We start from the raw sequence: 274887 nt of genomic DNA, 5'->3' as shown, positions 1-274887 counted from the left end.
TTTTCCCTTCCCTTCATTGATTAGGACCTGGTACAATGGTGGTCCTAAGGTCAGGTTCTAGTGGGACTAGAATAGTCTGGCATATTAAAAACTGGTTGATTTGTCCTCCTCCTGTTGGACGTCAGAGGGGATTTTTGTCAGCTGTTCACTGTATGGACATGGTCTGGCTCCTACAGGTAAAACTCACAAAAGTGAGGGAACTCCCAGAGGGCTGGATCCCCTCAAACCCTCCCTCAGATGGAGTCTCCAGTGAGTCATCAGCTGAAGCTCGTGTCTGGACCCCAGCACTGGTTCCCAAGCCCCTGCGAGGTTCCCATGTTCACCTGTCTGTCTCTCTGCCATTAGGGACGGCAATATGCCTTGTGACCTCAACTTCTCGGACAGCTGGGTACTTGTTAGAATGGGGGTGACAACTTTTAAGCTTCTTATAGATCAGACCGCAAAGCAGAGGCCCCAGTTCTGAGGAATGTAGGCAGTTTTCTGGGTACGGTCTCCCGTGGAGGCGGGGAGCTGTCAGAGGCTCTTTTCTGGTTGTTGTAATACAATATTCTGACAGAAGCAATTCCACTGCCCAAGCTTCATCTCATTCATATCTAGTGCTAGCGCACATCTCGGGGGACCGGTGCATCAGGGCAGGGAAGGCAAAGCTGCGTGAACTTGGTCAGTTTTCATCTGCCGTCAGGAGCAGAGTGTGATGAATGAATGTGTGCGTGTGTGATGAATGAATAAATGTGCGTGTGTGAGAGATGATGAATGAATGTGTGTGTGTGAGCAATGAATAAATGAATGTGCATGTGTGAGCGATGAATGAATGAATTGTGCGTGTGTGCCAGGACTCAGCAGGACCCGTTTTTTACATAGCTCTGCATCTCCTGCCTAGGGAAATGGTGCCGCCCACAGTGGGCGGGTCTTCCCAGTTCATACAATCCCTTACAGACATTCTTGGAGGCCCATCTTCCAGGTCATTCTAGAGTTCATCAAGCTGACAATGAACACTAGGCAAGGCCCTGGGACCTCCCATTGTCGCTCTGACCTCTTGCACTTAGGAGCTGGCCTGCTCCTCTGAGCATCTTGCTCCTCAGTCATGATTCCCAACAGTCCCTCCTACTGCTCCTTGTCTGACTCCTCCTGGGAAATAGCTCAGCTCACCCAGCCTGATTCCTGGTCCCCTGTGAGGAACACAGTACACAAAGAACCTTGACTCTGACCCTACTAGAACCCATTAGCAGCACACAAGCAAAGAAGTCTCCAGAATACCCTAACACGGAACCTCCCAACATGTTAGCCCAGGCCAGATGTGCAGGTTGGAGGAAGCACAGGCAGCCACAGTGTACCCTCATTAACACACATCTGGCCACTCTTTCCCTACCCTCGCTACGCCATTTTTTACAGAATAAGCAGTGTGCAATTCTTGACCCAAAGCGCCTGCCAGGAAGAGCACCTGACCAGAAGCGACAGGCCTGGGTGATAATTACCGCTAGGTCTCTGCTGAGGCTCCAGGTGAATACTTTCAATACTTAACAACCCTTCCCCATTAATTAATTTTTAGAAATTCTAAATAACTTTAGGTGACATATGTGACGTTTTTACACACACACACACACACACACACAGAGTTTCTGAAGCAACATTCCTCAGATATCTCTAATGAAGAGAAGCCAGCTACTTGGTTTTCAGCATTTGAGAAAATGTAACTGCAGAAGCTGGAGACATTTCAGCAAAGGAAGGCCTTGGGTGAGGGCAAAACAAATTATGTAACCTGTGAGGGATGCACCCCACCCCCCTGGGCCTCCCAGAAATCCACCCTCTTTGAGTGGACCTTTTCCAAGAACCTGTCTGCCCTGCACTAGCTGATCTACAGAAGAAGAAACTCAAAAGCCTTTTGATTCCCAACGAGGATTGGCCATGAGAAAATGAGTCTTCCAGGTTTTTGCTTTAAACACTCCAGTGTAAGATGAAGTAGGAGGAGATAAATGAGAATGCTGGTAAAATACTGATGTTTCTCAGTGGGATGTGGTGGCTCACGGCAGCAATCCCAGCACGAGGGAAGCTAAGGCAGAAGGATCGCTGTGAACGCTAGGACCATGTGAGGTACACAGTGAGTTCCAGGCCAGGTTACAGAGTAGAGACCGTCTCAAAAAGTATATATACACTAGAGATGATTCTTTAAGCCTGGTGATAGGATATGGTAGAATTCTAGTTTTGTATATATTCAGCAGTTTTTCATAGTAAACTTAAGGAACCCCAGGGGGAAAGAAACCCTCAACTGTCTTTTCATCTGAAGTTATATTATTTATATCCTGCGATCAGTTTAGGGTACTGAATTTGGGTCCATGAGCGCAGACTCCCCCTCCTGGGATTTGTACAGCCTATTTTTGTCCAATTGTCCTAGCTATAATTAACAGAGGTGCTACTCAGAAAAGCTTCCCTGGCCTCTGAGACGGCTCTGAGGGTTAGGCGCCTGCCAAGCCCTCCCTGCGGAGGCTTTTCCCAAACAAGCAGTGGACAGTCTTCCAGTTGCCATGTGATGTTTCCCCTGGCCTCTGTCACAGCTGGGTCATAGCTGGAAGTGGAAGTGACGCGTTTGGGCTGGAACCCAGATGCCAAGGCTATGAAAACGTTCGTGGGAACAATACCGTATTCGTGCAGGGTTACTGCGATTTGACGCTGCCTAAATCCTCTTGCCCTATTGGATTTTACTTAGTTTTTCTGTCTTAAACAGTAAAATGCCTGGCTTTTTAGCAAGTTATTTAATATGTCTTCTTTTAAAATACTGTTTTACATTTATTTATTTTACATTTTATTTACTTACATCCTGTGTGGTGTGTGTGTGTGTGTGTGTGTGTGTGTGTGTGTGTGTGTGTGTGTTCGAGCGAGGGCGCACGTCTGAGGCCACAGATCGAGTCAGGTGTCTTTCTCAAACGTATTCCACCTTATTTTTTGAGACAGGTTCTCTTGATGAGCCTGACCTCACCAGTTCCACTGGCCAGCAAGCCCTAGCCATCATCTTGTTCTGTCTTCCCAATGTTGAGACTATGGGTTGGAGCCTCCATGTCCAGTTTTATTACATGGGTACTGAGGATCTGAACACGGGTCGCCATGCTTGCAAAGCACCTCGCCTACTAAGCCATTTCCCCAGCCCCTTAGGGAAGCTATTTCATGACCAACTGAACTATGACATAATTAGGTTATTTTTACGTAACTATCTGTTCCAGAGCGAACCTCAGCCTGTATGGCCCTGTATGCACGGTAATTAAGTATAATTAATGCTGGCCTGAAGGGCATTCACAGCTTGAGAGCAAGGTAGCAAGTTCTAATTAATAGCCTTGCATTTCTTTTCCTCCTACTGGATATAACTTCTGGCCACTTGAGTCCTTTTGTTTATGTCAATGGGAAGCTAAAATTGTGGTTAATTAGGAAGTTAGCTAACAGATTGTTTTGTGCCCATCAGAAAGCACATGGCATCGTGGCTCACCTTAGCGACAGATTTGCTGCTGGGAGGGCAGAGGCTAAATTTTGTGGAAGGTTATTTCAATTTAACTTTTTTTAAAATTATGTGTACCTGTGTGTGTATGTGTGGGTGTATATGCACACAAGTGCAGGTTCCTATGCTGAGGCCAGAAGAGGGCGCCACATTCCCTCAAGCTGGGAGTTACAGCTGGTTGTGAGCTACCCAACATGGGTACTGGGAACCAAAGTCCATCCTTTGCAAAAGCAATAAGGACTTTTAACTGCTGAGTCATCCCTGTATTCCCTCCATGCTTTATGAAGCAAAGCTATTGATAGACACAGACATGTATTTGTTTAGCTCCAATAGCCTACTTTTCGTTACATTCCCACATAGAAGCCTATGGAAGCTATCACCTTACATTGTGTTCAATGGCCCATTGTTTTTTGGAATCCATTAGGCATTTATTTGTTATTAAAAAAATATAGTGTTATTCTGACTTTTTGAGAAAGATTCTCATGTAGCTCAGGCAGGCCTCTCAGTGACATATGTAACCAAGGATGAACCTGAACTCGTGACCTCCCTACTTCCACCTCCTAAGTAATGTCGTTCTGGGTGCACAACACCACATCTCGTGCCCTTCCCGCTCCAGAGTCCCTATCACCCTGACACTGGTATCCTTCCTACTCCAGGAAAATTGCAGAATGGAAGCTGAGAAGGGAGGCAGGAGTCTCAAAAGCAGTTCTGAGCCGCAGGGACTTGGCTAAAGGTTCACTGACAGCTGTGATGTCAGCGATGACATCACTGGGGGATGACAGTTGTCCTGGGGCCTCACACTAGGCCTCGATGACTCCACCTAAGCCTCTTCTCGCACTGTGTGGAAGGCAGCTGTGATGATGTGTGCTCAGTTTATTCCAAGATCAGACCCAGAGTTCCAGCTGCTTCCGGCCTGTTCTAGGTGCTAACCTCTGTTTACTCGAGGGAGGAGAGACCCCAACATGAACCGCTGAGCACAGCCATGTCAATTCCACTGCAAGTGCCTTAGTTATTTGTCTCCCTACCGCGAAAAAGACCTCAAGTGGTCACTTAAGAAGAAGGTTTCTTCCGGCTCACAGTTGCAGGACACAATCCATCCTGGCAGAGAGGAAGCGGGCAGGACCATGAGGCAGCCACAGTCCGGAAGCCGAGAGCCACAAACACTGATCATCAGCTCACTAGTTCTTTTTTTCTTTCTCTCTCTCATTGTTTTTGTTTTGAGACAGAGTTTCTCTGTGTAACAGAGCCCTGGCTATCCTGAAACTCACTCTGTAGACTAGGCTGGTCTCAAATTCACAGAGATCCACCTGCCTCTGCCTCCCAAGTGCTGGGATTAAAGGTGTGCGCCACCATGCCTGGCCTCACTTTCTCCTTTTCACTCAGAGTGAGTCCCCAGAGCGTGGAATAACACTGCCTTCATCCAGGATAGGTCCTCCCACTCATTACCCAACCAGACACTCTCTCACAGGCATGCCCAGGAATTTGTCTGCTAGAACATTCCAGAGCCTGTCCTCATGCTGACAATCAAGATCAATCATCATACCAGTAATATACGCAGAATGGTGAACAGGGAGTTGAACACATGCTCACATATCAACACACGGAGCTGTATTATTCACACCAGTCAGAAGGCAGAAGCAATTCCAGTGTCTGTCAACAGGTGAATGAATAACTCACATGAAATACACACATATGTACTTATGTAAATATATAATAACTTATATGGAATTTATACCTACTTATGTACATATATAATATAATAACTCACATGAAATACATGCATACATACTTATGTGCATAAATAATTGAATATTAATTGGCCTTTAAAAGGGAAGAAATTCTAGCACATTCTATGACAGGGATAAACCTTAAACGCCAGACAAAAAGGAAGCATACAGTGTGATTCTACTTAAACAAGTGACCTAGGAGAGGCAAATTCAAACAGAAAGTAGATCTGAGGTTGCCAGCGTTCCTGAGGAGAAGGTACTGGGGAGGTTATCGCATGGGTGTAGAGTTTCTGCTTGGGATGATGAACATTCTCCTGAAATAGACAGTGGTGTGATTGCAAAACACTGTAAGGCAATTAAATCAGGTAATCTTTACGTTAGGTATGTGTCGCCACAATTAAGAACAAATCAATGGAAACAACCATTTTGAACCCTGGTGACTCTGAGGTCTATGACATATGGTGAGGGGGTGGGGCCACAGACCCTGAGTGAGGCGGGAGGCCTCTGGCCATGTTATCTGGACTGGGCATGGTGGAGGTGGTATTCTGGCCTGAAACGTGAGAGAGGGTCAGCCTCGAAGAGAATGTCCCAGGGGAGGAAGTCACAGGCAGAGGGACAGTCATGGGAAGGTCGATGGTGTCCAGGAGGAGCACCAGCCAGCAAAGGGATTCTGAGTTCCAGAGGTCATCCGGATGCCCGGCTAGCCACTAAAGAGTTCCAAACAATGATGTCCTGGAGGTCAGGTTGTAGAAAGGCTGGAACAGGAGCTAGGAGACAGTAAAGAGACTATGCTGGGTCAGAGTGGCCTAGCACGAAAGAGCACTTGTTGCTCTAGCATGAGGATGGGAGTTCGAATCTCAGCATCCACCTGAGGATAGCTACAAAATGGTTGTACCTCCAGCTGCACAGGCCCACACCTGGCTTTCATGGGTGTGCACACATGTGGGCACCCACAAGCGTGTTGTTGGAATATTATTTTACCTTGTGCACACCCACAAACATGTTGTTGGAATATTATTTTACCTGTAAAGGTGTGCTACATGTGTTTCTGCTGCTTTTGTTAACAATGCAAAGATGGGGGAGCTGGAGAGATGGCTCAGAGGTTAAGAGCATTGGCTGTTCCTCCAAAGGACCTGGGTTCAATTCCCAGCACCCACATGGCAGCTCACAACTGTCTGTAACTCCAGTTCCTCACCCTCACACAGACATAAGCATGAAATCGAAAAACACCAATGCACATAAAATAAGAATAAATAAATCATAAAAAAAAACCAATGCAAAGATGTGTTACATTTCTTTGAATACATAAAATCAACCTGGGATCAGGAGGCTGAGTCAGCAACTAGCTGACAGGAAGTGGTAGGGAGGAACTGAGGGTAGTGGGGTTCTTTAGTGGGGGCTGAGCAGAAGACAGGCCCCTTTGGGGGAGACAGGAGCAAGAAGAGGTTAGCTACTTTCTCTTCAGCCTCTCTGAGCTAGCAGAATTCAACCTCAACCTTGAATCCTGAGTTCTATAGAAGGATAGAGATTTAGACAAAGTTTCCTTTAGTGACTGTGCCTGAGGGAACAGAGTTCCCACCTGGCTGTGGCAGGTGAGCCTAAACTGCTGCTGGTAGCTGTGGGGTTGCTGCAGGACCCAGCCGTGACAAGCTCAATAGAGGCCTGAGTCTCAGTAGTTTACCCTGGTTCCGAGAAAGACCACAAACTGAGACCAACCAGGCACCACCCAGGAACAGACCACCCAAAGGAAATTCCTAACGTTCCAACCGTTGTAGATCGGGTCACCTGCCAGCACATACCCATCGCTTTTCACCAGGACACCCCTAGACAAATGTCAGTCTTTAGGGGTCCTGAAGCTTAGAAATCCCTCACCCCCGTCTTTGCTACTACAAAAATCGAAACCCAACTGAGCTCAGGGCTCTCTGATCATTCCAATAGCTAGACACCTGGGGAGTCCAAGTTTGCAAACTTCTATAAAATAAAGGTTCTTTGTTTTTACATACGAGACTCGGTCTCCTTTTTGGTTTTTGGGGGGAATCCGTAACCTGGGCACAAAAGTGGCAATTGTTGATTGGGAGAGCAGCTGCTTAAGGTGCAGCCAGTGTATAGAATGCAAAACATCACAAGCACACACTTTTTTTAAGGGGGTAGGGTGTGGAAAAGTGACTCAGGAGTTAAGAGTACACACTGGACCTGAGTTCAGTACTCAGCACCCATGTCCAATGGGTCACAAGTACCTGTACTCCAGCTCCAGGCCAAGCCAGTACTTTCTTCTGGACTCTGCAGGCAATTGTTCTCACACACATATTCCCACACACATGCATATAAAAATTAAAAACAAGCCGGGTGATAGTGGCACACGCCTTTAATCCCAGCACTCAGGAGGCTGTTGCTGCTTCCTCCTCCTCCTCCTCCTTTGTCTTCTTCTTTGACAGAGTCTCTACAAGCCCAGGCTGTCCTGGAATTTGCTGTGTAGACCAGCCTGGCCTTGAGTTCACAGAGAAGATCCGGGGTGTCTCTGCCTCACGAGTGCTGGAATTAAAGACCTGTGCCACCATGCCTAGTTAAACACCGGCTTCCTAAACTGTAGGTCATGATTCCCACAGGAGCTAAATGTAATGTGGGGGCCTTGAAAAATCTGGCAACCATAGAAATTTTTGTTCACATGATAACAAATAAATTAATTCAGAATCAAGTATAAGGAACCCAAGGTATTTCTGGCAGCCTTCACACCCCCATGTCTCCTGTGAGGCTCCAGTGCAGCCTTGATTCCAAACATGCAGCATGGGCACTTGGAACTGAGCTTGCGGTCATACCACACAGCACCCAGTAATGCCACCTGAGACGTGTCAGCTGAGACTCAAGATGGCTGCGGTAATGAATTGTGGGATATTTACTGTAATGAATTGTGGGATATTTACTGTAATGAATTGTGGGATATTTACTGTTATGAATTGTGGAATATTTACTGTATGTACTGTTGCCTGCTCTTTGGGAAACATAATGGCTTAACTACAGAAAATAATAACTTTTCATAATTTTCTGCCATCATTCCCTCAGCAAGTTGGTAACAATTTAGTCAGTCTTTGAGCCTCCACTCTCATGACTTCAATCCTGGAACCCTGGCTAGGAGAAACAAGGGAATGAAGAAAAGACAGACAGGTGTACAGTATGGCTGAGATCAGATGGGGATCAGCTACCTCCTCAACCCAGATATACAGGCTAAAGGTTAAAGTTCTCAGAAAAAAAAAAAAAGAAGAAGAAGAAGGAACGAGTAGCCTGGGAGGCAGAGACAAATGGATCTCTGGGAGTTCAAAGATAGCCTGGTCTACAGAGGGAGTTCCAGGACAAAGATATACAGAGAACCTGTCTCAAAAAGCCAAAAGTTAAAAGTAAAAATAAAAGAAACAGAGGTTAAAATAAAGCTGCATAAAGATGGAAAATATACAGAGAATCTTGATACTGTTTGTTATTATGCTCTCTTTGAATTGTTTAAATGCTGAGCAAGGTGAAACAGCTGCTAAAAAATATTTGCTTGGGCTGGAGAGGTGGCTCAGTGATTAAGAGCACTGCCTGCTCTTCCAAAGGTCCTGAGTTTAATTCCCAGCAACCACATGGTGGCTCACAACCATATGTAATGAGGTCTGGCGCCCTCTTCTGGTCTGCAGACATATACACAGACAGAATATTGTATACATAATAAATAGATAAATATAAAAAAATTGCTTATAAATGCGGCAGAATTAATCCAAGATAGGTATTTTGAAAATACCTTGGCTTCAAAATTGAAGTCAAAAGGTATGTTACTTTGGAGAAGAGATTTTGCTTTTGTTTCCACAGAAAATGAGAGGCTCTGGATTTATTCAGAGTTAAGAAAAATCATCTTTGACCAAGGGAGACCACCTGAGCAATCTCCTGTAGGAACATATGGCCCAGATGTCTGAGTTCTTCATCCAGAACAGGTTCAAGACTGCTGTCTGAGATGATCAAGACTCACAGGATACTTCAGTCAGGACTTGATCATAACTCTAAATTTTCTTTAGGTCCCCATAAGATTATCAGTGCCCCCCACCAGTAAGAAGTAGCCTGGAATACTACGCCCACATTCCCAAAAAATGGACTATGGATATTTTCCTTTGTTTCTTTTTTAAAAAAAGAGGGGGAAGTGGTGCGGTAGAATTGTCTATATTCTGTCAATCATATTTTAAATAAATGCTGATTGGCCAGGCAGGAGGTATAGGTGGGAAAAAACAGAAAGGAAGTGAAAATGATGCAAGGAGAGCAGGAGAATTCTGGGGAGAAGGAAGCTGATTCCTTCCACTACTGCCCAGATCACTGAAGCAGCAAGATGTGAGCTGCCCTGCTGAAAAAGGTACTGAGCCACATGGCTAACATAGATCAGAAAAATGGGTTAATCAAGATATGAGAGTTAGCTAATAAGAAACCTGACCTAATGGGCCAATCAACTTTATAACTTATAGAGATCTCTTGTGTGATTTTACTCTGGGACTAAACAGCTGGGGGGCCAGGCAGGACAGAAACACAAACAAGCAGGCCACTCATGTTACACAGAACCTCAGCATGCTTATTACATACAGCACAGAGGGAGGAGTTGGCTAGTCTAGGTAATGTCGGAGCCCCACATTGGGGAGACATCTGTTAGGATCCAGTCTCAACCGGTCCCTACGTTCCAGGGAAGGGGCATGTGGATTAGAAAAAACAGGTGGGAGGAACAGAGATAGAAAAGAAATACAGAGACATGGGATAGAACCGGGAGGGCTATCCAGTGAATACTGAATATGCCCACAGTTATTTTCCATATTCTTGTATGTTGGTTATAAGTTGTTATGAATAATGGTCAGGAAAATAGCTAAACAAAGGAGAGTCAATTCAGAGTTCTTGTTTTGAAAAAAATGGGGGAAGTGCTGTGGGACAATGGTCTTGTACCCTGTCACTTGTATTGTTTTAATAAAACACTGATTGGTCAGTATCCATGCAGGAAGTATAGGTTGGGCAACCAGGCAGGAAGTAGAGGCAGGAAAACTAGAACAGGAAAATTCTGGGAAGAGGGAAGACTCGGCCTGCAGTCATCACCCAGATGCAGAGGAAGCAAGATGAGAATGCTTCACTAATAAAAGGTACCAAGCCATGTGGCTAACACAGACAAGAATTATGGGTTAATGTAGGATGTAAGAGTTAATAAAAAGCCTGAGCCAACCAATTTATAATTAATGTACACCTCTGTGCCCCATGTTGGGTACCAATCTGTTGTATGTAGCTGACACACGTTGGGTGCCAATCTGTTGTTGGAGGCCACTTGTTTGTTCCTGGATACCCAGACCCAAAATAACCACACAGAAACTATATTATGTGCAATACTGTTTGGCCAATAGCTTAAGGATATTTCTAGCTAACTCATATCTTAAATTAACCCATTTCTATTAATCTGTGTATAGCCACAAGGCTGTGGCTTACTGGGTAAAGTTCTGTCTGGTGTCTGTCTCCAGTGGGGCTACATGGCTTTTCCTGACTCCGCCTTCTTTCTCTCAGCATTCAGTTTAGTTTTCCCTGCCTATCTCTGCTCTTCCCTGCTATAGGCTCAAAGCAGTTTCTTTATTCATTAACCAATAAAAGTAACACATATACAGAAGGACTTCCACATCAACAAAGGACAAACAGAACAATTACTTGCTTCAGAACTTGAGACATCAAGCCATTATTTCCTGAGTTATGCATTCTGATGTTTTAGGCAGGGCATGCAGCCGACAACACCTTAGATCAAGTATCTTGTAGGCAGCCACCTCCAGTCTTAAAAATGAAAGAGCAGGAATAGTCTTGAATTCTCTGACCTTGGGTCAAGGTGGAGCAGATCCACTTCTGTGGATCCCCACAAATAACAGGTCTCTGTAGGGGAGCAGTTAGGATGTAAATCCTAGAGGAGGAAGTTTCAGTCCCTAGTCTTTGCACACACTGACCAATGGCCATCCCTGCTGAGTATCGCCCAGGGAAGGTTTTGCCACTCCTGTGGGCTTGAGATAGTGGAGTCCCCAACACGGTCACACCCATGGCAACAATACATATTCAAGTTCATGCAGGACTTCACTCGTTGACAGCTTCCTCTGCTTCTTCCATCTTTGGATGATATTGTACAAGAATGTTTGGTTTTTTTTTTTTTTTTTTTTGGTTTTTCGAGACAGGGTTTCTCTGTAGCTTTGGAGCCTGTTCTGGAACTAGCTCTTGTAGACCAGGCTGGCCTCAAACTCAGAGATCCACCTGCCTCTGCCTCCCGAGTGCTGGGATTAAAGGCATGCGCCACCACCGCCCAGCCAATGTTTGATTTTCAAAATCGCTGTTAGTGCCAGGCTTGGTGATACATATCTATAATCCCAGCACTCCAAGGGTTGAGGCAGGAGAATCAGAAGGTCTTCCTCTGCAACGTTATGAGTTCAAGGCCATGCTGAGCTATGAGACCGTGTCCCAAAATTAAATGAATAAATGGATCAGTGAGTCAAAACTGGGCAAAGCGTGAGGACTTGAGTTCAGATCTCCAGCGCCCATGCAGGATCCATGGGGCCAGCTTCAATGACAGATGCTGTCTCGAGAATAAAGCCGAAAAACGACAGCACCAACACCCAATGTCCTCCACCGGCGTGTGTGTGTGTGTGTGTGTGTGTGTGTGTGTGTGTGTGTGATGCGATGTACAATCACTCTTATACACACACAGAAAAATCACACAGTGGGCTGGAGTAGAGTGTTTGCCTAGCACACATAGGGCCTCAGTTCCACCCTCAACAACACACATACACACCACTACCAAAACAATAAAATCTGGCTTGGTGTGGTGGCACATGCCTTTTGTCTCAGCACTCAGGAGGCAGAGGAAGGCAGAGCTCTGAGTTTGAAGTCAGCCTGGTCTACAGAGCAAGTTCCAGGGCTACACAGAGAAAACCTGTCTAGAAAAACAAAACAAAACAAAACAAAAAAAATAATTAAAGATAATTTGCTTTAGCAGGCTCCTTAAAGCAAACTATCTAAGTTTCCACTAAAGGCAAGCTTTATTCATCAAAGTAACGCCACCATGGGTCCTAAGGCAGGGACCTGGGGAGTGTTCCTTTGCTATATCTTTCTCACCCACATTGCAGTGTGCAAATTCAAAGAGAAAATGAGCAGGTTTCCGGGCTCTGTTCCGCACACCAGAGTTCATCATAGTCCAGTCGCCCCTGCAAGTGAGAACTATTTCAAGTCTGAAGGCAACATCCTTGAAAACTTCTCTGGTGAATGTGCAGAGATCACCATGGCAACCTGTCCTGGGCCTTGACTGGCTGGGCTCCAAGGCACACAAATAAAGCCACTGGAATGTGGTACAGGGCTCAGGGCGGGGCGACTAAAAAAGCTGCCAGTTTTCCGTGAAAACCACCACAAGAGGCCTCGGCCTCAGCAAGGTGTCAGTAGAGAGAACTGGGTTTTCTCTGAGACGTGCAGTTGCACGCAGGCAGGCGCACAAACGCCCTCACTGGGCTTGCCTTTGGGGCAGAGCTGCTTGAAAACGGCGGAACTCCAGTTTTGTGCAGCTCAGGGCTAGCGCCTTTGCCTAGCGTGCACAAGGCTCAGGGTGCGATCCTCGGCACACACGCGCGCGCACACACACAAATACACGGATCCCCAATAAGAAGAAAGGGAAGAAAAAGAACTCCAGTGTCTGCCTGTCAGTCCTCCTTCCTCTAGGAAACTTCCACAAGGCCCTCTGCCCCACCCCCAAGTCTTTGCTCCAAGGTCGCCTTTTTTCTGAGACCTTCTCCTATCGCCTTGTGCCATATCACAGCCTCCCCTTCACCCCAACTTCCGTACGCTGTTTAATGTTTTGTTACTTTTGATACATGCTAGCATCATTTGGGGAGAGGGAACTGAGAAAAATTCAATTGAGAAAAATGCCTTAGTCAGATTGGCCTGTAGGCAAGTCTGAGGGATGGTTTCTTGACTGATGATTGACATGGGAGGACCCAGCCCACTGTGGGCGGTGCCAGCCCCTGAGCTGGCGGGCAGGATTGTGTAAGAAAGGTAACTCAGAAGCCAGGAAGCAGCATTTACAGCCTCTGCTTCAATTCCTCCCTCCAGGCTCCTGCCCTGACTTTCCTCAATGATCAACTGTGACCTTGCTCTGTAAGTCAAAAAGACCCTTTACTTCCCAAGCTGCTTTTGGTCTGGGTGTTCAACAGAGCAAGAGAAAGCAAACCAAGACACTATGGCTCTGTTTCGTTCTTCTCCCTGCACTCAGCAGTGCCTGGAGCCTCTGTGATTTGCTGCTTCCTGCGCACCACCAGGCTGCCTTCAGCTCCAGGTTGCGACTCTGGTCCATTTCATCCACGCTACATCTCTGCCACTAGAACAGCATCTGACCCATAGTAAGTCCACGGGGAACATCACTGAGTGAATACTCAGGTTTCTCTGACGATCAGTTTCCTGAATAATTCTACCTGCGTGGTTAATGTGAATTAACCCAGCCTGGCTTCAGCCCTAGCACCATTTCCCAATAGAGCCAGCCTGTGGGAAACATTAATCAGACCCTGAAAGACCGGAGTGGGGAGACTCTCACTCAAGTCTCGGAGTAACACGACCCCCCAGGAACTCACAAGAGACCGTCCTTGCTACAATCACACGATGTTTATTGACAGGACAGGAACCAGTGCACTGGGACTGAAACTCATTTCCCACGCAGAGGTAGAGGAGTTCGACCCAGAGTAGCTGGGAGAAGGGGTACTAAAAGAGCTAGTTCCAGGGCAAGCTCCAAAACTACAGAGGAACCCTGTCCCCCCCAAAAAAAACAAAAAACAAAGAACGATTTCCACAAGGACTGACTATGCAGATGACAGAGCACTACTTACCCAGTATACACAAGGCCCTGGGTTCCATGCCCACAAATGAATGGACAGTCACCCAAAGTTCCTCTGCAACAATGGATCAACCATCTTTAGTCTACAGGCCTAGCATATCCGACAGGACAACATACTGTCAGCAGTTGAGGCAGGGGCATTTTCTTGCCTAGTGGTTTACTTTTACCACAAAGAAAGTAAACTTCATGTGGAATTTCTTCAATGTCCATTTTCTTTCTTCTCTGAAGTAGGTTGGTGCTGCCAGGAGCAGACATGTCTCATTGTCATAAAAAAAGATGAACCTAGGTTATTAAAACATCTTAAATGTCATATTCTGTAGATCTCTGAAATATTTGATAATGACCTATCTAAAATATATTTGTTTGACCTTGAAAACATACCTAATGTGACTACAAGCTCGATTGTAATAGGTGACTAATTACTAACACTGTATTTTCTTATTATCCTAAACAATTGGTAATAATTTTCAAGGACCAGAAATCTGCATTACATTGTTGAATGAACTTTTGTTACGAGCTGGGAGACTTCAGCTCCAGGTTCTTCTCGAGTAATATCTATGAGGACTCTGTGCCCTTCTCCCCAGAGAGCGATGAGTGACCAGACCAAGCAAGAGAATTGTTTTATAATGATTCTTTACTAGCATCTTCAATATCCAATACATCAATGGGGTTTACAATCTTAATAGGCATGGGGGATTGATAATGGTAATCACACAGGCAATTCAATATCACAATTATTAATCCTAATAAACCTAATACATAAAACCAATTCATAACCTTAATCTAACTTATCACTTATCCATAAAACACTTCTTAACCTTAATACAACTTATCTTATTAATTATCTATAAAGTGCTTCTTAACCTTAACTTATCCATTAACATCCTAACATTTCCTAATCTTATCAATTATCTATATGTCTTAACATTTCACACACTAAATATATGTATTAACATGTCTATGCTCTTCTCTTAACATCTCATACATGCATGAAATAGTATCATACGACCTGGTATTCTTCAGCTTAAAAAGGGCTTTTTGAATTTCTTCAGGCTGGACGCCTGACCGCACTGGGGGCTGGGTAGCGAGGCTCTACTCTTGACCCCGTAGTCTGCGCTTGGGAGATAAGGTTCCGATGTCCTGTTCCAGGCTGGTATCTGGTGCTGGATCACTCCTTGACCACGTAGTCTCTGACCTGGTGCTAGTCTATCTCAGAATGTAGGGCCTTGGGACTCGGCTTTTCGGGTGACCGAGTCTCAGGAGACAAGGCTCCTAGTTCTCTACTCTGGAAGACGAAGCTTTGCTCTCAGGATGGCAAAGCATTCTGAAAGGCAGAGTATCTTGTCTGTTCTCGGGAGACAGACCTTCAATGTCCATTCTCAGGGAATGAAGCTTGCATTCGGGATGCAAGGCGTTAAATGTCTGTTTTCGGGATATGAAACTCTGTACTCGGGAGATAGAGTATTAGATGTTTAGGCAAGGCGTTTAATATTTCTGCTTTTCGGGAGGAAGGCTTGGAGGATCTCTCCTTCCACGAGGCCAGATACCTGGGTCATTGTGAGAAGTGAGATAACCGTCCTGCTTTAGCCCCCTCTTTTAAGTGAGTTCGAAACTGCCCTTCGCTTGATCCTTCTGATAACCAGGTGTCCTAGGTTATCAGTATCAGTTGGCCACAGAAGGGTGGGGGTCCCTCTTGTGTGGCAAGATTTCGTTACCATGGTTGCTGGGTACAGCCCCCCCCCATCTGGCAGGGCAGCCTTCAAGCCGGCAAATGTTCTTTTACTATTCCACTTTAGTAATTTTCCATACCACATACAAGAAGAAATGCTTTTACATTACACCAAGTTGCATTCATTCTTATTCTATAAATTTCCTGTTCTATCTATACTACAGATTTCCCTTTCTTTGTTTATTCAGAGGAATCTGGTTCCATGCTCATTACAACTTTATAGGTACAATACCTTGAACAAGATTAGAAATGTATGTACAGTATGTTTTAACAAAATTAATCTGAAATTTGTAATAATATACAAAATTTGTATCAACATACAAAATTTGTATACAATATACAAAAGTCCAATCCAATGTAAAACCTTTAAAACCAAGAATTGTTTTTTAAAAGTAGATTCAATAACTTACCTTTTTATCTTACCATGTTTACATCCTTCCTTTTCTTTTCAGAGTAGATTCAATATCTGTGCTTTTATCCTATTATATCTGTATCCCCCTTTTTACTTTTCAAAACAGATCATATCTATATCCTCCCCTTTTCTTTTCAGAGTGAGTGTGGCAGCACACACTTGGAATCCCAATGCCGGAGGTGAAGACAGGTGAATGCCTACTGCTCAATAGCCAGGCAACCTTGCCTAATTTGTAAGCCCTAGGTCCCAGTAAGAGAACCTGTCTCCAAAAACAAGATGGATTACTCCTGAGAAACAACACCCAAGGTCGACCTGTGGTGCACACCTGCGCAGGCGGGATTATCTTCACTTTGTTCATTGAGCGGGGAGGATCCGCCTCTGCGGGTGGCACACTCCCTAGGCAGGAGATACTGAACTGGGTGAATGGAGAAATCAAGCTGAGCACTGGCAGGCATGCACTAATCCACTGTTTTCTGCTTTGACTGTGAATGCAGTAATAACCAGTTCCTTCTTGTCCCTGCTACCTTCGTTTCCCTACAATGATAGGCTGTAACCAGAAAGTGTAACTGGATACTGTTACCAGATACTGTAACCAAAAACTGTAAGCCAAATAAACCCTTTTCCGCTCAATTGCTTCTTCTTCTTCTTCTTCTTCTTCTTCTTCTTCTTCTTCTTCTTCTTCTTCTTCTTCTTCAAGATTTTATTTATTATGTATACAGTGCTCTGTCTGCATGTACACCTGCAGGTCAGAAGAGGGCACCAGATCTCATTACAGATGGTTGTGAGCCACCATATGGCTGCTGGGACTTGAACTCAGGACCTCTGGAAGAGCAGTCACTGCTCTTAATCTCTGAGCCATCTCTCCAGTCCCTTCTTTTTTTAAAAAAAAAAAACGGATTTTTTAAAATATTTTTTATGGTTTATTTAGCTTTATTTTATGTGCATTGGTGTGAAGGTGTCAGATCCCCCAGAACTGGGTTTTCAGACAGTTGTGAGCTGCCATGTGGGTGCTGGGAATTGAACCCGGGTCCTCTGGAAGAGCAGTCAGTGCTCTTAACCGCTGAGCCATCTCTCCAGCCCCTTTCTTTTTTTTTTTTTTTTAATCACAGCAACAGCAGCAACAGGAAACTAAAACACAGAGAGAGTGACAAAAAGCATGGGGAAACTGAGGCAGAGAAGTTTGGAAACCAGCCTTCAATCTCACCACAATAAACAGTCAGCCGAAGTGGAGCCCGAGATCGACTAAGCCCCAGTGCTTGTCTTTTTCCTGCCGTCCCTCCTATGTTCTCTGAATACTCATTTGGTAAAAGGCCTGCATGCTCAGCTAGCAAGTCCAGAGTGTTCTGCAAGTTACACTAAAAATAAAAACTCAACTGAAGATAAGAATGGGGGTTCTCTCCCAAGGAAAGAGGAATTATTTTTGTTTGATACAAATGCAGAAATCTGTAGGCAGGAGGCAACTCTCCCCCTGGAGAAGGCTTTGAGAACTCATGTTCCCATTTCATTAGCTCGTCTCTGTAGATGTCTTCCCTGGTTCTGAGTTGCACATATGATAATCAACAGCGCCTTCTCTTTAGATGAAGGTTCTGTCTTGTATTTTCAACAAGCCATTCCTTTGGGATGCTTTGGTTTTATTTATAACCTATTGCTTCATTGCCCTGCCAGAGGCTGACACATCCTGGCAGCGGCTATGAGATGCAGGAGCCTCCAATACCACCACCCTTCCAGAAAGAGAGCAGAGAACTTTCAGCCAGAACACACTGACCTGCAGCTAGGACATTCCGTGCCAAATGGAGTGGTATGCTGGATTGGGCATGCGCGTATGTTCTGCACAGAGACTGCACACAGGGGGCTTGAGATTAGCTTAGCCCGAGGAGAATATGGAATGGACACCACTGAAAACAGTTTAGTTTTGCACCCCCTATGTCGGATGTTGAACACAAGCAGGCACTCGGCCAGATTGCTTGAAGCCTCACCTATTACAAACATGCAAAAAGGATTTTGTATCCTTAATTCAAAATCAGAACAAAACTACTTAAGGCATAGTGACGTAACTCACTAGTAGAGTGTTTGCTTTGTGTGCATGGGGTCCAGGGTCATCCCCAGTGCCACATAAAACAGACAGAGGAGCTGGTGTAAGCCTGTGGCCACGGCATTTGGGAGGTGGAGTCAGAAGGGACAACAGTGCAAGGTCATTCTCAGCTCTAAGAAGAATTCGAAGCCAGTGTGGGTTACATGAACCCCTACCTCAAGACTAAAAATTGAAGAAGTGGGAAAAAGAAGCTGGAGTTGACTCAGCATTTAAGAGCATTGGCTGCTCTTCCAGAGGACCTGGGTTCAATTCCAAGCACCCATATGTTGGACAGCAATAATCTGTAACTCATTCCAGGAGATCTAATGCCCTCTTCTGGTCTCGGAGGGCACTGCATGCACAGAAAACCAGGCGTACATGCAGTCAAAAACATCCATACACATAAAATTTAAAAATAAAATAAATTTTATTTTAAAAAAAATGAGGAAACCTGAATTTCTAGACTGATTATTCCAGCTCTGGGCCTCCATCTTCTTGTCTATTAATATGAGAAGAGGCTAGACTCCAAAGCCAGGACCCCCAGTCTTTAGTTATCCCCTAAGAAAAGAACAGCTTGGACACGCTCCAAAGAGAAAATGCTCTGACTTCGAAATCTTCCCCAAAGCAGGAGGGAAGTGAAATTCCCTCAAATGCCTTCTTTATTCAACCCGAGGTAAAAGGACTCAGGCCTTGGCATTTCTATGGGTCACCTTTTTCTAAGATGCTTCCCCTGTGAAAATTTGAAGACTCTCCTTAGATCTTATTAATATTTTAACCAACTCCTCTCATATCTTGTATTTTCCATTTGCTTCAAGAAGACTTGATATGTAGGGTATATGGGCCAAAAAGACATCATCATGATTAATTCGAGCCTGTTGAAAAGCTGAAGGCAATGTCTACAGCCCATGAACCCACTAGCTCCTCAGCGAGGGCTGGGCGCTCAGGAGCCCCTCCCCATTCCATGCTGGAATTGTTGACTAGCTTGATCTTGTCCAGGTCTTCTGTTCATAGCCAGAGCTGCCTTGAGTTCACGTCTGCAACAGCCCCGTCAAGTCCCGAGGACAGCATTTCACGGCAACCAGAAGACACAACCCAGCAAAATGCCGTGGACCTGCAGGAAGACAAAGAATGTTAAGGCTTGTGCCTTGAATGATAAACAGAGATGGAACCATTGTGAGGAACAGCAGGTTCCGTTGGCCACATGGCCTCCAAGGCACCTCCTCTAGCAGTGTGCCCACAGGCAGCAAACATTGAGACCGTTTTGGAAGACGTTCATCCTGTCCTAAGCCAGTTGTGGAAGATGCTCCCTTTGAGACAAACTGAACAGTGAGAGTTGTTTGGTCCCCAGAACTCCGCTGGCTGCAGAACACAGCAGAGGGAGGGAAGAGGACAGATGGAAATGACTCAGGCCACCAAGAACAGCAATGGCCTAGGGAGATCAGTTTCTAACAGAAGTGTATCCTCCCCTGGGGGTCAGCATGGAAGTATCTAGACAAGAAAAGCCATGTTTGCCCCGCTCTGAAACTCCAGCATATTAACAAGGCCCTCACTAAATGCTTGTCAACTGAATAAATTAATAAATGCATATACTGCCGGGCAGTGGTGGCATGCACCTTTAAACTGAGCACTCAGGAGGCAGAGTCAGGCAGATCTCTGTGAGTTCAGGGACAGCCTGGTCTACAGAGTAATTTCTAGGACAGTCAGGTACTATACAGAAAGAACCCTGTCCCAAAAAAGCAAAAATAAATAAATAAACAAATAAATAAATAAACTGATTAATTAATTAATTAATTTCTATACTGCTTCATAGTATCTGTGGTTATGGAATCCAGCACAGCCTCAGAGGAACATGGACCGCTACACAGCATTCAGCTTCCAGCTTCAATTCGTATTAAGTCTGCATCATATCTCCCTCCTCACCCCACCCAGATCATTAAACTATAGCTGTTTCCTGCACAGACCAGTGCTGTCTGAGCCTGCACCTACATACAAATCCTGGTGACTGCTTGAACTTGGCCGAGCGGAACATCGCAGTGAGTGTGGAGAGACGGACCACAACGGCTAACAGCCAAATGATCTTGGGCTATCTTCAGGTTCTTTAAATAGCCGTTTACTCTCTAGCTCTGGTTGTGACCTAAGGCCTCCTTTTCTTCTTCTTCTTCTTTTTTTTTTCTTCTTCTCCTTCTCCTTCTCCTTCTCCTTCTCCTTCTCCTTCTCCTTCTCCTTCTCCTTCTTCTTCTTCTTCTTCTTCTTCTCCTTCTCCTTCTCCTTCTTCTTCTTTTTTGGCATCCTAGCCAAGTTCGACACAACCAGCCTCCACCCACCCCAAAGCTAAGAATGTGAAAGAAAAAAACCTATGAGTTTCCCCAACTTGCTGTAGCCCCCAACCTGATGATCCCAGCTATATAGTCTATAACTATGTTGATTTGCGATTTTCTTTTCTGTGACATAAAAGGTCACATTGGTGGCCAGTACTCTAGTTACTGCCCAGTCCACTGCCCTCTGGCAGGGTGTACTCCTGAACTACTTTTCCTAAATTGGAGTCCTAGCGACAGGAGGTTCAGGCATCAAGACCAGCCTGGGCTACGTCAAAGAGACCCTGTCTCAAAAAGTAAAAATTTATATTAACTGGGTAGGCGCAAGCCTTTAATCCCAGCACTCAGGAGGCAGAGGCAGGCGGATCTCTGTGAGGTTAAGGACAGCCTGGTCTACAGAGCCAATTCCAGGACAGCCAGGGATTCAGGGAGAACCTGTCTGGGGGTGGGGGTGGGGGATGGGACAGGGTACTTAGCCTTCTCCATGGTTGAATGTGTTATTTACAATAACTTCAATCCACGTTTTCCCTCAAGACACACTCACTCATATTTGACTCGGGTAGGGAGACCTTTTTTTGAGGTAGAAGATGTTTGAGACAAGGTTTTTCTGTGTAACCTTAGTTGTCTTGGAACTCACTTTGTAGACTAGGCTGGCTTCGAACTCACAGATAACTGCCTGTTTCTGCCTCCCTCGTGCTGGGATTGAAGGTGTGCACCACCACCGCCCAGTTTCTATTGTATTCTCTTAATGAAGAGTTGAAGTTTTATGTGTATTGGAGGTTTTCTAGGTTTATGGGACTTTTTTGTTTTGGTAAGAAATTCAAATAGCCGGTGAACTCCCTCTGTAGGCAGGCCTTTGAAACTTGCAAGCCCCTGCCTCAGCTCCCCAAGTAGCAGGGTTGAGCCAGAGGTGGTAATTCTGTATCAAAGATTTTGGCACATTTTCAGAAGTTGCCCAGGTTGCTTGCAGGTACCCGCACCAGCCCTTTATTGCCTCCACAGGCAGATGCTGGTGAGTTCTTCCTAGTGCTCAGGCCTCCCTTTGCCTGACAGTCCCAGGTTTACTCTGTGGTGCTTAATTTGGATATTTGTGCAAAAACGTTTTTCAAAGCGTTTGCTTCCTAGCTGGTGTTTGCTGCCCCATCCAGGCTTGTTCCTGCTCCTTGCCTCCATCACTTACTTTGAAAATGCAGGACAGAAATTCATGGAAGAAGGAAGTGTTTGGAGAAGCTCCCCATCTGGCTCTTCAGAGAGATTTATGCTGGAGAATTACGGTGTCTCAACTTGCAAGTGTTTAGGGAAAATGGGGCCTAAATTTGATCTCTCCCAGGCTAGAGTAGAAAGCTTGAGCATCAGAATTTATTTTTATTTTATTTTGAGATAATGCCTGGAATCAGTAGAAAATTTGGCTGACAATGGGCCTGGGAGATAGAATTAGCAGAATTTAATTCAAAGCCCCCAGGGGCAGCTGTCCTGGAATTCCAGGAATCTCTGGAATGGGGGTGCCATTGAGCCCCTCCATACTTGCTTGGGAGGGCTTCTTCCTGCACTGTGTAACATGCTGAAACCCACAGGAACATCAGTAGAGCTTTCCTGGTGAATTCCCTTTGGGTTCTCAACACCTAGTTTGATATTTTATTTGATAGACATGCCTAATTTAAATGTTCTTGGGCTGCCAAGATGGCTAAGATAGGATTTGTGTAGCATAGGTTGGCCTCGAACTCACTATGTAACCAGCAAGGACCTTGGATGTCTGATCTTCCTGCCTCCACCTCCCAAGTGCTGAGATCACAGGCATGTACAACCATGCAAAGTTTATGAGGCACAGGGAGTCAAACCCAGGGCTTCACAATGCTAGACAAGCACGAACTACATCACGTGGGCTACCTCTCCAGCCCTTTTAGTAGCGGTTTGCTATCAACTTCAGTGTCTCACCTAGCACCCTCCTAACTTTTGGAATATATGCTTAGCCCTGCAGCTACCATGTGCTAAGAACAGCAACTAAGTCCTAGTGATTTCTCCATCTTGCTGCGGCCTCCTACCTGATGACCCCACCTATGCATTTTGCGACTGATGCCTGACTTTCTGTCCTGTAGCTGCAGAAGTGCAATTCTTTCTATGGGAGAAGGTCTTTCAGGGCAACTTAAATCTATGTTTGCTCTTTGTTTTTCCTGAGCGTCAGTACAACCTTGACACTTGCTACAGCGAAAGAGCAAAGAAATCACAGAAGAGCACCCTTGTTGTAGGGCAGAAAATGGACGGTTCCCACGATCAGGGGAAAACTCAAGGCAAACTGACATTTTCCCTTAAAAGCCTTCTTTCTTTGCAGCGCTGGCTTTGGAAGGCAGCCCGCTGTTACTTTAGACTGGATCGCTAGGAGCTCAGCATAACACTTGTGCTTCCGTCTGACACAAGCCAAGGCTGTGGAAGAGTGTAGCCTCCCTCGTCATTAAGGGGCAGTATTAAGCCCTGCTTGCCTCTGCCTTTAGTTCTGGCATGTGGGAGGCAGAGGCAGGCAGACCCCCCAGAGTTTGAGGCCAGAGATCTAGTCTGGTCTACATAGCAAGTTCCAGGACAGCCAGGCTTACACAGTGAGACCATGTCTCAAAAATAATAATATAAATAAAAGTACCACCTGAATGAAACAACTATTACTAATGTTACTAAGACCCTTTAAAGATTTTCTAAATACTCTAGAAATAATGTGAAGTCAGACATGCCTTTAATCTTAGCGCCCAGGATGCAAGAGTTGCGTGTAAGTCCCCGGTCTCTGGCCTCCATCTTTGGAAGCCCCATCCCTGTGCCCAAGTCTTGACCACTCCCCGGAGGAGGATCAAGATGAGCACACCAAAATCTTAACCACGCCCTCAGTCTAAGTTTCCTGTGGTGTGTCCGTAGTCAACCCCACCCCCGTGGTCACATTTGTGGCCTCCCGGTTCTCCTTCGGGGCCACCCGAGAGCGCAGAAATTCCATTGAACCTGGATATTTCTTAATTTGGCTTGTTGTGATTTGGCTTGATTGAGATTTTTGCTTCAGCAGAGAGCTCGCAGCGTTAGGAAAAATTCCTAACAGTAGACAGATCTCTGAGGTAGAGACCTGCCTGGTCTACAGAATGAATTCCAGGATAGCCAGAGCTATACAGAGAAACCCTGTCTCAAAAAGGAAAGAAAGAATATGAAGAGAGAAAAGGCAGCTGGAGAGATGGCTCAGTAGTTAAGAGCATGTACTACTTTTTCAGAGGACCTAAGTTTGGTTCCTAGTACCCACATTAGGCAGCTTCTAACAGTCTGTAACCATAGCACCAGCAGATCCAAAAACCTTCTTCAGGCCTCCAAGAGCAATTGTGTGTGATACCTCTGCATTCCGAACACACATAATTTTTTAACACACATAATTTTTAAATAAAATAAATAGTTAAAAAGAGAGAAAGGGGGCTGGAGAGGTAGCTCAAAGGTTAAGAGCACTGACTGCTCTTCCAGAGGTCCTGAGTTCAATTCCCAGCAACCACATGGTGGCTCACAACCATCTATAATGAGATCTGGTGGCCTTTAATGGCCTATAGGATATATGTAGGCAGAACACTGTATACATAATAAATAAATAAATCTTTAAAAAAGAAAGAGAGAGTGACTATATTATTACAAATTTGAGGCTATTGTTTGCCGCCACTCGGGGACCTGCATTTTACCTAAACCAAAAGCTATATAGGATAATATTATATTGTCTATCTGTTTCTATTTTTGCTTAAGGTATTATCTACACAGCTCGTACCTATACAGCTTGTATAGGTTTTTGTGGCCACAAGACCATGGCGGGTCACAAGGGCAACTGGTCCAGGCAGGGAGCCACGTGGTGGGTGAGAGACAGAGACCTATTAGGCATGCCATGCAGAGAAAGCGGGTATTTATTTAGTGGGTTATGAAAATGAAAGAAGAAAGGGGGAAGGACCATGCTTCCCGACTTGATAACAGAGGAAACCTCTGAGACTGTGAACAAGTTCCAATTAAAGGCTTTCTTTTTCAAAGAGTTGCCATGATAATGGGGTCTCTTCACAGCAATAGAACACTGACTAAGACAACCATCCTACCATGGTAGACTGTATCTCTTCAAACAGTGAGTCACGGTGACTCCTTCCTCCCTTCTGTAGCTTTCTCCTTTCAGGATCACTCCAAGTTTAATACTTACCAAACCTCGATGGCCCTGGGTTGGAGAAGGAAGGCAATTGCAAAACTCAAAGGCACATGGTCCCTAAGACTTGTGTTGGCAGGAGCTACCAATTTTTATACATCCAAGCCATTGCTCTTGTTTCTGCGGCCACCACCCAGATCCATTGCTGCCATTTGTCCCTAGAGACAACACTGCTACTGCCATTCACCTTTGCAAAGATGCCACTGGGTTCCAGAAGCAGGAAGGGAATCAACTTCTTTTAAAACAAAAATCATACCTTTGCTTTTTGTCAGCAGAGCCTAAGTGGAAGGCAGCTAGGCAGGAGCTAGGAAAATACAGTTTGTCTTTCACTGAAGCACAGCAGAGTGAGGAGGGGGACGGGTAGGGCTGAGAGCAACAGATAAATGACCAGCGTCATCTGTCCCTGTGCTCGCCCCAATGTCTACCTCATTTATCTACAGATACTCATTATTATAATTGTAATAGCCCTATGCTTTCTCCATAAAATTAGGCAAAAATCCCTCTGCCAAATACCTATTCTCTCCTTTCCCAAAATTAGAAATGAAACTTATCTCTGAAGGCTAGGGCTCTAGCCTAGGGATCAAGCATATGCTTACCACAAAGAAGGTCCTGGGTCTAATCCAGAACTCAAAAAAAAAGGGTGGGTTTTGTTGTTGTTTAAATACTTATCTATTTTTATTTTATATGTTTGAGTGCTTTATCTGCATATATGTATGTACACCACATTTGTGCCTATAGAGGTTCAATAAAGGCATCAGATCTCTGGGAACTGGAGCTACAGATGGTTGTGAGCCGTAATATGGGTGCTGGATTTGAACCTGGGTCTTCTGCAGGAATAACAAGTGTTATTAATCACTGAGCCATCTTTCCAGCTCCTCAAATTTTTTAAAAAATATTTTTATGATTTATTTAACTTTATTTTATGTGCATTGGTGTGAAGGTGTCAGATCCCCTGCAACTGGATCTTCAAACAGTTGTAAGCTGCCATGTGGGTGCTGGGAATTGAACCAGGGTCCTCTGGAAGAGCAGTCAGTGCTCTTAACCACTGATCCATCTCTCCAGCCCCTACCCAAAATTTTTTAAGGGAGAAAGTAGACTCTATCTCTTATTGATCATTGAGTGATAAGTCCTTATGGTGGTTCATCTTTCTTGTCAGCTTAACTGAATATATAGAATCACCATGGAAACACACATCTGGGTGTGGCTATGGAGGTACTTCCAGAAAGGTTCATCTGACAGCAAAACCCTACTCTAAACGTGATGGCACCTTTCCATGGGCTGGGATTGTGGACTGAATGCCAGCAATTATCTCTTTCTACTTCCTGACTGTGAACCTCATGTTCCTGCCGACATCTCTTCCCCACCATGATGGACTATATCCCTTAGAACTATGAGCCAAATATAGGCTGGAAAGATAGTTCAGTGGGCAAGAGCACTGACTGTTCTTCCAGAGGACCTGGGTTAAATTCCCAGAACCCATATGGTGGCTCACAAACCACCTGCAACTCCAGTCCCAGGGGATCGGACATCCTCTTCTGGCCTCTGAGAGCACCAGGCAACCATATGGTGCACAGATATACATAGAGACTAACTAACCGTACAGATGAAATAAATTTAAAAAGAAAAAGAACTATTAGCTGCCGGGCGGTGGTGGCGCAAGACTTTAATCCCAGCACTGGGGAGGCAGAGGCAGGCAGATCTCTGTGAGTTCGAGGCCAGCCTGGTCTACAAGAGCTAGTTCCAGGCCAGTCTCTAAAACTATACGAAGCCCTGTCTTGAAAAACCAATAAAAAGAAAAAAGAAAAAAAGGAACTATTAGCCAAAATGAGCCCTTCCTTCCGTGACTTGCTTTTGTCAGAAAAGTAGCTCCAGTCCTCTCAGGCCAACCGCACTCCCCACTCCCGTCTGGGCAGACTGCAGTTCAAGGACCTAACTGGAGTGGGTGCTCCACTGTCTTCACTTCATAGCATCCTTTTCTTTTTTCAAACTACACTCAAAGGCCTTATTTGCCCCGGAGCAGGAATTTCATCAGATGCCTTGTTCTCTTCTGATTCCTCTTCCTCCTTGCCCTTCTTCACCTCTGCTTGCAGCAAGGGCAGAGGCAGTTACAAGAGCTGCCTAGGCAGAGGCGGCAGCAGACAGCCACAGCCCTGCCAGCAGACATGCTGGCGAGCTTCCCAACCTCCTGGGCATGACCTCGTCAGTGTTTCTTTCGTTCGGCTCACTGACGGTCTTGTTGAGTGGATCTATGCCCACGCTGTCTAGAATCTTCTTGATGTCCTGGGCACAGAGGGAGGAGGTGGCCCCAAGGGTGATTAAGCAGGTAGGAGGCAATGTACAGGCCTCATTGTGCGACCTCAGGCGAGTGTAAGAAGACGCTGACGCCAGGGGGATGGGGGCTTGAAACCCTATTTTAACATTCTTTCTCAGAAGTCTTTCCTGAATCCCTTTTATCTTCAAAGGCAAATGCCGCTGAGGTAAGTGTCCGTCTCCGGTTCCCCACTAAAGGTCTGTTGAAGGCATGACTGAAGGCTTGGTCTTCAGCCTGTTGGAAAGGGGTAGAACTATTTCTTTCTTTCTCTTTTCCTTTCTTTCTTTCGTTTATTTATTTTTTATTTTTATTTTTTAAAAGCTTTATTTATTTATTGTGTACACAGTATTCAGCCTCCGTGTATGTCTGTAGGCCAGAAGAGGGCACCAGATCTCACTACAAATGGTCGTGAGCCACCATGTGGTTGCTGGGAATTGAACTCAGGACCTCCAGAAGAGCTGTCAGTGCTCTTAACCTCTGAGCCATCTCTCCAACCCTTTATTTTTTATTTTTAAGACAGAGTCTCACTGTATAGCCATGGCTAGTTCAGAACTCACTCTCTAGACTGCCCAGGCCTCAAATTCACAGAGATCCGCCTGCCTCTGTCTAGGGATTTACGTACCATCATACCCAGTATGGTGGAATTCTTAAGAGATGGAGCTTGACTGGAAATTAAGTCACGGAGGGCATGCCTTTGAAGGGACTAGTGGGACCAGGTACCCACCCCTTCTCTCTTTGCTCCGTGGCCCCCAGGACGTGAGCAGCTTTCTCTGGCACACGCCACACATGACATACTGCCCAACACAGATCCAGAGCAAAAGAGCTAAGCAACCCTGGACGGAAACCTGGGACCAAAAGCAAGCATTTGCCAGGTGGAGGTGGCACACAGCTGTTACCCCAGCACCTAGGGCAATGGTTCTCAACCCTTCTAACATTGCGGCCCTTTACTATAGCTCCTTATGCTGTGGTGACCCCCGACCATAAAATTATTTCATTGCTACTTTATCACTGCATTTTTGCTACTGTTATGAATTGTAATATAAATATCTGTGTCTTCCGATGGTCATAGGTGACATTCAGAAGAAGAAGGGAGGTCAGAAGTTCAAAGTTATCCTTGGCCACTAAGTGAGGTAGAAGCCAGCCTGAACTACGTGAGACCCTAATCTCAAAACAACAACAAAAAATCAGGACCGGAGAGATGACTGTTCCATTATGAATATGTGCCACGAAACTGTGAGGACCATAACTCAGATGCCAGATCACCTGTGACAAATTGGGCATATTGCCGACTCATGTAATTCCAGCTGTTGGGGATCTGATAGCTTTGCTAGCCTCCATACATGCTCACACCAATACAGACGTACATAAATAAATAAAATAAATATTTTTAATTTCTTTTCTTGACGGGTGTATTGGCACATGCTTTTAATCCTTGCACTCAGGAGGCAGACACAGGCATGTCTGTGTGAGTTCGAGACCAGCCAGGGCTGCATGGTGAGAGCCTGCCTCAAAGTTTTTTCTTTTCTCCTCATAAATTAGTTATCTCGTGCATTTTAACCATGATGGAAATCTGACTGATGTGGCTTGAGATTTAAGGTCTTACTAAAGTAGACCAAATGTCCTTCCACTATCTCTGTTAGCTTCAACTGAAGCCAGAGTCAATCTGAGGGAGTCTCAATTGAGGAACTCTCAATCAGATTGCCCTGTGGGTATGGGGAGGGGGCATTTTCTTGATTGTTAATTGACTTACAAGGGCCAGGACCACTGTGGTAGGTGTCACCCTTGGAGGGAGGAAGGGTTCTGGGCTGTTTAGAAAGTTGGCTGAGCTCCAGCCAGAGGAGATAAGCCAGCAGGCACTGTTCCTCCATGGTCTTCGCTTCGCTTCCTCCCTCCTGGGAGCCTTGGCTTTCCTCCATAATGGACTGTAACCTGTAAACTGAAATAAACCCTTTCTCCTTCAAGTCGTTCTTAGCCCTGATGCTTAGCACAGCAACAGGGAAGCATGCTGGAAACCGCACTGATTTATAGTTCCTTTCCGACACACCTCGTCTGCCCCTCCCTCAGCCTTTCACTTTCATGTTCTCCGCACCAGCGTCGGATCCCCCATCACTTCTGAGCCCCACAGCTACTCATTATTCAAGGCTTGGCTCCAGTTCAGTTCTTCCACACGGCTCTATCCTAAAGGCACAAACCTTCCAGAACTATCCCGGCTGCCCTGGGTTTGCTTTCTCCCGGCTACCCCACAGCACCCTGGGGATAACATCGCCTACATCTCCATTTATTGATGACTATCTGGCTGTGGAACTGGAGAAATGAATTGGCAGTACATAACAGGCGATTCATTTGAAGTCCGAGATACTAACTGCCCGACCTCAGCTTTCAGTAGTCTCCCTTAGTGCCCACGCAGGCTGTCTGATTCTGAAGAATCTAATTCCATATCTCGCTTCACCATCAGAACTTCAAAGGCATTCAGCTGGCCCCAGAGACACAGTGCTCAGATTATGACCAAGCTAGCCGGCTGGCTGAGGTAGTTAGTGACCATTGGGGCTTGTCAGTCAGTATCAAGAAAGCAGCAAACAAAATGCTTCCCAGGGGTGCTGCCGGACGACAGTTGTTCACCCTAAGAAAATACTAACACAGTTGGCCAAAAACTCTAAAGATTTCAAACCATAATTTTCTGGTTAGATGTCCTGGGATTGTTCGTGGCAAAGGTTAGAGAAAATGAAATAGCCATAAACATTCCTTTTCTGTGGCAGTGTTGGTTTGGATTTGGTTTGGTGTTCTAAGGTGTAGTCTCATGTAGCCCAGGCTAGACACACATTCTCTTTGTAGCAGAGAATGGTCTTGAACTCCTGATCTTCCTATCTCCACCTCTCAATGCTGGGATTACAGGTACGAGTCACTGTGCCTGGCTTTATGGAGTTTTTAAGAGATGATTTATATATCAGTCTTTCAGTTGGATCCCCAATTCTGCAGAAAAGAAGCCAGCCTTGGAGGTACACACCTGTAGTCTCAAAATTTGGGAGGCAGAGGCAGGACTGCCTAAAATTCAAGCCCAACCTAGTCTATATGGCAAAACCCTACCTTTTAAAAAGTAGAAATATGAGCTGGGCATGGTGGTGCATGCCTCTGATCCCAGTACTCTGAAGGCAGAGGAAAGCAGATCTTCTGGAGTTTGAGACCAGCCTGGTCTACATAGTGAGTACATAATGAGACTCTCTCTCTCTCTTCACACACACACACACACACACACACACACACACGCAGAAACAAAGCAGGGCACACTGATGCACACCTGTAAATCCCAGTACTCAGCAGCAGAGGCAGAGGATCAGAGTTCAAGGCTCTCCCCATCTTCCTGAACAGTTCCATGACAGCCTTGGCTATATAAGACCATTTCTCATAAAAACAAAGGCAGGGGACTAGGCATATGGCTCCAGCCAGCAAACTGCTTGCTGCTCAAGCATGAAGACCTGAGTCCGGATCCCCAGCACCTGCATAAAAAGTCAAGCCCAGAGGGGCATCCCTGTAATCCCAGCCAGAGATCACAGGAGACCTTCTGGGGCCTGCTGATCTTGCAGAATCTTGCAGAATCTGTGTGCTACGGGTTCCATGAGAGACCTTGTCTTATAAGGCAGAAGGCTCATTCTTATTGAGTGAGAATGGCTTTGCCACCAAACCTAAGACCCACATAGAAGAGGGAACTGCCCCTCACAGATGGTCTCTGACATGTATGTGTCAGCACAATCGCACAGACACATAAATGTGTATACACAGGAGGGAGGAAGTAGAGATGGAAGTGGGGGCAGAAGGTGCTCATAAACAGAAAGAGACTGTCGGTGTGTCTCTTTTGCCACAGTCTACCAAGACTGAACCGGGTTTCTGTCCCTAATGGGAACAGGGTTTTCCCCATTGGGGAAAAGTGAGAGAACTGAACTAGATAACCTCCCAGGGCCCTTTTGATCATAAACTCCAAACTTATCACTCAGTGCTTTCTGTTCTCTTTGTTATAAAGTATCCAGTTACTCACTGAAGACCATGGTTGTCTGTCCTTTGTGAGGCCACCGTCTGACTGTGAGTTGTGCCCAGGGCCAATCCAGCGAACACAGTGCACACCGCTGTCTGTAAACTACACCCTGGTGCTGGGTGCTGTCTCACTCATTGCTGGGATAAGACACCCTGACAGAAGCAATCTGAAGGAAGGAGGGGTTCTTCTGGCTCACGGTTTGAAGGTGCAGTCCACCATGGTGGGAAGTCATGGCGGCAGGAGCCTGAAGCACCTGCTCCTGTCACATTCATCGGAAAAAAGCAAAGAGCAGTGAGCGTTTCTGCTTGGCTTGCTTTTTCCTTTTTCTTCTGTCCAGGATCCCAGGCCAGGAGATGGCTCCACTCCCAGTGGGAGGGTCTTCCTACACAAGCACACCCAGCGTCCCGTCTCCTGGATGATTCCAGATGCTGTGAAGTTGATAGTCAGTATTGACCCATGTAGGTGGTACACAACCCGATTATGCTCTTTGATTTTGTAAATAAGTAAGAGTACACACACACACACACACACACACATTTCTTTTTTTCATGTTTGTTGAGGGATACATGTGTATGTGTATTTACATGTATGTGGGTACAAGTGTGTATGCAGGTGCACATACATGTCCCGGAACTTGCTCTGTATACCAGGTTGGCCTCAAATTTAGAGATTCGTTTGCCTCTGGAGTACTGGGATTAAAGGCATGACCCACCACACCCAGCTCAATTCCTCACAAAGCTTTTTAAGGTGTCAAGGGGATTCTTCAGGTTTAGGTTGGGGCTTTGGTTGTTGTCTATTTGTTTTGGGGATGTTGTTCAGGATTTTTGCGGATTTTTAAAAATTTTTTTATTTTATTTTTAACTACAGGTGTGCCTCTGTGGGGAACAGGCACTTGAGTGCAGGTGCCTGTGAAGGACAGAAGCGACTGTCAGATCCACGGAGCTGTAGTTACAGGCCCTTGTCAGCTCCTCAGTATGGGTGGTGGGGACTGAACTTGGGGCCTCTGCAAGAACAGCACGTGCTCCTACAGCTGAACCATCTCTCTAAGCCCCTGTTTGAGTTTCTGGAGATAAGTCTCAAACTCCTGCTCCTCCTGCCTCCCTGACAGTTGGGTTGAGGTAGCCAGGCTGGGAACAGCAGAGATAGGAAGCAAAAGGGCTTGCAGTGGGGGATGAGACAGCCACGCTGACTAGATAAGAGGGCGGAGAGGACTCTGTGAGAAACAGCAAAGCCAGTCTTGGCAGGCTCCAGCTGGCTCCCAGGCCCTGTAGAACATTTCAGAGACACTGTTGTCTTTCCATAAGTTTTTGCACCCAGTATAGCTAACTGCAGCAAATAAAATGGCTTCTAAGAAGCCTCACTGTCCTGGGAAGGAGACTACCCCAGACCTTCCACAGAGAAGGCATCAGACACTCCGAGATAGAGGCATGACCAAGAACTCTTTGACTAAAACAGCGCAGGAAACAGCACTGAGTATTGATGAGTGGGACTATATGACGCTAACAAGCCTCTGAGAAGCAAAGAAACAGCAGACAGGATAGACACACTACAGAAGAAAATGATTGTCAACCATGCTTCAGATATGGGCTTAATATCTAGACAATGTAAAGTTTTAAACACCTAAAAAAGCCCACACGGTGGAGGCACACGCTTTAATCCCAGCACTTGGAAAGCAGAGGAAGGTGGATCTCTGAGTTTGAGGCCAGCCTGGTCTACAGAGCGAGTTCCAGGACAGCCAGAGCTGTTATATAGAGAAACCCTGTCTTGACAAACCAACAAAACACCATTGGCAATGTGGCTCCGTCCATAAAGGTGCTTTCCACAAGCCTGGCTCCCTCAGTTTGAGGCTCAGAACCTATATAAAGATGGAAGGACAGAATGGACTCCACAAAGTTGTCCTCTGACCTCCATGCATGCACAGAGGCACACTCACCTCACCCTATCCTGCACACCATGCTCAGACTCACTAACCGAAAATGTATGTTTAAAAGCCTCAAACGGAAACACACACACAACACCTGACAATCAATGGACCAATGAGCTGAACAGAAAGTTCTCAAGAAATATAAACAGTCATTAAGTATTTTAAACAGTGTTCGGCATCCTTGGCCATTAGGAAGATGCAAATTAAAACTACTTAGTAGCCGGGCATAGTGGTGCACGCCTTTAATCCCAGCACTAAGGGGGCAGAGGCAGGCGGATCTCTGAGTTAGAGCCAAGTCTGGCCTACAGAGTGAGATCCAGGACCGTTAAGGGCTACACAGAGAAACCCTGTCTGAGTGCAGGTGGGGGATTACTCAGAGATTTACCTCCTGCTATTCAGAATGGTTATCATCAAGAATACAAATGAAACCGAGCGGTGGTGCACACCTTTAATCCCAGCGCTCAAGTCTAGACCGGCAGGTCAGAGTGAGTTCAAGGTCATCCCGGTCTACAAAGGGAGTTCCAGGTCAGCCAGGAAAGTTACACAGAGAAACCCAGTCTTGAAAAACAAAAAACAAAAAAACAAACAGAAAGAAAGAAAGAAAGAAAGAAAGAGAGAGAGAGAGAGAGAGAGAAAGAAAGAAAGAAAGAAAGAAAGAAAGAAAGAAAGAAAGAAAGAAAGAAAGAAAGAAAGACTACCACCACCAACAAAAAGAATACAAATGAAGGACCAGGAGTGGTGGCACAAACATTTGATTTCAGTACCTGTGAGACCCAGGCACACAGATCTCTGTAAATTCTAAGCAAGCCTGGTCTACATAGAAAGTTCCAGATCATCCAGGACTACAGTGTTAAAAGAAAGAAAAAGAATGGTGTGGGGTGTAGTTACTTTTAATCCCAGCATTCAGGAAGCAGAAGGAAACTGTGAGTTTGAGGCCAGTCTGTTCTACAGGAAACCCTGTCCTTGAAAACCCCTCAAAAAAGTTCAAGGTCATCTTCAGGATGTCTAAGTTCAAGGCCAGCCTAGGTGTCAGGGATACCTTTTCGAAACGAACAAATGGACAAGGGCTGGAGCATAGCTCAGCTGAGGGCATGAACCAAGCCTTGGTTGCAGTCTCCAGCACCACAAATAAACAAATAAATGGAACTAAAATAAAATGAAAATAGGCTTTCCCACCGCCCTAAGAAAGGACTTTAAAAAAAGAGGTTTTCCTCGTTGTGTGTGTGTGTCTATGTCTATGTGTGCATGAGTGTAGATGCCCTCAAAGCAGATGCAGGTTAAAAGGAGACTGTGAGTTGACATAGGGTGGGCATAAAGATGTATGTGACCCAAAGTTTTCAACTCACAAGTAGCTAAAGATCCCTGAGTCCTCATTGTGAGAAACTGGCTCATTTGGCTTCTTACCTGTGAGAAGGCTCATTCACAAAGAACTCCAGGTACATCTTAGCAAACAAAGTAAATGAATGAGCTCCAATTGGTTGGTCACCCACAAAGAGATACACCATGAGCAGTTGTCAATGATGAGGCTCTGAATCAAACAATTTTACCAATAAGTCAACATCACTGTCAATTCAAGACGGGGACACCACATAACTGACCAAGGATCTACTTCTAACATTCAGCCTGTGGTATTGGGCCATCAATTACAAAACAAGAAACCATTCCAAAGCCAAGGAAATGAATAGGCATCCAACTTACAAAGGAGCCCTAGCAATACAGCTTTGAGAACAATACTCACGGGAAGTGTTTGTTTATATAATTTCTTATGTGTGGGTATTTGGCCTGCATGCCTGGTGACTTTGTAAGGCCAGAAGAGGGCATTGGGTGCCCTGGAACTGGAGTCATAGACAGTTGTAAGTCATCTGTTGTAGGGGCTAGGAATCAAACTCAGGTCTTCTAAAAGAGCAGCCAGTGCTAATAATTGCCAAGCCACTTCGCCAGCTCCAGAAAGTGTTATTTATTTGTTTAGAGACAAGTTCTCACACTGTAGCCCTGGCTGATCTAGAACTTGCTCTGTAGAGCAGGCTGATCTTGAACTCACAGAGATGGGCCTGTCTCTGCCTCCCAAGTGCTGGGATTAAAGGTGTGTGTAATAAGGAGGCTGCTAGTTAGTTCCTGGCTGCTTAGCCCTGAAATAATCACACAGAAACTATATTATTTAAAACACTGCTTGGCCCATTAGCTCTAGCTTCTTATTTTCTAACTCTTATATCTTAATTTAACCCATCTCCATTAATCTGTGCATCACCACAAGATCGTGGCCTACCAGCAAAGTTTCAGTACATCTGTCTCTGAAGGCAACTCCATGACTTCTCCTAACTCTGCCTTCTTTCTCCCAGCATTTAATTTAGTTTTCCCTGCCTAGCTAAATTCTGTCCTGCTATAGGTCCAAAGCAGCTTCCTTATTCATTAATGGTAATCAAAGCACACAGAGGGAAATCCAACATCTGGTTTGTGCCACTATGCCCAGCTATTTTTTAAGTTTTTTTTTAAATATTTAATTTCATTTGCATTGGTGTTATGCCTGCATGTATGTCTTTATGAGGGCATTAGATTCCCTGGAACTGGAGTTTCAGACAGCTATGAGCTGCCATGTGGGTGCTGGGAATTGAACCTGGGTCCTCTTGAAGAGCAGTCAGTGATCTTAACTGCTGAACCATCTCTCCAGCCCCACCCAGCTATTTTTTAAAGATATTATTTCTGTTTTTAATTGTATGTGTGTCTGTGAGTGGGTATGCCCACATGGGTGCAGCACGCGTGCTGGTTAGAAAGAAGCATCAAACTGGGTGTTGGTGGCGCACACCTTTAATCCCAGCACTCGGGAGGCAGAAGCAGGCAGATCTCTGTGAGATTGAGGCCCACTTGATCTACAAGAGCTAGTTCCAGGACAGGCTCCAAAGTTGCAGAGAAACCCTGTCTTGAAAAAAAGAAAAAAAAAAAAGGAAGGAAGGAAGAAAGGAAGGAAGAAGCATCAAATCCTTCCCCGGAGCCAGGTTTAACCAAAGGTTAGGAGCCTCGCTATATGGTTGCACTAGGTGCTCTTAACTGCAGAGCCATCACTCAAAAAAAGTAGTTTTCTGAAATAATCCCAATCACATCTTTGTTGTTGTTGTTTGGGTTTTTTGTTTGTTTGTTTGTTTGTTTGTTTGAGACAGGGTTTCTCTGTGAAACAGTCCTGACTGTCCTGGAACAAACTCACTCTGTAGACCAGGATGGCCTTGAGCTCATAGAAATCTGCCTGCCTCTGCCTCCTGAGTGCTGGGATTAAAGGCATGCACCACCACCACCTGGCTCCCAATCATATCTTTAAGCAGCGGTTCTCAACCTTCCTAATGCTGTAACCCTTTAATACAGTTCCTCATGTGTGGTGACCCCCAATCATAAAATTATTTCCATTGGTACTTCATAACTGTAATTTTGTTTCTGTTATGAATCATAATGCAAATGTTTTGGAGACAGAGGTTTATTAAAGGGATTGTGACCCACAGGTTGAGAACCACTGTCATTAAGGATGAGTACTAGGTCCTTCAAGTCTCAACACAGAGACTAACATTAGAACATTGGTGCCTTTCAAGGCTGACTTTGGGGCTGGGCATGATGGAGTGTCCTGTAGAAGGTAGAAGTAGCACAGAGGAGGGAGAAGCAAGAGGATCCCAGCAAATTCAAGCCCATCCTGGTCTACATAGCAAGACCCGGCCAGTCAATGATACCTCAACTACAGAACAAAGAAGCAAGGAGCTGGAGAGAAGGCTCAGTGGTTAGGAGTTGTAGAAATTTAACTGAGTAAAGACGTGTGACATTTGTTTATGCTGCACTTGTTTAATGATGTAAGGATGTGTGTCTAATTATGTAAAGATGTGTTGCTGTTTCACCTTGCCTGCCTAAGGCACCTGATTGGTCCCATAAAATGCTGAATAGCCAACAGTAAGGCAGGAGAGGGATAGGCGGGGCTGGCAGGCAGAGAGAATAAATAGGAGGAGGAAGCTAGGTGAGAGGGTGGGGGTGTGTGTAATGAGAAAAGAGGAAGGAAAGAATGAGGGAGAAAGAGAGGGATATGTCCAGGGCCAGAAGCCAGGCAGCTGCCAGCCAGCCAGACATGAGAAGCAGCGACAGTAAAACATAGATGAAGAAAAACATAGATGAAGAAAAACAGGTTAAGTTATAAGAGCTAGCAAGATGCAAGACTAAGCTAAGGCTGAGCATTCATGATTAATAAATCTCTGTGTCATGATTTGGGAACTGGTTGGCGGCTCAAAAGAAAAAGCCAGGTACAGGCTGCTCATCCAGAGGACCAGGGTTTGATTCCCAGTAGGTAAAGAGTTGCCAGCAATACCATATTTCTATACAGGATATGGTGCACAGAAAAGTGAGGACACCTGCTACATGGGCAGAGAAAAGGATGGAGCAGAGAGCATCTTCACGCAGCAGGAAAGGGAGATGACCGTCAAGTGCAGTGCACACTCAAAGCTGTTCCCAGAAAAGCTCAAGTGTAACACTTACAAAAACACCCATCCTGATTGTGACAGTCAGAAACAGTTGACCAGTGGTACTAATCTACCTGGCAGCTGTAAGCCCCGGTCTCTGGCCTCCATCTTTGGAGGCCCTGTCCCTGTGCTCGCCAAAATCCTGACCACGCCCTCAGTCTACTTAAACTGCTTCCCTGGAAAGTTTCCTCCTGGTCTCCCCTCACCCCCCATCACCTACCCCTCCGGGGCTTCAGGGCCACCCGAGAGCGCAGGAATCCCATTAAACCTGACTATTTCTTAATTTGGCTTGTTGTTATTTGACTTGATTGGGATTTTTTGCGTTGGCAGAGAGCTCGCGTTAGGAAAAATTCCTAACAGCAGCATCTCCCCGTGTTGCTACTGAAACTACAGAGCCTTCCTAAAAGGGTTCATGTTCATTTTGTGAACTGTATCTACTGACCATTCAGATAAATTGTTTGTTTGTTTGTTTGTTCTGAGACAGAGTTTTCTATAGCTTTGGAGCCTGTCCTGGCTGGCCTGGAACTCACAGAGATCTGGCCTGTGTCTGCTGCCTCTTTTTTCTTCTTTCTTTTTCATTCATTGGCCAGTCAGGCCTTTCTTCCTTTTTTTTTTTTTTTTTTGAGACAGGCTTTCTCTGTCCTGAAATTCACTCTGTAGACCAGGCTGACCTCAAACTCAGAGATCCACCTGCCTCTGCCTCCAGAGTGCTGGGATTAAGGCTCCTTAATGTATTTTCTAGTCTAGGGAAAGTAGCTCAGTACAAGTGTTTTATGTAGTTAGTGGAAGGCCCTGGGTCCATTTTCTATCAGAATCTCAAAGAGGGGAGAGGAGTCAGAGTCAGTCATTCACTCTAAGGTGCGAACCTGTGGGAGACTTGGCTAGCATATGCAAGGTCCTAGATTGGATCCCCAGAAAGGAAGAAGGGAGGGAGGAAAGGACACCTCGCAGAAGCTTTCATAAAACTGACATGGAAAGAGAGCCTTTCCCACGTAGATACTTTGCAGTAGGGATGACACGAGAACAAAGACAGCAGGGACTTGGGCCGGCTCTCATCGGGAGGGAAATGCTTGCATGGGAGACCAGGTGTGGCGCAGGAGCAAAGCGTGCGTGGCATGCAGAAAGCTCTGCAGCCAGAGGCCTCGCTTTCTGCACTCGCTTTCTGCACCTCTCCTCCCACCCCAAGCCGAGCCCTGCAAAGAAACTGTAAGCTCCTATCAGGGATCTAACGAAACACCAAGGCACAACCCCGATCAAATTTCAAAGCGGTTTCCCCGGGTTCTGAGGCTTAAAAGCCCAGCCATGGCCATTGAAAACATTCGCCGGCCAGTTCGAGGTGGGGGAAGTCGGAGCGACAAGGCAGAAAAGGGCGGGAAAATGATGCACTAAAGAAAGAAAGAACGGGCTGCGGGGAGGGTAAGGACCAGCGCCTGGAGCCAATGACTAGGACCGCGGCTGTGGCGCGTGCGCCAAACCGCGCGAGATCTCGCGTGAAGAAGCCGTTGGTCCGCGCCGGTGCTGCCGCTGCCGCTGCCGCTGCGGGGTGGTAGGTGGGGCGGGGGAGGGGGAGTGGAGGCGGGAGCGAAGTCTCGCGAGAAGAGGCAGTTGCCGTAGCGGAGCCCTCTGGCTCTGGGCGAGATTGTGAGTGGCTGGGAGCCGCCGGCGGAGCCGCGGACGGTTTGCTGAGCCCGTTAGTGCCGCCGCCATGTCCCGCTACCTGCGCCCCCCCAATACGTCTCTGTTCGTCAGGAACGTGGCGGACGACACCAGGTGAGAGCAGCGGAGCAGCGACTGCGCGGGGGAGGCCGCGGGCGCACGGCGAGCGAGCGGCGGCCGGGGCGGCGCGGGGGAGGGGCGGGGCGAAGATGGCGGGGCCCGCGCGGGGCCTAGGCCGCGCGCCACCGGCCTCTGCTGGCTTGCTGGAGCGAGGGCGGGCGCCGGACCGGACCGAACCGCAGCGCTGCCGGCGTGCGGGGCCGCACGCTCGGGACCCTTCCTCTCCGCGTGCTCCTGGCTTCTTCAGTCTGGCGGGCCGGACGTCTGTTTCTCATTGATCCGACGTCCACGTTCTACGGGGTGCACGCCCCCTCGCCTTGGAAGGAATTTTTTGTTGTTGAAAGAAAAGGTTGCCAGGCGGGGCGGCCCTGGCCGGTGATCCCAGCGCTCGGGGAGACCGAGGCGGGAGCATCGGCGCGAGTTCGAGGTCAGCTCGGGCTAAGGAGGGAGCCCCTGTTCACCTAGTCGGAAAACAGAAAAAGATGCTAGCGAGAAATAACGGGATGGCGGGGGAGGGTGTTTGTAGCCTTTATCTTCCCCAGCAGGATAGAGGGTGGTTAATGGGTTAGAGATAATCGGGGAGAGACTGATTGTCGAGATTTGAGAAATTAACAATTTTCCGGTTAAATGGAGTGTATCCCTCATGTTTCGCGAAAATCGCTTTGAAAACGGAATGCTGAAGAAGTCTCTCCCATTAGGGCTTCATAGTTAACGTAGATAAACTGAGGCGGTACTTAAAGTAGACGTTTTCACTCAGAAGGTTCTAGGAGTTCCAGGCCAGCCTGGTTTTCAAAAAAAAGGGGGGGGGGCTTTGTTTTCAGCGATTCCCTTGCTTTGAATTTCCCTTGGAACTTTTTGGAAGGGATTTTTATCACACGATCCATAGTTATGTCTGTAAATATTTTCTCTAGAAAAACTGAGGGTTTTTTGTTGTTGTTGTTGTTAGTTTTGTGGGGGTTTTTATTTACTCATAAAACAAGTGGTTGATTAACGGCTAGAAAAATCTCCCTTTTGTCTTTTTACATATTTGCCTCAGCTTTTACAAAAGGTTTTAGATATTTAAGATTTTTGTTGGTTGAACTGTTGAACAGTTTCAGATTAAGCTGGGGATGATGGCCCTAGCCTGTAAATTCAGCACTTGTTAGAGTAAGTTGCAAGGTAACTTGGACTAGGATGAGATCCTGCTTTAAAATAGGGAAATTTGGCAGGGTGCATGCCTTTAATCCCAGCATTTAGGAGGCAGGGGCAGGTGGATCTCTGTAAATTGGTCTACAAGAGCCAGTTCCAGCGCAGGCTCCAGAGAAACCCTGTCTCGAAAAACCAAGAAAGAGAGGAAAAAAAAAATTATTTTTCCTAACAGAGTTTCTCTGTAGACCAGGCTTCCCTGAAATTCAGAGATCAACCTGCTTCTGCCTCCGGAGTGCTGGGATTAAAGGCATACGCCGCCACCACCCGTCATGATGATTGTGTTTAAAAACATAGAAGACCTGCCTTTTATGAACAGTGAAGACTGGATTTTTAAAATTGTGATTATGTACTGTTAAGTAAAATAGTAATAGGCTTATAAGCACCTCCTCCCTTCTCTTCCTCAAGACAGGGTCTCAGATACAGGTTATGGTCTGTCTTAGGCTGGTTTTGAACCTACTCTTTATTCTGCCTTATCCATCTCCATCCTACTTACTGGCATAAGATAACCATGCCCAGCACCACGGAGTGCTTTCTCTCCACACCCCCTTTTCCAGCTCAGACTGTAGCCCAGGCTGCAGTCCTCCTACCTCAGCTTTTCCAGTGCTTGGGTTACAGGTGAGCTGCCACACTTGGGTTTTATTTTTTTTTTTTTTGTCAGTTGTTTGGTTTTTGTTGTTGTTATTGGGGGTTTGGGGTTTTTTTGCGGGATGGGGTGGTTTATTTGGTTTTGGTTTTTTGTTTGTTTGGTTTTGGTTTTGTGACAGGGTTTCACTATATAGCCCTGTTTTGCCTGGAACTCACAGATTCTCCTTGCCTCCACCTTCACAGTGCTGGAGTTAGAGAGCGGTGGGCTACCTGTTGTATGGTGTGGGGTTGTTTGTCTTTAAATTTTTGAGATAGTGTTTCTTCATGTATCCTGGAATTCTCTCCACAGACCAAATTGGCCTGTGCCTCCTGAGCACTACCTTTGAGATTCAGGAGGCTTGTTTGTTTCAGTTTGGCCAGGACAGGGATATAGATATCCATGAGTTATGCTGTTATCAACCACACAACCGTACATTCCTTAAGATGATAATGAAATGCAATTGCAGGAACATGAACATAAAAAGTTTGAGTTTTTTCATGTTTTAGGTCTGAAGATTTACGTCGGGAATTTGGTCGTTATGGTCCAATAGTAGATGTTTATGTTCCGCTTGATTTCTACACTCGACGGCCAAGAGGATTTGCATATGTTCAATATCCTTTCTTCAGATGGATTAGTGAGGGGTGTTGAAGTTTGAAATTCAAGTTTTTATGTAAGTGGTGACATCTAAAAAAATAGTCTTTTTTTGTCCTCTAATGTCTTATGTCTTCAAATCTTTTAAAATTCTGATTCATTGCTCTATTTCTTAAAGTTAATCCAAAAATAAACGTTTAAATTCCCATCCATGCTGCTGAAACTCAAATCAGTGATTTTAATGTGATTTAAATTTGAATACGTTGCTTGCTACCACCTTTGATATAAGTCAAATTATTAAGTTAATGTATTCTTGTGCTTAGCAATTAAAGTTTAGTAATCTTGTTTGTTATTTTGAATCACTTGATCAAAAACAAATTGTATAACAATGAGGTAAACTTCTCTAATATTGTCCCTAATTTGCTGTCCTCTGTTGTTACCTCAGAATGTAAAGCTGTACAGTTATGGCGACCCCAAAGAGAAAGCATGAAAGAACTTTTAGAGTAGAGTTCAACACTTAAGGCAAGTAGACAAGCCAAAGACCTCTTAAGGATCAGGCTTGAAGAGAAGGGAGAGTTTGGGAAAAGAAAAGATAAAGAAAAGCTGGAAGAAGGACAAGCCTAATGGGAGACAAAGCCTCGCTTTATCCACAAAGGGGGAAAAGGTTGTTTTTCAAAGTTAAAGATAAAGCCATCTGTCATATTTGACCAAGCATCTCATGACAAGTCCTTCTGACAAGCACTAAGAGTTAAAGGTCAAGATGAAGTTGAATGATGGCCAAGATTAAAGGAGTCATACCTGATGTATCCTACAGAATAACTATTTTCCTTTTTTTTTTTTTGTTTTTGCAAGCAGTTAATTTTCATAATTATGCCAGTTTGGTCTAGTGACAAACCTGTAACTTGAATTTGTGTGGGCCTTTGATATTGTGATTGTGGTCTTGTGTGAGTGTCTTTTCTCCTACCTTATCAAGTTAAAGTACAGCAAAATATAACATTGTTAAGTTTAAATTCAGTGTAATTGGGTTTTAGACCAGATCATCTGAGGTTCTTTGGAATAGCATGAGGTAGTTAGACCCATTCACAGAGTCCTGCCTAAAGGGGAGAGATGGGTGCATGCTCTGGGGACTACTTGAAAAACAACTGGGGTGTTCTAGGGTATGTCCCTAGAATTTGTGGAGATAGTTTCCTTGTGGTTTGTTTTTGTTTTTCTGAGTAGCTGCTGGTTCTTAGAATCCTGCTGGTCCTGCATAACTTAGCACATGCAGAAGATCAGTTGGCCCTGAATGCATTGCAAAGGGCCTTCCTGGTAGGGGTCACAATCCGGATGTATGTCCAGTGATCCTTGACCCAGAGTTTCAGGTGATCTTATTTCTGACCTTCTGTAAGGTTATTTCCTTGCCCAAAAAAGGAGAGCAGGTGGAGGGTGGGGTTGTGAATTTGGAGCCAGGAAACTTTCCTTTTGCTTAAATTCAGTTTCTTGAAACTCTGACCTTGTAAGTTTCTGGTGAAACTCAGGGAAAAGTCGAAGGCTGCTTATATGGAGCCAGTGGGCAGGAGAACCTTGTGGATTTGTTCTAAGACTTAAGAGGATCATGCCTGTATCTGGCTTTATTAATTACATGGATCCAGTCTGGTTCATAATGTTGATCGGGGTTTATGTGGTTTGAGGTAGCCTGGGAACAATGCCGGCATTAGTTTACCTCAAGAATATGTTGTACTTGGCAGTAATGGGTAGTTAGTTATTCAGGGAATTCAGAGTAGAGAACATAAAGTTTTCTTGATGGCCAATATTGTGATACCTGCCTGTCCCTACTGCTGCTGCTGTGTCTGCCATGTACTTATTCCCAGTTAACCTTCTCTTCCTATCCTTGGTTTAAGAGAAGGGTAAATTTAAAAACCTGACCCTCTAGACCAAGATTCTGATTTTAAGGCTAGCACCCCAAGAATACTTTGTCCATAATTGAATCTTTGTAGCTCTTGGTGTAAATCATTTTTAAATTATACTCTGTATAAGTAGTATGCCTGTTCAGTGAACAAACTCACATTAGTTTAGCACCTAAGTACAGTTAACCTTGAGGGATGTTTATTTAAAGCTTTCAAGGTTCTAAACTGTCAGCCTTTTTATAAAGTTGAAAGCATGGTTATTTGAGACTTTTGAAAACCTCTCCTGTTTAGCCTACTTGTCATGGGCTCAGGAAGAGAGCTTGAGGCCTATGACCCTTAATTACTTTCACACACAAAGTGAAAATCTAGTGATAGGATGAAGTAGACTGTATTTTATCTGTGGAGTAAATATGTCAGTCTTGAAATAAATGTGTCATTTTGAAGATATTTTCTTGATTGGTGCTCCAAACTTGCACTTTTAATGTTTCAAGAAATTGAACTGGATGTGTTTAGAGTGACAAGTTTAGGGTATGGTGACAATCCATTCCCACCTTTTCTCTATGATAGGGCCTTTTGTGTATTTACCTCCCATTAGAATGGTGCTTTTTTAGAAACAATGTCAAAATAACTCAACCAAGAGGTTCTCTGAGTACTGTTGACTGACATGAGAGAGGCAGTTTCATTTCCCAAATGAAAATTGGGTGCTGACAGTTTTTCTACTTAGTACTGATAATACTGCCATGGCTCTCCCCTGGAAACCACTCTGAAGTGCTTTCTGCAGAAAGCTGTGGGTTTAGGATCATAGTTAGGCTTTTTTCAGTCCAGGAGTCCTTGTGCCACTTGTTAAGAGTGCTTTTGCAGTCTGCATGGATGGAATATGCACTTGGCATAGTGATTGAGTGTATTGCTTGATGGCTGACTTAAAATGTGCCTATCAATGACTAGCATGCCTGTCTTTCCTGTGTAGTTCAATGAAGACAACTACATAAAATAATAGTATTTATTGCCTGTATCTGAAAAAGCACTTTCTCATTATAAAGAAAGCATACTCTGCTTGCTTGCTTGAGAACTGACATCTTTTTTATTTGAAATAAATATGAAAACGGTATTTTGGTTTTATTGTAAGAAACTTTGGTATCCACCAGAATTTACTGGCTTGTTTTTAATATCTTGTTTTATAAAGTTAACTCTTAGAACATGGGGAATTTTTTATAGTGTAATCTTGGTAGTTCAGTTATAGCAGCTCTTATTGCAACATGTATCTATCTACATGTGTTTATTGAGAAGTGTATACTTTCTATACACTTTTGTAGTATAAGGTGTAATTGCAACTGCTTTTATGCTGACTGAGTCGACCAAATAGTTAAGTAGGGTCTGGATGAATCTATTATGTTATATTGGGCGACTGTGAATTGTTTCAGACTTTGCAAAGCATTCATTATCAAAGTTTACAAAACTTCTCAAGCCCCTTAACATTTAGCACATTTGAGGATGTTCGTGATGCTGAAGATGCTTTACATAATTTGGACAGAAAATGGATTTGTGGGCGTCAGATTGAAATACAGTTCGCACAGGGGGATCGGAAGAGTAAGTACCCTAATCCTAACATGTACAATGTGTTATTTTTTAGACTTAAGGTTTTTTTCCCTCAAGTTGTTTCTCATAAAGAACTTAAAATTAATTGGGTAGTTGTGTGGGTGCATTACTGGAAATGAATTCATAGAATTAGACTCAGAAAGGCTATCTAGATTTAAATGAGTGTTATTAGTTCCTTTCAACTTTTGTATGTATTCTTGGAACTACATAATTGTATGTCACTGCATTTTGGTGCTACATGTTCTCTGTAGGCCAACTCTTGAATTTCAGATACTATTATGGTATCAGTTCCTCTGCTCAAGTAGTTAGCGTATTTATTAGAAAACTAATTGTAAGAAAACATTAAAAAAAACCAATAATTTTAATATTAAGCAGTCTTTTTATAAACATTTTGAAGATGAGCAAAGGTTGCTATTTGCTTTCTAGTTATGCCCCTCACACCAAAACAATGACGTACTTTGAATTACAAGATAGCATTGTTCACTTGTTTAATGTAAGAGAAAGAATTCAGGAATGAGCCTGGTAGAGTGACATAACACCTTTAAGCCCAGCACTCAAGGCAAAGACAGACATCTCCTGTTTGAGACCAGCCTGTCTACAGAGTGAGTTCTAGGCCAGCCAGGCCTATGTGAGACTTTGTCTCAAAAACAGAGGGCTAGAGAGATGGCTCTGTTAAGAGCACTGACTGCTCTTCTAGAGAGTTTGGGTTTGATTTACATCATCCACATAGTGCTGGCAACTTTCTGTAACTCCAATTCCAGAGGAATCAGGCCAAACTCTTCTGGACTCTCTGGGCAGTTCATGTGCAGACATACATGCAGGTATATCACCTCTATACATAAAATGTTTAAGAAAAAGAAAAGAATTCAGAACTGTTATCCTACAATATGAAGGTTTAGTTGCTAAGATTTTAATGTTTCTAAGTATTTCTATTCTGTTCCCCTAGCACCAAATCAAATGAAAGCCAAGGAAGGGAGAAATGTATACAGCTCTTCACGATATGATGATTATGATCGATATAGACGTTCTCGGAGCCGAAGTTATGAAAGGAGAAGATCAAGGAGTCGCTCTTTTGATTACAACTATAGGAGATCTTACAGTCCTAGAAAGTAAGTATGGGACACAATGATCTGTTATTGTTTTAATGTTTAACTACAGTGGCATTTACCTGTAATCCCAGCTTCTCAGGAGACTGAGATGAGAGGGCCACATGAGCCCAGGAGTTCTAGGCTCACAATAAAGTATTGTAAGGCCCTGTCTTAAAAGTAAAGAGATGTTTATTAACATGTAAAAATGTGTGTGTATGTATGTGTTGCCTTTTTGTGTATGTTCAATGTTTCATTAAGACTCTAAATAGACATTTGTCACTGTTTGCTTTTTCTGATATGCTTTTTAGCAGTAGACCGACTGGAAGACCACGGCGTAGCCGAAGCCATTCCGACAATGATAGGTAAATAATTTTGCTTTGAGAAAGACTCGTGTTTGTTTCGATTTCAGAGTGAACTTTTGCTCTAAAAGTAACAAATTTGATTAATATAGAATCTAATTTTTACTCTAATTGTATCTCTCCTCTGTTTTGAAAGATTCAAACACCGAAATCGATCTTTTTCAAGATCTAAATCCAATTCAAGATCACGGTCCAAGTCCCAGCCCAAGAAAGAAATGAAGGCTAAATCACGTTCTAGGTCTGCATCTCACACCAAAACTAGAGGCACCTCTAAAACAGATTCCAAAACACATTATAAGTCTGGCTCAAGATATGAAAAGGAATCAAGGAAAAAAGAACCACCTAGATCCAAATCTCAGTCAAGATCACAATCTAGGTCTAGGTCAAAATCTAGATCGAGGTCTTGGACTAGTCCCAAGTCCAGTGGCCACTGATAGTATAAATCATGATACTTTCTAGGCATGTATCATTCATTTACTCATAGTTTGGTATACTTAAATTATCAGGAATACAATGTTGCAATGATGCGTTTTAAAAAAAAAATAAAATAAAAAACACTTGTTAGTTTTCCCTGTACCAGGCAATGGTTATAATTAAAATGATATGCTGTTGAGAAGCCACTCTTAAGAGTCCAGTTTGTTTAATGTTATGGGCAGCTACCAATTTGTGGTGTCTCTGTATATTTTTGTAAAGATCCTCATTTTTTTATGCTTGAAGTATTTGGTGAAAAGATGTTGGTTGACCATAATTTGCAACATTGTCTTATTAAAAAGAAATTTTCATATCCATATTTGGTAGAAGTGTTAACCTAGAAATGTAGCTTGCTAAGAAGATAGAATGATACAAAAGTGAAGTTGTAGTCACATTACAACACTGACTGCTCAGACACATTTAGGTTCAGGGTGGACCTTTATGTCTTGTCAAGATGTCTAAGCCCATGGTGACTATTTATGATGCAATGTGGAATAGGTTTTGTTTGTTTGTTTTGGTTTTGATTTTTGTTAACTCCACTGTCTGGGGAATGATGCCAACTGGGTTAAATAGTATTTTCAGGGAGATTGAACTTTTCAGTGAAACATGGAGCCTTCCCTGCTTTCCCCTTCCCCCCGCCCCACTGGTTTCAAAGAATTGAAACATAAAATTATATATAAGAAAAGAATTCCCCCCCTTAAGTTTTGAACATGTCAGTGATGGCGGAAATCATTTTAAGGGGAAAAGACTGTTTTTAGCATAGTTTCTCTAAAATTCAACTATTGTTATAATTGTTATTTAGGGGTTTTATTTTGTTTGTTTTTTTTCTGTTAGGAGCAAGTAAACTGTTTGAAAGTACAATTTGTTTATATACATAGTGTAAAACAAAGTGAATTTTGATGCTTACAGCACTTGGTGTGTGTTTGTGTGTTTGTATCAGAGTCTGCCTGTCCTCTTCATGAGGGAGGCTTGCTCTTTACACCTCAGTTTATTAATGTAGGCAAGTTGAAAGATGACACTCCTAGATGATTCTGTGGTGCCGTGAGTTTTTGGAAAATGTTGAGTTTTAAGCAAAGGCCACATCACTTAGTTTTTGATAATGTAGGACATGGCTAAAATAAGGAAGTGATACCCTTAAATATTTATAATTTCTAGTATTTCTCTTCAAGATCGTTAGGAGACAGTAAAGTGACTTGAAATGTCCAGTGTCATTTCAGAATTAAAAGTAAGCATCTTTAAAATCTCAGACTGCTTGCTTATGGAGGTGAGTTGAGATACCGTGGGGGCAATCCTTCTAGAGGATTACCTGATTTTTTTCTTTCAATTTTGATTATAGAAATCTAGGCCTTGCTTGTAGAGAATAAAAGATGGTTTTTAAGAACTGTTTGTGGAATGTGTTTGGAGGATTAATTCTAGAATCTCTGTATACTTAATAGTATTTTTAACTTTCATTTCTTTACTGTTTGCAGTTAATGTTCTTGTTCTGCTATGCAATCATTTATATGCACGTTTCTTTAATTTTTTTAGATTTTCCTGGATGTATAGTTTAAACAACAAAAAGTCTATTTAAAACTGTAGCAGTAGTTTGCAGTTCTAGCAAAGAGGAAAGTTGTGGGGTTAAACTTTGTATTTTCTTTCTTATAGAAGCTTCTAAAAAGGTATTTTTATATGTTCTTTTTAACAAATATTGTGTACAACCTTTAAAACATCAATGTTTGGATCAAAACAAGACCCAGCTTATTTTCTGCTTGCTGTAAATTAAGCAAACATGCTATAATAAAAACAAAATGAAGGAAATAATGATTAACTGGAATTATTATAGTAGTGAATGAGTCTAAAATAATGGAAATAACCATTTTTTGTAGATTTAGGAATATTTTAATCAGTGTTGACATTAGGTACAACTAACCTGTTCTGGGGATAATAGAACTTGCCAGAAATCTACATATTTTACAGAGTACTTAAGAGTTCCTTATGTCAAAGTCATTTCATGATTGCTCACTAAGCCTCTTCAGTTAAATCATATAAGAGGTTATTTAGTAGTGTTGATAGGCATATGAAAATGAAGTTTTTGACAAGCTAACTATAAATTTATGTTTTCATTATTACAAAGTACCAATTCTGCTCTTTCCCTTTCTTAAAGAAGACATGTTGGGCTTTATGTTTATGACATGATTTTAAGAAGCTTTTTCATTGAATGTTTGTGAGCAGTTTAAACAATGACTACTTTGCGGGGAAGGGTTTTAGGTATTTTTGTGGATTGAATTCTAACTCTTTTGCAGCAACAGTTATAACTGATTTAGTATTTATGCTGTGCCAGACATGGTTAAAGAGACTTGGTTGATTCGTTCACTCTTCACAAAACCCTTTTAGGAAGATATTCCCCCATATCCGGAAACTAAGGCACAATAAATGCTACCAATGACAGAGCCAAGATTTGAGCCCAGATTTGATGCTTAAATTTTTAAAAAACAGTAGGTAAAGAGGTACCCCCATAACACTGTGCTCAGTCTGTTTTGTTAATTTATTTTTACACTCAAACTGTTTAACTTGAGAAGCTTACACATCGTTTATGACGTAGTATACCCAACAGAGCTTCACAAGGACTATATACAGTTGCACTCAAAGTGGCATCCTACTGAGACCCGGTGAGAATTTTCACTTTTAAGCTAAATATGGGTCATACTAAGTTTTATAGTCAGTGAGAACCTCTTGTGTGTCTACACTGGGCTCTATTGAATAGGACATTTGTGTCAAGACTCAAATGAAGGCTGACACTTTGCCTTTCTTTTTATTTACTTAAGCTCTCTGCCTTTTTTTCCCCCTCTAAATAAGCCAAGTAAGCAAGAAGAAAAGTGAAAGGTGATGAATGCTTCAGTGAGGAAGGACAGGTGCTACATAGAGTTTGAGCTATTAAGTTACAACCTAGGGAAAAGACCTACTGTACTATTCTCTTGAAAATTTGGCCCAGTAAGCTGCTACATCCAGTTCAACTAACAAAATCCTGTATACCACAGAGAAGAATAAAGAGAAAACCAAACTGACAAACATCCTTCTTTTATTTAAGACCAAACTGCAGCTGGAATACCCAGTACAGTTCTGCTTACTACACTTCAAGAAAGATCTGAAAGCGGAAAAAAGAACCAAAGAAGGGCAGTTCAAGCGACCAAAGGGTGGGTGGAAGGTGCTGCAGTATGAATACTGTACGAATATTTTGACTCTGGTCTGAAAAGATAAAAGAATTATCGAAAACTACATGGAATAATTGAAGTCCCTTCAAGTTTGAAAGTAAGCATTTTAGGACAAATAAAAGGAAATTCAACTTTGTACTTGTGGAAACTAATCCCTAAATATGAACAGGTATATATTGACTCATGGGTGGCAGATCCAGGATAACTTACTGGTAACTAGGATGTCTGAATATCAAGGAAGACAGCCATAGTCTCTTAACAGTGCCTCTCTTGGTCTGTCTCAAACTAAATTGGATGGTAAAGGTATGGTCCAATATAAAATTTTTCTTGGTTATCTTAAAAATCAGTTCCACTTAACGCCAGTGTTGGCAGGTCTTGCCTTTGTTTATTCCAGTGCCAGTATTTTCTGCTTAACTGTTTGTTTTGTTGGCATCTGAGTTTATTTACTTGTATACCATGTATAGTTTACATCTAACCACTCCTTCCCAGGTTAATTCCACTTATACTTGACATCCAACCATGAGGGCCCATCTCTTTCTCACCTCTTGCCTAGATAGTATGTTCAATAGATATGTATTGAATCCTTACTGTGGGCAAAACATACTGGATAATTGGAGAAGAATAGATAATTACTTTATTTAGTAAGTACCTACTGAGCACAATCTAGTGAGTCATTACAGTATGGCCACATCTTGAGGTGTATTATGGCGATTTTTTCATATCCTAATGTAATTATAAAAAAACTATACTATCAAAGATAAGTAATTTTATGGTTGTCTGCCATTTAAAATTATCTAGTATTTGTATTCCATGCCTACAAATAAGAAAACCTGTGATAAGCAGATTTACTGTGCAGTGATTAATATACTAGAGTAATAACTAAATTGTTCACTCCTGGCTCAGTCAAACAAATAGATAATCCCCAGAATAACAAGTATTTAACTTTGCATTAAAGCAGACCCTGGGTGCTATAATTAGATTATTTAGATGCAGACAGCTGTTACCCCAGTGACTTAGTATATTCTGTAATGGGAAAAAAATGTTTACCAGATTAGACTTTTTAGTGATACACTTGTACATTTTATAGGGGAGATATTCTGTGTATAGGTAATAACATTGTAGTGTCACAAAATGTTTTTGATTCCTTGGTTCCTTGTTAGGATATGAACCTGTTTATCAACATTGATTCCATCACATTTGAATTTTTGTTGTATTTTTGCCACATTTAAAACTGTCAAAAATCTGAAATCTGGAAACAGTGTAAAGCCTTTTATAACAATTTTTAAAATGTAATAGGATTACACATAAATGAAGGGAGGTAAAATGAAGGTTATTTTGTGTTAAACGAACTTTTTAGCCTGCCCAAACTTAAAAAGGCAGCAGGTACCAGGTGAGAATTACAAATTTTGGCTTCGTTTTTGTTGTTGTTTTTTATTTTGAATCAAGTTGGAAATGCTTTTATAGTTTTATTTTCAAGGACACAATAAAAATTGATAAAAACTGAATTTAGCATTTATTTCAAGATTATAAATCACATTAGCATTGGATTGGTTTTAAAGATAGAAGTTCTGTGTATTTCACAGATACCTGTGCAATTCACAGGTGTTTTGTTCTCTCCTTTCCCTCTCCATTTCCTTTCAAATTGAACTTAAGGCCTTCCAGAGGAGATAATGAAGTTGTGTGTTCACATGAGGGTTTGGTTTGGTTTGGTTTTTTAACTGTACTATTTGGATTTTTTTGCTTTTAGGGGTTTCATTTACCGGAAGATAACCTTGTTTGTTTACAAGTACAATAACCGTACTTGACAGCTCTTAAGATTTTAAGTATGGTAAATTAGAAAGGACCCCTGTGGTTTGGGTAGCAGTAGAGTTAAATTGTTTTAGCCTGTCTATTGTGCTTTCCGTGTATATTAAAGACTGTCGATATTACTAAGCACTTGCTGTGCTAAGTTGTTTTTCAGATATTCCTATTTAACTTTCAAAAGCATCATTTGTCTTCTGTGGTATGCCAAACATGTGGACAGAGATATTTGCATACATATTCCTTACACCTTCTTAAACTTTACTGGGTAAAATGTAGATTAAGAGTATTCTAAGATTTATAGGCTGTTTGGAACTTGGGTACTACAAGCTGGGTTTTCCAAACTTCAGTATCTTTGGGGTATTTTTGTGCGCCCCCCCCCCCTTTAAGTTTTTTTTTTATAAAACACTAAGATTAAAGACTGTAGAGAAGTCAGGAATCAGGGGGATCATCAAAGTCCTTAGAAAGGAAATTTCCAGAGAGGAAATGTCCTCAATGTTCAAGGATCTGATAGATGAATTAAAGGACTTGTCTTCAACTAGTTTCACCAAGATATCCTATGGAAGACAACTCTTTTTCTCTTAGTGTTTTCCTGTCTCTTTCAACAGTGTTGGTTATTAATGTTTGTATTTGTAAAGTTGGTTCACCTGTAGGCATGTAAATTTTCATTAGCAACAGTATGTGAAAGGTCTTTCTTTGTAATCCAGTTTTTTGCAGGTCATATTTCTTTGAATGCTGGAGAGAGTAAAATAAACTGGTCTAGGTGCTTTTAAAAAAAATTGTTTTTTCTGTAGACTTCGTTATACCTTACAGGTATGACTACCTAAGTAGACAGTTTTGGTCTCTGAGGTGTTAGAGCTTTATTATTTGATCTAGTCATTGCCCGTGAAAATGTGGGGAAAGCATGAAAACTGCAAAATTTAGAACCATCTAAAATCCTCGTACATGCACTTTGTCCTTAGCTTTAATTAAGGTTGTTGTCATGGAGACAACACTACATGCTGACACCAAAATACAAGAAAGCTTCTCAGTATGTGGCTACCAGACTTCATGAGTGCTTTTTATATTTTGGTGTTTATGCCTCCTGAGTAATGGACTTACAGGTTTGTTTTTGAGACAAAGTCTCTAGCCCTTGCTATTTTGGAGCCTCAGACTCCTATCTAGCTGCCTCTGCTTACATACTCTTGATTTCTGTTAATTTTCTGTGAATAATCGTGAAATGGGGAAATTTTTATTAAACTGTTTTAAACTCCAATATTTGTAAGGTTGCACAAGTTATTTGGGTTTTTTTTCCTACAGTCAGCACTGTAGAAAGTGTAGAGGAGCTGGGTATGTTGATCCACACCTTTAATGTTAGAAGAAAGGTCCAATTTAACAACCAGCAAGCAAAGCAGTAGCCTCGCTGACCAACAGTCATATCCCAAAATCAGGCAGCCGCAAATCATTTCAATGAAAACAATCTACTGGGGAGGAAAAGTTTTTATTTTTGAATTTCATATTTCAAGATTAGATCATAATTTTATGAACTTGTCCTTTAGTATACTAAGTATTTTGATTTGGGCAATATCTGGTCTGAACTTAATTGAGGAAATACAAATTGGTAATTTTACTTATAGGCACTGAAAAGTAACTTGCTGTTTGGGCTAATCCTGGGTCACACTTAAATCAAAATCATCACTTTTATGATTTGATAAAGACAAAATGAATCTTTGGGTTTAAAAAAAATCAGAAAATCTTGCTGCATCTTACATCTCTTCTTAAAAACAGGAAATGTCTTGGCAGCTTAAAGCCTTTCAATATAAAAACTTCATACAACAGATTCACTTTGTATTGGTTACAGTCACACCAATTACATCGATACACTGGCACTTAAGCACAAGGACAATTTTTTGAAAACTGGAGACCTTTAAAATTAGGCCATAGTATAAAAACAGTTCATAGTCTTATTCACCAGCAAATTCACACTAAAAATAAGTTGCTTTTTGCAGAATAAAGGCCAGGAAAACTTTACATATGTTACAAGCTTATTACATGTATTTACATGGTACACAACTCCCTGCTTCAAACAAGCTTTGTAGGATGCTACTGAATAAAAATATAAAAGATTTGGTATATGCATGCCTATCCAGTGCATAAGAAATGACCACTATACTATGTACTTCACCTCATTCCAACAAGAGGCAGCTATTTGAAAAGATGCCTGCGGTGTTTTAGGGTTTGTATGTTTCTAGAACATGTTGTAAATGAACTGTGCGCCTTGTTTGCAGCCTTTATATCTTAGCTAGATGCTTACTAATTTCCTTTTGTTTTCCTACTAGACAATAAAAAGCTGGTTACTGTTCTCCATATCTAAGCTTGAATTTGGTTAGCAAAACTACCAAGTAGGATTAGCTACTTAAATTATCATGACACTATTATAATATAGTGTACATAGGACATAAATCAGATGTCTGCTTATAGTTGTAAATTAGTTTTATAAAAATTATCTAAAGTCCAACCAACTGATGGCTACATATGAACATCACAAAATTTAAAATTACTACTTAGATTTAAACCTGTACTTTAAGTAGGGTTTTAAGTTGAAATGTCATTATTTCCTTATCTGAAGGGTTCAATGAAACAGGAACCCAGTGGCTTGGTGGCTTGGGGAGAACACTTGGTGAGGGTGGTTCACTAAATTTGGCTCCAGCATAGTTCTGGTTGGCCTGAGACTTAAAAAGCAAGCTTGGACTTGTTAGGCTACCATTCCAATTTGGGTCATTAGAAAGACTCTTGTTCTTTCCCCCATTCTGCATGGCCTGCCATGCAGCTGCTGATGGACTGTACCCATGTCCTCTTTCTTTTTTCTTATGAACGATCTTCATCTGGGAATTCTGATCCTTGGTCTTCTGTCTGTTGTGTTGTTGTTGGCTCTTACTAACATTTCTAGATTGAGGGGCTGGAACGTTATACCTCTCTCCACCACCCATCTTGAGCTTCTTTGTCACCTGGAAGTAAATAAATGTAAACATGAGTAAATTTCCACATTTTTTGAAGTTTCCAAAGTCTGGAAATTATATTTCTATTTCTATTCTAGAAATGTTGGTAAAGATATTAGACAGGCTTGCCCCACCAGACCATTTACCTCAAAAATATTAAAGCTAGTCCTCAGCCAAATACCAGTTGTTTGTGAAAGCTAAATAAAAGAAAATTAGAAAAAGGCCCACACGTAAATTCACCAACCTCTTTTGGACAGGGTATCCTGTACCAGAATGACCTCCAATCAGTTTTGCCGCGAACTATTGAGTGCTGTGATATACAGTCCTTAATAGTTTAAAATTACTTACATCATAAATATTAACCTCACTATGATGTGGATTTTTTTTTTTTACTTTTTTTTCTTTTACCACTATACTAAGGAGGAGATGTGAATCTTGATACCTTTCAGTCTGTTTCTCAGATTGCAGGATCTCCACTACTTGTCCTCTTCCTTGCTGCCAAGCCCAGGATAAGAGATGTTGCTTTCTGCTAGATCCTTTCCTTTGTCTCAATACATAAGTTTTCATGAGCCAATCTGCTGATTTCAGCCTAGGAGCTGAGGCCACCATCGAGTCTCCTCAGCACACAAGTTTGAGAGAAGTCCTAGCTAGAAAATGAAAGATAATTACTTGAAAACCCAAAAAAGTGATCGCTTAAACACACACATAAGATGGCTGTTTACTTCCTCAAGGCTTCTAGAACATAAGATAGATGTATGAGACTAAGACTTTCCTTGATCTCATAAATGTCAACCAATTCTAGGCGATGTCTTGTAAGGCCTACCTGCCCGCACGTTTTAAAGACAAACTAAGGAAGCGTTTGCTTCTGTGACCGCACAGCATAGTTCCTATGAAACTAGGGACCATGTTTTTCAAATTCTATCCGGATTTTCTGCTCTCAACCACACAGACCACATTTAATTTCTGTTACCAACAACGTGCATGGTGCTTTGGGTTAAGAGTCCACACTCCCGGTTCCGTACGAAACCGTATCATTAACCACGCACGCCGCCCAAAAGTGAACGATCATCGAGGTTTCTCGCTGTTCAGTCAAACTAGCAAGACTGAGAGAACCTCCAATTTTTTTGTCACAATGTCCGCACTCGCAGCCACCCGAAATGCCAGCCTGCACGGTGCCCGCCTACGCCCTCGGTTCAGTTCCTGGGGGAGACGCGCTGCTCAGGCCAACAATGGCCCGTGGTGGCCAACATGGCGGTCCCCGCCACACTCACCGACTTCGAGTTCGGGCGGTGGCGGCGACTCCCTCTCGACCTCCAAACCTCCCTCCCTTAACAGGGAGAAACGATTCACGGATCAAACACTGTCCACGAGCAACTCACAGAGCACAGTTCGTCTTCGACCAGCCTCCTGCTTTACCAACAAAATGGAGGCCCCTGCGAGCGCGGAAGAGGGCCGGCGACCCCGCAGCCAATGAGGGCGCGGCAGCTGCGTCACGGCCAATGAGACGCCGGCCACCGCCTGTTGCTGGGGCAGGCCGGAGCGAGTGCGGGGAGGCTGTTGTGGTGGTTTGAAATCCTGCGGGAGGAGCATGTCGGGAATAAGTAACTGCCTGGCGGCCGAGCTGCCCTGCAGGACTCTCCCGCGGGCTGGCGGCGGGCCAGTTGCTCTCCGGGCGGCCGAGCTGCTCGCCTGCTTCGGTGACCAGGCCCTGCCCAGCTGCCCTGGCTTTGTTTCTGGTTCTCTGCCTTGCCGTCACTGCGATCCCCGAAGCTGCTGTGTCTTTTCTCCCCACCTAGAGCCCGGCAAACATTGTGCACACGACCGTTTCACTTCACCTTTGCGAGGCCCCTCTGATGTAACTTTAGTTTTTCTCTAGACCTCAGACAGTCACCATCAGATTTTGGCCTTGTTTAGTAAGTGGGAAAAATGGGAGAGAAAAAAGATATTGCTTGAAAATTACATCAAGGTTCGGGGAAGAATTACATACATCTTTTGGTTATTGGTTTTTGTTTTTTGAAAAAGAAAAATAGTATGTATCCCAAAATCAAGGGTTTTAAAAGTGAACACTAAATTCTATAAATAATTGGCAGGGAACGGAAAGGGCGGGCGTAAATGATCCAGAATCAATCAGGTTTGTGCTGTGTGTTTTAGCTCATTCCTGTAATCCCAGTTTCTCAATTTCGAAGTCAGACTGAACTACATAGCAAAACTCTGTCTCAACGAAACAAAAACATTTCATTGGCTCCAAATTATAACGCAGTTGTCCCCCAGAATTTTGCAGGCCTGTACGCGTACATCATGACTGCTTCGTATGCTGCATTTTGTTTATTATTATCTTTACAACAATTTTAAGGGCAAGGTGGTATTTTGATTCCCATTGTATTGGGGAAGTAACTGGGATTCAGAAAATCTCATTGGTCTACATTTCCAAAACATGCAGCAGTAAGACCCCAGAGCCTAGGCTCAGGGAGTGTGCCTAAGGTGATCAACCTAGAGGACACACATACTGTTGCTAACCTTGCCAGGAGGTTGGGTAGCATGAAGCCTGCGTCTTGCCAATTGACAAAATCCGCACTCTCCACAAGGTCAGAGTCAGTCTGCCCTTGGGAGAGCAATGGTCTGGCTTTTGCCATCTCTAGCTCATTCATTAGTAGCTGCCAACAGCCACGAGAGCTCTGAACTGGGGACCATGTGTAAAAAATAGTGCCTCTTAGGACAGCTGATCCCCTCCTTGCCTGCCTGATCCCCTCCCATCCTGAGTCCTATTTGTGTATTTGTGTGTGTGTGTTCTGTCTGTGCATTGCATGATTGCAGTGCCCTGGGATGTCAGAAGAGGGCGTCCGATGCTCGGAAAGGCTTTAGAGATGACCACACTCTGCCGTGTGCGGTGCTGGTCCTCATCCTCAGCTCTAAACTGAGCCGTCTCTTTGATCTCCATACTAATCTTTAAAAATCAGTTCCACAAACACAATAGAGTCACTACTTCTGAGTTAAAACAGAAAAATGTTAACCAGGCCTGATGGCACATGCTTTTGGTCCCAGCAAAGGCAGGTGGGTCTCTTGAGTTTGAGGACGACCAGGACTACACAGAAACCCTGTCTTTAAAAACAAAACAAAACAAAAACATCAAAAAATGCTGGTGCCAGGCAGTTGGTGGCACACGCCCTTAATCCCAGCACTCATAGTAGGCAGAGGCAGGCGGGTGGATCCCTATGAGTTCAAGGCCAGCCTAGTCTACGAGAGCTAGTTCCAGGCCAGGCTCTAAAAGCTACAGAGAAACCCTGTCTCTAAAAAACAAACAAAAAGAGGGCAAATAGCTAACGAAGGCAGCAGTGTTTTTGTTTGTTTTTAAAACAGGGTCTTTCTTAGCTATGTAGCCTTGGCTGGTCCTGAACTCATTGAGATCTGCCTGCTTCTTCGCCCCAGTACTACGACTAAAGGCAATGTGCTTGATTTAAAATATTTAGCCAAAATGTATATAGCTGAGCTCTCTGCCACACCCTAGGGTCACAAAATTAAATGAAGCCTCATCTATCCAAAAGGAGGCCAAAACCCTTTCCTATTGATCAGAGAGAGGAGTTGAGGTTTGGAGACATTCGTCGTGTTTTTCTCCCGTGTCAAAAAACAGGCAGTGCCAACTACAGACAAACAACCTGCTCATTGCTGGGGAATTCCAAGTTAAGCTGTCACTACTAAGGAGGTTCAGCCTGAAGGTTTTCCACAGCAGAACCTTTTCATTATAAATCAGTAAAAGTGTGTAGGGGGTGGTTCTGGACTCCGTGGTAAAGCATTGGCTGTGAAGTATGAGGAGCTGAGTTCGTAACTGCCGTGGGAGGAAAAGAAACGCTTCTGGAAACTCATGTGACTGCAGTCTAGCCAGTGAGTCCCAAATTCAGTTAGAGAATCCATCTCAAAAAAATAAAACGCAGGACTCCGACATGGCGGCAACACCTTGTACCCCAGCATTGGGAGACAGAGGCAGGTGGATCTCTTGAGTTCTGGGGCAGCCAGGCTTAGTGAGAGCCCAAGTCAATTTAAAAAAAAAAAAAAAGTGGGACTCACTCCTGAGGTAAAGGCAGGTAAAGGCCCCTCCTGCCAAGTCTGATGACCTGAGTTCTGGGAGCCACATGGCAGGAGAGACCAGACTCCCACAAACTGTCTCTATATAGCCCCACTGTACCTGGCATTCACTTGCACTCACAATAAATGAAGAAATAAATAATGTAAGCAAATAATATAATATGCCATCAAGGAATATCAACCTCTGCTCCCACAGCCACACCACACACACGCACATACACACACGGTTTTGTAAATACTTCCTACCTAATCTAAATGGAAGTAGAAAGCCAAGTGTTTCTAAAAGAGGACAGACCAACCAAGTGGCAGCTGAGGTGTCCTTTATTTACACTCAGGAGGGCCAGGGGGATTGACCCCATGGGCCACACCTTTGTAACTCTCTACTAACTGGCTTGTCGATTGGTCGCTTAAGGCTTGTTCTTTCTTCTTTAAGCTTGTTCATAAGATCGCGGTCAATTTGAATGAGCAGGCCTGCCAGCTGATGGCTTGATTCAATTTCTCAGGAAATCCATACCTGCCAAAATGGTACAGGGAAGCGCCACGCCTGTGGGTCTCCGAGATTCAGGGCTCTCCTGCTAACTAGCTGGTATGAAAACCCACACCTCCTTCTGCAGCCCGTGCATTTGTTTCCTGGGGAAGCATCTGGGACAGGTTACACAAGCTCGCACATTCCGGAGAACTCGCAAGTCTATTGTCAGCCCCGACAGTCATCTGACTCTAATTACCAAGCAGAGCACAGGAAGTCCGTGGGAAACTCCCACAGATCTCACGTTGCTCAGGGAGGCATTCACCCTTGAAGACCTTAACTCCGCTGCCTGAGCTACAGCATGCCACCCCACATTCAGGGCCTTGGGGGATGGGGGCCATGAGTGTTTCAGTCCAGCTGAGTTCAGTCACTGCTCTGAGTGATTCTCGGGCAGTCCCTTGTCATGGAGCTGTGTCTATGGAGTCCCTGTTCCCCATGGAGCTCTCAACAACACAGGAGAAGGCCCTTAACACCCAGCTTAGGTTTGTTGTGTAAGTAGGTTATTTGAACCGGACCCCCTGTACCCCAGGCTGACCCCAAACTTGCTTTGCAGCTGAGGAAGACCTTGAATGGTCTTGCTGCTTGCTCTTCCTGAGGGCCAGGTTTACAGGTGAACACCTTCATGCCGGGCCTAGTTTATTTATGCTTTTTTAAGACATCACTATATTGTGAACATGGTTCCGTGTATAATCAAACACACTTGCATGCTTACTAATAGTATTTTATACTATGACTATGTCACTAATTTTACAGTCAGCCACTGTTTACAGCTTTCTGCTCTCATATGCTGACCTGGCTTTCCTCAGAAGTTTTCACGTCCTCAAATAAATTTTCCTTAAATTCCCAGCCAAGAAAATACTAGGTCATGAAGCAAATATTTAGGATAAGTGCTGGCTGCTTTTTCGTCAACCTGATGCAAGCCAGGGTCACCTGGGAAGGGGGAAGTGCCACCAAGAAAATGCTTCCACAGACTGGTCTCTAAGCAAGTCTCCTGGGCCTTTTCTTGATCAGCGATTGAATGGGAAGGCCCAGCCCCCTGCGGGCAGTACCACCCTGGGCAAGTGGTTCTCCGTTGAATAGCAGAACAAGCTGAGCAAGCTATGAGGAGTAGACCAGAAAGCAGCGTTCCTCTTCGGCCTCGGCTTCGGTTCCTGCCTCCAGGTTTCTGCCTTGAGGGCCGCTCTTTAGCTCTTAATCTCAGCCACAGAAAAGTAAAGAAAGCAGTAAGATTTCTGATACCTTATTACAAAACACCTTCTAGAAACTGTGTATCCAGAGACCAGGAGGAAGGACCATTAAAAGCTTCAGACACAAGCAAGAGGACCTACATTCAGACCCCAAGAATTGACATATGGAATCCCAGGGCTAGAATCTAGGAGAGACAGACGGATTCCTGGTTCTCATTGGCCAGTCAGCCTAGCCAATCAGGGAGCTCTGGGTTCCGTAAGAGACCCTGTCTCAAAAGAGTAATATGGAGAATGACTGGAGAAGATGCTCAGTGTCTACCTCTAGCTGTTGACACAAACATGTGCACCCACATGAAGAGGTGTGCACACATACCCACAGAAAAAACAAGGATAAAGAAATTATGTGTAGGACTGAAGAGATGACTCAGAGGTTAAGAGCACTGGCTGCTCTTCCAGAGGTCCTGAGTTCAATTCCGAGCAACCACATGGTTGGTTCACAAGAATCTATAATAAGATCTGGTGTGCAGGCATACATGCAGGCCGAACACTATATAAATAATAAATTTTAAAAAATAAATTGCATATGTTACCAGGCAGTGGTGGCATCTGCCTTTAATCCCAGCACTCCAGAGGCAGAGGCAAGCAGATTTCTGTGAGTTTGAAGCCAGCCTGGTCTACAGAATGTGTTCCAGGACATTCGGGGTTACCCAGAGAAACCCTATCTGAAAAAAATCAAAAAATAAATAAAAAGCAGTTATGTGTGCATCTAAGTCCGCACCATCAGGGTCCACCAAGTCCCAGCCCTAGCAGCAGTGCCCTTGTTAGTGAAGACTTCGGGTCTGGAAGAAGAGCTGCTGAAGGACTGAAATGGTTTTTAAAGGTGTTTTTAAGGTCCCGTGCTATATATGGCCTCTTATACAACACGCCCCATGGGACAACTCTTTGTTCCACAGAACATGGAGCTAATAAGGCCTCCTGATTCACTGAAATCAACATCTTCCCTGGCTGCCAACTTGTCAGTTGATAAGCTACAAACATCTGGAATTTTCCATGGACTAAGGCAGGCCAATGTTTGTTGTCTGGCTTATGACTTTGGTTCAGGAAGAGACTTGGCAAGTCAAGATCCTATGGACAAAGAGCCCATATTTTGCTACAGAAAAAAAACAAATAAAACAGATTTCCATTGTTTTTGTAGATGATTAAAACAGCTTGACCTAGGTGGCAGACAGTGCGGCTTCCATTGTTGGGAACAGCAGGCAACGAGGGAGGCCACACCTCAACTCTGAGGATGTGAACTGACTCCCCTCCTTGGGGGAGGGTCTCCCCATGTGGCCCACACTCATGACTCTCCTGCTTCAGGGCCCAGCTGTGGTCTGCGGATACCAGTGCATCGTGCTTGGACTTGTCAGTCTTCTCTTTGCCCTGTCTCCTTTGCTGTCTTTGTTTTGTTGTGGTGTCATATGACATCCGTGAGCACCCCATCTTTTGTGTACCACAAATGTACAGTTCTTTCTATATATGTATATATAAATTCATTTATTGTGTGTACAGTGTTCTGCCTACAGGTCAGAAGAGGACATTAAATCTCATTACAGAGGGTTGTGAGCCAGCACCGTGAGGGTGCTGGGAATTGAACTGTCAGGTCCTCTGGAAGAGCAGGCAGTGCTGCTAACCTCTGAGTCATCTCCCCAGCCCCCAGAAGTCCTGTTCTAAGCTGGGGGTATACAGCTCAGTGGTATATTGCTGGCCTAACGTGCACAAGGCTCTATGTTCAAACCCAGCACCACCCAAAAAACAAATATACTAATTGGATGATAATAATGAGTGCTGAGACCAAAGACACTGGACTAAAGTATTCTCTCTCTCTCTCTCTCTCTCTCTCTCTCTCTCTCTCTCTCTCTCAAGACGGGGATTCTCTGGGTAGCCCTAGCTGGAACTCACTCTATCGGCCAAGCTGACCTCGAACTCAGAGAGATCTGTCTGCCTCTGCCTCCCAAGTGCTGGAATTATTAAGCCTGCCTACTGTCTCCATTTCTGTCCTCAGCCATGACACATGGATCTGAAAATCTCGGCGAGTGTCCCTCCAGAGTCTGAGCTACATGAAGTACAATCTTATTATGTAGCTTAACTGGCCTCAAATCTGCAGGACTCATCCTGTCTCAGTTCCCTAGAGGTATGAGTACCACATCAGGCTTTGGGAGGGGGGAGGGGGCGATTTTGAGAGAGGGTTTCTTTATGTAGCCTTGGCTGCCCTGGAACTCACTTTGTAGACCAGTTTTAAGGCCAGGCGGCCTTAAACGCAGAGATTCGCTTGCCTCTGCCACCTCGGTGCTGGGATGAAAGGTGTGTGCCACCACCTCCCCACTTCAGGCTTTTTTTTTTAAATGGGATTTTATTGGTGGTATTCAAGTCTGGGGAGGTCTCAGATATGAAAGAGCAAATGAAAGCATCCCCATCCCCCTTGGGGTTCTCAGGCTCGTGTTACAGTCTGAGAAAGAATCAGAACCCAGGGCTGGTGAGATGTCTCAGCTGGTGAGAACACTTGCGGCCAAGCCCACCAACCCGCCTGTGACCTGCGTGCTGTAAAGTGAGCTGACTCCCAGGAGTCGGCCTCTGACCTCCACACATGTGCCCTCCCCTATACCAAAGAAAAGGTAGTTACAAACATTTTTCAATCATAAACTAAACAAAGGAACTGAGAGTGTCTGACAGGGTCACAGCCTTGACAAACACGATAGCCGATGTTCTCTTCAGAGTGTCGTCATCCCTGCCAGGCAGGTCACAGGAGGACAGTCCTGAGCAAGGGCACTCTCAGGGCCGCATACAACCTCCTCCAGAGAACTGCATACCCGGATCCAAAACCACACTGTTCACCTCAAAAGGGATAAAACAGAGTTTATTCTGGAACCAAAGGTGAGTGATCATGTCTGGGGTAGCCCTGAATTCCATCTTACAACATAGAAGCAGTGCTGAGGAACAATGCTCTTATACACTGTAAAGATTTGTCACTCAGATTAATAAAATGCTGATTGGCCAGAAACCAGACAGGAAGTATAGGTGGAGCAACCAGACTAAGAGAATTCTGGGAAGAGAAAAGGCAGAGAGTCAGTCACCAGCCAGACACAGAGGAAGCAAGATGAGAATGCCATACTGAGAAAGCTTACCAAGCCACATGGCTAAACATAGATAAAAACGTAGAAAAAAATTATGGGTTAATTTAAGTTGTAAAGCTAGTTAGTAATAAGCCTGAGCTAAAAGGTCAAACAGCTTATAATTAGTATAAGCCTCTGTGTGTTTCCTTGGGACTGAACAACTGCAGGAGCAGGCAAGAAAGAAACTTTGGTCTACAAAGCAGTTTCCTGCCATTTTTTTTTTTAACAGTAATCGGGGTTCTTTTCAGAAACATCAGGGGAAACATTAGGCAGGTTTCCACAAAGGTGGGAAACTTCTGCTAGGGAACTCCAAAGCTATCCAGTGACACTCTTAGCTTTCTATTGGCTGGAAAGTAGAGCTCTGTTTGTACATTCCAAAGGGTTTACCTCATGGTTGCAAAGTTGTGAGGTCAAGTGTAAATGAGGACAATAAATGCCTGTTATGAGCGCTAAAGATATCCCAAGATAATTTGGCTCTGGACTTGCAACATTCCAGCCTCTCAACAATTTTGATTCATTTTGTTTATTGTCTTTTGAGACAGGATCTCGTGTGACCCTGGTTGGTCTTGAACTCTGGATGTAGCTAAGGAGGACCTTTAACTCTTGATCCTCTAGCCTTCACCTCACACCTGGAGGGACTATCAGTGTAGGCTGCCACACCCTGCTTTTTATTTCTTGGGTTTTGTTTTGTTTTTGTTTTGTTTTGTTTTGTTTTGTTTTGTTTTGTTTTGTTTTGTGACTGAGTCCCATTGTAACCCAGGCTGACCTGGAACTCACTATGTATCCGAGGTTTAGGAAATTTTCTACCTCAGCCTCAGGCGTAACTCAGAACGTCCCCTTCCTTCTTCCCTTTCAAGTTGAAGTCTGTAAGAATCCTGGGCTGGGTCTGATGTTGTACACCTGTGACCCTAACACTAGCATCAAAGGTAGGAAGGTGGTGAGACCAAGTTCAACCTGGGATCCATAGTCAGACCCTGTCCCAGAAAGCAAAATAAAACCTGGAGTGGTGATGCAAACCTATGATCCCAGTCGTGGGACACAGAGGCAGGAAGATGAGCCATCGTCAGCTGTTGGGGAATATCAGTTTAATATGTATTACATTCGTTTACGTTACATTTGTTTAACTCTGGAAAGCTATGTTAGTGTGCCTGTCTAAAACACCTGATTGGTCTAATAAAAAGCTGAACGGCCAATAGCAAGGCAGGAGAAAAGATAGGTGGGGCTGGCAGGCAGAGAGTATAAATAGAAGAGGGCAGAGCGAGAAAAGGGACCAGTCACCCAGCCACACCATGAGTCATGGAGTAAGAAGGAAAGAAAGGTGTATAGAATAGAGAAAGATAAAAGCCCGGAGGCAAAAGGTTGATGGCATAATTTAAGTTAAGAAAACCTGGCTATAAACAAGCCAAGCTAAGGCCAGGTATTCATAAGAATAAGTCTCCATGAATTTATTTGGGAGCTGGGTGGCAGGCCCTCAGAGTAAAATATGAACAAACAAACAATACTCAGCTACATATCGATTTTGAGACCAGGCTGCAATATGTGAGACTCTGTCTCAAAAAAAAAAAAAGGAAAAAAGGAGGAAGAAAAGGGACTGAGGAGGTGGTTAGCATGCTTGTCTAGCATGCACAAAGCCTGGCTTCCATCCTCAGCACCTCATGATGGCCCACGCCTTTAATCCCATTTGGGTTCAAGATCATGACCAGAAAAGATGGCTCAGTGGTAAGGGCATGTGCTGCCATGCTTCACAGCCTGAGTTTGACCCTGAGGACCCAGGGTGGTGGTGGTGGGGGGGGGACAGCAACTCTCATAGGTTGTCCTGTGACTTCCACGCAGCTGCTTTGGGGTGCTCATGGTCACACGCACATTTATCCGCGACCATATAGTGAGAAAGATCGGTCTAGATGACTGAGGTCCTGCTTCAACACGGAAAAGGAAAGAAAACAAGATAAATAAGACCAACAACGTCAGTCAAGAAAACAAGAAAGCAGTGCACTGTATTCTCCATGCGGAAATGGCTGCCTCAGCATCTGAGAATGGAAATGTTGTTCTCTCTTCTTATTTTAGGATTCAGCTCTGTGATATGTAAAGCCTCAGCTGACTGCAGGGAGCAGGAGAATGAGTCTCTCTCTCTCTCTCTCTCTCTCTCTCTCTCTTCTGCTGCAGTTAGCACTAGGCCAATAATAATAAATTTGAGAAATGCTATTTGGGCTCTAGAATTGTTCCCCAATATTGAAAAAACACAGCAAATAATCCCCCTCCTGTGGTCCCCAGGCTCATGGGTGCTTTCCTGACAGACTCTCAGAGGCAGCTGCCCCAGAACATCCCGATCTCACTCAAACTCCCCCAGAGTTTCTGGGTCAGGTCATACACAAAGAGAAGTTTCTGCAGAGGCTCTGGTCCTGAGGGAGTTCAAATTTCAAGGGGCCCCACCTCCGTGTCCTCCCCTGCAGACTGTGACCCTGAAGAATGGGATCCGGAGTGCTTTCCAGAGTCCAGAGAAATTTCCCCTTCTTTTCTCCCTCTTTTGTGATCACCCTGGCAAACTCGCTGGAAAAAAAAAATATAGCGGGTTAGGTTTAAAGTCCAAAATAGGAAGCTTACATTAGAAGCACTCTGAAATGCAGGGAGTTTTTAAATGTGTTTTTAAGGACATTCTGTTTTTATCTTGTTTCCATTAATGAGTGGGGATAATTGGCTCAATGCTTCAGCCTTGTGGGGAGGGATTCAGGCCATCTGAATGTTTTTACTGAGTCAATCAATCCTTGACATTGAATTGGATGTTGTACAGGTTACAGAGAAGAATTAGGACATGGGCTGGACAGACGTGAGGCAGCTCAGCAGATAAAAGTGCTTGCCATCAATCCCTGGTGTTCATCCGTACACCAGGATGAACTGGTGGATGGAGAGAACTCACTCTCTCAAGTTGTTCTTTGACTCCCACAAGAGTGTCAATGGCATGGCATGGTCAGTGGTGCACACTTTTAATCCCAGCATGCAGGAAGGCAGAGGAAGGTGGATCTCTGTGAGTTCGAGGTCAGCCTGGTCTACAGAGCTAGTTCCAGGACAGGCTCCAAAGCTACAGAGCTATTGGCTGAGCATTTATAACTAATATTAAGTCTCTGGGTGGTTATTTGGAAAGTGCATGGTAGAACAGAGCTGACTGTGGTTCTAATGAAAATGTCTGCCCACAAATGGTACCCCACATTGGGTGCCAGATGAAGCGTTTATCTAATTATTCTTTATCAATAAAAAATTGGGGGTCAGATATTGGGGTAAGAACCTGAATGATCAGAGAAGTGACAGAGAAGCTACCAATGACCTATCTCTTCCGTTCCTCTATCCAAAAGGACCAAGATCCTCTCCATACCCTGCCTTACTACTTCCTGTCTATCTGTCCTCATTCCTCTAAAACCTTTATGGTTAATTTTGTTGGCTACTGGCTAGCTCCACCCTCTCATTTAAAGCAAACTTTATTGTCAGAATGCAATCAAAATATCACACACCATTTTTTTGGTTTTTTGTTTGTTTGTTTATTTGTTTGTTTTCGAGACAAGGTTTCTCTGTAGCTTTGGACCCTGTCCTGGAACTAACTCTCATAGACCAGACAGGCCTCGAACTCACAGAGATCCACCTGCCTTTGCCTTGTGAGTGCTGGGACTAAAGGCGTGCACCACCAGCGCCTGGCTATCACACACCATCTTATAACTTAAATAACCCATATTTCTTATCTATGTTCTGAAGTGATGATGTGATGATGCCTTTTTTCCAACATGGCATGTTCATCTTCTCTCCATATCTCCTGGTGACTCCTGAAACCCCTCCCTTCTTCTTCCACATGCTCTCCTTGTCTTCCAGTCCCGCCTGACCTCTAGCTGCCCAGCTATTGGCTGGTCAGCTCTTTCATTAACCAATGAAGTAATATGTATTTACAGTGCACAAAGATTGTAGCAGTTAAGAATACATGTTGTCCTTGAAGAAGACTCAGATTCAGTTCCCAGCATTCACGTGGTGTCTCATGCCTGTTCAACTCCCATTCTAAGGGATCGATGCCTTCTTTTGACCTCTGTGGACACCAGGCATGCACACAGTGCACATATATACATGCAGGCAGAACACATACTCGTACACAAAAATAAACAAATCTAAAAAATAAACTATCCCCCCCCCCAAAAAAAAAAAAAACCTGGGAGTTAAGCATGGTGATGCAAGCCTGTAATCCCAGTACTTAGAAAGAGACAGGGCTAGGAAGAAAAGAAGTGGATGAGGAGATAGAGAAGGAGAAGGGGAGGGAGGAGGAGTTGAGAAGGAGAAGGAGAAGGAAGAGGCGGGAGGAGGCCTGAGGCTCAGGATTATATGGTTGTTGGAAACCAGGCACTTTTGCAGCCTGTCCTCAATGACTCAGCACCAGCATCCTTGTGACCACAAGCCACCAAATGTGATTGATACTCATATCCTTAAAAGGTTCCTGCCATCGTAGACTGCTCTCACTGTCTCTCTCTCTCTTGTCCCCATTCTGAGAGATGTTCTTTTGCTTTCCCTGCCCCCTTCAATAAATATCTCAAGTGAGATCAGCTGCCGTGATGTGATCTTTGCAGCACAGCTTGGCCCCAAGCTGCCAAGGTATTTTGCCCTTGACTGTAATATTGGTGTCCTGTGTCTCAGGAGGATGTCCTGGTGCCTGCATGCTCCCTACTTGAGGGTCTAAGCTACACTGAGACCCTATACCCTGTCTCCAGTCCACAGATGGACGGGCATCCCATTCAACAGTGCCAATTGGGAAGTTTTCCCTTTGGTCAATGTAAATGCTTCCCTGAATCTGAGGAAGTGATTTTTGAGCATCCAGTACCCTCTGGTATTCTTGGAGGCAAAATTACTATGCCTAAGAGGATCCACGAAACAAAAATGCCTCTGATCTGCAAGCCCCTTGCCCAAGGACAGAGAGTTACTGAAATGCTGGGGCTATTGCTTGTGGGACATAACAAGCCACATGTTTTTCACTCCCCTAAAGAGTGTGTTTGACCCATCTACATTGGATATGCTTGATCACATGTTGGCAGGAGATTCACAGGTAGGAAATATATCAGTATGTACAGTTGTCCCTGATTGGATGTAGGCTGGAGGTTCATAAGGATCTCTGCTTGCCCTTGATTGGACCTGATGGAAAATGCAATGAATTATGGGTTTCCCTTCTTAAGTGACTGCCAGCCGTGTCTCGCGGACAATTACCAGGAACCTGTGTATGGAGCTGGCCAGAGCCCATCCATCCGGTCAGTATTTAATTAAAGCTTGTTTAAAATTTGACTTTAAACCCTGGTAGTGATCTTATTTACAATCAGTGGGGTTAACAGTATCCCCAAACACGCTCTTTAAGGCTATGGTTGACCCTCTTTGACAACCCCACCTCTTACCTTTTCACTTGGGTGAGGCTTCATTGTTGAGCTTGGTCTGGCCTCTTGGAGTCTCCTTGGGCATTTAGCTCTGACCCCGTCCAGTTAGTTGACAGCCCACTCTTCAGCTTGTGTCTTCCTTGTTTAGTCCCCCAGGGTTCCAGCGATGCCTAGGACTTCAGGCTTGGATCCCCCCATCTACATCACCTACGGAAACTGCATCGTCCATACCTCCTGGCTCCCCTTTGGGATACATCTTGAAACCTCTGACCCCTTCACCTAGCGCCCAACTTAAAAGCCTCTAAACTTATCCACCTTTGCAGCCAAATCTGGCTCCAAATGCAGCTGACCAAAGTGATGCCGGGCGGGGGAGGGGAGCGCATGGAAAAGGATTTCCCATTCCTTCCCTCCAAGCCCTGTTTGTTTTTTTCTGCTCTCCCTCACGGTCAGTACACACCTGATCTCCCCTGCAGCATCCACTCCAAGTCTCCTAAGTATGTGAATTGTTTGTTTGTGAATTTGATTCCAAACTCTAGAGTCTGATTCTTCAGCTGCTTCTTCCCTCTGGCCTGCCATGCCCTCCATGTGGGCACCTATGTGCTTATCACTCAGTTCCTGGCTGTTTCTCCTTGTCCTATGCCATAAGGGTCTCTCTGACTCCTGGAGCCACCTTTAGGGATCCCAACTCATGGGCAACTTCTTTCTTGGCTCTGGCCTTTTACATGCCTATGGGTCTCTCTGCTGAAGACACTCACTGCTCCGTTCCCCTGCGCTCTCCTAGCTGTCTCTGGCTCCAGCCTGCAATCCCTCAGCTTCAGTTCTCAGCTCCCTCTTGGAGTTTATAGGGGGCTCTGCTTCAGTCTCTCTCTCTCTCTCTCTCTCTCTCTCTCTCTCTCTCTCTCTTCCTCCACATACTCAGATTTTATTAAAACAGCCTGGCCTCAGGACAGATCAATAGCCAAAACACTGGCAACCTTGCTTTCCAAATTCTCACAAGTCATAAGCGCTGCTACTGTACAGACAAATGATCCCCAGATACCTGATACCTTTAACTCGCTCCACTCTATGCTTCTCTGCTTCCACTCTCGGAAATCTCTCATCGCTATGACGTCTCTGTACTCTGCTCTCAGAAAAATCTCTTAAGACTATGCTGTAAACTCGATCCCAGAAATTTGGCTTTAAACTTATAACAAGAGACTTATTAAAAAAATCTATACATGGAAAATTAAAAAAAAAACTATACATGGATATGTATATGCGATTCAATTTTTCTGTAGGATGAGTGTGTGTTTGTATGTGTATAATCTGGATGCAACTCTGTGTGCATGTTATATAACTTGAATTAAATTCTCATATATACATATAAACATTATATATACATATATATATACATACATACATAAACTAGGAAAATGGATGTTTTAAATTGCAACCATATGGCTCACCTCCATCTTGCTTGATGACCTTACCAGGATGTATCCAGCCACATGGCTGGCAAACATCTTTATTAAGCATAGAATACATGTCATGCGACTCAACCATTAAGATAACCACATGGCATAAAGCAACAACTGTAAGACTTCCTAGACCTTATGAGCTCTGTTTACCATTCTATCTCCTTTCAGAAAATGAAGCAACAAGAAGTCTCAAATACTTTAGATTGGCATGCACTTTTTTTTTTTAAGATTTATTTATTAATTACATATACAGCATTCTGCCTCCATGTTTCCCTGAAGGCCAGAAGAGGGCACCAGATCTCATTACAGGTGGTCATGAGGCACCATGTGGTTCCTAGGAATTGAACTCAGGACCTCTGGAAGAGCAGTCAGTGCTCTTAACTGCTGAGCCATCACTCCAGCCCTGGTATGAACTTTTGTATGATGATAAAAATTTAAGTTATATTTGTTACAACATAATATTTATGTGATTCAACTCTGGTTTACAATATACTGTATGTGATGATAAAATTTTAAGATCCAGATTAACAAAAACTGATTTAAGATATTTATCTATCTAAACCAGGTTGTGGTGGTTCACACCTTTAATCCTAGCACTCAGGAGGCAGAGGCAGGTGTAGCTCTGTGAGTTTGAGGTCAGCCTGTTCTGCAAGAGCTAGTTCCAGGACAGGGTTCAAAGCTACAGAGAAACCCTGTCTCGAAAAATTAAAAAAAAAAAAAGATTTATAAATTCCTAAGGTCTATTCAGATTCACAATAATATTTGTCTTTGGGATAAAGTAAGTCATGCAAAAATTTGCCACATTTTATAAAGTGCACTATAAAAGCATCAGTAAAGCTGCCAGCCTCCCTATGGTCTGACTCTATGATTAAAAGTTTTATTTTGATATTAGAAGGGCTTAAATTCAAAAATTGTTATTTTTTAAGGCTAAACCTAATAGAGATGGAATATAAAGTCCAAGTCTTATAAAAGCTTCTAGCCTATTGTAAACTGTTAAGGATAATTAAGACTAATGGTCAGTCACCTTAGGTACAGTCAGATTCTTTAATACATAAAGAACTGTACTGATAGTCATGCTAAGTACTAATGAATTGACAACAGGAATAAGATTTATTTAGCTTCCTGTATGTGTTTTCAAAGTTAAGCCTAAAGCAAGTAATTAGAAATAAGCAAATTTTGTCTAGTTTAGATATACTTAATAGATAATGGTCTTCAAACTCTTCAAAGATCTGCTGAATACGGCATTTAAAATATTTAATAAAAAAGTCTTTCATGATAGGACAGACCCTGGCAGCACCCTAAGTTCTCCTCCAAAGAAGATGATGGGCATAGAGGAACTTCACCTGGATCTTGCTTTAAATATGGCAAAGCCAACCACTGAGTGAAAAACTGCCTTTCACCTTGTCTGCCTCAAGGACCCTGTACAAACTGTGAAGAAGCAGGACACTGGGGAGTTGATTGCCCCGCTTTGGCTAGACAAAATAGGCCAGTTCCCCAAGTTTCTACTCCATGGGAAAGTATACTGGATATTCTGGGTTTGGTGGCCAAAGACTGATGCTACCCCTGAGACCTCTGCCCCTAACAACCACAGAGGAACCTAGGGTGATTGTCCAGGTGGCCTGTAAGTCTCTGTCATTTATTAATAGATTTGGAAGCTGCTTGGTCTGTACTCCTGCTTACTTGGGTGAAATTTATCCTTCTCAGCTTGTAGAATTTTAAGACAACTCTAAGGCCTCTCAGCCTTAGTGCTTTCCCCCAAAGTCTCCCCCACTTATTTCTATGTTTTTTTATTTTAAAAGTAGCCTGTGCCAGCTATTTGGGATCTTTCTGGCTTCTCAAATGCTGACTCTGTCTCGACAGAATTAATTAAAATCTTCATGCTTTTACATCAACTAAGGTGTGAGAGTGTTTTCTTGGGGCGACTCCTCCTCGGTAATTGGACTCCAGGGTCCAACAAGTTCTCTTATGGCACTGGTGTTGAAAGACCTCCGGAGCGGGGAGATTCTCACTCAAGTCTCGGGATAACACGACCCGCCAGGAACTCACGAGAGACCATTCTTGCTGCAATCGCACAAGGTTTATTGACTGGACAGGAACCAGTGCACTGGGGCCAAAACTCATTTCCCATGCAGGGGTAAAGAGTTCGACCCTGAGTAGCTGGGAGAAGGGGTATTTAAGGGAAGAAACCATAACCCAATAACCCAAAGGGGGTAAGGAGGGTGTCATTGGAAAATTCCAAAAATACCAGTGATAATCACAAGGGGGTAACTCCCTGTTTCTCAATATTGTTCCCAAGATTATAATCTAACTTTATCTTCAGCTAGTTCCTGAAATAGAGTCACTGAACCAGCTAATCTAGATTTTTGATTCTTCTTTCCCTGCTTAGATTTTTGGCTCTATTTTTTCTGCTATAGGGGTCTGGATTTATCCAGGTCTTTCAGTGTGTTAAGGTGTGTTAATGCAAGTTGTGAAGGACAGAAGATATGAAGGCTTAAGTTGTGATAAGAAAGTGTATAAAAGGTATAAAAAATAGTTTCAAATCTCTTTCCCTCTCTGTACTATTGTTATATTAAGACTTCAAGCTGGGCAGTGGTGGTGCACACCTTTAATCCCAGCACTCAGGAGGCAGAAACAGGAGGATCTCTGTAAGTTCGAGGCCAGCCTGGTCTACAGAATGAGTTCCATGACAGGCACCAAAGCTACAGAAAAGCCCTGTCTCAAAAAACTACCCCCGCCAAAAAAATAAGACTTAAAGTTCAGAGTTTTTTGTTTGTTTGTTTGTTTGTTTTTCAAGACAGGGTTTTACTGTGTAGCCCTGGTTGTCTTGGAACTCACTCTGTAGACAAGGCTGGCCTCAAACACACAGAGATCTGCCTATCTCTGCCTCTCAGGTGCTGGGATTAAAGGCATGCACCACCACTGCCTGGTTCAGTTTTATTTTTTTCGAGACAGGGTTTCTCTGTGGCTTTGGAGCCTATTCTGGAACTAGCTCTTGTAGACCAGGCTGGCCTCAAACTCAGAAATCAGCATGCCTCTGCCTCCCAAGTGCTTGGATTAAAGGTGTGCGCCACCGCCGCCCTGCCCAGTTTTAACCTTAATCAACAGGATTCTGATAAGCTATTTCTCTAGCTCTGGTAAAGTACTGTTAATATTATCTCAGTTGATGCAGGAGTTGAGAGCAGAGAGCCCCCAGCCCAAGTGGGGTAGGATATATATAAATATATATATAATAGTAGAGGTTGGGGGTAAGGGGATTTTCAAGGCTCTTGACCCTGATTCTCTGACCTTTGTCTAAGGGCAAAAGTGGAATAGGTGTGTGCTGGACTCAGGGACATCTGGTGATCTTATCTAACCTTATCTAATGGTTGGCTCGTCAAGTACTTTCCTTTAGATGCTGGCCCTCCCTGGGTGGGATCAGTTTCTGGCTTTTCCTGGAAGTTGGTGCTGCCTGCCAGTAAACTGAGAAACTCAGACCTGCTTTGTAGCTGGTTTTTACTAAGTGTCATGGCAGCAGTGTGGCCAAGCTGTTCTGGGCCCCACACTGGATAGAGGTAAGACTGTTAATGCTTTTAACCCAGAATCATTTTTAGGTCCCCAAGCCTTTACTATGGCACAAAGTAATGAGTCTACTGACTTTTCTACAATGTGGATATCAGTACAGACTACAAACAAGGGTCATATGGTGTAGGAGGTCCTTCTGTCTTTGTGTTACTTTCATTGGTTAATGAATAAAGAAACTGTCTTGGCCTAAGAGGGCAGAACTTGGGTAGGTGGAGAAGACAGAACTGAATTCTGGGAGGAAGAAAGCAAGTGGGGAGACACCATGGACCTGTAGCCAGAGATGTGCTGAGACTTTGCTGGTAGGCCACGACCTCGTGGTGATATACAGACCAATAGAAATGGGTTAAATTAAGATGTAAACGTTAGCCAATAAGAAGTTAGAGCTAATGGGCCAAGCAGTGATTTAATTAATACAATTTCTGTGTGGTTATTTTGGGGCTAAGCTAGCCAGGCGGCCGGGTCGAACAACTGGGCCCTCCTCCTACAGTAATGCTAACACATCTAAGACTTATCTCTTTTTGTAAACTTAAAAAATTCTTTTTTAAAAATATTTATTTATTTATTATGTATACAATATTCTGTCTGTGTGTATGCCTGCAGGCCAGAAGAGGGAACCAGATCTCATTACAGATGGTTGTGAGCCACCATGTGGTTGCTGGGAATTGAACTCAGGACCTTTGGAAGAGCAGGCAGTGCTCTTAACCACTGAGCCATCTCTCCAGCCCAAAAAATTTTTGTAAGCTTCAGAAAATCGGCTTGAATCCACCTCTCAAAGGTCAAATGGGCTCCAGATGAGTACAATCAATAGCCTGTTTCCCCACCTGCTTACCCCAGTTAATCCTGGGGGTGGGATCTCCCCTGCGCCATTTTCTCCTGGTCTTTGTACTCTCTTCCCAACTACTAGGACCATGGGCCTAAAAGGATCAAATGTACACCTAAGAAAAAAATTTCCCCCTAAACCTTTTCACTTTTCCTTCTGTCCCCAATATGTATTTGTTCCAGCATCCTGACAGATCCAGGTATTCCCTCCAAATCCGTATCCCCAATAGCTTCAAAGCAGCTAGCCCCAGCTGGTCCTGCAGAGCCTGGACAGCAAGTAAAACAGCCTGCTCTTCCAGGTTCGAGAGGGCTCTTGCCACTGAGCTAACTCCCCAGCCCATCATTTGCCTTGTCATGGGTTCTGAAATCTGTCCTTAAAGATACTGTTGCCTTAGCTGTGCCTGGTGGGCCTGTCATTGCAGGTATTTAGAAGGCTGAGGTCAGATTCCAAGATTCAAACTTAGGTCTAGGCAACTTACTGAGAACCTGTCTGAAAGGGTATGATACACACCTACTAATCCTAGCACTTGAGACTTTTGAGACAGTATTGTTGAAAGCCCAAGACCAGCCTGGGCTACTGTGTAAGACTCTATCTTAAAAAAATAAATAAATAAATCTGAGTCAGCAAGATGGCTGAAAGAATAAAACTGCACACCGGGCAGTGGTGGTGCTCGCCTTTAATTCCAGCACTCGGGAGGCAGAGGCAGGCAGATCTCTGTGAGATTGAGGCCAGCCTGGTCTACAAAGCTCCAAAGCTACAGAGAAACCCTGTCTCGAAAAAAAAATAATTAAAAAAATTAAAAAAACTACTTGCCTCTGAGTTCAATCTCTAGAATCCACATAAAAGAGAGGAGCGCACTAGCTCTACAATGTGGTCTTGTTCTCCATACTCATGACAGGGCATACACACGCTTCCTCCGATGATTAATAATAACAATGAGAATAAAATCTAAAAAGCAAAAAAATAAAAAGATAGATAAAATTATTTGTGACACATTATTTCTTTTGGTTTCATTTTTCAAGACAGGGTTTCTTTATGTAGTCCTGGCTGTCTTAGAGCTCACTCTGTAGACCAGGCAGGCTGGCCTCGAACCCATAGAAATCCTCTGCCTCCTGAGTGCTAGGATTAAATGAGTGTGTCATCACCACCTAGCCTAACACATTATTTGTAAAGTTCGTATGAAGAATACTCAAGGGAGGCCATAGTCAAAAGTACAGGGCTACACAGACCAAGGAGGAATTCTAACTGCAAGGAAGGGAGGGAGGGAGGGAGAAAGACGGATGGGTGCGGGGCCGGCCGAAATGTATGGCGTCTTCATGGAAAGCCAACAGCATCCCCTTGATGGAGCGTATAGTTGAGGAGCAGGGGTGGGAAACGACTGAAGAAACAGCAGAGTGAGCAGATTCTGACTGGATAACACGACAGGAGGATAGGCCAGCCGAAGGATGAAGAGCCCGAGCAGGATTCTCAGCTACCATCGACCTGCGCAGACGTGAGCCGGGCGCAGACGTCAACCTGGTGCAGATGTGAGCAGCCAAGTCCAAGGCTGAGGCCTGACTGAGAGGCTCCCCATGGTGTGAGAAGGGTACAGTGACAGAGACGCGCATCAAGCCTCTGACACCTACAAGGGAAAACTATGAGATGGTTCCATCTGCTCCCTTTTTCAGGAAGTCCATGATAAGCTACTCCAGTCAGCTCTTAGTCTGGTCTGTGTCTTAGACAGTCTGACACTTGGCCCAGAGTGAACCTCCAGCCCATGGCCCTGAGGTTGCTTGGTTACCTCTGCCCCAACAAGTCTGGTAAGAGGGATCACTTCCCCCTGGCCCGTTCCCTTAACCACTGCATAGGGCCAGGGTTCTGTCTTCACTTCAGTCAGAAACCACCCACGGTGGCTTCTTACCCTGCCTCCTCTTCCTCCTCTTTCTCTTCTTTCTCTTCTTCTTTTGGCCTAGAAATTGCTCTCTAGACCAGACTGGCCAGCCCCAAACTCACAAAGATCCACCTGCCTCTGCCTCCTGATTGCTGGGATTAAAGGTTCAGCCCTCAGGATGGTTTTCTCTCTGTCTTTCTCTCTCATTGGAAAAGGCCCAGGCTGGCCTTGGCCTTGAACATATTTTATTATTTACTTATTATTTGTATAGGGGGAGGGGACACATATCCCCTAGTGCACACGAGGGATGGACCTCAGGGTCTTTCTCAGTGAACTATCTCTCTTGGGTCCTGGCCTTGTCTTCTGAATCCTCCTGCCTCGGCCTCCAATAAGCTAGGAGTGTACCACTGCTATAGTGACTTCCTTGAATACTATTGCAAGAGGGGAGAAATGGGTGCAACCCCAGATACAGCTAGGACCAAGGGAGACTGAAGCCCAGAAGTTCAGCAAGGGGATCTGTAGATGCGAAACAAAGAGAAGTCATCCAAGGTCAGGCGACTCTTGCATAAAGGCAGGCCAAGGGTTTTCACATTGGAGGAGAAAGCTAAGGGATTTTAATCAAATATTTGGGAGACCATGACTTAGTAGAATTTATTTTTAGCAGAGTTAATCTAAATTTATTAAGAAAAAAGAGAGAGAGAGAATTTCTGAAAGTGGGAGAAACTCCACGGGAGGAGACCAGAGTTCTTTCTTTGTTTGAGACAAGTTCTCAATCCGTAGCCTTGACTGACTTCAAACTCAAGGCTTTCGTCCAGCCTCAGCTACCCCGGAACGGAAATCACAAGTGTGCAGCACCATTTCTTCCTGGAGGATTCTTTTTTTCGTTTGTTTCGAGGCAGGGTTTCTCTGTGAAACAGCCCTGGTTGTCCTGGAACTCTTTCTCTTGTAGACCAGGCTGGCCTTGAACTCATAGAGATCTGCCTGTCTCTCTCCCGAATGCTAGGATTAAAGGTGTGCACCACCACACCCGGCTCCGTAGGATTCTTTGCTGACACTGGACAGGGAGGAACGGAGCCAGGCTTAGCTGAGAAGACAAGGAAACTCGCGGAAGTTTGACCATCTGTGCTCACCTTACATTTGCACCTCTCTCTTCTCTTTACTTTCTGTTGTCTGTGCAGTGAAAGATGTACCGGTGGTGTGTGAATGTTTGTGTAGCGATCAGAGGACAACTTGGCCCTACGCCTCTTGGGGTCCAGACACTGCTCAGACACAGCCAGTAGATGGCAGCATCTCACAGTACGAAGGCAGGCAAGGCTAAGACTGAGCAAAAGGAAGGAGAGCGGACCCAGTCAGCCAGGACCAAGTACAAAGGGGAAGATTCTGGGATGCCCTTATTGACCACGTGGGCCTGAGGTGGGCTCAAGGTCAGTAGCCACATCTCACTTAGAAGCAGCCTACTTACCCCCAGCCAGAAGACTGATTCAGAGTCTGTAGACAGCCTGTTTGACACGTCCTGGGGTGATTCAGATGTGTGTGGACAATTTAGAGGTGCCTTTTCTCTCCAACTTCCTCATTCTGGGAATGGGGAAATTTAGACCAGATGAAGAAAGTAACTTGCCACACCGAAGAGAGCTCAGGCATGGGGGAGGGGAGGGAGCTGGGGAGATGACTCCACACTTAAGAGAGCTGGCTGCTCTTCCAGAGGACCTGAGTTTAGTTCCCAGCACCCACATGGTGGCTCACCACCACCTGTACCTCCAGTCCCAGGGAATTCGATGTCCTCTTCTGACCTCCTCAAGTACACACAGACACACAGACACACACACACACACACACACACACAGAGGTATCAATATTAAGATAAATCTTCTTAAGAAGGAAGAGAACTTAGTTCTTAGTAACTCTTCTCTCTAGTTCTGACAATGCTTCCTCGCTTTTTCTCTTCCTTCACTCATTTGTGCAAGCATTAGCCACCATCACGCACCCTGATGCACTTAGCCCCCATTATGCATTCCGATGCACTTAGCTGCCATCATGTAACCCGATGCATTCAGCCATCATCACACACCCAGAGCTGCTGTAGACAAGCAAGGCATTGGGGGACAGGAACTTCTTTACCACCGGGCTTCCTCAAGGCCAGGTGTCTGAAAGTCAGGACTCCAGATATTACCCAGTTCACCCCTGGAGTTTCTAGTTGCTTCTGTGGTTCTACAGAGGTCAAACACAGGCTGCAGGAGGGCCACACCTCGGCTTTTCTCATTTTGGAGAACCTGAGCTCTCTCCCCATTCCTCACTGTGAATTCTTTGTTCTTGGAAGAGCTAAAGCCACCACCCTGCCCTCTCCCAAAAGGTCTCATTGTCTCAGCCGCTCCCTATGCGTCGAGAGCATGTCCCTCTGCCTCCTGCATTCCCGATATCTACCACTAGATGTCAGTAGAATCCCCATGCCAGATGCGACAACCAAAAATCGCATCCCACTCCCCAATAGGGCTGGAGAGATGGCTCAGCCGTTAAAGGCTAGGCTCACAACCAGAATATAAGAACTATCCCACAGATCACCTAATTAACACCCGCTAACTGTCCATTTTAGATAAAAAAAAAAAACAGTTTGTTCCAGACCTGGAGATGTAACCTAGGATTTCTTGCCTGCAGGGCAAGTACTCTACCATAAACGACGACATCCGTGGCTCTGAGTATATGCGCGTCTCAAACACTTCAGCCGTATCCTTGTACTCTGCATCTGACGACTTTACCTACAGCACGAAAATCTCCCTCCAGAAGATACCCTGGCCCAGCCTCCTTGTGCAAAGACCTCATATTTGGTGACCGTGGACCAGAATGGGAATGTTACCACACTTAATTCCAAAGCTGTAGGGCAGAGCAGATTATAGTTCAACATTTTATCGGATTGTGGCTGTTAAAATGTGTCAGGTACAAACCTGAGTATCTTCCAGAACTGGGCATTAGAAACACACTTCTTAGGGTTGGGTTGAGCTCAGTCTGTGGAGTGCTTTCTCTGCAAGCATGAGGACTTTGGTCAATCCCTGGACCCCACATTTAAGAATGTCGACTCAGCGGTTAAGAGCAATGGCTACCATTCCAGAGGACTCAGGTTCAGTTCTCAGCACCCACGCGGCTGCTTGCAATTGACTGTAACTCCAGTCCCCGGAGATCCAAAGCCCTCTTCTGACCTTCGGGAACACCAGGCGCATGTGTGGTACACATACATACATGTAGGCAAAACACTCATACACATTAAAAATAAATAAAATAGAATAAAATAAAACCAGGCATGGTGATGAATACCTATAAACCCAGCACTGGGTAGGTGGAGATGTTCTGCCTAGACTAGCTATTGAATCACGGTGACAGGTCTTGTAGCAAAATAATAAGGCAGAGCTAGCAGGGTACAGCCGGCCTGCCGTCAAGCCAGCAACCAAGGCAGAGCTAGCAGGGTACAGCCGGCCTGCCATCAAACCAGCAACCAGCACCCTCCACGGTTTTTGCTACGCCTCCTTGACAAGTTCCTTGGTCGGAGGGAATGCTGTGTGGAATGGCGTGCAGCCCTGGCTTCAGGTACCTGCTTGAGTTCCTGCCTTGAACTGTCACCTATAAGCTGAAATAAACCCTTTCTTTCCCTCACTTGCTTTGGTTGTCACTGTTTCTCAGTTTGTTTTTTTGAGACAGGGTCTCTATTTGTAACCCTGACTGTCTGGAACTCGCTCTGTAGACCAGGCTGGCCTCGAACTCACAGAGATCTGCCTGCCTCTGCCTCTCAAGTGCTGGGATTAAAGGTGTGTGCCACCATTGCCTGGCTCCATGCCCAGCTTCTTAATTTGCTTTTGATCATGGCATCTGTCACAGTCACTGAATGGAACCAGAACAGTCGCCCATCATTCATTCATGTAACCTGTCAAGAGCTGCAGGCGTTTGCATTTCAAAACCCTGGGCTAGTGGAGGGGGGAGAGGCACGGGAGTCACATGTGTAGCCTGGCATGTTGTCACATACAAGGAAACTAAACTTTACAGAGTTCAAGTGAATTTCTGAACATCATATGCCTAGGCTAGATTAGAACCCAAATCTCCGGAATTTGGGGCTCAGGCCTATGCCCTATCCTGGCCAGAGAGAACTCAGCAGCAGGGCAAGAGCACTGTGGCACTGGGGACCCAGAAGGGAAGTGGTAACAGGGACAGGAAGGCCAGACCTCCTCACATTCATTTACGAAAGAGTAAAACCAAGAGAAACCAGCTGGAGCTGTGGCTCTCGGGACCCAGTGCGGAACCCGGGCTGAGCCTGCGGATCTGAACACAAAGTGGCTAGGAAGTCTCTCCAAGCTCCGGCGGGCTGCCGACAAGCAAAAACAACCGTGAGTAGCTTGGTTCTTTTCCCAGACTCCTCAAGCCTCTGTTCTAACCTCAGCCCTTCTCTCTGGAGCTAGGGAGAGGACTGTCTGAGGCAGAGGGGGGGATGGCAGACCAAGAGCATGGGGCACAGTGATGCTCAAGGCTGGGCCTCCTAAGACAGGATTTTCCCTGCCGTTCACCACAGTCATAAAACCCCCAAGCGGAGCTGATTTTCCTTGGGGAGTGCTCGTCTATTCACCCAGAAACAGAAAGTTACCCGAGGCCGAAGAAATTCCCCTTCCAGTTCAGTTTAGTGAACTGATAAATTTATTGGGGTTGTCTGCAGGAACATGGGTGGCTCAGGCAACTGTATCATCTAAAAGCCCACCCCAGCATGATGACAAATGCCCAAAGCTGGTGACATCATTCGTGTCCCCATCCCTAGTTGACTTTCCACCTCCCCTTACTCTGGTACCCCCCCAGACCACAAGCAGCTGTGCAGGAGAACTTGCAGGGCTGCAGCAGGAGCGAGGGTGTGGCTGGAATGTCAAGTGAGGGCCTCATGATTGCCCTGGTCACAGGACTGATCCTCTGAAGGCCTTTTGTAGGTAATCACAGCCTTAGAGGAAGAGCCACACGTGCCCAGAGAACAGAATTCCGCAAAGCGTGCAGACTTCTCTGGGGGCTGGGCTCTGCTCTAAGGCTTTCCAAGGTTTCCTCTATGAGATTCTCACTGCTCAAACACTCAGTGTCTGTGGTAAATTATACTAGCATGTCGCCTGTTTGACAGAGGGAGGCTGTGCACCACTTCCCTCAAGTCCCAGGGGGCATCACTGGAGAACAGTGGCCTGAGGGCAGACACAGGGAAAGGCACCGGGCCCAGGAGGCCAGGGCTCCGCTTCTATGGAGGTCACACTCACTGAGGGAAAGAGATGTTGAGTGGGGTCCCTGAGGTGTCGACTCCTATAGAACCCAAACTCAGCACTACATAACTCTACTTCTCTGCCCCTCGGCTTCTTCTGGACAGCACAGTCCTTGGGGACAGACAGCGGCGCTGGGCTCAGCGAATGAGAGCCTGCTCGCCTTTGTCCACTCTGCCCATGCTGTGGGTTAGATACGAGTAGAGGAGGCCACCAACTCCTTCCCCAGAATAGGACTTTGCCTTGAGGGAGATGCGTCTTGGTCGTGAAAGACAAAACTGGGCAGAAGAAGGCTGGTGAAAGATTTAAGAAGTCTGAGGATGCCCCAGTTCTGCGGCTGCCGTGGCTCGAGGGAGCTTGCTCCCTTAGCTGAGTGAGCCCCGTGTGTGGCTCTCCACCAGTGAGATCATCCCTCCCCTGTCCTCCGTTAAGCAGGCAAAATGACTGCCACCCGTCTTACTTCCCTCTTATGCGTGTGCCTGTGTGGGCATGCTGTGGAAGCGAGGGACGTTAGCATTGGGTGTCTTTTTCATTTGATCGCCACACTAATTTTGGGGACAGTTTCTCACTGAATCTGGCACTCACTGATTCCGCTGGCCTGGCTGCTGGTGAGTCTTAGGAATCCTCCTGCATCCCCCGGCGTCATGCTGGGATTATAGACACACATCGCTGTGCCAGGCTTTCATGTGGGCTCTGGGGCCTCCAAGCATGGCCCTCACTCTAGCACAGCACACCTTGGAAAGGCCGAGCCGTGTCCTCAACCCTTCTGCTCCCATCACTCTTCCTGCATGTTCTCAGGAACCTAGCATTTATTCTAATGGAATTACAGGCAATAGCTTCTGAGCCTCATCCTGCTAAGCCAACGGGCACTGGCCCCCAGGTCACATACAGAGCTTCATTGATTACGATACTCTGGCTCCAACCAAAGATGCCTGTTGTCCTAATGTCCACGCTTCCCAGCTAGGTCTAGCTTTACCGTGTCCCTGGGCTAGCTGGAGTCCCAGTAGCTTTGTCAAGACTTAAAACACTGTCCTTAATGTTTGGCCTTCAGGGTGAACCACACAGCACTCTCCCCTGGAGGCCCTTTCCCCAACTCTCCAGGGATCGGAGCCCAGCTCCCAGATACTTGAGGGGCCGAGGGCCTGTGATCCCTTTCTAGTCCAAGAACTAAGTAAGCAGCCTCTCTCTCCGTGGCTTCAGCTAGCAGATGCTCTTTGCTCCTGCCCGCCTCGGCTCTGGCTCTCCAACCCCGAGCAGGACTCTCTCAAGGGACTAGACTGTCTTCCAGCAGCTTCTGCCTCTGCCCCAAATGATTGTGAAAAGTGTCTCAGGCAGGAGCCTCAGAAGGCTTTCTGCAGAGAGATGGCCAGCTGTATCTTACAGATAGAGAGAGCAAGGCTCAGCAACAATATCATTGCACAATGTCACATGGTCAGGGCGGTGGGGAGCGGGCGGGAGTGGAAGGTGCTGAATCTTGTGACAAACTCAAGCCACCCCGCTAACTAGGTGACGCTGAGTGATTAGCTACACTTCCTGGATCTCTGTGTGTTCAGCTCCACCGATGCAGCCCATGGCTTCCCAGCCTGCCTCATCCACGTGCCTGTTTGTGCCTTAAATCCATCCACACTGCTTACTCCAGGAGGTGCCATTTGGTGACCTCCCCTTGTGTGGTCTTCACACTGACTCGTGGTCACTCACACTTGTAAGGTGCGAAACTGAAGCCCACTCAGATTTAAAAGTCATCCAGGATGGTGGGCAGAGCTATCGCTCAACCCAAGACCTCTTAGGTTCTAGCCCCAGAGTCTTGCGGAGCAGGAATGGTGGCACAGGCCTGTGATCCGAGCCCTCAGGAGAGGAGGGCAGGAAGACCAGAAGTTCAAGGTCATCTCAATTCAAGCTACCAGGCCAGTCTTAGCCCAGCCCTACTCTGTTGTGAGAATAAACAAGTGGGCAGGGTAGAGAACCCCTCATTGTTGTGAAAGTGCAGCTCTGGTCACCATTGCCACAAAACTGTCACTTAGAGAGCCTGTTTCAGATGCCACCATAGTGCAGCCGGAGAGCCTGACTCCAGGAGAAAGGAGCATATTCTGTGGTTCCAACCACAAACCCCGGGGATTCCTCCTTCCCCAGTGCTCTCTCCATAGGACTTCCCTCCCGTGCTTGCGGTAGTCGCTGACATTGTCTTATGTTATAACACCCTGATCCTATGGGGGGGGGCGGTTTTTTTTTCCCCTGTCCCAAGATAGAAATGGGGTCCAGAGAGTAACTGCCTTGCCAAGGCCAAAGCGGGATCCCCAGCAAAATCAGGGCACTTGGCCACGACTTCTGTGTCTAGAAGGTTCTTCTCTCAGCACAGCCCGGAAGAGAAGGAAACCGTCCTCCCTTCCATTTCCTAGGCAGAGGAAAAGCCCAGAAAGCATGCCTCCCCCAAGTGGTGAAGACCCCGAATGCTAAAGAGGACAGACAAACTAGGTCGGCGCTGCAGTGGAGGAGGGTGGGGTGCAGTGGAGTTAACCCCGCCCCCCGGGGGACTGCTGGAGTTCCGTGTGGAGAGGGTGTCGGTGGGACCTCTCTCAAACGCGATTTTATACGTTGAGTGTCCACTAAGTTTTGTGGCTTCTCCCCTCCCCTCCTTTCCTACAACTTTCTCCCACTGCTGGAGGAGAGACGGTCTTGAAACCGTGGCGCCCAGCGCCTCCCACTCAAGCCGCTAGTGCCCTGTCGTGGTGATTCCCATGGCTCCCTAGGGGTTGTGCCCCACCTCAGTTCCTCTTTGAGAACCGCAGGTGCGTTCACGGTGGTGATTCTGTCCGAATTCAGTGAGCCTTTCCTGTGTACCTCCCCAGTGAATGTGTTTGGGTACTGGGTGGTCCAATGGTACCACAGGCAGGAGTTTGGGGGGGGTCTGTGGAGAACAATGCGTGTTTCTGAAGAACAGGTCAGCAGCTCTGGAAGGTGCTTCGAGATGTAGGACCGCGATTTACGAGGGGATGATGACAGGCATGGCTTGGACAGAAGTTAGTCAGGAGCATCCTACACCCCAAAACAAGAAGAAGGGGTTCGCAGACTAAGCTAGACAAAGGTGGAAAGCAACTAATCAAAATAGATCTGACCTTTCTCAATAACTAAGAATGTGTCAAAGATCAGTTAAGGGACAGTCTGGGTGTCAGTAACCAGAGTGACAGAACGGCTGCTTGGCTGTTTGGTTTTGGGCATACTGTACAGCCCAGGCCAACCGAGAATTCAATATCCCCTCGCTTCCATCGCCCAAGTGGTGGGATTACAGGTGTGTGCCATCACTCTCAGCTTTGACAAACTTTTTTTTTTTTTAAAGATCTATTATGAGGGCTGAAGAGATGGCTCAGTGGTTAAGAGCAACAGCTGCTCTTCCAGAGGTCCTGAGTTCAGTTCCCAGCATGGCATTTCAAACAGTCTATAACTCCAGCCTGAGGGATCTAATGCTCCCGCTGGCTTCTGTGTGCACCAGCATGAACATGATGCATAGGCAAACAGCCATACAAAATTAATTACTATTTTCTTTATAAGTAAGTGTAGATATGTGCACAGGCACCTCCAGAGGAGAGAAACTTCAGACAGCTCCCCAGGAGCTAGAGTTTCAGGCAGTTGTGAGCCACCCAACATGGGTAAAGGAAACTTGGATCCTCTGCGAGAGCAGCAAGCGCTCCTAACAGAGGAGCCACCTCTCCAGCCATCAGGTTTTTGTTTTGTTTTGTTTTGTTTTTTTTAAGGTATAAATCAGGGTCTTTGGGGCTGGCTCCGTGAGAAAAGTGCTTGCCGCGAGATGAGGCTGCGAGTGTGGATCCCCAGCTCTCACGGAAATGCCCAGTGTGGTGACTCACACCTGGAATCCCAGTGTCAGCTTCAGAGATAGGCGGCTCACTTGCCAGTCCCGCTAGCTAAAGCTTCCCAGTTCCAGGTTCCATGAAGATCCTGACCCAGAAAATAAGACGGTGAGCGATAGGGAAAGACCCCTGACGTCAACCTCAGGCCTACATACATGTACACATATGTGCATACACAGCACACACAGAATAAAAAAAATAATAGTATAAATTCACTTGAGGGGGCTCATTTAGGGAGATGAGATCTCCCTATATAGTCTAGCCTGACCTTGAACACACTGTATATCCCAGGCTATCCCTAAATTCAGGACCCTACTGCCTCAGCCTCCTAAGTGCTGGGATTATAGGCATACACCATCGTATCTGGTTATATATTGACTTTTTAAGCACCAAGTCATGAGACACATGGGTCTTCACTTCATGATAATAACATTGGAGGCCGGGTGGTGGCAGCACATGCCTTTAATCCCATCACTTGGGAGGTGGAGGCAGGTGGATCTCTGTGAGTTCGAGGCCAGCCTGGTCTACAGAGTAAGTTCCAGGATAGTCAGGGTTACACAGAGAAAAACAAAAACAAAAACAAAACAAAACAGCAACAACAACAAGCCAGGCTATCTGTCCATGCTGTTATGGTTAGTATCTATTTGTACATTTTCTTTACCTGGCTACTTAATGGTTGAGTTTATTTGAATTTTTTATTTAAGCAGAGTTTATCTGAACTTTACACAGTGAAATAAGAGAGAAAGTGGAGTTGAACTTGAGCATCTCAAGTCTGAACTCAGTGACTTGATTCACAGTGACATAAAAATTCACAAGCCCCAGTGGGAATTATTGAGCCATTTCATCATTTCCTGTGGTCCATGAGAAAGGAAGTGATTTGAAAATAAGTCTACTATTTTCTCTCTCTCTCTCTCTCTCTCTCTCTCTCTCTCTCTCTCTCTCTCTCTTGGGTTTTCAAGACAGGGTTTCTTTTTGTAGCCTTTGCTGTCCTGGAACTCACTCTGAAGACCAGGCTGGCCTTGAACTCACAGAGATCCACCTGCCTCTGCCTTCTGAGTACTAGAATTGTAGGTGTGCACCACCACTGTTCGGTTGTGGGTTTTTTTGTTTTGTTTTTGAGACAAGATCTCACTCATTATATAGCCTTAGCTCAGCTAGAACTTGCTCTGTAGATCAGGCTGCCTCACAGGGATCTGCCTGCCTCTGCCTCCTGAGCGCTAAAGATTAAAGGTTACAGGAGTCCCCCAACACTTCAAGCAAATTTACTATTTTCTGTAAGAATTTCACTTACACTTTCTTCCCCTCCTTAATATCTGCTTTAAACACTTTAATTAAATACATGATTGGGAGGAAGCTCAGTGGTAAGACACCTGCCTAACATACATAAAGCCTTGTTTCAATCCTCAGCACTGCCAAAAAAAAAAAAATTGTGTGAGCAAACTTAAAGAAACTAGACAGCAGAAGTAATAAAAATTTCAAATTATATGCATTGTTTACAAAGTTAAACTTTGGCTTCTCCCAACCTTACAGGTGGTATAATGTGCTAGGTTTAGTTTAAATTCTTCTTATGGAGAGATGGCTCAGTGTTGAGTGTGTGCTGTTCTCACAAAGGACCTGATTTCAAATGCCAGCACCCACATGGGGTGGTTCATAACTGCAGTAATCCTGGCTCCAGGGACTCTGACACCCTCTTCTGGCTTCCCCAGGCAACTGCACTCACATGCACATACAGCACACAGACACACACTCAAACAAACAAATAATAAAGCAAATTTTAAAACCAAGACAAGCAGGGCATGGTGGCACACACCTTTAATCCTAATACTTGGAAGGCAGAGGCAGGCAGATCTGAGTTTGAAGCCAGCCTGATCTACAAATTGAGTTCCAGGACAGCCAGGACTACACAAAGAAACCCTGTCTCAAAAAATTCAAAAAATAAAAGAACACTAATAAATAAATTCTTATCATCTAGCCCAGGTTGGCCTCAAATTCGCAGCAATCCTCCTTGTTCAGCCTTCAGGGGCAGGAGGAGAATGCAGGAAGATCCCTTCTCCAGATGTCCAGCCCATCCCTCCAAGACAGGACTGTCCCTGCCAGGTTTAATTCACCTATCAGACTTTTCAGCTGTTTCTGGTTCCCTGACAGCTGCTTTGTCACCACTACCAAATCCTAGCAGCCCAGAACCCACAAGTGAGTTTTTCCCAGCAAGATATTGTGTGGTTTGACAGCCACAGCACCACCAATACCAACACCACTGCCACCAACACCACCAACACCATTAACACCACCAGCACCACCAACACCACCAACACCATCAGCTTGTTGCTAGGCTCATTTTGTGACTTGTAGTCTTTTTTTTAATGATTTATTTAACTTTATTTTATGTGCATTGGTGTGAAGGTGTTAGATCTCCTGGGACTGGACTCTCAGAGAGCTGAGAACTGCCATGTGGGTGCTGGGAATTGAACCTGGGTCCTCTGGAAGATCAGTCAGTGCTCCTAATGGCTGAGTCATCTCTCCAGCCCTGACTTGAAGTCTTCCTAAGTCTGACTCAGCACTAATGGTAGTGTTAATATTGTCACAGCTAACCGAGTGTTTGAAGTTACTTCACATCCCTTTCCTACACCCCCTCTTCTGTTGGGGGCACCTGTCTGAATTGCATCTCCCACCTCTTGATGCTGCCACCATTTAAACAAATCAAAACTGGGCCTGGGTAGGGACTCCACTCTGTGAAATCTGACCAAGCCAAGAAGAGGTTCAGAGCCAGCAAGGAAAAGCACAGGGGATGAGGAAAGCCAAGACAAAGCCAACCATGTCCTATCCCTGATGTACAGGGAAAGATCCATGTCCCCCCATGGCCACACTACCTGATTTGGCATGAACTTTTTTTTTTTTCGACAGAAATCACATTACAAACAGAGGGGTGACCACCCTAGGAGGAATTTTCACAGTGACATTTTCCCACCCAGGGCTCCCCATACGTCCTGATCAAAGATGAAGATCTATTTCCCGAGTACAAAGTGATACCCAGTGAGAGGAAGACTAACCACATTGGCTAGTCCTTCCTGCCGTCTCATCACCAAGCCTCTTTGCATCTTTCCTTTCTTTCTTTCTTTCTTTCTTTCTTTCTTTCTTTCTTTCTTTCTTTCTTTCTTTTCCTTCTTCCTTTCTTTTTTCCTTTCTTTCTTTCTTTGAGACAGGATTTCCCCATGTAGCTCTAGCTGCCCTGTAACTAGGTAGTCATAAATACACAATTACCATCTGTCTGTTACAAACAAATAATTTGATTTTAAAGAGCAAATAACAGGACCAGCTACTCCAAAAGCTGAAGAAGAAGGATCTTGAGCTCAAGGCTATCCTGGGCAAGTTAACAAGAACCTGTCTCAAAACTTAAAAAAAAAAATTAAAGACTGGATTGGCCATGTATAATAGCCCATGCCTTTAATCCGAGGACTCAGGAGACAGAGGCAGGAGGATCACTGTGAGTTACAGCTCATCCTGGTCTCCATAAGGAGTTCTAGGCCAACCATGGCTACATAGTGAAAGCATCTCAAAAAGAAAAAAAGAGTCTGAGGATGTGTAAATTCAGTGGTACCGTGCTTGCCTGGAAGAAATTCAGTGTAAATTCAGTGGTACCATATGCAGGAAGCTGTAGGTGCAACTTCCAGGACCACAAGAAGAAAAAGAGTAGATCCTGTGGATCTGAGTAACAGCAACAGAATGAGAGGGTGCACAAAGTCCCTCGTGCCTGTGACGAAGGAAACTCGCTCTTCATAGACTCTAACCACAGCGGCCAGTTCAGCAGGCTGAGTCGAGGCAGCTGCTCTACAGGCAGTAAGGACATCTCCATTAAAGAGATGTTATTTCTAAGCCAGGCTGTGGTGGTGCACGTCTTTAGTCCCATCGCTCGGGAAGCAGAGGCAGGCAGATCTCTGAGTTTGAGGGCAGCCTGGGTTCCACAGCGAGTTCCAGGGCAGCCAGGGCTACACAGAGAAAGCCTGTATTGAAAAACCGAAAAGAACAAAAATAAAAACAAAGCTATGTTATTTCTGGGTGAAGAGATGGCTCAATAGTTGTGGTGGTTAGAAAGAAAATGGCCCCCAAAGGGAGCGAAACTATTAGGAGGTGTGTGCCCTTGATGGAGAAAGTGTGTCACTGTAGGGGCTGACTCTGAGGTCTCTATTCTCTTGTTGTTGTTTGTGGGTTTTTTGTTTTGGTTTGGTTTTGGTTTTAGAGACAGAATTTCTCTGTCTTTGGAGCCTGTTTTAGAACTTGCTCTGTAGACCAGGCTGGCTTCGAACTCACAGAGATCCACCTGTCTCTGCCTTCTGAGTGCTGGATTAAAGGCATGTACCACTACCACCCAATGAACCCACTGAGGAGTGGCCATCAACACTTCATTCTGCCCAGGATGATGGAAACCTTGGCTGCGAAGCCTGCCCTTCACATTCTTGGAAGAAATAATGAACTGTGGGCTCAGCTCTGGAGCAAATTAAAAGCTATTCTCTGTGGCTCCCAACTCAGGATGCGTGTCTGAGATAGGAGAGAGCTGACACATCCATTATTGAAGTTTATCTTGTAGTGTTTGCCACTTCTCACAGAACTGACTGGGCCAAGCCACAACTGAGACCCTGAACGTCTCAGGACCCTTCCCTTTGCGTCACATCAGCTCTGTCTCCAGCTCCATCTCCAGGTCTGTCTGGCAGCCATGTGCCTGTTTACGTTTTTGTTGTTGCTGCTGCTAATGCTTCTTTCTATGCATGTGTGTACTTGCAGAGGTCAGAAGTCAGCCTTGGGTATTGTTCCCCAGATGCTGTCTACTTTATTTTGAGACAGGGTCTCTTACTGAACCTGGAGTTCATTGCTTCAGGTAGATTGGCTGACCAGCAAGTCCCAGAAAATTTTCTATCTCTATCTCCCCAGTGCTGAGATTACAAATCCACAGCACCACACCTGGCTTTTGCTAGTATCTATCTATCTATCTATCTATCTATCTATCTATCTATCTATCTATCTATCTATCTATCTTTATCTATCTATCTATCTATCTATCTATCTATCTATCTATCTATCTATCCATCCATCCATCTACCTTTCTACTTACCTATTTATTTATTTATTGAGGTAGGCTCTCACCATGTAACTCTGGCTGTCCTGGAACCCACTATGTAGACCAGGTCAGTCACCAACTCAGAGATCCACCTGCCTCTGCCTCCCGAGTGCTGGCATTAAGGGTGTGTTCCACTAGGCCTGGCTCATACCTGACTTTATTATGTGGGTTCTGGGGGATCAAACTTTGGCTGATGTGGCAGGCACTGTACCAGCTGAACATCTCACCAACCCTTACTACTGAGTTTTAAATAGTCTGTACGTCAGAATGTGAGTGACTGCATTGCCAACTCATAAAAGAAGACATGGACGCTCAGAGAGTTTGACTGGCCCCGACTTGCTCCAGGTCACACAGCCTGTGTCTGTGACGGAACTCAGTGACACTCCAGGTCTGGAACAGTAAAACCTAGAGGTGTCTGCCATCCTTCCAATGGACTCCATCAGAGGGGGTGGCGGTTAAGCTTGAAACAGACAGATACAGTCCAGGCACAAAGAAGGAGTCCGACCTGTCGGTGGAGACTCCAGGGAAGTCTGGGCAGGATGATGGACAGCAAACATCACCAAGGCCTGAGATGAACTTAGCTCCACTAGGCCGACTCCTGTGACTTCTTCGACAACTGCAAGACACTGGAGAGTGCCAGACGGTGGTGGTGCACGCCTTTAACCCCAGAACTTGGGGAGCAGAGGTAGGTGGATCTCTGTGAGTTCAAAGCCAGCCTGGTCTACAAAGTGAGTTTCAGGACAGCCAGGGCTACATAGAGAAACCCTGTCTTGAGAGAGAGAAAGAAAGAAAGAGAGAGGGAGAGAGGGAGAGAGGAAAAAGGAGTCACAGCGGACACTGTGCATGGAGGTTCCATACATTACAAGCTCCTTCCTATTATAGATGGGGGAGGGACGACATTAATTATTAGTAGAGTGAGGACCCAGGTTGTAGCTCAGTGGTAGAGCTCTTGTCTAACACACTGTGAGGCCCCAGTTCTAATGTATAGAGCACACATGCACACGCATGCGGCCTCCCCCCCACACACACACTCGATACATTGGAATCCAGAGACCTCAGGAATTACCACCATCAACCCTGCCTTCTTCAGAGATGAGAAAAAGAAAAACCCAGAGGGCCAGACCTAAGACAGTGGCGGGACAGGAAGTAGAATGCAGACCTCCTCGTTCCCAGTCCCAGACAAGAACAGTGAGACTGTTGGGTGTGACTCAGCGGGAGAGCATGTCCTCCACATGCCAAAATACTTTGGCTTTCATCCCCCAACACCAGAAAAAAATCTCAGCGCTTCTGGGGCATCAAATCTCAGCCTCCCACTGTGGGCACTTGCAGCCATGGGCTTCCGGTCTCCAGCGTAGCGCGCAGGGCCAACTCCTCTGTGACCCTCTTTCACTTCACACTTTCACTTCAGGTAGAAACAAAAGCCTGTCACACCTTTTTCTGAGAATTCCCCAACCCCTAGGGTTTTTTTTTCCCAGAAAGTCAGATGGAGTTAGGGTTCCAGCTATAGACCCAGATACCAGCCCATCAGGGACACACTGCCAGGAACCAGGGTTTCGGGGGTAGGCATTTCCAGAAGTGTGGAGGCCGGGGCTTTTGGCTCTCTTGGTTCTGACATCTATCCAGCATCGGATTGCAACTTACTCTTCATCAGGTTCTTGCACAGGCCTGCGGCTCTGAAGGTGTGGAATGACAATGACATGTTGATAAGATAGATGAATCACCAGGCGGTGGTGGCACAGGGCTTTAATTCTAGCACTCTGGAGACAGAGGCAGGCAGATCTTTGTGAGTTCAAGACCAGCCTGGTCTACAGAGCAAGTTCCAGGGCAGCTAGGGCTACACAGAGAAATCCTGTGTCTGTCTCAAACAAACAAAAAAAGAATTTCATTTATGGGCTGGAGAGTTGGCTCAGCAGTTAAAAGCACTGGCTACTTTTCCAGAGGACCGGGGTTCAGTTCCTAACACTCGCATGGCAGCTTGCAGCTACTGTTCCAGGGCTACTGACACTCTCACACCAATGCACACAAAATAAAATTAAGTAAGTTTTTTTTTAAATGAGCATGCATGTGTATGTGTGTGTGCACGCACGTGTGTGTGTGTGTGTGCTAGTAACTGTTTTTGAGACCACATCTTACTGTGTAGCTGGCCAGAAAGTTGCCACATAGACCAAGCTGTCCTCGGACTCATAGAGATCCACCTGTCTCTGCCTCCCAAGTGGTAGGATTAAAGGAGTGTGCTACCATACCAAGCTGGACAGGTCTTACATACATTCTGAAAGGATCCAAAAGATCTTGCCAGCTCTCAGATTCAAAAACTACAATGAATGTCCTCGGTCCACTTGGCCTCCCTAACAATAGGCGGGTAATGTTATTGTCACTTCGCAGATGGGGAAAGGGACTTGCCCAAAGTCACATGATGAAAGTGACAGAGATGGAACCAGAGCAGCTGTCTATGTGACAAACTCCAAGTCTCTGTGCATCAGGCACATCCTTAGGCCTTCTAGAAGATCAGTGTGGCCTCAAAAGAGTGTTTCTATCTGCGTGTGGATCGGGAGCTGGGTTTCCTGTTGCTCTGTGCTTCCTGTTGTTGCCTTGCTAGGATGTCCATCAAATGCATGCATTTCCTGCCCTTCCTCTGGATGGTAACAGTGGTCTGCGACCACACTGTGCCGGGTGAGGCACAGCCACCAGCCACAGCCACTACGGCCGCCGTCGTCTGTGCTTGTTCTGAATGGGGTAAGGCCTTCCCTAAAGGTTTTATTTTTATTTTTACTTTTTATTGATTTATTTATTTTTAGACAAGGTTTTGCTGTGTTGCCTAAGCTGGCCTTGAACTTGTTATGCTACCCAACATCAGACTGCCAGCAGTTCCAGCCTTAGAACTCACTATGTCCTGACCTCAAGCACACAGCAGTCCGGCCTCAGCCCCTTGAGTGCTGGGATTACAGGTATGTACTACCATGACTCACAATCCCAGCCGGTACTTTTAGTTTATTCTTTTTATTTACTTATTATTAATTTGTGTGTATGTGTGTGTGGTGTATGTGTGTGTGGTGTATATGTGGGTGGTGCATCTGCACACACGTGTGTGGGTGCATGTACCAGATGTTGTGTGTCCTGTTCTATGGATCTCTAACTTATTCCCTTGCAACAAGGTCTCTGGCTGAGCCCAGAGCTGGCCTGGGGGTCAGCAAATTCCAGTGACCCTTCTGTCAGCCCCACCCAACGCTGAAGTTACAGGTGAGGCAGGTGTTTGGCCACTCCCAGCTTCTTATGAGAGTGCTGGGAGCTGAACTCAGGCCCTCAAGGGTATCTTGTCCACTGAACCACCGCTCCAGTCAGTTCCTTTGCAGCCTGAAGCTTTAGATTATGGTGTTGAGTAGATGAAATCACTTTATGGCTGGAAACAATATTTTAAAATTTTTATTAAATTTTTATTTATTCATTTTTGTGTGCATGTGTGTATGTGTGTGAGCATGCCATAGCCTGCTTCTGGAGGTCAGGGGGCAACTTATGGGGGAGATAACTCTCTTCTTCCATTTTTATGTGGGTCCCAGGGATCCAGCTCAGGTTGTCTGACTTTCTGGCAGGCACCTTTACCAGCTAACCTGTTTCTCCACCCCAAGAACAATATTCCATAGAAATTAAATTCCATATTCTTGGTTATTGGAATAGTTGAAGGGAAGGCAGTGTGTAAAACTGGCCGATACATGCAGAATGTTCTGGGAGGCTGATGCATGGCTTCAGGCTCAGGAAGGTTCCATGGGGCAGAGGAACTAAAGGAAAGTCCAGGCAGAAAAAGCCAGGGCAAAGGCCCAGAGGTCAGAAGGCGAAGTTTCTCCCCAGAGGCAGCAGATGGCCAGCTGGGTGTGGGTTGGAAGGTAGAGCATCCTCCTCCTGGATGCTGCTGACATTTTTCCTGTGACCACACAGAAAAAGAAATAGAGGTGGGGGAAATATCTACAATGTATATTTGGCTAAAAGTGGTAGTGATTGTGTACAGCCTGAGAATTGATCCCCGAGGACCACAAAAATAGATAGATAGATAGATAGATAGATAGATAGATAGATAGATAGATGATAGATAGATGATAGATAGATAGATAAACAGAGACAGGTGTAGTAGCACACTCCTTTAATCCTAGTACTTGGGAGGCAGAGGTGGGTGGATCTCTGAGTTCAAGACCAGCCTGGTCTACAGAGTGAGTTCCAGGACAGCCAGAGCTACACAGAGAAACCCTGTCTCAAAAAACTAAAAAAAGAAAAAAAGAAAGAGAAAGAGAGAGAGAGAGAGAGAGAGAGAGAGAAAGAAAGAAAGAAAGAAAGAAAGAAAGAAAGAAAGAAAGAAAGATGAAGGGACTGGTGAGATGGCCCAAATGGTAATGTGCTTGAACTTTTTGACTTAAGTCGAAAAAAACAAGCATTAAAAAAAAATAAAAATGAATGAATAAACAAAGCAACTAACCATGATGTCTGCCCATCATTGTTAACACTTCGGAGCCAGAGACAGAAGGATGCCTAGGACTTGGCGACCATCCAGTCTAGCTGAATTGATGAGCTCCGGGAGAGAGTCCCAGCCTCAGAAAAATAAGGTGGAGATCGGTTGAAGAAAGCATTGACTATGGACCCCTAGCCTCCACACACATAAGCTCGGGCATGCTCATCCACACAAAAACTCAGACAGGTACAGGAGAGAAACAGGAAAAGTGAGCACGGCATGGTGAGCCAGGCCTTCACTGCAGCACTTGAGAGGCAGAGGCGAGCAGATCCCTGTGAGTTGGAAGCGAGCCTGGTCTACACAGAGAGAGCCTGTCTCAAGGAAATTAAAAAATGGAATGTATTCGTGAGTTTATCACCTCACCACAGCAGCTGACTTCCTCTGCTCCTTCCTAGGCTGGATTTCCTTCTGCTAAAAAGATAAGGGACGTTTCAGCAACAAAGGTCTCTTAGCAGACAGTTTTATTTTGGGGGTTGTTTGTTTGGTTTGTTGGGTACAGATATAATTAGCCCTGTCTGGCTTCGAACTCCATACATACTGCAAGTTATTTATTTATTCATTCGTTTATTTTTGAGAAGAAGTCTTCAAGGCGTCAGGGCTGAGCCTGAACTCAGTGTCATCTAGACAGGTCGTTAGGTCGCTGAAGTCACACACCCAATCACCAGGAGTCCTAAACCTCCTATGTTGCTTAATTTTAAAATCGTATTTGTTGCCTTTATTAATCCCAGCACTCGGGAGCCAGAGGCATGAGTTCCAGGCTGGCCTGTCTACAGAGAAAGTTTCAGGCCAGCCAAGGGTACATGGAGAAACCTGTTTCAAGAAAACAAAACCCAAATCACATTTATTTATTTATCTATTCATTCTTTCATTTGTGTGTGTGACATACATGTGTGTGCACGTATGTGTACATGTGTTTGTGTGTGTGTGTACATGTGTTCATGTGTATGTTTGTGTGTGTGCCAGGGTTGGGGAGATGTAGTGATTTAGTGCCTTTCTCCACCTGCTGAGCCATCTCATCCACCTCCGGTCCTCTTTTAAGTTTGTTTGTTTTTTAAGTTTTTTGGTTTGTCTTTTTTTTTCTTTTTGTTTTATGAGACAAGGTCCTGACATGCTTTGTGTTGTGTAGATCAACTGATTTTGAACTCACAGACCTGCCTCTACCCAGAGAGTGCTGGTTTAAAGGCATGAACCATCATGCCCAACTAAAGATTCATTTATTTTATTTTATGTCTATAAGTGTATTACCTGCATGTGTATAAGTGCACTGTGGAGGCCAGAGAGGATATCAGATCCCCTAGAACTGGTGGCCTGTGGCTGTGAGCCTCCATGTACCCTCAGGTCCTCTGTCTGGACAGCTCTTAGCCTCTGAGCCATCTCTCCAACCCCTTCTTTTATTTTTATTTATTCAACGTTTTCATTCACGCTTTTTGGTTTCTTTTTTTGTTGTTTCATCGAGACAGGGTTTCTCCATATAGTACTGGTTGTCCTGGAACAAGATGTAGTGGCATTTCAATTGTATCTTAATAAATAAAGTTTGCCTGGGGATCGGGAAAGTAAAACAGCCACACTGGCCAGCCTTACAGATCAGGCAGCAATGACATGCACCTTTAATCCCAGTAGCCACACTAGTGTGCCATAGAAACCAGGTGGTAAAGGTGTATGCCTTTAATCCCAGAACTAGAGAAGATTATAAAACAGGAGGAGACAGCTCTCATATACAGTCTTTTTCTGAGTGAAATTCCTGGAGGCAGGATTGCCATTTCAGACTGAGGTCGACGTAAGAGCCAGTGACTGACTGTTCTGCTTTACAGACCTTTAACCCCAATTTCTCTCTCTGAGTTTTTATTAATCATGCTTCAACTAGTTCTGTAGACCAGGCTGACCTCAAACTCACAGCGATCTGCCTGCTTCTGCCTCCTGAGTGCTGGGATTAAAGGCATGCGCCACCACCACCTTGCCCTTCTTTTAATTCTTTATAAAGTATATTCAAGAGTTATATAAAACTCTTGCAAATGTAACCCTACCAGCTGACACATCTGCTAACTCTTGCTTACTCATTGCTTATCCCTGCGCTTATGAATTCAAATTCCATGGGCCTCGAGATGGAAAAATCCCACATTATCTGTTTAGGAAATTTGTCTTTCTAGAGGAGTATTTAGTTTGCCTTCTTATTAAGTTTAATAATGTCTCACACAATGTTTAGTTGTCCTAAATATTTTTCTTCAATATTCAATAAGTACTTATATTAAAAATGATTATCTGATATTCAAATTAACAGGACTTTTATATCTTATATGTAGTTCAGTTGATTTTTTAACATTACTTATTTATATTTATTTATTTAGTACACAGTGTTCTGTCTGCATGTATGCCTGCAGGTCAGAAGAAGGCACCAGATCTCATTACAGATGGTTGTGAATCATGGGATTGCTGGGAATTGATCTCAGAACCTCTGGAAGAGCACTCAGTGCTCTTAACTGCTAAGCATCTCTCCAGCCCCCATACAGTTGTTTCTCTAACAGAGCTTCGCATAGCCAAAGATGACTTTGACCTGATCCTCCTGCTGTCACCCCCCAAGTGCTGGGATTACAGGTGTGCGCCACCACACCCGGTTTATACAGTGCTGGAGACTGAACCCAGAACTTTGCCCATGCTAGGCAAGCTACAATCCCTACATGAGTATTAAAAAAATTGTTTTTGAGACAGAATTTCACTATGTAGCCCAGATTGGTCTCCATTTCTCAGAGATCTGCCTTCCTCAGCCTCCCGAGTGCTGGGATTAAAGGCAGATACCATCACACTCCACAAAATCTTGCATCTTTTAGAGATTATCTTCCCAACACTTGAGGAGAAGTCCAAGCTATTGTTTCCTATCCCCAGATAGTTGTTAGCTTTTAGTATCTTACCAAAACTGGGACGACAACAGCAACACACACTTATACACACTTACACCACACACACACACACACACACACACACACACACACACAAGACAGGTTTGGTGGCACATGCCTGTCTGTAATCCCAGCTGCTCCGGAACCTGAAACTTGACTTCAAGGCTGCCTTGTTGAGACCACGTCTCAAAAATGAAAAGAGAAAGTAGACCAGCAAGATGGCTTAGTGAAAAAAAGAGCTTGGTGTGCAAGCCTGATGTCCCGAGTTCAATTCCCAGAACCCACTCCTGAACTCCACACTCACTCTGTGGCACACTCATGCCTGCAGATACACGTCACATATGAGCGTATACACGCATGTGCACGCACATGCACACACACACACATACATACCAAAAATAAGTAAAAGAAAAATAATATCCCTACATCTTCACTTCCCCTTCATCCTGGTTTTGTTATCTTGGCTGTTGGCCCCAGGGATTCGCCTTGGTTTTTAAAAGGAAGTTTTAGGATCTGTCTCTTTAGAAAACAAAAGACTAAAAATCTGGCAGGTCACTTCTGCTGCTTGGAAACTGTAAGTCCTGGCTTGGAGGAGAGGCTAAATGCTTGACAACAAAATATAAATTGATATTTATAGCACGTGGGTAAATGTTTGATTAGTGTCGGTTCTCCGGGGAGGTCATCACTGTTAACATCCCAAGACTCTTCTCTCCCCATCTACAGCCAAGTCTTCTGGGCCAGACCTGGTAGAAGCCAAAGCCCATCCATGGAGGGATGCTGGGGAACAGAGGTGACCAATGGCTCAGAGAGCGGCTCGGAATTCAACCCAATGAAGGATTACATGATCCTGAGCGATGCCCAGAAGATTGCTGTGGCCGTGCTGTGCACCCTGCTGGGCCTGCTAAGTGCCCTGGAGAACATGGCTGTGCTCTACCTTATCCTGTCCTCCCAGCGGCTCCGCGGGAAGCCCTCGTACCTCTTCATTGGCAGCCTGGCTGGGGCTGACTTCCTGGCCAGCGTCATCTTTGCCTGCAACTTTGTCATTTTCCACGTCTTCCACGGTGTTGATACCAAGGCCGTCTTCCTGCTGAAGATCGGCAGTGTGACCATGACCTTCACAGCCTCTGTAGGCAGCCTGCTGCTGACCGCGGTTGATCGGTACCTATGTCTGTGCTACCCACCTACCTACAAGGCTCTAGTCACCCGTGGGAGGGCACTGGCGGCCCTGTGTGTCATGTGGGTCCTCTCGGCATTGATCTCCTACCTGCCACTCATGGGATGGACCTGTTGCCCTAGTTCCTGCTCTGAGCTTTTCCCACTCATCCCCAATGACTACCTGCTGGGCTGGCTCCTATTCATTACCATTCTCTTTGTTGGCATCATCTACACCTACGGGTATGTTCTCTGGAAAGCCCACCAACATGTAGCCAGCTTGGCAGAGCACCAGGACAGGCAGGTGCCTGGGATAGCTCGGATGCGGCTCGATGTGAGGTTGGCCAAGACCCTGGGGCTGGTACTGGCTGTTCTGCTCATATGCTGGTTCCCTGCCTTGGCTCTCATGGGCCACAGCCTGGTCAGCACGCTGAGTGACCAGGTCAAGGAGGCCTTCGCCTTCTGTTCCATGCTGTGCCTGCTTAACTCTATGATCAATCCTATCATTTATGCCCTGCGAAGTGGAGAGATCCGCTCCGCTGCCCAGCACTGCCTGGTAGGCTGGAAGAAGCATCTACGAGGGCTCGGGTCTGAGGGAAAAGAAGAAGCCCCAAGGTCCTCAGTTACAGAGACAGAGGCTGATGTGAAAACCACCGTGGTGCCTGCTTCCAGAAGTCCAGGCTGCTCCAATTGCTGATGGTACCTAGTTTCCTATTAGAAACAGCCTGCGTGAGGAATCAGTTTTCTCGCTCGAGGAGAGAGGAGTCCCAGACCCTGCGTCCTTCTGGAACCAGCTCTAGGGGATTAAACACAGACCCCCTTTGGCCAAAGAGTACTGGGCTTCACGGTTGGAGGGTGACCTGGCCATGCCTACCTGCTCAGTCTATGGAAAGTGGGCTGTGACGAGACAGGTTCTGTTTACATCAAGTCAGGAAATCCTCTGACTCCAGAGATCAAGAAACAAGAGGGGCCTCCAGGGACTGTAATAGAGGACTCAGAGGTGGTGTGAGAAGATGAAGGACCTGTTCTCCTGGGATCGCAGAGTACCCTGGCCAGTGTGGCCACTGCCTGCAAGTTCATCAGTGCCCATGGTTGCCATGGTGCGGATTCCAGGCTGTCCTGCTGATGATTGGCAGCGAGACCAGCTAGCTCCGGTTCCCTCTTCATGCTTTTGGATTCTGTGACTGTAAAGCTCTGTGAGGCCCCACCTTTAGGCGACCCTGGCCTCTTGAGGATCAAGAATTGTGTGTGCTGAGGCTCAAGGATGTTGGCTCAGACAGTCACAAGCCATCAGCTCAGAGTATCTTGTTGGGCAAGGGCCCTCTTGACACCCTGATAAGCCTTGAAGTCATGTGACTTTAGGTCCTTGGGGACCCACTGGAGGTTCAGTCTGGAGGGACCTGTATTGCTCTTGTCACAGCCTGCTGTGTCTAGTGTAGCAGTATCCCTGGCTAGCCTAGCTCCAGGGCAAAGCAAGATATTCACAAAGATTCTCTGGGTCCTAGACTGTTTCCAGTGATGCTCACCTCTGCCTCCTTGTCTCTTCCATACTCTGGTCCTGGGGGACAAACAGAAGGAGCTGAGGAGGAGAGACTTCCTGCTGTGGTCCAGACACAGACTGACGTCCTCTGTTCACAGCCCCATGCTATGTCCCTGGTACACGCTATGTACCTGAATTTTACCTTCACTAAGGGACATCACCCTGCTGGTGACAGGAGGGATAACACTGGGGACCACAGGCACAGTGAAAGGAAAGCTATCCATTAATGTCATTTAATACATTAAAAACCACATGCTCCCTGTCCGTGTGCTCTTTAATCTGCATCATAAATATGTGCACACCAGGTTTTGTGCTGGTCCTAGATGTCTAGCCACGACAAACCCCATCGTTGCGGACCAGTCTTGACAAAAATGCCACTTGCCAGGGTAAAGAATATAAAGACATGAATGAAAATAATAAAATGGAGAAACATACAGGTTAGTATCAGGAGGGAATTCCAGTGAGTACCGAAATTCGCCCGCATTAAATTTCCAACTGCTTAAAATACCCCTGACACCAAAAGGTAGGAGTAAGACAAAAGATTGTATTAATATGATAGCTGGGTGGTGGCGGCACACGCCTTTAATCCCAGCACTCGGGAAGCAGAGGCAGGCAGATCTTTGTGAGTTCGAGACCAGCCTGGTCTACAAGAGCTAGTTCCAGGACAGGCTCCAAAGTTATAGAGAAACCCTGTCTTGAAAAACCAAAAAGAAAAAAAAAAACCCATGAAACAAGGAAATGAACAGACCAGATGAAGGTCATGAAGGTCATGGGCTACAGTTAAACATTCTATTGCTAGAACAAAACAAGTCACCCACACACCCTAGATCAAACTATTCTGTAGTAGGCAAACCACTCCCTAGGTGGAATCCAAAGTTATCCCTAAAGGAGCCAGGTCCCTAGCTGGACCCTTAGATTCTTGTTTGAGATGGGAACAGGTCTACTTCTCTATTCCTGGAGTACAAGACCTGGTTATTAGCCACACCTGTTGACAATAACCTTGAGCGAGCAGAACTCTCTGAGCTCCCTCTAGGTGGGACCTTTGTTTGAAGTGGAAGTGTGACAGTCTTGAAGGAACAAGGGGCAAGTCTCAACTCTCTGACCTTTGATCAAAGTGGAAATAGGCTCACATTTTCGGGCCTCCACACTCGCCGTCTACATTCTAATAGGAAGTCAGGGAAGCTGAGCCTGGTGGCACAGGCCTACTCATTCCAGTTCCTTTAGAGGCTGAGGCAAGAAGATTCTAAGTTCAAAGCCTGCTTGAGCTGTACACGGAGTTCAAGTTCAGTTTAGGCAAATTGGTGGGACCCGTGTCAAAATAAAAATAAACAAAGGACTGGAGCTGGGCATAGTGGTGCACAGATATAATCCTGGTGTTCAAGTGGAATTGCTGAGAGTTTAAGGCCAGCCTCACCTAAGCGAGACACTTTTTTTTTCTCTTTTTCTTCTTTTCTTTATTTTATTTTATTGTAGGAGTGTTTTACTACATGTATGTCTGTGCACCACATGTGTGCCTGGGGCTCACAGAGACCAGCAAAGTGATTCAGATCCCTTAGAACTGGTGTTCCAGACTGTGATGAGCTGCCATGTGGGTGCTGGGAATCAAACCTGGGTCCTCTGGAAGAGCAGCCAGTGCTCTTAACCTCTAGCCAACTCTCAGGCCCTGAATCCAGCTCTTAAACACAGTCTACTTTTGCTTTAAGTAGAGAGGCAGAGTTTATGAAGAGGAAGGACAAGGCAAGGGCCCTGGGGAGAAATGAGAGACAGCCCTTTTGTTTAATTGATGACCCAACCAGCAGACAAGATTTGCCCATTACCCGGAGAAACCAACAAGGGAGTACCCAGTGCAAAAAACTCAGACTCCCTAATAGTGCAGGTCTGTCCACTCTGCTACAGACCCTCCCACAGGCCTCTGCAAGAGGACCTGTTTCTCTGTTAGGTCAAATGAAGGTCACGGGGTCCCATTTTGTTCTCCCCAAGACAAGTTCTGTGCATCAAAAGTTACTGCAAATTCTTATCACTATTTGGAAGGATGAGGGGAGAAGCTGATTTTTTTTAAGTCCTCTGTGCTTAGTGTTTTAGATCATATTTCAACTTGGGAAGGAAGAAACAGAAAATACCCTATGCTTTCTTATTACTCCCCAAAGGAGGAAGTGTTTGGTCTGTCAACACAAGCCCTGATTTTCTTCAAGGTGCCAGACAGAGTAGGTGGAGGGAGGGTTTCCACTGCTGTGAATTCTCTGGGACTACCTCAGGCCTATACTTTCATCACCCCCTGTCCTTCTCCTCATCTTTGTTCCCTCCTCAGTACGTGGGGAAAGATAGGAAGAGGGTGCCATCAAGAAGCAGTAAAGCCTTTTATTGCTCTGACATGTGGTGGTTGTCTCAGCAACCGTGGAGACGGTTGTGCCGCATGCACCACCTGACTTCTGGCTTGTGTACTTCCTGCAGCTATGGACACACACACACACACACACACACACACACACATACACACACACACCCCACTGGGCATGTGCTGACTGTAGAGGAACCAGGTGGCTTAGCAAACCTTGCAGATGTTACTGAGGCAAGAGGATCTCTTGGCTCTCAATTTTCTGGCCCTGCTATTCTAAAACTCGTGTTTCAGTGGGTGCTCTGTGGGCTTGTTTGGTGGCACCGGACTAAACCACAGGCCTTCCAACATGCTTAATATCCTGAACTACACCCCAGCTCCTGGGGGTAGACACTTAAGCTCTCTGAGTGTCCCCAGGAATTTAGAGGTGCAGCTCAGTCCTTTGCATGGGCAAATCTCTGGGGTTCAAAAAGCCAGTACTGCGTAAAACCAGGAGTGGTGGTGCCTCCCCAACCAGTAATCCTGGCACTCAAGTGGTAGAAGCAAGAGGATCAGTAATTCAAGGTCATCTAGCTGTAAGTTCGAGGCCAGCCTGAGCTTCATGAGAGCCCCCCATCTCAAAATAAATTTAAGTTACAATTTAAAATTAAATTAAAAAGCTTAAATGCCTCATAGTTTTAAGAGTAAGTTCAATAAATAAAAGACAGGCCAAAATAACTACATCTGCCCTTCCTCTTTCAGCACCCATTTTTCCTCATAAGGTTCCTTCTTACTGTGTTTCTAGCTCGTTATTTCTAAATCTCTTATGCAAGTCTGCAATCGGCTAAGCGCCACCTGCCGGCTGAACGTATAGCGCAAAGATACCATGGGTCTTAATTAGTCACTAAATAAAACAATCTGGTTTCATTCTTCTCCTGAGGATCGGTGCAGTAACGTGGGCTACTCCCTGTTCTCCGCGCACCCTGGGTCTTTCCCGATTAACGGAACCGGGCAATTAAGTCCTTAAGGGGAGACTATGGAGTTTAAATTCAATAGATCATAGCTGTCAACGCCTCTTTGCGCCCTTCTCTCTCTCTCAACGCCAGAGGGCGCTCCAGAGATGGAGCCTCAGACGGCACGCTGGTCCGCAAGTCTGATCCCGCCCCTTTTCCCATCTGAGCCAATCGTTACTCAGAGAGGCGGAGCTACTGGCGGGCGCCTGCGCGTTATGAGGGACGGGGGACAAACAAGGAAGCAGGGATGTGGGAGCTGAGTAGTGAATGGCGGGCGGTGGGTTTCACGCTGTTGCTGTTGCTGGCTGTTGCGGCCCAGGCAGTGGCCCGGGCTCCGGGCCGCTACACCCCGGACTGGAAGAGCCTGGACTCTCGGCCACTGCCGAGATGGTTTGACGAGGCCAAGTTCGGGGTGTTTGTGCACTGGGGGGTCTTCTCAGTGCCTGCCTGGGGCAGCGAGTGGTTCTGGTGGCACTGGCAGGGCGAGCGGCTGCCGGCCTATGAGCGCTTCATGAAAGAAAACTACCCGCCCGGCTTCAGCTACGCCGACTTCGGACCGCAGTTCACGGCGCGTTTCTTCCAACCGGACCAGTGGGCCGAACTCTTCCAGGCTGCCGGGGCCAAGTGAGTGCGGGTCGGGCGCGAGGCGGGACGCGGGCAAGCCCACGGCCGGGGCTGCCTGACCTTGGAAGGCCCCGCACCCCGCGTTCTGCATCCTGGAGGATGGATTATTGATGCTAAAGAAGAGAATCCAGCCGGGGATTAGTTTTAAAAAGAAAGGCGGGAAAGCACTGGGTACATCACCTGTGTGGATAGAGGCTTGAGCCAGGCTACACCCGGTGTCTCTTCTACAAGGGCCAGAACACAGCCTGAATTCTTGTCAGTGGCCTGGAGTTGTGGACCTGGACCCTAGGCTACCTGTGGCGTCCGTGGAAGCTTGTAAAAAGGAGCTACCTGAGTTCCTTGTAGCCCTACCTCTCTAATTGGAGAAGGAAGGATGGGAGTTTTGAGGTACTCTCTGTTTGGGTTCCCCCCTCACCTTCCCTTCTCACTTCCTTGTAGTAGAGCTTCAAGGATGTAGGGATGTGTTTGGGCAGAGCCCTCTAGAAGTACATTTTGAGAGCCCTAAGCCAGAGGATTTTGGCTGACTTCGGGACCCATGGGTTTGGCCACTGGGGGCAGCTCGTGGCTTGGAGCGATCCCGCAGTTGTTTCTTCTGCCATCCTCCAGGTTCAGTTTGCTCTGGGCCTTGGGTTTTCTTGTACTGAGGGTTTTCTTGTAGCTGTGTATAACTAGGCACTTAGTATTTGCCATTGTAAGCCTGATGACAACCGCCTTTAGTCCCAGTGCTCGGGAGGCATAGGCAAGTGGATCTTGTGAGTTTTGAGGCCAGCCTGGTCTACAGAGTGAGTTCCAGGACACCCAGAGCTGTTACACGGAGAAACCCTATCTTGAAACCCTCCCACCCAAAACAGGAAGCTGTCTTCTCACCATCTCGGAGATCCGGAACTTAAAATGTTGGATTTCAGACTCCCTGTATTATGGATGAGGTGGCTAATGCAGAGAGGAAAGAGCCTGGTGTCCTGGACTGAAGATCTTGTGATCTGGAAACGAAGGCTCTTGATCACTGCACCCAGGGTCTGCAAGCCATACACAGAAAGAGTAGTTATCTGTTGATGAGGTCGATGAGTGAGAAGGACTTTTTTTTTGGTTTTTCGAGACAGGGTTACTGTGTAACAGCCCTGACCGTCCTGGAACTAACTCTTGTAGACCATGCTGGCCTTGAACTCACAGAGATCCGCCTGCCTGTGGGATGAAAGGCGTGCCGCCACCACCCCTTGAGAGAAGGGCTTTTATATTTCAGAAGGACTTTTTAAAGAGGAATGTTTGTGTGAGCCTGAGATAACTGACGCTGGCTGATTTCCAGGAGTCTCCACACCTGCCCTGCCCGTGATGAAATCACATGTACATGTTATCTTTCTTCTTTCTTCTTTTTTTTTTTTTTGCCATAAAAAGCAGACATTGAATGAATTATTGGTTATCTCTTATCTCAGCAGTTGCCTTTTCAGTCCCAGACATTTGAGTCTCAGTCACCTCCTTGAATGAAGGGTGATTCCACAGTATTGGTAAAACAAGCAGCTTCCGTTTGTCACCTGCTCTTGCCAATAGAGCAGAGCAGAGGGTTGAGAAAAAGTTCATGCCTGGAAGGGTTGAGTCTGTGCGCTAAGGTGCAGAGTTTTTCTCTTGCCACCCTTCCCTCTCTGGGCATCCAGTGCCTGCTTACATTCTTGAGTCATACCTACGAGGGGACATTGTCACCCTAAAAGCATCTCCCAGTCCCTGTACATTTCCTGTAATGGAGATCTTCCTGTTGTGCCAGGCAAGGTCAAGGTTGTGGCCACTGCCCGCTTCCTTTGTCCTAACTTGGTTTTCACGTTTGTTTCTAGGTATGTGGTTCTGACCACAAAGCATCACGAAGGCTTCACAAACTGGCCAAGTCCTGTGTCCTGGAACTGGAACTCTAAGGACGTGGGGCCCCATCGGGATTTGGTTGGCGAGTTGGGAGCTGCTGTTCGGAAGAGGTGCGTGTCTGCTGACAGCCAGCCACTCTCCCCTCTTTCCCATCCGTCCCGCCAGTCCACCATCCTTGCTTCCTCCTGTTTGTCACCTGGGGTCATATTTAGCCAGTGAGAAGATGGGCTCCCAGACTTGGGGTTTGAGACTGGCAGTTTTCACAGGACCAAAGGTAATACAAGAGCCATGCCGTGGTGGTGCACACCTTTAATCCCAGCACTCGGGAGGCAGAGACAGGCGGATCTTTGTGAGTTCGAGACCAGCCTGGTCTACAAGAGCTAGTTCCAGGACAGGTTCCAAAGCTACAGAGAAACCCTGTCTCGAAAAACAAAAAAGGTGATGCAAGAAAAGCAGGACGCCTGGCATAGACTGTGATGGTCCATCCGCAGCCTGCAAGGGGTGTCCATGAAAACTGGCAGGATGCAGGCTTTTCTTTCTCTTTGTTTTTTGTTTTGTTTCATCTACCTATTTGTGTGTTTATTTATTTAGTGTCTTTTTTTTTTCCAAGACAGGATTTTTTTGTGTAACCTTGGTTGTCCTGAAACTAGCTCTGTATTCTAGGCTAGCCTCAAACTCACAGAATCGTCCTGCCTCCACCTCCTAAGTGCTGGGAGCGCTGGGATCAAAGGTGTGTGCCCCCACTTCCCAGCGTAGATCCCTTTCCAGCATGAGATGGCCCAGGGAGTGGATCTCACCTTTCGCCACCAGCACCCAGCCAGCACAGAGCTGTTGAGGCCTGAGGGCAAGCTCTGCTAACAGCAAATCAAAACTAAAGAGGGAGGCACACACTGTTCTTCAGCCAGCACTCTGATGTTTGTCACTCACTAGGAAGGACTAGTCCAAGCTGGTGCTATGTGCAGGTGACTCTAGCACTTGGAAGGCAAAGGCAGGAGAGTCAGGAGTTCAAGGCTGGCCGTAGGTGTGTACTGAGTTTGAGGCTAACCTAAACTACACGAGACTATGTCTCTAAAAGATGAGTAATAATAGAGACTAGCTTCTCAACAGGAAAGCAGTAGAGTGTGGCAGAGCAGGGTGGCTTTGGGGTCTGGTGCCGACGTGCAAACTCAGGACCTCAGAATACTAAGCGGTTGCTCTCCAGCTGAAAGTGTAGTTACTTCTGTGTCAGTGACCACCATGCTTGTCCGACAGAAACAACTTCAGGAAGGGAAAGCTGATTTTTAGAGGGTTTCAGTCCACCATGGTGGGGCAGCTGCAGTCAGGACAGCCATACACGTAGTAGAGATTGTTTATTCACCTAACATGACTATAGGGACAGACAGGAGCAAGAGGCAGTATGTCCTCAGAGCCCCCGTGACTGACTCACCTCTGCAAGCACCTTCCACCTTGTTAAGGTTCTGCAGATTGCCAAAAATAGCACCAGCCAGGGAACAAGCCATCAAGATTTGAGCCCGGAGGGCAGGGGAAGCCATAACACAGAGTCCCGTCCCCAGCCACCGCAGGGAGTGGGATTTGGACTCAGGTATTCAGGTTTGGAACCCTGCTAGCAGCGATGCTTTGCCTCTAAGAAAAATGACTTACACCGTGACACTGTGTGATGTCCTGTTGTGGGCTAGGCTGACTGTGTAAATGTGTAAATCGTCGAGTCTGATTGGAACCCAGCTGTGCCGGTGTTACACACGCCCAGGACTGTCTCCTGGAGCATGTTGAGAGTCCAGCGGACTACCTGGGCCTTAAGAATGCATTTGCTGACTCTTGTTCCCTGCTCAGTGTTCTGGGCCCTATGCTGCACGTGGTAAAAAAATCTTGCAGTAAATGTCTGTCTGATCGTAGACGTAGACCAGGCATAGACTTTGGAAGCAGCAGTTTTCTTCTGGTTTGGTTTGGTCTTTCGAGATGAGACCTTGCTCTGTATCCTCAAAAAGCTTGGAACATGCTATGCAGACCAGGCTGCTTTCTCTCTTGAAGCAATCCTCCTGCCTCTGCCTTTCAGGTACTGGGGCTCTAGGCCTGTGACACCATGCCCAGCCTCAACAGGCTGGATTGGTAGCTTCTCTGTAAGTGGTTAGTTCCCGAATCACATGCTGAAATGCCCCCTTCAGTTCTTCCTTATCTGTGCCTTGCTGTGTTATTTTCTTTATTGCCTGCATTATAATGTTTGCGTGGCACTGTGTCTTAATTGAACTGTAGTAATTATACGTCTCTATGAGGCACAGTATGACGTGCTTGCAGGATATAATGAGCAAATAGGGCTAATTAACATTTCTAGCTCCTTAATCATTTGTTATTTCTTTGTGTTAGGAACCTTCAAACTCCTAGTTCTTTAAAAAAATATTTAGTAGGGGTGAGGGTATAGTTTATGACAGAATGCTTGCCTGACATAGGTGAGGCCCTAGGTTGGATTCCCAGCACCAAAAAAAAAAAAAAATGAAGTAAGATTTTTTGGTTTTGGTTTTTTGAGACAGGGTTTCTCTGTAGCTTTGGAACCTGTCCTGGAACTAGCTCTTGTAGACCAGGCTGGCCTCAAAACTCACAGAGATCCACCTGCCTATGCCTCCCAAGTGCTGGGATTAAGGGCAAGAGCTACCACCGCTTGGCTTTTTAAAAAATTTATTATGTATATAATATTCTGTCTGTGTGTTTGCCTGCAGGCCAAAAGAGGGCACCAGACCTCATTACAGATGATTGTGAGCCACCATGTGGTTGGTGAGAATTGAACTCAGGCCCTTTGGAAGAGCAGGCAGTGCTCTTAACCACTGAGCCATCTCTCCAGCCCAGAAGTAAGATTTTAAAATATGAAATAAATACCAAGTATGGTGGCACATGCCTTTAATTCCAGCACTTGGTAGGCAGAGGCAGATGGGATCTTTTTGAGTTAGGGACTAGCTTGGTCTACATAGGCAGTTCTAGACCAGCCAGGACTACGTGGTGAGACCCTGTCTCAGAGAGAGAAAAAGAGAGAGAGAGAGAGAGAGAGAGAGAGAGAGATTAGATAAGATAAAGGATCTCAAGCAGATTAGGCTGACCTTAAACCCACTTGGTAGGCAAAGATTCACCTTAAACCCACTTGGTAGGCAAAGATTCACCTTGAACTCTTGATCCTCCTACCGCCCCCCCCCTTTAAGTTCTGCCACACCACACCCAGCCTGATTTTTCTCTGCCTAATGCCAGCCACTGCTGTATTTTTTTGTTTAAGGAATATACGCTACGGCCTGTACCATTCGCTCCTGGAGTGGTTCCATCCACTCTACCTACTCGACAAGAAAAATGGTTTCAAAACTCAGCATTTTGTCAGTGCGAAAACAATGCCAGAGCTGTACGACCTTGTTAACAGGTGAGACAGGGGCCCAGGCCTGAGGGCTGTGCTGGAAGTCAGCTCCACTCTGGGGCGCTGTTAATGGGCTCCAGCTGCAGGCTGCTGCCTGAGAAACACTCAGAAGGCATCAAAAAAATAAAGGTGGCGTTTGCATTCATGCAAAGCACGTTTCCTCTCCCACCTCTCAGAACTTATGAACTGTGGTCACTTACTAAGCTGCTGCTGTCACTGGGGACCCAGGTGGCTGTGAGGCAAAGCTTGCCCTTCAGCACCCTCCTCCCTTGCCGGTGTCCCTAGTCAGGACCTTGGAGAGGGACACTGGCGTCTTCACCATCAGAAGCTTTAACTGGAGAGACATCCTGAGCACAGACCCTGCTCACTTAGAACTGTCATGTCTTGTCTGGGCTCAGATCAGTATGCAGAATCCCTCTGTTAGGTTTCCTGTCTCTTTAGTTTCTGCATTGTCATCTTCATGGTACTTTCCCATCTAGAGACATCTTTTCTGTTTGCTGGGCTGGAAATGGAACCTACAGCCTCACACGTGGTTGGCAAGAGCCCTACCACAGAGCCACTCTCCCTGCTCTGAGTTTTAAATGCTTGTTGCAGAAGTCTGTCCATAAGACTGGACTAGATATAGATTTAGATAGCAAGCTGTTCCGATCCTGTGTCTTCCAGCTACAAGCCCGACCTGATCTGGTCTGATGGGGAGTGGGAGTGTCCTGACACGTACTGGAACTCCACAGCTTTCCTTGCTTGGCTCTATAATGATAGCCCTGTCAAGGTAGGTGATGTCTAACTTATGTAATGGGCATGGTGATGCTTACCTGTTGTCTCAGCTCTCAGTAGGCTATGAAAGGTGGAATTTGCAGCCATCCTTCTGCCTCAGCTTCTCAAGAGCTGGGATTATAGGTGTATGGCACCACTCCTAGCTTTCTATCAAATTTGAAAGGGTACTTAGCTAGCTAAACCCTCCCCACAGTCAGCACACCTAGCTAGTACATTTGCATGTTGTGTTATGGGACTTTTACTGCGTGGCAGAGGTCTTTATCTGTTGACGGACACGTCAAAGATTATACACACTCTAGATTTGTCTAAGGTCGTTTGGTGGCTGGAGAGACAGCTCAGTGGCAGAGCGCATGCTCAGCATGTGGGGGCCCTGGTTGGTGCTTATCTGTGGGGGTTCTATTGGGTAGTTATTAAACTCAGGAAATGAAGGACAGGAAAGAGAGGAGAGGCACCATTCCTGTTGATGGATGCTGGTTGAGGGTGGTTCTCACGGACCGGAGTGGACCTCACTGGGAGAGCATGTTAACGGTGCATGCAAGGCTTGCTTTCGGGACTTGCCTAGTCTCGGGGGACTCCCAGGTGTGCAGTTCATCCACAGAATGCCATGGTATAAATTGTCCACATCTGTCTCTTCTACATCTCTCTGCTTAAAGTTTAAGCCATCTCTGTCACAGTGGCACACAGTTATGAGTGAGCAGTTGACTGCCCTTCGAGACTTGAGATGGGCCAGATATGCCTTTAATCCTAGTGGACCTCTGTGAGTTCAAGGTCAGCCTGGTCTACACAGTAGCCAGGACTACATAGTAAGACTCACTACATAGTAAGTCTCAAGAAACAAATAAACTTATGGCAGTTGATACCTCATGTGCCTCTGCGGTGCCTTGTTGGTGCTTCTGGTCTGTGCCTTCATGGAGCCAGGTCATTTGCCAAGAGGGGTGACAGTTACACGTGCCTGATTAAGGAGAATCACAGAAAGGGAAAAAGATAAACAAGATGCAGCATTAGTGAAGGGAGCAATGTCAGCCTCACGTATTTAAAAACCACAGTAAAGCTGGGCAGTGATGGTGCACACCTTTAATCCCGGATCTCTGAGTTCAAGGCCAGACTGGTCTATAGAGTGAGTTCCAGGTCAGCCAGGTTACACAGAGAAACCCTGTCTCAAAAAACAATAACAAAAAAAAAAATCCCTCAACAAGGGCTTGGGAGAGGATTCAGTGGTTAGAGCATGTACTGTTCTGAGCGCCCGTCCCAGCAGGAACATACATGATGTGTCACAACCTCCTGAAATTCCAGGAAAAAGGGCAACTGGCACCCTCTTCTGGCCTTTTTGGGTACTGCACACATGTGCACAGGCATCCCATACCCGTTTTTTTTTAAATTTATTTATTATGTATACAGTGTTCTGTCTGCATGTATGCCTGCCTGCCAGAAGAGAGCACCAGATATCATAGATGGTTGTGAGCCACCATGTGGTTGCTGGGAATTGAACTCAGAACCTCTGGAAGAGCAGCCAGTGCTCTTAACCTCCGAGCCATCTTTCCACCCCCCCATACCCGTTTTTATGATTTGTTAATTTATTATATGTATGTAAATGTATGTATGCCTGTGTAAATTTATGTATACTGTGTGCATGCAAGTGCCCATGAGGCCAGAAGAGGGCACCGGATCTCCTGGAACTGGAGTCAAGGTGGTTCTGAGTCAACACGTGCATGCTGGAAAACAAGCCCAGGTCTACTTCCAGAGCAGTAACTGCTCTTAACCACTGAGCCATCTTACCAGACCCCCATTTTTAAAGGTTATTTTATGTTATTATGTGTATGGGTGTTTTGCCTGCATGAATTATGTGTGCAGGAGCCAGTGGAGGCCAGGAGAAAGGTGTTGGATCCCTTGACTGGAGTTATGGACAGTTGTGAGTGACCATGTGGGTGCTGGGAACCAAATACACATCCTTTGTAGGAGCGTCAGGCACTCTTAACTGTTGAGCCATCTTTCCCATCCCATGAGTGCTAGAGAGTTCTCATGCTTTCACGGCAAGCACGTCACCCCAAGTCATCTCCTGAGCCCCCCTGCATATGCACTTCCTCTGTACATCTATCAGCATTAGAAGCTGTGTGCCTCTGTCATTCAACATTGTAGGACGTTTGTCAGCAGCTCTGGCTTTTCCATTGGGGAGCAGTACCGCTCTCTTTGGGACAGCCAAAACTGTCTAGTTTCCCATGTGTGCCCTTTAAAGCAAAATAGCACGGGGAAAAGACTCTAGTGTAGTCCACTGTTCTTCTTCTGAACAGACTGTCACCAGACGCATCTGCATTGCATTGAGGAGCCAGGAGGTGGTGCCCCATGACCCCATTCTCTTCCTCCCTTAGGACCAGGTGGTAGTGAATGACCGGTGGGGTCAGAACTGCTCCTGCCATCATGGAGGATACTACAACTGTCAGGATAAATACACACCGCAGAGCTTGCCGGACCACAAGTGGGAGATGTGCACCAGCATCGACAGATCGTCCTGGGGCTATCGCCGTGACATGACCATGTCCACCATTGCCAGTGAGAACGAAATCATTGAGGTAAGAGCACTCGCCTTGGTTATTTAGCTGCTTACCTTAGAGCCCTCCAATCCAGAGTCGGATGGCTAGGACTCACTAGGGCCACAGTCACAGAGACAAGCCCCTCCTAAGTACGTTGTCGCTGTTGCAGAGAAAGGGGTTGGGCCTTTAAAACCTGGTTTTGGTTTTGTTTAGTTTTTGTTTCTGTTTTTTTGTTGTTGTTTTGTTTTGTTTCTTTTTTGCTGAGACAGGTTTTCTCTCTGTACCCCTGGCTTGCCTTGAACTCACAGACATCTGCTTGCCTCTACCTCTCGAGTGCTGAAATTAATGGTGTGTGCCACCATGCCCAGCTAAAATTGACAATCACTTCTCCCCTTCCATCCTGTGACGGAAATCCTGAGGATCAAATTTAGGTCATTCTTCTTGGTAGCAAGAGACTTTACCCACTGAAGTCCCTTGTCTTTACCATCTTCTCAGCCTCAAAGAAAGCTTTATCTTTCCAGAACTTTCCTTCCTTTTTCTTTGTTGGGAGGGTGCATGTGTGTGCGTGTGTGTGTGTGTGTACACATTGTGCATGTGTGAGTGTTGTGATGTGTATGCAGGCATGTTTTTGACCTCCAGAGCACAACCTGAGATGTCTTACCTTCCATCTATTGGGGAGGGGCAAGATCGCTTAATAGCCTGGAACTGGCCATTCAGTGAGGCTCACTGGCCAGGAAGCCACAGTGAGCCTTCGTTTCTGCTCGCCAGAATGAAGATCACCAGCATGCACCATACCATGACCTCCAGGTTTTGGTTGTTAATGAATGGGGTGTGTTTTGTTTGAACATAAATTCTGGGGATGAACTCAGGTCTTCTTCTAAGGCAAGCACTCACCCTGTGGGTCATCATCATCCGAGCCCCTCCCAGGAGCATTTTCAGTTAACACATGAGCTTTCAGTGGCTTGCAGCTATGTAATGGGTAACTCGGCAGGCAGGAGGACTCTTGTGAACACCATGGCGCTGCAGTGCCACATGCAGCTGCAGCTATGTAAAAGCAACAGTGGGAAGATGGAAAGGACAAAGAGAGCCCTCGTGTGGTCCCTAATGGATGGGCTCACACCTGTACAGTTTTTCCAAATGTTAACCTGGTCCTGGGTTGCCTTGAGTGACGCTTGGGTTCACAGTGAACCCCCACACAGTCCTCTCCAGGATGCCTTCAGAATGTGCCACTTTCTGGCAGTTCCTGTCTGAGATGGTAGTCATGCCTCAGCTCTCATTGTCTCTGCTCTCTTTAGGAATTGGTTCAGACAGTCAGTTTGGGAGGCAACTATCTTCTCAACGTTGGACCAACTAAAGATGGACTGATCGTTCCCATCTTCCAAGAAAGGCTTCTTGCTGTTGGCAAGTGGCTGCAGATCAACGGGGAAGCTATCTATGCCTCCCAACCCTGGAGAGTGCAGTCTGAAAAGAACACAACAGTTGTGTGGTGAGCCTTGCCTTCTTGTATGGTCAGGAGGGTGATTGATGATAGCCACATCTTCAGTTCCGCGTGAGAGTACAGCCTAAGTAAGAGTAACTAGCGAGATGATGATGATAGATGATAGATAGATAGATAGATAGATAGATAGATAGATAGATAGATAGATAGATAGATAGAGGTAAAATACCCTCAAACTTGGTACCTAAGGCACCCAACAGAAATCAATCGTTTGTGGAAGTTCCCCTAAGGCTGGAGCTCCTGACAGAGTCTCAGAGTCCCAGACCAGAGAAAATGTCATTAAATCATTAAATCGGGGGCTTACAATATCCACTAGAAACATACTGGGGAAGTTGGGGCAGTCCGCTGGAGTTCCAAATGCACTTTCTCTTTCTTTCCATGGATAAACCATGGCTGAACCTCTGGCTTCTCATTTTCCCGACAAGTACTTTTATATCGGGATAAATTTGGGACCCCTGCTGGAGATGGCTGATCTAGCTGTTCTCAGAGAGATTCAAGGGATTTGCTCTTGGACTGTTCTGCTGTTTCACTGATACAGGGTTAGGGGGCAGCCCAACCCCTGACAAGGGGCCTTAGGACACTTTGAGACAAACATACTTACGTCCTAAATGTGGCTGGGGCACCCCGCTTCCAGAGCCAGCTTCTAAGTGAGCTCAAACAGCATTTGACAGTTTATCAGTGTGTTGTGCATCACACTTGCTGACCTGCACATTCTCAGGGCCCTCCATCCTCGTTACAAGGTTGGAGGTTATGTTGCCTCCGCTGTAAAATCTGTGTCCCAGCTGGGTTGTCTCTGGTCACCTGTGCAGAGCTCCCTCCTAAAATCTTCCCATTCGTACGTGGGCCTCTAGATCTAGTTATTTGATCTTGGACCTCAGTTTCTCCAACTACAAAGTGAGTGATGGTACTTAGCTTCTCAGACTGCTTTGGAGACCAGGTGACGTGATGTGTGAGGACCCAGCAGAGCGCCAGCCTGAGCTCAGGGTTCTGTCCACCGCAATACCTCACTCTCCCACTGGAGACACACAGGTCCCTACGGATGGATTCCTGGGAGGTGCTTCTCATCCTATTTCCTGAATAGGGTGAACTCTCAGTGAGTGGGCCACTGTTCTGTGTGTCCCCTTGTTACACACCCTCTGTCTTCTCGTGGATCTGGAGTTGGAAAGATTTCAGTAACAAGTTATGTGGCTTTGGCTCTAAGAAGTAGGGAAGTAGCTGGTGCGTGTTTTGTTGTTGTCGCTGTGTGGGTCATGGTCTCACCGTGTTGTGTAGGCTGTCCCCCAGCTCCTGAGCAAGGTATCCTCCCTCCTCAGCCTCCTTAGTAGCTGGGATTATATGTCCAGCACCGTACCTTTCCTTTGGTTTTTTTGTTGTTGTTGTTTTAGAAACAGGGTTTCTCTGTGTAACAGCCCTGACTGTCCTGGAACTCTCTTTATAGACCAGGCTGGCCTTGAACTCACCAAGATCCACCTGCCTCTGCCTTCCAAGTGTGTGGGTTAAAGACGTGTGCCACCACCACCTGGCAACAAAGGATATTGAGGCAGCAGGGAAAGGTCTGGAAAATGTGTTGCCCAAGGATTAATTTTAATTTTTACAGAAACCTTAACCCAGTGAAGGGGGAGAATAGAGGATTTCAGAGTTTTGTAGGCCTCTTCCTTCCTTACCTTCCTCTCACTTCCTAGTAGTCATGATGGACACAAGGTCTTTATTGGTGAGTTAGCTAGAGAGGACTGAGGGTCTGTCTGGGAGCACCACTGACTCCCCTAGAACAACGGTGTTTCTTGTTCCCAGGTACACCACTAAAGACTCCGCTGTTTATGCCACCTTTCTGTACTGGCCAGAAAATGGCATCATAAACCTCAAATCTCCCGAAACAACCTCGGCCACAAAGGTAAGAGAGCTCCTCATCCCTCCTAAGCTACAACTTGGTTTTGTTTTGTTTTTATTTTTCTAGTGCTAGATCCCAGGGCCTAGGCATGCTTAGGCAAGCCACCCCAAACTACATTCCCAGCTATTGTTTGTTTGTTTGTTTTTTCTTTTGAGCCAGGTTCTTTCTCTCTTTTACCTCAAGACAGGCTGTCCTGGAACTTGCTCTGTAGACCAGGCTGACCTTGAACTCACAGAGATCCGCCTGCTTCTGTCTCCCCAGTGCTGGGATAAAGGCTCTCTTTATGTCACTCAGGCTAGCCTCAACCTGTGGTCCTCCTGCCTCTACCTTCCCAGTGCTGAGATTCCAGGCTTGTGTCACCATGCCTGGATAGATAGAAATTTTTTTAAAACACATTGGCAGGCTTTGGCTCCTTCCTTACTAGAGTGTCCTCAGTGCTCTGGTCCAGCACACTTATTCCCATCATGTTGGGGCAAAGTCTGTGTGAATAACGGGGTCTTCCCATCCACCTTTGCTTTCCACAGATAACAATGCTAGGAATGGAAGAATATTTGACCTGGACCCAGGATCCCCAGGAGGGGGTCCTCATCAATCTGCCCCCATTGCCACCTACGGCTCTCCCAGTGGAGTTCGCCTGGACTCTAAAGCTGACGGGAGTGAAGTGATCGGTGGAGTTCAAGGGCAGACGGCCCTGTGTGCTGCTGCTTGTCTTTCTCTTACCAACAGTGCAATAAAGTAGCTTCCCTCCCCCACCCAGTGATGGCTTTTCCAGCCCATTTTAATCAGTGGGAACCTAGACCACTGAGCTGCTGAATGAGTGGATTGAAGCCTGAGATCCATTGCTGGTATCTCTGATGAGCAGAAAGCCCTGGACAGCTCAGCTGAGCTCTCCCGTTCCTTCACTGGGGTGAAATCTCCCTTTCTGATGACGAGCCAAGCCACCTGTTGCCTGTGGGACCAGGTAAAAGGTCTGGCAAACCCAGCCCCTGTGCCTTATATTGGTTGTCACTAATCCTGAAGGGATTAAGCTGGTCCTGAAGGGTTTGTCAGGCTGCCAAGGTCAACTCTCTGGAAGTTTGTGAAGAAGGCCAAAACTCTGGCATTGAGCATGTCTGCAGAGATACCAATGAAGGAGTGTGATTCTGCCTTGCCTTTTAAAAAAGATGGAAGTAAATTTGTATGTCAGTTATTTCTACCAAGAGCATGTGATAGTTTTTTTCCCTAGCTTCTGTTTGGGCTGTTTACAGCTTTTTACTCATTTTCTGGTTTTCTTGGCTTTTTTATTTTGGTTTGATTTTTTTTGAGACAGGGTTTCTCTGTGTAGCCCTGGCTGTAGAACTTGCCCTATAGTCCAGGCCTACCTCTTCCTCCTGAGTGCTGGGATTAAAGATGTTCTCTGCCACCGTCAGGCTTACACCCAGAGTTTTAAAACATAAAATAGCAAGAAGACTGGAGAAATGGCTAGGCCTTGGCTCCTGGCACTCTGTTCACAGGCCTGTTGCCCTCTTCTGGCTTCTGTGGGTACTGCATACATGGTGCAGGTCCATAAACCCACATACAGGCAAAACACCCATAAACAAAGATTAACCATTAAGAAAATAATGTGGATATCTTTATATCAAAATTTTAAACATGGCCAATGTTCATATCTGTTATAATTGTAGCACTCAGAAGCTGGGGGATAAAGAACTCAAAACCAGACTCTGCTATATACCAAGTTTGAGGCCAGTCTGAGCTTCATGAAACTCTCAAACAATGGGGCTGGAGAGACAGCACAGCAGTTAAGAGCTCATACCGCCATTGCAGGGGACAGGATTTGGCTTCCAGGACCACAGATGCTCAGAAACTGCCTGGGACAGTTTTTGGATCTAGGGGATCCAATGTCATCTTTGCCCTCCGAGGGTGTTAGTGTAACGCCCACACCCACTGTCCTCTGAGGACATTGCACTCAATTGCCCATACCCACACAAAGGCACACGGAAATATTTAAATCATTTTATTGACATAGAATCACATTTTTTTAATTTATTTTGGGGGGGAGGGGCTGTTTTCGAAACAGGGTTTCTCTGTAGCTTTGAAGCCTGTCCTGGAACTAGCTCTTGTAGACCAGGCTGGCCTCGAACTCCCAGAGATCCACCTGCCTCTGCCTCCCAAGTGCTGGGATTAAAGGCATGCGCCACCACCGCCCGGCCATAGAATCACATTGTATGGAGTTGGAGAGATGGCTCGGTGGTTAAGAGCACTGGCTACTCTTCCAAAGTTCAATTCCCAGCAACCACATGATGGCTCACAGTGTCCTCTTAGGTCCTGCAGGCATACATGCAGACCAGAACACTATACATAATAAATAAATCTTAAAAAAAAAAGTTTAGAAGTAGAAAAAGACAAGATCTCCTAAGTAAATTGGGAGCATGGGGACCTTGGGAGAGAGTTGAATGGTAGGGGAGCAAAGAAAAATGTAGAGCTCAATAAAGATCATTTTAAAAAGTCATTGCTTTGTCTCACCCACTAGAAACTTATAGTTGAGCCAGACATGGTGGCACCTGCCTATAATCTCAGCACTCCAGAGGTATAGGCAGGTGGATCGCTGAGTTTGAGGCCAGCCTGGCCTACATAGTCCAGGGCAACCAGGGAGACACAGAGAGACCCTGTCTCAAACAAATCAAACCAACAACCACTCACAGTTCAGTGGTTTTCTGTGTATTTCCAGGTTACTCAGCCACGACTACAGTAGTTGGAACAGTCTCATTATCCCCATAAAAACAATGGCTGTTAGAGGTCCTTCCTCTGCAGCATCCTCCTGCCTCCAGACAATCACTGTCGCTCTCGGTGTCCATAAAGGGTCCTGCCCGAGGTCGAATGTCACTGTGGCCAAGCACTCTGAGCTCGTGTTTTTCTTCTAACACTCAGCAGGTTTTAAGCTCTTTCACATCTCAGTACCTTCATTCTCTTTATGGCTGAATAATGTTCCTGGACATAACACATCATTATTAATTTTTTTGGGACAGTTTCTCTGTAACAGCCCTGTCTGTACTGGAACTGTCCTCGAACGCAGAGATCTGCCTGCCTCTGCCTCCCGAGTGTGCCATCGGTGCCCAGCATAACACATACTTGTTCACTTGATGGACATTACATTGCTTTCAAGTATGTCCAGTCCGTGGGGCGGGCACATATGCCCTGGGGTATCTATGAAGATGGCCCCACACAACCCATAAATTGACTTAAAAACATTGTCTTAGTCCCTTGCTACTGTGATAAAATCCCCAGCCAAAGGCGACTTGAAGAAACATACTGAGTGACGTTCAAATGAGAAGACAGTGGTCCTGTTTGGGGACATAGTTAGCTAAAGTCACAGAGACAGCACCTGTTTAAAAGACGAGGGTGAAGAGATACTAGTATGTCAGGGCAGGCCCAGCTCGCTGGCTAGTTCTGTGTCCCCTTGACATAAGATACAGTCCTTTGGAAAGAGGGAACTTCAGCTGAGAAAATGTCCCCACCAGTTGGCCTGTAGGCTAGCCTGTGATCTCTTAAGTAGTAATTGATGTGGGCGGGCCTAGCCCCTTGAGGGTGTTGTCACCCCAGGGCAAGGGGTTCTGGGGTGTGTAAGAAAGGCTGAGCAACCCACAGGGAACAAGCCCCCCTCCATGGCCTCTGCCTTGTTCCTGCCCTGACTCCCCTTCATAAGAGACTCCAGCTTACAGCTGGAATAAACACTCTTCTCCCCAAGTTGCCTTGGTCAAGGTTTTTGTTCTTTTAAAAAGAATATGATATAATGGCCTGGGCGGCCTGCAAGCCAGGCAGAAGCTGCCGCCGGAGCAGTACAGGGTCCCTGGGCAGGCGGCAGAGTCAGGCGGCTGGATACGGTGAACGGCAGAGTAAATGGACATAAGGCTATACATAAAGCTAGACATTTATTGCTTAAAAAAGGGAGATATAGACAAACATAAAACAAAGACACACGCGCGCGCGCGCGCGCGCGCGAGAGAGAGAGAGAGAGAGAGAGAGAGAGAGAGAGAGAGAGAGAGAGAGAGAGATGGCAGCGAGGGGAGGGTCGAAGTGGCTGAGGTGGGCGTGGTTAGTTCTTAAAGTGATAGCAAAGAATAACAAAGGTCTTGTCTTATTTTTTGTCTTCTTTGTTGTTGCTAGATTGGGTTTGTTTATTTTTAGACCTAAGAAAGGGGGAAAGAAGAGAAAGAAAAAATTACTAGTTTTTAGTTGCCTTCTTGTGCCAGGATCTCATGCTATAGCTTAGTTCTTCACGGAACTCAGATGTGGAGCCCAGGCTGGTCCCGAACTCTTGGCGCATCTTCCTGCCTCAGCTTCTCAAGTGGTGGTGATGTTGTCTAGAGGTGGAAGAACAGTTTCATTTTCTCTGCTAATTAAAGAATTAAAGGCAGGCCAGAAGGGTCACCAGGATTCTTGGGGAGCCCCAGCAGATCCTCATATGATAGCTGAGAAATCAGGGTTTCCTCCTGGGGGGTCTCAGTTTCACTAATAAAAGAATTTAAGAATGAACACAAATGGAAGCTCAAAGAGAACTGATTCAAACCAAAGCCCAAGCCGGGCGGTGGAGGCGCACTCCTTTAATCCCAGCACTCGGGAGGCAGAGGCAGGCGGATCTCTGTGAGTTCGAGGCCAGCTTGGTCTACAAGAGCTAGTTCCAGGACAGGCTCCAAAGCCACAGAGAAACCCTGTCTTGAAAATCCAAAAAAAAAAAAAAAAAATCAAACCAAAGCCCAGGGCAGGTGAGCTAAACCTCAGAGCTTCCTGGAAGGGAGGAGCAGGATGAGGAAGAGAAGAAACAAACACCACCCTGCTGGAGGTCAACCACCTGGAGGCAGCCATGGGTGGGGGTGAGAGATCAAAGAAGCCTGAAACTTCTTAGGGCGCTTCAGAGGGGTTTAGGCTCTGGACTAGCACCCAAGAGGAAAAGGAGAGAAGAGTGATTATACCAAAAAAGAAAAGGAGGAAGTGGGGGCTTGGGGTTACACCTTCTGAGTCAGGCCTCAGACTAGGCCCAGTGGAACCCCATGGTGGCTCAACCAGTAGGGACTGCATTAAGGGGTGGGGATTCTGAGAAGGAACACTACATCGTAGATGAGCTTGCCTTCTAGGAGTGCCCCTAGCCAGGTTCTTGGTCTGCCCACTGGCTAAGAGCCCATCTCCACCCAGAGGTGTATGTTTTCTTTACAGTGAGTGGGTCCACAGGTACTGGCCTCCGCCCCAGGTCTTGGCTTCCTTTCCAATGTAGCTGTAATGTTTTGATATGGTACCTTTTCATTATCTTTCAGTCCTAAGAATACTGTGCATTGTAGTGTGTGTGTGTGTGTGTGTGTGTGTGTGTGTGTGTGCGCGCGCGCCTGCAGGCAGAGGCATGCCAGGGATCACATGGAAGTCCAGGACAGGCCTCAGGTGCTAAATTCCTCAGGCTTGCACTTGAGTCTTCTTTACCCACTGAGCCATCTCACTGGCCCCATTCCTTTATTTTTAAGCCTTTTTGTTTATTTTTTTTTGAGAAAGGGTTTCTCTGTAACTCAGCCTGGCCGGGAACTCATTGAGCTCCTCCTATTCTTTTCTCCAGAGTATTGAGATTAAAGGGTTTTTTTTGTTTGTTTGTTTTGTTTCCTTTTTGGTTTTTCAAGATGGGGTTTCTCTGTGTTGCTTTGGAACCTGTCCTGGAACTAGCTCTTGTAGACCAGGTTGGCCTGAACTCACAGAGATCCACCTGCCACTGCCTCCCGAGTGCTGGGATTAAAGGCATGTGCCACCACTACCCAGCTGAACGATTAATGATATTTTAAAGTTATGTGTCAGCTCAAATTAAAAAACAAAATGAAACAGGATCTCATGTAGCTCAGGTTGTCCTCAAACATGTAGCAGAGTGTTTGGAATATTTATCTGTGTAAATGTGTATTACCTTGGGAGCTGGAGAGATGGCTCAGAGGTTAAGAGCACAGACTGTTCTTCCAGAGGTCCTGAGTTCAATTCCCAGCAACCACATGGTGGCTCACAGTCATCTATAATGAGATTCGGTGCCCTCTTCTGGTGTGCAAGCATACATGGAAGGAATGCTGTATACATAATAAATAAATAAATCTTTTAAAAAATGTGTACCACCTTATTTTATACTGCATTTGTTTAATTATGTAAAGGTGTGTTGCTGTTGCACCTTGCTTGCCTAAGGCACCTGACTGGTCTAATAGAAATCTGAACAGCCAATAGCTAGGCAGTAGAGGGATAGGTGGGGCTGGCAGGCAGAGAGAATAAATAGGGAGAGGACTCTAGGCTCAAGAGAGAATGAAAGAAGAGGACCGAACAAGGGAGAAAGAGAGGGACGTATTCAGCCCCATTCTGCATGCAGCCATGCCGAGGAGGACACCAAAATAAGAAGCCACATGCCCAGGGCCATCATGATTCCCTGATGGCCAGCTGCAGGGTGTCCCGGTTCGTTCCAGCACACCAGGAGCACACAAGTACACCAGGAACAGCACCAAGAAGTCCCTGGCTATCAGGCCTTTCCTAACCTAGGCCTTCTTGCCTTCCCTGCTGCCTCAGGATTAAAGGAGCTGGAAAATGGCTGAGCTGAGGTCTTTGTTGGCAAGAGCCTGCCACCAGTTTCTCTGTCCTCTTCAGCCCTAGCAACATGGCCTGGGAACACTAGGTCTTTCAGAAAAGGCAAACAAATGGACTTGGGTGGGGAAGTCTGTGTGATCTGAGAAGCAGGCGGAGATACAGTTAATTGGGATCTGCACGCATGTTGTCAAACATCCTTGCTCATGGTATACATGTTCAGAAAATCATGGTACGGGCACCATCTGAAAGTAGTGCTTTCAGTCTCGGCACACGAAAGGCCACTCATGAAACACTCGTGAAGTACTTGCAAGGTCTCAGGAGAAGACACAGTGTCCTGGAAGCAGGTCACTGGAAGGTAACCCAGGCAACTATTGTGTCCACGACCTACATCAGCTGAGTCATCTACAGCAAAGCCAGTGGGGCACTAGGAAAGTACTGTTCAGCTGTGGTCCTGCCTTCTTTCCATATCCCCATATCCTCACCCTCCTCCCTCCCTCCCTCCCTCATTTCTCCTACTTCTGCTTCAGGAGGAGTTGGGTTAGACCTGTGCACTAGGCTTCTCTACAGCTAATACAGCCCCTAGTAAGAAGTCAGTGTAATTTTTTTCAAAGATAAGTGTTAAATTGGGAACATAGCCCCCAGCCCTAGCATCCATCCCAGCCCCCAGGCCTGAAAGTTGTATTGGTCTGGACTCCAAATCCCAGCACTCCCACAGGGTATTTAAGTGAGCTCCTAAAGGAAAATCACGTAGTTCCCACCACCACCACCACCTAGAGCGTAGGAATCCCATTAAACCTGGATAGTTTTAGTTTGGCTTGTTGTGATTCGGCTTGATTGGGATTTTTGCATCGGCAGAGAGCTCATGTTAGGAAAAATTCCTAACAATAAGATCTTATGTAGCCCAGGTTACATGTGTCACCATGGCTGACTCTAATTTACTTTTGCAGTGGAGTCTCATGTTATCCAGGCTGTTCTGGAATGGGTAGGCTTGTCATCCCTATTCAGCCTTATTTTTTTCAAGATTTTTTATAAATGGGGTGGGGGGAGCACTAGAGAGATGGCTCAGAGATTAAGGGCACGGGCCACTCTTCCAAAAATCCTGAGTTCAATTCCCAGCCCGAAACTCTGTGTAGACTAGACTGACCTCAAACTCACAGAGATCTACCTGCCTCTGCCTCCACCTCCTAAGTGCTGAGGTTACAGATCTGGCATCACACCCAACAGATTTTTATGTTATTATCAATGTATGTATGTCCATGTACCACATGTATGCCTGATGCCTAGGGATGACCATAAGAGAGAAGCGAGAAAAATATGGCGGTTCACAACCATCGATTACGAGATCTGTTACCCTCTTCGGGCATGCAGGCAAACGTGCAGGGAGAACACTATCTTCACAATAAGCAATCTTTAAAAATTTTAAAAATGGCCGGGTGGTGGTCACACACGTCTTTAATCCCAGCACTCGGAAAAGGCAGGCGGATCTTTGTAAGTTAGAGGCCAGCCTGATCTACAAGAGCTAGTTCCAGGACAGGCTCCAAAGCTACAGTGCAACCCTGTCTCGAAAAAACAAAGCAAAACAACAACAACAAAAAAAGTGTGTATGCATGTGTGCCCACACACGTGTGCCAGGGTGCTCTTGCCCACGTGTGCACACTTGGAAGCCAGAGGTGAATATCGGGTGCCTGTATCTGTTGCTGTCCACCTTACTTTACGAGAAACGGTCTCCCACTGAACCCAGAGCTCATCATTCTAGCTAGACTGACTGGCCAGCAAGCTCTGGGGCTCCCCACTCCCCAACACTGGGGTTATAGTATGTGTTGCCATGCCTTGATCTTTTGTGGGTGCTGGGAGCCCAAACCTAGGTCTTCAGGCTTGTGCAGCTAACACTTTATCCTCAAAGCTCTCCTCAACCTCAAAGAGCTAACTCTGTTGTTGTGAGACAGTTTCTGCTCATCCTGGTTGGCAAGGAACTGTCTGAGGCTGAAGATGACCTTGAACTCCTGGTCCCCACCTCTGGGATTAGAAGCCTGTGTGGCAACACTCCAGCTTATACTGCCTGCATGCTGGTCGGGCACTCTACCAATGGAACTACACCTCCAGTCAGCCTTCTGGGTATCTCAGACTGCAGGGATTAACCACAACACCCAGTATGCTTATTTTACTAGGTTGGAGAGATGGCACAGGGGTTAAGAATAGTTGCTAGTTCGGTTTCCCAACACCCATAGTGGGCAGCTCACAACCATCTGTAACTACAGCTCCAGAAGATTCAGCAACACTCACACACACATTCCCATATGCAGGCACACACCTACATGTAATTAAAATAATAACTTTGGTGGGCGGTGGTGGCACACACCTTCAATCCCAGCACTTGGGAGGCAGAGACAGACATGTCTGTGAATTTGAAGCCAGCCTGGTCTATAAGAGGTAGTTCCAGGAGAGCCAGGGCTGTTACACAGAGAAACCCTGTCTTGAAAAACCAAAATAATAACATTATTATTATTATTATTATTATACTTTTGTACAGTTTTAAAGTTTAAAAAATTTTACTCTACTATGCAAACTGGTCAACATATGTTGTAGACACAGAGCTTCAAAAGTTTAAACAATTTATTGGTTTTATGTATACAAGTGTTTTGTCTTGTTTGCTCATCGCATGTATGCAGTGCTTGCAGGGGCCAGAAGGGGGCACCAGATCCTCTGGAACGGGAGTTACCAGTGGTTGTGAGCCGTCATGAGGGTGTCAGGAACTGAACTCAGGACCTCTGCAGGAACAAGTGTTCCAAACTGCGGAGCCACCTCTCCAGTCTGTTTTACTACTCTAATATAATATAATGTTCTCTGATACTTCCTATTTCATTATTTTCAGTAAAAACTGGTACCCCCCCCACCAAGCTACTGCATACAGTTAATGGGGTGCAGCACGCAGAATGAAAAACACTGCACCAAGCATCCGTTTCCTTACCTCAGGGTCACTGCATTTGTATTCAATTTGTCTGGAAACCTTTTTGATGAACTCTTAAAAAAAATTCTTTTGTTTCTTTGAGAGAGCATCTCTCTGTTCAGTCCTGGCTGTCCTGGATCTCACTGTGTAGACCAGGCAGATCTCCTGCCTGTCTCCCAAGTGCTAGGATTCAAGGCGTGCACTCCTATGCCCGCCAGTACCGGGTACCGGGGCATCTCAGTTCACGACCTTGTGCTGTGCACCAAGTCATCTCTCTAGCCCAGGGTTCTGCTAATTCTTGAGGAGGGGAGGATTTTCAATCTTCTACTGCCTCGTACTTGACAAACTCTTCGCTTGGATCGCTCTTACTCCTTCATGAATCCATCACGGCATGTTTTCTCTGAAGCTGATGCCGCCTGAAGATGGTGGCAGATAACTCAGAACACATGCAGACAGCTCAGAACACAACAGAAAATCGGTGTACTGCGGCTCAGCTTCAAAGTTAGACATTTTCCACAGTTAGACATTTCTCTCCGTACCTCTCAGACTCTAAACCCAGGAAGAGAGACTTTCACTACATTTCCTCATTTTCCCCCCTTTGGTTGGATTTGGTTTTTAGAGGCAAAGCCTCTCTCTCTATGAAGTCTTGACTGGTCTGAACCTTGTTTATAAAGACCAGACTGGTCTCAAACTTGGGGACAGTCCTGCCTCTGCCTCTGGAGTGCTGGGATGGCAGGCATGCGTCACCATACCCGACTGAAGTTTTAACCATCTCTATATTCCTTGTTCCTTTGTGTTTTATAACAGAAGCCTGGAAAATACTGAATGGGCAAGACGTAGTGGCTTACTCCTGTCAACATCCGGGAGGCTTAGGCAGAAGGATTTCCATGAGTAGGAGGACAACCTGGATGATATGTAAATTCCAGGCTAGTGTGGGTTACATAGAATCAGAAAACCAAAATCAAAACAAAACCAAAAAACAGTTCCGTGGCGCGGAGAAGAACCAGAGTAACCAGCAGGGAAAGAAAACAGAGGTGGGGTGGGGGTGGAGCCAATTCTGGGAATCTCACGTCACGCACAAGGCCCCGCCCTATGCCTGTTTCCGCCCAAAGAGCGATCGGCAGTCACGTGGGACCCAGAGGGTGTGGCCACGGGAACTCTGGGCAAAGATGGCAACAGTGAGGAGAGCTTTCCCGCGAAGGCTGGTGGGCTTGGCGTCCCTCCGGGCTGTAAGTGCCCCAAGCGGGAGACAGTCGGGGTCGGGTGGGCCTCGTCGGCTGCTCTGACAGATGAAGTGGGGCAGCTCCAGGGGCCGAATCCGGGAGGGCTTGAGAGTTCGGGATCCAGCCGGTCTGGCTCAGATCCCTTGCAAGAAACGGGGCAACTAAGGCCTGTGAAGCCAAGCAACCCTCTGTCAATGTGGAGACCTGGGACATCATCCTGGGTGTCCTAACTCCATTACGGTGGCTCTGGCTCCTTTCCCTAACTGAGCTTCGGATCTCCCCAGCCCTTCATTAGTGAAAAACACGGCCCACCTGGAAAAAAGCATCCCTGCTTGCCGCTTTCCCCGGGTCTTGTTGCTTTTCTGAACTCCCGCGGAGAACGTGGATCGCGTGGGTCGGGCAGGGAGTCCCTCGGAACTGTACTTTGAGCCTGTGCGATCCTGGTGTTCGGTCTTCTCCCACGCACAGTGAGGGGAGGGAAAGGGCCAAGGAGTGCTGGTTAAACCGCGAACTGGTGTCCGGATGAGCTTGCCACTTTCAAGGCTGAGTGACGGATTTCACTCAGCTTGCTTGTACATGAAATGGATAGCTTGTCTCAGGGTGATTTAGTGAGTGATCAGTCATGGGTGGTGTTTTGATGGAGTTGTGGTTTGGGGGGATTAGCTTCCCACTTCACTGCTCTACCACGGAGCTACATCCTCAGCTCAATGATGGGCTTATTATTGTTGAGTTTAGGCAGTATATCAATCAGTACTTGGGAAAACTACTTCCTTTGCATCTCGTGGTCTCTCTCAGAAAACCATTTCTGTATCTTTAGTCTACCCAACTCCACTGATTGCTCAGGGATCGAATGAAAATGCCAACTGCAACTTAAGAGGTTAGGAAATGAGATGGTGGACAGTAATGTTTTGTTTACTTGAGATAGAGTATCTTTCTATGTAACTCTGGCTGTCCTAGAACTCATGATGTAGACCAGGCTGGTTTCAAACTCACAGAGATAGGTCAGCCTACATCTGCCTTTAGGATTACAGACATTACACCATGCCCAGCTAGATCGTAATCATTTTTAAAAACCTGGTGTAATGGAATGTAATGAAAAGCCGTCACTTTTCACTTTTATTTGGTTTTTAATTATATTTATTCATTTGCTTGTTTATATGTGAGCGTACCCTAGTGAAAGTTCAAAGGCCGTCCGACTTTCAGGAGCCAGTTTTGTCCGACTGTGTGGGTTCCAGGGCTGGAACTCAGGCCGTCAGACTTAGCAGCAAGTGTCTTAATTCTTGTCAGCCGTGGTTTCTGTTTTTGCCTTTATTTAATTTTATTCCGTACGCGTTGGTGTTTCGTCTGTGTCAGGGTGCAGGCTCTCCTGGAGCTGTTGTCGCAGACAGTTGGGAGCTGTGTTGTGGGTTCTGGGAATTGAACCCAGCTCCTCTGGAAGAGCAACCGGTGCTCTTGAACAGTGAGCCATCTCTCCAGCCTCTTGTTTTGTTTTTTATTATTGGTTTGTTATGTGTGCCTGTCCGTGTAAATGTGTACCATGTGTGTTCCGGTGCCTTTGGAGGCCGGCTGGAATTATAGGCAGTTGGCACGGGTGCTGGGACCTGAACTCAGGAAAAGCATCAAGTGCTCCTAACTGCTGAGCCTTCCCTCCAGCACCATTTATGTGTTTTTGAATTATATAAATTCATGTGTGCATGCAGGTGCCCATGGATGCCAGAAGAGAGTATCAGGTTCCTTGAGCTAAACTTAGGCAGTTGTGAGCTGTCTGACGTGTGTTTGGAAGCCCAGCGCGGGTCTTCTGTAAGAGCAGTATGCACTCCAGTGACTGAGCCATCTCCTCAGCCTCTGGGTACATTTTAAAAATAAGATCATTCCTGTCTCAGGCTGGCCTCACATTTGCTAGGTAGCCAGAGACACCCTTGAGCTTCGGACCCTCCTGCCTCCATCCCTAAGTGCTGGGATTAGGGGTGTGAGCCACCACACCCGGCCTTTGTTGTTATTTGAAGAGCAGTTATAGCGAAAGAAGTAGAGCTGAGGTCAACTGTTCCTAAGAAAATAGGAGGCATGTTTTGCCTCAGCCTTTACTTGCTGAGTCTGTTATGTCCCAGGGCCTTGGGAAGAGCAGTGGGTAGAGCCAAGTTCCTGGCCCTTGACACTTAAGCTCCACTGGCGTCATTTTGGGATGATACACCAGCAGAGGCTGACCGTCTCAGTTGAGGGGAGACTCCAGGAGCAGGGACCTTCACTCAGCTCGCCCACTTCTTGTAATCCAGGGCCTTGTCCCCTTGGTCTGCCAGAAACCAAAGCCACTGCAAGGGCGCGGAGGTGTTGCAGCTGACTCGTGGCTGCATGGGCTTGGAGTCCTTGGTGTATTGTGCAGTGCATCTTTCCCTTTGCCCCATTGCAGGATGTTTATTTGGGGTGGGGGAAGGCCTGGAGAGGTGGTGGCTCCGCGGTTTAGAGTGATCGCTGCTCTTTCCAGAGGACTCCGTCTTGGTTTCTAGAACCTACCTGGCAGCTCACAACCATTTGTAGCTGTAGTCCGGGGGATCTGATACCTTCTGGCTTATGAGGGCACTGCACACACGTGGCGAATAGACATACATGCAGACAGAATACCCAAACACGTAAAATAAATAAACAATTGACAATCTGTAGGTGGTTAGGGGAAGATTTGCGGCAGACCTGATGCACAGTGAACTAAAGGCTTTAAATTTTTGGAAAAAATATTTTCTTCAGCTGCTGGGGATGTCATCTCCTCAGACCTGATGTCCCTCACGTCATCCATCAGTGCAGAATTGGACTTTAGAGAAGCCTTAACGTAGCTAGCAAAGCCGTCATATCCTCATCACCGCTGTGGGGTCTGAGACTAACTCCTCTTGGTGCTCAGCGGTGTCCTCTGGACACTAGACCCTTCGTGCGTCATTTGTTGTTCCCGTAATGTGACTGAATGCATTGCCAGGACAGTGCCAGCCAGGATGAGATGGGGGCGGAGAGAGACAAGGTCTCCCGGCTTATAGGGAAAGCATTCGTTGTAGTCTTGTGAAATACAAAGTACCAAAGGTGATGGAATAGTAGATCAGAGGAAGGCGCCCCGACTCACTTAGTGATTGATGGGTGTAAGAATCGGTGCGCATTCCAGGCAGAGGGCAGCCCTGCTGGACTGGAGCATAGTGACGTGTTGGGCAGAGGGTAGAAGGGAATGGAGCAGAAAGGAGGGGTGAGTAATGAGGTCAGAGCCTCCAAGGCAGGTTGACTAGAGGAAGGGGTGAGTCAGAGTCCAGCTGAGCAGCAGGGCGCAGGTGATGCCTTTCGCAGAGACAGACAGGATAGAGTCAAGTGAGTGTTGGTGCAGTGTGGGCTTTGGGGATTGCTGAATGAGAAGTGTGGAAAGGAGGCTGTCAAATGGGAGGCGGCGGTGCTGAACCAGAGGAGGATCTGTCTGGATGCACGGCTTCTTGCTCATTCCTGCCCAAAGCACATTTTGCTTTTTTGTCTTAATCCTGAAAGAGACCAGGTGGAGTTAAATAGGGAGAAACTGGCTGCTTGCAGTAGCGAAGGAAGAGCCTGTGTTCTGTGTGGTCCTGTGCTAAGTCCTGACACTTGGGTTTCCTCTTTTAAACCAAAGGCTGGCACGTCATCCATGGGTGCCTTCCCGAAGCAGGTGAAGATCGTGGAAGTCGGTCCCCGCGATGGTCTGCAGAATGAAAAGGTAAAGACGGAAGTGGGCTCAGGAACGATGGCTCACGTGTCTGTTTGGAGCATTCCAGGGAAGCTGGGTCAGGTACATTATGGACTTTTGAGAAGCTGGAATATTATGCAGCTATTAATACAAGAATATTAGATGATGCCAGGCTGCAAAACAGAATATATATTCAACTTTACTCCTATGTGGAAGAAATAGGCCTAGGTATGTGTGGATGTATTTACTTAGAAAGAAGCATAAAACTCCCTCAAAAGTGGGAGTGTTCTGCACCTGAGTATGAGTCACGTGTCCAGTCTGTACACACAGGGCTCATGTGCCAAGGATAACTTTGAATGTGGCTCATACACCATTTATGGTAGCAACATGTGTGGCTTTGGAGCACTTGATGTGTGGCTTGTGAGGGGACTGGAGACATTGACTCCGTGGTTCTGAGTGCTTCCTGCTCAGAGGACCCAATTTCAATTCCCAGTACCCACATGATGGCTTACAACCTGGGGAAGATGACGGGCAGGTCGGGAATTGTCAGGATCTGTACCATAATCCTACTGACTGGCACCAAGGAGCCATGAAAGGCTTTTTTAAAAAAAAAAAAAGTTTTTTTAAAATATTTATTTATTTGCACTATTGCCACCACCCAGCTTAAGGTTTATTTTTATTTGTGTGGTATGTGTGTGTGTGCGTGTGTGTGTCTGTCTGTCTGTCTGTCTGTCCCTGTGTGTGTATACCTACCACATGCATGCAGTGCCCATAGAGGCCAGAAGGGGGCATCAGATCTCCTGGAGCTAAAGTTAATGGGCATTTGTGAATTGCCCAGCTAGAGTACTGGGAACTGAGCATGGGTCCTCCAAGCAGTCTTTACTGCTGAGCTGTCTCTGCAGCCCCTCGTGGATGGTTTTGGGCAGGAAAGTGAGGCACTGGAGACTGCAGTTCAGGAAGTTTCCAGTTTAGACTGACTTGACAGAGGGAGGCCATGCCATACTACACTTGGGATCTTGGGGGCAGATTAGAAAGGAATCCATAGGCTCTGCTGAGTGATTCGATGTGGGGAAGGAAGAAAAAGAAGCTGTGTGAGAGAAAAACGTGGTACTTGGGGTCTACCCATCCACAGCACTCAGAGCAGAGGATTCATTTCTGCTCACTCTAACCCAGGCACCTTGCTCTCAGTTTATGATGGGGTCATAAACCAGCACATCGAGTTCAGGAAGAGTCTACATCGGAGGAAAATGGTCGTTTTCGGTAGCAGTGTTGCCGACTTGCCTTTTCTGGGTTTCTGTCTGTTACAGAACATTGTACCCACCCCAGTGAAAATCAAGCTGATAGACATGCTTTCCGAAGCAGGACTCCCCGTTATCGAAGCCACCAGCTTTGTCTCTCCAAAGTGGGTGCCCCAGGTGAGCCCAGCCTCCAGAAGAAGCCTGTCCCAGATGGGATGGTGGGGGTCCCCCCATTTGCTCTTGCAGCCACTGGCTGTCGGAAGCATAGGTTCCCAGGTCCCTGGCTTCAGGGGTCTCAAGGAGTCTCAGCACTGTGTAGCACAGGAAGGACATAACCTGGGAGCCAGGGGCTTTGCCTCAGTCTGGGCTCTGCCCTGGTTTATTGGAGCCCTTGCTAAGTGAGGCCTTTGCCCTCTCAAAATAGAGGTGGCCTCTGAGGCTCTCCTAGCACATACAATCCCCATGCCCATCTGCTGCAAGGACCCCTTCACAGGGTGGGCAAACCATGACAGTGAGTGCCAGGCAATGCAGAGGGAGTGGTGTCCAGGGCCCACCAGAGAAGGTTCTGGGTAAGTGGCTGCTGCTGGCTGTGACTGAGGGTACCACAGAGTTGTCAGTACTGACCATAGGAGCTGCCAAGGTTACACTGCCCAGGATGTCTCCTGAGCCCTCAGTGGTCAGACAAATAGGGAGAGTATTGGAAACAGAAAATTCAGTGGTGAGAAGGGTCTCTCTAGCACTGAGCTCTTGGCTTCTTTGGCTCCCAGATGGCTGACCACTCTGAAGTCTTGAAGGGCATTCAGAAGTTTCCTGGCGTCAACTATCCAGTCCTGACTCCAAATGTGAAAGGCTTCGAGGAAGCGGTAAGAGGTTGACCATATAGGTCCTGCCTCATCTACCGGTCCTGTCCTGGGATGGCCCTCTGAGCAGCATCAGATTGGGGACCAGGGTGAAGTAGTCCAGCCCTCTCACTCACTGCTCTGTTGTCTTGATAAATTGCTTAACCTGTGAGCTTCAGATCTGCCCGTGAAGGAGGACTGAGCATGGTGCTTACAGCTGAGCCCATTTGTTTCCCTTAGGCAGTGCTCAGTAAGAGCCCGAGAGACACGCGCTCGCTGTATATAACAATTAGGGCCTGCAATCACCCACTTCTTTTTTCATTTTTTAGATTTTTTTTAATTTTATATGTTCTGGTGTTTTGCCTGAATGTCTGCGCACCGTGCGCATGCAATGCCTGCTGAGACCAGAAGAGGACATAAGGTCCTTTGGAACTGGAGTTACAACAGTTGTGGATGCTGGGAATCCAACCCCGATCCCATGCAAGAGCAGCAAGCGCTCTTAAGTGCTGTGCCCTCTGCAGCACGCATCGCTCACTGCTTTAGGGAAGGGTACCAGCGCTGAGCTTGGGTGCTTCTGCAGTGGCTGCTCAACCCCCGCCGCTTGTAATGTCTACGTTCCCCAGCCTTTTGGTTTGTTTTCTAATTGAATATAAGTTTCCCAGATCTGCTGTGAGTTTCAAAATACTGCAAACTATAGCAGAAATCGCTTTACTGTCTGACGTTCTGGAGGCCAGGGGGTCGCATACATCTTCTAGTGACCAGGATGAGCACTTAGCCTTGGTATAGCTTGGTGTACATGCCTCCCTCCAGTGCCCGCCTCCACCCCCAGGTCGCCCTCCGCGTTTCTTCCCACAGCCATCCTTTAGGGACACCGGTCATTCTGGATTAGGGGCCCATCCTGCTCCATTCTGACCTCATTTTACCTAGTTACATTTGTGGTGACTCTATTTCCACGTAAGGTCATGTTCTGGGGAACTAGATATTGGGATGGCCACATAATTTGTTTATTATTATTAAATTTGTTTACCTACCTGTGTATGTGCGTGCACACATACGTGTGTGCGGTGGCACTCATATGGAGGTCAGTGTACAACTTGAGTGACTTGATTCTCTCCTTCTCCCGTGTGGGTCCTGGGGAATTGAACTCAGGTCATCGGGATTGACAGCACATGCATTTTACCTCCTGAGCCGTCTCGCCTGCCCCAGCCTATTCCCTAAAGGATATTTATATGCTGTGCTGCCTGTAACAGTCACATACCATCCAACTTGCCACAAGAAAGGTTTTGCCATGGGACCAGTTCTTCCAGGAGCAGGGCGCTGAAGGTATTCACCTGGATGTTGGCAGGTAGCTGCAGGAGCCAAGGAAGTAAGCATCTTTGGGGCGGCCTCTGAGCTCTTCACGCGGAAGAATGTGAACTGCTCCATAGAAGAGAGTTTCCAGCGCTTTGATGGAGTCATGAAGGCCGCACAGGCCGCCAGCATCCCTGTGAGAGGGTGAGTCAGGCCTTGCAGGGCTGCTTCCTCAGTGTCCTGGTGGAATGGACCAGATTCTCCCACCCACCCGTCTCTCCACCTCAGACTCCTGCTGGACGGGAGCAACCCAAACTCCACAACTGAACCTTTCTCCGAGGGAGTGGAGGCAGAAGATTAGCTGGGGTTTCTCTCAGACATAAATTTGGTGACTGATCAGGTGTAGACCAGGCCAGTCTGGAACTCACAGACATCCATCTGCCTCTGCTTCAGTGCTGGGATGGCATGTGCCACCATGCCCAGCCCCAGGTTTTGATTCTTACTGGGAAGCCAGGCCTTGGTGGCTTGGGGCCTGCTAGTGCATGCCTTTAAATGTGTCTCAAAACACAAAAACCAAACAACACAACAACAAAATACAGTGACTGGGACCAAGCAGTGGTAGTGCACACCTTTAATCCCAGCACTCAGGAGGCAGAGGCAGGCAGATCTCTGTGAATTTGAGGCCAGTCTGGTCTACAGATTGAGTTCTAGGACAGCTAAGGCTACACAGAGAAACCCTGTCTCAAGCTGGGGCCGAGACCCAGCACCGATGAAGCCTTGCAGCCTGCTAGGCAAGCGCTCTACCACTGCTGTAGAGCAGCACAGCGAGGGAAGCTTACTGTGTTCAGGACCCCATGCGCATCACCCTGGCATTCTGCAGCATGAACAATGGTTCATGGCTCTGTGTTCCAGCCCTGGTGGAGCCTCTAACCCCCTGCCACATGCCTTCTGTCTCTTGCCATGAGGCCTGTGCACTCACCTGCAAGGTCCTCCATGGATGTCAGCTCCACTTGGTTTTCTTTGTCCCCCAACAGGAGACAGCGCCCCTCCTTTGGGGTTCCAAAGTCTTCTGACATCTTGAAACATGGCACTTAGCTGTCTAGCTCTGCAGCCGCCTTCACCACACTGGGCTGTGCTCTCTCCCAGGGCAGGGCACTTCCTGCAGTTCCTGGGTGCTGTGCTTTCCCTTCGCAGGGCCTGACACACAGGAGATGCTCAAGACCCGATAAGCAGGTGGAAGCAGGGAAGCTGGGTCTCCAGCCGTGTCCCCCAGGCTGTGCTCTGTCCTGGTGAATCTTTTAACTTCTTCTTTCTCTTCTTTTTCCTTCCTTTCTTTCTTACTTTGTTGTTGTTGCTGTTTTGTTTTGGTTTTGTTTGCTTGTTTTGAGACACAGTCTCACTATGTAGCTCTGACTATCCTGGAACTCATTCTGTTACCAGACTGACCTTGAACTCAGAGTTCCGCCTGCCTCTGCCTCCTGCGTGCTGGGGTCAGATATCTGTGCCACCAACCACTATTTCTTGTTTAGCAATGTCAGAGTAAATAGGAAAATTAAGGTGGAAAGCATACCAAGAGTTTTGGAATGTTGATCCAGCAAATGTTAATTTATTTTGATTGATATACTTTATTTAATTAATTGTTTATTGAGACAAGGTCTTTCTGTGTAATCCTGGCTGGTCTGGAACTCACAGAGATCTCCCTACCTCTGCCTCCCGAGTGCTGGAATTAAAGACATGCACCTCCATTCCTGGTTCCATCTCTTAGTAGAATATTTTACTTGACCATGAAGGGTTTGGGTTTTTGGTTCAGTTTGGTTTTTTCTGATAGCATCTCATTCTTTAGGTTCATATTGGCCTAGAACTCATGTCACCAAGGCTGGCAATCCTCCTGCCTCAGCCTCCCAGGTGCTAGGATTACTGGTTTGAACCACCACCCTCAGCCTAACTCAATAAAGATGCTCCAGTGCCAGCAGGGGTGCTGAGAACCGACCACACGACTATCGTGGGTCAGGCCTGGGCTCCCCTCCTGTCTCATGTCTTCCTTCTTTGCCCCTATCTCTCCCCATGCCTTAGATGTTCTGTCCCTTGCTCTATCCTTGGTATGTCAGATTCTGGCCTTGATGGAAACATGCTTCCTGAAGACCCTCCCCTCTCTAACTCTGGCCCCATGGCCTCAGGGAGCTCTGCCTAGCAACCCTTGCTGCATGGCTTGCTCGTGGTTCCTCCTATTGCTGCGTCCTTCACGACGCGTCTCTTTCTGGAATTATCTCCCCCTCCTAATGTGACTGCAGTCTTATTTGCCATCTTCCTGATTTGAACATGCTTCTGGAGGCGAGGGCCCATTCGTGGGTCCTCTCAGGGCTCTGCCCAGGGCCTGGCACATCCTCTTCATCTCAGGAAACAGCAACTGAGTAGTAGATGAGCCATCGGGCCCCCCAGCCTTGATACCAACTCATCTGTTCTTGTCTTCTTGTGCTAACCTGTGTGTTCATCCTGGCCCTGGTGACCTGAATACTGATCCATCTTCCCCAGCAGGTGGGGCTGCCCCTCCAGACAGCTCAGGGGCGCTCTGGCTCCTTGTACCTATTGTGAGTTCTCAACCACTGCAACCCTGCTTCTGGAGCTGTGGCCTCTTAGCCCCGCCTTCCCTGCAGGCTTCTCTAGCTCTCCCGCCCAGAAACTAGGCCAAAGAGCCTTTCTCTCACTCAGAGTTAACCTTTCACCCAGTACTGGGCCTCCTGCCCAGCTTCATGTTTACTGTGGCCTCACCAGGGATGTGTGTCAAATGGTCACCAGGCATTCCTGATGGCTGACAAGCTGGGGTCACTGACACCGTTCCTCCTGTTTCTCCACAGGTATGTCTCCTGTGCCCTCGGATGCCCCTATGAGGGGAAGGTCTCCCCGGCTAAAGTAGCTGAGGTGTGTGCAGTGGGCAAGGTCTTGAGAGGGTTGGCTTCCTTGCCAACCTGCATGCACAGGTGCCCTCGCCTCCCTTCCCCAGTAGGACACTGTTTTTACCCCCACACACACACACACACACTCACACTGAGATCACAGCCTGCACCTGCCCCTCAGGCCGCCTCCTTGCCAGGTCTCTACCCCACCTGAAAGCCCTGCATTCAGATTCCAGTCTCATCAGCTGAGGCACGGTTGCCAGTGTGGTATCCCCAGAAGTCCCCAGATTCCTTGTAGTAGGTGAGAGACCACACACATCCTCTTGACTAGTAACCATGGCTACACAGAGGAGGACCCAACATAGGACCAGGGTGTGAGTAACCCAGGAACTTCAGCCTTTTCATCCAGCAAACCTCACTGCCTATTTGATGCTGTTCTTCCATGAGCAGCTGAGGAGGCAAGTCACTGGCCACCTAAGGTGCTGATGGCAGCTAGGGTCTCATCCATTGCGTTCTATAGAATCCTTTTGTTCTTCCCCAATACCTTGTGGCATCTAGCCAGAGAGATGACCCCAGGGCTGCTGGGGGCTCCAGTGGCTGCTGTTCCCTGGTCTGTGCACCCCACTCCTGTTGTCACCTGCCCTCCCTATAGCCCATCACCACGTCCCAGAAACAGAAATTGAAGCTCAGAGAAGTCACACCCCCAAAGCAGGTAGACAGTGGACTACAGAGTTGGAACTTTTGAACTCAGCATCACATGACCCCTGAGGCCTGCCACTACTGTCACCTGGTAGGCACATGGGCAGGGGTGAAGGATGGGATGTCACTGTGTCATTAATCAGGATGAACATCTGTGTAAGCAGTAAACATCTGTGTCTCCTGCCACCGCTTCCCTCTGCTCAGAGCAGCCTCCTGCAGGGGTGACTTTGGCTGCTGAGGCTCTGTGGCGACTGACCAGTTGCAAATGAGTTTCTATAAAGTTACATAGTTCCCTGTGGCTCCTTAAAGTACATAGCTAGTGTCTTAGACTCACAGTCCACAGATCCTATTGCCAAAGGAAGGCCTTTTCCTGATCCCCGTCAGCCACTGCGGAGGAAGCAGAGGAGTCACGGCCGCTGCCATGGTTGCCTCTGTTCTGGGCTGTCTCCCAGCCTGTGAGCAATGCTTGTCCTTTCCATTGGAGTGGTCAGGACCTGGGCCCCAACAGGAACACAGCACCCCAGAGAGGTGAACTGCCTGGGCAGAGTTCATGCTTCTGAGCCCTAGAGTCACGCTGGCTCTGGGATCCTCTAAGTGTCTGTTCGCTTTTCCAGGTTGCCAAGAAGTTGTACTCAATGGGCTGCTATGAGATCTCCCTTGGGGACACCATTGGTGTGGGCACCCCGGGACTCATGAAAGACATGCTGACTGCTGTCCTGCGTGAGGTGCCTGTGGCTGCACTGGCTGTCCACTGCCATGATACCTATGGTCAAGCCCTGGCCAACACCTTGGTAGCCCTGCAGGTAATGAAAGCCATATGCCCATTCCCCAAGAGGGCATGTGACAGAGCAGCCCAGCTTCATTTTATTTATTAATAAAAGTATTGATGAGGTGGGGGGGTGGCATACACCTTTAATTCCAGCACTTTAGGAGGCAGAACCAGGCAGGTCTCTGTAAGTTTAAGGCCAGCCTGGTCTACATAGAAAAACCCTGTCTTGGAAAAAATACTGAAGCAAAAGTATTTGAGGCCACAGATGGAGACATACCAGGTTAAGGGAATGGCTCTCCACAGAAGGTCACTGAGACTTATTGGACACTAGAGGATGCTGTGCAGGTGCAGAGGCCTGAAGGGCATACTTGCCATGTTCAGGGAACAAGGAGGCGGCATTGGCGGCAGTAGTGTGAGCGAGAGTAAGCAGGTGCAACCTGCTGCAATGGCGCCCTCTGGTGCTGGCTTCCATGCTGGCATCAGGCTATAGCTGGTGTTCCACCTGAGGACCTTACAGGATATGTGGGCACCTGTGGAGGTAGAGGGCAACTAAGGAGCTGGTTCTTTCCTTCTGCCTGGGGACCAAATTCAGGTTGTCACATTTTCTGGCAAGCACCTTACCCCTTGAGCCATACCTCACTAGCCCATTATAGATCCTTTTGAGACCCCCAACCTCCCATTTCTCTGACTCTATTCAAGACAACACACCTCCAAAGAAGCTGAGTCCACTATCAGTGCCATTGTCGCTGGAACTGAGGAGCTAGACTGGTGGCCCAATAGGGACAACCCCAAAGGGATAAGCGGAGCCAGGAGTCAGCTGAAGAGATGTGGGAAGTTCCTCTAGCAAAGGAGGCTACTGATCCAGGGAGAGAAACTCTGTCCCTCAGTGGATTCCCCCTGGTAGAATCGCAGGCAGGAGAATGGCTTTGGCAGAATTCCTGACTCCTGGGCAAGAGGCTTATGAGGAGAGTTTCAGTGGCCTCCAGGCTCCGGCAGCCACATCTCACCATCCTTGTGTTTCCAGATGGGAGTGAACGTTGTGGACTCCTCTGTGGCGGGACTCGGAGGCTGTCCCTATGCACAAGGGGCCTCAGGGAATTTGGCTACAGAGGACCTGGTCTACATGCTGACTGGCTTAGGGATTCACACGGTAAGCCTGCCTGCCCCCTGGTGGTGACATCCCTGAACTAAGCAGTCCTGGACTGGAGCCAGAGGATTGGCATATGGGCATCCTTAGGGTGGGTGGCATTTAGGAGAAGGGCAGGGATTGTGGGAGCTTTATATTTCTGAGAGAGCAGAGAAGAGACTAAGCAATCCTCTAGGAGAGTGGAAAATGGCTGATACAGCGATCGGGCCCTTGTGAGGTTAGAGACCCTGGCAGAGCAGCATGGGGTGTGTATATGAAGAACCAGTAGACAGGGTCTCAGCAGTAGGAGAGGCTTGGTTGGTGGCCTAGAAGGAGTAGACTAAGGCTCCAAGGATGAGAAAGAGCCAGCCAAAGATGGAATGAGGAGAGGGGTCTCTGGCAGAGGGAGCAGCATGGCAGAAGGGAATTTGATCATGAGCACGGGAGACTAAGACCTCAGAGTGATGTCCACAGTCCAGTTCCTGGAGGCCCCAGAAAGGGAGGAAAGAGCCGCCATGAGAGGTGACTTCATGGCCTGCAGTGGGTCACTGCCCCCAGCCTGTTTTCTCTGCGAAATGAGGACAGTGAAATTAGCGCCCGGGGCTCCACCAGACTCTGTAGGGACATCAGTGGTGGCACAGGAGTCACACTGAGTCTCTGCTTTAAGATCTGATGGTTTAAAACCCAAATCTGTTCCTCACAGGCTGTGCAACCTCAAATTATTTCATCTCTCCTAATTCTAGTCATGGCAGCAAATGTATTGTTGTTACAGGATTAAGAAAATGTACGGCCAGAGGTGTAGATCGGTGGTGAGGCCCTTTAGCGCTGGGCACTCAGCAGCGGATAGCAGCTGCTCTTACAGTTGTGTAGGGGGAGGATGCAGTTCAGTACTAGAACCGCTGTCCAGCATGAGCAGTGGTTTGGGTACCTTTCCTGGCACAGGAAAAAAAAGACACAAAAGCAAATAAGTGAACATTACATTTCCATGGCCAGGCCCTGTGCTAGACCCTGAACGGAGATGAGACAAGATTAATAAGGCCCTCTTCTGGTGGAGGTCCCACAGCCACTCTGAAGAAAGAACCCTGGTGCCTGCTGGACACAACATCCCAGGCCCTGATTGACTTCATCCTCTAACTTACTTCTTTCAGGGTGTGAACCTCCAGAAACTCCTCGAAGCTGGGGACTTCATCTGTCAAGCCCTGAGCAGAAAAACCAGCTCCAAAGTGGCACAGGCCACCTGCAAACTCTGAGCCCTTGTTCACCTGAGGCGTGGGACTGGGGGAGGTGGGCATGCTCAGATGATTCCTTGCTGGGGGAAATGGAATGCGGACAAATGAGCAGGTATCACAAAGGTTCTAGACAGAAAGGGCAGGATCTGCCAGGCCTTGGGGCGACTGAGTGGTCTTGGAGCCTGGAAGTCCCCCTTCCCTGCGGGCCAGCTCCCCAGGGCTGAGTGCCTGAGCACTGGTTTGGGATGGCCCTGGGTCTCCTGGGCGAATCCGCTAGCAAACAGAGCTGATGTCCACCCTGCCATGACTGTGGGTCCTGTGTGTCTCATCGGAAAACAGAACAGTTTCCCCCTAAAGCAGCAGAGCATTTGCTGAAATGGTGGGGGCTGATCTGCTGTGCTGGCCATCTGCCAAGCCCAGCATCTCTGGGAAATCTTCACTCTGTACATGATTTTTGAAAACAGCTTATGTAATTAAAGGTTTAATTTTCTAATATCCAATCATGCAAATGTGTATCTGTTTATGAGTGGGGGAAGAAGGTCATTCTGAGGAAGAGTGAAGGTTTTGACTGGTTCATCCCTGGATTTCTTTCATCTTCACACTGAGCCCCAGGTCCAGTGACTGGAAATCATGACTCTGGGTTAATTCCCGAGACCTAAGGAGTTGCTTTTGAGGCTGTGCCTCTGTTCCTGGAGCAGTGAGACAGGTCTCTTATTGGCCTGAACCTAGCCAGGTAGACTGGCTAACTGGCCAGTGAGCCTCCCTTCAGGAATCCATCTGAATCCATCTGTCCCTGCTTCTCCCATGCTCAAATGGAGACAATGGTCAGCTTGACATTTATTTGTTTGTTTGTTTATTTATTATGTGTGCAGTGTTGAACCTGCAGGCCAGAAGAGGGCACCAGATCTCATTACAGATGGTTGTGAGCCACCATGTGGTTGCTGGGATTTGAACTCAGAACCTCTGGAAAAACAGCCAGTGTCCTTAATCTCTGAGCCATCTCTCTAGCCCCAGCTTGAATTTAAAAAAGTCTTATATGAGTTTAGGGTATCAAACTCAAATCCTCATGGACTTGCAATCTCCATAAACTCTACATTGGTTTTGATATGTAGTCTAAACTGGCCTTGAACTCAACAATTCTGCCTTCAAGGTGCTGGGATTGCGGGCAGGAGCCAACATGCCTGACTTCTTGCCTCTTTTAAAATTACTTTTAAGATTTTTTTGTTGTTGTTTCTTGAGACAAGGTCTCTCTGAAACCCTGGCTGTCCTGGAACTCAACCTGTAGACCAGGCTGATGTTGAACTTAAAGAGATCCATCTGCCACTGCCTCTTGATTTATGCTGGGATTAAAAGAAAGCAACACCACTACCAGGCCTTTTTTTGTTGTTGTTGTTCGGTTTTTCGAGACGGGGTTTCTCTGTAGCTTTGGAGCCTGTCCTGGAACTAGCTCTTGTAGACCAGGCTGACCTCAAACTCACAGAGATCCTCCTGTCTCTGCCTCCCAAGTGCTGGAATTAAAGGCAGACCTTTTTTTAAAAAAAAAAATTACTTTGAGTGGCTGGAGAAATGGCTCAGAGATTAAGAGTAATGGTTGCTCTACCAGAGGTTCTGAGTTCAATTCCCAGCAACCACGTGGTGGTTTACAACTGTCTATATGAGATCTGGTGCCCTCTTATGGCATGCTGGCATACATGCAGCCAGAGCACTGTATACATAATAAATAAAAAATCTTTAAAAATTTTTTACTTTTAGTTTTATGTGCATTGGTGTTTTGCCTTCATGCATGTCTGTATAGAGGGTGTTGGATCCCCTGGAGTTACTGACAGCTGTGAGCTGTCATGTAAGTGCTGGGAATTGAACCTGGTTCTCTAGAACAGTCAATTGCTTTTAACCACTGAACCATCTCTCCAGCCCCTGAGATTTATTTCTAATTACACACACACATGCACACGAATGAACACACATGAGCATGCATGCATTCGTGTGTGGGTATGTGCATGTGTAAGTGCAGGGACTACAGTGTCCAGAAGAGATTGGAAATCCTGGAACTTGCGTCAGACAGTTGTGTACCAAGCAGGCTAGGTGCTAAGAACTGAACTTCCGTTCTCAGAAAAAGTAGCACCTGCACCAGCTCTTAACTGCTGAGCCTTCCTGAAGCTTTTCCTTCCCACTTTGAAGAAGTGTGTGTGTGTGTGTGTGTGTGTGTGTGTGTGTGTGTGTGTGTGTCTGAACTGCAGGAGCTCCAAGACAGAATGGTTGTAGATCCCCTGGAACTGCACTTGCAGGAGTTTGTGAAGAGTAACAAGTGCCCTTCACTGATTCGCTATCTTCCAGCTCCGCCTCTTTTTTTTTTTTTTTTTTTAAGTTTTTGTGTTTGAGACAGGTTCTCACTGTTCATTCATGGCCGGATTGGAACCCTCTATCTAGACCATGCTGTCCTCTAACTCACAGAAATCCACCTGTCTCTGCCCCCCAAGTGCTAGGATTGAAGGCCTGTGTCACCAGGAAAGATTTATTTTTGCTTATATGTGCGAGAACGTCAGGAATGTGCAGGCGGCCACGGAAGCCAGAGCGGGCATGGAAATAATAGGCGGTATGTGGGTGCTGGGAAAAGGACTCAGATCCAATGCAGAAAGTGGTCGGAGCCATCTTCCAGCCCCGCTTCTTACTTTAACCGAGACAAAACCGTGTCTTGAATTGCTATATGGTGGATAGGTGCAGACACACTTTTGAGGGAGAGAGCGAGGCAGTGGCTCAGTGATGGGCAAGCAATTGCTACTGAGGATTTAAAGGTTCTTTTCCGCTCCAGGGTTTTATTTTCTTTCCCAAAGTGGGCTTGGATCCAGGTCTCAGTCCGGACCAGCCATGCACTCCAAATAGCGCAGCCCGACGAAGGACTTGGCGGCTTGGCAGATGAGCGGAAACTCGGAAGCCAAAGGCTCAGAGTGGAACAGGTTGCAATCATCCGGGGTGCAGCTGCCACGGATGAGGACGAGGAAGGCCACCGTGCAGGCCGTTTCTCCTCCGCAGTCTGCCAGTCTGCGACTCACAGGATGACGTTCCATGTCCCTCACTTCCGCCCTCGATGGAAACGAACTGCAGAGCTGTCCGAAGTCTGTGTAGGTCTTCTGTCCCTTCAGAGCCGCCGTAGAGCAGGTAACCCAACAGACACGTTTTCTGGAGGGCGTGAAGGGGGCGTGGCCACACTGGGCTGTCAGCTCTTAAAGGGGCCGCCGCGCAGGTCGCGGGAGGCGGCACCTGGAGCCAGCGCGGGATCCTCAGCAGGTTTGGGTAGCAGAATAACGGGCTTAGTGGTCGCGGAAGGGTCTGTGGTCGGCGGGGAACGAGGGAGTTCCAAGAGGGTCGTGTTCGAGACAGAGGCAGGCCCGCCCCTTCTGCTCGCGTTTCCCGCGGCCGTAGTGGGGGCCACCCGAACCCATTCATTCCAGGCCCGGCTCCCCACTCGCGCTCCCAGCCCAGGACCAAAAGCCGCGTCCGGGCTCCTGATGCCCAGCGTTCTCTCCCCTCCATTGTACAGACTGGGAAAACTGAGGAGGGGACAACTGACCAAGGTCAGCCCCCGACTGGAGCGGAGTGGCCTCAGAGCAGCCTTTCTGCCTCCAGGGCCCCTCGGTGACCGCTACACCGAGTCCGTGCGCCGAGCGGGAGGAGCGGGAGGAGCGGGAGGAGCGGGGAGGAGCGGGGAGAAGCGGGGAGAAGGCTAGGACTCCCTGCCAGCCCAGTTCTCACTGCTCTGTGACCCCGGGCAGACTGCCTCCGGATCCTGACCTTAGTACCCAAGTGCTTTGGAAACACCTGCCTCATCCAGATGTGGGGGAAACTCGGGGGAAGGGAGGAACGCACGAGCGCGGGGTAGTAAGTCTGGCATGCAGTGGGCGCCCAGTCCAATGGGTTGCAGCAGAATGATCCCAGCAGCCACTTGAGGCAGCCTGGAGAGAGATGGGCAGGCCAGATCGCGAGAATGAAAGGCCTCACTGTGTGGATTTCCTTTCTGTCCGCCCAGCAGTTTGCTCAGGGCGGGGATGCACACCTGGCAGTGGAGTGCGGGCCAAATCCACGTCGACACCGGCTGCCCCAAGTTGGGCGGGATATGTTGCCTCTAGCCGGGAAGTGACCCGGCTGGGCCAAAGCTGAGCTATTGGCTGCCCCAGGGTGGAGAAGCCCCATCCGCTCTGGGGCTGCTGGGCTTGGCTGCCCTGGCTCAGGACCCCACCCTTGAAGGCATTTACTGCATTTTCTGCTTCCTGCCAACTGACCTTCAGGGGAAGGGTTGTTGGAGAACTAGCTTTAGTCACCAAACCCAGGAAGTGTCTGCTCCTGGGAGAGGGCCTGAGTTTATAGGGACAGATCTGTTTTTCAAATTCTTGCATTCTAATCCTGAAGCCATGATCTCTTCTACCCAGGACTGCCCATTCTCCAGACAGGGAGGCAGGAAGGGTGGATCTTCAAAAGGCCCCTCTTCCCACCCCCATATCAATGGGAACTAGACAATATGACATGGGACATGTCTGACTTCTATATATAAGGTGGCAGACCTCCAAATCACCTCACTGGGGTCCTCCTAACACATGGTATGTGTGCAATAATTAGTCATAGAGTAGAAGCTATGGCCTGGAGAGAGTAGGGACGCCTCAACCAGAAATAGCCAGAAAGCGACAGTTATCCAGTCAGACCTAGGGCTGACTCTGGAGCCCCTCCTTGGGGCCCACAAGTGCATCCTCTGAGGTGAGGTTAGGGGACCAGCATCCCTGAGGGAGGCCCTGATCAGACACCCTCAGCCACCTCTGAAACTCTATGTCCTCTAAGCAGACCTCATGGCGGAGAAGGTGCTGGTCACAGGTGGGGCTGGCTACATTGGCAGCCATACAGTCCTGGAGCTGCTGGAGGCAGGCTACTCACCCGTGGTCATCGACAACTTCCATAATGCCATTCGTGGTGAGCGCTGGCTGGGAAGCAACGAGTGGTTTCTGGAGGGGCTGTGTCCAGGGCCCCATCTTCTAATGCTGACAGCCTCTCCCTGCCCACCAGGAGGGGACTCCATGCCTGAGAGCCTGCGGCGGGTCCAAGAACTGACAGGCCGCTCTGTGGAGTTTGAGGAGATGGACATCTTGGACCAGGCAGCCCTACAGCACCTGTTTAAGAAGGTGGGTGCTAGCTGAATGTGGGGGTACATGCCTTTAAACCCAACTCCTGGGAGGCAGAGGCAGGCAGCTCATTTGTGAGTTTGGGGCCAGTCTGGTCTGCATAACAAGTTCCAGGACAGCCAGGGCCACGTAAAGCAACCCTGTCTCAAAACAAACAAACAAAGGTGATTGCTGCTTGGCAGGTGGGAGGAGCGTTCCCAAGGCTACAGAGCCTCCTCTGACCCCTGCTCTACCCATGCAGCACAGCTTTAAGGCCGTCATCCACTTTGCTGGGCTCAAGGCTGTGGGCGAGTCGGTGCAGAAACCTCTGGATTATTATAGAGTTAACCTAACAGGGACCATCCAGCTTCTGGAGGTAAGAGGAAGGGGACACAGACCCCAGCTGGGTCCCAGGCGGCCTGGCATGCTGGCCACAATAGGGCCTGTGTGGAAGAATGACCCAAGCTGTGTTATCTTGGACACGTGCCTTTCTTTACCTCCCAGCCTGTTTCCCTCTCTGTAACTGAGCGCGCCCATCGCCTCAGCCCCACCCTGCTGGGGTGGAGTAAGAGATGGGACTAGTTGGTGAGGCGCAGGCCACTGACCTTCCCCTCCACGGCCAGATCATGAGGGCCCACGGAGTGAAGAACCTGGTGTTCAGCAGCTCAGCCACCGTCTACGGGAACCCCCAGTATCTGCCTCTGGATGAGGCCCACCCCACCGGGGGCTGTACCAACCCCTACGGAAAGTCCAAGTTCTTCATTGAGGAGATGATCCGGGACCTGTGCCACGCAGACTCGGTGAGGACCTCTTGCCCCAGCTTTCATCCCATTCACCTTGAGGCCAGGATTGGGACCCTGGACACTCCCACCACACGGAGACAGAGGCTCAGACGTGGCAATACCCTGCCTAAGGTCACAGCAGGGTGAACCACCTAAGGTGGTTCGCGGGTGCCACCCCTCGCTCATTCATAGAGAACTCAGAATGGACACGCTGGGGTAGCCGGCTGTGGACTGAGCTGGGACTCACTGCGTGTGCCCCAGCCCCACTGTCTGACCTGCACCACAGGCCTGGAACGCGGTGCTGCTTCGGTACTTCAACCCCACGGGCGCCCACGCCTCAGGCCGCATCGGCGAGGATCCCCAGGGCATCCCCAACAACCTCATGCCCTATGTCTCCCAGGTAACGGGGGATACTCCTAGGGCACCTTGGAGTACCGCTGGTACAGGGCCCTTGAGGAAGCTGACCTGACCTCTGCCCTAGGTGGCAATTGGGCGACGAGAGGCTCTGAATGTCTTTGGTGATGACTATGCCACAGAGGATGGGACAGGTGAGCTTAAGAGTCAGAAGAAGGGGGGGGACGACTGAGGGCACAAACTTCCCATTGACCACTTCCTCCACAGGTGTAAGGGACTACATTCATGTGGTGGATCTGGCAAAGGGCCACATAGCAGCCTTGAAGAAGCTGAAGGAGCAATGTGGTTGCCGGGTAGGAAGCCAGTGAGGGCAAGGGTTGGAATCCAGGGCGAATGTGGGGTGCATGAGTCACCCCATCCAACATCCTCTGTTCTCTGGTCAGATCTACAACCTGGGAACTGGCACAGGCTACTCTGTCCTACAGATGGTCCAAGCCATGGAGAAGGCTTCAGGGAAGAAGGTAGGTCCCACCCGTGCAGTAGGCCCCCAGCACACCCCAGCACACACTCCGCCTCCCGCCACCTTGAACTTCAGTGCTAGGTGCTGCTCTAGACACAGCTCTCGCTGGCAGTTCCTCAGGCCCAGGACCTGTTCACCTAAGCATCCACTACCTTCCTTACAGATCCCGTACAAGGTGGTGGCACGGCGGGAAGGTGACGTGGCAGCCTGTTATGCCAACCCCAGCCTGGCCCACGAGGAGCTGGGCTGGACAGCAGCCTTGGGGCTGGACAGGATGTGTGAGTGTCGGCCTCTCCTGGAAGGGTGACGAACAGGCTAGAAAGGGCAACTCTGGCCTGGGCTGTCTTCGGGCAAGCTCTGACCACCTCTGTCTGCACAGGTGAAGATCTGTGGCGCTGGCAGAAGCAGAACCCGGCAGGCTTTGGGGCACAGGCCTGAGGACCTCCTTACCAGGGACCAGAAAGAAAGAGGAGCAGCTGCCTGCTTTCCAATCTCCTCAGGACCCTGTACCCTTATGCTCTGGGGCCAAGCTGAGGCCACCCTACCTCAAATGTCAGCTGCCTGCTCAGCCCTCCAAGGCCAACCTCTGCCTGGCTCCACTAACCAGGAAGAAGCCTGGGTCTTTCCAGCCCATCTCCTCCAGGGTCCAGGAGCTCGTGGGACCCCTAGAGCCTGCGAGGGCCAGGGGTCTGGGACCATAGCCTCTCCCAGGCACTAACTTATACTGCTGATTGAGCTTTTCAAAGTATTTAAAATAAAAACGTTTTCTTATCCTGGGGCAGAGTCTCACAGATGGTCACCCCACACCACATCAGGCAGGCCTGAGAGTTGAAGCAATTTCTTTAATTTTATCGGAATCCAGGACAAAACAAGAAAAACACCCAAAACCACATGGAGACAGAAGACAAGACACAACTCCTCCCCCCACACCTCCCTGGCCCTAGAGTGGGGACATAGTGGGGGTGAGACAGCAGGGGGCAGGGGGCCCTTGAAAACCTTGATCCAGCCCTGCAGACTCCAGGCCTGCAAGGAAGGGCCATGGGGAGGCAGGGCCCAACCCCCCTTGGGGAGGGGCTGAGGGGAGGCCCTGAGGGACTCTACCTCCTCACTGACTGGCCTGCCCAGAAGCAGGCAGCCCACAGTAGCAAGGGCCCCGGGCCGTGGACACATTCGTAACAGAGAAGCAGCTGCAGTGAGGCAGGAGAGACGATTATCCGGGCAGAATCACTGGGGTGGGGGGCCCATAAGGGCCCCACGGGCCAAACCCTGAGGTCGCAGGAGGGGGCCCAAAGCGGGGCTAGTGAGTGAGGTCCTGAGTGAGTGGGTCAGCAGCTGGGCCCCTTTCTCCCGCTGCCTACAGCCCCTCCAATACTGCTGCTGGGGCCCACCTCTGGGGAAGTGGGGAAGAAAGCAGCCCACCCCTGCTGCTGACTTCCAGATGGCCAAGGCCAGCAGGAAGGCCTGGCCAGCCTTGGCCACCTGCCCCAGAGGTCTGTGGGAAGAAGACAGGATGGGAAGAGAAAGGACAGGGGCTCGACCGGCTCAGATCCAAGATGGTGCGCTGCTTGTTTGCAGGGTCCCTGGTGAGCTGGGGGACCGCAATGGGAGCCAGCAACTCGTTAGACTGGAGGCAGAAGCTTCTCCAGAAATTCCTTTACAGCTGCCATCTCCTGGGATGAGGGGAGATTGTGAGGCTCCTTCCGGGAAGGAGGAGGGAGAGCATGGGAGGAGGCCATCCCCACTGACCTGAGGACAGGAGCTGTGCATGACACCTGGGTATGTCTTGAACTGGACCCTGGCAGGTGTGACAACAGACCGAAGCTTCTCAGCTGTCAGGGCCCCAAACCGAACAGGTACCATGGGATCCAGCTCCCCATGGCATTGGAGGATGGCCAGGTCCTTGGCACTGCCATTGGCTGCCTGTGGGCCAGAAAGAATTTCCAAGTCAAGGTCAGTGCTGTGTGCAGCACAGCACCCAGGCCACAGGGACCCTCAGGAGGGGAGGGGCTGACATGGATACTCACTTGGGGAAAGTTCCGATGCAGAGGCAGCCAACAGCTCAATGCCACAATGCCAGCCAGAGGGTGGGGGCAGGTAAGGGCTGTATAGAGGGACAGGGCCCCGCCCTGGGGAGAAGAGAATGATGGATCAGGAGGGAACAGCTCACACACCCAGCCCCTCCCCCTTACAGCCTCCTCACCTGCGAAAAGCCACCCAGGACGATTCGATTGGCAGGGATCCCATTTTTCATCTCATGTTCAATCAAAGCTTTGACTGGGGGGTGGGAAGGGCAAGACTGGGTGGAGGAAGCTGCTGGGGACTTAAAGGGAGCAAGCAGGCACTGCCCAGTGCTTCGGGAAGGGAGAAGGGGAAGGGGATGTGAAGTGGGGGCTGGAGCCTTACTGTTCTCTGCTGCCTTCTTGATACCAACTTCGTCCTCTGGGGCATCTGGACTCAGCCCCATCAGGTCAAACCTGGGCAAGCAGAGGCAGCAGTTTTTGGAAGAGCTGGCCAGCCCCTACAGCAACCTCAGCTGCCATCTCTTTCCTGCTCCACACTCACCAGGACGGCATCACCATCTTCATGTTGAGTGTCACAGGGATCCTGGGCCTGCGGAGGGGTGGCCAGGAGGTCTCAGGAGGGACAAAGCATCAGTAGAGAGCCTGGGCATGGGCACAACTGCCCTTGGGGGCCCCTCCCAGCAGGCAGAGCCTATGTTTCAAGTGTTGCCAGGCAACCTGCCACGTGGGGCTGGAGCCTGTGGTTGGGGCATCAGCGATAAGGATGGAGAAGCAGAGACTAACGCCCGTGGATGGGGTCCAGCTCAGAGGGTGAGTACTTGGAAAATACTCTGTTTAGGAGGTCTTGGGTCTAGGAAGCCTTGGGGGTGAAGGCAGAAACTGGAGCCTATTTCTAAGACTCTACGAAGATAAAACTGAACAAGGCCTGACTGCTTTAAGCCCAAGCCCCAGGAGGCAGCTGATGAAAAGAGCCAGGCCTAGGGCTAGAGGACACCCCCACCCCTTAGCCCCTCTCTGGTTGGGGTGACACTCACGCATGGGGACAGATGTACTTGACATGAGGAAGCCGGATGGTGGAGAGGGCGTCAGCCCAGCTGTGCCTGTGGGAGGGAAGAAGAGGCACCGGTAAAGGAAGGATTGAGAGGGACAGTGGTCCTCCAGCCCCACCTGATGAAGGAGCACCCCCACCCCTCAGCCCACTCACCCTGTGTCTCCAAGTCCATGTAAAAAAATAACCTGGAAAAAAAAGTCAAAAATGGGATTGAAAGGTTCCGTTTAGACCCTCCAACTCCAGCACACACACCCCCGCCCTCCAGACCTGGGGAGACCAAGGTGGGAGTCAACAGATTATTAACCCCCTCCTAGCTTCAGGCTAGTCCCTTCTCATACCGCCACCTCCATGTTTCCCACACTGCCTACAGCCAGTTGCCACCCAGAAGTCTGGCCCAGGGTCCTTACCGCGGCCGTTTCCCGCTCAGCTCCAGACACGGTGGCAGCGTCGGTGAGCAGGGGCACAGACATGGTGTTACCACACATACACTGCAGGGCTCCCTGCAGGCTGGGCCTGCGCAAGGGAAGGTGGTAGATTAAGAACAAAGTCAAGCCAAAGAAGCCTCCTGGTTAAAGAAGCACCCCCAGGCCACACATCACCAGGGTTGGATTCTGAGCTGAGAGAAAATACCAGCAAAGAGAAGTCTGGGACAGAGGGATAGAAAATTGGCCCTTGCCATGTGTTGGTGGCACAAGCCTTTAATCCCAGCACTCAGGAGACAGAGGCAGATGGATCTCTGACTTGGAGGCCAGCCTGGTCTATAGAATGAGTTCCAGGACAGCCAAGGCTACACAGAGAAACCCTGTCTTGAAAAAACAAGAAAGAAAGTTGGCCTTATCCCAAAGTTGAGAAGCATGGGCAGCCATCCTCATGGTCTAGAACTCACATTCCTGGTTCTGACCCAACCCCAGAGCTCAAGCATGGCACAGATGGACAGGCACAGGGGTTGGAAGTGGGGGACAAGGAAAGGCAGGGCATTTCCTGCAGCTTTTCCCCACAAGCCTCTGAGTGCCAATGGCACCCTTCCAAAGTCCCTTCCTGGAACCCTGGAGCCCCTCTTTCCCTGAGTCCTGGCCCTAGAAGAGACGAAGGAAAGAAAATGCCAGGGAAACAGACTCAGTTCCACCCACCTCCCTCTTCTTCCCCTCCAGCCCCTATCCAGAATTCACAGCAGTTTCTGGCTCAGTAGGAAATTCCTAGGGCCTCTGGAAGCCACCCAGGTCCCATGAGAGCCTAACAACTCCCTTCTGCCATCTTCCACGACAAACTGTGCTCCAGACCTTCCCATCTCCACGGGGCTACCTGCTGTTGCTACTGCCACTGACTCCAAATGGGTCTCCAAATGAACAGGTGTTGGGACTCCCAACACAAAAGAATATCAAGCTGGCTGGCCCCTCCCCATCCTTAGCATCCTCCAAACTCCGGAAGCTTCCGCTACCTGCCCCTTAAGTGTCTTCTTAAGGGCGCCCCGCCCTCCTACAGGCTCCCACCTTCCAGCTCTGACCCCGACTGCCCCTCCTCAAGGTAGGAAGATCACACAGCATCTGACCCTGAGGATCCTCTTCCCACACAGGATGCACCTGCCGCCTTAAGCTAGGATCCCCTTCCTCCTCCGCTCTGGGAACTCCCACCTACACCCGGCTTCCACTCTCCAAAGGGTGAGATGGGATGACCCGGCATCTCCCATTCTCCACAGTGGGTACTTGGGTTCTGACCCGGGGTCATCACATCCCTACAGTGGCATTTGCTACCCTGCCCCCAGGCTCCACCCGCCTACAAAGGGGCACTGACCCGGGGGAGCCTCCGCCCCACAATGGGGTCTCCCACTGCCCAGCGCGCAGCCGCTCTCCCGCCACGCGCGCAGCCCCTGGCCCCGCAGTCCCAGGACTGGACAGCGCCCTCCGGCCGCTCCCCGCCGCCGCCCCGGGACCCTCGCAGCCTTGCCGCACGCCAAGCTGGGTACCTCACTCCCAGGGGCTTCCGAGACCGGTCGGGCGAGTCTCCCCTTTCTCCCGCACAGACACACACTCGTCCCCCTCGGCCGCCCCCGCCGGAACTTCCGTTCGAGTCCCGGGAACCCAGCCATCGCGCTGCCGGAAGTAGCCTGGCCAGTGGTACGGAACCCGGAAGCGGGTCCGGGTTTGCTGGCTAGGAGCTGCCATGTTGCCCACAGTGGGACCACTCCCTGTGATGCGACGCTGCCGCCTCCAGTGTCTGGACACGACAGGGGATTCCCAGATGCTCTGCCAGCCCAGCCCTCCTGGTCGATCTGCGTCCTGGAGGAGAGACAGTCCCCACCGTATTCTTTATCATAAAGTTGGGCGTCTTCCCATCCCTATAGGACAGGGCACACTTCCAGCTGTGTGTGGTCTTTGGTATTAACCAATATTTGGTTTTATTTTATTTTTTCTTTTTGTTTTCGAGACAGGGTTTTGCTATAGTTTTTTTAGAGCCTGTTCTGGAACTAGCTCTTGTAGACCAGACTAGACTGGCCTCGAACTCACAGAGATACGCCTGCCTCTGCCTTCCTAGTGCTGGGATTAAAGGCATGCGCCACCACCGCCCGGCATATTTAGTTTTATTAAGATACACTTTACTGCTTACATCTCCAGCGCACAGCATTGTATACATATGTAAGTAAAATAGCCACTGTAGTGGAACACTTTAACATCTCAGAGGTTGGCTTCCCTCCCAAAACTTGTGAATGCCTTTTTTGTTTGTTTTTGATTTTTGGAGACAGGATTTCTCTGTGTAAAAAGTCCTGCCTGTCCTAGAACTCGCTCCGTAGACCAGGCTAGCCCTGAACTCACTAAGATCTGCCTGCCTCTGCTTCCCGAGTGCTGAGATTCAATGCGTGCGCCACCACCGCCCGGCGTGAATGCTTTTAACTACACACCTTGTATACTTTAGATCTTTCTCCTTGTTCATCTTTCTCCTTGTTCGTCCTCCATACTGGTTCTCAAGCCCTGTTCCAGTTTCACAGGATCATGGCTGCAGTCCTACACCGTGACCTGAAAAGACCCGAGATCACCAGCCCTTCACGCTTATCTTTAAAGGTGGGGAAACTGAGACTTGAGGAAAGGAAGTAAATGAATAGCAACGTCAAGATTACACTGTAATCTGCCTTTCCTGACCGGCTTCCTCGGCTATAAAATGATAATAACCACCTGCTATTTCATCACTTTGCTGTTAAGCTCCAATGAGGCCATGTAAACTTGCTTTGAACACTGGAAGATCAGTAGGAGGCCTTAATCATTTGAAGAAGGACCCTGGGAAAGTATGTAGGCCGTATCAGGATACGGAACAGCCCCGGTAGTGTTGACTTGACATTGTCCTTGCCACGGAACAGCACCAGTGGTGTTGACTTGACACTGTCCTTGCCGACTGATGCCTTGCAGGTTGCGCCGAATGCCACCGGCTGCGAGCTGAGAACAAAAGAACTTCATTTGGTCACCACTGAGTCACACTGCTGAAGTGGAAATTGGGCTTGGAGTCCAGGCTGAGACAGGCAGAACTGAAGGACTGAATCCCTGAGAGCCAGCAGGAATCCGCAAACAGGAAATGAGTCACAGGGGTCCCTCGGCAACTGAGGCCTCATTTTCCCAGTTTAACCAACTCTAGTCTTTTTCTATGAACCCAAAGCCATTCAAGCTTGGAAGCTCAAAACACTTCCCTCGAGGCCAAGAAGCAATTTGGTTCTTGTAGTTAAGTCAAAAGGTCATGGAAATGGAACTTGGAATACTAGGATCAAGAGACCACAGCAAGCCAAAGACCTGGAAGTGGATGTCACAAAAGGAAGGGGATAAAAGAAGAAAACAACTACGCAGTCGTGGCAGACACCTGCAATCCCAGCACTTGGGAGGCAGAGGCAGGTGGATCTCTGTGAATACAAAGCCAGCCTGGTGTACAGAGCGAGTTCCAGGACAGCCAGAGCTTATAGAGAACCCCTGTGTCAAAAAACAAAACAAAAAAAAGGTTGGAGAAAACAATGGGATAGGGGTGGTCCCCTGACTGCAGAATCCTAGAATCCTGCTGGACTGGTTTGTGGGTGAAATGCAGCTCCCCCTGTAGGCTCATCACATGGGCCACATGGCACTTTGGCAAAGGACGCTTCAAACCTCCAAGTCCAGGAGCTCCATGTGAGCCCATATTAGGGGAACAGATGGGCTGGTGTTTGAGGTGTTGGGCGTTTTGTGTGTATGATGTGTATACTTGTCTTTGTTTACATCAGAGAACAAGTTCGACCATCAGTTCTCAGAACTGGCTATGTAAAGCAGACTGTGCCTGCCTCTGCTTCCCAAGGACTGGGATGGAAGGCATGGACCATCAACCCCAGCAAACCTCCTGTTGGAGGCAGTCTGCTCGGTTGCAGTATTGGATACCGCACTCAAGCTGGCCTGAGCACTTCCTGGGGATCTCCCGTTTCTGCCTGTCTCACTGGGATTATAGACTTGTGATGGCTTCGGGCTTCTCAGCTGGGTTCTGGGGATTCCCAATTAGGGCTATCAGACTTAAGTAGCAAATACTCTTACCCTCTGCATGGTCTTGTTTTGAGGTTTTTAACTTTCTATTTCCCCTTAATCCAAAATTTTAAATAGCCTCTATCTTGGTGCTAGGAGGCAAGCTCAGGGTCCTGCACATGCTAGGCAAGGGTTCTGCTGAACTAAACCCGCACCCGCTAGCCCTCTGATCGTCTTCAGAATGCCTCACACAAAGCAGGTTGTGGCTGAAATAACCTTCATGCTCTGAAGACCTATGTTTGCCTCCTAGTTTATTTCAGAATTTTGATTCTCACCAAGGTTTCAACTGGCAGACCTATTATCAAACTGCACATCCTCCTTGACTAGGATGAGCCATCCTGGAATTCTCCAGGACCAGATTCAGCAGCATTCCCTTACCAACCCTTGCTATTTAGAGAAAAAAACCAGTTCTCAATGTTTTCTGACACTCAGATTCTCACCAGGTGCTATCTCTGCTCACCGTCTGGAATTGTTCTTAGCCTCATCCTCACTTCATCTGATGCCTCCAGAATCTCTCCTGCGTTTAAGATGATTTTGTGTATGAGTGTTTTATCTGCTTGTGAGTTTCACGGTACTAATAGCACAGAAGACAATACAAACCTTAAGTCTGGCAAGGATTTATTAAGAAGCTTATTAGTCACAGTGAATAGAAGCCATAAACAGAAGAACCAGGGTCTCCAGATTCGCGCACTGAGTTTATAACACAAGGCAGAAGCAAGTAAACACCAAGGAGTCCCGAGGGTGATCTCTAGTAAGTCTCAGTCTTATCCCATCCAGGCTGCCCACACAAAGAAACGACGCCATGCTCTCCCACCTGCTTGGAAGAGATCCCCCCCCCCCCCCCCCGCAAGCAGTCATTTGCCAAGAGACTCCTTCCTTTCCAGCCACCATCATGGGACACTTGTGCATGACATATGACACCAGCTGGGCACCTTGACACAAATGCTGAGCAATGACAGGGAAGAGGAGCGAGCAGGGACGTGTGTTTCTAGCTGGAGATCTTCCTGATGGCTAACACAAACACAAAACTCCGGTTTCAGAAGTATTCCTGCAGCCCAGGAAGCTTCTTTTTTAAAACGGACAAATCACACAAAAAACCTGCCACAAGCAACAAGACACTTGGGATCCCATGGCCACACTGACTGGAAAAGCAAACGTTATTCAGGACAGCCAGACACCACCCAGCCTAAGCCCGCTTCTGTAGTGCCTTAGAGAACACTGTTCCTTGGCACCCACACTGCTCCTGGTGGTAAGGCGGTTTCCACAGGCCAGGTTCCTGCAGCAACCCCAAGACAGAGCTTGGCCGAGGCTGTGGCAGGCAGCTCTTGCTGGAGCCTCCTCAGTCCTTCCCAGCAGGTGGTGGCAATCTTCACTCACAGTGCATCTGAGGAGCCTGCACCCATCCTTAGGAAATGAAGTGTGTCTGTGGGGTGACCTGATGGACCCGGTGGTCTGCTGGGTTAGCTGACGCTTCATAATTGCAGATGGTCACCTCATGCCGGCGAAGCTACAAGCAAAGGGAAAGGTGAGGTCAGTGGCCACCAGGGAGCCCTCCTTTCCCAGAGCACCTGCAAGTGCAGCAGCCCCCAGACTCCCCGCTACAAGTTCTCTCTGAAGCTCCCCTCTGCTGACACTTTAACCTTGAGAAGCCAACAAAGACCACTATCCACTACCAAGATTCTCAGCAACCAAGAAAATCCAGGTGAGAACAGGAACTTGTCTAAGGAACTTAACTCTGGTGTCCAGAACAAGAGACAGCCAAGGATGTGTGACGGACTGGAACCCACGCCTCCTGCATGCTAGGCAAGCTGTCACTCAACTACACCCACACGCAGTATCAAAAATACTCATGAAAATTTTAAACTTCAAAACTGAACTGATAGAAATATTATCATTTCCATTCCCCTAATAATACCTATAGCGGGGCCAGCAAGACATCCCTATAGGTAAGGGGCGACGCTGCCAAGGCTGATGACCTAAGTTATCCATGTGACACCAGATGGTTGGTGGAAGGAGAGAAATGACTCCCACAAGTTGTCCTGTAAGCTATCCATACCCATATATACATAAATATATTCAGAAAATAAAATACATGAATTAGAAAAGCAAAAAACTTCGAGTCTATCCAATGAAGAAAGTTATGATGAAATCAAGAAAAATTAAGAAGCCAGCACTCAGGAGGCAGAGGCAAGTGAATATCTGTGAGATCCAGGCAAGCCTGGGCTACATAATGCCCAGCTTATTTAATTCTAGCTAGAATTAAATGTGAGAGCTTGTCTCAAAACAGCAAACAAAAAAGAAAGAAAAATTATAAGCGGATGGAGCAGCCAATACCTCACTTGCTCTTCTCCCCGGAGCTCCTGCCCCATAGTGCGCACACACATTTACCAGTCTTTCTTACCTCAGTCCACTCTCCTCTCAAGCCAATATAGAAGATCTTCGTGGTATCTGCTCCAAAGTTTTTCGAAATATGAATAGAGAGATGATAGACATTTGAAAATCGGGAAATCCTGGAGGGTAGAAAAGAAAGAGGGAGAGAAGACAGTTGATCATGCGGCATGCGTCCTTCCGCCAGGGGAGACAACACTTCAGCCCCAACTTGCAGTCAAGTATCAGAGAACACCTGGTCCTTCACCCTGGTTTCCTTAGGAGCAGTGAACACTTTCTACGCATCTGCCAGACCCTGACTAAGGCAAGGACAGAAAAATGAATAAAAACCACACATGCCGCCGGGTGGTAGTGGCACATGCCTTTAATCCCAGCACTTGGGAGGCAGAGGCAGGTGGATCTCTCTGAGTTTGAGATCTACTAGCTAGCTCTAGTCTACAAGAGCTAGCTCCAGGACAGGCTCCAAAGCTACAGAGAAACCCTGTCTCAAAAAACCAAACCAAACCAAACAAAAACAAAACAAAAACAAAAACACAAAAACAAAAAACAAAAAAACCCACACCTGCCATAGTGGCATATATCATCACCATACCCAGATGGCAGAGGTAGGAAGATTACCACAAGTTTAAGGTCAGTTTGGTTAATTCCAGCCCAGACAGGGATATGTGAGAAAACTGTCTTAAAAAAAGAAAGAAAGAAAAAGCAAAGAAAGGAATATATAATGCTCCTAACTTCAAGAAATAGGAATGATGTGTGACCATGCAGGGTTCTAAGCCATGTTTATCAAGTCGACTTCACCCTTTGGAGAACACTAAAGAAGAGACCAGGTGGGGCGAGGTGGTGGTGATGCAGGCCTTTAATCCCAGCACGCAGGAGGCAGCACAGGTGAATCTCTGTGGGTTTGAGGCCACCCTGATCTACAAAGTGAGTTCCAGTACAGCTAGAAAAACGTTATCTCGAAAAACAAACAACAAAAAAAAAAGAGAGAGAGAAAGAGAGCAGGCGGGCACAGGTAACGAGTCTGCCACAAGCACACTTTGCAGATGAATTCTGCAAACACCTTTGCTAAGCCATACTAGATGCTCAGCCAAGACTGCCCAGTGCTTCCAAGTTAACAAGTCTGTGATGTGCACAGATTTCTGCCAAAAGCTAGCCATGCCAAGGATCAAGCTTCCTCTGCTGTTGTAACTCGATTCCAATGCTCACAGAGCAGGACACTGGCCAAAGAAAGAAGCAAGCTCACAGGCTGCACGCTTTCTGCAAGTCAAGGACAAGCCATGGCACAGCCAGGGCAGTCAGCAGGGACTCTGGGGAGACAGATTTCAGAAGGACTGAGGTTCAAGGCCAGCCTGGGCATATATCAAGACCCTTCTCCAAAATGAAAGGAAGAAGAGACAGAGAGTGGAGGACGGTCGCACACTTACTTTGTAGCATACTCTAATTCTCCTGTAGTATCTCGGTTCAGACTGAAGGTCTGATCAGGCTCCCTCTCTGTGTCATCAAAGGACATCTGGGGGATGTTCTTGTACCTGAGGGGGAAAAAAGGGAAGAAAAGTCAAGGAATAGGCATTATCTCTCAGTGTTTTATAACTCCCTACTGACTGCCCAACTAGCCCCAGTTCTGTCAAAAGGAGATCAAAATGGCATTTTACTGGCATTTACATACAAACATCCCCAGGCCAATGACAAATCTGGAAGGAGTAGTGCAAGCCTGCAGCCCTGGCTACCAGGGAGCCCAAAGCAAGAGGACTTTTTAAGCAGAGTTCACTGGGGGTCACTGCAGGCAAACAGCAAGATCCCACCTTGAAAGAAAAGAGAGAGAGGAGGGAGAGAACAAAACAGCAAGTAGAGAGCTAGGAACCGCACACAATCCAGTGGCACCATTGAGGGCTTGAGACCCTAAGAGGCAATGCAGCGAGCAGAGCGCTCAGCTGGGTCCCATGCAGGAACTGCACGGAGAAGAGCCGACTCAGCACATGCACATCCAGCCCACGCTGAACTGTGAAGACAGCTTACTCATGGGAAAGTGCACACTTCAGCAGAAACATTACACACAGTTAAGATCAGGTGGCCCAACACTCAAGCGGGTTTTGTGTCCAAAAACTACCTGAACACCATCATATCATATTTCTTTTTCCTGTTTTTTTTTTTTTCCCCCTGGGACAAGTTCTCCTGGCTGTCCTGGAACTTGCTAGGTAGACCATGCTGGATCTACCTGCCTCTGCCTCCCAAGCACTGAGATTAAAGGTCTTGTGCAACATATCCAGCAATTTTTCTTAAAATACAATTAGGGATTTAAATTTCAAAGAGTACACAAAGGACAACAAACTCATCAAAGGCTTTGGAAAGTTAAACTGCTAGTAAATTAAGGAAAATATTTAAAAACAAAAACACCTAACAAATTCTGAAGCACTCAACTGAGTGTCCCTCCAGGTATTTTACTAACACACCCACAAAGGAGGGGCTATAATTTCACTGCAGCAGAATGTGTGTCATTTAAGAAAGCAAGTGTTTGCTTCAAAGTGTTCCCAAGAACGATCCCCAGCAGGGTAATAACAGTGAGCGTTCACGAGCCGCGTTATGAGGCAGTGCGGCACCGCAGTTAAAAACCCACGGTTCAACTTTCAGAACGACAGAAACTACAGGCAAGCTGCTCCAAACTACATATGGAGGCACTCAAGTCGGCCGCAGAAGAGCAGATACTCTAAGAACAAAGGAACTGAAAAGACAGTTCTCAAAAGATACACAGCTGGGTGCCACGACACTCTTGTAATCCCGGCTCTTGGGAGGCAGAGCCAGGAAGATCCCGAGTTTGAGGTCAGCCTGGGTTATATAGTAAGCTCCTGTCTCAAAACCACAAAATGGAAATATTCAAGAAGCCAACAAGAATATGAAAAAAATATTCAGCCACTAAGCGAGGATATGCAAATTGGCTATCATCTTACCCTCCCACAACGGCTACTACCAAAAGGACAAGAAATAAACACTGGCGAGGAGCAGGGAAAGAGGGACACAGACGCTGCATATAGGAATATAAGCTAGGGGGTGATTGTGGAAAATCCTTTAAAAAACAAACAAAAAAACAAAAGGGAAATAGAAATACCATATGAGCTAAGAATTCCCTTACTGAGCAAATATCCAAAGGAAAAGAAGTGAGTATGGGGGAGCCATCTGCACTCCTACTGCCAGCTGCTGCTTAGCGTGGCACTATTCAGTGCCAATTCAATGGCCAAGACAAAGACTCAACCACAGTCCTATCAACAGATGAATGAATAGAGGAAACGTGACGTAAGCACGGATGCTATTCAGTTATAAAAAGAGTAAATAAAATCCGTCATTTGATGCAATGTAGACACGCTTAGAGGATGTTACGTGAAATGAGCTTAAAACAGAAAGACAAATGCTGCAACGCTCTCACACATACCTAGAAGCAAGACAGGCTGACCCCAGGGAAACAAGAATAGAGGAGCGATTACTGGAGCCTGAGTGGGGGTGTGAGCACAGAGACAGTGCTCTGCACAGGATGCAGCTAAGGAGAAGGAATACCTTCTAGTATCCCACAGCACAGTAGAACAAATATGGATCACCAGGCATAGTGACCCAATGCCAGCACGGGGGAGACGGGGGAGGCTGACACACTGGGACCAGACCAGTCTGTTACACAATAAGATGATGGGGGGGGGTGATACTGTAGAAAACAGAAAAAGCTTCTCAGGCGATGATAGCACACACCTGTGATCTCATCGCCTGGGGATCAGAAACAGGAGGATCAGGAGTTTAAGCTCAGCTACATAGTGAGTTAGAGGTCAACGTGTACTGTTGTGAGGCCTTCTCTCAAAAAAAAAAAAAAAAAAAAAACAAGAGTCAGATGGTGCTCGCCTTTCATCCCAGCAGAGGCAGAGGCAGGTGGATCTCTGTGAGTTCGAGGTCAGCCTGGTCTACAGAGTGAGTTCCAGGACAGTTAAGCAGAAAGACCATGCCTCAGAAAAATAAACAAATAAAAACCCATGGGATTGGAGAGATTAAGAGCATTCAGTTTTGGTTCCCAGCATCCACATGGCGGCTCACAACCACCCGTATCTCCAGTTCCAGAGTATTCAGGACACTCTCCCAACCTCTACAGGCGATTGCACACATGTGGCGCACATACACACACACACAATAAAGAATACAGATAAACAGTGTCTGTAATCCATGGAGCAGCTAGTCCGTGTACAGTGTGAACATGAGCTCACTTTGCTCCACAGATCACTCTCTTCACCAGAGAGGCACAGGAGACCAGCTTGACTGAAGCTAGTCAACCTCCCTAGTAATTAAGTATCCAAAAGTATCAAAAGTTATCAGATCAAACATCGAGTTTCCTTAAAATGATTCAACACAGAGATATATTTTTAAAGGTTTATTTTTATTAATGTGTGAATTTCTGTGAGCCGATGCCATGCCGGTATGTGTGCCCAAGGAGCCCAGGAGAGGGTGTCCAATGCCTTGGAGCTGAAGTTACAGATGATTACAAGACATCCAATGTAGTCACTGGGAATAGAACTCTAGACCTCTCCAGGAATGGTAGGGACTGAACATGGGACCTCACACATGCTCAGTCCTCTACTGCTGAGCTATAACCTTAGCCCCAAATTAAGCTTTTTTTATTTTTTTAAAAACTTTTTAAAATGTTTTTTATAATGGGGTGTTATGTGGTAGCCCAAACTGGCCCAGAGCTCGTTATATAGCTCCAATTGGCCTCAAATTCTCAGCAATCCTATTTTAGCCTTCTAAGTGCTAGGATTAAAGGTATGAGATACTATGTCTAGCTTAAATCAAGATTTATTACTTTTTTATTATTTACTTATTTTATATCCCTACCACAGCCTCCCCTCCCTCCTCTCACTCCTCCTCCACATTCGCTCAGAAAGGGGCAGGTATCCCACGGGTTCAGCAAAGCATGGCATATCAAGCACCTCCCCCTGTATTCAAGCTGGACAAGGCAATCCAGCTATGCCTTGTGTATATTACCTATGTGTATCTGTGTGTGCCTGTATGAGCTTATGTGTATGTACCACATGCCCACAGGTATCAAGGACATCGGAAGATGTTGGATCCCTGAAACTGGAGTCACAGGCAGCTGTGAGTCACCTGATGCGAGTGAGTGCTGGAAATCAGACCCTGGCCTCTGGAAGAGCATTCAGTGCTCTGAGCCACGGAACCGTCTCTCTGTGGCCACTTCTTTTCTTTTTATTATTTTATGTATGAGTCCTTGCGTGTATATCTGTGCACCTCACTGTACAGCTGGTGCCCTCAGAGGACAGAAGAGGATGTCAGATTCCCTGGAACTGGAGTTAAGAAATGGTTGTGAGCCAACAGGTGCTGAGAATTGAACCCGAGTCCTTTGAAAAAGGAGTCATTATGCTCAACCACTAAGCCATTTCTCCACCCTTCTAGTGTGTGTGTGTGTGTGTGTGTGTGTGTGTGTGTGTGTGTGAGAGAGAGAGAGAGAGAGAGAGAGAGAGAGAGAGAGAGAGAATTTATGTTTGCAAACTTGTGTGGCAGTTAGGACAACCTTGGGTGTGATCCTCGGGAATGCCACCCACCTTGTTTGAGACAGGGTCTCTTATTAGCTAGAAGCTCACCAATTAGGTGAGGCTGGCTGGCAATGAGCCCCAGGGATCCCCCTATCTCCCAGCAAGGGGATTATTACAAGCACACTCTATCACATCGGTGCCAGAGATGAACTTAGGTCCTTGTGCCAGCTAGGCAAACAATTTGTTCACTGAGCTATGTTCCTAGCTGTCCTGAAAGTTTAACATTTCCACAGCATCACAAAGGACATTCCTCTTCTTTCAGCAAGGCGGCACCAGAAAAAAAGCAAGCTCTCCAGGACCACGGAACCTTGCTCTGAGGCCAACAGATGCAGACGGAGCACCTGCATGTCAGCACAGCACTGCAAAGATGGTTACTGTACACGAGAGCAGCCTTAAGGAACACCCAGGAATTTGCAGGTAGGTTACTAAGGAAACTGCAGAGTCATCACCAACTGTCTGAATGAGTGCCGCCACAGTCAGTACTTGGAAAAGAGATAAGCGTTGGCCCTAGGGATGCTTAATCTAAGTCTGTCACTGGGCTGGGGATAAGGGTCAGTGGTAGAGCAGGTACCAAGCACTCCTAAGGCCTAGTAGTCCATTCCCAGAACCACAAAACACAAAAAAAAGTCAGTTAGGCAGGGTGTTCTGTGCCTTTAATCCCAGCACTCAGAAGGCAGAGAAAGAGAGCTCCGTGAGTTCCCGGCCAGCCAGGGCTACACAGTGAGAACCTGCATCAAAAATCTGGGCATGGTGGCACACACCTGTAATTTGGAAGATGGAGGTAGGGGTTCGAAGCTGAAGGCCAGCCTGGGCTACATAAGACCTTGTCTCAAAAATAAAGCAAAACTCATATTTTTATACATGTGTGTATATATATATATATTTTTTTTTCTTAAATAACATTTCCATATATAACTAATTCAGGAAGCAATACATGCATTCCAATGTAAATGAGAACAAGGTCAATCCACTGAACTCACAATAATCCTCCTGCCTCGGCTTCCTCGGTGCTAGGATTACAAGTGTACACTGGCACACCCAGGCGGACCAACCTGTCTGTGTGTGGCATATGCACACGGAAGCCAAGGACCTCAGGACCCTCCCTGGCACTCTTCACCTACTCCCCCGAGACAGGTCTCTTTTTGAACTTGGAGCTGGGCGGACCCCTGCAAGCCCTGCAATCCTGCTCTCCCCACAGCGCAGAGGCCACAGCAGTTCTTCACTTGGGCGCTGGGGATCTGAATCCCGAGCCTCCCGCTTATGCAGCAAGCGTTCTTACCCACTGGGCCGTCTCCCGATCCCTGGAACAACATGTCAGCAGCAGAGAAAAGACAAGCGGGAGGTTCCCGAGGGCCTAGGCCCCGGCTACTCACAGTCTCATCTCCGAGGGGTGTGAGTCATCGTCCTCTCCCATGATGATGATGCCTTTGAGCTTGACATTGCCCGTAAACCTGCCAGAATGCAAACGAGAGCGTTGCCTACCTGGGATCGAATCCCACAAAGCCGCGTGACCCTGCGTGAGCAAGACCCTCCCCTCTCTCAGCCCAATTTACCTACCTGTCCCTTGTAGTCATTTCAAAGATTCTGTCATTCCACAACTCTAAGAAATTTACCTCAACTCCTCGGTTATTAATTCAACAAACACATTCATTTCTACTCATACACACAGACACACAAAAGTTACGATGCTTTCTTTTTCAGACCCACCAAAGTAATCTGTCCCATTTCTGCAAACAGATGTGCACTCTTGACGTAGCCAATGAATGAAGCCATCTGAAGCCGACAACTGGGTAGAGCCTACCTCGCCGGAAGCTAATACCGAGGAGATACTTACGGAATGTTAAACAGAAGCTCTTCATCCGCGTCACTTTCAACAAACTGTGGGGGAAGAGGAGAGAAAGCAACAAATAGCTGCCGAGAGCCTACGACGTCAGGTTTCCTGCCTCCCTGTTCTACAAACTGGCGATGCAAACAGACCTACACCACCACCCTACCCCGCTAAGTCCCAAGAGCATGAGGCTATACTGAGTCTCAGCCAGGGTTCTAATCACCACAGACCCTCTATCTAAACTAGATCTGAGGGTTTCCGGGGCTGCGAATTCAAAAGACCTGTGCTTAAGTGTATCCTTCTGGGGAGCCTTCACATGGCTTTCAAAGAGGTCCTGGGCTCCAGGTAGGAAACACGGGTCGCGACCCTAGGCTAAGTGATGCCGTCGGACAGCCATTTGGACCAATGGTCAGAGGGAGAGGCAGCAGCCCTCGCCGCCTTGGAATGGAGGCGAAACGCCCATCTTGCTCCTTTTGGGCCTCAGTTTCCCTGCCTGTCTACCCTCCGAGGCCCCGCGGCTTCGAGCCCGCCCCGGCCGCCCACCTTGGAGCGGTCGGTCCGCTCCTCCCACGGCTTGAAGACGCCGCGGCCGCTGCCCTCGCGACTCTCGTTCAGGCACTGCAGCCGCTCCAGGTCGATGCGCAGGTACAGCCCGTAGGCTAGGCCGCGCTGCTCGGGCGGCTCCTCGCGTTCGGCGGCGCAGCGACAGCCGCCCCCGCCGTGGCTGTGCCCGTGCGACATGGCGACAGCGCCCGCCTGCGACTCCCGGGAGCCGTAGCTCGACCGGCGCTTGCTCCGCTCCGCGCCCGCCGCCAAGCGCAGCAACTGGAGCGTCGTAAAAGGCGCCCCTGTGCGGCGCGTGCGCGTGGGGGCCAGGGGGCGGGGCCGGGAGGGATTGGCAGCGGACGCTCGCCCGCCGAGCTTAGCGCTGATGGTGGGGAAAAGCGACACCTTTCTGGCGTGGAAACTGAAGGGCTGGGGACGCCACGGAATCAGAGAGCACCGCGTGACAGGGACGAGAATCCTCCTCTGCCCGGCCAAAGCGTGCGCTTTCTTCCATAGCGGCTAGCTTTCTCGGGAGTGGTGGATAAGGCGGGGCCCAGGGGACAGCACAGCCGGCCTCCCCTCTTTCTCTTCTTCCCCGCTACCCCTCTTACCCCTACTTTCTTCCACCTCTTCCCCTTCTCTCTCTTTCTCCCTTTTCCCTCGATTTTCTTTACAGATAGGTTCTCATGGAACCCAGGCTGGCTTCAGATGATCTATATATCTGAGGATGACCTTCAACTCCTGATCCTTCTGCCTCCGAGTCTCAAATTCAGGGATTACAGGCATGCACCTCCATGTCTGGTGTTAGATTCACTGTCTCACCACCTAGTTCTGGCTAGCCTGGAATTTACAGTGTAGACCAGGCTGGTTTGAAAATCAGAGATCCACCTGCCTCTGCCTCCTGAGTGTTGGGATTAAAGGCGTGCTTAGCCCCATCTTATTGATGCAGAATCCCTGAACCTGAAGCTCACCATTTAGTAGACAAGACTAACTGGTCAATGAACTCCTGGACTCCACACTCCAAAGCTAAGGTTGCTGCATACCTGGGGCCATGGTCAGCTTTTACGTACTGCTTGGGATTTGAACTCTGAACCTTGTGCCTTCACAGCCCGCACACTTAGCCACTGAGTCATCTCCATAGCACATAGCTACTTTCTTGATAGCAGGCTGTGATCATCACCAGACCTGGGGTGCAAGTGTCTGGGTCTGCCGCTGGTCATGTTACACTAGGAAAAAGGGCATTCTTTCCCTGGTCTGAGACTATTTCTTCATCTGTTCTGGGGCACGACAGTATCTGTTCAGTAGTCACAGTGACTAGTGGGTGGAAGAATTCCTGCCTTTAATCCCAACACTCAGGAGGCAGAGGCAGGCAGTTCTCTGTGCGTTCGAGGCCAGCCTGATCTACAGAGTGAGTTCCAGGACAGCCAGGGCTGTTACACAGAGAAACCCTGTCTCAGGAAGAAGAAAAAAAAAAAAAAAAAGAAGTTGACTGTAGGTGTCTGTCTCTCATGTCCCACATTTATTTGTTTATATTTTTAGAGAAGTTAGGAAGTGGCCTGGCTTTGCACTCATCCATTAGTAATCCTGAAACACATCCTCCTAGAGCAGGGAGGAGAGGAGAGAAAGACAAGATACACAAATGTTATGGTGTTCAATCAATTAGCTAGGGGCATGAAAATAGGAGCTTTGAACAGGCGTTCAGTTTGTGACTAGCGAGGGTAGCTCTTTCCTGGACCACCTCCTCATGTGCTGGAAGTCTGGGATCGCCTCACTAGACTAGCCAGTCACACTGGCTGTCATCGGGGACGATGGTGGCCCATGGCACCAGCAAAGGCACCTAAACTTAGATACAAAATGACAGCCACCAAATTCCCAGAATCCAACACAAGCACATTTTTTACTTTTTAGATTGTGTGTGTGTGCATGCGTGTGTGTACAACTATAGAGGACAACTTGCTGGAATGTGCTCTCTTCCCACTATGTAGATCCTGGGGAGCTAATTCAATCATCATGTTTGGTAGCAAGCAGCCCTACCTCTGGAATCATCATACTGGCCTGTTTTGTTGTTTGGTTGGTATTTGTTTTGTTCACTTAAAGAAAGGGTCTCATCAGATAGCCCAGGCTGGCTTCTTTGATTGATCCTCTTACCTCCTCCTTCTGAGTACTGGGGTGTCACCATACCTAACTGGGCATAGGTGTTTTTTAATTTGCCGCTTCAGTAGTTTGCTTATAATGATTCCCTAGTCAAAACAAGTTTCACGGATGAGTGCAGATTCAAAGGTGGAGAGGCAAATTTTGTTTCCTTTTTAGGCTATAAAAATACCACAGCCCTGCCCATCTCCCCTCAGTTAGAAGTGGGTTTCTTTTGTTACATAACAGCTCCCTGGTTTCATGGCTTCGAACAACAATTAGCTCACAGTTTCTGAATCAAGAATTGAATTTGGGAGTGGCTTCCTTGGGATCTCTCAGGAGCCTGAAGTCACCTGAAGGTCCAAGACTAGGGTACTCAGGTGACAGTAAGTTTGTGTAGACCTGGCCTTATGGCCATGTGGACAGTTTAAGTAAGCCTATGGTATGTCAGAAACTCACTGTCCCCAGAGCAAGTGAGTCAAGATAAGCCAAGGTAGAAGAATCCAGTGTCTTTGATGAGATAACCTTAGCCATTGCAATGCTGTCAGATCTGCAGGGTCCCATGGTTCCACGGGGTGGACATGTTCATCCAGTGTCTTGAGGAAACTGAATCCTAAAAGAGACAGAGCTCCTCAGAGGCCACCTGTCACGTAGGCACACATGGCACGTGGTACAAGATCCTATAGGCTGCTGATATGTGGACCTTGTTATTTGGATGAATTCTTTCAGAACATTGAAGAAACGCAGGGTCATTCAGTTTCCTAGATCTCTGTGCAGTGTTTTTCTATCCTACATAGAATTTGTATTTCTATATAGTTTGTTTTTCTAATTCTGTGATAAAAACCATGACCAAAAGCAACTAAGAGATGAAGGGGTTTAGGTTGTGGTTTTAATGACTCTACTCTCTGCATACATTTGAATGTCTGGTCCCCAGTTGGTGGGACTTGTAGATGAACTTTTTTTTCTTCTTCTTGGTTTTTCAAGACAGGGTTTCTCTGTAGGTTTGGAGCCTGTGTTGGAACTAGCCCTGGTAGACAAGTTGACCTCGAACTCACAGAGGTCTGCCTGCCTCTGCCTCCTGAGTGCTGGAATTAAAGGTGTGTGCCACCACTATCTAGCTAGCTAGATGAAATTTCTTGCCGAGACCACCAGCTCACAGAATATGACACAGCAACCTATTATTATGAAAGTTTGTTCTTAGTTCAGACTTGGTTTTTTTTTTTAAGTTATTTATTCATCTATTTCTTAGGCATGAGTGCTGTCTACATGCCAGAAGAGGGCATCAGACCCCCATTATAGATGGTTGGGAGCCGCCATGTAGTTGCTAGGAATTAACTCAGGGCTTCTAGGAAGAGCATGCTCTTAACTGCTGAGCCATTTCTCCAGTTCCCTCAGACTTGTTTCTAACTAGCTCTGACCCATACTTCTTAATCTACCTTCTTCCATGACTGTTACCTTATCTCCATTCTCCCCATCCTGTTGTTTCTTCTTCTTCTTCTTCTTCTTCTTCTTCTTCTTCTTCTTTCTTCTTCTTTTTCTTCTTCTCCTCCTCATCCTCCTCCTTCTTCTTTTTCGAGACAGGGCTTCTCTGTAGCTTTGGAGTCTGTCCTGGAACTAGCCCTTGTAAACCAGGCTGGCCTCAAATTCACAGAGATCCGCCTGCCTCTGCCTCCCAAGTGCTGGGATTAAAGGTGTGCGCCACGCCACCACTTCCTGGCCTATCCTGTTTCTTCCACCTCTGGCTGGCGACTCTGCCCTTCTTTTTCCCAGAGCTCTCTGTCCCCAGAAGCCCTGACTAACCTCTTTCTGCCTAGTTAATGGCCATTAATCTCTTTATTAAGCCAATCACAGTGACATATCTTTACACATTATAATCAAATATTTTGCAACAGGAACTGTCTGAGAAAGATTAGGAGGTGTGGTCTTGTTTGAGAAGGTATATCACTGGGGGCAGCTTGGAGGTTTCAAATGCCCATGCCTAGTTAGTTCTGCTTCTTTTTTATCTATCTATCTATCTACCTATCTATCTATCTATCTATCTATTATGTATAAAATGTTCTGTCTGCATGTATGCCTGCAGGCCAGAAGAGGACACCAGATCTCATTACAGATGGTTGTGAGTCACCATGTGGTTATTGGGAATTGAACTCAGGACCTCTGGAAGAGCAGCCAATGCTCTTAACCACTGAGCCATCTCTCCAGCCCTTCTTCCTGCCTCTTGCTACTGCTCCGATGCCTGCCTGCCTGTTGCCTTCTCCCTGCCATGATGGTGATGGACCCACTCTCTGAAACTGTGAACCCCAAATAAACTTTCTCTTCTCTGAGTTGCCGTGGTCATGGTGTCTTTCCGCACCAATAGAAGAGTAACTAAGGCTCCTGCCGTTATCTGTCTTGTAGGAGTGTCTAGTACAAATGATCAGTTTTTTCGTTACATTTTTATTTATGGAGAAAATGCCACTGTGCACATGTGGATTCAGATGACAACTTGCTGAACTTGGTTTCTCCTTCTACGCTGTGGGTCCCAGGGATCAAACTCAAGCTTTCAGTCTTGGCAGCAAGGATTTCTATCTGCTGGCCTCAAACTCGCAGAAATCCTCCTGTCTCTGCCTCCCAAGTGCTGGGATTAAAGGCGTGCACCACCACTGCCCCGCATTTTTTTTCTCTTTTCTTTTCTTTTCTTTTCTTTTCTTTTTTTAAGACAGGATCTTACTCTGTTGCCCAGGCTGGCTTTGAATTTGCAATGTTCTTGCTTCCCACTCCTGCTCTCCCACTCTGGCTCGGAGATGTCTAAGTATTATTGTTTTCAGTTTGAGTTGTGTTCATGGAGGCCGGAGGAGGACCTCGGATGTTCTGCTCTACTGTCCTGCACGTTATTCCGTCCATACAGGGTCTCTCCAGGTCCAGGAGCTCGGCTAAGTCTGCCTCCCACAGCATTGGGGTTATAGATGCAACCGTAGCCATGACTGACTTTTTATGTGAGTTCTGGGGCTCTGAATCCCATTCCTCATGCCCATGCAGAAGAGATTTTTCTCACTGACTCATCTCCTCAACCTGGAGAATTACATTTTAAACAATTATTTACAGTTATTTGATTATTCTATACTACACAGCTTTACTTTGTTCAGATTTAATTTTATGTGCCTAAGTGTGTGCTTCAAATGTGCACGTGCACTCCGTTTGTGCTTGGCTGCCATTGAAGGCTGGAGGAGGGCATCAGATCCCCTGCAACTGGAGTTACCGAGGGATGTGAGCCCCACATGTGCTGTGAGCCAAACCAAGGTTCTCTTAACCACTGAACCATCTCCCTAGCCCCTATTGCATGGCTTCTTGGGGACATGGGCCATTATCTGCTTAATCAGTGATGAGACTGCAACAGATCCTACAGGCATGTGCTGAGCAAACTTCCCAGCCCTGACCCTTGGCCCTGCAGCACTATTTGTGGCAAATTTAACGGAGTAGCTCTCAAATTTTTAATTTTTAAACACTTGAGATATGGTCGCATGTAGCCCAGGCTGAGCTGAACGCATACATAATCCTTAGCCTTCCAAGGTCTGGGATTACAGCATGTGCCACCAGGCCAGGCTTGCATTTCTCGTCTTATACAGGGGATATTCTCTTCACAAAGCTAAAGCCGCCATGACCTAGTTACCTCCAGAGGCCCTGCCCCCTAACGCCATCATGCTGGATTTCAGGATTTCAACATCAGAACTGGTGGGGGAGGGGAAGAGGACACATTCAGGCTAAAACCCTTCTGTTGATTTTTGAAACGTGCACTCTGGGTACAGAGGACGCTTGAGAAGTTTGGGTGCATTTGAAACTCTGTTAGTCTTTGAAGAACACTCCGTCAGTACGGGGCACAGAAAGGGAGGTCCAGGGGATTTTGCAGAACTGTCATATTTCTCTACTTAAACGGTCAGGGAGACTCAAGGAAAAGAGAACACTTAGACGATGGGCAGCGGCAAGGTGCCAAGCCACAGAGAATCCCGTCAGCTATCAGTTCCGCCAGCGCCAGAAATTCTCAGCAGCGACTGAGGCTCTGCTTCTGAAACCCAGCTGGCTGTGTGTGTCTGTGACTGAGAAAGGACATCTCATGAGAGCAGATGCCTTGGAGTCAGGCAGCCACACAGCACTATAGCCCAGGGCAGGGTTTCTCCATAGCTTTGGAGCCTGTTCTGGAACCAGGCTGGCCTTGAACTCATAGATAGCTGCCTGTCTCTGCCTCCCCAAAAGGCGTACAGTGTGCTCCACTGACACTGGGCACCCAGAACAATTTCTATGACCTCAGGCTAGATCTTTTGTTTTGTTTTGTTTTTTGAGACATGGTTTCTATGTGTAACAGTCCTGACTGTCCTGGAACTAGCTCTTGTAGACCAGGCTGGTCTCGAACTAACAGAGATCCACCTGTCTCTGCCTCCCAAGTGCTGGGATTAAAGGGTACCCAACCTCAGGCTAGATCTTAACATAACCACACTTAGGATTCCAGTGCTTGCAGGCAGGGAGGACGAGGCATAACCAGCCAACCTCAAGGACCTCAAGGTTCTGGCCTCCAGGAGTGAATGTGTGTACCTTGTGTACCTGTACACACCACACACTGCCCCTTATCCCAAATAGGGCAATAGTAGGATTCTCTGTACTTCAGTTTTCTTATTTATTTATTTAGGTTTTTCAAGACAAGGTTTCTCTGTGCCCTGATTGTACTGGAACTCACTCTGTAGACCAGGCTGGCCCTGAACGATTCACCTTCCTCTCCCTCCTGAGTGCTAAGATTAAAGGCATGGGGTTCCAATGCCTACCTAGTTCTATTTTTAAATGGAGCAGGGCATGGTGGTATATGCCTATAATCCCAGCATTTCTGAGACTGAGGTAGGAGGATCACTCAATGATTAAGGCCAACCTGAGCTACAAAAACTTTGCCTCACACTCCACTAACAAATACAAATAAAACAGAACCATGACTGACTCCCTAGGATGTGCGTGAGAACAGACAGAGTATCAGGACCAAAAGGGGCCTGGCATAATCAGCAAGGTCCTTTTTTTTTTTTAATTTATTTATTATGTAGGCAGTGTTCTGGCATGTATGCCCACACATCAGAAATGGGCACCAAATCTTGTTATAGATGGTTGTGAACCACCACGTGGTTCCTGGGAATTGAACTCAGGACCTCTGAAAGAGCAATCAGTGCTCTTAACCTCTGAGCCATCTCTCCAGCCCAATCAGCAAGATCTAATATCAAGATCTAATATCAGTACTGGTTCAACAACAGGAGGCAAAAAACTAACTTACAAATTCCTGGTATAATCACCCATCACACACATTCCCATAACTAACTTTGATGTAGTTTCCCTAACACTGACAACTAGATTCAGTAAAACAAAGTGGGGAGGAAAGGGAAGTCTAGACCAAGGGCCAAAAATGCCATTTTTAGGAGAGGATGGCTACAGAACTGGGTAGCTGTGAGATCCCAGTTTGATGTAGGGTCTAGTCCAGTGGATACATGCAGGGTGAGCCAAGACAAGCCCTTGGTCCCTCTAACAAATGCTACAACTTGTACAGCTCAGCTAGAGCTGACACAGCAGGTTCTTATCAAGTTCTTTTTGATCTCAGGGCCAAGGGAAGATGTAGATCTGCCCCGCACACTCTTGGGAGACTAAGAGCCAGAAGGGCTCAAAGCTTGTAGTCAGGGAACCTGGGTTTCTAATCCTTTTCTGCCCCTTGAAGCTATTCAACATGGCTATTACTCCATCTCTGAATCACAGTTCCTAACAATATAATGGCGTTACTAGCTCAGTCTCAGGCCTTTAAGCACAGGGAGCACCAGCCTTCACCAAGTGTTCTTTACATATTTGATGCCAAGGTTGTCTCTGAAACTCCTTTCTGGTCCTGTTCTGCTTTAGGCACAAACGCCAAATCCTTTAAGGCTAGGCCTATAGGGAGCAAGTGAAATCCTGAGTGAATGTGCATTACTTGACACTGGCAAGGCCACGCCAAGGACTCCAATGTATCAGAATCATAAAAATGGCAAAGGCTTTCCCAGCTGAGGCTCAGAGGATGACAGTCTTCCTTTGGTCCTAGTGTGAATGTTGACCATATACAGAAAATGCTCACCTTAGCACGCCTCACCCCCTAAATATGCTTGCTACCTTAAGACTGCTCCACTGAGATTAGCTAAACCTGCCCCTATGTATCTGTGTGTTCAGATGCACACCATAAGTTCTGCCTCCCTGCTCAGCTGTATAGCATAACCCCCTTCAGTTATATACCACGAACCCCCCTCCCTGCTCAGCTGTATAGCATAACCCCCTTCAGTTATATACCACGAACCCCCCTCCCTGCTCAGCTGTATAGCATAACCCCCTTCAGTTATATACCACGAACCCCCTCCCTGCTCAGCTGTACAGCATAAATATGAGGCGCTCACAGGGCGCTGAGGCAGCCCCATTAGTGTGAGCATAGCCCCCAAAATTAAAAAAGCAGGCATCTTATGATCGATATCTCGTCCCTGATAAAATGAGGAAGAACGGCTCAGCAGGTAGAATTCTTGTTTTTTATTTAGACATGAGTTTTTCTTTTTTGTATAACTTATCTAATTAAAATATTCATCTTGTAGTTACCACAAAAAAGTAACATAGAAAATTGTATTTACATTTTGGGACCGAAATACAAATGAAGAGCAGGATGATGCTCATTCCTGCCCCTCCTGTCTCCAAAAAAGAGAGAGAAAGCCCCTGAGAACCCCTTGTAACACCAAGGATCGCAAAGGGCTAATCTGTATTTGTGATTTGTATGTAGTGTAGCACAGAAAAAAATTGCACAAGTTTTCACAAATGCAACCAAAAATTGAACATCACTGTGTCTGCTTTGTGGCTATTGTGTACATTGGTGAGGGGTTGTGGAGACAGTTGGCTCCCTGGGTTCCTTCACCATTCTCACCAATCATATCCCTGACACAGACACTCTTGAAGAGGTGGAAGATCTGGCTCTAAGCAAACTGGCTGCATCAGAAATCGATGTGCCAAACCAGACGCTACACCGGGGATAAACAAATCTGTGCCCTTTCTTCCCCTAGGCCTAATCACTCCAAAGAAGGGGAATTAAATCATACACAACTGAATCTAGAACAGGAAAGATGGCAATGGGAAGTCTCAGAAACAGAGCTAAGGCAAATCTGAGGTGGTCAACACCCAGAGGGGCTATTCTGATCCCCAGGTGCCTGGCTCCTGGTGCAAACGTCCCCTTGATTTCAGGCCAGAGACCTGATGGTAGATTTGAGGTCAGGCTAAGAGAGAGGTGGTATGTGAAATAAGCAATCCAGAGAAACATACTTTACTCAATCCCAAAAAACAGCAATACTTGTGTCCCATGGCAACAGGCATCCTGCATGGCAATGCAGGTTTCCTGTGCTGCCTTGGAGTCTTCATTAGCCTGAGGTCTCCAGGGTGGTTAAAAACAATGTAGACAGGAGTGATGGCACAGGTTAGCAGTCTGTCCCCTCAAGTTCACAGCTTCTTTCACTTGGCTTATAACCAAGCGAGTCCTACTAGCTCCATACTTTCTGACTGCGAGGAAGAAGCTGGTGCTGCCCTCTTAGTTCTGATCTTGCCTCCATGTCAATTGCAAAGAGCTTCCCTCCCTCCAGGACTGGCTGGCTAGCTGGGACCAGGTTTTCCCGACTTAGTGTGTATAGCCCAGCCCCTCCCCAAGGTGGCCCTTTCACTCTGGCCCTCACTCAGAAGGTAGAGGGAGGGCTTCCCAGCAAGTTCTCTGCCAGACACAGCGACCTGCTGTACTCTTCCAGTTTCATGATCTTTCCTTTCAAACAAAAACAGTTTCCAACAGAGCACTACAATGTTTCAGATAATTCACTCCTAGTAGTAATTCACTGGGAACAAGAGAGTAAAGTGCTGGCTTTTCAGAACCCCAAAACCCACATTCAGAGCTACAAAGGCCCCGCCATGTCTGTTTTTCCCAGTGGTGTGAGGAAATGAAAAATAAGGGATTGGGGGGAGCTAAAATACTGAACCAGAAACTAGAAATCCTAAAACTGCTGAGGTCCTATGCAAATTTGACCCAAGGATCTGTCCTCCAGTGAGCCTTAAAACAGGGAGGAGTGTGGTTTGCAGAAGACAGAAGAACTCTAGACTCTGCAAACTACCTTCCTTAGCAAACATTACTGAAGGACAGGAAAGAGACTCCTGCCCAGAACTCTGATGGTTTCAGAGTGAGGACCCTCTGAAAAGTTACTATGTCAAGGCTCCCCCGGAGGACGGGCAGTCCGGCACTTCCTAACTCCTGGCCCCATCCATATTTGGGTTTGAAGTGACACACAAGCTCTGGGGACACCCTTCCGGACCAGCGCCTATTCAAAAGACCTGACCTAGAACAAGACTGGCTTTGCTAGACTCATCTAACTTTATTAAAAGACCTGGAAAGTAAAATGCTAAATATACAAAGAGGGGGAACAAAAAGAGAGAAAAAAGAAAATAAAGAAAAAAAAATAAGTAAAGAAAAAAAGAAAAACAAAAAACCCCTGGGGGTACTATAAATACATCTGGGGGCAATATTTATTAATTAAAACTATGTCTTATAGTTTACAAAGATGCTAATTAGCAATAAAAGTATAATTGACCTTAAAGTCCTCAGTAAGACTGAGGCTTCATACTGTCTTCAGAAATCTGAAGTGTGCTCCAGGCAGGGTGCAGGGTTGTGGCACACAGGAAGATACCTGCAGGAGTCAGAGGACAAAAGTTCCACAAAGCAAAAGATATGGGTCTTCTGTGGACATCCTCTTCTCCTGTCCCTACTATCCCTGCATTTCTGTTTCCCAGACTCCACCTCCAAGGCAAGTCCTATTTATCGTCGGGAGAATCTGTTCTTGAAAGCTTTAATTGTCTTAGCCATCATTGGGGCGATTTCTGTGAAGGAAAAGGAGGCAGTTGTTTCAGATGGGCGGTAGCACAGAAATACACCACTGTGGTTTACAGCAAAAGCCAGACTGAGTTTGCTCCCCTGGCTGTGTCCCCGCCTCCACATACATGGACACGAACTATCTGCTAGTGCTATCACAGAAACCACATCATGAGGCAGATCCTTGCTGTGACCACACACACACAAACACAAACTGTTAGTGCTGCCATAAAAATCACATCATGAAGTAGATCCCTGCCGCGACCACACACCCACAACTACACACATACACAAACACAAACCATCTGCTAGTGCTGCCATAAAAACCATATCATGAGGCAGATCCTTGCTGCTACCACACAACCACACACACACACACACACACACACACACACACAAATGAACGCATGCGCGCACGTACACACACGCATAAGCACATGGACACAGACATGGACACAAACAGGAACTATCTGCTAGCGCTGCAATAGAAATCATACCATGAGGCAGTTCCTGCAAGTACAGAACCACAACCATCCCTAACACCACAGTTCTCGAAGATTAGCTGATGTGTTCATGGTGGCTACAAGTGGCAAATCAGGAGTCTTTGCTGACTATGGGGGCCATAGTCCCACAATTTAACATTGCAACATTCAAACCAGTAAATAATACACAAACCTCTCCTAGCCTCCCCCACAGCTTCCCAGATTAGCAACAAGATTCAGATGCGCTAAGTTCAAAACACCTGAGGATGACCAGTCTGCCCTTGGCTAGTGACCTATGCCAAGTTGACAGCTGTGCCAGGATCCCCACCCACCCACAGCCCTGCTCCCATCAAAGTTACTTACTCTTCACAGCTGGCTTCCTAGGATCATAGGAAACAGAACTGCTTGCCACTGGAGCTAAGTGGGCACTGCTGGTACTGGGCCCATCAAAGGCCGGCTCCTCGGGGCTGGAGTGGAAGCTGCTGCTGCTGTTGCTAGCAGCAACATGGCTGCTTCCTGTTGTATATGGTGCTGGCTTAATCCTGTAACACAGAACAAAATTGCTTAGCTGGGAGCACGTGATCTGAAACAGCTGTTCTGGGTGAGCTAGGAGTGGCTCTGAGTAGTAGGCCTGATAACACTGAATTCTGGTGAAGGTTCAGAGGCAACTGTTAGCCCATTAGTGAGAATGACAGTCTCAGCTAAACTTTGGCTGTTAAATTGTTAGTCTATAATTTAAAAATACTCACGTGGCCTAGAATCATCTAGTCACCCTAGAAATTTATTTTGTTTTGCTATGTGTGTAAACTGTGCTCATGTGGAGGCCAGAAGTGAAGCCTGGGTGTCGTTCCTTAGGAGTCACTTGGTTATAAGACAGAATCTTTCACTGAGCCCTAGAGCTGACTGCACAGGCTAGGCTGGCAGCGCTGGGATCACAGGTGCGCATCGTCCCATCTGTCAGCGTGAGTGCTGGGGAATCAAACTCAGACCTCAAGTACTTCATTGGCTGAGCGTCCCCTCAACCCTAGAAATAGTTTTGTTTAAATTCGGAAAATGAAAGCAGAGGGACACTTCCTTGAACCAGGTCCTGTTCTCCACGAAACTGACCTGTGTCCCTGACCAAGAAGCAGAAATAATCTATCCAGGCAGCAGGCCCAGACACTCAGGGGCCGAAAGGTGGAGTGCAGACCCAGTAAGCACTCCAGAGCACACTCTGCTGGTCTCTACCCCCAAGATAAGCCACTTCCTGTCCCCCGCTCTCCCTCAGGAAATGACCAGCAGCAGCAGAGATCTTGCCTGACTTTCTCGGGGACAGCTGCTCCTCCAGTCCCAAACTTCTCCTGCCTTCGTCGGACATCTCGAGGTGGTTTGGCCACAGAGTTGACAAAAGCCATCTTTGCTTGTCGTCCTAGGAGAAACACAACATCAATATTTACTTCTTAAACAAAGGTACTGTTGCCAATTTAACAATCTACAACTTTTGAAAGCCCCAAACTAGGGCTCAACCAGGCCAAGACTGTCTGGGAGCAGCCTGTGGCAGAAGAAAAACCACGCCTGCCAATGTGCAAAGAGACATTTCGAGGATGGTAGCCCATATCCACCAGGTCCACCGAGACTCCACTGCTGACTCAAGCACCCAGCTGGCTGCCCTTGCCCAGCTCCCGCTTCCTTTACCTTTCGGCTTATTGGCATGTGCAGAACGGATGTTGTTGGTGAGCAGGCGCAGCCGCTGCTCTCTGGCATCCTGAAGCCGCAAGTACATCTCCCGCCAGGACTCATACTCTTCTGGTCGTTCCTCCTTAAAGTCTCGGTGACAGTGAACTTTCCATAGCTGATCTGTTTCCTCAATTAATACCTGCAATCAGGCCAGGACATCATTTCTGCATCTCTCCCTTCTGCCTAGACATGACCCACTGCCTAACAGTTGAGGAAGAGGGGGGATCTAAACAGTAGTATTATAGTATCACAATTCTAGAAAAAAGGCAAATCACCAAATTAAAAATATAGGTAAGTTGGAGGCACTATGCTAATCACCCTAGAGCTGTGGTTCTCAACCTTTCTAATGATTCAACCCTTAAAACAGTTCCACATATTGTAGTGACTCCCAATCATAAAATTATTTCATTGCTACTTCATAACTGTAATTTTGCTTCTGTTATGAATCGGAATATAAACATTCGATATGCAGGATATCCACTATAAGACGCTCAAAGGACTCATGATCCACATCCACAAGTTGAGAATCACTGCTCTATGGCACTGTGAATAGAGAGCTAACAGAGAAGATAGCTACCAACATTAGTCTTTTTCTTCAGAAATCGGTAATGGCAGAGCTGTGGTAAAATCAAAGGTTTGCCAACAATACACTGAACTGCCATGCAAGAAGGCTACCTCAGGAGGTCTTAAACAGTGAGATCAGATGACTGTATCTGCCTTCTAGGAAGGATGCTAGAAGATTCCAAATGTCTAACATGGGCTGTCACTTTTACTAGACACCCAAGTGTCAACACTAAACAAATCTCCCTGGATCCCAGATGCTTTATTGCCAGAATTTCCCATTTACCTTTATGACTAGGCAAAGTCAAGGGACGCCTTGAAAGTGTTTTTCCCTGTGTTTGAATCCCAGCCCCCTGATTAAGATCTCCAGAGAGCCTGGGTGGTGGTGGTACACGCCTTTAATCCCAGCACTTGGGAGGCAGAAGCAGGCAGTCTCTGTGAGCCCGAGGCCAGCCTGGTCTACAAAAGCTAATTCCAGGACAGGCTCTAAAGCTACAGAGAAACTGTCCCCAAAAAACAAACAAAGAAACAAAAGGCTCATGGGTAAAGGAAAGGAACTTGCCACACAGCCTGTTGATCTAAGTCTGGTCCTCAAACCCATATAAAGATGGAAGAGAAGCAACTCCACAAAGCTGTCCTTTGACCTCTCCGTACAGACAATACATGCACACACACTAATTTTTTTTTTTTTTTTAAAAAGGAGATGGGCATAGGGACACACACCTTTAATCTTAGCACTCGGGAGACAGGGGCAGGCGGATCTCTGTGAGGCCAGCTTGGTCTACATATTGAATTCAGAGCAACCAGACCTTGTCTCAAAAAAAAAAAAAAAAAACCAACAAAAACAAAAACAAAACAAAACAAAGAAGGATCCCAGGAGTAGGCAAAGAACATGCTTATTTAAAGGCCAGGTGCAAACCAAACATGCCCAGAACAGTGATCTAGTGATCTGCCCTCTGACCTGCCCTTCAGCCACATCAGACCCAGAGACAAAACTACTTGTGGAAACTTAGCCAGGAAGCTGCCCTGCTCCCACTCAGGACACTCACGTGATTGCATTCCTCTATGCGATAGAGCTGATCAGGTGTACACCTCTCCAAGACGGGTTCAAGAACAGAATAGGGGACTCCTCCCACTTCATAGATAGCTGCAGAGAAACCAGAGGTGACAAGGTGAGTGCTGAATGGCAGCCAAGCTCTGGTGACAAAGCCCAGTGTGGCGATGTGCTTGAGAGGTGGTGACTCACAGTCGATGTTGTTCTTAAGCACCCGGATACACTGCTGGTGCAAGGTCATCATTTTGGGGAGATAGGCACACTTAGAACCTGAATACACCTGCATCTTAGAATTCATTCTGCGTCCTGTGAATCCAGCTTCTTCTTCTTCCTGGGGTGAAGAGAATGCTGTCGAAAGAGGAAAACCAGCAAGTCACAAAAGGTCTAAGCCACATGGTGAAGACTCTGAACCCACATGGAAGCTTACTACCTTCTGTGACTCCAATCCCAAGAGCTCCTACATCCTCGACTACAAAGTGATTTATAGGCCAGTCAAGGCTACACAGTGAGACTCATTTAAAATATAAATTAAATAAATAAATGTAAAGATGTCCAAAATTACCTTTTCGCTTTGGCTGGAAGGAAGAAATCAACTCGAGGGAAGGAAGGGGACGGTAGTTGCTTTGTATGGCAGGTAAGGGGATGTCTGGCAACACTGGCAGCACATCAGTAGGGGCCTGCAAGAGACAGAGCGCGGAGCCGATCCTGTGAGTACAGTGTTCTTCCCTGCACTAATCCCTGAGTTAACCAAGCACATTGCACAGGCAGATAGAGATAGACCCAGGCTAGAGGGGGATAAAAGTCATGAATGACAACATCTAGGTCAAGAAATAAATGTATAACTGGGTGGTGGTGGTGCATGCCTTTAATCCCAGCACTCAGGAGGCAAAGGCAGGTGATCTCTTTGAGTTCGAGGCCTGCCTGGTCTACAGAGCAAGATCTAGGACAGCCAGGGCTACACAGGTAAAACCTATCTCAAGCCCCCCCCCCAACAAATAAATAAGTAAATGATAAAATGTAAATAGGACAATAACTAGGCCTTGGAGAAAATTTTTTTGAGGTGCTAAGAAGTAAATGTAAGACCTCACACACTCTTGGCGAGCCCTGTACTACTGAGCTACCTACCTCCCCAGCCCACAATAAGTCTTGGGCAGTATCCACTCTAGCAACTAGTGAGGCCCAGAATATATTCCTACCACTCGAAACTCGGCCAAATGCCAGCAAGCCAGGCGGCATGGCAGTGGCTCTGTGCACTCAGCAGACTAGGCGCTGGATGGCTGCAGTTACCTCTCTTACCTTTCGAGACCTGGTAGGCTCGGCTCCCACTGGCTGCAACTTTTCTGATTTGTTTTCATTGACCTTGGGCAATTTCTGAACTGAGTTCAAGTTTTTACTAATGCTTTTGGAGTCCTTTTTTTTAAGTCCTTTTTCTCCAAGTGCTGTGGTTGAGGGTTTTACAACCTTCTTCTTTTTCTTGCGAGGCTGGTCATAGCTGAGGTATGACTCAAAGGACATGGTGGGCTGCTCAAACTCGTCATCCACCTCCGGCTCCTCTACTTTAGGGAGCGAGGCTGGTGACTTGCGATCTGAGTTAGATCTTCCTTTTCCCTCTGGAGTCTTCAGGTTGTTGGGAGCTTTCTCTTTTGCTTTGAGCAGCAGATCCCCTGCTCCCCGCCCCGTGTCTAAGCCGTCTGCACCCGGCTTGTTTCTGTCAGCCTTGCTCTTCTCGGAGTCCTTATGTTTGGGCTTTTTAAAGTGGTTTTCTGAAACAGCCTCTGAGGCAGGTGAAAACTTCTTCTTGAAACTGTTGCTCTCTCTGTCCTTCTCTTTCTTGACAACATTAGAGGGCGGCTTCCCCTTGGCACTGTCCCCTGAGAGCAGCCTTCGGTTCTCCTCTTTGGAAGAGGCCTTGTGTAATTTCTCTCTGCCCAGGGCAGAGCCCTTCTCATCACCCCTGGCATCCACAGGCCGTTTCTCCTTGTGGGAAGATTTGTGCTCCTTGTTTTGGCTTACAGCCCCTTTCCCCTGGTGCTCACCCAAGTGTCGTTCTTGACTAACTCCTAGTCTGTCCTGGAAGGTATTACTGTGGACTTTTCCAGGCTTCTGGTGTGAAATGATGGGCTCATGGTCCTCCTCTGGAGACCTATAGTGGTCGGTGTACATTTGATGTGGACTGGAAGGTGGGGGGGATTGAACATGGCCATAGTCAGAAGACTCAGGGTCTGAAGAATATGGTGGTGACACTCTGTGACACCTCTTTCTTTCATCTCTCCTTTCGTGACTGTGAGCCACTTTGTGAGGCCTTTCAGGCTCAGAGAGTTTCTTGTGTTTTTTCTGCCTGTGCTCAGGACTGTAGGACCGGCTGCCAGAGGCTTTCCAACTTTCCTGGTAGTCCCCCTCCACTTCCTCCGCCCTCTGAAGAGCATCTCGGGGGCGCTTTCGGGAATTGCTCTTCTCCAAATCCTGATCCTCAGCTTCATTGTTTCTAAGATAAAAACAAAAGCAGAAGGAAATCTCAGCATAAGCCTCTTTAGACAAAATCACAGACCCTGACATTAAACATGGAGGGTAAATCTATAATCCCAATATTTGGGAGGTGAGGACAGGAAGATCAGAAGTTCAAGGCCATCCTCAGCTACAAGGGACTGGCTCAGCCAGGTAGTGGTGGCGAGTGCCTTTAACCCCAGCACTCAGGGAGACAGAGGCCAGCCTGGTCTACAGAGTGATTTCTAGAGCAGCCAGGACTATACAGAAAAACCTGTCTCAAAAAACAAAAACAAAAAAACAAACAAACAAACAAAAAACAAAAAGGAGAGACCAACTCACCACAAAATAAAATAACAAAAGCCAGGCCAACAGTGGTAGCTCATACCTATAATCCCAGGATCAAGGAGACTAAGGACTAAGGTAGAGCTGTTGAGGAATCAGATGTTCAAGGTCGTCCTGTTACATAGTATGTTTTAGGCTAGATTGAGTCACAAAATGAGACCCTCTCTGAAGAAAGATATTAAGGTCAGCCTGACAGCTCAACAGGAGAAAATACTTGTCATGCAAGCCTAGAGACCTGTGTCCAATTCACATGGTGGCAGAAGAAAACTGACTCTCAAAAACTAGAGCATATACCTACCCCGCCCCCATGATAAACAGAAAGTACAACCAAAGGGTGTAGTTCAGTGGCAAGACAACGTGCTTAGTATGTGAGAGACCCTGGACTCAATCTGCAGCACCAAATCCTCAAACAAAACAAAAAATACCCAACAAAATGTTAATGTTAATCATTAAAAAAGATGGTGCACGCCTTTGATCCCAGCACTCACAGAAAGAGGCAAGCAGATCTGAGTTCAAGGCCAGCCTGGCCTATAGAGTTCCACCAGAGTCATAGAGAGAGACCCAGTCTTAAAAAACAAAAGCAAAAACAGTGTAAGAAAAAATATGCGATTCCATTTTTACTTATTATTTGATAGGCAGCATGCCCCGTGCACATCTGGAGATCAGAGGATAACCTTTGGGACTCAGGTCTCTCCTTTCACCATATAGGTTCCAAGGATCAAACTCAGGTTGGTAGTAGGTGGCAGGTGACCCACAGGGCCATCATCTCTGTGGTCCCTAAGAAATTTTGATTCTTTTTTTTGTTGTTGTTGCTGTTATTGTTGTTTTGCTTGTTTTATCTTTTGAAACAGGGTTTCTTTGTGTAACCCTGGCTGCCCTGTAACTCAGATTGCCAGGTCTCTTGAGTGCTGGGATTAAAGGCATGAGCCATTTTGATTCTTAATATTTTATTATAAAGTCTACAATAGCCTACAATAATTATGTGTATTTTTATACTTGAAGCATTATAGTTATTTGATATAAGAAGCAGAACAAGCAAAGAAGAAACATTCTTACCGCTCTACAGGAACCAACTTCTTCCACTGGGCCACCAAGTCTCTGGCAAAGTTCCCCACTTGCTCATGCTTTCGAAAGCTGTTTACTGTTTTCCCTACCCCAGTCTCCTACAAATTTAACAAAGGAATTGATTGAGGGTTCTAAAGAAATAAGTCCTCCCCTTTGAGAAAAGCAACAAGCAAATACTTCCCTATTAAAATGCCTTCTAAACCTTATACTAAATTACTTTGTTGCCTATGCCCAAAGATCTGACTCAAAGTAATAAAGCTCACAGGGTTAGAGAAGTGTGTCATCAAAACATCCCAGAACCGTAACAATGTAACAAGGAGGGGAGGCAGTGGACCCTGGGCTTAAGATCCTGTATGCTCTATATGAGTCAATGTTCATCATAGCCCTAGAGGTAGGAAGGAATCAGCCTCACTGTACAGAGGCCCAGCCTAAAGTCAGAGTTAGATTTGATTTTTTTCTTAAAGACAGGGTTTCACTCTGTACACCAGGCTAGACTCAACTACAAAGGCACACGCAACCATGCCTGCCTAGAAGTTGGACTAGAATTTAGGAGTAGTAGATACCAAAGCCAATGTTCTTTTTATGTATTGTTTTTATTTTTATTTTTTTTAGGATTTTGCTTTACTGATATAAATTTATCTGTATTATTTTTGTTTTTCAAGACAGATTTTCTTTGTGTGTAGCCCTGGCTATCCTGTAACTCTCTCTGTAGATCAGGCTGGCCTTGAACTCACAGAGATCCTCCTGCCTGTTTCCCCAGTGCTGGGATTAAAGGCGAGTGCCACCATGCCTGGTTCCTTAGTAAGCACTCTTAACCACCCATGCACCTCATCTATCTAAATTCTGTACTGAGGGCTAGAGTGATGGCCTTGCAGTTAAGAGCAATTACCGCTCTTGCCGAGAACAGAAATTCAATCAGCCCCTACATTAGGTAGCTCACAATTAATTGCCTGTAACTCTAGTTCCAGTCAATCTGAGGTCCTGTGGCCTCTTTGGGCATTTAAACACATAATACTCAAAGTTACTCAGGTACAAAGTAAAAGAATAAATTTTTAAATTTTGAAATAAAATTCATATAACAGAAATGGAAGCGTAGCTCAGTCAAGAATGCTTTTCTATCATCTGTAACATCCTGGGCTTGTTCTACAGCACACCTGTCCACCTTAGCACATGACATAAAATTCATCATCTTAAAGTACAGAGTGATTTCTAGAACATTCCTCAAACTGAGCAATAATTACCATCACCTAACTCCAGAACACAAAAAGAAGCGCTGTTCCTCCCAACTCCCCCAGCCCCGAACAACCATGTATTTTACCTACTTTCTGACTTTGCCATTGCCTATTCTGGACATCTTATAAGAACAGACTCAGACAGTGTACAGTGTTTTGTGTCTGGCTTCTTTAGCTTGTAAAGCCTATCCTCTAAGTCTCCCTCTAGTGGGAAACATTTACAATATAATCAGGTAATATTTACAGTTACAAAAGTCTTACCACAAGAATGTCTACTGTGATAGGCAAGATGGAAAGTTTCTTCAAATATTTCAAGAGCTGCAAAGAGAATAAAACAAATATTACTTTCTAGTCATAATCGTCTTCTCTGGAGCAGATGAGACTATCTGATGGTGAAACGTTTGCTTGATGCTATGCCCTTTATGGTGACAACTATGGGTATATTATCTTACAAGTGTAGACACAAATGGAACAAGGTTAACTTTCGTCTATGGTTTTAGAGTCTGTGCTTTTTTTTTAATAGATTTTTTTACCCTGTCTTGAAAAACCAAATATATGTGTGTGTGTGTGTGTGTGTGTGTGTGTGTGTGTGTATGTATGTATATATATATAGAGAGAGATTTTTTGCTGAGTAGTGATGGCACACACCTGTAATCCCAGCACTCAGGAGGCAGAGTCAGGCAGATCTCTATGAGTTCAAGGCCAGCCTGGTCAACAGAATGAGTTCCAGGATAGCCAGAGCTACACAGAGAAAACCTGTCTAAAAACAAACAAACAAATAAGTGTGTGTGTTCAAGTACATATGTGTATTTCTGTGGAGGTCAGAGAATAACATTAAAAATTATCAAGCTGGGCATGGTAATGCATACCTTTAATTCTAGCACTAGGTGAGGAGCAGTGGTCAGTCTGGTCTAAATAGAAACCCTGTCTCAAAAATCAAGCAATCACTGCCTACCTCCTTTGATACCAGGTCTATCACCAATTACGCTAGGCTCACTGATTCATGAATCCCCAGGTTCCTGTCTCTGCCTCTCCAACACTCGAATTATAAGAGCGCAACACCATGCCCAGTATTTTTACATGGATACAGGTGATTGAACTCAAACCCTAACGCTTCTGAAGTAAGCATGCTACCAAATGAGTTATATCTCCCAAGTCCTCTTCTGTGGCTTTCCGTTGATTATAATACTAGAAATTGAACCTATTTGTTTACCCATATTGACAAGTGCTCTATCACCCAGCCTTCTCTCCACTTTTAGAGACAAGGTCTCACTAGCTTGCTCAGGTATGGTCTTGACTTCTGAGCTTCCTGCCTTAGTTTTTGGATAGGGATTACAGAAATCTTGCTACTAGACCTAGCTAGATTCTGTGGTTTCAACTGCTTTCCTTCTCCAAGGAAAGAAAGAGGCAGAGAAGAGAATTAAAACTCACCAACTGGGACTGGAGAGAAGGCTCAATGGTTAAGAGCACTGGCTGCTCTTCCAGAGGACCTGGGATTCTCAGTACCCACATGACAGTTCAAATGATCTCATCTGTAACTCCAATTCCAGGGGATCCAATACCCTCTTCTGGTCTCCAAGAGCAGCAGACATGCATGAAGTACAAGACATTCATGCAAGCAAAACACCCATACACATAAAACAAAAATTTTAAACCCTTGCTAACTGGTCTGGTATGATGATTCATGTCTATAATCCCAGCATTTAGGAAACTGAGGCAGGAGGATCACCATGAATTCAAAGGTCACCTGGGTTTCAGAGAATGACCCCACTCCTCCCCACAAAAACAACCAAATAAAGCCATCAGCAACTATCACTTTGCAGAGGATTGTGAAAGGTTAGGGAAATGACCCAGAACTTGATACAATGGGAAGCAGAACAAGGACTCCACAGGAACAGAGTCCTACCTACAAGCCTCCTCAAGAGCTGCAGTGCTATCACAAGTGTTTTCAACACAAATGGGAAGCCAAGATCAATCTTGGGTTGCTGGAGTCAGAGCTTTACTGCTAATGATGATCAAACATGCCTGGGTAGATCAGAAAGATCTGGGTTTGCCCATTTCCTTTCTAAAGTCTCTAAAACTAGGTCAAAACTGGTAGGACAAAGCTCAAGATGGAGTCTTAGCTGAGGAAGGGTGTCTTAGCTGATCTCTTGTCTGATTTTGTGCAAGTCAGTAACCTCCCTGAACCTTAGTTACTTCATCTGCAAATCAAAACTGGATTCTCCGTCTGCTGCACAGGCTGTGACGATTCACTGGGACAAACCATGTGCTTAGTCATGGTGTCTGCAACACTATAAAATTAAACATGTCCACCCCTAATCATTTCATTCATCAACCAACAGTTCTTTCCATGTCCTACTCTTGATCCTGGACCAGACACTGGACCAGTCAATTCCTACTTACTTTATTTCTTCGAAAGTCAGGATTGCCCAAGCCTTTTTCTAAGAATATAAACACTTTCCATACAGGGAGTGTAGCAAAGTACAAGCAGTGTAGAACTGATAACTGGGTCAGCTGCGGCAGTACACCCTTATGATCCCAGCACTCAGAGTTGGATGCCAGCCTGGGCTACATTTGAATACCAGGCCAGCCACATGGCAAACCCTCACTCAAAAAGCCAAAACATGGGACATGAGAGACAGGCCAGTGGTTAAAAGCACTTGCTCTTCCAGAGAATCCAAGCTCAGTTCCCAGAACCACCTGGCAGTTCATAGCCACCTGTTACTCCAGCTTTAGGGCACCTGATGCCCTCCTCTGGCTTTCTACCCACATGCATGTGTACAAACAAACATGCAGATATACACATATGTGCCTAACAATTTTAATTTTAAAAAAGCCAAACAGTGTTTAAGAGATGGCCTAAGAGCTCTGGCTACTCTTTCAGAGGACCTGGGATCAATTCCCAGAACCCATATGGTGGCTCACAACTGTTTCTAACTCAAGTTTCAGAGAATTCAATGCCCTCTTCAGGCCTCCATAGGCATCAGGCACACATCTGAAACTAACACATATAAAAAATAAAAATAAACACTTTTAAAAAGCCAAAATAAAAAAAAATCATTTTATTTTACTACATTTAACTACCTGCCTTTACATTTAAATAATAGACACAAGACATTTTCTTTCTTCTTTGAAGTTCAGAGTATAATTGGTATGCCGTATCACTACAAGGTGGAGCAGCAAGTATGTTTTTCTGGTCATTCTACTTCCATAATTACTTAACATGGTCTCTAGGCAGAACAATTGGATCACAGGTGACAATCTTGTTTGACTGGGAATAAGAGGCCCTGTGGTGTATCTTGGGGAATATGAAACTTAATGGAGTAAAAACTACTCAAACTCCATCTCCTCCATGATCTAACTCAGGAAACAGTGTACGGGCATTTCTTGTCATATAAACTAGAAGTGCAAAGGTTAAAGTCAATTCACATTTCCTGAAAGGGAAATCTGAAATTATTAAAAAGAGTTAAGATAGGTGGTTCTTCTCTAATGTGAATCCCTAGAAGGGGAACATTTATATACCATTCATGGTGTGCCAGTATCATGCTAAGTCTGTCTCACTGGACCCTGTCTAGAGGGTATTATTCTATTTTATCCATATTGAAGCTGGGCCCAGTGAGGTTTCATAGCTTGCCTAGTGAGCCAAGGAACACCTAAGATAAAAAGGGAGCATATATCTACTCATACACTGAGCACTGAAAGAAAGCAGGCACTCTTCTTCAGTACCATGCTCCCAGTGGCAGCTTACAGTTCACAAGGACACAGAGTTATAGGACCTCTACACAGTCAACATAGAAGGGTGGAGCCAGAAGTCACAGAGGATGTGTTCATCTCAAGGCTTAGCACTAACTGGCAAAGTGAGAGTTGCCTGTCTCCTGCCGTGGGGCTAGCAGACAAAATGAAAACTCCCGAGACTTTCGAGCTGATTTGGTCCAATGTAAGGGAAAAAGAACTTCACCATCTCCAGTTTTTAGTAAATTCCAAGAAAGACTGAAGCACTAACAAGGGAAAGCACTGTGGGTATTCTCAAGTAGCCCAAACTCGTGTGGTCAACCAAGTAGCATCATAGAGCCAGCGAGAACTGATAACAGATGATTGAGAAATATCAAAAATCTATACAGCAGCAAGCTGAGGGATCTAGGCCTCCTGCCCACTGCTTCAATCCTTAAAGCCAATGAGGTTCTCAACAGTGACCTCTAGTTCTTTATCTACCAATCTGTGAGCTTCATAGTTTCACACTGAAAACAGAAGACTGCTAACTTCATCAATCATGAAAACCATTTCTGATTCCACAGTAAGAAAAAAAGCTAAGTGCTCTCCTAGCACTTTCTTATCAAGTGAGCCTACACCTTGGATGAATGTAGAGTGGATACATAGTATATTTACATTTAAAACACCAAAGTCCAATAGTAGGAGCCCCAGAAACACAGGTGTGGAATCAGCCTTTGGCTAATAATGGTCTGGAAGCAAGATTTGGTTGCAAATTCGGTACTGCTCTATAATCATCTCGTCATTTCAAGAACCTGTGAGAGCTTGCTGTGTTAAAGGGAGTCTGGAAAGCCAGTATGCCAGCTTGCAATTTTCCCTCTGCACTCTGTTTGTTTCTGAATGTCAAAGACCCTTTGCAAAGCGGTCTCAATATTTTCCTCACCTTCCTAGTGCTCTCTTTGTGACACATTCAGTTCTCCCTTCCCAGCGGGTACAGAACCCAGGAGTCCAAGTAGTTACATCCCAAGCCCCAAGGTAATTTTCAATCTAGGAAAAGAAATGCCAGATAGGGCTTTCAGTAGTAGGGCACTTGCCTGCTAGTGTTAGCACATGAGTCCCTGGGTGCAGATGCCAGCACCACAGAACCACCACCATATGACAACAAGAACACCAAATACCTTTTGAAAAACATTCCTAGTAGTTCAAGAAAGCCTTTTTTTTTTTTTTTTTTTTGGTTTTTCAAGACAGGGTTTCTCTGTTTCTTTGAATCCTGTCCTGGTACTAGCTCTTGTAGACCAAGTTGGCCTCAAACTCACAGAGATCCTCTTGCCTCTGCCTCCCAAGTGCTGGGATTAAAGGCATGCGCCACCACCACCCGGCAAGAAAACCTACTTAAACTTTTCCTAACTCGAAATTTCAAGCACAACTAGAAAGGTCATTTCAAAATTTCAATTCTAATGGGGGAAACCCTATAGATAGTATATGGAGTTGTTTATTTTTTTTTATCTAATAGGAAAAATGCACAAATGAGGATGGTTACTTTAAGGTCACTGACAAATATTACAGCACTTGGAAATAATGACCAATTATTAGATGCCCACAAAGAAAGGGTTATTGTAAAAAGAAACTTGTAAATGTTTGAGCGAAGGTACCAAAGCCTCCGTAGAAAGTAAGACACAAGACAATAGAAAACATTAAGTTTTCACTAATTTAGAACACAGCTTCCTGAAGAAGTATATTTCCGAACTGAATGAGTGGAGTAGACCAGGCGATAGTGGTGCACACCTTTAATCTCAGCACTCGGGAGGCAGAAGCAGGCGGATCCCTGAGTTTGAGACCAACTTGGTCCACAGAGTGAGTTTCAGGACTGGCTCCATAGCTACTGAGAAACCCTGTCTCGGGAAAAAAAAAAAAAGAAAAAGAAAAAAGAAAAAAAGAAAGAAAAAGAAAAAGAGAAAAAGAAAGTGGCCTGGTGGTAAAAGGTAGCAACCTTCAAAAAACGGAAAAACCTCTCTGGGACCCGCTAGGAACAAGAAGAGTGGATGGGGTCCCTGACTGGAAATTCTAAAAGATGGCGATTAACACAGAGCATTTGGGTCCCCCCTGGCATTTCAGGAAGAAAATAGAGACAGGCAGAGCAAAGACCTCTCCTAAAGTCCAGACCTGGTGCTGGATGGGAACCTAGATTGCACTTAGAAGCCCACTGCCTCCCTCCACTACTTCCTCGTCCACTCAGCTCGCTGAAGACTTCACCTTTTAGGAACCGCGGGCCCAGGCGAAAATGCTGACAAGCAATGTCACACCCTTCGGTATTTTCATCCAGAGACTTCAATGATCACTATTCTAACGCCCATTATATCCTCTCCTAGACCCCGGAGAAGCCGAGTCACCGGGAGACCAGGAGTGGAAACAATGTATTTAAAGTAATAGTTTCTAACAGAAGCAACAAAGTAGTTAAGTGCAATTAAACGTGGTTTCTCAGGGCTGGGACTCCCACCTTTCCGTAAGTCAGAGCCGTGTAATACTCTCACGCCTGGCCCAGGAGCAGAGCTCGAAAACCCAAGGCTTTCCTCGTTTTCTCGGTTAAAGGACAGAGAGGAGAGCGGGGGTCCTCGCGCCGCTGAGCGGCGGAGCCACAGGATCTCAGCCAGCCGGACAGCGTCGCTCGGCTGGGACGGGAAAACAGCTGGCGCGGCTGCCCGAGCCCCGGGAAAGCGGAAAGGCCAGGCCGCCCGTGCCCCCCTAGAGTCCTCAGCACCCAGCCGGGACGCGCCCGCCGGCTGCGAACTCTTTGCTACCCCGCGCCGCTCCGCGGGGCCTGGCTCCGCAACGAGGACCCAGGCGCACCCGGCCCGCGACCGTTACCGGGCCCGCGCCCAGCCCAACGCCCGCCCGCCGCTCACCTTCTTAGGGTCCGGGTTCGCGGCCAGGCGCGCCTGCAGCTTCTCCACAACTTGGAGCGCCGACTCCGCCGCCATCGCTGTCACTGGCGCGGCCTCCTCGCCGGAACTGGGCTCGCGTCGCGTCCTCGGGCCGCAACTCCGCCCTCCGTGCGGCCCCGGCGGAGACGGAAGCGCGAATGGTCCCTTCCGGGCCTCCGCTGGGGGGCGTGTGGGGACGGCCTGAGGACCTGCCCCCGCGCCAGACCACGCCCACAGGCTCTCCGCGACCCGCCCGGCTCGACACCGGCAGCAGGCCACGCCCTCCGACACGCCCAGCCCAGAGCCACGCCGCCAGCCACGCCCCCAGGCCTTGCACCCTGTCACAGGCGCTGAAATCCACCAGCCCCAGTCGAACCTCCAGCACACAGTCCTCCCGGTCCTGCCGCGCGCGAGCCACACCCTCCTTTACACCTGTCGGTGGTGTCAGTGCTTGGCTCCGGGGTCCCATCCCGGGACCCTTGGAATGGAAGGAGAGAACAGACTCCTGTAAATGATCTGACTTCCACCTAAAAGCTGTGACACACACCCACACAATTTAAAAATTTAAAGTAACTTAACGGTATTGTAATTTTGGTAAAGAGCAACGCAGACTGGTTTTAAGGCAGTTTAAAACACTGGAAGCAAAAATAACAAAAAAATATGCATTATCTATCAAGCATCTTGTCTTCAACAGCAGAAAGCAGTCCTGTTTTCTAGTTGTTCAAGTGACATTCTTATGCTGGGACAGCCAATGCTAAGTGGAGGACACTGGTTCTATGGGTATCTCTTCAGACCTCTCCTGTCCTGAGCTCCACCACTCTCTCAGGAAGAGAGAGGCATCACCTGAACTTGCTTGGATGGTGAGAATAAAGAACACAGGGTTGAGGCAGTGACAACCTGAGCTCCAGGTGCTGAGTCCACGATGGCTTCTGGTCCTTAGGAAAACCCTGACATTGCTTCTCCTACTTAGCTAGATTTGTGAGACCTGTGTTAAGCAATCGGCATACAGCAGCCTTGGAAAAGCATCAGGCAAGGTGTGGTGGTTCTGGCTGATAACCCCAGCACTCACTTAAGTTGAGGAGTAGACATTTAAGACCAACCTCCATAATAAATTAAAAGCCAGCCTGGACTACATGAGACCCTATGTCAAAAAAAGAAAGAGGGGACAAAGAGATGGCTCAGCAATTAAGGGCACCTAGTGCACTTCCAGGGGACCTGAGTTCAGTCCACCTTAGGGCAGTTCACAACTGCTTGTTAAGTCCCATTCCAGAGGGTCCTATGCTTCTAATCTCAGAGGACACTTGGACTTGCATGAACACATCTACACATGGCCTGGGGCTAGCTATGAAGCCTTGGCCTGCCTCCAACTCACAGACATCTACCTGCCTCTGCCTTGTGAGATTAAAGGCATACAATATAACATCCAGTCCCGCAAAAAACACTTAAACATGGGGGCCAGGGAGATGGCTCAGTGGATAAAGAGCTAGCCAGACAACCAGCCGATGAACTGAGTTTGATTCTTGGGATCATAATGAGGTAGGGAGAGAGTTGGTTGTCTTCTGACCTCTGTACACTCATCATGGCATGTGCATATAGCGCTCTCTCTGTCTCTCTCTGTCTCTCTGTCTCTCTGTCTCTCTCTCTCCAAAGTATATGAAGAATAAGAAGGGCTGGAGTGCTGACTCATTGTTTAAGAACACTGGTTTCTCTTCCAGAGGACCCGGGTTCAATTCCCAGCATGCACATGGCAGCTCACTGTCTCTAACTCCAGTTCCAGGGGATCCGAAAACCTCACATGGACACACATGCAGGTAAAACACCAGTGCACATGAAATAAAAATAAAGTAAAAAAAAAACTTATAAAAAATAAGAAAAGAACCGGGTGGTGGTGGTGCATGCCTTTAATCCCAGCACTTGAGAGGCAGAGGCAGGCGGATCTCTGTGAGTTCGAGGGCCAGCCTGGTCTACAAGAGTTAATTCTAGGACAGGCTCCAAAGCTACAGAGAAACCCTGTCTTGAAAAAAAAAGAAAGAAAGAAAGAAAAGAAAAGAAAGGAGTCTGGCGGTGGTGGCACAACATCTTTAATACCAGCACTCTGGAGGCTGAGTCAGGAGGATCTCTGTGAGTTCAAGGCCAACCTGGTCTACAGAGTTCCAGGATAGTCAAGGCTACACAGAGAAACGTTGCTCAAAAAAACAAAGAAAAACAGAAAAGAAAAAAAAGGAAGAAACAAATGTTGAGAAAAGACACTTTTAAGGAGGAATACTGAATTCTCCAGTAAAACAGCACACGAATTCCTCCAGCTGGGCAGGTTTGTTTCACATAACTGTGGCCACTGTTTTTTTCATAGGCTCAGGTTTCTATGCCTACAAGCCAGAAGAGAGCACCAGATCTCATTACAGATGGTTGTGAGTTGTGTCTTTATTCCCGTCTCCTCCAGGCCAGTCCAGAGAGAGATAGTTTATGTTGGGGTCTGGTAGAGAAATAATTTATGGATAGTTTATGTTGGGGTCTGGTAGAGAAATAATTTATGGTCCGGGCTAGCACCGGACCTCAACAGAGACAAGCCTAAGCTATAGGCCAAGCTTTCATAATTAATAAGTCTCCATGTCATTTTTTCTGAGCTGGTGGCCCAAAGAAAAATCTGTCTACACAGTCAACTGTAGCCCTACCCTCTCCCCCACTCCAAAGAAAAGTTACTCTGGGGCTGGAGAGATAGCTCAGAGGTTAAGAGCACTGGCTGATCTTCTGGAGGTCCTGAGTTCAATTCCCAGCAACCACATGGTGGCTCACAACCATCTGTAATGAGATCTGGTGCCCTCTTCTGGCCTGCAGGCATACAAGGAAGCTGAACACTGTGTACACAAAATAAATATTTAAAACAAACAAACAAAAAAAAGTTACTCTGAAGCTGTGGTGGTACACACTTTTAATCCCAGCACTCAGGAGGCAAAGACAGGCAGATCTCTGAGTTCTAGATCAGCATGGTCTACATAGGGAGTTCCAGGACTTCATCGAGAGACCCTGTCTCAAAACAAAACAAACAAATAAACAAACACACATACACACAAACAAAACGAAAAAACCCTGCAAAAATAGAAAAAATGGAAAGGCAGCCGCTTCTGCTCATTGATACAATGTTTGCTTAGCTTGTAGGAGGCCTTGGCTTTAGTGTTCCTGTTTCCATCACTCAAAGAATAACAAAAATAATTCAATACTTTAAAATGTTCTATGTTTATACACATTGTATCCAGGATAGCCTACAAGCTTTCCTTTGCTCTTTGTCTTAATTTATTTTGATTCTTTTCATTGTGTGAACACAGGGAGCATCTCTGGGCTCTATAGCTGGTAGACAGATCCTTAATGACAGAGTTGAGGACCACAGTGATGCCTTAGCAAGGGGAAGAGCCTGCCCCTGAAAGTCTGACTGAAGCAGGTAGGAACAACTGCTATTGGCGGAGTGTCTTCCTGGTAGCCCAGTTCTGGGCTACTTCATCTCTCCCTCCCGGCATGTCCTGAGGAATTTCAAGGATGGGGCATCTACGGCTGGGAAAGGCTAAAGAATGACCATCAGTTTGGTAAAGGACAAAACCAAAAGGTAAATGAAGTAGCTTGGCTGCTTTTGTGTTTTGTTTCTTGAGACACCATGTCCCTCTGCAGTCTTGGTGGTTCTGAAATTTACCACATAGCTTATGTTGACCTCTTATTTTCAGTTATCCTCCTGCCTCTGCCTCCTGAGATTACATTGTGTGCTAAACTCAAGCTCACTGACCTTAAGCTACTTTGCTTGAGAAGCTACTTGTTGCCTGAGAAGCTTATTGGGAAGAAGTCATTCAACCATTCATTCATGTTGTGGGATTTTGATCCCTTTAGCCAATGACTTTTGGGGGTTATGAGCCCTAGGGCATGGTCTTGTCTGCGGACATGGCTGGTAGGAGGGTTCTCTTGCTCTCTCTCCCTCCCTCTCTCGGTGCCGGTGCTCGCTCTTCACTGCTGGGCAGAACAGTTGAATGCAGGCAGCTGAATCTGATCTGTTCTGTATCTGTGAGTTTGTCTTTTCATTGCACCCCTTAATAAATTGGTTATTAGGCTTTTGTAAGTTTTCGCTTCACATTCATCCATTCATTCACTGATTCATTCATTTGTTTCCTTGATGCCCCTCCACACCCCCAGGACTGAGCAGGTTCAAGATGGAATCAGCTGTTTCCTTAAACCTCCTCTCCTCTGGTGATCTGGGAGCTGTGAGAGGGCTGGGGCTGTAGATCAGTGCTAGAGTGTTTTCCAAGTACTTGACAGGCAAGGAAAAACATTGCTAATGAATGAGTAAGTGAGTGAGTGTGTGATTGAATATGAACAAGGAAGGGAGCCCAACTCTGCCTGGTGGTCAAGAGTGGGTCCATCGCCATAGCTCTTAGAGGAAAGAGTTTGAACCACAGCAGAAGGTCACTGCAGGCTGTACAGAAGCAGCTACAAAAGGACTGGGCGTATAAGACCCTGGATGAAGGTAGGGAAGGATATAGACATACTGCTCCTGTGAATCCCAGTAGACAGAGACTACATGTTAGTTTCCCAGCTGCCCAGACCCGAATAATCACACAGAAATTATATTAATCACAACACTGCTCGGTCAATGCTCAGGCATATTCCTAGCTAGCTCTTACTTCTTAAATTAACTCATTTCTATTTATGTATATATCGCCACAAGGCTGTAGCTTACTGGTAATGTTCTGGGTCTTTCTCCTTCGGCTGTTAAATGGTGGTGTCTCCTTGACTCTGCCTACTCTCTCTCTATATCTTTGTTCAGATTTCCCACCTGGCTTTACTCTGCTAAGACGTTTGCCAAAACAGCTCTATTCCTCAACCAATAAAAGTTACACATATACAGAAGGACTTCCCACCTCAAACCCCAGGACAAAACAAAAGCTCCAGCATACTACCCCGCCTTGCTCAAAATGCCCCATAACTGGAAATGCCCACAGACCACACCCAGATAGTAAGGACAGGGCTTGAAGATGCAAACCAGGTCATGTGAGCACAGATGCAAACCAGCCATGTGGAACAACTGTGTTCAAGTCAGCATGACCGCCTACAGCCCTCAAGGAACTTTCTCTCTAGAGAAGTTACCTTGTACTCAAAAGGCAGATACTTGCACACACCCAAACAGAGGCTATTCCAGGGAGCTGAGTTGCCTAAGACAGGCATATGGTTTGGGGGGAAAGTATGCTATCGGACCCCTTCCCCCAGATAAGTGCCCCCTGACAGAGGCCAGCCATGGTAACAACCCAAATGGAAGATTCAACTCTGTTAGCAGAGGTAGTTCTTTAAATGTTGCTCACTTAAAGAGCAACCTTAGGTGGGTACTGCTGCCCTTATGGTCCGGAAAGTGGGAATAAACCGAGACTCGGTCAAATAGTGGGAAAGCTGAGGCTGAAACCCAGACCTCCAGCTATGAACAGGTCTTTTCAATTTCACCCCGACAGAGTTTCATATACTAACTGACTTTGGGAGAGAGGCCATTTGTGTCCTGTGGTTCTCTGTGTCAGCCTCCTGTTAGGATAATTTCTACGCAATTGATTATCAGATTCACAGCCTTGCTCATTGAAAGTTCCAAGGCCCTTTCTCTAGACACTTCCCCAACACCTACAAGAACCGTTGCTACTAGCTAGTTCCCTTTTCTACTTCCTTTATTTTGTTGTTGTTTTCATAAGTGTGAGGACGATCTTACTAGAATCTGGGAGGAACACAACAGGGCAGGCAGGCCGCGAGCCTCCGAGGAGGGAGACGGGAGCACAAATGAAAGCTAGGCTTTTGAATTAGGCTCTAAGAAAGTTAGCAGGTCTATCTTGCAATGGGGCAGCATGGTAGAAGTGGAGGGAAGCTTCAGAGAAACCAGAGCACCAGGGGAAGCATGACTAGGCTTTGACCCAGTGTCTGAAAGAGACGGAAAGAAGGAAGAGGGCGGAAAAGAGGACAGAGCGCCATGAGGGAAGCCCTGCAAGCAGCTGGCTTGCTGCTTCTAAAGGACCAGGCCAGAGAAAAAGGCCTCATGGTGTTTTCTTATCAGAGTGCTGGAGCTATGGCTGATGAATGTGCTGATATCAAATCAGTAATACTTTTGTATAGCCCTGAAGAATAAACAAACGCTATGCTCCTGGATGCGAAGGTTTTATTTGCTTGTCTGGTTTTTGTTTTGTTTTGTTTTTTAGGGTTTGAATCCAGCACTTCTCAGAAGCTAGGTAAGCTCCTGTCCATATTCCAGGCCTACCACCAACTGAAAATTCTGCAAGAGCTTGGTATGTAATAAAGATAAATGTCACCAACCAGCAGTGGTGGCACACACCTTTAGCCCCAGTATCCAAGAGGCAGAGGCAGGGAGACCTCCATTAGTTCAAGGTCAGCCTGGTCTACAGAGTGAGTTCCAGGGCAGCCAAGAATATACAGAGAAATGGAGAGATGGCTCAGCGGTTAAAGGCTAGGCTCACAAGCAAAAATATAAGAGAAACCCTGCCTTCAAAAACAAAAACAAAAAGCTGGGTGGTGATGGCACATGCCTTTAATCCCAGCACTCGAGGCTGAGGCAGACAGACCTCTGAGTTTGAGTCCAGCCTGGTCTACAAGAGCTAGTCCTAGGACAGGCTCCAAAGTTACAGAGACAGTAACTGTCTTGAGAAAACCAAAACAAAACAAAACAAAAAGAGCACATCACAGATTTATTGTAAATACAGATTTCCTGGGACTGAAGAGATCACTCAGCGGTTAAGAGCACTGGCTGCTCTTCTAGAGGACTGGGGTGCAATTCTCAGTGTCTACATGGTGGCTGCCAACCATCTGTAACTCTAGTCTAGGAAATTCAATGCCCTTATAACTTCTGTACACCTCAGGTATGCACATGGTGTACAGACATACATGCAAGCAAAACACCTATGCATAAAAATAAATTTTTTTTTTTGGTTTTTCGAGACAGGGTTTCTCTGTAGCTTTGGAGCCTGTCCTGGAACTAGCTCTAGTAAACTAGGCTGGCCTCAAACTCACAGAGACCTGTCTGCTTCTGCCTCCAAAGTGCTGGGATTAAAGGCATGCACCACCACCACCTGGCTAAAAATAAAAAATTTTAAATAAATAAATTATAATTGTATATATTTTATGTCATACTCAAACTCCTTTGAGCAATTAATATACAGCAATAAAAATAGATTGCATTTCAAAACAGACGGCTGCTTTTCCAGTGAAATCAAAATCCTTATGATAATTCCAAACAGCACAAGGCAGGTTAACAACTCTGAGGGAGTAGCAGACTTATTCGATACTAACAAAGTGTCAGCAGCAGGGTCTCTGTCTTAGTTTGGGTTTCTCTTGCTGCAATGAAACGCCATGACCAAAGTCAAGTTGGGAAGGACAGGGTTTATGTGGCTTACACTTCCAGATCACAGCCCATCAATGAAGGAAGTCAAGGCAGGAACTTAAGCAGGCCAGGAACCTGGAGGCAGGAGCTGATGCAAAGGCCATGGAAGGGTGCTGCTTACTGGCTTGCTCCCCCTAGCTTGCTCAGTCTGCCTTCTTATAGAACCCAGGACCACCAGTCTACTGGTGCCACTCATAATGGGCTGGATCCTCCTCCATCAATCACTAATTAATAAAATGCTCTGAAGACAAATATTATGGGGGCGTTTTCTTAATTGAGATTCCTTCATTTTAGAAAATTCTAGATGTATCAAGAACCATAAAACTAATGAGCATAGCCCTTCACTCTGAGCATGAAGAAGCTCTGTTCCTAAATTTGTGTTCATTCTTTCACTTTTTATTTTGAATTCCAAAGCTTATTTTTCTTTTCTTAGTTACAGATGGTTGTGAGCCACTATATAGGCTCTGTGAACCAAACTCTCATCCTCTGAAAGAGCAACAAGTGTTAATCACTGAACCTTCTCTCCAGGCCCTGAACCCAGCATCTCACACATGCTTGCCAAATGCTCCATTATTAAGTTGTACTCCCTGGCCCACTCAAACATTTATTGCAACACCACTCAGTGCCTCCCGAGAGGTGCAAACAAAGAGTTTGGTCTAGTGGATACAATGCCAAGCAAAAGAAGCATCCTGCTCTTAAATGCTGTGGCTTAGTTCATAATGCTTGCCCAGTGTGCACACAGCCCTGGCTTCAGTCTCCAACACTGCAGAAGCTCGGCTTCACGGTGCACACCTGTGATGCTAGAACTCACGAGGTAGAGGCAGAAGGATCAAAAATTTGAGGTCATTCTTGGCTACATAATGAGTTTGAGATTAACCTGGACTACTAAGGATTCTTTAAAAAAAGAAAAGTCTGTTGGGGAAGAAGAAAGGCTTTTTAATTTTTTGTTTTTGTTTTTCGAGACAGGGTTTCTCTGCATAACAGCCGTGGCTGTCCTGGAACTAGCTCTTGTGGACCAGGCTGGCCTTGAAATCAAAAACATCCACCTGCCTCTGCCTCCAGAGTGCCGGGATTAAAGGCATGAGCCACTACTGCCCGGCTACAATGTTTTATTTTAAGTTATGTTTTGGGTATGCATGCTGTTGTATTTGAGGGTTGCCTGACTCACTGGAGCTGAAGCTATAAGTGGTTCTGAAACCCCTTACATGGGTGTTCTTCCTCTGCAAGACCAGCATGTGCTCTCAAGTACTGAGCCATCTCTCCAGACCAACAAGAAAATCCTACAGATACATGAGAAGATGCTCATTCTCTCTGTGTTGTTGGGGAGGCACGAGTGGAAAGCACTGGGAAACACCAGGCTAACTCAGCAGATTTGATTTTGTACTGACAGGACTGCTAAACCAGAAAGGCTGGAGCCGAGAGAGTAGCTTGCGGGCTCAGGACGGCTCGCTGGCATGCTTTGTTTGCTCTCAGTGTGCACGACAATTAAACCAATTTATTGGCAGAGTTTTTTGGGGGAAGGAGTGGGGAGTTGAGACAGGGTTTCTCTGTGTAACAGTCATAGCTGTCCTGGAACACGTTTTGTAGACCAGGCTGTAGAACTCACAGAGATCTGCCTGCCTCTGCTTCCCAAGGTGTCACTGCCGTTGCTGCCGCCGCCACCACCACCAACAGCAGTTTGCCAGGAATTTTAAACCAGGAGCCTTCACAACTTCCCTTGAAAACCAGTCCTGTCTGGCCAGGCTGGAGCTGAGCTGTAACTTTTCCTTCTGAGTATTGCCACACCAGTGCTATCACCTGCTCCCCCTCTCTGGACACACAAACTTCTAGTCCTGGAAACATGGAAATGTGTCCTTTTTGCACCCTTGGGGATAAATCCAGGGACTTGCATTAGCAACTTTGCAGTGGGGCCAGTCTAGCTCCTATTACCTGGAATCCTTAAAACCCGACAGAAAAAGGGAGAGAGAAGGGACAGCACAAGGCATCTTGTTTTAGCATTGGAAGCAAACACTGAAAGTCGTTAAGCCAAAAAAGAAAGGCAGTGAACTGTTGGTGGTGGGGAGCAGGAAGGGCAGGTGGGGACACACTGCAGCAGCTACATGGGCTGGTGGGTTTGTATCTGGGATTCAGGCTCTGCAGTGAGACTCCTGGGTTCAAACCCCAGCTCTGGTGTGACCTGTGTCTATCATTCACCTTCTGAGGCTATGCCTCTTCACCAGTAAAGTGGGCGCAGCAGGTGTGTGTGTCTCATGGGCTTGCATCAAATTAGTTATTTGGCTACTTAAGTGCTAGTAGAATGTGACCAAGCAATATATAGTGGATGGGAGACTTCCACATTCGTGTGCGCTCTCTCTCTCTCTCTCTCTCTCTCTCTCTCTCTCTCTCTCTCTCTGCTGCCCGCCCGCCCATATGTGCATGTTTACACTCTTGTGTTTACATTGGCATGTGTGCACATGTATTTGGAGGTTAGAGGTTAATTTTTAGTATTGTTCTTTGAAAACTGTCCAACTTGTTTTTTGAGACAAGTTCTCTCACTGGAATCAGTTACACTATCCTGAGTGCCAGTGAACTCCAGAGATCCACTTCCTCCACCATCCCAGGGCTGAAATTACAGGCTTGTACCACACCTAACTCTCTCTCTCTCTCTCTTTCTCTCTCTCTCTCTCTCTTTCTCTTTAAAATGTGCATTGGTGTTTTGCCTGTATATATGTGTGTGGGGGAGTGTCAGATCAGATCTTGGAGTTACTGACAGTTGTTAGCTGTCATGTGGGTGCTGGGAATTGAACCCAGGTCCTCTGGAAGAGAAGTCAGTGTTCTTAACCATTGAGCCATCTGAACCATCTCTCTAGTCCTCCACACCTAGTTCTTTTGTTGTTGTTGCTGTTGCTTGTTTGTTTGTTTGTTTTTCGAGACAGGGTTTCTTTGTAGCTTTGGAGCCTGTTCTGGAACTCGCTCTTGTAGACCAGGCTGGCCTCGAACTCACAGAGATCCACCTGCCTCTGCCTTCCCGAGTGCTGGGATTAAAGGTGTGCGCCCCCACGCCTGGCACCCCATTAGAAGGTGCCACCAAACACTCTCCACATTAGCTTTCAATCCACTCCATAAAGAGGACCAAACCTTTCAACATCTCCTCTTACAAACATGTAAGTTATCTCAGGTTTTTGTTTGTTTGTTTTTTTGTTTTGTTTTGTTTTTGACAAACTAACAAAACACATGACTGAATAAAACAAGAAATGAAGAGATGGACTAGGGATTCAGCACACACATTGCTTTCCTAGAGGACCCACGTTTTGTTCCCAGCACCCACATCAGGCAGCTCACAGCCACCTGGAACAAAGCTCCAGGGGCTCAGGTATCTCAAGCCTCTGCCGGCACCTGCATTCCCATGCACCTGTTCACAAAGACCTATACGTAATTTAAAATAATAATAGATAAATCCTTAAAAAGCAGAACTGTTGCTTTAAATATCTTTATCCACTAAATTTGGGCACTGGTGACTGTAGGCTAATTCTAAGTGGAACTCTGGAGTCAAGGTCAGGGACACACAGGACTTTGATTGACCAAGGATGCTCTCCCAACATGCTTCACCCCAGCACAGTCTACATGAGGACACATCTTCCTATCGCTCACTCAAGTCGCTTTGTTACTTGTATAGGCAGTTTAGTTTCTCCAGTGTGGTTGCCATGAAAAGGCCACCACAAGGTCACCTATGCCTAGGAACCACTCAGCGATACTGGCAGTGGGCCTCACAGTGACCACACCCTGCCACCCTCCTCCATATGTGTTTAAACTGGTGCTGCCGCCTCTACTCCCACCTCCCTGTCCACTTATTTTAAAACAGGTCCACAGCTGGGCATGGCAGAACACATCTGTAGTCTGGCCACTAGAGAGGCTGAGGTAGGAGGATTGAGCCCAGCCTGAGTAACATAGTGAGATTCCATCTGAAGGAAAGACAGAGAGGTCGTGTTTAATGTTCTGGATCCGGAGTGCTCTGTCTGAGAGACAGCAAGGTGGCACGCATCAGTATATATGGTGTGTGTGCGTGTGTGTGCGTGCGTGCGTGCGTGTGTGTGTGTGTGTGTGTGTGTGTGTGTGTGTGTGTTAGCATGGTTCCTGCCTCACAAAGTGAGTAGAATGGTTGGGAAGGTCATAAAGAAGAAATGAAAGTAACGAAATTACTCAGCACCTGAGGCAAAAAGCTTAGTGAAATCCTGGGCCAGTAGAAGGTCAGTAGAGACCCAGGCACCAGGCTGCTCAAGTCAGAAGTCAGGGACTGTGCTGGTCCCTACCCCCAACACACCTGCAGTCACCCAGTCTTGTTGACTGTGCCTTTCTAAGCCCCCCGGGAACCCCCTGCTCTCCCATCCTTTCTTCAGGTTCTCATTCTTTCTACTGGATGTGCCTATTTGCCCTTAAGACCACCTCTGCCTCTACCCATTCCTCCTCTTCAGCAGAACTGTCAATTCAGAGTGATTCTCATATGCAAATCAGCAAAGCCGCTCAGGGGCCCCTGGGGCCTGTAGCCCCTGTTCTCAGCCCAGGCCTCTCAGAATCACCTTGGGAGACCTGACACTGCTCCTAGCACCTGATCTTCAGTCTCCAGGTTCACAATGAAGACTTCTAAGATTTTTGTTGGTTTTATTTTGTTTTTGAGACAGTGTTATTTTATCCAGGCTGGCATCAAACTTTATTGTATCTGAGGATGACCTTGACCTCTTGATCATCCTGCTTCCCTCTCCCAAGTGCCACAGTTACAAGTTTGCACCACAACATCCAGAAAAACTTTTAATTTTTAAAACTGTGTGTGTGGTATTTGTGTAGGGAGTGCACCCACGCATGTAGAGGCTAGGGGTGGATATTCAGTATCTTCAGTAACTCTCCACTAAACTTAGAACTCACGGATTTAGCATAAATGGCAGGCCAGCAAGCCCCAGGGATCCTCCTATCTTCAATTAAATGCTAGGGTTATAGACACAATTTGTGACTGTTTCTTCTTCTCTTTCTTTCTTTCTTTCTTCCTTTCTTTCTTTCTCTCTCTTTTTCTTTTTTTTTCCGTGTCTCTCACAAATGGTGTCACACTCAGCACTTTAAGCCTCTCTTCTGCTTCTTTTCGCCTCCTGCTGTTCCAGCCACTGCACCAGACTTGAACTTCTCCAACCTTGCCCTGCTGTAGTGACAGGGGCTTTCTGTGAACCCCAGATCCCAGGCTCGACCTCCGGGCCTCTTTAAACTCAGCTGGTGCATCACTTGCTTTGAAAAACCTTTACTCAGTTCTAGCCTCCCGTGGGCTCCCTGAGTGCAGGGACTATGACTAGGCCTTCTTGGTAGCCATGGCAGAGACACTAAATAAGTGTTTGGGGAATCCACAGATGAGCACACTTGAATAGGTCCAGGAGGGGTCTGTGTAGAGGCGGATGTTCGGGGAACTGAGGAGTGTGAGGAAACCTTAGCTTCCAAAGGCTGAGGGGCCAGCTCCTCAAAATATAGGGTTGTCCATGCAGACAGACAGTGGTAGAGTACCTGGCTAGCATGCAGGAGGGCCCTGGGTTTGATTGCTTATACTACACATTCAACACCCCTCCCCCAGTTAGTCAATCAGCTTTGTAACAAGCAAGGAGGCAGGCAGATACATGATACCAAAATGGAGTAAGAAAAAGCAGCCGGTCGCCTCCTTCCTAGGGGAGCAAACCTGCCCTATGAACACAGCAGATAGGGCAGGGGTGTGTCCTGATGGGAACACTGACTAGAATGCGGCTTTGGGTTAGGGCTACCGCTAACATTTGCAGGGTCAAAGGCTGGAGCGCAGATAGAGGACCACCTGCCATGTATCCAAATATTTACAAGTTATAAATGAATCTAACCAGCTGACAAAAGCAGGGGATGCTGGTGCACCTCTGTAATCTTGGCACCCCAAGGATGCTGAGGCAGGAAGATCAGGAATTTGTGGCCAGCCTGGGCTACACAGTAAGTTCCAGGCCTATCAGGCCTTCATCATGAAGCCTGCAAAGATCCTCCCGATGCTATTCTTTTTTTCCTTTTCTTCTTTTTTTCAATGTATACAATATTCTGTCTGTGTGTATGCCTGCAGGCCAGAAGAGGGCACCAGACCTCAACCACCATGTGATTGCTGGGAATTGAACTCGGGACCTTTGGAAGAGCAGGAAATGCTCTTAACCGCTGAGCCATCTCTCCAGCCCCTGACACTATTCTTTTTGGCTTGTTTGCTTGTTGTTTTGAGATACGACCTGGCCTCAAACTCATGACTGCCTCGGTCTGGCTCTATTCTTTCTTTTTTTAGAAATGCTTTTAGCCAGGAGGTGGTGGCCCACGCCTTTAATCCCAACACTGGGGAGGCAGAGACAGGCAGATCTCTGTGAGTTTGAGGTCAGCCTGGTCTACAAGAGCTAGTTCTAGGACAGGCTCCAAAGCTACAGAGAAAACCTGTTTCAAAAAAAAAAAAAAAAAAAAAAAACAAACAAGAAATGCTTTTATTAGGGGTGGAGAAATACACACCAACTGCAAGTCATACAGGGAGAAAGACCTTCTGCAAAGCACAGAGGGGGATTTCGGAAGCCAAAGTGGCTAGTGTGTCATTTTCTCTTGAGAAATTCACCTTCTTGATGACCTGGGATCCAGGCATGAATCAGAATTCTCAGACCTGCAGCAGTTCTTGGAGTTTTGGGGACTGGTTTCCAGAAGAGCTGGTCCCTGACTCATGCCTTCTCTTCAGTCTTTGGTGTCAGTGATGGTTTCCCAAGTCCCAGACTCTGATCCTGGGACCTAGAAATGTGCCACCTTACACGGCAAGTTTGCTGATCATCCGACCTGGTCCTGAAGAGGTTATTCTTGGTTATGAGGTGGGCATGATGCCACACCACAGAGAGCCTTCCGAGTGAAAGAGGCAAGTGAGGCTCAGTGGAAGAGGATGCTGATACTCACAGTCGGGCATGGTGACAAAGGCCTTTAATCCCAGCACTCAGGAGGTTGTGAGTTCCAGGCCAGTCTGGTCTACATTGGGAGTTCCAGGATAGTCAGGGCTATGTAGAGAGAACCTGTCTCAAATAAAGCAAAATGATGCTGATACTTGAATCAAAGGTCAATAAGACCCATTTTGGACTTCGGACTTACAGGACAAAAGGCTATAGGTTTCTAGTACCTTAAAAAATACATTTATTTGCCGGGCGGTGGTGGTATACACCTTTAATCCCAGCACTCAGGAGGCAGAGGCAGCAACAGAAAGCTATGGAAACCTAACACACTGCCTACAAAGTCACTCAGACGGCTGCCTCTAGTCCACCTAGGAGTGGGAGGACAGGGACACTGGAGTTTGTAGACTTGCTGCATAATCTAGGCTGTTGCAATTCTTGGACCATGAGTGACCTCCCTTGCTCTTCAGGAGGAAGGCCCTCACCTGCTGCTCACTTGGGTCCTTTGGTGGTTTGAAGAAGAATGTCCCTCTTTGGGCTCATTTGAATGCTTGGCCACCAGGGAGTGGAGCTGTTTGAAAAGAATACAAGGAGGAGGAGGTGTGACCTTGATGAAAGCAGTGGGTTACTGGGGGTGTTTTGTTTTGTTTTGTTTTTCTTTTTCTTTTTTTTTTTTTTTTTGGTCTGACACTGGGTTTCTCTATAGCTTTGGAGTCTCCTAGAACTAGCTCTTGTAGACCAGGCCAGCCTCGAACTTACAGAGATCCCGAGTACTGGGATTAAAAGGGTGCACAACCATCGCATGCATCCAGTCTCTCTCTGTCTCTCTGTCTCTCTGTCTCTCTCTCTCTCTCTCTCTGTGTGTGTGTGTGTGCCAATGGATCAGGACTTAGAATTCTCAGCTATTTCTCTAGCACCATGCCTGCCTGCATGCTGCCATGCTCCCTGCCATGATTATGGACTAACCCTCTGAAACTGTGAACAAAGTTCCAATTAAATGCTTTCATTTTAAGGGTTGCCTCAGTCATGATGTTTCTTTACAGCAACTGGACGACTAAGCCAGGTCCGATGGCTTCATCTCCCTAAGCCACATCCATAAAATGAACTGATGGATCACTGAACATTTCCTCTGTGGCACACGTTGTTCTTAGAGACAGAGTTTGAGACACTGAACCTTGTCCTCAGTGAACTTCTCTCATTTCCTCCAGTTTTGACCTCCAGGTAAGTAAAGTAGCACACAGACACCCTCGGGAAATAATTTTTTGTTTGTTTGGTTTTTATTTTGTTTTATTCAAGACAGGGTTTCTTGATGTAACCTTGGCTGTCCTGGAAATCTTCTCTGTAGACCAGGCTGGCCTTGAACTCACAGAGATCCGCCTGCCTCTGTCTTCCAAGTGCTGGGATTAAAAGCTTGCACCACCATAGCCCGGACTTCAGTAAATTTTATAGCCCTTCCCTTTCTACTTAATCCAAACCAGGGCAGTAGGCTTGCAAGTTAGAAATAAAAATTTCTGGTAGCTGGTGGGTGGCTCAGCATTTGTTGCTAAGGCATTTATTGCTAAGCCTGGAGACCTGAGTTCAATTCCTGGGACCTATGTGGAAGAAGGAAAACACTGACTCCACAAAGTTGTGCCCTGACCTCCACATGTGTGCTATAGCACATGCATCCCCCAACACAATAACAATAAATAAATACTGTGTCTTTAATTTTTTAGATTTATTTTATGTGTATGAGTGTTTTGTTCACAGGTATGTCTGTACATCATGTGCATGCCTTATGACCTCAGAGGTCGGAAGAAGGCCTTAAATCCTCTAGAACTGGATTTATAGACAGTTATGAGCTGCCATATGGTACAGAACTCAGGTCCTCTGCAAGAACAAGTATTTTTAACTATATTGGGCCCTCTCTCCAATCCCTAAATAAAGATTTATTTCTATTCTCTCTCTCTTTTTTTTTTTTTTTTTTTTGGTTTTTCAAGACTGGGTTTCTCTGTAGCTTTGAAGCCTGTCTTGGAACTAGCTCTCGGAGACCATGCTGGCCTTGAACTCACAGAGATCTGCCTGCCTCTGCCTCCAGAGTGCTGGGTTAAAGGCATGCGCCACCACCGTCAGGCTATTCTTATTTATTCATTTTCAGAGTCTCACTGTTTACCTCTGGCTAGTCTGGAACTATGGAGATCTGCCTGCCTCTGTCTCTGGGGTGCTGAGATTAAAGACATGCATGAGCATGCATGGCAAGGTTTACTTTGTGTGTATGTGCATGCATGTTAGAATGTGCATGTTCATATGGGTGTCTGAGGAAGACAGAGGTAGCATTGCATCTCTGGGAGCTAGAGTGACAGGTGATTGAGAACATCCCAATATGGGTGCTGGGGGTCAAACTCCAGTCTTATGCAAAAAGAGCAAGAATCCTTTAGAGATGAGTCATCTCTCCAGCCTCATTGAAAAAATATGTTTTTGAGACAGGGCCCCACTATGCAGCCATGACTGGCCTGGAACTCACTATGTAGACATAAATACTGGTTATGGTGGTACAAGCCTTTGATTCCAGTACCCAGGCAGAGGCAGGTGGATTTCTTGAGTTCAATCCTAGCCTGGCCTACAGAGCAAGTTAAAGGACAACCAGGGATATACAGAGACATCCTGTCTATAAAAACCAAAGCAAAAACAAACAAGCAAACAAACAAACAAATGAAACTTACGTAAGTTCTGCCATTGATTTCCTTTGTGGCTACTGATACCGGTTTGACTACTTGGTTAAGGTGTTGTTACTGGTGGTGTTTCCAGAACTTTCCAGTAGAAAGGGCCAGGCACCACACACACTTAGATAACTTGTGCATACACACACTTGTTCCCAGCTTTGATCTGGCACTCCTGGCTACATTCTAGTATCTCTTTTCTGTGTATGCTTTTCCTGGTTCTCAGTGTCTACATTGTATTTATCCATCCTAGGATAGATACAGTCTCAGAGCTGCTCTTCAGGCTCCTTCCTCACTTGCTCACCATCATAAAAACCGCTTTCCCAGCCAGAGGACATTGTTTGTAGTTGGGGGTGGAGCTCGGGAGCAGGATGTTTGCCCAAAGTGTATATACAGTTTTTCTTGACTTTGGTCTTATAGTATGCAGCCATAAGCCACGGTTCCAAGTTTGTTTAGGTCAGACTCTTTATCACCCCATTAGGGAAATGTCAGCATCAGAACCTCACTGTGTCCAACAGTGTTTCTAGTTGTGATACAAATACCAGCTGTGAGCTGGCATGTGGGTGCTAGGAACTGAACCTGGGTCCATCCCTCCAGCCTCTCATCTTGCTATTGTATACAGACAGCCCAGGACCACCTTCCCAGGGGTGACACTGCTGTCAGTGGGCTGGGCTTGCCCACATCGTATCAACCATTAACCAAGAAAATATCCCACACACCAATCTAATGGAAGTATTTTCTCAATTGAGCTTCCCTCCTCCCAGATGACTCTAGCTTGTGTCAGGCTGGCAAAAAACTACATAGGAAACACTGATACTGACCCACAAGGGAAAGCCTCTCTGGAACTCTGCTTCAAAATGCACTTTATAGATCTAATGAGAAAAACCCCAGGCTAGCTCAAACTGAGGGAACTGAATGGCCACATATCCAGTGAGTGTGTGGAGGTGATTCTGAGGACAACCCTCACCCACATGAACAAGCACAGACATACACACACACACACATACACACACATACACACACACACACACACACATAGTTCCAGCACTCGGAAGGTAGAGTCTAGCAGATCTCTGTGAATTTGAGGCCAGCCTATTGCATGTAATAAGTTCCAGAACAGCCAGGGCTTTGTCTCAAAACAAACAAAATGGTGGTGGCACATGCCTTTAATCCCAGCACTCGGGAGGCAGAGGCAAGTAGATCTCTGTGAGTTTGAGGCCAGCCTGGTCTACAGAGTGAGTTCCAGTACAGGCGTCAAAGCTATACAGAGAAACCCTGCCTCAAAATAACAACAAACAAACAACAACAAAACATAAAAATAATTTTAAAAAATTTAAAAAGAGAGATCAAGAGATCATGGAGCTGGGAAGGTGGCTCAGTGATTAGAGCACTGGCTGCTGTTCCAGAGGACCTGGGTTTAGTTCCCAGCACCCACATGGCAGCTCACAACCTCCTATAACTCCAGTTCCAGGAGATCTAACGCTCTCTTCTAGTTTCTTCGGGTTCCTGAACACACATGATTCAGACAAACACATGTAGGCACATATGCATTAAAATAATAAATTTTAAAATGAACTAAATAATAAAAATGTCTTAGAGAGATTATAAAGTTACAACTGACCACCGCAATAAGCATGATAATGACCATTATGGCAGACCACACCAAGTGATCACTATAGCTGGCTATCATGGTGAACAGTACAACTTGCCACATCAATGGTCACTATGACTGACCATCACGGCGAACACCACAGTTGTCCACCAAGTGACTATTACTACTGACCATCACAGTGACCACTATAGGTGACAATCACAGTGACCACCACAGCTAACCATCAAGTGGCCAGTATGGCTGACCACCATAGTGACCATTACCACTGACCATAATAGTGACTACAGCTAACTACAACCACCGACGATTACAATGAGCACTATGACTGGCCATCACAGTGAATACCACAACTAACTGACCACTACAGTGATTTCCATGATTGCCCATCAAGGTGAACACTACTACTGACCATAGAAGTGACCGCTATGGTTTATCATCACACTGAAGTCTATACTGACCACCACAATGATGAACACAGTGGCCACTATGGCTAACAATCACAGGGTACATTACAACTGATCACATCAGTTTCCATCAAAGTGGCCAGTGTGAGTGCCCATTAAGGTGAACACTACAACTGACATCAATGACCGTCATAGCGATCACTATAATCGACCACCACGATGACCATTGTATTAGTCAGGGTTCTTAGAGGAACAGAACATACAGAGTGAATATATATATACAGTGAATATATATATATATATATATATATATATAGACAGACAGACATATACACACACACACACACACACATATATGTAGAAAGGGGATTTATTAGAATGATTGCAGGCTTTGGTTCAGTTAGCACAAACAATGACTGTTTACTGACAGGAGGTCCAAGAATCCAGTAGTTGTTCAGTCCATGAGGCTGAATGTCTCAGCTGGTCTCCAGCATATGATGGAATCCCCCAGAATTAGGCTCTGATGCCAGTGAAGGAATGAACTTGCCAGTGAGAATAGCAGGCAAAGAGAGAGTTTCCGCAGACCAAGCTAGCCTCAAACTCACAAAGCTCCACCTGCCTCTGCCTCCCAAGTGCTAGGATAAAAATCATGTGTCACTAGTGCCTGGCCCCATGTCCTTTATATAGGCTGCCACCAAGAGGTGTGGCCCAGATTAAAGGTGGATCCTCCCACTTTTAAGATCTGGATTACAGCCAGGCGGTGGTGGCACATGCCTTTAATCCCAGCACTCAGGAGGCAGAGGCTGGCGGATCTCTATGAGTTCGAGGCCAGCCTGGTCTACAAGAGCTAGTTCCAGGACAGGCTCCAAAGCCACAGAGAAACCCTGTCTTGAAAAACCAAAAAAAATAAAAAAATAAAAAATAAAAAAGGTCTGGATTACACTATGTCATACTACAGCTTCCAAGACAAGATTTATTTTCCCTATTTTTTTTTCTTTTTTCTCTTAAATTTTATTGGGGGTGGCTGCAAGGGCAGATGGTGGATATGCAGGGATGGGAAATGAATGGGATTGAGATGTGAAAGACACAAAGAATAAAGAAAAAGGAAAGTTCATATCTGCATTAAAATATAGTGAGGTCCAGGACAGCCAGGGCTGTTACACAAGAAGAACAAAGAAAGTTCCCCATGTTATGCCTGGCCCTCTGAGTTTTAGCTAATTCCAGATGTGGTCAAGCTGACAACCAAGAATATCTATCACATCTTCTAAAACTCTAAAATTATTTAAAAAGGGGACCAGTAGGATGGTTCAGTAGGTAAAGGAACTTGTTGCCAGGCGTGATGACCCGAGCTTAGTCTCTGGAACCTACATGGAGGAAGGAGATCTGACTCCAGCAGACTGTCCACACACACTCTATGGCACATGCATGTGCACACAAGCACACAAAATAAAAAAAATACAAAAACATATCCTACGCCAGTCTAGGAATGGTCCTCCTCCCTCTGGATGCCGGAGGGTGGACGCGGCCTCTTGTGCATTAGGCACATATTCTACTGCGGAGCCTGGCCGACTAGTCCACAGACCTACCTTTCATCCCACTTACCTATGCTTGACACTGTATTTTCAATCACATTTTTTTTGTTGTTGGGAGGGGATATGGATGTGTTATGGCACACGTGTGGAGGTCAGACAACTTGCAGGAGTCACGTCTCTCCTACCATGTGAGTCCCAGGGACGTACCTGGAGTCATCAGACTAAATGGCAAATGCCATCTACCTACCTAACCACCTGGTCGTCCCCAGGAGCCGTCTTTCAGGAATGACGTCATCTCCTGTTTGTCTCCACACCCTCACCTGCAGCCGAGTTCACAGAAAGGTTTTCAGAGTATCTCAGCAAAATTATTATTATTATTTTATTTATGTTTTTCATGAAAAGGGTTTCTCTGTGTAGTGGGCTGTCCTGGAACCCACTCTGTAGCCCAGGCTGGCCTCAAACTCAGAGATCCGCCTGCCTCTGCCTCCCAAGTGCTGGGATTAAAGGTGTGCGCCACCATGGCGCAGCTTGTGTTTCTCTTCTCGACGCTGCTTGTCAAGTTTCCTCAGTTCAGGCCCCATCATCCCAGCTATCCTGAAACTCACTATGTAGACCAGGCTGGCCTCGAGTCATAGAGATCCACAAATCACTGACTCCATGTGTTGGGATTAAAGGGGCGAGCCGCTATGCCTGGCTTCTTTAGCTTTCTGAAAGAGGAACTCACTTTGCAGCCCAGGCTAGCCTGAATTCAAGGCAATCCTCCTGCTGCAGCCTTCTGAGTACTGGGATTATAGGTGTGGAGCTATTATCTGAAGTTTGCTTTTTAAACTTTTAATTTATCTTTTAGTGTGTGTGTGTGTGTGTGTGTGTGTGTGTGTGTGTGTGTTTATACACTCCACATGCATACAGGATCCTCATGAATGAAAGAGGGCATTAGATACTCTGGAACTGGAGTTACAGACAGCTGTGAGAGCCATGTGGGTGCTAGGACTCCAACCCAGGTTGTCTGGGAAAGTAGCCAGTTGTCTTAGGCTGAACTTTTTTGTTTGTTTGTTTCTCAAGACAGGGTTTCTCAGTAGCTATGGAGCCAGTCCTGGAACTCACTCTGTAGACCAGGCTGGCCTCCAATTCACAGAGATCTACCTGCCTCTGACTCCCAAGAGCTGGGATTAAAGGCATGCGCTACCACCACCTGGTTAGGCTGAGCTTTTTAAACACAAAGTTGACAGATAATAGTCATAGCCATCATGGTCACTCAAGTTTGGAGGGACCTTATATGCTAATTACATTATTTTCACTTCTTACAATAACCAAGTCAGGTAGGGGTATTTACTCCTATCTACTAAAGATAGGAGATTCAGAAAAATGAAAAAAGTTCACCAAGATGCCAATGTCATTAGGAGCCAGAACCAGGTTTCTGTCCCAGATTGCCCAGATTCTGTGGCTTGTATCCTGCCACTTTGCGGGCTGGCTTTCCAGGTTGGCTCTTCTGTTTCCTCAAGCATATGGCCTGTGAATTGGGCTACATGTCCTCTCATGCCCACCCCTTTCTCAGTTCCAGAGGCATTCTCCTTCTTCCTTCCTTTTCTTTACTTTGCTCTCCTCGCTCTGGAACTGCAGGTGTGTTCCACCTGAGTGTTTGAGGTGGGGTGTGCAGATTAGTGCAGGTGTCGGAGGTGTGGGATCCCCTGGAGCGGTGTGAGACACTGGATGTGGGCTTTGGGAACTGAGCTCAGGTGTTCTGTGAAAGCACTGTGTCCTTAATTGCTGAGCCATCTCATCTACCTGAAATGACTTTCCAAAAGTCTTCTCTGTCTGACTCAGACAACGCTGAATTTAAATCAGAGGAGTCTTTCATCTCCACGCCCTCCCAGGACTCAGAACAACCTAAGGAAACCCTGGGTGCGTCACCCATCACAGCTGTCTCCCTGTCATGCTGAAGTATTAGTGTCGCAAATATTTCTGTATGTTCATGTTTTGGTACACATACATGCCTGGATGTGGGGTGAGGGCAGAGGTTGATATCATGTGTCTTCCTCAATTGCTTTCCACTTTTTTGTTTGTTTTTCAAGACAGGGTTTCTCTATAGCTTTGGAGCCTGTCATGGAACTCGCTCTGTAGAACAGGCTGACCTCGAACTCACAGAGATTCACCTGTCTCTGCCTCTCGAGTGCTGGGATTGAAAGGGTGCACCACCACCACCTTGCTTTTTTTTTTTTAAGTTTTTAATTTTATATATGAGTGTTTTGCCTGATGTGCATCTGTGTACCATATGCATGCAACGTCCTCAGAGGCCAGATGAGGGGTCAGATCCTCTGGAATGGGAGCTGCAGATGGTTGTTAGCCGCCATATAGATGCTGGAAACTGAACCCGGGTCCTCGAGTTGAGCCGCAGGTGCTTTTAACTGCTGAGCCAGCTCTCCATCCTCTCCACCCTTTTTGGTTTGTTTGTTTGAAGCAAGATCTTTCCTTGACCTGTAGCTCATCAGGTAGCTAGGCTGGCTGGCAAGTTAGCACTAGTGATTCTGTCTGCTTCCAAAGCTCTGGGATTACAGGTGCACACTGCTGTGTCCAGAGTTATCACTGGGTTCTGGGGATTCAACTAAGGTCCTCATGTTTACAGGGCAAGCACTTTACCAAGTCACAAGTGATTTTAGATGGGCTAAAACTAACACTGATTCACAGAGATTACTCTGGTTGTTTCTATCTCTGAGGAGGAAGGATCAGGCTCATGGCTCTTGGCCCCAGGCCCTGTGCTGTGCCACTGAAGAGCTAAGTGCCTCAGCTGCGCTTGTTTCTGCAGATGCACTCAACAGAGGATGGTGCAGTGGGGTTGGGTCAACCACCGCGGCTTTGTTCCTGGGAAAGGGTCAGGAGCAGACCACTAGTCGAGTTCTCAAACCGTTTCATAATTGCATTTTTTTTTTCCCTGTGTAGCTCTGGCTGCCCTGGAACTTGTTTTCTAGACTAGGTTGTCCCTGAACTCAGAGATCTGTCTGCCTATGCCTCCAGATGGCTGGGATCAAAGGTGTGTACCACCACCTGGCAGAAAATAGCTATTTGATTTTGTTTGGTTGGTTTGTATTCTTTCAAGACAGGGTTTCTCAGTGCAACAGCTCTGGCTGTCCTGGAACTCATTCTGTAGACAGACCAGGCTGGCCTTGAATTCAGAGATCCACCCAGTGCTAGGACTTAAGACATGCGCTACTACCACCCCTTTTTCTTTATACATATGCAGATATAAAATATGTACATATATATTTTTAATGTACATAACCATGTTTTAAAAATGTGTATAGGTGCTTTGTCTGCATGTATGTTTGTGTATCTTCTAGAGATGGTTGTGAGCCACCATGTGGGCGCTGGGAATTAAACCTCATTTTAGCTCATGTTGTATGTGCATGTGTGTTCACACAACAGGGTGTATTACCTGCCACAGCTGGGCCTAGAGTGGAGGTCAGGGGGCAATTAGCAGGGGCTGGTTCTTTTCTTCCACTAGGTGGGTACTGGGGATTGAACTCTAGGGGTCATACTGGGTTCCTACTGACATCTCAGTAGGCAGATTTAGGGCTAACTTTACAATGATGAGAACAGATAAATGCAAACAGATAAATGTTCAGCTGGGGTGAGTGATCTGGTTTTAGTGGGAACTGTTCTTTGAATTTTGACTTTTTCCCAAGCAGTGTGCAGTACAGAAGCCCCTCCTGGTGCTGGGATAGCAACAGCTATGTCCCATCAGTTTTCCCAGATGTGAGAGCAAATAACCAACCCGGTGGGCCTCTGTGGCTGATTCAGCAGTTACTGAAGAGTGCTTTCACAGAGCATTTCCAGCTTGCAGTCTGCAGACCTGGAGTAAACTGAACGCATTCACACTCTAATTCTTGAGATCAGCCCTTTAAGGAAGGTGTTGAATCTATTTTACCCAAGGCTGGGACTTAAAGAGGCTACTTGACTGACATAAAGCCTGTCTGTGTCCAAGCTTAGTTAAGTCAAAGGCAATACAGGAGGAGGAGGAGGAGGCAGTAACCAATGTTAGGGGCTTGTTTTGTGGAAATTGTTTTTCTCATTTCATTCATTCATTCGTTCATGGGAGAATGAGAACGCAGTCCCTTCATTTTCAAACAGGTTCCCATCCTTTGGCTCAAGCTTGTTGCAAACTCATATTTCTTAGTCTTCATAAGTGCCAGACTACAGATGTGCTACCAGGCTGTACATGTTTTCAGTTTTTAATTAGTTAATTTTTTTTATTTATTTATATTTATTATGGATACAATATTCTGTCTGTGTATATGCCTGCAGGCCAGAAGAGGGCACCAGATCCCATTACAGATGATTGTGAGCCACCATGTGGTTGCTGAAAATTAAATTCAGGACCTTTGGAAGAGCAGGCAATGCTCTTAACCTCTGAGCCATCTCTCCAGCCCTTTAATTTATTTTAACTTTATGTGCATTGGTGTGAAGGTGTCAGATCCCTGGAACTAGAGTTAAAAACGAGCTGCCATGTGGGTGCTGGGACTTGAACCTGGGTCCTCTGGGAAGAGCAGTTGGTGCTCTTAGTCACTGAACCATCTCTCCAGCTCCCATGTTTTCTTTCTGGTTTTTCAAGACAGAGTTTCTCTGTAGCTTTGGAGCCTGTCCTGGAACTAGCTGTTGTAGACCAGGTTGGTCTCGAACTCAGATTCACCTGCCTCTGCCTCCCGAGTGCTGGGATTAAAGGGTCATTTTTAAGACAGACTGTCACTATGCAGATTAGGCTGGCCTTGACCTCAATAGATCCACCTCTGCCCTGCGCTGGGGTTCCCCAGCTGGCTGTGTTTTAAAAGCCCTCCAGGAGTCAGTTCTCTCCTCCCACCGTAATATCAGACTCAGGTCCTCAGGTTTGGAAGCAAGCACCCTTCCTCAGCTATCTCACCCACCATTTTTTCAGTGAGTTGTAATTCACGGGCTGCTTGGGTAACTGCTTCTACAGACTTAGTTGTTCATAAGGCGGCCTTAATCTCTGGGTCTTTGGCCTCTTTGGAGATCTGAAGAGGCTAAAAGGGTCAACACTTAAAAAAAAAATATTGGGACTAGCAATGAATCAGTGGTCAAGGGTAGAGCACACGTTGATTTTACAGAGGGTATGAAGTCAGTTCCCTAGCACCCACAACGGGCAGCCTCACAACCTCCTGTAACTCCACCTCCAGTGGGATCTGCTGCTCTAAGGGCGACTGCACTCATTCACATAACCACTCATGCATGTAACTTAAATGCTGTGGGATAATCCTTCTGTGTGCTGTGAATATGGATTGCTCTCATTGAAGACACCAAAGGACAGGTAAAGCCATGAAGTCATGTGGTAAAATGGGTTAAATTGTATGAGCTAGCTAGTAACAAGCCTGAGCTACAGGTCAAACATTTTACAATTTATATTAAGATTCTGTGTGATTATTTGGGGCCAGGTGGTGGGGACAAAAGTAGATCTCAGTGAGTTTGAGACCAGTTTCTCAGCTAGTTCCAGGACAACTAAGGCTATACAAAGAAACCCTGTCTCAGACAACCAGAAAAAAAAATTCCAGTCATCATCAGATAGTGTGCTTGCCCTGGAAGAACAACCAGACCGTACTGGGCACTTTACCTCACATCCACAAATTCCCATATGTTCACCCTGATGTTAGCAATCACCACTCAGCAACACTGGAAGCAGAGCAGGTCACAGCTAGTGAGCTCCCTACAGGAAACAAGTCTAGGGTACCTGTAAGGGTCATGCTTGGTTTTCACTCACATGCCAGGAGCTGCAGATGTTTAAACTACAAGTCTATGCTTGCAGGACATTTCATGTAGCATTTGAGCAGAGTTAAGATAAGAAAAAAGCCCCTGCAAGAAACAAACACCACTGTATTCCTAGGAAGGGGTGGGGTGGCTCATGCTGTAACCACATCTGACAATGCAGAATCATTTCAAGTTCCAGGCCAGTCCGCACTATATAGTGTATATTGAAACTGTCTAAAATAGGAAAGCTGTACCTTTTTTGTTTTGTGGAGACAGGATTTCCCTGTGTAGCTTTGAAGCCTGTCCTGGAAGTCGCTCTGCAGACCAGGCTGGCCTCAAACTCACAGAGATCTGCCTCTCTGCCTCCCAACTGCTGGGATTAAAGGCTGCTGCGCCACCACTGCCCAGCTAGAAAGCAGTACTTTTGATGGCGGTTACCATGGTTTTCAAAGGTTTAAGTTATGCTAGCAAAACAATATTCAGGAAAACAGAGAGATTTGACTTCCTCCATGGTTAAGCTGTTGAATGCCTGTAGCTTCCCAGCTTCTTTCAGGCTTCTGATTTTATGTAGTACACAGTTATAAAGACTGATACAAACGTATCCTTCACACTTAAATCTTCAAGAACCAAATTCAGTCCTGCTGGTGCCTTAGGCACCTTGGGCTGATTCCCCTCTGACAACCACTCTATGGTTTCCATAACAAGTGCTCTCCAAGTAGCTCTGTACCCCCAGGCACCACAAGGTCTCCAGTGGCTGGCAGCCTAAAACTGTTTGTGGGTGGTTTTGGAGCCCTTAACTCTTTAGGACTCAGGCTCCTTTGGCACTTAGCTTTGGATCTTCACCTACTGGTTACCTGGAGACCCTCAGCACTAGGCTACAGTAAGTTAGGATGAGCCCATGGTTACAGGAAAAAGTCAAACGATCTATAGAGGTCAGAGACATAAAAACTCCCCTGCCTGTTTTCTTCCCACTGCATCACACACCCACCTAATGGCTGAGATCTCCAGGAACAGGCCTGCTGGCATTTCTCCCCAAAGTGGGTGGAGGCAATACTACACAGCCACTCCAAGGGAAAAGCACACGGCTCCTCATTCTCTCAATTATGCTTAAAAACAACCCCAAAATACTGTGTCATCAAAAATGCCAGAGAGTAGCAGCTGTGTGTAACCCCAAAGCTCAGGGGGAGCGACACCATCTGGTCTACACAGCATTATTTGTCTCAAAAAAAAAAAAAAAAAAAGCAGAAAAAGCCTAGGACAGCAGCTGTATTTTTAGTATCGCCACTGGGGAAGGAGACTGTATTGTCTCTTAGTACTGTATTCTATTCTAAAATTAATCTAAATACAGAGAACCATTTTTAGCAGTGTAAGCCAGTATTTCTATGTAGACATTTATCAGTCTTTTTGGAGATATTTGGATAGGGTCAGCAATGGTGGGTACAGGTGCTTGTACAGCAAGCCTGACTTGAATTGGAACCCACTTAAAGGCTGAGTAGACTCCAGCTGCCCTTCAGTACACTGCCAGATGTGGTATGGCGTGTTCCTCCCCTACCCCTGCCTCTAAGTCAACGATTCTCTAGACAGCTCTTGCCCCTTGGCCTTCCTCCTGGATGAACACCAATTGCAGAAACGTTTAACCTCTCTGGTTTTCCTGCTTCTGAAGCAGCCAGGGCCCAAAGGCAGGTTGACTGTACTTCCTGTGACTTCCTCCTAGCCTCAACTATCCCAAATTGTTCCTTGTTATAAGGACTCCATTTTTCAGCATCCATTACATACCCTGACCCCCTCCCAACTCTGCAATCTACAGGATATGTGGGATTATCCTTCATGGCAGTATGTTTGACATCAGAAATTTTGGAAACTCAGCAAGCAAATCAGTCCTAGAGCCGAGAAAGCACCTCAGCTGCAAAGCACTGGTCTAAGACCCTGCAGGATTATAACTCTCAGCAAAGGAGCCCCGCATTTCCGGGTCCGTTGCTGGGACAGATGCTCATTGCTTAACCCAAAGATGAACAGGGCAACTACCAAGTTTTTGTGATTAAGTGCGGGAGAAAATAACCACACAAGAAAGCCAAGAAACTTAGGTTTATGAGCCCCAACCTCCTCACCTCGTCCTGGCATCAGGATGTTGGCAGTCAGTCCATACTTCAGTACACACACAAACCACTCTGCAGGTCTGAAGGGAAACAGCTGTCAACTCCCAGGCGATCCTGTCTACCCACTTGCTGCCCAGCCATGGCTGCTATACACCGGTTAGCGACTGTCTCTATTAGTCCACTCCCCTGATGTTCCATGACCTCAATATGGTACTGCTAGTTAAGAGCCAGGACTAAAACTTTAACAAACACAGCTTCCACTGAGCCAGAATCCCAGTTCTATAATCTCAGTAAAGTCAACGCAAGGTTGGAGATAGCACAGCAGTTCTTTTCTGCCAAACTGGGATCAATTCCCAGCTCCCGTAAAACCAGCTCCATCCAGGAGGGGCCAATACCTGTTTTCTGCAGATATATAACTAAAAAATAACAAATGTAGCCAGGTGTGGTGGCACACACCTTTAATCCCAGCACTCAAAGGTAGTTTGAGGCCAGTCTGGGCTACAGTCAACTCCCCAACAAACAAAAACAAATGTAAACCCACCTCAACTGCACACAATATACGTCAGGACCCAACACAGGGCAACATACCCACATTGTTAGAACCGAGTTAATACACTGAATACAGGATCTAAAACTGAAAGCACACACAAACCTGAACATAGCCAGGCGCTGGTGGTGCACGCCTTTAATCCCAGCACTCGGGAGGCAGAGGCAGGCAGATCTCTGTGAGTTCGAGACCAGCCTGGGCTATAAGAGCTAGTTCCAAGACAGGCTCCAAAAAAATCTACAGAGAAACCTTGCCTCGAAAAACCAAAAAAAGCCTAACAGCCTTGTAGAAACAGCACAGTAAAAACTGTCACTTGACACGTGTGATGGTGCCTGCACTAGGGAGTCACAGTCAGACCCAACTTCAAATGTCTACCTAGTCTATATAGTGAGATCCAGGCCAGCCAACGGCTACAGAGTGACACCCCCTCATTCTGTTTACCAATCCCCCCTTTGATATAAACATCAAGAGAAAGACACTGAGCAAACTTAACTTCCTTGCCTCTGAAATGTTAAAGTCACTGTGTGCCACCTCTACAACACAGGCTCCCATGACAGCTCATCACCAAGCTAGTGGTTCCCAAGCGTTTAATAAGGGGTAGCTGTGGGGCTGTAGCTGTGGGGCTGTAGCTGTGGCTCACCCGGCAGAGTGCTTGCCCGGCACACAGCAAGTTCTGGCACTGTGAAAACTGGGTGTGGTGCACTTAAATCCCAGCACTGAGGAGGTGGAGGTCCTACTCTGTCACACTTCCAGTTCTGTGTGCTGGTCTCAGATACCACATGCCCTATTCTGGCCTCTACTGGCACCAAGAATAAACATGGTACAGACCTACATGTAGGCAACACCCATGTACTTAAAAAAAAAATTGAATTAAAAGAAATTTAAAGCCAGGCAGTGCTGGCACACATTACTCAGGTGGCAGCTTGGTCGATAAGGCGAGTTCTAGGATAGGTTCCAAGGCTACCCAGAGAAACCCTGTCTCAACTACCCCCCCCAAAGGGGGTGGGGATTTAAGAATAGGATATGGTGGTGTATAGTGTATGCCTTCTGTCCCAACACATAGGCAGGTGGAGGATCACTGAGTCTGAAGTCCACTTGGCTTGCCTAAGAAGTTCCAAGATAGCCAGGACTACAGAGACCCTATCTTGAAAAAAAAAATTGTAAGATACAAATGAAAATGGAGTTAAATGATGTTTTTTTCTTCTGTGTGTGCTTTCATGGTGCCAACAACCTCGTTTTTCTTTTCTGTATATATTATAGTGTTCTGTCTACACCCGTCAGAAAAGGGCACCAGATCTCATTATAAATGGTTGTGAACTACCATGTGGCTGCTGGGAATTGAATTCAGTCTGGACCTTTGGAAGAGCAGTCAGTGCCCTTAACCTCTAAGTCATCTCTCCAGCCCTGCTGTTTTTCTTACAGTGTCTCACTAGGATTTGTTGCTCCCCACTAGGCTAGGCTGGCCAGCCAAAGCCTGACATGTGCCTGGCTTTTGATGTGAATAAGGGGTATTGAACTTAGGCCCTCAGGCTCACACAGCAAGCCCTCCACCCACTGTCCCCATCCACTAGCAGCCAATCTGATCTGTATTTCAATGATCTGGGGAGGGAAAGAATAAAACACAATCTTACTCCGTTGGTTACAGATGTCTGTTTTGTTTGGTTTCCAGACAGGGTTTCCCTGAAGTTTTGGAGCCTGTCCTGGAACTAGCTCTTGTAGAGCAGGCTGGCCTTGAACTCACAGAGATCCGTCTGCCTCTGCCTCCCGAGTGCTGGGATTAAAGGCGTGTACCACCACCACCTAGTGGTTGATTACAGTTGTCTTTACACCAAAAGTTCCACGCACATTTTTTTTTTTGTACTTACGTGCCTAGCAGTGGTCTAAGGACTGCTGCTTCTGTGAGGGAGGAAACGAAGCTAATAAAGGGAGGACTAGGAATCAAATCAGACAATTTGCCCACAAGACTCTCCTCCGGACAGACACCCAACCTTCCCATTTTAATGATAACCTAATTATGAACAGCGAAGTCAAAATTTAGTTTCCAGCACCACACTAGAAGCTTGTAGTCCCCTCACCACACATCAAGTCACCAACGAGGGATGCTCACTGGGACATGAGGCGCTGCACCCACCTTTAATTACAACTAAATCCAAACCCTAACCCCGCCCACACCTCTCAAAACCCATTTAACCTGGGGTCACTGCACCACAGCCCACCCACAGGACACGCTCAGCTCTGAGCCGCCGGGAAACACTGGAGTCCAGGGTGCAGGCTGCCAACAGCAATTCTCATCGAGGCTAAGTGCTTGAGGTCCCAGGATTCGAATGTGGTCAGACTCCTTTCACAAACACAATAGTAAATGCATTTCTGAGAAAAATTTTATTGGCCTTTTGGATAAAATTTATTTGCCAGGAAGGATGATCCCATCATACTGAAAAAGAAGAGATTGCATTTTTCAGAACAGGAGGCAACAGCAAGAACGGCAGCACAGATTAACGTTCTGATTCCGGCTACCTACACTCAGACCTTTCAACCACCAACCCTGGGAATCACTTAACAAACTGCCCAATATTCTATCTTTAAAACAAGCGACCCACCAAATAGCATTGTAGTTCATAGCCCCAATCCCAGTAACAGTCACCAACACCACCAGTTCACTTGAGATAAATCAGCTTTACCTTCTGCTGGAACCAGCGCATGGCTTCCTCTTTGCTGATTCTGTGTTTGGCCCCAATGCAGCCTGTCCTGCGCTTCTTGTCTGCGATGCTGAAACCTGGCCTGCCCAGCACCTGTGCCAGGAACAACCAACAGTCACTTAGCCAGCTTAGGGTCAACTGAAGATGGACAAGACGCACATACTGGAGACCCATCTTCAAGGTGTCTATAAAAACTTACTGGATTCGGACACTCCTGAGTTGGCAGAACCACAGTTAGCTTCGGACAACATATTACACTACAAACATATGCTCGGCTGGCCGGAACCTTCACCACCCGTTGCCAAGTGTCAAGGATCCACAACTGCTTCCCTACCTTGTAAACTCCAGTCTCTAGGAGGCTATGATTACCCTGCCCTCCACAGGCACCAGGCACACACACAGTGCAGATGTATATACAGGTAGAAATATCCATACACATAAAAATAAATTTGATGTTTGTATGGGTCAGGACAAACCCAGCTGTGTGTCAGTAGATCCCAGAATCTTAACACACAGGAGATTTAGATGGAGCTCAAGACCTGCTTGGGCTACAAACCAAGGACTTTGCCTTAAAACAAAACCTGGAACATGTACAATGAGGAAACATTTAAGCTCTACAAAGCAGTAGAAAAACACATATTCACCCCCTTTGCTCAGAACACTCCCCAAAGCTCTGCTGCCCTAACCTGGGAGGTCTCACCTTCACGGTTGTCTAGGTGCCTGAGTTTTAGGTGCTAGGGTTTCTCACTTTCACTTCTGCCTCTTTACTCGTATGAAAGAAAAACCGTGGCAGAAAAGCCATCTCCACATGAAAAATCCCCATCTGAGCCCACACCTATTTCTATGTCTTCTGCATGGAATTCATATAGGAGAGGGAAAGATCGGAGGAGACAGGGCCACCACAGCTCAGCCAAACCCAAGTACAACACAGTCCCACGGCCCAGAAAAGCTCACAATGCAGGGGCCAGGCTGTGCTGTGTGGTAGTGAACGTCTACATTTGCCACAAACAAGGCCCTTCCTCCCAAGAGGGACACACGAGCAGACAAGACACAAGACATAGCACTATCCCAATAGCAAGAGAGAGAAGCAGTCACCCCACGCCAGGCAGCTGGGGAAAGGGTGAGGAGCCATACCACATAGAAGTCCAAGCCGTAGATCCCAATGCTTGGGTCATATTTGATGCCCAGGTCAATGTGTTCTTGAATCCCAAAGCCGAAGTTCCCAGTATCTGAGAAGTTATTTTTCCGTAACTCATACTCTCGCACCTGAGGAGAAAACGCAGCAATCGTGCTATTCACCATGTTCAAGGGCCACACCAATACATGCTGCAATCAACACCCAGTAAGGCCAGAGCCAAACCAAGTCTTGCAGCCTGGCCAGAAGCCCAGGCCACTCCCTCCCCTAAACAAAACCCACCTCCCACCTACAGACTTTAACAAATGATCCCAACTTCCAGAGGGCAGAGAAAAACCCAAGCAAAGAACAGGAACCCAAAGAACACATGGGCATCTTTTAAAACACCAAAGTGCAGCCCAGCACTGCTGCGCATGAGCCTATCTTTGCTTTGTCTACACACGGAACAGTCTTACCTTCAGGCCTTTCTCCAGAATTTCTTCTGCCTTGGCTCCACGGACAGTACAGTGAACAGCAATCTTTTCATTTCTCCTGATGCCAAAGGACCTGACGGTGTACCTAGCTGCAGGCAGAGGCAAAGAGACAGGTAATGTCACACCCTCTGTACACACTGCTACCCAAACGTAGCTCCATGACCCGGGCATCTACTCACATTCTAAGTGGTGCTCTAATGTGTTAGTTAACTTCATCTATAACCCAGGGAACAGACCTTTCAGCTCTAACCTACTCAGCCATACTTCATGACTAAGAACTTAAAATAAATAACATTAAAGTCTCCAAAGCAAGCCAGAGAGAACTATTATGCTCACTGAGAATGTCTAATGCAGTTCAGCCCAGCAAACCTGGCAGCAATCCTCCTGCTTCAGCCTGAGTGACAGGATTACTGGTGTAGGCTGCCACACCCAGCTGACCATCACACGCCCAGAAAACATGGCACCAATGTGCAGGAACCTGGGTTCAATCCCCCAGGACAGAGCAGAGGGGACAACCGGGTGGCAGTTGCTAAAAAGCTGTGTTTTCTAATAGCTCACAGCACCTGGTCACCACTGTACAGACGTTCTGAGGTCAGCTTGCTCAAGCTCACTGTCTGCACTAGGTAACGGTACCTAACCCTAACATGACGGTTCACCAAAGTCCCACACGCAACAGAACCTGCTCCTCACATGCCACAAACAGGGACTCACAGCTGAGGTAGAGCCAGAAGTGAGCAGCACAGCCAGCCGAATACCACACCCCTACTCAAAGCTTGAGCTGGTGTTCCGGTTAGACCAATCAAGGGTAGCCCTCTCCGGCCAGCCCGCCACCACTCACCTTTGGAAAAGACAGGTGTCTGGCCTGTGAGCTGCTCCAACACCTTGGCTGCCCGGGTCAGTCTGTCCCCGCTCTCCCCAACACAGATATTGAGGCAGAGCTTGCGGATACGAAGTTCCCGCATGGGGTTCTCCTTTTCACCTTGATCTTGCTGCGAGAGACAAAGTGACACAGCCGTCAGCATCCTCACGGCCGCCCGAGCCGAAGCCAGTGTCCTCGCCATGGGCACATCTTATTTATTCCCATCGCCCCAAGTCCTACGAACGCCCTCAGAGAAGTCCCAGCCGATCTGCTTGGGGGGAGGGGGGTCAATTCGGAAGTGTGTCTCTTCCTCCATGCGCGGGGCGCACGGATACAGAGAGCAAGCCTGAACCTTACGGAGATCCGCGTGTAGGGTGACGGAGACTACGGCTTATCAAAGGCCAATCAGACAAGAGACGAATACAAGAGAACCCTAAAAAGCCGACGGGACGCACGAGCCTAGGCGACATCCCCTCCCCCTTCCCTCGGCCCCGAGTGCAGGAACCCGCAGAAGCTCCCCAGCACCAAGCGGCTTCCAGGGCCCAGGACTGAGAACCGACACGGGGCTCGGTAGACTCCGCTCGCGCTCACTGCTACCCCAGACCTTCGGGGCCCGCGGGGCCGCGGACCTGGATCCCTTCTTAGAACGGGAGGCGACGTGACGGGCGAGCCCTGCACCCGCGGCCCGCACAGCCCTGCCGGTCTCAGTGCCATCAGCATCGCGGGCTCCGACCTCCTCCGCGCACCGGCAAGAGCGCCCTGATGGGCCCCGCCGGCTTCGGATGGCGGCGGATGAAAGCGAGGCAAAGCAAGCTCTCGCATACTCACCGACATGTTGGAGGACAGGAAGAGAGAGCAGGACTTCCGGCCCCCTGGCCTTATGGGTTAGGAGGCGGGCTTTTTAGCTGGGCTAGCAAACGAGATGGGAGTGAGGAAGAGAGGCACGGCTGTCACGGCGCAGCGCCTTCTAGTGGACAGTCCTGGGAACTGCAGTCATCTCCGGAGCAAAACCAGGTCTTGGATGATCTAACTAACGCTTTTGAAAACCAGGTAGACTTGTTCGTCCTAGAGTCCGTGACTTCGTGAACCATCTCAGGACTTGGTGGTTCTTGAGTGATGACACCGCCCAAGGTTCATTAAACCAACTGTGCTGGGCTAGAGAAGGTCCTTCTTGCAGAGGACCTTGATTTGGTTCCCAGCATGCACAGAGCATCTCAAAACCGGCTGTACCTCCAGTTCCAGGACAGACCCCTTTCTGGCATCTACAGGTCCCAGTCATGCAAGCGGTGCACATACATGTAGGCAGGCAAAACACCCATATAAATAAAATAAGCAAAAATTTAAAAATAAATAAATTGACAGATTATAGTCAATTTATTCATTTATTTGTATGGAACATTTTATTTCTCTATGAAACACTCAGAGGTTAGGTCGTGGGAAACGACTTTAATCTGAGAACTGTACATTTCCTTCCCACATAATCTGCTTGGAAATGGAAAATGACACTGTAATCCATTTCACTACAAGTAAAATATTACAAAATATAAATACAGGAAAATATTAAAAATAACTCAAACACAAAAATCAAGATGAAATAAACTTTTTACCCCCAGAAATCTCTACTCCAGTGCCCGTAGGGGAGAGTCACAGAGTCAACAAATAACTAAGACCTCTCTGATGTCATTCCTTTGGAGAGAGGAAGAAAGGGGCTGAAATGGTGGCGTCCTAGGGAACGTGTTTCAGTTGCAGAGCTTCCCGTCCTGGTCTATTGTAGAGGAACGCCCTGTGCAGGGAGGGAACCCCAGCAAGGCCAGCGACAGGAGGCCCCGGACTGAAGTTGGAAACCCCGACGGTGGACACTGCTCTTCACTGTGTCTACCAAGAGCCTCTTGTTCCACAGACCAGTGCTCTCCGCAGCAGCCTGTCCCGGCACAAGAAGCTGTCACAAGCAGCCCTTCATCTCCTTCCTGAACGCTTCAAAAACATCGTCCTTAGCTTGTACTGAGACGGGAACAGAAAGACCAGATCTGGGGGCTGCTTTGGCAACGGGCACAGTGCAGTCACCCTCTGATTTCCTTTGGGGGACAGCAGTTGCCCCCTTATTCTCCCGGCGCACTCTCAGTGCAGTGGGCACAAACCGTGTGACCTCTGCCTTGGGATTGGCGATGTGGGGCTTGGCACTGATGGTCGCTGTGGCTTTCTTCTCGATAGTGGCTGCACTTGCATTGTCCGCCTTCAGTCGGATCGCTGAATGAGGCTGGGTGGGGCACTCTATACCCCCGGGTTGGGCAAGGGAGCTGGCGGGAAAAGCCCAGTGTGGAGAGGAGGCACCCAGGGTGGGCACATCAGGCCGGGAGGAGGAGAAGGGATACCTGGAGGTGCAGGAGGTCCTCCTGCTTTGGTGAGGGTCCTCGAGGAGGGGAGCCAGGGGAAGACCTGGAGATGGACCTGGGGGAGGGCCAAGAGGTCGGCCTGGTGGTGGCCCTGGAGCTAAAAGTCGCGGTAAAGGCCCTTGGATTCCAGATATTCCAGGTGGTTTAGGGAATGGAGGAGCCCCTGGAGGTGGCCCAGGAGGCCCTAAGGGTGGGGCAGGCGTTTGTCCAAGAGGTGGTAGTCCTGGCATGGGAGGTGCTTGTATCTGCAAAGGAGGGACAGTGTGTGGGGGAGTCTGCTGGGAAGGAGCAGCAGATGTGGGAATCCTCTTTATGCAACTTCTGCTGTTCCCACTTCAGAATCCTCTGAGTCGTCATCATCCTCGGAAAATTCCTCCACTTCCGGTCCTTCCTCAGGGGTTTCCTGACCTACCATCCGAAGCATCATGGCTTAAAGAGGAGTCAGCTCCTTCATGTTCTTCCCTGATTTTCCAGGCACACTGGAACACTCAGACCTGACTTCTGCTCCTCAGGGTTGCGTCGCTTGCTGTCATCACGGTGCCCAGACGCATCCCCCTCAGTCTCGGCATCAGATCTGTGGTATCACTGTCATCTGTACTGTCGTCATGCTTATCCTTGTCCATGTCCTCAGGATCGCCGAGGTCTTCACTGGTACTGGACACGGCATCGTCATGCCCTCGCTGAGCAAGTTCTGGACTATACAACACGTCTTCATCTCATCTACGAGGGCGAAGATCTAGAGCAAAACCTACTTTATGGCCATACATCTGCAGAACTTGAGGAGGAGGTGGGCCAGGTGGAGGGTCCGGTGTTTTTCTGCCAGAGGGAAAGCGTGGGACACCATGTCCGAGAAGCAGAAGGATAGAAACTGTCCGAGATGGAGATGCCAAGGTTTTCTTTTCTTTTTCTTTTTATATATATCTATATTTTTGTATTGGGGGGAGGGAATAGAAAAGAAAGCAGCCCCTATACTGGGCCCTGTTCAGTGGAAGCTTCTTGTTCCATAGGATTAAGGAAGACTTTGAGGAAATAAAAATTGTTTGGAAAAATCCAGGTGTAGTTGCTTTGTATGCTGTGATGGGTAGGAGGGATGCAGTGAAGTGTGAAGGCCCCTCACACCCTCCATCTTGCCTCAGACTATGTCCTGAAACCCTGGGGCGGAGAAAGCGCTATTTTCATTCCTGCTTCTTGGGATTGTTGACTGCCACGTAGTGATAGAGAACCACAAGCAAGAAAAGCGACACGCGCAGCATGTTGGCGAAGATGGCGAGCTGCTCCGTGATCATCCTGACCAGCTCCACTCGGCTCCGATGCTACCGCTAGCTGTACAGCTCGAGGTAGGAGACCTGAGCCGGAACTTCAATGCCAAGGTTTTCTTAAGGATGGAGGGTGGCTGGGCACCAGGAAGTGGAATGTGCTGATCAAGATGTTGAAAGGAGCATGTGGCATGTCTGGCAAAGGGATGTTCCCTACTTCCTCATGCTGAGCATTTCTTTTCTTTTCTTTTTTCCTTTCTTTCTCTCTTTTTCTCTTTCTTTCTTTCTTTCTTCTTCCTCTTCCTCTTCCTCTTCTTCTTTTTCTGAGGCAGGGTTTCTCTGTAGCTTTGGAGCCTGTCCTGGAACTAGCTCTTGTAGACCAGGCTAGCCTCGAACTCACAGAGATCTATCTGCTGAGCATTCTTAACAGCATCAAAATATCGGTTCAGTTGAGCCTCTTCTGTGCATATTCTACTTCTAGCTTTCTCAATTCTTTGTAAATATCTGGATTTTCTTTTTCATAAATAAGTCGTAGAATTTGTTCAAAGGTTTCCCGCCGCTTTTAATGCTTGTCTTTTGGTGCTTTCTCATTTAACTGTGGCTGCTGCCTTGGGTTAAACTCCATTCTGTACAGTGTCCCCATGTCCCAGATGACCTGTTCAGGATCTTTCATCTCCAAAACTGCAGCTCTGAACATCATGTTTGGGTTTTGTTCTTTTTCAGTTCTCCTTTCCAGGTTTCCTTTCGAGCGTGGTCTGTAGGGCTAAACTTCCCACTCTTGGTGGAGGATGTTGATCTTCGTCCCGTGTTGATAATTGATATGATTTAAAAAAACAAAAACAAACAAACAAACAAAAGAACCCCAACTGTGGGGCTCCCGGATTGGCCAGGCCGGGTAGCAGGCAGTCCCAGCGTACTTCCTGCAATAGGGCCTTCACCTCTGCTTCTCCTATAGTCAATTTATAATGCAACAATGTTAACATAGACATTATACAAATCACAGTTATTAAGGGTTTAAGAGCCCTGAGCTGGCTGGTGGTGATGACACATGCCTTTAATCGCTGTACTTGGGAGGCAGAGGCAGGTGGATCTCTGTGAGTTTGAGGCCAGTCTGGTCTACAGAGCAAGATCCAGTATAGCAACCATATGGAGGTTCACAACTACCTGTATCTCCAGTTCCAGTGGACCTGATGCCCTCTTCTTCCTTCTAAGGACATCAGGTATGCACATGTGCAAGGACATAGGCGCAGGAAGAGCACTCACATACATAAACTAATAAGTAATAAGTAAAATTTAAAAATAGAGTCCTGAGCTGTGAACGCAGGCAGGCATGTGGGGGTTTGTTTCAACCAGCTAGTTGCTAATTAAATGTTTTCAGCCTCAGTTTTCCCCTTGTATAAAATAGGTTCCTCTGTGTCAAAGGTTACTGTGAAAATTTGGTGAATTGTGTAAGTCATTACTTTCATGGCAAGCTACTATCTCCAAGCCACTCCCACCCTCCAAAACAAGTATTAGACTTGCTGGCTAAAACAGAGAGGGCATGGAGAGAAGGAGAAAGAGGGGGAGGTGGCCTGCAGATACATCTGAGACAAGAGCATCAGTTGCAGACCATGGGGCCACATCCCAGGGTCGCATGGACTTCTCAGCAGCTGAACGGAAGGATCTACATGCCAGGCAGAAGCTGGCCTTGGATCAGTCAGCTCCTCTAACAGGAATGCAGAGACAAAGAAGAACACATACGACTTGAAAAAGAGCCAGATGTCTCCCTTCTGCTGCCACAATCCCCCTTTCTAACCTACACAGCAGGGACGGAAGACCCCAGCCTTTCCATGTTCTACACAGGCAGTGGAGAGGGCTCTTCTGGGAAGCTGCAGGATGGCCGAGAGCCAAGAGGAAAGGCTTGCCTCTGAGTCTCTGCCATTGAGTGCGGATGGCCAGATCAGAAGACCCCATGAATGGTACAGCAAGGGGGACGCTTCTTCAAGACTTGGAGTGGGGTTGTCAAGGCAGGTAAAGTTCTCACCAGGCAAGCTCGGTGACCTGAGTTCAATCCCCAGAACCCGTGTAAAAGTGGAAGGAGAGAACCAACCTCACATGAAACTTATACATAATAGCTCATTGTAATCAATTAATCATTGTTAAAGGATTTCCTACATGAGCCCTGTATTGATATCATCTCCACTCCCGCCTCTTCTCCACAACTCATCCCACATCCCTATTTCCTTTCAAACTTGTGAGTTCTTCTTCAACTGCTATTGGTGTGTGTGTGTGTGTGTGTGTGTGTGTGTGTGTGTGTGTGTGAAAAACACACTGAGTCCATCTAGTGTTGCTCATATGTCCATGTGTGTAGGGTTGACCACTTGGGACTGGATAATTACCAATGAGAATGTACTAGAGAAAACCAAGTCTCCCGGCAAGTCTGAAGACCTCAGTTGGAGCCCCAGAACTCACATGGTGGGAGGAGAGAACCAACCCCTGCAGCTATTTTCTGGCTTCTACAAGCATTCTATTGCACCTACATGTGCCACGGCAACCAAAATAAATAGATAATTCAAACCAAAAAATATGTAGTTGGAGGTGCAGCTCAGTTGGTAGAACACTTGCCTATCACATACAAAGCCCTGGGTTCCACCCTATTTTACGTTCGTCCTACTGCTGAGATCAAACATGGTGACCGAAAGCAACTTCGGGTAGGAAAGGGTTTATTTCATTTAATGTCTTACAGGATGCCATCCAGGGACTCAAGGCAAGAGTCTGAAACAGAAGCCATGGAGGAATGCAGCTTGCTGGTTCTATCTCAGGATCATGCTTAGCTAGCTTTATTATGTAGCCCAGGACCACCTGTCTAGGGAATGGACCCACCCACAGGGGGATGAACCCTCCTGCATCCCTTAACAATGAAGACAACCCTCCCACATGCCCACAGACCAGCTGGATTTAGGCAATTTCCTCAATTGAGGCTTCTCCCCCTAAGGTGACTTGTAGGCTGTTTCAAGTTGACAATTAAGGCAAACCAGGCACATGCCCAAAACTAGAAGACTGGATGTGATGTCCTGTGTCTATAATCCCAGGGCTTGGGAGGAAGAGGCAGAAGGGTCAGAAGTCCAAGCCTCAGATTGTGAGACACAATCTCAAATAAACAAACAAACAAACAAATAAATAAAAGTAACTCAGACTTGTAAGAAAAAGAGTATGTCCTCTTCTCCCGTGGAGGGAACAGCTGAGTGTCAGAAGTAGATTGCCCACGGCCCAGTGACTGGCTGAGGATCAGTCAGATGACAGCCCCAGCCTTCCCCCAGCTCTCTGTGAGGGTGGGGCGGAGACCGGCTCTTCTAGTGGTCTTTGCAACGCACTTGTTTCTCTGCGACTTCACAGATCCACACCAGCCTAGGGGGTCAGCATCATCTCCATCTTAAAGATGGATAAATCCGGTCTTCAAGGACTGAGCAACTGCCTTGTAGTTGGGCCGAAACCCGAACATCAAGTACAATGACCACAAGCTAACACGTTGTGTGCTTTTAGCCTCCAGATCTTAATAGATACCTAATAATTGTTCAGGACGCTAGGACAGTCTCTCACTGGTTTTTTTGGTTGTTTGATTGGTTTTTTTTTTTTTATTTAATACTGGGTTTCACGCATCCCAGGCTTACCTTGAACTTCCTATTTAACAAAGGTGGATGACCTTGAACTTCTGACCCTCCTGCCTCTACCTCCTGAGTAATGGAGCTGCAGGAATACTCCAGCTTGCGTGATTCATGCCATGTGGTAGCTCAAGCCCCAGGCCTGTTCACGCAGCTGAGTGCTCTACCAATGGAGATACATCCCTCTCCAAAGACCCACTTAGTAGCTGGGAGGTACCCACCTTTAATCCCAGCAATCAGGAGGCAGACATAAGGGGGAGCTCTGTGAGTTCAAGGTCAGTCTTGCAGGGGTGGGGCAGGTCCCTGTAAGCAGGGAAACATCTGGGACGTAAGATCAAAACTCAGTTCAGTTTCATTTAGTAACCACCACTGGTCTAAGCTTCAAAAGTCCAACACTTTTAGTTGGTTTATTTTAGTCATATTTAAGCACAACACAATTTGGGGGAAAAGTTTTTTGATAGCAATTAACTCAGTCCCACGTGCACAACAAATTTAAGACATGTTTACATTAAAATTCTTAAGTACATTCTGGCGTCTCTCATAAAGATGGATACTACTGACTAAGAGACAACGCCCAAGATTCAGGGTCCAGGGAGAATGACTGAGGTAAATAAAAGGCTGTAGTGATATTTTATTTGTATTTTAATAAATAAAGCTTGCCTAAAGATCAGAACATAAAACAAGTCACACTAGTCAACCATACAGGCCAGGCAGTGGTGGCACACACATTTAATCCCAACAATCACACTAGTTAGCCATAGAGGCCGGGTGGTGGTGGTGCACGCCTGCGTTTAATCCAAGCACTAGAGGAATATAAGGCGGGATGAGACAGAAACTCTTTCAATCTGAAGATTTCATAGAGGTAAGAGCTCTCTAGTGGTTAGCTGCTTTGGTCTTCTGATGTTCAGACTGAACCCCAATATCTGTCTCTGGGGTTTTATTAATCATGCTACAAAAGACCTGTGGGTGTCAGGATTGGCCTGACCCTAAGATAACATAGATGTCACTTAGGCTGTTGTAAAACACAGGTGACATCACTCATAAGGATGGGCTTTATGACAATGCTCGTCTGGGATAAGTAAAAATGAATTCTGGAAGATACAGACAGAGTCTGGCTCAACAAAGAGCAAAGGATCACCAAGCTGTAAACGACATTTATTCCTAGCATTCTGGGAGGAAGACAGGTAAACATCTCTTTTCTTCAAAGGATGCCTGTGTATTTTAACTCTCTTGGTTTCTCCAGTGCTTATCTGTGTGCACAAGGACTCTTTGCCCTCTGTAAGCATGGTCTAAGTTCCAGGACAATCAGAGCTACATAGAAAGACCCTGTCATCTCAGAAAAACAAAACAAAACCCTGAATGACAATCTGATGTGGGATTCCCCCCTGTATGCTGTGAATATGTTTTATTACCATTGGATAATAAAGAAGCTGTTTGGGGCCTATGGCTGTGCAGGAAAGAGCAAGGCAGGAATTCCAAACAGAGATAGAGGAGAAAAGAAGGCAGAGTCAAAGAGACACCATGTAGCTGCTGAAGGAGACAGATGCCCTGAAACCTTACCAGTAAACCATGAGCCTCATGGTAAAATACAAAATAATAATAGGATTAATTTAAGATATAAGAGCTAGCTAAGAATATACTAGAGTCATTGGCCAACCAGTGTTGGACTTGATATAGTTTCTGAGTAATTATTTCGGGTCTGGGCGGCTGGGGAACGAGCAAGCAGTCTCTGCCTACAATAATATTCAAGCTATGGGGCAACAGGCAACAAAGCTTCAAGTTCCTCTTGCAATGTCATCTTAGAACTTCCCTCCAGTGCCTGCTATAAAGTAACTCCCATCACCCTTTGCTAAAGTCTATGGGAGACTATTGGTTTAGATTGATCTCCTTCTGCATTGTACCAAATGGATCAAATCAAATTCTACAATGAACATTTCATGTATTTAAGCAGAGTGGAAAAGCCCGGTGTAGTGGCTCATGCCTTTAATCCTAACACTCAGGAGAAAGAGGCAGGTGGATCTCTGTGAGTTCAAGGACAGCATGATCTACACGGTGAGTTCTGGGAAAGTCAGAGCTACAGAGTGAGACCCTGTCTCAAAAATAAACAAAAAAGGTAGATTGGAACCTGGGTTGGTGGCTTATGTTTGCAAATTCAACTCCCTAAAAGGCTGAAGTAGGAGCATCATACATTCAAGGCAAGCCTAGTTAACCTAACAAGACTGTCTCAAAATAAATATAAAAAGGGAAGGCTGGAGAGATGACTCCGTGGTTAAGAGTACTTACTACTCTTTTAGAGGACAGGGGTTCGATTCCCAGCACTCACATGACAGCTCACAACTGTCTCTGGGGGATCCAACGTCTTGGGCATACAAGTAGTACACAGACATACCTGCAGGCAAAACACGCAAACAACATATAAAATAAAATAGAAAAAATTTAAGTCAGGCAGTGGTGGTACATGTTTTTAATTACAGCACTTGGGAGGCAGAGACAGGTGGATCTCTGTGAGTTCAAGGGCAGCCTGGTTTACAGAGCGAGTTCCAGGATAAGCTTCAAAGTTACAGAGAAACCCTGTCTCAAAAAACAAAACAAAACAAAAAATTAATCCACACATATGTGGTTTGGGAATATAGCTCAGTGGTAGCGAACTTGCCTAGCATGTGCAAGGCCTCTGTTGAATCCCCAGTAAACACAAAACCAAACACTAGGTTAGTCCTGTTTCTACTTGTTTGAGACAGGGTCTTACACTGTAGCTCAAACTGGTCTTAAACTTAATTAAGCCAAGCCTCCTGATTCAACCTTCCAGAGAGCTGGAATCACAGACCTGAGTCACCAGGTTCAACTCTGAATCTGCCATCTCTAGGTTACATCCCTTATAAAATTAAAACAGGGCTGACTTTTTCATTACGACAGATAAATCTAAGTCAGTGGTTCTCAACCTTCGTAATGCTGCCACCCTTCAATATTCCTCATGCTGTGGTGACCCCCAACCATAAAATTATCTCATTGCTACTTCATAAGTACAATTTTGCTACTGTTATGAATCATAATATAAACGTCTGATATGCGGAATATCTGATATGCGATCCCTGTGAAAGGGTCAATCAACTCCCATAGGGTCATTTTGGAAAAGGCAATCTCTATTGAGAAAAGGCCCCACCAGGTTGGTCTGTGGGCAAGTTTTGTGAACATTTTCTTGGTTGATGTAGGAGGGGCCACCCCTGGGTAAGTGGTCCTAGGTTCTATAAGAAAGGCTGAGGGGCTGGAGAGGTGGCTCAGCAGTTAAGAGCCCTGGATGCTCTTCCAGAAGACCTGGGTTCAATTCCCAGCTCATCACTGCCTCTAACTCCCGTTCCAAGGATCCGACACCTTCACATAGACATAAAAGCAGAAAAACAGTGATGTACATAAAATACAAGTAAATAATTTTGAACTCACAGAGATCCTGCCTCTGCCTCCCGAGTGCTGGGATTAAAGGCATGTGCCACCACTGCCCGTGTAAGACTTTAAGACAATTCTGAAGCCATTTCTGACAATTCCAAACCCTCTCAGCCTCTGTGCCTCCCCTCCTCCCCTGGGAACCAAGGACCTAACAGCTACACATGCACGTACTCAGTTCCTGAACAATTACCCATACACGTATGTTTTGACTCAGTCCCCTGGGAAATGGGGTCAAAATGACCTCTTACCTCATCTGATCTGACAATAGCTCTCCAGCCAATTATTGGTATTAGCCCTTTTAGAATAAGCCAATCATAATGGTCAAGGAACAACCCCTCTTGTTTCTATGGGGCCTTCTCCTTTAAAAGTAGACTGTACCAGCTAGTCGGGGCCTCTCGGCTTCCCGAATGCTGAGGGACCCTGTCATGACAGAATTAATAAAATCCTCATGCTTTTGCATCGGCTGTGGTATATGAGGTGGTCTCTGGGGGCAACTCCTTCTCGGTTTGGACACTAGAGTCCAACACCCGGCCCAAGTAAATATTTTTTTAATTAATTAATTAATTAATTTATTTATTATGTATACAATATTCTGTCTGTGTGTATGCCTGCAGGCCAGAAGAGGGCACCAGACCTCATTACAGATGGTTGTGAGCCACCATGTGGTTGCTGGGAATTGAACTCAGGACCTCTGGAAGAGCAGGCAATGCTCTTAACCACTGAACCATCTCTCCAGCCCCGTAAATAAAATTTTTTTTTTTTTTTGATTTTTGAGACAGGGTTTCTCTGTAGTTTTTGGTGCCTGTCCTGGAACTAGCTCTTGTAGACCAGGCTGGCCTCGAACTCACAGAGATCCACCTGCCTCTGCCTCCCGAGTGCTGGGATTAAAGGCGTGCGCCACCACCGCCCGGCCGTAAATAAAATTTTTAAAACAAGAACAAAGAAAGAAAGACTGGGCAAGCCAGCAGCCAGCAAGCGGCATTCCTCCATGGGTTCTGCTTCAGCTCCTGTCTCCAGGTTCCTGCCTTGAGCTCCTGCCCTGAATGTCCTCGGGGATGGGGTGGCCTGAGAGTTGTGAGGGTAATAGACCCTTTTCTCCCTGAGCTGCTTTTGGTCAGGGTGTTTTACTGTAGGAATAGAGACCAAAAAGACAGGACTCCTTAGACTAAGGGACCTGATGAAGGACAGGACAAACCCAGAACTCTAATGTAATCAGCCCTCTTTTCCCCAATGGCCAACTTTCCCGAATCAGGCTTGGCTCTAGGCATGGCTTAGTCCCTGGGAACCGACAGTGTGACTTGTTGCAGAACCTCCAGAGTTCTACCCTTAGACTCAAGGTAGGGTCTGCATCTCTGGACCCTGCAAACAACCCTCCTCAGGAAGGGAGATAGAGCACACTATTCGCCTCCCAGCTACCCTTCCCCCATGTCCCGTTGCTTCCACAGCCCAGCACTGGTGGCTGGGAGCACAGAGAAGAATGGGTTGGGGCTTCAGGCATCCTGCCCCTTCTTCATTTCTTGTTTTTTGTTTGTTTGTTTTTTCAAGACAGGTTTTCTCTGTGTAGCTTTGGTTGCTGTCCTGGAACTAGCTCTTGTAGACCAGGTTGACCTCTAACTCACAGAGATCCACCTGCCTCTGCCTCCCGAGCGCTGGAATTAAGGACATGCACCACCACCACCTGACTATGACTCTTTAATTTTGATTTTACTAAAAATTAAACTAATCTTCTCGGTTGATAAACCTCCGAATATATCCTAGATCACTTAATTAGGATAAATTCCCAACAAAGCAATTATTACTGAGTTTTCTGATGCATAGGGTCCAGTGATCCCAGGCAAATTCTAGAATAGCAACAGATAGCAAGTTTGTTCAATCACCGCGTGAGAAGCTGAATGTTGCCTGAGCACTGTCCTTGGTGCTGAGGCGTGGATGGCACCCACAGCCTCCCTGAGAGGCAAATGGGAAGATCCTAAAGAAGGGTCAGTAGACTGAACCACAAGCCTGGTTCAGCGATCTTAACTGGTTCTTTCTGGCAGTTCCTGGCAGCGATCTTAATCTTACTGGCAGCTCCTGAGCAGAGCAAACACCTCACTTGTCAATCAGGACGAGAGCTCTGTGGAGTAGAGCAGGAGACTCTAAAGCCAGGAAAGGTTGAAGGAAGCGGAAAAAGGACAGAAAGCAGGTGGGTCATTGGAGTTCTTTATCTGTCTCGCCCTCTAAGAAATCAGCAAAGAGGGAGAGCAGGAAGGAAGAAGCGATGGGACACGGCGAAGGGTCGGTGGGAGATGAGCTAGAGTTCTTTGTCTCCTTCCCAAAGGAAGGGTTGCTTGGAGGGTTCCAAGTCGCAGCCCCTGCCTGGAGTCTAAGGGTGTTCTTTGGAGGTGATGAGGAATGCGTCAGATGGGGGAAACGTGAATCAAATAATCCCACACCAGCTCCAAATAGGGTATAATAAGGTGTTCTTTATTAAAGGGAAACTCACAGTTCACAATGAGGAACAGGAACGGAATCCAACATCCAGGTGTGGCGAGCAGGGAGAGACAGCGGGAGGATAGACCTGCAGGCTTTTTGGTACCCCAGGCCACGCCCAATCTGGTCCAGTCTCTCAAAGGCCATTTGCTGAAGGAGGTTCCCTATCACCTTCCCATTTTGTCTGAATAACAGAATTCCAAAACTAATACAAAACTATACACAATAAGAACAGATATCAAGTATAAAAATTAGAATTACAACAAGCATAAACAATATTAAGCAAGGAACATATGCTAAATGCTTTAATAATTACTTTCTCCCAAGGAGTCTAAGTATTGTATTAGAAATGGCTTGGCTAAGTCATGAGAGGAAAGTAACGATAACTATCTAATCTTCAATCCTATCTAAGGTCTGAGAAGGGAGATAATATTACTTGAGTAGGCAGGAAGTACAATTAAGCAGCTTCCAAAAGGTACAGTAGATGACAGAGACTACCGGCTACCTGGACAATCACCCAAAGTCTCATTTGCAAGGTTGGAGCATCCAACTTTGGCTAAGGCCTAGAGTAACTGACAGACCATTTTTAGAGGCAGGAAAAATTTCAAAATCATCTTACCCTGTCTTGCCAAGATTTGGCAGTCTTTTTTCTTGTATCCTTCTTGTCCAGTCTGGACACCGTACATTTTGTCAGTGGTCGAGACATGGGCAGTTCCTTGCCCAAAAACCAGTTTTGCCAAGAACAAAACAATTTCCAAATAAAGTGTCTTCAGTGTTCAAATTCTCTCAGGAATAGATCAACACTGTCAGGAGCAATTGTGTCTCATGTCCACAAAACCCTAAGTATTTAAATGCCATATTCTACAGTTCTTTGAAGTGGTTGAAGATTACCTATCTATGCAGAATACAAATCTCTATGTATCTAAAGAACCTGATTAGTGTGACAAACATGGATGATTATTGACTTATAATGCTCAATACCTATGTAACTTAAAGACTAAGACTTTATATTAGAATATTAAATAATCTCTAAAGAACTGTGTAGCAAATGAGGAAAATAACCTCAAAATTTAAACAATGTATAAGTCTCTTGATCGGAGGTAGAAACGTACAATATAATATGATAAATATACCCTAAAATTGTACAAAATATAAAAAATGTCTTTAATAGAGGTAGAAACATACATGCATACAATCTGACAAAATAACTTTGCATAGGAGTACAAATATTGTAAATAGAAATAGGAGAAGATTCACTATAGCAAATATAATTTGAATTTGTATCAATGTACAAGAATCTATACTAATTAACTTGTCTATAAATAATAGCTCATTAGTGTTCACTCTATTACTTACTATTATTATTATTATTGGTGTGAGTAAGTTCACAGAAATCTACCTAGTACCCCATTCAATTTCCTTTTTTTGTGAGATCCCCGAGCCTACAAAATTTTCACCCCAAACCCCAACCCTATACCAGTTATAATCAATGCCTAAATGATGTCCCTAACCCTGAAGACAAACTTTGTTGAGAGAAGGGACATCATCTTCTAAAATTACTTCCAGCTGTCATGGGGGCAATGTTCTTTCTAGGGTATCCTGTAAAACTAAAATGATGGGTAAGTTTCAGAATTACTGTCTGGTATAATTGCAAATAGTCTCTGAATAGTTGATAGGGTTTTTCTGAAGTTTTTACTTGGAATTCTAGCCAGAACATTGTAAGAAGGTGCACCATTTCAGCTAACCAAGTTGGAATCATCTTGAGCAGCTGGTACCTAAAATTGGACTTAAAGTAGCGCTATCAACATCATAACATCATATCAACCAGGTGGAGTCATTGTTGTGGGACCCCATCTTCTTCTTGGAAACTTTAAAGATTACTCGCACACACTGGGCTCCAGATAACGGGGAATGCGTCAGATGCGGGGGGGGGGGGAAGCATGAATCAAATAATCCCACACCAGCTCCGAATATGGTATAATAAAGTGCTATTTATTAAAGGGGAAATCAGATCACAACGAGGAACAGGAATGGAATCCAACATCCAGGTGTGGCAAGCAGGGAGAGCGAGTGAGCAGGGGCATTTTGGTAACCAAGGCCATGCCCAATCTGTTCCAACCTCTCAAAGGCCATTGGCTGAAGGAGGTTCCCCATCAGTTCTGTAACAAGCCACATTGTGGGTTCCTAAAGACGAGGCTGTGTGCCTAGAGCCAAGCCTGGTTCTGGAAAGTTGGCCACTGGAGAAAAGAGGGCTGATTACATTAGAGTTCTGGGTTTGTCCTGTCTTCCGACAGGTCCCTTAGTCTAAGGAGTCCTGTTATTTTTAGTCTCTATTCCTACAGTAAAACACCTTGGGAGTTGAACCCAGGTCCAGTGGAAGAACAGCCAGTGCTCTTAACCACTTAGCCATCTCTCTAGTCCCGCTTTAATAATTTTTTTTGCTGTTGTTGTTTTTGTTTTGTTTTTTGAGACAGAATTTCATGGTATAGCCCTGACTGTCCTGGACTCACTCTGTAGACCAGGCTGGCCTTGAACTCACAGAGATCCTCCTGCCTCTGCCTCCCAAGAGCAGGAGTTAGATTTTCATTCATGTTTTAGCCACAGACCTAGTCCTCAAATAACACTATGTGCAAGGCTGAGCAAGCTGGGGTGGAGGTGGAACATGGGTTCCTCTCTGGTTGGTCTCTTCTTCCCATGCCCCATCCCGAAGCAGCACAGCTTGGAAACCATCAAAAAGTCAAGGTGGTTGCGCAGACCTTTAATCCCAGCATGGGGGAGGCAGAGGCAGGCAGATATCAATGAGTTCGAGGCCAGCCTGGTCTACAAAGCAAGTTCCAGGACAGTCAGGGCTTAAACAGAGAAACACATCCAAATAGGCCCTACACATTGATTAAAAATAAATAAATAAAAAGCCACCTACTTAGTAGCAAAATGGGGGAAGGACATACATAAGCAATGCCAGTAACAATGACTTTGCAGTCTCAATAAACACACAGAAAATAAAACAAATCAAAAACAATGTATAGTCTCACTGGTACCCACGGGAACAGAAAAGCAATACATTTTCACTCATTAGATTGAAAAATTTTCAAAAGATTGTTAGTATGGAATTCTGGTATTTCAATTGGGTGCAAGCCAGGACTGTAATCCCAGCACTTTGGGAGGTGGGAGCAGGAGGGTCAGGAGTTTAAGTCTGACTGTGGTTACCTGACACCCTCTGTCAACAAAACCAAACAAACAAGCAAAGAGGTACTGGGGAGAAGGCTTAGCCAGTAAAATACTTGCTTGGCAAGCATGAGGACCAGTGGTGTATGCCTGTAACTCCTGGACTAGGGAGATGGATATCTGGGGCTTGTTGAATAGCCAAATTGGTGAACACCAGGGCCAATGAGAGACCCTGAATCATAAAAATAAGAGGAGTTTTTCTTCTTTTTTTAAAAAATGTAATTTTTATTTATTCATTTAATTTTTATGTGTGTTGGTATCTGACCTGCACATATGTCTGTGTGAGGGAGTCAGATCCACTGAAACTTGAGTTACAAACAGTTGTGAGCTGCCATGTGGGTGGCAACTAGTGCTCTTACCCACTGAGCCATCTCTCCCGCCTTAGAGGGTCTTTTCTTAAGCTGTTGGGACAATATAGGCCATTTAGACCAAGTGTGATCTCCAAAAGCAGTTCAGTATTCTTTCCTTCCTTCCTTCCTTCCTTCCTTCCTTCTTTCTTTCTTTCTTTCTTTCTTTCTTTCTTTCTTTCTTTCTTTCTTTCTTTCTTTCTTTCCATTCTTCCTTCCTTCCTTTTTCTTTCCTTCCTTCCTTCCTTCCTTCCTTCCTTCCTTCTTTCCTTCCTTCCCCCCCCCCACCCCACTCCCTTTCCTTTTCTGTTCTCTGTGTTTCCCTGGCTGTCCTGTAACACTCTCTGTAGACCAGACTGGTCATGAACTCAGAGATCCACCTGCCTTCGCCTCCCCAGTGCTGGAATTAAAAGCACACACATTTACAACCATCTCTAACTCCAGCTCCTGGAGGCTTCTTTGTTCTCATCTGGCCTCCTCAGGTACCAGTCTGACAGGCTCTTCCCAGGCTGTCCTGGAATTAGAAATCCTCCTGCCTCAGCCTCATAAGAACCAGGATTGCAGGTATTTGCCTGGTTACCAGTAGCTACATTTCCACACCAAACACAACAGGCACAGGACATGTTCAGTCTCATGGAAAGTTCTGTCGAGCCACTTAGGGAAATGGATCTGGAGACTTGAGCCCTGATGGGAAGCTAGCAGACTCAGGGTCAGTTAGTAAATCAGCACAGGTAGTTAGGGGAGGAGGGAGAGAAGGAGGGCTGTTGGTGGCTACATCCAGCCAGGAACACTGAGTACAGTGGCGAGCTATTCTGCAAGGGGACTGAAGACGAAGGTGTGAGGGACAGAGAGACAGCAGCCTGGAGAGAGAAACAGTGAGAGGACCCCCCTCCCAAGTTGTCACATATCCCAGAGTGTGAGTGTGGAGGTCAGAGGACAACTTGAGGGACACAGGTCTCTCCCTCCACCGCAAAGGTCCCAGGGACGGAAGTCGGACCAACAGGCTTGGTGGGAAGTGTCTCTGCAGGCTCAGTCATCTTGCCAACGTTTATTATTATTTTTTCTATTGATTATCTTCTATTGATCTTTTGAAATTTCTTTTTTCCATTTATTTGTGTGTGGCATGTGTATGTTTCTGGGCACACAAGCACTGTGCAAGCATGCAGAGGTCAGAAGACAATTTTTGTGAGTGGGATTTCTCTTTCTACCACGTAGGTCCGGGGGATGGAACTCAGTAGTCAGGCTTGGTAGAAGAAAGCACCTTTACCTGCTGAGCTGTCTGTCCAGACCCTCCATTGGTTTTCTTATTAATTATTTCTTACTATCATTTCTTGCTTGGCACTAATGGTTCCTAACTCACGTACTTACCCATTATTTTAATTTTTTGTTGCTACAGATTGGATTCATCTTTGCACATGATGAGCAAGTGAGTTGCCACCCAGCCACACCCCAAACGACTCACAGTCGTTAAAGCAAATTGTTTGGGTTTTGTTTTCAGTTGGGTAAAGGGTAAAAGCTAAGCAGACACACACGCATGCGTACACACACACACACACACACACACACACACACACGAATATACGAGAGGGACAGCTGGCCTGCTGCATAATAAGCCTCTGTGCCAGCAAACAAATTGCCTGGGATGTAAACCAGCCCACAGAGGGACTGGCTCCAAACTGCATAGGTGGGTGGGTGGTCGCAGTACACCTGGGTCTCCCTCTGCTTCTCTGGGTCATCTTTAAGAAGTCTCTCGGTCTTCTTGTTGCAAAGCTGAAGCTAGACAGCTGTTCCTGACTACAAGCCTCTGGGAGATGTAGGCAGAAAATAATGGAAGGGAGGAGGGAGACTATTAAGGGAGGGCACAGCTAGAAGCCAGAGCTTCCCTCAAGTGACCAGCAGGTGGCGCCAGTGAAGCGCCGACGCGTGGGTAGTACGGGATTCTGAACAAGGACATCCGAGAGCCCAGGCTCTGGAGCACACAACCCTGGACCGTAACTGTCTCTGTTTCTACCCTTTAATGGTCATGAGTCTGAGTAACCTGCTTGACCCCTCTGAGCCTCAGTTTCCCCGTCTGAAAAGTGAGGCTGGCCTTCTTGCTGGGATGGAGATATTTGCTCCAGAATGCACAGGCAACCTCCTGGAAGCAAAAGTCAAGACAATGCAAAGAGTCCAAACAGTCCAACTGTGAGGCCAGCCCTTCCAGCCAAGTGCCTGGTTTCTCCCTCACCCTCCATCTGGAATATTCTCCCTTCTGAGATTAAGAATCGCTGGGAAAATTGAGACTTCATGTTTTCTTTTTCTTTTTATTTATTTATTTATTATGTATACAATATTCTGTCTGTGCATATGCCTGCAGGCCAGAAGAGGGCACTAGACCCCGTTACAGATGGTTGTGGGCCACCATGTGGTTGCTGGGAATTGAACTCAGGACCTTTGGAAGAGCAGGCAGTGCTCTTAACCTCTGAGCCATCTCTCCAGCCCCGACTTCATGTTTTCTTAACCCCAGTTTATTAATTTAAATTATGTGTATGTGTGGGGAAGAGAGAATGTGCACACGAGAGCAAGAGTCCCTCAGAAGTCAGGAGAGGGTGTAAGACCCCGGAGCGAGAATTCAGGTGGCTGTGACCCTCTGGGACAAGTGCTGGGCCCAACTGGGGTCCTCTCCACGAGCACGATGCTCTCTTCAGCTTCCAAGCCATCTCTTCTGCCTCCCCAGGTGTATTTTAAAAACAATAACAAGGTAGAATTTATAGAACACAACATTTGTTCATTTTAAACATGCAATTACACGATCTTCAGGAAGTTTACCAAGCTGGGCCCGAGCTTTGGTTACAAAATCCTGTTTCTCAGGCTGCTTGGAGTGGCACACATCTGCCATCCCAGCTCTGGGGAGGTGGAGGCAGGAGGATCAGGAGTCCAAGGTCAGCCTGGGCTGCATGGGGAGTTTGAGGCTAGTCACAGAAGATTTGCCCAAGTATTCCTAGGATGCTGCTGCTGCTTGGCCACTCTTACTGGCTCCTCGCCTCCATCACGAACCAAGTCTTGATGTCTTTATGGTCCTTCCTCCTCCTCCTCCTCCTCCTCCTCCTCCTCCTCCTCCTTCCTCCCTCTCTCTCTCTCTCTCTCTCTCTCTCTCTCTCTCTCTCTCTCTTCTCCCCAGTGTGCTCCCACCTTTTCCTCTGTGTTCTCATCACTTTGGTCAGAACCTGACAAAGCTTTGCTGAATGAGTGAATGAGTGAATGCGAACTAACGTCACCCTATTACTCAAGCGGGATACATCATTTGTTCACCGCCCCCCCCCCCCCCGCCCGCCAGCCGCCCGTTAAGTGTAGCTGGGGACTGCCCAGAGCCCTGATGCTCTTGCCTCATCCTCCTGCCTTTAGCCTTCCTTAGCTGTGACTTTGTCTGCTCCCCACCCCCCAAACACACCCACTTCACAGTCTCTCCCCGCTCTGGTTTCTTTCTTCCCCTTGGTGTTCTCTCTGAAAAGCTCCTTGCCCACGCCCTCCTAAGAGCATGCGCCCCACTCTGCTGAAATGATGTCCGGGTCCTCCCCACAGCTGAGACCAGTGGCACCGTAGCTCTTAGGATTCGGTCCCAGCCAGTCCCCTCCTTAACTTGGCCAGCCTCTAGTACCCAACAGAAGGAGGAGCTGACACTGTGTTGTTGAAAGTCAGGCGAGGGTCCAGGCTGACTGATCCCCATCCCAACAGCTCCTCTCCGAGCACCAGTTTCCTGGCCTGTAAAGTGAGCGTGCCAACAGCACTGAGCGCAGGGTTAAAGGTTAGAGCATTAAAGAAGCCGGTGAAGGCACAAGCCTCAGCAAGGCTGGTTTCAAGCTTTGCATCCAGAGCTCTGAAGCGCTACCACAAGGTACCGGGTGGGCTGTCATTTCATTTCCGTCCACCAGGGGAGCTGTGACCCACTTCATCAGGTCCAGGGAAGCGGCCACAGGGAAGGGACTGCTAAATTAATTTTCATCTGACCTTCCTACCAGCATTGAATATGTGACGCGTCTCACCACTCTGTGCCTTCTCTTCTTAACCCTTTCCCTGACTCCCGACTAACGGCTGGGGAGGGGGGCGGCTGTTTGATGGGTATCAGCCTCCCTGCCTCCTTTGAATGAGCCTGAGAGCGGAGGCTGAGAGTGTCCTGTTTTGTGTATCACGTGACCTGAACATGTCGGCAGCCTGGTGGTGACTAGCATGGCCATTTCCTTATGTCTCTCTCATCCTTCTCCCTCTTGCCAGGTCCCCAAAGGAAAGGTCATGACCCAGGTCTGTGTTTGAAGACAGAACTCTACCTTTTGGCCTGGAACTTCATAGGGAGCATGAGTCTGCACAGATAAGTGCTTACGCCATTTTCCTGACCTTCTCAAGGTTGATATTTTATATCTTCCTATGAACACCCAGATGTGCTGTGATTAAAAAATAAATAAATAACAATGGTACCACCAGGTACCATTATGGTACCAGCACTCAGGAGTTGGAGGCAGGAGGATCAGTTGTTCAGGGTCATTCTTGACTACACAGAAGTCTGAGATCAGCATGACTACATGACTACAGCAGTAATAGAGGCTGCAGACCTGGCTCAGTGTTAAGAGCACTGGCTGCTCTTCCAGAGGACCTGGGTTCCATCCCCAGCACACACATCGCAGCTCACAAACATCTGTAACTCCAGTTCCAGGAGACTGAGTGCCCTCTTCTGTCCTTTGTGGGCACCAGGCACACGCGTGGTACACAAACATGCATGCAGGCAAACACATGTGCACATAAAATAATAGAATAAATGCATCTTAAACAATTATAAAGAACCGGGCAGTGGTCACACACGCCTTTCATCTCAGCACTTGGGAGGCAGAGGCAGGGGGATCTCTGATCAGGCCAGCATAGTTTACAAAGTGAGTTCCAGGACAGCCAGGGCTACACAGAGAAACTCTGTCTCGAAACCCATCCCCGCGCCAAAAAATAAAGTGACTAAATAGAAAATAATATTTTAAAATAACAATAATAGAAGACAGATGTGGTGGTACACTCTGTCCCAGCACTCATGAAGCAGAGGCAGGAGATCTCAGTGAGTTTGAGGCCAGCCTGGTCTACATAGTGAGCTTCAGGATAGCCAGGGCTACATAGAGAGACCTATTTCAATAAAACAAAACAAAAAATAGGGCTGGGAAGATGGCTCAGTCAAGTAAAGGGCTTGCCTTGCAAGAATGAGGACCTGCATTTGACCTCAGATCTGAGGAGGAGTCAGAGACAGGAGGACCCCTGGGGCTCACTAGCTCAGCCAGTAAGAATGCTCGCTATGCAAGGATGGGGATTGGAATTCAAATCCTAACATTCATGTAAAGGCCAAAGTGTAGCCATATGCACACATGTGCACACATATGAGTTCCAGGACGGCCAAGACAGAGAAACCCTGTCTTGAAAAACGAAACAACAACAAATCCTTTCTAGGACAACCCAGCAGGTGTAAGAGAGCAGCTTCTTGGTTGTTCTCCCAACCAGCGCATGCTATGACCAGGAAGCGTTCTGCTGTGACCAGGAAATGTTCTGCTGTGACCAGGAAGTGTTCTGCTGTGACCAGGAAGTGTTCTGGATAAGAGGGTTCAAGATAAAAATCAGCTCTGCCCTTCTACTGGGGGTCTTCAGTTGGATAAGCAAATGGGTGAGAAAAGGCACAGGATGCTATCAGTGGAGATGGGAAAGTGAGGACCACACAGCAGGAGAGGGGCTGGGGGGGCAGAGGTGGGGGGGTTCAATTTCCATCACTGGGAGAAAGGAAAGAAGACAGACAGACAGACAAAATGAAGGAAGGAAGGAAGGGAGGGAGGAAGAAGGGAGGGAGGGAGGGAGGGAAGGAAGGAGGGAGAGAAGGAAGAAAAGAAAAAAGGAAGAAAAGAAGGAAAGAAGGAGAAAAAAAAGAAGTGATCCCCATGGGTGGATTAACAGGCAAGAGTAGTTTAAGGGCCAGGCGGTGGTGGCGCACGCCTTTAATCCCAGCACTCAGGAGGTACAGGTAGGGCTGTTATACAGAGAAACTCCGACTTGGAAATAAAATGAGTGATCCAAGGATCTACAAGTGCCAAGGCCCTGAAGATCAGGTGTGCTTGGGTGTTCAAGGAATGGCAGCCCAGTGAGGCAGAGACGGAAAAGCATCTGGGGTGGGATGGAGAGCCTCACAGCTTACTCAGGGCCTTGGAGACTGTGGAAAGGTGTGAGGATTCTTTTCCATTGAGAAGGGAGTGCCTGGAGGGTTTGAAGAGAGGACCAAAGTGATTTGGCTCATGATTTTATTTGTTTGTTTGTTTATTGGTTTTTTCAAGACAGAATTTCTCTGTGTAGCCCTGGCTGTCCTGGAACTCCCTCTGTAGATCAGGCTGGCCTCGAACTCACAGAGATCCTCTTGTCTTTGCCTCCTGAGTTCTGGGATTAAAGGTGTGCACCACCACTGCCTGATTTAACTCATGATTTTTCTTTTCTTTTTTTTAATTTTTTATTTTATTTTCGAGACAGGGTTTCTCTGTAGCTTTGGAGCCTGTCCTGGAACTCACTCTGTAGATCAGGCTGGCCTTGAACTCGTAGAGATTCACCTGTCTCTGTCTCTCAAGTGCTGGGATTAAAGGTGTGCACCAGGCTAACTCATGATTTTTAAGATAGCGTGGTTGCTGCTACATGAATAAGCACAGAGAGGGGTCAGAGCATGGAGAAGGGTCGGGGCATGGAGGTGGGTCAGGGTCTAGAGATGGGTCGGGTTATAATGACAGGCAAGAACTGGTGGTTCTGTCTCGGGCAGATTAGATGATGTCATCTTTGGGAAGAAGAGCTTGTGGTACCTGGGATGGATCAGATGTGAAGTTTGGACAGGAGTCCTGGACACCTGAGAAGTGCTTTTATTTCTTTCCCTGCTGCTTAAGGGGGAAAAATTCCGTGTGTACGGTGGCAGGGTTGGGAGGGATCAATTAGGGAGGGCTGATTTCAGTTCACAGTTCAGGGTCTCAGTCCTTCACAGCAGGAAGCCAAGGCAGCAGAAGTGTGAAGCAGCTGGTTGCATGGCATCCACAGGCAGCAGCCGGATGAATGCTTATACGCTCTTTAAACAGGAAGATAAACAACCCGAAATAGCTTCAGGAAGTCCCTGAAACTGACAGATGCATTAGGCCCCTCCCTACCAGAGTAAAACCATCAAAGTTGAGCATCCTGATCAGATGAAGGGAAATAAGACGTAAAGAGGCCCAGAGGAGAAAAGCTGCCTGGAAGAGTCAGAAACCAGCAAACTGCCCGGAAGGGGTTTAGACCACCTGAGCCCCCTGGAAAGGACACTCCAGCCTGTAGAGCGGCCTGCGGGCTGTGCGGTGTGCTCCAGGTTCCCAGCTTTGTGAGCTGTCAGCCAGGCTGGGGGTGGGCCTTGGTGATGCAGCCCTTGAGTCATTTCTGCTCCTGTAAGTGACCCCTCACCCATATTTCTGTAGGTGACCCCAATAAAACTCACTGGTTTATGGACCTGGACTTTGTGTCTGTCCTGGGTTTCCTATCTGGGGTATGTGTTTTATCTCCCCAGGAAAGGTCTTGTCACACACTAGGGCCTTGATTACCCTAATCAGGACAGCCCCTTCTGGGATACCTGAAGCCCATCTCCTAGGTGGTGCTATATCCCATCAGTTGACAACTGAGGCTAAGCAGAGAAGGAAAGATGGAGGTGACTTTGCTGAGAAGCCAGAAGGAGGCAGGTGGGGGGTAAAGGGAAGAGCCCACTAGAGGGTGTAGCCAGCGTCAGTTTGTGTTGGATAGGGCAGTGGAGATGTCTGAGGCACAGAGACACAGAACCCTGGTCATCTAAAGGTAGGACCTTAGAGTCTCAGGAGTGGAAGAAACCTTGGAACTTGAGCATGGCATGGTCTCAGCCCACAGTGCCCGGAGTGAAGACACTTAGACTGGCTGGGGAAATATGGCAGGTCGCCCCTACTCCCCAACTACCCCTGCTGGAGCCTGTGACTCCTCTGTAAAGAGCATGAAGTATCTTCATGTTCCTTCAAATACATGACACTCAGGTAGCCAGCTGTGGTGGCAGCTGTCACTGCAGAGGGTGTGGCCACCATGCCTCCACTCCAGGCCCAATGTTTGTTTGGTTTTTATGTAGCAGGGCACCCTACCTCTCACCAGTTGTCAGAAGGGAGTGATGAGAGGGAGAGAGGAACCCAGGCCCAAAGGAGGAAAGACAGAGATTTCTAGAGTCAGACTGGGCAGACTCGCAGGGCAGGCATCCTTTACTAAATAGGTCTCAGAGATGTGAGCCAGGGTCTCCCCGCCCCACCCCGTGAGCTTCCACCGCCTGCATCAGCATCATCTTCGTCACCTTACCCTGTACCTGGTACCCCTCTGGGTCAGTCACCCCCCCCAGATGCCAAGCTGTGCCCCCTTTATTCTCTCATCAGCTGTAAGGGGGCTGCTTTCATCGTTTTACTGTATTATTTTGGTATTTTGACACAGGGTCTCCAAGCTGGCCTTGGACGCATGGCAATCCTCCTGACTCAGCTTCTGAAGTGCTAAAACCACAGTCGAAAGCCATCGTGCGCTTTCTTTTTGTTGAAGAGATGCCTGTTATGTAGCTCAATCTGGCCTCAAACTTGTGATCCCCCTGCCTCAGCCTTCAGAGTGCTGGAAGAACAGGTGTGTGCTACCACAGCTTCAGTTGCCTTCTTTACAGGTAGGAAGATATCCTGGGAGCAGGTGAGATGGACTTGGGGACCCTCTTCTCCCTCCCGTCACTTCCCCTCCATGGTGACATTCTTGACTGGAAGGCTCTCATTGCCTCGCTAACCCTCAGCTACGAGGCAGAAGGGGGCTCCCCTTAAAACCCAAAAGCAGTAAATTTATGACCAATAAAGGGAAGTTTGGCTTTGCAGAGACTGGGCACCGGCTAAAAATACTGGCGGCTTCTTGAAGCGCCGTGATGAATTCGTAGAGAGTTGACCTTCACCGGCAGCTGGACAGAAACCCGATCGTGACACCCCGCTGTCTAAAACTGCCCACTGCACCCCGATTAGAACCCAGACCTTGATCCTGAGTCTTTCCAGGTCTCCTCCCTTCCCTTCATTGCCTAGTTGACCCTGGCCATGCTGACCTGGCTGAAATTCCTTGGAATGCCAGGCAATTCCTGCCTCTGGGCCTTTGCACCTGGATGCTGTCTTCGCTGCTCTCTGCCCTGGAGGCTACCTCATCCTCCATGCCTCAGCTAAAGTGTCCCCTCTTCCGGGAGCCTTTCCCTGTGTGACACCCAGTCAGCACCTGGTCATTCTGTCTGTGTGGCCCTTCTGCTTTTCGCCTTTGCCCTCGTCACAAGCCACAAGGTTTTCTGTATGTTTTGTGTTTGTGTCCTTCCGTGGGATGGAAAGCTCCGTGAGTGCCGGGGCCTGTCTGCCCTCTGCTGCTGGTGTAAGGCTCAGTGCTGGTTGGTTACCCAGCTCCTGGTATGCCATGAATGCCGGGCAAGGCTCCCTTATGCCACTCAACTTCCCCCATCCTCAAAGGGCAGGAGGCAGGCTGTGAGGGGCTCCTGACACCCTAGTGGTTTTGTTTTGTTTTTTGAGACATGGTTTCTTTGTGTAAAAGTTCTAGCTATGTCCTGGAACTAGCTCTTGTAGACCAGGCTGGCCTCGAACTCCCAGAGATCCACCTGCCTCTGCCTCCCAAGTGCTGGGATTAAAGGCATGTGCCACCACGGCATGCTTTATAGACAAGGAAGTGGAGGCATAGTTGAGACAGGGATTGACCCAAAGACCTAGCCAGTGAGGGCGGAGAAACTGAGATCTAGGGACAAGGGCTATGTCTTTTCTCCCAGTAGTAACTGTTCCTCTGTTAAGTTCGACTGAAGCCAGGCAGTGGTGGTGAAAGCCTTTAATTCCAGCACTCAAGAGGCAGAGGCAGGCGGATCTCAGAGTTCAAGGTTAGTGTGGTCTACAGAGCGAGTTTCAGGACAGTCAGGGCTACAGAGAGAAACCCTGTTTTGAAAAACCAACCCCCCACCCCCCACCCAAAAAAAAGAGAAAGATTGACTGAGAAGATGCTCCCCAAACACTGAGGGATGGATGATTTGGATGGATAATGTCATGGGCACAAAGCATGCTGGGTTTGGAGCTAGTTCTGTTCTGCGAGCCAGGGCCTCAGAACCTAACTCCACCAAAATGTACACCTTAAATCCCAGCACCCAAGAATTTGAGGCAGGAAGATTAGGCCTTCCAGGGCAACCTGGGCTACGTGGTGAAACCTGTCTCAAAACCCAAAAGGCAAGAGGCTGGAGAGGTGGCCCAACAGTTAACACATGGACTGCTCTTACAGCAGGACCCAAATTCGGGTGCCACACCCACGTTGGGTGGCCCACAGATGTAGATATCTGAGGTCCTCTTTTGCCTTAGACACCTGTGCACACATGCACCTACCCACTCCCACAGGCAAGCACACACAGTTAAAAATAAACCAAATCTGTTTGTAAAAGCAAAAGTGAAACAAACTAACAACAAAATCAAGACAAGAAGAAAAACACAAAACTTTCACTGAGAAAGTCTCACATCCCAAAGAAGAAAGGAAAATATCTCAATCTCTCTCTTCCCCCCTCACAGAGAGAGAGAGAGAGAGAAAGAGAGAGAGGAAAGAATGCAAATGTAGCATATTGTTTATATAAAAGCTGAAAAGCAAACAATACATAGAAGAGGGGACAGGTTAATGAGATTCAAGTTCCCCAGGTAGGAATTTCTGATTTGCTAAGTTTATCTTTACAAATAAAATACTACACTATATGTTTTGTATTTTTAAATCCATCAAATATTACACAGTAGAATTTTTTTTTTTTAAATCTCTTGTAGCTCCCTGGGCACTAAATGGGAGTTCAGACAGAAATGTCCGTCCATTTAATTCACTCACCATACGCCTGTCGCAGGCCAAGCATCCTCCCAAATCTCAGAAGACACAAACCCAAGGGGAACCTGATGCAGGTAGGAGGAGGAGGCGACCCAGCAGCAGCATGGTTGAGAACACGAGTTCTGGAGCCAGAGAGACCTGGGTTTGAGCTCCAGCTCAGCTGCCAGCGATGTGACTTCGGGCAGCTCACCCAACCTCCCATTTCCTCTGTGTCCTTTGTGCCAAGACTCCGGGGATGCTCTGAGAGAACTGGCACACCTTGGCATCTGGCTTTGCTGTGAGGAGGTTGGAGGAGTCTGCCTGGCAGGATTGAGTGGCCAGAGTTTGGGTCCCAAACTGACCACTCCGAGGTTTGCATCCAGGCCAGGGAAGAGAGCGTCTCAGAAAGATCCCTGGGACTAGCATCAGAGGGTGACAGGAGCCACCAGGGCCACCCGAGAAGCCTGTTAAAGTAACCTGGGTAGGGGTTGAAGATTTGGGATTTTTTTTAATGGGTTTTTAAATGTTTCATTTTTAGTTTGTGTGTGCGTGTGTGTGTGTGTGTTCATGTACTGTGGCTTGTGTGTTGGTGTGTGAAAGTCAGAGTTGGTTCTCTCCTTCCCCCACATGGGTCCTGGGGGTTGAATGCAGATTGTCAAGCTTGGTGGCAAGAGCCTTTTCCTACTGAGCCACCTCAGTAGTGTAAGCCCTAGGTTTGATCCTGGCACCCACTGTATAAAATGAGTTTGGTGGTATCCACCTGTTATCCCAGCACTTGGGAGGTGGGGAGGCAGGAGGATCAGGAGTGAAAGGTCATCCTCATCTATTTAGTGAATTTGGGGGCAGCCTGGGCTACATGAGCCAAAACGCAACTAAACTAATAAAGGTCTGCGCAGAGCTGCGTGTGACGCTGCACATCTGTAAGCTCAGCACTCAACTGGCAGAGGCGGAAAGGTCATAGCAAGTGCGAAACCAGCCTGGTCTATCTACCAAGTTCTAGGCCAGTAAGCACTATATAGCAAGACCCTATCTCAAAACAAACAAATGAAATCCAAGAGAAATAATAATTAACTGTGGTGAGAGATTAAGCAGTCTGCCCTGGGGTAATAGATGGGTGGGAAAGAGCCAAGATCTAATAGGGAGAGAACAATGGAGGGCAATGGGAGACCATGGGGTGGGGGGCTCAGGGACTGCACTCCCTGGCCCAGCCACTGGGTATGATGTTCTCATGTGTCTACCACCCAGCAATTGAATGAGGGGACTCAGGTGCCCTGTTCCAGATGAACTCAGGACAGAGCTCCACTTGGGGGAAATCACTATCTAAGAGGTGTGAGCACAGCAGGAGACCAAGGCACCCAGGACCCCAGTGGGGAGAAGAAGGAGAAACTATGGAAGAAGAATCAGAGGAAGTTAGGATGGGAGCAGCCATGGAGGCTGAGAGTTTGGAGAAAGGTGTGACCAGGTGGCCTAGATGGATGGGAAGAGGCTGCCAGATGGGTCACCAGGGCCAGTGCCCAGACAGGACCGTTATCCGGATGCAGTGGATGGTGAAGGGCCTTTCTCAGCATTCCCAGAGTGAGTGAACTGAGGTTGCTTCCATCACTCTGGTCCCTGTACTCCTGACCATAGTGGAGCACTGTGTCTGGTCCCAGCTGGTCCATGTATAAACAACCGTTCTCATGGCTGTTAAAAATTCCCTGACATGCAGGCAGATCTCTGTGAGTTCCAGGACAGCCTGGACTACAGCATGAGTTCCAGGCCAGCCTGGGCTACACAGTGAAACTCTGTCTCGAAAAACAAAAAATGAAGTAAATAAAAATAAATAAAATTCAGACTAGAACCCCAGCCCATGGAATGGTGCTGCCCATGTCCAGGGTAGATTTCCCACCTCGGTCAATGCCATCTAGGAACTCCAGCACAGGCAAATCTGTAGGCTGGCCTCTAGGTGATTGCAGAAGCTGTCAAACCGGCCATCAGTGTAAAGCCACTACAGCTCTGGAAGTGAACACCACCAAACATTCTGGGTGCTGTGCTTTTTGCATCCACTACAGTACAAATCAGTAAATTGATGCGCTGAGGGTCAGGGACTTGCCCAAGACTGGGGATGGGGGTCGACTCCACTCCTAACTCCTAGGTGGCAGTCTGGAGGAACACACCCATAACACCTGAACGTGGTGGCTCTCCATCATTCCTCATACAAGTGAACCCCGTTTTATATGGATTGAGACTCTGGGGGTTTAAACTGCAGGAATTCTAACCCAGCAGGTGTAGAGAGTGTCTGAGGACCTGTTTTGCCAACCAGCATCCAGGTGATTGATTGCCAGGCAGGTGAGGAGGGCCACCCTCGGAGTTTTCTCTAATCCCTCCCTGTGCTGGGCAGGCAGTGGGATCAGGCTTCGAGCGGTCTGGACCTGGGAACTACCAGTTTTGAGCGAGCAGTTAGAGCTGGGGCCGCAGCTGGGAGCGGACCGGGCTGGGGGAGGCACAGGGCGGTAATAAGAAACAACAGGATGTTCTTCTTTTATTAGCCCTGGGGCTGCGCAGCTGCAGGTGAGTAATCAGATTTCTGCGGCGTCCTGTTTTCTCCGCTGCCTGGCGGTTCCTCGACACCCACTCACCTGCCACCAGCCACTGGAGGGAGGGCAGGCAGAAGGGAGGATGGGCGTGGGGACCGCCTGGGTCCCTCGCCCACGCCCACGCTAGCACACCCGCGGAGAACGGTGCACCTGCTGAGTTCGCTGCGGGACGCTCAGCTTTCACTGCGGCTGAAGGGAGGGGCCGCCTACTCGGCAGACAGGCCCCCTGGTTCCTAGCGGGAGCTGAAGATCACAAGGTGTCACCCGCAACCTTCTGAGCCTCAGTTGTGGCCTCTAAAACAGGACATCTGCCTGTGTCAGGCTGGTGATGAGGTTCCAGAAACCCAGGCCTCAGGAGGAAGAGGCAAGTCTCCAAACTCTCCTGTGCCTCAGTTTTTCCAAATGAGAGCAAGCAGATGATGCACTGGCTGCAGGATTGTAGTCCCATCATCACTCAGGATGCTGAAGCAGGAGGATGGTGACTTTGAGGCCAGCCTGGGCCACATGTTGAGCCCCTATTTCAATAACAAACAGAAGTAAAACAAAACCTAGGGACTGCAGATGTAGTTCATTTGGTAGAGTACTTAGTATGCACAAGGCCCTGGGTTCATCCTGGCACCTCATTGACCAGGCATGGTGGTGTACACCTACCTACAATCCCAGCATCTGAAAGGTAGAAACCAGACCATCTTTACAGCTTCAAGGCCAACTAGAGGTATACAAGGAAAACTTATTTCAAAAGGGTGGTAAGGGGGCCGGAAGAAATGTGTACCTCAGCTGTTACGAGCACTGGCTGCTCTTGCAGAGGGCCTGAGTTTGATTCCCAGCACCTGAGTGGCAGGTAGCAGTCACCGGTAACTCCAGTTCCAAAGGATTTAATGCTACCCTTTTTGGGCACCAGGCACACACGTGGTATACAAACATACCTGCAGGCAAAACATTCAGCGTTCATATCCATCAAGTAAAATAAATAAATCTTAGAGAAAGAGGAAGAGGACAATGAGTCTGGGTGTGGTGGCACACACCTGTGACCACAGCACTTGGGAGACAGGCAGGAAGATCAGTTCAAGGTCATTCCTGGCCACAAAGTAAGTTCCAGACCAGTCTAGACTAATGGGACGTCGTCTCATAAGATATAGGAGATAGACTAAGAGGACACTGGGCATGCTGAGAGCCACACGGCCGTCACTTGGTTATGACGGTAGTGCCTTCATCCCCGGACCTTTGCCCCTGGCTGACATTCCTTCTTCCTCTTCTGTCCTCATCTGGGAACTGGCAAGCGTAGGTCAGAACCAAGTTCTGAGGCAAAGATTTTTATCCGTAAAATTGGTTACTGACTCCATCCCTGACAGAGCAAAGAGGTCTAAAAGACAACAAGAAAACACTCAGCACTTTATAAACTGTAATTATTCTTTTTCTGGATGGAATCCAGAATCCTACGGGGTCAAGGATTTACTGCGCATTGAGCGGGGCGGAGGATGGGGGGGCGGCTGAGGAACGCTGGCCTAACGCGCACAGAATCCTAGGTTGAGGCATTGCTGCCGCAACACGAATGGATAAAGAGCAGAGCAGGAGAATTCTGCACTGAACTGAAGGGGACCTGAGCCAAGGGGGTGAGATGAGACAGACCGAAGCACCAGAACCTTCTGGAACAGCAGCCGAGCAGGAGGATCCTATGAGCGACAGGAGGTCCAGGCATGGGAGAGAGGTGAGGACAACACCAGCTGGTTTGTCCAACAGGGAGGGGGCAAGGAGGGGTGGCCTTTGGCTAGACGTGCACCACTGACACTATAGTAACTGCCTGTGTCGGACAGCGCCATCACACGGGGACAGTGAACGTGGACGGGGAGAAAGAATAACGGTTGATCAAGAATATTGGTTTGGGAGAAACCCGCTTCAAACTATTTAAGGAAAAACAAATAAGGAGAAAGGAGTTAAAAGTTAAGCGGGCCCCTTTACTGTGGAGTTTTGAGTGTGGGTCGAGGCGTGGCTGGGCCCAGGGTTTCTCATGATGTTGTTGGGTTGTCTCCTTTTGTGGAGCTCTGTCCTTCCAGCAAAGCAGTCAATGCTATTTTCCTCTTCCCTTTCTCTTCTTTTTAAACAGTCTTACTCTGTAGATCAGCCTGGCCTTACACTCAAATATCTGCCTGCCTCTGCCTCTGTCACACTGGTAGTAAAGGTGTTTGTCTTTGTGCCACGACAGTCATTACCATCTTAATCAGAGCGGCTGTAACTATCTGCAATCCCCCCTCCCCCGGGTAAGATTGGGCCTGTTGATCATTAGACCCTCCCTCTGTACCCACCTTCCAGCTGCAGTTAATTCAACCCAGGCTGCGCGTGGTCTCTGGAGGGGCTAGAGCACACAGATCGTAAATAGTTAACTGAAAGGGGGCAGGGAACGCCATTTATGCAGCTATGAGAGGTGTCTCCCCATGCTTGGGTGGGAAGTTTTAGTGGTATGGCTGTTTCGGGGTCACCCACATTCCTGTAGGTAATTCTTCCCCCACGCACCTGTAAGTAAACCCAGTAAATACATCGTGCACGCTATGGCAGATGTGGAGATCGGGGGATAATTTGCAGGCTTGCAGGCGAGGCTTTTCTCCTTCTACCATGTAACTTCTGGGGATGGAACTCAGGTGAGCAGGTTTGGTGGCAGTGGTTTGAGATAGAGTCATCTCTCTGGCTCTGGCTCTGGCCCTGGCCTTTCCACCAAGCCTTGCTTTCCTCTAGTCCCAGGAAGGGACTCACTAGTCCACAGTTCACTGGCTCACATTGCAGGAGACACAAACCTCCCCCACTAACTCCTGCCAAAATTCCAGAGAGGACTCCGATTAGTTTAACTTGGATCACATGCCCAGACCCAAGTCGATTTTTATGTGAAAGAAAATGGGATTCTGTGATTGCCCTGTATGCTGTAATCAGTGGGTGGGACTCAGGAGTCGTCACCAGTCCAGCCCACCCCAAAGACAAGAATTGAGAGGCACTGGGGAAGCCCGCCAGGTAAAAGGTAAAAGGATTAAATCCTTGCCCCAAATGTGGTGGTGGTACATGCTTGTAAGCCCAGAGAGTGCTCACCTTTGAGGCCAGCCTGCGGCCATACTGCAAGACCCTATCTAGAAACAAAGGAAAAAGAAAAACAAAGTGTAGGGGCTGGAGAGATGCTTAGGGTCAGGTGTTCACAGGTAGGGTCACCAGGGTGAGATGTCACCCACTGGGGAACAGCAGGGGCAGCAGGACAGCTGGAGAGAATCACGACTTTCAGTAAGCCCGTGCCTCCTGGAATGTTAGTCTCATCTGGAGTGTGGGGATGAGGATGTATCTTATCTGCAGACGCATTTTACAGACAAGGGCTTGGTAGATCAGGCTGCGCTAGAGCTGTGAGGAACAGCTGAGACCTGAACACTTGCTTCATCCCAGGAGCTGGATCTCTGAGGATCACCCCAGGGAAAGGGGTGTGTGCCTGGGCGTGCATTCTGAAGCCTCCATGCGTCTCCTGGGGTGCCTGTCTAGAAATTCTGTCTCTAATAACCCAAAAAAGAGTTTCATCGTGAGCATGCAGATACACCCAGCTTGTAATGGGGAAGCTGAGCCCAGAAAGGAACAAGCAACTGGGTACAAATGATCTGAGGTGGACATCATCTAGAATATGGGGCATAGATGGCTCTGTCCTTTTCTCCATTCCAAAATCCACTCCCCACAAAAGTCCTGTCCGCTCGCCCGTCGGGTGGCAGCGTCTGTGGACCCTGGGCATCCCATGTGGCACCTCTGATGTTCGCAGACACATTGTGCTGTAGGATCAAGGGCAGCCACAAGGTCTGCTATTTGTAACACACTTAGAAACAAACATGCAGAGTAATTGGGGCCAGCCAGATGTCCCAGTGGATGAAGGCGCTGGTCTCCAAGCATGAGGACCCGAGTTCAATCCCTGGAACCCATATAGTGAAAGGAGAGAACCGACTCCCACAAATTTTTATCTGACCTTAAAAGGAAACACCAAGAACAGTTGAAGTACAGACTTCATGGTCACCCTATAAATGATACAGTCCCTGTTTTATAACCAAGAAACATGCTCAAAGGTCTGGGAAGACTGTCACAGCTATCAGAGACTCCAAAACAGTGGTGGCTTGTCCCCACCGCAAGCGACAGTCAGGAAGGGGCAAGAGGATCAGTATGGAGGCGAGGGTGCCCAAAGGAAGTGCCGAGTTCTCGCCGGAAGGGATGGACAGTTATGGCAGTGATTAAAACCATGGCCCCTGTGGTTTGGCGGCCAGGGTTCCAGTTCTGGTCTGCCATTTCTCAACTCTGTGCCCTCAGCTAAATGACTTCCTGCTCCTCTATGGACCTCAACTTCCTCATCTGTAAGATGGGGATAATATCCACTCAGGTGCCTGTTGGGTGGTTGAGAGGGTTAAAGGTAGGGGAGGCACATAGAAGGGTAGAGGAATAGCTCAGCTGGTGAATGTGAGACCTGAGATCGACCCCCATAACACATTTTTTTTGGTGTGTGTGTGTGTGTGTGTGTGTGTGTGTGTGTTTTGAGACAGGGGGTCTCTGTTTGGCCTAGAACCCACTATATAAATCAGTCTGGCCTCAGACTCACAGAGCTCTGCCTGCCTCTGCCGCTTCAGTGCATCATGATGCCTGCTTTTATGGTGGCACAGGCTTGTAATGCCAGTGCAGCAAGAGACAGACAGTTCCCTGGCCAGCCAATCTAGCATACTTGTCGCGAGTCCCAGATAAGGGAAAAACTCAAAAACCAAAGTGGGGCCAGGGGAATGGCTCAGGGGTCAGAAGCACTTGCTGCTCAAGCCTGATGACCTTGGTCCAACCCTTGGGGCCCTCTCGACGGAAGGAGAAAACCGCGTCCTGCATGCTGACCTCTGACCTCCACAGGAATGCTATGGCATGCACCCGTACATTCACATACTCACTCTGTTTCATACACACAATAGTAATAGAAAATCCAAGGTGGATAACACCTGAAGATTATTGTCTGAGCTCCACACACACATACCTACACACGTGCGTCATTGTACATATAGGAACATGGAAATATACACACACACACACACAGGACAAAGTGTGGTACATGGTACTGAAGATAACTTGTAAATTGGGCATATGGAGGCTTCCACTCATCCCTTATTCATTTCTTATTCCATCCTTTCACCCATCCATCCCTTCATCCATCCACCCACCCACCCATCCATCCATCCATCCATCCATCCCTTCATCCATCCATGCAGTGCATCAGTGCACTGGTCTCTATCTTTTTTTAAAAAATCTTTTTATTTATTTATTTAACTTATGTGCATTGGTGTTTTGCCATGGGTGTCAGGTCCCTTGGAACTGCAATTCCAGACAGTTGTGAGCTACCATGTGGGTACTGGTACTTGAGCCAGGATCCTCTGGAAGCAGTCAGTGCTCTTAACCTCTGAGCCATCTTTCCAGCCCTGGCCTCTATCTTACGTGGCACTTTGACTGACACCTTTGGTGCCCATCAGCGATGCTGTGAATACTTCCAAGTCTTAGAGCTGACTCCTAGCCTCTGCCCCTGGGTAGCAAGGTAGTCTGCGCTTCGAGGGAGAGTTGGGTAAGCCCTGGGAAGTGGAAGCCTTGATCCTCCTGTCCAGTGTCCAGGCCCCTCACTGTGTCTTCACAGTTAGGAGCTCTTCCTGTCCTGCAATGCTGGGGCTGCTGCTGTGGGCTTCTGGCCCTGCCTCTCTTTTCTCCTCTAATACTGCGTGGCTGGTTGAATGAAGGGCTATGTCAAATGTCTGAAGGCTGGTGGCGGCTTCTTCTTTTTTTGGTTTTGCTGTTGTTATCTGAGACACGGTTTCTCTGAGTAGCCCTGGCTGCCCTGGAACTCACTCTATAGACCAGGCTGGCCTCCAGCTCAGAGATCTACCTGCCTCTGCCTCCCAGAGTGCAAGGATTAAAGGTGTGTGCCACCAGCCACCACTGCAGGGTTGGTGGCATCTTAACCCCAGCTAGTGATGATGCTTCCAGGCTAGGAGGCAGCTCTGAGTTCACCTTCCTCACAGCAGTCCTTCCTCACAGCAGTTCATCATCTTTCCTTTTCTCAGTTCTTCCATCTTCACAGGTGAGAAAGCAGAGAGGCTCGATCGGAGAGATGGCAAGACTTAACCAAGGTGACACATCTCAGGAGCCAAACACACCATACCCCGAACCACTACAGACTTCCTCCCGGTGTGTGAAGTTCCCTGGCCCACCCACTCCCTGGCAGCTGAAGCTGGGGGACTCCGTTCATGCCACGAGCAGGGAGCAGGTACATCCAAATGATTTCTGTCACCTGGAGGTGGCCTATGACATCCCTATCAGGGATGAAGCCTCAGATCCAGCTGGGCTGAGGCTCTGTCCTCTTGCGCTTCCTCTTGAGCCCTTGTCACCGGAGGCCCTGGCCCAGGTGGGGTGGGGGCCAACGGGTGACAATGACCGATTTAGAAAGTAAAGCTGCTCCTCAAACAAATAAGAACGAAGAGGAAAGAAAGCATGGCCTGCCCGCTTCCTGCCCCACTCTCTCCCCTGCACCTGGGCCCCAGCTGCGGGTCCTCCAGGCTTGTTTGCGCATCCTGCCTGGGAGCCTCTTCTTCTAGTCCCAGGCCCCTCCCCTGGGCTGGAATGATTGTGGAAATAAACCCCTCTGTGATTGTTGTATTGTCATGGTCGGTAGCATTGTGTGGGACAATACCAGCAATCACCACACCGGGGGCTTCCTGCGTCCCCAGAACAGAGAGCCTTACCAGCCAGCCCCCACCAGGGAGCAGCCTGACAGCCTTCAGAGAGCTGAGGTCTGGAGGCCTGAGTGGGGGGCTGCTTCCCTTGACCCCAGGTTTCCTTGTCTGCCAAACAGGGCTGGACATAGAAAGTGCAGTTCAGGGCCCTGATGGTGGTGGTGGTGGTGGGGTTGTTACAGTTTTCGGGTCTCCTAGGATAGGACTGGGAAGTGGACCCTAACCCCGCACCCTTGTTTCTACCCACTGGCTGCTTTGTTTTTGATACAAAGTCTCCTGTAGCCCAAGTAGGCCTTGAACTCCCTATGTAGTCAAGGATGACCTTAAACATCTGATCCTCCTGCCTCCACCTGCGCAGGGCTGGGATCCCAGGTATGTGCACTGCCGCAGTCGTTTCTGCAAGGCCAGGGGTTGAACTCAGAACTCTGTGCTCGCTGGACAAACACACTGCTGAGCTACACCCCAGCCTCGCTCTCGACTGTATTAAGAACTATATTAAGAACATCGGGTACGTCACTCAGTTCATCTGTACCGGTCCCAAATAAAGTAGATGCTGTCATCCCTGTTTTATAGCCGAGCACACTAAGACACAGGAAGTGACCTGTTTGATCCAGTTCAGTTGTCAGGCAAGCTCAGGGGGGGCGTTCAGAACTGCCTGGGTCAGGACTAGCACCCAAGGGTCTGACTGTTTTGTGGCCACAGACAAGTCATTTGCTTTCTGAGCCTCAGCTCTTTACCTACAAAAGCAGGCATCCCATAATACCTACCCGCAGACACTGTACAATTCTAAGGGGCCATGGTAGCCAACTCAGTGGCCTTGTGAAGGAAGGCTGTGACTGTCCCTAGGGGACTTGGTTGTCAGCACTAAGGTATTATCGGTCTGATTGGTGTTAAAGTCGCAGTCAGGGAGGCCGAGAGGATGCTCAGGGCCATGCCCAGTTCTCAAGACCTAGATCCTGTGGTTACGGCTGGCCAGCGATTCCCGGAGGCACCTGGTAAGAGGTGACTCCACCCACTGGGGCTAAAAAAAAATCCCTGAGGCTGCCACCGTGCAAGCAGCATGTCACCTGTTCCAGTTAATGGTGAGCTGCAGCCCCACTTCCTGTCTCACCGCACCCCAACAGCTGTGTGGCCCTTGAGGAGCCATTTGACCCTCGGAGATGGAAAAGACATTAACTTTGCAGAGGGTTTGGAAACAACACACAGTTGCAGAAGGCCGTGAGACCTGGGTTTGGGGTCTGGCCATATCCTGCTGTGAGTGACTGTGGACAAGTAAGTCCCTTGGACACTCTGATCCTCAGTTTCCACCGCTGGAGAATGGGATAACACAGCTTCTCAAGACAGTGGGTGCTCAGGGGTGATGGTTATGGCTGTCCTAACCTTTTGCTGCCCCTGAGAAGGACACTCAGAGGTGTCAAAGGTCATGGGAATGTAATAATGTGAAGCCTCAGAACCTAGGTTTGATTCCCAGAGCCCACATGGTAAGAGGGAAGGCCTGGGTCCCACAAGTGTCCTCTAACCCCCAAACACACACTATGGTGTGTGTGTGCACCCACATATAGACAACGTAATGTTTTAAAAAAAGGTCTTGGAGCTGGGCGGTGGTAGCGCACGCCTTTAATCCCAGCACTCGGGAGACAGAGGCAGTTGGATCTCTGTTAGTTCGAGACCAGCCTGGTCTACAAGAGCTAGTTCCAGGACAGGCTCTAAAGCTACAGAGAAACCCTGTCTTGAAAAACCAATAAAATAAAATAAAATAAAAAATAAAGGTCTTGGGATGCTGTGTTCTCTCTTGTGCTAGGTTTCTCCATTTGCCTACCCACCAAATGCTCTCCTTGACCTCTGTGGGTGATGCCAATGCCCGTTATGCTCTGGGTTCTGGTGAGGCAGGAAGGCAGACAGCAGCCCACACTTACCCTTCAAAGCTTGCCATAGAGTTGCCATAGTCTGACTGTGTCCTCCCACTGTAGCTGCTGCAGCTGGCCCTGGGCATGTCTCTAGCCTGGGCCCAAGTAACTTCTGCCTCCTACCCCTCCAGGCCTAAGCCCTAGCTCCCAGGATGCCAGCCTTGATTACTCATCCATTAATCAAACTAGGAAAGGTGTCAGCTGTCTCCTGCCTGGGCCCGGTATTCATCTTGAACTTTGGAGCTAGGAGAAAACCCACCCACATCCATATACTTCTTATTCACTTCCTTACTTAGTATTAATTTATTTTTATTTATTTATTTGTATAGCCACAGCCTTCTTTTTATTTTTGTTTATTTGATTTAAATTTTTTTTACATTTATTCATTTTATTTTACATTTTGCCTGCATTTATGTATGTGGGACACACACCTGCATGCAGTACCCAAAGAAGCCAGAAGAGAGTGTTAGATCTCCTAGAACATGGTGGTTGTGAGCCACCATGTGGGAGCTGGGAATTGAAACTGGGTCCTCTGAAAGAGCAGAAAGTATTCTAAACCCCTGAGCCATCTCCCCAGTCTGTTTGATTTTTTTTTTTTCTGAGATAGGGACTCACTGTGCAGCCCCGAGTAGCCTATATAGACCAGGCTGGTCTCAAACTCATGCCTCCTCCCAGTGCGGGGATTAAAGGCACACACCACCAGACTCATTCATCTTTTTATTTTCATTCCTTTTTAAGATTTATTTTCATGTCTTATGAATATGCCACATGTGTGTGCAGTGCCTGTGGAGGCCAGAAGAGGGCGTCAGATCCCCTGGACATGGAGTGATAGGTGGCTGTAAACTGTCTGACATAAAGTGTTAGGTACAGCTTAACTGCTGAGCCATCTCTCCAGTCCCCATTTATTAATTGCCACAGTTTCTGTGTGAGGTTAGAGGCCAACTTTAAGGAGTTGGAGGAGTTGGTTGTTTTATCTTTCATTTGTATTTATTTTATTTGTATTCTTTTTAAAAAAGATTTATTTATTTTATGTATACCAGTGCTCTATCTACACGCATGCCTTTATACCAGAACAGGGCATCAGATCTCTCTACAAATGGTTGTGAGCCACCATGTGGTTGCTGGGAATTGAACTCAGGACTTGGGGAAGCATAGCCAATGCTCCCAACCTCTGAGCCATCTCTCTAGCCCTCTTTTTTTTAATATGGCTTTTGAGACAGGGTTTCTCTGTGTATTCTTGACTGTCCTGGAAAATGCTCTGTAGACCAGGCTGGCCTTGAACTCAGAGAGATCCATCTGCCTCTGCCTCCCAGGTGCTGGGATTAAAGGCAAGTATTACCACCACCTAGCTTGTATTCTTTATTCGTATTTTATTTTTTATTTTATGTTTATGATTGCTTTTCTTGTGTGTATGTCTGTGCAGTATATACATGCTGGCACTCTGGCACTCTTGATGGTTGTGAGCCACCGTAAGGTGCTGGGAGTTGAACCTGGATCCTCTGGAAGAGCATGCAGGGCTCTTACTCACTGAGCCATCATCCAGCCCCAGCAATGATTCTCTTGCTGAGGTCTCTCTTGTTTCTGCCACTGTGCTTCATATTCCAGGCTGGCTGCCCAGCCAGCTCCCGGGGGACTGTGCTTCCCCTCTCAAGTAGGAAGTTCTGGGGTTACAGGTGCATGCAGTCTCTGCATCCAGCTTCTTTAGGTGGGTTCTGGGACTCTACTGTGGGCCATCCCACTGACTCTCCCCTCCCTAGCTCCTATGCATGTCTATTCAATTGACTTCTGTTGTGTGTCTGCCTGGGCTAGATGACCAAGGGACATGGCCTTTCCCAAGGAGCCCCTTGGTGAAAAGGGGAGACAGACACCCAAACAGTTGAACACTTAAGAGGTCAGTCTCCTTCTCCCTCCCTTCCTTTCTCCCTCCTCCCTTTCTCTTTCTCTCTTCCTTCCTTTCTTATTTATTGTTGAGGATGATCTCAAACTAGATCTTTTCCTGCCTCAGTCTCCCCAGTGCTGGAATTACTGGCATATGTGTGCTTCATGCCACCATTTTTCCCTACTTCAGTATCAAGTGTGGAGTTGGGGATGTGGCTCAGTTGGTAAAAACCCCGCCAGGCACAAAGTCCTGCTTTTCATCCCTAGTACCACTTAAACAATGCAGGGTGTGGTGGCACAGCCTAGAACCCCGGAGATGGATGCAAAAGAATCGGAGGTTCAAGGCTCTCTTCAACCGTTGTGGAATATTACTGTAATTATGGAAAGGTATGTTATATTTGTCTATGCCTCACTAGTGTCATTATGTAAAGATGTTTTCTTGTTTAACCTTGCCTGCCTACGGCACCTGATTGGTCTAATAAAAAGCTGAATGGCCAATAGCGAGGCAGAAGAGGGGTAGGTGGGGCTGGTGGGCAGAGGGAATAAATGGTGGACAGAGGAATCTAGGCTCAGAGAAGAGAAGGGAGAAGAAAAGAAGGGAGAAAGAGAGGGAGATGCCTGGGGTCAGCCAAGCAGTTGCCAGCCAGAGACAGAGCAGGACACACAGAATAAAAGGAAGGTTAAAAAGCCCAAAAGCAAAATGCAGAGGAAGAAAAACAGGTTAAATTAAATTAAATTAAATTATAAGAGCTGGCGGGACAAGCATAAGCTAAGGCTGAGCATTCATGACTAATATTAGGTCTCCGTGTTGTGATTTAAGAGTCGATTGGTGACCCGAAAGAAAGAATGTTACATTTGGCCTTCCATCACGGGCCCATATTTCCACATAGGGACTGAGAAAGAAAAAAAGCAAAAAACAAAAACCAGATATGGCTCCTTTAAGAGGTTCTGCCATACAGTGAACACTTGTGTGCTCAGAAAAACAACAAGCTAAGTAAAAATGCCTGCCACAGTGCAGGCACCAGCTTCCTAGAGCGGAGGCGGTTAAATGAAGCTCCTGGTTAAGCAGTTAAAGGGGCTTAAGGCTTGGCCCAGAGACCGGAGCACACGGCGGAGTCAGCTGCCAGAGCTACCGTGCAGGGCCTAACTGTCACTTAGCAGTTCAAGGTTTGGGACACGTGGTCAGAAAAGGCAGAGACACATAGTAAAGACAGGTCCAGATGTGGGGGGGGGGACCTCTAAAAAGGTTATAGTGTGTCAAAAAATGTGTGTGGGCTTAAGAATGGAAAGAAAATGGATATAGTCATAGAAAATAGTAGTTTCTACATAATAGTAAAGTCTTTAAAGAGAGAGTAAATAATATGAAAAGAATGAGCCACACAAGGGTAGAAAATACACAGGAAGTCTGGATCCTGTGTGGTGTCCTGTTGACTTTGAATATTTTGAGGGCTCATCGGCAAATGACAGCCGCTGAGAGACATAGGATTGTAAAAGGGAGTGCTGAATTAGACCAGCCTAGATTTTTTAGGGGATGTCTTAAGTTTAAAATGGAAGTCAGAAAATGTATTGCACTGGGGAAGAGGTTATGTGTTTCTGTCCACAGGAAACAAAAATCTGTGGATTCCTTCAAGGCTAATAGAGATCAGGTTGGATCAGTGGAAACCTCCTGAAAATCTTGACCACAGACATAAAGAAACCAAGAAAACCTACAGGACAGGTGACACATATACTGATCCTGCTGCATGGGGACAGCTCTGAGACTGGAAAACAACTCGATTTCCCAGGACTTGACCATTGTCTCAATTTTCTCAGGATCCCCCAAAGATGCCTTTGCCCACAGACAACAAGAAGCAGTCTAGAGAACGCAATGCCCACATTCACTAGAGGTGTGGTGGGTGGTTTTTGGTCATTTGGTAGGTTATGAATGTTTGTTGTCATTTAGTGGGGATATAGGAATATAGGATAAAAAGATAACTATTCATCTTGAGTATTTTACATTGGTACGGATTTTGGTATGTTGATACAAAATTAAAGTTATTTTTGTTATACTGTATGTATGTTTCTACGCTTGTTTGGTGTATTATGTATTGGTGTATATGATTATGTAGCTCTTTTTAAAATGTAATGTATAATTTAGAAAAATGGGTTAGTAGTTAGTCATCTATATTAATCAAACTTATAGTTATGTTAGGTATGTTTTCAAGGTTAAGCGGATATATTTTAGACAGATGCTATTCAAATGCTTCAGAGACCTACAGAACATGGCATTTAAGATGTTTAGTAACTTTTCATGGCAGCAAGACACGTCTGCTCCTGGCAGCACCAATCTATTCATAAAAGGATGATGGGCATCAAAGAATCTCCATATGGAGTTTACTTTCATTGTGGCGAAGCTAGCCATTTGGGCAAGAAACTGCTCTTGCTTTGACTGCGGGCGTATGCTGTCCAAACTGGACAAACAGAACACAAAGGGAAAAGACTTCTGAACTTTGCCAAAACAAGGAGGGACAGTCCTTCAAAATTCCTGCTTCATAGAAAAGTCTGTCAGATATTCTAGGCCAAACATGGATGCCCCAACACTGCAGAGGATGACTGTCCAGGCAGCCAGCTGTTTCTGTCATTTCTATAGTTTTGTTAGTGACTTACATTGCACTTCCTGTTTACTCAGGCAATCTATCCTTCTGGGGTCTTTGATGGAGTTAAAGATTGGATAGTTATAGTTACAGTTTTCCTTAGTTATAATAGACAGTAAACTAGGTATAAAACAAGAGGAGAGATCAAGGGAGAAAGAGAGGGAGACAGACCTGAAGCCAGTTAGGTAGCTGCCAGCCAGCCAGACACGGAGGAAGCAGGAAAGTAGGACATACAGAATGAAAGAAAGGTAACAAGCCCTGAGGCAAAACATAGATGAAGAGAAACAGGTTAAGTTATAAGAGCTGATAGAACAAGCATAAGATAAGGCTAAGCATTCATAATTAATAGTAAGTCTCTGTGTCATGATTTGGGGGCTGACAGTCTGAGAAAGCCTGTAACACTCAGCTGTGTAGCAAGTTCAAGGTCAACTTGAGATCAAGAGACCATGTTTCAGAAAAAAATAAAAATAAAAAGCTGTGGTACAAAAAGTGGTAGCACGTGCCTTTAATTCCAGCACTTAGGAGACAGAAGCAGGCAGATCTCTCTGAGTTCAAGGTCAGCCTGGTCTACAAAGTGAATTCCAGACAGTCAGGACTGTGTAGAGAGACTCTGTCTCAAAACAAAAACAAACAAACAACCCTATGTTTATCTAATATGTGCAAACCTGAGATCCTTAGAAATGTAAAATAAATGTTAAAATAATACATTTAATTCAGTGTTTTAATTATCAACATATAGTATTTCCTGGAAGGATGTCTAGGAGGCACTGGCTCACTACTTGGGGAGGCAATGATGGCAGTGAGCTTGGGCCATGAGGGTAGCTGCCATCTTGACTCTCACCACCATCAGTTCCTTCTGAACCCAAACACCCAGAAACTTTTGCTCCTGGAGCCAGAGGGAATACAGGGAGGGTCCACATGGGAGCCTGGAGAACTGAAAAGGAACAGTCTAATAGGATTCTCTGGTGGGCAGCTTACCTCAGGGCCTCATGGGCAGAATCAGGGAGGACCCTTGGACTCACATCCATCCTCTGGAGCTGGGGAATGGAATGATCCAAGCCAGGGGAGTTTCCCTGGCAACCCCAGTGGGTGCGGGGCTCCAGGGAAGTTGGATTGCCTTGAAAGTAATGGTCAGCTGATGATTTTACTCAATTCTCAGCTAGCCACTAGCCGACTGTCCCGTGGAGTCACCCATCCCTCTCCCTCCATGCCCCTTTGTCTCCAGTTCCTTCGTTCTTGCATTCCTCCACCCATCCACCCACCCACTCATTCATCCATCTACTTATCCAGAAGGAGGAAGGGGGGAGGAGGTGGGGGCAGGAGGAGGAGAAGCATCCTGGCTGATGAGCTGGGCCGTGAATTGGACTGACAGGGCGTCAAAGAACCTAGTACAGAAGTTGGTGGGAGGAAATCAAAGGGGCTTGGCCTTGGCCTAGAGGCAAGATTCCATCCCTGCCTTCGGGATTGACTTAGAAACGGACTTGGCTTGGAAGTCTGCCCCAGACAGACTTGCTTTCTCTCAGCAAAGTGGCCAGGAATTCCAGACCTGAGGAGCATTGCGAGTGGGACCTTTATTGTGGATCGAAGGCAGTGAGTCGCAAGAGAGGGGACAATGCTTGTATCACGCAGAGAGACAGCCAAACCCAGATGTCTGCTTCCCAGGCTTGTGTTTTTCCCACCAGAGTGTGCCTCTCATTCCCAACCCGACCGATCCACAAACAGACTCACTAAGACTCCTCAGCACCTGGCACGGCACTGGGCCCAGAGAAGGGAACCCTCCCACTTCTTCAAGCTTCTACTCTGTCCCCAAATGTTACCAGCTGTGACATGAACTCTTTTCTGGGGGAAATTAGCACAGGAGCCCACGTACCCCAGATGAGGAGGAGGCACCCATCGTGGCAGCAGGACTCCTCCCTGCTCCTTGATTGTCCCACTGCCCTCCCTGTCCACCCGGCTGGCCACAGATGGGGAAAGGGAGGCAGGGGCTTACCCTCAGTCCCACAGTTCAGAGGTGGCACATTCCTAGTTCTACTGCCCTGCCGTACTCCTGAAACATGTGACAACGTATGCAGCCTCTGGTGCTCTGGCCTCAGGTGGCCTCGCGCCGCTGGAGTCAGGGGCTGTGGATGGATGGGGTTTGCAGAGACAGGAGGCCTGGAGGGCGCCGAGAGCTGGCCACGGAAGACACCTCGAGGGCTGCTTTCACCTGCCACCTGCTCAGCCCCACCTAGCTGTGGAAAGTATGAGTCACAGGAAGTCTGGGGACAGGGTGGTGTGCGTGGGTGACAGCATGCGGGGGGCACCACGGGAGGGTGGAAGCTGGATCTGGGGTGAGGTCGGGCTGCTGGCTTGAGGCTTAGGGTTCTGCTCAGTTGTCTGTCTGAGAAACTTTCATTTCTAGAAGGACGAGCAAGCGGGCCTGTGAAGGATGTCTCCAAGCCTCCATGGCCGTTGCCAGGTGTTCTTGGCTCAACAGGCCAATCAACAAGCATTCTCCATGAAACTGCATGCATGGATACAGCTACAGGATAGCCTCTTTCTTACCAGGAGAGGTCCAGGCACAGGCAGGCACCATACGCCATGGGTAATCCGATCCAGTGGGGACATCCGGAAGCCCAGATACTATGTATAAGGAGGAAACGGGATCCACTTCCTAGGGCTTTCAGGGGTTCAGCCCTTTAATGGCATATTTGTGTCTTGCCACCCTCCAGTGACCCCAAGAGGAGGGAACTACTGATCTTCCCACTTCACCAGGGTAGGAAATGGAGCCGGTAACGTGCACCTGTGCAGCTGTTCCTTGCCAGGTGCTAGGGAATGGCAGTTGGGGGTCTGAAACCAGCCCTCTGGACTGGGGATACAGATAGCTTGGTAGAATGGTTGCCTAGCATGCGGGCTATCTGCTCTTACCAGCTCCGCTGAGGAAGGAAAGGGAAATCTGTGGGGACAGGAAGGGTGTGAGGGAGCACAAAGAGGAGCCACTGAGTGGAGCTGGACCAGGAAGGGAGAGGGAAAAGGCTGAGGCAAGAGCAGCCAGACTCAGACAAGGGTCCCTCAGAGCATCGCCTGGACCCTGGGAACTCTGCAGAACTTCTGTGTCTATTGGGAGACCCTTGGACACAAAGATGAGTGGGGAGCCAGATGGGGCACAAGGGACATGTGATTTAATGTTGATGTCGTGTTGGTTTCCAGGGCTGTGATGGCCACAGTCAGGTGCTGAAAAGCTAGAGTTTGTTTTCAAAAAAACAAACAACATAGCTGGGCATGACGGTGCACGCCTTTAGTCCCAGCACTTAGGAGACAGAAGTAGGCAGACCTGTAAGTTTGAGGCCAGCCTGGTCTTCAGAGCGAGTTCCAGGACAGTCAGAACTACTTACACAGAGAAGCCAAACATCAAAACAAAACAAAATAAATTATGGTTATTTACTTTTTAAAATTGGGGCAACACTGCATATGTAGAGGTTAGAAGACAACTTGTAGGAATCTATTTTCTCCTTCCTCCATGTGGAACCTGTGGAACTCAGCATTGGTAGCAGGTACCTTTACCTGATGGGCCATCTGGTTCACCCAGAACTGTCATTTCTACCCTCCCAGCTCTGAGGACTCACAGTAAACTGAAGATCTCTTCGGGGTACTCTGAGAGGATCATTCTTCGGTGCTGCCTGCTTTTACGGGCAGCCTGGGTCTCCCCCAGTCTTCAGCTCTCCCACGTTTGTCAGTACAAGTCCTTCATCCTGAGTCTTCCCCTTTATAGGATAAGGAAAGCCATATTGGGTTAAGGCGCCTCACTCCACTCATTTTTTTCCTTGCTTAGGTCTTAAGTAGCTAAGGCTGACCTCAAACACACTGTGTAGCCAAGGGTGACCTCGAACTCTTGATTCTCCTGTCACCTCTCAAGTGCTGGGATTACAGGCGTGTTCCACTACAATTTTTATGCAGTGCTGGGGGTTAAACCCAAGACTTCCCACAAGGTGTGTACTCTGCCAGCTGGGCCACATCCCAGCCTGACTTCACCTTAGCTAGCTATATCTGCAGCAACCTTTCTTCCAAATAAGGCCAGCGCCTGAGGTGCTTGGGGGGTGGGCAGGACCCTGCGTATCTTCTGGAGGACCAACTCAACCCAGAGCACGGGTTGTTGAAGGGCTTTTATACAA

The 274887-nt window shown here is 47.1% G+C and overlaps 12 protein-coding genes, 3 long non-coding RNA genes and 1 pseudogene across 29 annotated transcripts; 9 read left to right on the top strand and 7 right to left on the bottom strand.

Moving 5' to 3' along the window:
* The first annotated feature begins 13264 nt into the window (after nt 1-13264).
* On the top strand, nt 13265-16872 carry LOC146894123 (uncharacterized). 2 transcript variants are annotated; one of them, XR_015002203.1, is made up of 2 exons: nt 13265-13371; nt 16381-16872. It is a non-coding gene; the product is annotated as an uncharacterized LOC146894123 (long non-coding RNA). The 2 variants fall into 2 exon arrangements; XR_015002204.1 differs by having other exon boundaries at nt 13265-13613.
* Nucleotides 16873-39166: 22294 nt separating this feature from the next.
* On the top strand, nt 39167-51839 carry Srsf10 (serine and arginine rich splicing factor 10). Of its 5 annotated transcripts, XM_085690496.2 has the most exons (7): nt 39168-39333; nt 41659-41765; nt 45115-45216; nt 46172-46334; nt 46622-46675; nt 46809-46910; nt 50211-51839. In XM_085690496.2, the coding sequence occupies exons 1-7, from the start codon at nt 39269-39271 to the stop codon at nt 50269-50271; spliced, it is 654 nt and encodes a 217-aa protein (XP_085546622.1). In that variant the 5' UTR covers nt 39168-39268; the 3' UTR covers nt 50272-51839. The 5 variants fall into 5 exon arrangements, with proteins under 5 accessions (XP_085546619.1, XP_085546622.1, XP_085546618.1 ...); XM_085690493.2 differs by lacking the exon at nt 50211-51839 and having other exon boundaries at nt 39167-39333; nt 46625-46675; nt 46809-48943; XM_085690492.2 differs by lacking the exon at nt 50211-51839 and having other exon boundaries at nt 46809-48943.
* A 1756-nt stretch (nt 51840-53595) lies between these two features.
* Pnrc2 (proline rich nuclear receptor coactivator 2) lies at nt 53596-56564 on the bottom strand. Of its 2 annotated transcripts, none has more exons than XM_087907019.1 (3): nt 56384-56564; nt 55555-55755; nt 53596-55121 (listed from the first exon to the last, which is right to left on the bottom strand). In XM_087907019.1, exon 3 carries the CDS (start codon nt 55101-55103, stop codon nt 54684-54686), a length of 420 nt encoding a protein of 139 aa, XP_087763145.1. In that variant the 5' UTR covers nt 55104-55121; nt 55555-55755; nt 56384-56564; the 3' UTR covers nt 53596-54683. The 2 variants fall into 2 exon arrangements, with proteins under 2 accessions (XP_087763145.1, XP_048299176.3); XM_048443219.3 differs by having other exon boundaries at nt 55555-55759; nt 56384-56563.
* A 24619-nt stretch (nt 56565-81183) lies between these two features.
* On the top strand, nt 81184-101732 carry Cnr2 (cannabinoid receptor 2). 3 transcript variants are annotated; one of them, XM_048443222.3, is made up of 3 exons: nt 81185-81519; nt 94185-94334; nt 99502-101732. In XM_048443222.3, the coding sequence occupies exon 3, from the start codon at nt 99545-99547 to the stop codon at nt 100625-100627; it is 1083 nt and encodes a 360-aa protein (XP_048299179.2). In that variant the 5' UTR covers nt 81185-81519; nt 94185-94334; nt 99502-99544; the 3' UTR covers nt 100628-101732. The 3 variants fall into 3 exon arrangements, with proteins under 3 accessions (XP_048299181.2, XP_048299179.2, XP_048299178.2); XM_048443224.3 differs by lacking the exon at nt 94185-94334 and having other exon boundaries at nt 81184-81519; XM_048443221.3 differs by lacking the exons at nt 81185-81519; nt 94185-94334 and adding an exon at nt 93731-94122.
* A 3281-nt stretch (nt 101733-105013) lies between these two features.
* Fuca1 (alpha-L-fucosidase 1) lies at nt 105014-118544 on the top strand. The gene is made up of 8 exons (XM_048443225.3): nt 105014-105421; nt 107245-107379; nt 110526-110663; nt 111321-111426; nt 113798-113998; nt 115255-115445; nt 117249-117348; nt 117870-118544. Exons 1-8 carry the CDS (start codon nt 105045-105047, stop codon nt 118008-118010), a joined length of 1389 nt encoding a protein of 462 aa, XP_048299182.3. The 5' UTR covers nt 105014-105044; the 3' UTR covers nt 118011-118544.
* Nucleotides 118545-127958: 9414 nt separating this feature from the next.
* Nucleotides 127959-142354, top strand: Hmgcl (3-hydroxy-3-methylglutaryl-CoA lyase). Of its 2 annotated transcripts, XM_048443226.3 has the most exons (9): nt 127978-128094; nt 131717-131800; nt 133078-133185; nt 133776-133871; nt 135193-135341; nt 137993-138056; nt 139345-139533; nt 140524-140649; nt 141774-142354. In XM_048443226.3, the coding sequence occupies exons 1-9, from the start codon at nt 128035-128037 to the stop codon at nt 141873-141875; spliced, it is 978 nt and encodes a 325-aa protein (XP_048299183.2). In that variant the 5' UTR covers nt 127978-128034; the 3' UTR covers nt 141876-142354. The 2 variants fall into 2 exon arrangements, with proteins under 2 accessions (XP_048299185.2, XP_048299183.2); XM_048443228.3 differs by lacking the exon at nt 133078-133185 and having other exon boundaries at nt 127959-128094.
* A 2680-nt stretch (nt 142355-145034) lies between these two features.
* On the top strand, nt 145035-149432 carry Gale (UDP-galactose-4-epimerase). 4 transcript variants are annotated; one of them, XM_085690490.2, is made up of 12 exons: nt 145099-145139; nt 145304-145426; nt 146685-146810; nt 146904-147019; nt 147261-147374; nt 147622-147798; nt 148067-148180; nt 148262-148328; nt 148402-148487; nt 148578-148655; nt 148818-148932; nt 149034-149432. In XM_085690490.2, the coding sequence occupies exons 3-12, from the start codon at nt 146690-146692 to the stop codon at nt 149090-149092; spliced, it is 1047 nt and encodes a 348-aa protein (XP_085546616.1). In that variant the 5' UTR covers nt 145099-145139; nt 145304-145426; nt 146685-146689; the 3' UTR covers nt 149093-149432. The 4 variants fall into 4 exon arrangements, with proteins under 4 accessions (XP_048299189.1, XP_048299187.1, XP_085546616.1 ...); XM_048443232.3 differs by lacking the exon at nt 145304-145426 and having other exon boundaries at nt 145035-145139; XM_048443230.3 differs by lacking the exon at nt 145304-145426 and having other exon boundaries at nt 145054-145139; nt 146682-146810.
* Nucleotides 149433-149476: 44 nt separating this feature from the next.
* Lypla2 (lysophospholipase 2) lies at nt 149477-153845 on the bottom strand. The gene is made up of 10 exons (XM_048443235.3): nt 153690-153845; nt 152134-152239; nt 151880-151911; nt 151710-151775; nt 151217-151264; nt 151058-151128; nt 150855-150928; nt 150679-150780; nt 150401-150574; nt 149477-150324 (listed from the first exon to the last, which is right to left on the bottom strand). The coding sequence occupies exons 2-10, from the start codon at nt 152209-152211 to the stop codon at nt 150274-150276; spliced, it is 696 nt and encodes a 231-aa protein (XP_048299192.1). The 5' UTR covers nt 152212-152239; nt 153690-153845; the 3' UTR covers nt 149477-150273.
* LOC146894122 (uncharacterized) lies at nt 151126-166588 on the top strand. 2 transcript variants are annotated; one of them, XM_085690491.2, is made up of 4 exons: nt 151126-151485; nt 163702-163755; nt 164473-164627; nt 165948-166588. In XM_085690491.2, exons 1-4 carry the CDS (start codon nt 151324-151326, stop codon nt 165964-165966), a joined length of 390 nt encoding a protein of 129 aa, XP_085546617.1. In that variant the 5' UTR covers nt 151126-151323; the 3' UTR covers nt 165967-166588. The 2 variants fall into 2 exon arrangements, with proteins under 2 accessions (XP_085546617.1, XP_087763143.1); XM_087907017.1 differs by having other exon boundaries at nt 163702-163773.
* Pithd1 (PITH domain containing 1) lies at nt 157281-166853 on the bottom strand. Its single transcript, XM_048443236.3, has 6 exons — nt 166582-166853; nt 166045-166088; nt 165584-165661; nt 160059-160163; nt 158648-158756; nt 157281-157753 (listed from the first exon to the last, which is right to left on the bottom strand). The coding sequence occupies exons 1-6, from the start codon at nt 166777-166779 to the stop codon at nt 157652-157654; spliced, it is 636 nt and encodes a 211-aa protein (XP_048299193.2). The 5' UTR covers nt 166780-166853; the 3' UTR covers nt 157281-157651.
* An 83-nt stretch (nt 166854-166936) lies between these two features.
* Nucleotides 166937-171038, top strand: LOC146894121 (uncharacterized). Its single transcript, XR_015002202.2, has 2 exons — nt 166937-167082; nt 170795-171038. It is a non-coding gene; the product is annotated as an uncharacterized LOC146894121 (long non-coding RNA).
* Nucleotides 171039-175245: 4207 nt separating this feature from the next.
* Nucleotides 175246-193321, bottom strand: Eloa (elongin A). Of its 2 annotated transcripts, none has more exons than XM_085690489.2 (11): nt 193170-193321; nt 186820-186876; nt 185318-185424; nt 182729-183917; nt 181995-182109; nt 181625-181780; nt 181428-181525; nt 179776-179956; nt 179398-179509; nt 178465-178643; nt 175246-177627 (listed from the first exon to the last, which is right to left on the bottom strand). In XM_085690489.2, exons 1-11 carry the CDS (start codon nt 193242-193244, stop codon nt 177566-177568), a joined length of 2331 nt encoding a protein of 776 aa, XP_085546615.1. In that variant the 5' UTR covers nt 193245-193321; the 3' UTR covers nt 175246-177565. The 2 variants fall into 2 exon arrangements, with proteins under 2 accessions (XP_085546615.1, XP_048299089.2); XM_048443132.3 differs by lacking the exon at nt 193170-193321 and adding an exon at nt 187990-188085.
* A 31199-nt stretch (nt 193322-224520) lies between these two features.
* Rpl11 (ribosomal protein L11) lies at nt 224521-228254 on the bottom strand. The gene is made up of 6 exons (XM_048443237.3): nt 228148-228254; nt 227299-227449; nt 226443-226549; nt 225987-226118; nt 224835-224945; nt 224521-224587 (listed from the first exon to the last, which is right to left on the bottom strand). Exons 1-6 carry the CDS (start codon nt 228151-228153, stop codon nt 224558-224560), a joined length of 537 nt encoding a protein of 178 aa, XP_048299194.1. The 5' UTR covers nt 228154-228254; the 3' UTR covers nt 224521-224557.
* A 627-nt stretch (nt 228255-228881) lies between these two features.
* LOC125406251 (WW domain-binding protein 11-like) lies at nt 228882-231784 on the bottom strand (annotated as a pseudogene).
* Nucleotides 230616-231029, bottom strand: LOC125406252 (dolichyl-diphosphooligosaccharide--protein glycosyltransferase subunit 4-like). The gene has a single exon (XM_048443121.3). The coding sequence runs from the start codon at nt 230996-230998 to the stop codon at nt 230888-230890; it is 111 nt and encodes a 36-aa protein (XP_048299078.2). The 5' UTR covers nt 230999-231029; the 3' UTR covers nt 230616-230887.
* A 26779-nt stretch (nt 231785-258563) lies between the features above and the next one.
* LOC146894119 (uncharacterized) lies at nt 258564-264247 on the top strand. The gene is made up of 2 exons (XR_015001991.2): nt 258564-259271; nt 263650-264247. It is a non-coding gene; the product is annotated as an uncharacterized LOC146894119 (long non-coding RNA).
* Nucleotides 264248-274887: the final 10640 nt, after the last annotated feature.

This window comes from Myodes glareolus, chromosome 6 (genome assembly GCF_982192425.1).
Source record: "Myodes glareolus chromosome 6, mMyoGla1.1, whole genome shotgun sequence".
Lineage (NCBI taxonomy): Eukaryota > Metazoa > Chordata > Mammalia > Rodentia > Cricetidae > Myodes > Myodes glareolus.
Note: the sequence above shows the minus strand (reverse complement) of the source record. Positions and strands in the feature narration are given on the sequence as shown.

What these genes read in the sequence shown, in the direction of transcription:
- Lypla2 (XM_048443235.3), bottom strand. Translation starts at nt 152,211, where the DNA reads ATGTGTGGTAACACCATGTCTGTGCCCCTGCTCACCGACGCTGCCACC. An exon ending in CATGGACTTGGAGACACAGG is followed by an intron (nt 151,776 to 151,879) that starts GTGAGTGGGCTG and finishes TCCCTCCCACAG; the next exon opens with GCACAGCTGGGCTGACGCCC. An exon ending in TCCTGGGTGGCTTTTCGCAG is followed by an intron (nt 150,781 to 150,854) that starts GTGAGGAGGCTG and finishes TCTTCTCCCCAG; the next exon opens with GGCGGGGCCCTGTCCCTCTA.
- Fuca1 (XM_048443225.3), top strand. Translation starts at nt 105,045, where the DNA reads ATGTGGGAGCTGAGTAGTGAATGGCGGGCGGTGGGTTTCACGCTGTTG. An exon ending in CTGTACGACCTTGTTAACAG is followed by an intron (nt 110,664 to 111,320) that starts GTGAGACAGGGG and finishes TGTGTCTTCCAG; the next exon opens with CTACAAGCCCGACCTGATCT. An exon ending in ATAATGATAGCCCTGTCAAG is followed by an intron (nt 111,427 to 113,797) that starts GTAGGTGATGTC and finishes TTCCTCCCTTAG; the next exon opens with GACCAGGTGGTAGTGAATGA.
- Gale (XM_048443232.3), top strand. Translation starts at nt 146,690, where the DNA reads ATGGCGGAGAAGGTGCTGGTCACAGGTGGGGCTGGCTACATTGGCAGC. An exon ending in CTTCCATAATGCCATTCGTG is followed by an intron (nt 146,811 to 146,903) that starts GTGAGCGCTGGC and finishes CCTGCCCACCAG; the next exon opens with GAGGGGACTCCATGCCTGAG. An exon ending in CTTGGGGCTGGACAGGATGT is followed by an intron (nt 148,933 to 149,033) that starts GTGAGTGTCGGC and finishes CTGTCTGCACAG; the next exon opens with GTGAAGATCTGTGGCGCTGG.
- Pnrc2 (XM_087907019.1), bottom strand. Translation starts at nt 55,103, where the DNA reads ATGGGTGGTGGAGAGAGGTATAACGTTCCAGCCCCTCAATCTAGAAAT.
- Srsf10 (XM_085690492.2), top strand. Translation starts at nt 39,269, where the DNA reads ATGTCCCGCTACCTGCGCCCCCCCAATACGTCTCTGTTCGTCAGGAAC. An exon ending in AGATCTTACAGTCCTAGAAA is followed by an intron (nt 46,335 to 46,621) that starts GTAAGTATGGGA and finishes TATGCTTTTTAG; the next exon opens with CAGTAGACCGACTGGAAGAC. An exon ending in AGCCATTCCGACAATGATAG is followed by an intron (nt 46,676 to 46,808) that starts GTAAATAATTTT and finishes CTGTTTTGAAAG; the next exon opens with ATTCAAACACCGAAATCGAT.
- LOC125406252 (XM_048443121.3), bottom strand. Translation starts at nt 230,998, where the DNA reads ATGATCACGGAGCAGCTCGCCATCTTCGCCAACATGCTGCGCGTGTCG.
- Rpl11 (XM_048443237.3), bottom strand. An exon ending in TTCTGGAGAAAGGCCTGAAG is followed by an intron (nt 226,119 to 226,442) that starts GTAAGACTGTTC and finishes TTTTCTCCTCAG; the next exon opens with GTGCGAGAGTATGAGTTACG. An exon ending in ACGGCTTGGACTTCTATGTG is followed by an intron (nt 224,946 to 225,986) that starts GTATGGCTCCTC and finishes TTCCTGGCACAG; the next exon opens with GTGCTGGGCAGGCCAGGTTT.
- LOC146894122 (XM_087907017.1), top strand. Translation starts at nt 151,324, where the DNA reads ATGGGCACAACTGCCCTTGGGGGCCCCTCCCAGCAGGCAGAGCCTATG. An exon ending in GATGGGGTCCAGCTCAGAGG is followed by an intron (nt 151,486 to 163,701) that starts GTGAGTACTTGG and finishes ACATGCCCACAG; the next exon opens with GTATCAAGGACATCGGAAGA. An exon ending in CTGTGAGTCACCTGATGCGA is followed by an intron (nt 163,774 to 164,472) that starts GTGAGTGCTGGA and finishes CTCTTCTTTCAG; the next exon opens with CAAGGCGGCACCAGAAAAAA.
- Hmgcl (XM_048443226.3), top strand. Translation starts at nt 128,035, where the DNA reads ATGGCAACAGTGAGGAGAGCTTTCCCGCGAAGGCTGGTGGGCTTGGCG. An exon ending in CTCCAAAGTGGGTGCCCCAG is followed by an intron (nt 133,186 to 133,775) that starts GTGAGCCCAGCC and finishes TTTGGCTCCCAG; the next exon opens with ATGGCTGACCACTCTGAAGT. An exon ending in CCCCGGCTAAAGTAGCTGAG is followed by an intron (nt 138,057 to 139,344) that starts GTGTGTGCAGTG and finishes TCGCTTTTCCAG; the next exon opens with GTTGCCAAGAAGTTGTACTC.
- Pithd1 (XM_048443236.3), bottom strand. Translation starts at nt 166,779, where the DNA reads ATGTCGCACGGGCACAGCCACGGCGGGGGCGGCTGTCGCTGCGCCGCC. An exon ending in GAGCTTCTGTTTAACATTCC is followed by an intron (nt 165,662 to 166,044) that starts GTAAGTATCTCC and finishes GCATTCTGGCAG; the next exon opens with GTTTACGGGCAATGTCAAGC. An exon ending in CACCCCTCGGAGATGAGACT is followed by an intron (nt 160,164 to 165,583) that starts GTGAGTAGCCGG and finishes TTTCCCCCTCAG; the next exon opens with GTACAAGAACATCCCCCAGA.
- Eloa (XM_048443132.3), bottom strand. Translation starts at nt 188,070, where the DNA reads ATGTGGGTACTGAGAATCCCAGGTCCTCTGGAAGAGCAGCCAGTGCTC. An exon ending in AGCCTACCAGGTCTCGAAAG is followed by an intron (nt 182,110 to 182,728) that starts GTAAGAGAGGTA and finishes TGTCTCTTGCAG; the next exon opens with GCCCCTACTGATGTGCTGCC. An exon ending in ACATGCCAATAAGCCGAAAG is followed by an intron (nt 179,510 to 179,775) that starts GTAAAGGAAGCG and finishes TGTTTCTCCTAG; the next exon opens with GACGACAAGCAAAGATGGCT.